The sequence below is a fragment of the Somniosus microcephalus genome, chromosome 22 (genome assembly GCF_052327205.1).
Source record: "Somniosus microcephalus isolate GS21.2 chromosome 22, FLI_Smic_1.0, whole genome shotgun sequence".
In the NCBI taxonomy this organism is placed as follows: domain Eukaryota; kingdom Metazoa; phylum Chordata; class Chondrichthyes; order Squaliformes; family Somniosidae; genus Somniosus; species Somniosus microcephalus.
Genome location: NC_141008.1, coordinates 32,251,298 through 32,539,655, shown reverse-complemented (window position 1 = coordinate 32,539,655; position 288,358 = coordinate 32,251,298). Strand labels below are relative to the sequence as shown.

The 288,358-nt window shown below is 46.8% G+C and overlaps 1 protein-coding gene across 2 annotated transcripts; it reads left to right on the top strand.

Annotated features, from left to right (window-relative positions):
* The first annotated feature begins 71,713 nt into the window (after positions 1-71,713).
* On the top strand, positions 71,714-277,847 carry rnf43 (ring finger protein 43). Of its 2 annotated transcripts, XR_015073219.1 has the most exons (10): positions 71,714-72,211; positions 210,507-210,629; positions 254,761-254,835; positions 262,787-262,927; positions 266,575-266,676; positions 268,434-268,604; positions 269,226-269,328; positions 270,343-271,932; positions 276,168-276,353; positions 277,419-277,847. XR_015073219.1 is itself a non-coding variant. In XM_085964426.1 (9 exons), the coding sequence occupies exons 1-9, from the start codon at positions 71,981-71,983 to the stop codon at positions 276,209-276,211; spliced, it is 2,580 nt and encodes an 859-aa protein (XP_085820552.1). In that variant the 5' UTR covers positions 71,714-71,980; the 3' UTR covers positions 276,212-277,847. The 2 variants fall into 2 exon arrangements, 1 of the variants encoding a protein (XP_085820552.1); XM_085964426.1 differs by having other exon boundaries at positions 276,168-277,847.
* The last annotated feature ends 10,511 nt before the right edge of the window (positions 277,848-288,358 follow it).

The following is a 288,358-nucleotide window of genomic DNA, read 5'->3' as shown; positions in this document are numbered from 1 at the left end:
GCAAGCAACTTTAGATCTGGTCCTGTGTAACGAGACAGGATTAATTAAAAATGTCCTAGTAAAGGATCCCCTTGGAATGAGTGACCATAACATGGTTGAATTCCATATTCAATTAGAGGGTGAGAAGGTTGGATCTCAAACAAGCGTGCTAAGCTTGAATAAAGGAGACTATGAAGGTATGAGAGCGGAATTGAGTAGAGTGGATTGGGAAAATAGATTAAAGGGTAAGACGATACATGATCAGTGGTGTACATTTAAGGAGTTATTTTACAACTTCCAAAAAATATATATTCCACTGAGAAGAAAAGGGTGTAAAAGAAAAGACAGCTATCCGTGGCTAAGTAAAGAAATTAAGGATAGTATTCGACTAAAAACAAGGGCATATAAGGTAGCCAAATCTAGTGGGAGGATAGAGGATTGGGAAAACTTTAAAAGACAGCAAAAAATAACAAAAAGATTGATTAAGAAAGGGAAGATAGATTATGAAAGTAAATTAGCAAAAAATATAAAAACAGATAGTAAGCATTTTTATAGTTATATGAAAAGAAAAAGGGTGGCTAAAGTAAATGTTGGTCCCTTAGAGGATGAGACCGGGAAATTAATGGTGGGAAATATGGAGATGGCAAAAACACTGAATGAATATTTTACATCAGTCTTTACAATAGAAGACACTAAGAATATCCCAACACTGGACAAACAGGGGGCTAAAGGGGGGGAGGAGCTAAACACGATCAAAATCACTAAGGAAGTGGTACTCGGTAAAATAATGGGACTCAAGGCGGATAAATCACCTGGACCTGATGGCTTACATCCTAGGGTCTTGAGGGAAGTGGCGGTAGGGATTGTGGATGCATTGGTAATAATTTTCCAAAACTCCCTGAACTCGGCAAAGGTCCCGGCAGACTGGAAAACTGCTAATGTAACACCCTTATTTAAAAAGGGCAGTAGACAGAAGGCTGGAAACTATAGACCGGTTAGCCTAACATCTGTGGTAGGTAAAATTTTGGAGTCCATTATTAAGGAGACAGTAACAGGACATTTGGATAATCATAATTTAATAGGACAAAGTCAGCATGGTTTTATGAAGGGGAAGTCATGTTTAACAAATTTGCTGGAGATCTTTGAGGAAGTAACGTATAGGGTGGATAAAGGGCAACCAGTGGACGTAGTGTATTTAGACTTCCAAAAGGCATTTGACAAGGTGCCACACAAAAGATTATTGCTTAAGATAAAAAATCACGGGATTGGGGGTAATATTCTGGCATGGATAGAGGATTGGCTATCTAACAGAAGGCAGAGTTGGGATAAATGGTTCATTCTCAGACTGGCAATCAGTAACTAGTGGTGTTCCGCAGGGGTCAGTGCTGGGTCCCCAACTCTTTACAATCTATATTAACGATTTGGAGGAGGGGACCGAGTGTAACATATCAAAATTTGCAGATGATACTAAGATGGGAGGGAAAGTAGTGAGTGAGGAGGACATAAAAAACCTGCAAGGGGACATCGACAGGCTAAGTAAGTGGGCAGAGATTTGGCAGATGGAATACAATACTGGAAAGTGTGAGGTTATGCACTTGGGCAGGAAAAATCGTAGAGCAAGTTATTATCTTAATGGCAAGAAACTGGAAAGTACTGAAGTACAAAGGGATCTGGGGGTCCTGGTGCACGAAACTCAAAAGGTTAGTATGCAGGTGCAGCAAGTGATTAAGAAGGCCAATGGAATGTTGGCTTTCATTGCTAGGGGGATAGAATATAAAAATAGGGAGGTATTGCTTCAGTTGTACAAGGTATTGGTGAGACCGCACCTGGAATACTGCGTACAGTTTTGGTGTCCATACTTAAGAAAGGACATACTTGCTCTCGAGTCAGTACAAAGAAGGTTCACTCGGTTAATCCCGGGGATGAGGGGATGGACATATGAGGAGAGGTTGAGTAGATTGGGACTCTACTCATTGGAGTTCAGAAGAATGAGAGGCGATCTTATTGAAACATATAAGATTGTGAAGGGGTTGGATCGGGTGGATGCGGGGAAGATGTTCCCGATGATGGGTGAAACTAGAACTAGGGGGCATAGTCTTAGAATAAGGGACTGCTCTTTCAAAACTGAGATGAGGTGGAACTATTTCACTCAGAGGGTGATAGGTCCATGGAATATGCTGCCCCAAAAAGCTGTAGAAGCTACATCATTACATAAATTTAAAACAGAAATAGACAGTTTCCTAGAAGTAAAGGGAATTAAGGGTTACGGGGAGCGGGCAGGAATTTGGACATGAGTCTAGGTTCGGATCGGTCATGGCCCTGTGGGTAGCGGAGCGGGCCCAGGGGCCGTGTAGCCTGATCCTGCTCCTATTTTGTGTGTCTAATTCTGTAAGATTCAGGAGATGGTTCTGTGATAGTGGATTGGCAGTTAGGATCAGATCAGCCATGATCTTATTGAATGGCGGAGCAGGCTCGAGGGGCCGATTGGCCTACTCCTGCTCGAATTTCTTATGTTCTTATGGAACTAGTGAAGTACAACTAGACCTCCATGTTTTGAAACAAGTTGATTAAAGCCTTGCTTTATACTCGAACCAAATGCGTAGTGAGTTTTATTACGTCACTCCTCACATGCTAAAATTAACAGCTGCTCACTATAGTTAAGGGGGGAAAAACTTGGGATCTTATAGTATCCTAACAGCGTCTACCCTAACAGCAATTACCTATTTGTATAAACGCCTTCCTCCATTTTAATAAGGTGATACCACCTCATATCTTAATTCAGTTGGATCATGCCATCTGCCCAAACTCCTCAGTTGCTAGCCTTCACCTAATTCACTCAATCTTGTTTTAGGACAAACTGACACACAATGCCTATGAGAGACAGGCTGTTGGGGGGGCATCCTTGACATTGAGGAGCTCTTCATATGAGGAGCAGGCCGTGAAGCTGAAAGGGAGGCATTTTGCTCTTGCTGTGGGAGATGGTGAAGTTGGGGTTATAGTGCCAGCACGAGGTTAGTTTCTGAACACCTGAACAGTCATTGTATCACTGTGAAGCACCACACAGCCACAAGCTCCAACCCCATCTCTTTGTCTTTTTAATCCCAGGTAGGTAATGCACACCCACTCTTAACTTGTACCCCCCATTTCTACAGATCCACTACAGCAACAGGGAGCATAGGAAGAATGCGAAGATGCTGTGGAGCTGGCAGAGGAGGCAGAGAGATGGGACTTCTTCCTCGTGGATAATGAGGATGAGGAAAGCGAGGAAGCTGATTCTGAAGATGGAAAGATGTCAAGGTTATGCCAACAAAGTGTTAATGCGACATCCTCCTGTCCTGCCATCTTCCACCACATCCCCCTCAATCTCATCCCCTGCATCACTTGCTTATTTCCTGCCATGCATCAGCTCAGATAATTAGATAGTGAGGATAAAACAACAGAAAATGCTGGAAAAACTCAGCAGGCCAGGCAACATCCGTGGAGAGAAATTAGAGTCGACGTTTCGGGTATAACCCTTTTTCAAAACTGGAAAGGAAATGAAATAGATCGAAGGCAGGGCTGCGATAGAACAAAAGAAGTAAAGAGACATTAACAGGTATTCAAAACCAGACGAGATGGTAATAGGACAGTGGAGACAAAAGACGGCTCAGATTAGGTGTGAAGTGTACTGGCAGAATGGGAGACAGCTGCCATGTGGGAGAGAGAAAAAAAAGGAAAGGGGGGGGGGGAGGGAAAACCCAAAACAAAGGGGTGGAAAAAAATTATAAGTAAAAATGTAATAGGGGCCGAGGTTATGATCTGAAATTGTTGAACTCGATATTGAGTCCGGAAGGCTGCAAAGTGCCTAATCGGAAGATGAGGTGCTGTTCCTCGAGTTTACGTTGAGCTTCCATGGAACAATGCAAGAGGCCAAGGACGGTGAGGTCCAAGTGGAAATGGAGCGGTGAATTAAAATGACAGGCGACCGGAAGCTCGGGGTCACCCTTATGGACTGAACAGAGGTATTCCGCAAAGTGGCCACCCAATCTGCGTTTGGTCTCCCCAATGTAGAGGAGCGAATACAGTATACTAGATTGCAAGAAGTACAAGTAAATCGCTGTTTCACCTGGAAGGGGTGTTTGGGGCCCTGGACAGTGGGAAGGGGGAGGTATAGGGGCAGGTGTTACATCTCCTGCGCTTGCACGGGAAGGTGCCAGGCGAAGGGGAAGGGCTGTTGGGGGTGATAGAGTGGACTAGGGTGTCTCGGAGGGAGCGGTCCCTACGGAATGCTGAAAGGGGAGGGGAGGGGAAGATGCGTTTGGTGGTGGGATCACTTTGGAGGTAGCAGAAATGGCGGAGGATGATCCGTTGAATGTGGAGGCTGGTGGGGTGATGTTGAGGATGTTGTATCAGAAGATTCACAGAGCACAAGGGAGCTGGAAAAGTGTGGTTTGGGTGAGGATTAGCCAAGGAGATGGCTGCCCATAGCTTTGGCGTCGTGGGACCCAAAACTCATGGGTGTTCGCCTGAAAAGAAGGATGGCCGAGAAATATCACTGGAATCTGCAGTCGACCCCAACCTGCGAAGTGGCCAGGGATCACTTGGTGCCTCCACCTCCATGAAACCACAAACTGCAACCCTTGTGGCATTGGGAGACAGAGTAGACCTGTAAGAATAAAATGTATGTTTTGTCAAAATTATGATGTGTGATGGACTCGAGACTATTAATATAAGATGTATGGAATAAAGTTGAATTTAATGTGTATGTATCTCCTCTGGGTGGGTGGAGCTCAAGGCAATGGCGCAAAACTTAACAAAAGAAACCTGCATAACAAGGTAACCCCCACAGAGACAGTATGACTTTCAGGGTAAACAAACCCATCGAAACTCAGAGCCATTAAAAGGTGTTAACAAAATGATTAACTTAATAAAGAAATGGCACCAGCCTCTGCAGACAGATACATGAGTAAGGAAAGCCAATTAAGAACTGCCATGAAACAAAACCCCAGGATTGGGTCTGAAGCAAATTATACTAGAGACAGTGTACTTTAAAAGACATAAAAGGAACCCAAAAGCTTGACGAGCTCGCTCACTCTCTCTCGCTCACGCTCTCTCTTGATGACCACGTGGCAAAGCAGGAAGCCCCCCTCTAAATAACAGACCAAGAAGCAAGGATTAAGACCACGTGTGTTGTATCCGTGTGTTAATGGAGACACGGAATGCAGGAGTTGGTTTAACAGGTGTTAACTGAACAAAGTCTGGAGGTGAACTAAAAGATACAAGACTCTATACAGGCTTATATAGCCCGAGTGGTCACTACCGGTATTACAGTACACAGGGGCTCTTAAAGGTACATACACTACAATTACTCCCCTTTTAGATAATTAGTACATAACATTTTAAGTAATCATTAATTAACATGTTTACAAGAACAATAATCTATACATTTGCTGCAGTTAATCAATTATAAGTCAGTCTCTCTGGAGGCTTCCTGACTCGGTCCGGATAACGCCTCGGTGGTGTAGTAGTTTTCGGTGGTGTAGTAGGTTCTTTTGGCAAGGTCGATTCGGCTTGAATGCCAGTGTTGGGTTCATCTGGTTCCAGTATCACCGGATTGGAGGTAGATACTATTGGTATCTCTGCTTCATCATTAGGCGTATAGAGTTGTGGTGTAGGTTGTCCCTTTTCGGATGACTATGATCTGGTCAGCATGGCGCTTTATTATGCTTTCTCCAATGTCCTAGTCGTGTGCAAATAGTTCCAGGCTGCCATTTCTCGGTACGGTAGTCCCGGGCCAAAACTTGTTGACCTATCTGGAAGGTTCTAGTTGGCCTTTCATTCATGCCTTGAAATTGCCGGTTCTCTACGTCCCTTCTGATGTTTGGCTTGATCAAATCCAGCCGGCATCTTAGTCTTCTATTGAAAAACATCATGGCGGGAGTTTGGTTTGTAACCACATGTGTTGCATTCCTGTATGCAAACAAGAAGTTATCTACCTTATGTTGTAGATTTATGTCTTCATTATCCATGGCCTTTATGGCCTTCTTGAAGGTCTGGACAAACCTTTCAGCTAATCCATTGGTGGCGGGATGGTATGGGGCGGACGTGTAATGCTTAACCCCATTGTTTTTTAAGAACTTCCTGAATTCTTCGGACACAAATTGCGGTCCATTATCAGAACAGATCTGTTCAGGCAGCCCATTCCTGGCAAATATGGTCCTTAATACTGTGATGGTTTTTTCCATGGTGGTGGAGGACATCTTTATTGCCTCCGGCCACTTGGAGTGTGCATCAACCGCGATTAAGAACATTGAGTCCATAAATGGACCAGCAAAGTCGATGTGTACTCTTTGCCAGGGAGATGAGGGCCACTCCCATGGATGTAGAGGGGCTTGTGGTGGGGCATTTTCAACCTTCTGGCATCCTAGACAGCTCTTGGTCATTTCTTCGATGTCTCCATCGATACCTGGCCACCACACAAACGCTCTGGCTAGGTTCTTCATTTTCACTCCACCCAGATGCCCCTCGTGAAGCTCCTTTAGCACTTTATCCTGGAGTTTGGGTGGAATCACCACTCTGGATCCACACATCAAGGTTCCTCGGCACACTGACAGCTGTTCTCTTCTTTGCGAGAATGCTGGCAACAGTGGTTCGCCATGTGCTGGCCATCCCTTCACCGTTAAATCGTAGACTCGTGAGAGAGTCGGGTCATATCTCGTTTCCTTTTCAATGGTAGAATTTGTTACTGGTAGACATTCCACTATGGTTGAGTGGAACATCTCCACTGGGTCCACTGTAGGTGCCTCTTCTACCATTGGCAACGGTAGGCACGATAAACCGTCAGCATTCCCATGCTGTTTTGATCGTTTGTATTCTATGTCATATTGGTGTGCCCCTAGGAAAAGGGACCACCTCTGTAGCCTTTGCGCTGTCATAATGGGAACGCCCTTTTTAGGGTTGAATATGGAGACGAGGGGTTGATGGTCAGTCAACAAGGTAAATTTTTGTCCGTGTAGGTAATGGTCGAATTTCTTCACTCCCCATACCAGGCTGAGTGCTTCCCTGTCGATCTGGGCATAGTTACGCTCAGCTGAGTTCAATGAGCGTGACGCAAAAGCTATCGGCCGCTCCGAGCCATCAGGGAATCTATGCGATAATACCGCTCCTACGCCGTAAGGGGCTGCATCGCAAGCCAGTCTGATTGGCAGTGATGGGTTGTAATGAGCCAACACTTCCTTGGACGTGATCAAGCCTTTGCATTTATGGAAGGCACGTTTACAGTCTTCGCTCCATTTCCAAATTACTCCCGTTTGTAGCAGTGCGTTAAGAGGGTGCAGAACAGTTGACAAGTTCGGTAAAAATTTATGATAGTAATTTATCAATCCCAGGAACGACCTTAATTGTGAGACATTTTCAGGTGCTGGGGCTTTTATGACCGCTTCAATTTTTTCAGGTGACTTATGCAACCCTTTTTCGTTAATTATATGGCCACAATATGATATTTGTTTCTGGAAAAATTCGCACTTGGGGCGATTTGCTCGTAGGCCCCGTTCTCTCAGCCTAGTGAGCACCTGCTCCAAATTGGCAAGGTGCTCGTTGTCGTTTTCTCCTGTTACAAGGATGTCGTCTAGGTAGCATTGAGTCCCTGGAATCCCTTGCAGGACTTGCTCCATAGCTCTTTGCCAGATAACTGGAGCTGATGCTACTCCGAAAACCAGTCGATTGTACTGGTACAGGCCTTTGTGTGTGTTTATCGTGAGATACTTTTTAGAGGCCTCCTCAACCTCCATCTGTAGATATGCCTGTGCCAAGTCAATTTTGGTGAAACGTTTCCCTCCGGATAGTGAGGCGAAAATATCTTCTATCCTCGGAAGAGGATACTGTACCGTGTGAAGGACCGGGTTTACAGTCACCTTGAAGTCCCCACAGATGCAAATTTTTCTCTGTTCTTCAGATTTATCATTATTCAACGTTTTCTTCATGACCGGGACGATGGGTGTTGCCCACTCGCTGCAATCTACCTTGGATAACATGCCTGCCTTTTCCAAATTCTCCAGCTCTGCCTCGACTGCTGGACGAATTGCGTATGGCACCGGCCTTGCCTTAAAAAACTTGGGAATTGCCGCATCTTCCACTTTTATTGAGGCGGTGACGCCTTTCAAGGTTCCTAGTTCCTGCTGAAACACTTCTTTGGCGTTGGCCAAGATGTCTTTTAATCGTTCAGGTATGACGTCATCATCATTTTTTTTCTTACTGGTCACCGTCAGTGCCTGAATGGAGTGCCAGTCTAAACGTATCTTCCTGATCCATTCACGTCCCAACAGCGGTGGACCACCATCTTGCAGAACGTATAAATACAACTTCTGTATTTCCTTGCCGTTGTATACAACAGGCACCCTTATTTTCCCTCTGGGGTATACTTTCTGCCCCGTATATGTCTTCAAGATAATGGATGTGTCTTTCAAAGGTATATGCGGAAATAGCCGCTCGTAATCCCGTCGACTTATGATGGTCAGAGCTGATCCTGTATCTAGCTCCATTTTAACTGGGGACCCCGCTATCGTGAGGATAACCCAAATGGTCTGGTAATCTTCTTTGGCAATTACATTATGTAATTTGAGACAGCTTAGTCTCTTGTTTCCGGAGTCGCTATCGCTCTTCTGGTCTTCGGAGCTACTGTCCGTCATCATTTGTACCTTTCTGTACTTTTCCTTATTGATTTTTTTCCTGTCAGTGGATTTTTTGTTTCCAGATCGGCATACACGTGCAATGTGTCCCATCTTTCCGCATTACCTGCATGCTTTGTCCTTGAACCAGCAGTCCCTCTGGTCGTGGGTGGATCTGCCGCAGCGATAACATCTCTCGAAACCCCGTGTCATTTCATGGGTGCCGAAGTCCTGTGGCTTTTGCTGTATCTCTGCAGCTCCTCTTGCTACTGCTTCATATGATACAGCCACACTGAAAGCCTTGTCCAGTGTCAAATCTTTCTCAGAAAGTAGCCTTTTCTGTGTTCCTTCACTTAGGAGACCGCAGACGAATTTGTCTCGTCGAGAATCTGCCAGTCCTGCCCCGAATTGGCAGTGCTTTGACAGCTTTCTTAATTTGGTGAGGTAATCAGCGTTACTTTCATTCTTTTGCTGATTCCTCCTGAAGAATTTGAATCGTTCCGCTATCAGCAGCAGTGTTGGGTTTAAGTGCTCCTGTAGGGTATCAACAATCTCCTTAAAATTCTTTCCATCGGTTTGGCTGGAGTGATTAAGTTTCGTAACAGCCCGTATTGTCCTTGCGCCCATCAGATTTAGAAGTACCGATGCCTTTTTATCATCCTCTACTTCATTCGCTGTGCAATATACCTCCACTCTTTCCACATATGTGGTCCAATCCTCTATATCACTATCGAAAGCAGTAATATTGCCAGTCTTAGGCATCCTGAAAATCAAAAATGGCACCTCCCGCGCTTTCCTTTCTTCCCTGCCGAGAAAAAATGGCACCTCCCGCGCTTTCCCGCCGCTGACAACGCTGTTCTCCGCGGTTTTTATTTACACAGATATTTTTAGTAGTTGGAGACTCGTTCCCGCCGGACTCTCTGGGACTTTTCCCTCCCTCTGCTTGGTCCGAACGCCGACCTGCTTTGCAGTGCCGGCCGTCTCCCGAGTGCTCCACCCTCCGTCTCTGTTTGCCTCCGCCTTCCGACTCGCTGCTCGGCCCCGCTGCAGAGCCACCCGATCCCGCTGCAGAGCCACCCGATCAAGCCCCAGCCCGCTGCCCAGGAAGGATTAGTGCAGTACCTGCCACCAGCCCGGCTAGCTGGTGAAACCACAGGTTTTTTTTCCCGGTTTTTTTTTTCTTCGACTTTCATCTGAGGAATCGAACTCGAGGTGCTGCCGAATTGCAGGTAAGTCCGTTTCCAATTCGTCGCCACTGTTGTATCCGTGTGTTAATGGAGACACGGAATGCAGGAGTTGGTTTAACAGGTGTTTACTGAACAAAGTCTGGAGGTGAACTAAAAGATACAAGACACTATACAGGCTTATATAGCCCGAGTGGTCACTACCAGTATTACAGTACACAGGGGCTCTTAAAGGTACATACACTACAGCGTGCGTTGCCTGACTCAGAGGGAAGTATAAGTCTGTTTAAATCTGTAACCCATTACCTTACCTGTTGTAATCAGGTAGAGTCCATAGGATACCTATAGACTGTGGTTTTGTCCAATAGGCTATGTGCATGTGTGTGTGTTTAATAAACTTATTCCAAATTGTTTCAAAAGAATTGATCTTGCTGTCAATTTAATGTCAGTCAAAATAAAAATCTTACAGATCACACCCTGCATACCAGCTTGCAGGCCTTGGCAGTCGGGATGCATACAGCTGTCTCTCAAGGCTTTCCGGATCTGATAGCTGCCATTAGACCAGCCAAGCTGCTGCTCAGTAGGGATACAGATTCAGGGCCCAGTGGGTTGGCTGCCATTTCTCAGGACTGTCGCACATGCCAGGCCTCCAACATTCTCCCTTAGAGCAGCACACCAATGGGACATAGGACGCAACACCAGGTTGCCTAGAAACAAGCTCCAGAGATGCAGCCAGCAGTGGTCCCCTCGCAGAGGCAAGCTGCCGTGAGAGGAGGGCCACCACAGTCCTATGACCCTCGTGTAGAATATGCAGGTCGCATCAAGAAGCGCTAGAATAGGTGAAAGGCACGGTTAGACATGAAAGGGAGTACAGTTAGGCTGGCTTGTGTTCACTTTGGGCTTAGAATGAATATCATGCTTTGTTATTCATAGAGGTCAGAGTCATACAGGAAAGGTTGCACTTATTTTGTGCTGACTTATTCACTCAGTTGATGATTATTGTCATGGCCATGTAGAGAAAACTTCAGTGATCAGTTGTGCTCTGATACCCCTTGCAGTAATCACTAAGGAGTCCTCTAAGTTATAGTCATCATGATGCTCTCCTCCATGTACTTCTGCCTCCAAATCAGTTAGGGCCACCTCCTCAGGAATTTTCACATCTAGGCCTTTTTGTATGATGAAGTTCATGCTATAATTATTTGGAACAAATGAGCACATAAAGCAGAGCCCCCACCCAACCTGTCTAAGCAATTGCCCCTTTAGGACCTCAACGGCCATCTCAATGACCATTCTTGAAGAGGTAAGTGCTAAATTCTAGCACTCCTCTGCTGTTCTTAGGCCACATTGAGTGCAGTCATTATCTATAGAAGAAAGGGTAAGCCATGATGCCCATAAACCATCCATTGAAATGATTGTTCCTTGAAGAGGTCATGGAGGCATGCATTGTGTCAACTTACAGCAAATTTCGAGTTGATGTGTAGGATCCTTTGCATGTTGTCAAACACAATCTGTAAATTCAGGAAGTGGAAGTCCCACTTGTTGAGGAAGTTGAGAAGTTGTCTGTAGCAAGGTGAGTGCCATCCATTGTCCCTGGACTTTAGGAAAGCCAGCAACCCAATAAAACTGTATGACCCTATCTCACTGCTGCCTTGTTGTGATGTCAAAGGTAATGTATTCCCCAGCTCTTCTGTAAAGTGCATCAATCACCTGACTCGTATTACAGAGATCCTCTGTGGCTGCCTGAAATGACCCTGCACCATAAAAGTTGAGTGCAGTCGTCAGCTTCATAGCCACAGACAGAGCAGTGCAGGTAGATGATCATGAAAACTTGCATTTATATAGCGTCCTAAATGTAAAAACATTCCAAGGCGCTTCATAGGAGCGTTGTCCAACAAAATTTGTCACCGAGCTACAAAAAGAGATGTTAGGACAGGTGGCCAAGAGCTTTGTGAAAGAGGTAGGTTTTAAGGAGTGATTTAAAGGAGGAGAGAGAGGTAGAGGGGCAGATAGGTTTAGGGAGGGAATTCTAGAGCTTAGGGCCTAGACAGCTGAAGACACGGCCGCCAATGGTGGAGCAATGAAAATCGGGGATGCGCCAGAGGCCAGAATTGGAGAAACGCAGAGAACTCAGGGGGTTGTGGGCAATGTTCCCTGTAATTTTTTGGGGGACTGCGCGGCCCATTCAAAAATCCGCACATGCGCGGTTTTTTTTCAATTTAAAAGCTGGCTCAGGGGCTGCGCGGGACCCCTGGAGCGCTGCGTGGCTGTTAAAGGGAACATTGGTTGTAGGGCTGCAGGAGGTTAGGGAGGGGTGAGGCCTGGGAGGGATCTGAACACAAGGATGAGAAGCACCCAGAAATATCCAGCAGGTACTAACTTTTCCTAGCTCGGGTGCCTCCAGATTGGCTCCAGCCTAAGGTGCTGACTTTATGTAACTGGCTCCACTCTGGGACATTCCCATAGCCTATGTCACCCGAGCACCACCTGGTGAGAGTGGAGACCTGAAATTGTCTAAATTGGGAAGGAGGACAAAACTTAAAGGGGGAAAAATCTGGTATCTTAGTGCCTCCCATTAGTGCCAGAAGATGGCGCTAATGAGGCACTAGAACATTACCGTCGGGCTAAGGCAAATACAAAGCCGCACGCCAAATCCCACCCACCCCACAACGCTGCTACTAACAGTTATCGCCGGGAGCCTAAACGGCAGGTGGATCATGACGTCAGTGAGTGTGCAACACTCACTGGCTGCCCGATATGCGAAATTGATTGTCACCACCTACCTTAGCGCCTGGAGTAAACAGCGACAGGGAGAGCTGGCGTGAAGCACCAGGAAACCAGCTCCAGGGATGTTATTTAAAGGGATCATCAGTAAGGAGTTGCATCTGTAGGTTAGTGGAGTTTCAGTGCTTTCTTGTCAGTTTCACATAGTGTAACAGTCTCATTCCGTAATTTCAAGATTATTTAGTATCAGGAGTGTTGCAGCAACTAAAAAGTAGCTACATTTATTCTTCAAAAATTCAAACTGCCACACTTGGTTACATTAATGGGGGCTGTACTGGCAGTCGACCTCACCCTCCAGGATCTACGGCAGAGGGAGCAGAGGCAGCGAGAAAGACTGGAACATGTGCCCAGAGGGAGGAGGAGGACCATCAGGACTCTCCACAGGAAGCCTTACCCTCTGAGGGTATTCCGAGAGCACTTCTCCTACCTCTAATTAAGCAAGGAATAGTGTATTGGAAAGCTCCGCTTCACCAACGAGATGGTCACAGAACTCTGCCACCTCCTGCAACCAGACTTCCAGATCAGGGCGACCATGGCTTTTTCAGTGGCAGTCAAGGTCACCGTCACCCTCAATTTCTTCGCCAGCGGATCCTTCCAGTCTGCAACAGAAGAAATAGCTAACATCTCACAGTTCGCTGTCCATCACTGCCTCCGGGAGGTCACAGAGGCTCTCTACCGTAGGAGACGGGACAACATTTCCTTCGCCATCACCAGAGAGAAGCACGAGCGCACATGTGGCTTTGCCAGGATAGCGGGCTTCCCCATGGTGCAGGGCACCATTGACTGCACCTGCGTGGCTTTGCGGGCACCGCATAACAATCCTGAGATCTTCCGTAGCTGCAAAGGCTACCACTCACTTAATGTCAATGCCCGCTATCCTGGTAGCAGCCATGATGCCTTCATCCTGTGCCTGACCGGTGTGCCAGCACTCTTCCAGCCACCACATCAAGTTCACGGCTGGCTGCTTGGAGACAAGGGCTATCTACTCTCCACCTGGCTCATGACTCCCCTCCGCAACCCCAACGCTCCTGCCCAGCACTCATATAATGAGAGCTATGCTGCCACCAGGAACATCATCGAGCAGACCATCAGGGTGCTCAAGAGATGGTTCCACTGCCTTGACCGCTTGGGAGAAGTCCTCCAGTACTCAGTTGAGTGGGTATCCCATTTCGTGGTGGTCTGCTGCATGCTCCACAACTTGGCCATCATGAAAGCCCAGCCCTTGCCACCAGGGATTGCGGGACCACCTCAGGAGGAGGAGGAGAGGAGGAGGAGGAGGAAGAGGAGGAACAGGAGTGAGAGAGGAGGCAGCCACTCAATCGACCTTTTGGAAGTGCGGTCCGTGACTGCCTCATCCGACTGCGGTTCGAATGAATTAAGCCCCTGATCCCCATTGCTCAACACATCCCCATCATTCCACCCCTGTCGCACACCATGTCACAGCACATAGCTGAAATGAGACACACCACAAAAGAATTCAAACTGAATTAATAAATTTATCAAAAATCAGTGAACACATATTTACAACAAAAATATTAACTATTCACCCTTGTGCAAGCCCTTAGTGCCTCTCGCTACTGTGCCTTTGCTAGTGCTCCTACAAAGTGTTGGTCCAGTGGCTGCAGCAGGGCTGGTTGAAGGCTGCTGAGTGTCTGTGCGGGAGACTTCAGATGGCCTTGCAGGATGACTTTGACCAGCTCTGGGCCTGAACATACCGTTGTTTTCCCCAAAGGGGTCAATGTCGCCGGTGGCCACGCCCCCACCACCTGGCGCCCAATAATCTGCAGCACTCTATTCTCCAGCACAGGCAGTGGTTGGGTGTTGGCTTGTCCCCCACCTGTGAGATCCTGCTCCCTCCTGTTGTGAGTCACCTTGGCCTGCAAGAGAAAGGAAAGTGTGTGAATGAGTGTGGAGCAATGTGTTTGGGCGATGTGCTGCCATTGTTGAATAGCTATCATTGTGAGCAAGGTGTGAGATGTGGGTGTGAGTGTTGGTAGGTAGAGATTGTTGGTGGGTGAGTGCTGGGGGTATGGTACTTTGGGCAGTGTGTGAAGACTGTGGTTCAGATGGTGGTCTGAAGCATTTGTTGAAGCATTCACTCATCCTGACCACCTGAGTGAGGTTGCTACATTTCTTCCTGCACTGTGTGTGGATCCTGGGGACCACAGTGCTGCCCGAGACGTGTTGTGCTACCTTCCTCCACATGATGCGGAAGACTTGTGGCGAGGGTCTCCTGCCAGGTAGAGCACCTCCCTCCATCTCTCCACAGCAAACACCAAAGCCTCCAATGCTTGATTGCTGAATCTGCGGGTGTGGCTCTGCCATGAGTACAACTGCTTCAGTCCTCCTGCTCCTTCTCCTTGACCTGCTGCTGCTTGCTGAGGCAGCTGCACAGCCAGCAATGCTGAGAATGAGGTTCTGCAGCATCAATGAACCTCCCCTTTAAGAACTGGAAAAAGCCTGCGACAATCATGACTTGCAATTAGACTGTATCTGATATTGGTCCACCCTTTGAATGCAACGCCAATGAGCTTGGGCTTAAAGACTTGAATTAGCACTCCAATCATTTCTTTGAGCAGTGAGCATTAATTTTGAGTGCAGTTTAAATCATTAGTGCCCGGCACTAATTCTCCAACTTTTCTAATTTTACCGCCCATTCCTGGGCTATAATGAATTGCTAGCCCTTTAAAATCTTTCTTACCAGTTGGGAGATATTCCAGAAATTGAAAACAATATAGGATGAAGAGTATTATCTGAAAGTATTTCCTCTGAGGCTTTCCTTCTCATTTAACACTGTCAGACATTGTGCAAGGAGAGATCTATATCTGGAAGTATACATTTTCATTGATTATAAGATAATAAAATTGCTAAATAGGTTAGTTTGAAAGATGGGTTGTAATTTAATTATGACACAAATATCTCTCCATTCAGTGACACGATTTGCCAATTAGAACATTTTTTTCACAAAAATCCCACTCACACCAGGTTCCATTGTACTCAAGTTCGCTTGCATATTCCAATATGCCCAGGTTAAAAAGCAGGTTCCTCTCTCAATCATGCTATAACTAACAGATTGGCTAAAAGTAGCAACTAACCCAATGAGGTAGGGAGTTTGCACGCCAGTCGAGGTTGAGATGTGTCCTTCTAACCTTCTGTTTGGGAGTGCAGTGTTGTACCCCTAAAGGTAGAACGCCTGCCCTTGGGATTAGTCTATTCAATTGTACTTTGAACATTCAACATTCTTGCCAAATCACTTGTGACAGAGAGCACGCACGTTTTGGAAACAGCAAACAATACTCAGTCCTCAGAGAGTTGATAACTGAGACTCATTCTGAAAATAAACGGATAAGTATGAATGGAGGGAAGATTTGTTGTATCAAACAGTAACATATGTCTAGATTATAATTTTTCAATAAATACTGCCAGAAACAAATGTTTAGTGCTTTTCTCTAATTTTATTTTACTTTATATTATTCAAAATTTTTTTAAAAGAGAAAAAATGTCGGCCTCAAAAATCCAGGTTATCCTTTGAACAGGTAGAAGCACAGCGGGGTCCAACCTTTGCCCACCAATATCCAGGGACGCTGACACCATCAGAAATCTCAAGGTCAACTACTTTACATAATCCTGGATGGTCAAGGACCCGAGTCCTGCTGGCAATAGGCCCAATTGTCAGCCATCTGTTTCCTCATAGGGGATCCACAAGGTGGTGGTGTGGGATAGCCTGCTGCTCATGCAGACCCACGTTAACAGGACTGTTTTGAATTCTAGAGGCTGCAAACCAGGTAACAGATGAGAAAGATGATGGTGACCATGAGATGGCATTCCTTTCTATCTCGGGCAGCAATCACCTGCCCCATCATTCACCCTCTCTCTTGAATTCAGCAGCCCGGAGACAGTCACTCGGGGGTGTTACAGGTAGTGTGGATGAGGAATTGCGATGTGGTGAGACACAGAGCTCAAGGAAACCAAATGATGCCAGTGTAGAAGTGGAGCCTGATGTAGCTGAGCACAGGCTTAAATAATGTCAGCCCCCGGCTATAGAACATGAGGGTGATGATTTCAGAAGTCCTGCAAACAAAGGATGCTAGCTGAGCATCAGACACATGGGAGGTTCTGCTCAATATACCTGGGATAGTGGTAGACTCCACTGCCTTGCTGTGCATAAATATCCAAGCGGGTTTCTCATCATTGCAGTTGCAGAAACATCTGCAAACCTTGCTCTGCTCCATGAGGTATCTAGGTAAGTTAGTAAATTCACTGTGGAGGCATTGAGTCCAGGACTGCAGAACTTAGGGGATCATTTGGTGAGGTCCTCGTCAATCTGATTGTGAAGTATACAGGGTAGCATCTTGGAGGGACGAGGATATTCAGTTGACTCTATCTCAGGAATTTAAAGATCTTTCTGCTTCTTCGAGGTCAGCTCTTCCACTGGTCACTGGTAAGCAGAATGGTGTTCCCAGTACCAGTGGAGTAGCTGGTGTCCTTCACCACAGCAGCACAGAGGAACACTCCATGTGCTCCCCACAAAAGCTCTAAGCTTTGCAAGACCAGGCAGACAAGGAACTCATAATAGTTTGAAACAGCCGTCTACATCTCAGACCATGTTAGAATCGGGTGGAGGAAAAGCTGCACGGTCACAAGGGTGCGCATAGTGAATAAAACCAAATCATGTCTCTTCAGTTGTAATACATTACTGGAATTATTGATGCAAGGACTGTTTGGTTATCTTGTAGGATAATGGGGAAATGGGTAATATGCGAATGTTGAGGCTCAGGATAAGGACGTGACGGCTATCTGTGAGGAGCGAGGATTTTACTTAGAGAACAGAGAGGTTGTTGAGAAAAGGCTGCTGTTTGATATGCTGAAATCTCTGAAAAATATTGCTCTATAGGCCTGTGAAATTGTCCCAAATGTGTTTGGCAGTCAGTTGTCTAGCAACTGCTCATGTTATTCATGGGCCCGGTCTTTCACATCAGGGTTTCATCACCAGGCTCTGTAGCAGCCTCTGGGACATCTACCATCAGTGTTTTCTTGACTAAGGACGGTGAGGTCCAAGTGGAAATGGAGCGGTGAATTAAAATGACAGGCGACCGGAAGCTCGGGGTCACCCTTATGGACTGAACAGAGGTATTCCGCAAAGTGGCCACCCAATCTGCGTTTGGTCTCCCCAATGTAGAGGAGCGAATACAGTATACTAGATTGCAAGAAGTACAAGTAAATCGCTGTTTCACCTGGAAGGGGTGTTTGGGGCCCTGGACAGTGGGAAGGGGGAGGTATAGGGGCAGGTGTTACATCTCCTGCGCTTGCACGGGAAGGTGCCAGGCGAAGGGGAAGGGCTGTTGGGGGTGATAGAGGAGTGGACTAGGGTGTCTCGGAGGGAGCGGTCCCTACGGAATGCTGAAAGGGGAGGGGAGGGGAAGATGCGTTTGGTGGTGGGATCACTTTGGAGGTAGCAGAAATGGCGGAGGATGATCCGTTGAATGTGGAGGCTGGTGGGGTGATGTTGAGGATGTTGTATCAGAAGATTCACAGAGCACAAGGGAGCTGGAAAAGTGTGGTTTGGGTGAGGATTAGCCAAGGAGATGGCTGCCCATAGCTTTGGCGTCGTGGGACCCAAAACTCATGGGTGTTCGCCTGAAAAGAAGGATGGCCGAGAAATATCACTGGAATCTGCAGTCGACCCCAACCTGCGAAGTGGCCAGGGATCACTTGGTGCCTCCACCTCCATGAAACCACAAACTGCAACCCTTGTGGCATTGGGAGACAGAGTAGACCTGTAAGAATAAAATGTATGTTTTGTCAAAATTATGATGTGTGATGGACTCGAGACTATTAATATAAGATGTATGGAATAAAGTTGAATTTAATGTGTATGTATCTCCTCTGGGTGGGTGGAGCTCAAGGCAATGGCGCAAAACTTAACAAAAGAAACCTGCATAACAAGGTAACCCCCACAGAGACAGTATGACTTTCAGGGTAAACAAACCCATCGAAACTCAGAGCCATTAAAAGGTGTTAACAAAATGATTAACTTAATAAAGAAATGGCACCAGCCTCTGCAGACAGATATATGAGTAAGGAAAGCCAATTAAGAACTGCCATGAAACAAAACCCCAGGATTGGGTCTGAAGCAAATTATACTAGAGACAGTGTACTTTAAAAGACATAAAAGGAACCCAAAAGCTTGACGAGCTCGCTCACTCTCTCTCGCTCACGCTCTCTCTTGATGACCACGTGGCAAAGCAGGAAGCCCCCCTCTAAATAACAGACCAAGAAGCAAGGATTAAGACCACGTGTGTTGTATCCGTGTGTTAATGGAGACACGGAATGCAGGAGTTGGTTTAACAGGTGTTAACTGAACAAAGTCTGGAGGTGAACTAAAAGATACAAGACTCTATACAGGCTTATATAGCCCGAGTGGTCACTACCGGTATTACAGTACACAGGGGCTCTTAAAGGTACATACACTACAATTACTCCCCTTTTAGATAATTAGTACATAACATTTTAAGTAATCATTAATTAACATGTTTACAAGAACAATAATCTATACATTTGCTGCAGTTAATCAATTATAAGTCAGTCTCTCTGGAGGCTTCCTGACTCGGTCCGGATAACGCCTCGGTGGTGTAGTAGTTTTCGGTGGTGTAGTAGGTTCTTTTGGCAAGGTCGATTCGGCTTGAATGCCAGTGTTGGGTTCATCTGGTTCCAGTATCACCGGATTGGAGGTAGATACTATTGGTATCTCTGCTTCATTATTAGGCGTATAGAGTTGTGGTGTAGGTTGTCCCTTTTCGGATGACTATGATCTGGTCAGCATGGCGCTTTATTATGCTTTCTCCAATGTCCTAGTCGTGTGCAAATAGTTCCAGGCTGCCATTTCTCGGTACGGTAGTCCCGGGCCAAAACTTGTTGACCTATCTGGAAGGTTCTAGTTGGCCTTTCATTCATGCCTTGAAATTGCCGGTTCTCTGCGTCCCTTCTGATGTTTGGCTTGATCAAATCCAGCCGGCATCTTAGTCTTCTATTGAAAAACATCATGGCGGGAGTTTGGTTTGTAACCACATGTGTTGCATTCCTGTATGCAAACAAGAAGTTATCTACCTTATGCTGTAGATTTATGTCTTCATTATCCATGGCCTTTATGGCCTTCTTGAAGGTCTGGACAAACCTTTCAGCTAATCCATTGGTAGCGGGATGGTATGGGGCGGACGTGTAATGCTTAACCCCATTGTTTTTTAAGAACTTCCTGAATTCTTCGGACACAAATTGCGGTCCATTATCAGAACAGATCTGTTCAGGCAGCCCATTCCTGGCAAATATGGTCCTTAATACTGTGATGGTTTTTTCCGTGGTGGTGGAGGACATCTTTATTGCCTCCGGCCACTTGGAGTGTGCATCAACCGCGATTAAGAACATTGAGTCCATAAATGGACCAGCAAAGTCGATGTGTACTCTTTGCCAGGGAGATGAGGGCCACTCCCATGGATGTAGAGGGGCTTGTGGTGGGGCGTTTTCAACCTTCTGGCATCCTAGACAGCTCTTGGTCATTTCTTCGATGTCTCCATCGATACCTGGCCACCACACAAACGCTCTGGCTAGGTTCTTCATTTTCACTCCACCCAGATGCCCCTCGTGAAGCTCCTTTAGCACTTTATCCTGGAGTTTGGGTGGAATCACCACTCTGTATCCACACATCAAGGTTCCTCGGCACACTGACAGCTGTTCTCTTCTTTGCGAGAATGCTGGCAACAGTGGTTCGCCATGTGCTGGCCATCCCTTCACCGTTAAATCGTAGGCTCGTGAGAGAGTCGGGTCATATCTCGTTTCCTTTTCAATGGTAGAATTTGTTACTGGTAGACATTCCACTATGGTTGAGTGGAACATCTCCACTGGGTCCACTGTAGGTGCCTCTTCTACCATTGGCAACGGTAGGCACGATAAACCGTCAGCATTCCCATGCTGTTTTGATCGTTTGTATTCTATGTCATATTGGTGTGCCCCTAGGAAAAGGGACCACCTCTGTAGCCTTTGCGCTGTCATAATGGGAACGCCCTTTTTAGGGTTGAATATGGAGACGAGGGGTTGATGGTCAGTCAACAAGGTAAATTTTTGTCCGTGTAGGTAATGGTCGAATTTCTTCACTCCCCATACCAGGCTGAGTGCTTCCCTGTCGATCTGGGCATAGTTACGCTCAGCTGAGTTCAATGAGCGTGACGCAAAAGCTATCGGCCGCTCCGAGCCATCAGGGAATCTATGCGATAATACCGCTCCTACGCCGTAAGGGGCTGCATCGCAAGCCAGTCTGATTGGCAGTGATGGGTTGTAATGAGCCAACACTTCCTTGGACGTGATCAAGCCTTTGCATTTATGGAAGGCACGTTTACAGTCTTCGCTCCATTTCCAAATGACTCCCGTTTGTAGCAGTGCGTTAAAAGGGTGCAGAACAGTTGACAAGTTCGGTAAAAATTTATGATAGTAATTTATCAATCCCAGGAACGACCTTAATTGTGAGACATTTTCAGGTGCTGGGGCTTTTATGACTGCTTCAATTTTTTCAGGTGACTTATGCAACCCTTTTTCGTTAATTATATGGCCACAATATGATATTTGTTTCTGGAAAAATTCGCACTTGGGGCGATTTGCTCGTAGGCCCCGTTCTCTCAGCCTAGTGAGCACCTGCTCCAAATTGGCAAGGTGCTCGTTGTCGTTTTCTCCTGTTACAAGGATGTCGTCTAGGTAGCATTGAGTCCCTGGAATCCCTTGCAGGACTTGCTCCATAGCTCTTTGCCAGATAGCTGGAGCTGATGCTACTCCGAAAACCAGTCGATTGTACTGGTACAGGCCTTTGTGTGTGTTTATCGTGAGATACTTTTTAGAGGCCTCCTCAACCTCCATCTGTAGATATGCCTGTGCCAAGTCAATTTTGGTGAAACGTTTCCCTCCGGATAGTGAGGCGAAAATATCTTCTATCCTCGGAAGAGGATACTGTACCGTGTGAAGGACCGGGTTTACAGTCACCTTGAAGTCCCCACAGATGCAAATTTTTCTCTGTTCTTCAGATTTATCATTATTCAACGTTTTCTTCATGACCGGGACGATGGGTGTTGCCCACTCGCTCCAATCTACCTTGGATAACATGCCTGCCTTTTCCAAATTCTCCAGCTCTGCCTCGACTGCTGGACGAATTGCGTATGGCACCGGCCTTGCCTTAAAAAACTTGGGAATTGCCGCATCTTCCACTTTTATTGAGGTGGTGACGCCTTTCAAGGTTCCTAGTTCCTGCTGAAACACTTCTTTGGCGTTGGCCAAGATGTCTTTTAATCGTTCAGGTATGACGTCATCATCATTTTTTTTCTTACTGGTCACCATCAGTGCCTGAATGGAGTGCCAGTCTAAACGTATCTTCCTGATCCATTCACGTCCCAACAGCGGTGGACCACCATCTTGCAGAACGTATAAATACAACTTCTGTATTTCCTTGCCGTTGTATACAACAGGCACCCTTATTTTCCCTCTGGGGTATACTTTCTGCCCCGTATATGTCTTCAAGATAATGGATGTGTCTTTCAAAGGTATATGCGGAAATAGCCGCTCGTAATCCCGTCGACTTATGATGGTCAGAGCTGATCCTGTATCTAGCTCCATTTTAACTGGGGACCCCGCTATCGTGAGGATAACCCAAATGGTCTGGTAATCTTCTTTGGCAATTACATTATGTAATTTGAGACAGCTTAGTCTCTTGTTTCCGGAGTCGCTATCGCTCTTCTGGTCTTCGGAGCTACTGTCCGTCATCATTTGTACCTTTCTGTACTTTTCCTTATTGATTTTTTTCCTGTCAGTGGATTTTTTGTTTCCAGATCGGCATACACGTGCAATGTGTCCCATCTTTCCGCATTACCTGCATGCTTTGTCCTTGAACCAGCAGTCCCTCTGGTCATGGGTGGATCTGCCGCAGCGATAACATCTCTCGAAACCCCGTGTCATTTCATGGGTGCCGAAGTCCTGTGGCTTTTGCTGTATCTCTGCAGCTCCTCTTGCTACTGCTTCATATGATACAGCCACACTGAAAGCCTTGTCCAGTGTCAAATCTTTCTCAGAAAGTAGCCTTTTCTGTGTTCCTTCACTTAGGAGACCGCAGACGAATTTGTCTCGTCGAGAATCTGCCAGTCCTGCCCCGAATTGGCAGTGCTTTGACAGCTTTCTTAATTTGGTGAGGTAATCAGCGTTACTTTCATTCTTTTGCTGATTCCTCCTGAAGAATTTGAATCGTTCCGCTATCAGCAGCAGTGTTGGGTTTAAGTGCTCCTGTAGGGTATCAACAATCTCCTTAAAATTCTTTCCATCGGTTTGGCTGGAGTGATTAAGTTTCGTAACAGCCCGTATTGTCCTTGCGCCCATCAGATTTAGAAGTACCGATGCCTTTTTATCATCCTCTACTTCATTCGCTGTGCAATATACCTCCACTCTTTCCACATATGTGGTCCAATCCTCTATATCACTATCGAAAGCAGTAATATTGCCAGTCTTAGGCATCCTGAAAATCAAAAATGGCACCTCCCGCGCTTTCCTTTCTTCCCTGCCGAGAAAAAATGGCACCTCCCGCGCTTTCCCGCCGCTGACAACGCTGTTCTCCGCGGTTTTTATTTACACAGATATTTTTAGTAGTTGGAGACTCGTTCCCGCCGGACTCTCTGGGACTTTTCCCTCCCTCTGCTTGGTCCGAACGCCGACCTGCTTTGCAGTGCCGGCCGTCTCCCGAGTGCTCCACCCTCCGTCTCTGTTTGCCTCCGCCTTCCGACTCGCTGCTCGGCCCCACTGCAGAGCCACCCGATCCCGCTGCAGAGCCACCCGATCAAGCCCCAGCCCGCTGCCCAGGAAGGATTAGTGCAGTACCTGCCACCAGCCCGGCTAGCTGGTGAAACCACAGGTTTTTTTTTCCGGTTTTTTTTTTCTTCGACTTTCATCTGAGGAATCGAACTCGAGGTGCTGCCGAATTGCAGGTAAGTCCGTTTCCAATTCGTCGCCACTGTTGTATCCGTGTGTTAATGGAGACACGGAATGCAGGAGTTGGTTTAACAGGTGTTTACTGAACAAAGTCTGGAGGTGAACTAAAAGATACAAGACACTATACAGGCTTATATAGCCCGAGTGGTCACTACCAGTATTACAGTACACAGGGGCTCTTAAAGGTACATACACTACAGCGTGCGTTGCCTGACTCAGAGGGAAGTATAAGTCTGTTTAAATCTGTAACCCATTACCTTACCTGTTGTAATCAGGTAGAGTCCATAGGATACCTATAGACTGTGGTTTTGTCCAATAGGCTATGTGCATGTGTGTGTGTTTAATAAACTTATTCCAAATTGTTTCAAAAGAATTGATCTTGCTGTCAATTTAATGTCAGTCAAAATAAAAATCTTACAGATCACACCCTGCATACCAGCTTGCAGGCCTTGGCAGTCGGGATGCATACAGCTGTCTCTCAAGGCTTTCCGGATCTGATAGCTGCCATTAGACCAGCCAAGCTGCTGCTCAGTAGGGATACAGATTCAGGGCCCAGTGGGTTGGCTGCCATTTCTCAGGACAGTCGCACATGCCAGGCCTCCAACATTCTCCCTTAGAGCAGCACACCAATGGGACATAGGACGCAACACCAGGTTGCCTAGAAACAAGCTCCAGAGATGCAGCCAGCAGTGGTCCCCTCGCAGAGGCAAGCTGCCGTGAGAGGAGGGCCACCACAGTCCTATGACCCTCGTGTAGAATATGCAGGTCGCATCAAGAAGCGCTAGAATAGGTGAAAGGCACGGTTAGACATGAAAGGGAGTACAGTTAGGCTGGCTTGTGTTCACTTTGGGCTTAGAATGAATATCATGCTTTGTTATTCATAGAGGTCAGAGTCATACAGGAAAGGTTGCACTTATTTTGTGCTGACTTATTCACTCAGTTGATGATTATTGTCATGGCCATGTAGAGAAAACTTCAGTGATCAGTTGTGCTCTGATACCCCTTGCAGTAATCACTAAGGAGTCCTCTAAGTTATAGTCATCATGATGCTCTCCTCCATGTACTTCTGCCTCCAAATCAGTTAGGGCCACCTCCTCAGGAATTTTCACATCTAGGCCTTTTTGTATGATGAAGTTCATGCTATAATTATTTGGAACAAATGAGCACATAAAGCAGAGCCCCCACCCAACCTGTCTAAGCAATTGCCCCTTTAGGACCTCAACGGCCATCTCAATGACCATTCTTGAAGAGGTAAGTGCTAAATTCTAGCACTCCTCTGCTGTTCTTAGGCCACATTGAGTGCAGTCATTATCTATAGAAGAAAGGGTAAGCCATGATGCCCATAAACCATCCATTGAAATGATTGTTCCTTGAAGAGGTCATGGAGGCATGCATTGTGTCAACTTACAGCAAATTTCGAGTTGATGTGTAGGATCCTTTGCATGTTGTCAAACACAATCTGTAAATTCAGGAAGTGGAAGTCCCACTTGTTGAGGAAGTTGAGAAGTTGTCTGTAGCAAGGTGAGTGCCATCCATTGTCCCTGGACTTTAGGAAAGCCAGCAACCCAATAAAACTGTATGACCCTATCTCACTGCTGCCTTGTTGTGATGTCAAAGGTAATGTATTCCCCAGCTCTTCTGTAAAGTGCATCAATCACCTGACTCGTATTACAGAGATCCTCTGTGGCTGCCTGAAATGACCCTGCACCATAAAAGTTGAGTGCAGTCGTCAGCTTCATAGCCACAGACAGAGCAGTGCAGGTAGATGATCATGAAAACTTGCATTTATATAGCGTCCTAAATGTAAAAACATTCCAAGGCGCTTCATAGGAGCGTTGTCCAACAAAATTTGTCACCGAGCTACAAAAAGAGATGTTAGGACAGGTGGCCAAGAGCTTTGTGAAAGAGGTAGGTTTTAAGGAGTGATTTAAAGGAGGAGAGAGAGGTAGAGGGGCAGATAGGTTTAGGGAGGGAATTCTAGAGCTTAGGGCCTAGACAGCTGAAGACACGGCCGCCAATGGTGGAGCAATGAAAATCGGGGATGCGCCAGAGGCCAGAATTGGAGAAACGCAGAGAACTCAGGGGGTTGTGGGCAATGTTCCCTGTAATTTTTTGGGGGACTGCGCGGCCCATTCAAAAATCCGCACATGCGCGGTTTTTTTTCAATTTAAAAGCTGGCTCAGGGGCTGCGCGGGACCCCTGGAGCGCTGCGTGGCTGTTAAAGGGAACATTGGTTGTAGGGCTGCAGGAGGTTAGGGAGGGGTGAGGCCTGGGAGGGATCTGAACACAAGGATGAGAAGCACCCAGAAATATCCAGCAGGTACTAACTTTTCCTAGCTCGGGTGCCTCCAGATTGGCTCCAGCCTAAGGTGCTGACTTTATGTAACTGGCTCCACTCTGGGACATTCCCATAGCCTATGTCACCCGAGCACCACCTGGTGAGAGTGGAGACCTGAAATTGTCTAAATTGGGAAGGAGGACAAAACTTAAAGGGGGAAAAATCTGGTATCTTAGTGCCTCCCATTAGTGCCAGAAGATGGCGCTAATGAGGCACTAGAACATTACCGTCGGGCTAAGGCAAATACAAAGCCGCACGCCAAATCCCACCCACCCCACAACGCTGCTACTAACAGTTATCGCCGGGAGCCTAAACGGCAGGTGGATCATGACGTCAGTGAGTGTGCAACACTCACTGGCTGCCCGATATGCGAAATTGATTGTCACCACCTACCTTAGCGCCTGGAGTAAACAGCGACAGGGAGAGCTGGCGTGAAGCACCAGGAAACCAGCTCCAGGGATGTTATTTAAAGGGATCATCAGTAAGGAGTTGCATCTGTAGGTTAGTGGAGTTTCAGTGCTTTCTTGTCAGTTTCACATAGTGTAACAGTCTCATTCCGTAATTTCAAGATTATTTAGTATCAGGAGTGTTGCAGCAACTAAAAAGTAGCTACATTTATTCTTCAAAAATTCAAACTGCCACACTTGGTTACATTAATGGGGGCTGTACTGGCAGTCGACCTCACCCTCCAGGATCTACGGCAGAGGGAGCAGAGGCAGCGAGAAAGACTGGAACATGTGCCCAGAGGGAGGAGGAGGACCATCAGGACTCTCCACAGGAAGCCTTACCCTCTGAGGGTATTCCGAGAGCACTTCTCCTACCTCTAATTAAGCAAGGAATAGTGTATTGGAAAGCTCCGCTTCACCAACGAGATGGTCACAGAACTCTGCCACCTCCTGCAACCAGACTTCCAGATCAGGGCGACCATGGCTTTTTCAGTGGCAGTCAAGGTCACCGTCACCCTCAATTTCTTCGCCAGCGGATCCTTCCAGTCTGCAACAGAAGAAATAGCTAACATCTCACAGTTCGCTGTCCATCACTGCCTCCGGGAGGTCACAGAGGCTCTCTACCGTAGGAGACGGGACAACATTTCCTTCGCCATCACCAGAGAGAAGCACGAGCGCACATGTGGCTTTGCCAGGATAGCGGGCTTCCCCATGGTGCAGGGCACCATTGACTGCACCTGCGTGGCTTTGCGGGCACCGCATAACAATCCTGAGATCTTCCGTAGCTGCAAAGGCTACCACTCACTTAATGTCAATGCCCGCTATCCTGGTAGCAGCCATGATGCCTTCATCCTGTGCCTGACCGGTGTGCCAGCACTCTTCCAGCCACCACATCAAGTTCACGGCTGGCTGCTTGGAGACAAGGGCTATCTACTCTCCACCTGGCTCATGACTCCCCTCCGCAACCCCAACGCTCCTGCCCAGCACTCATATAATATGAGAGCTATGCTGCCACCAGGAACATCATCGAGCAGACCATCAGGGTGCTCAAGAGATGGTTCCACTGCCTTGACCGCTTGGGAGAAGTCCTCCAGTACTCAGTTGAGTGGGTATCCCATTTCGTGGTGGTCTGCTGCATGCTCCACAACTTGGCCATCATGAAAGCCCAGCCCTTGCCACCAGGGATTGCGGGACCACCTCAGGAGGAGGAGGAGAGGAGGAGGAGGAGGAAGAGGAGGAACAGGAGTGAGAGAGGAGGCAGCCACTCAATCGACCTTTTGGAAGTGCGGTCCGTGACTGCCTCATCCGACTGCGGTTCGAATGAATTAAGCCCCTGATCCCCATTGCTCAACACATCCCCATCATTCCACCCCTGTCGCACACCATGTCACAGCACATAGCTGAAATGAGACACACCACAAAAGAATTCAAACTGAATTAATAAATTTATCAAAAATCAGTGAACACATATTTACAACAAAAATATTAACTATTCACCCTTGTGCAAGCCCTTAGTGCCTCTCGCTACTGTGCCTTTGCTAGTGCTCCTACAAAGTGTTGGTCCAGTGGCTGCAGCAGGGCTGGTTGAAGGCTGCTGAGTGTCTGTGCGGGAGACTTCAGATGGCCTTGCAGGATGACTTTGACCAGCTCTGGGCCTGAACATACCGTTGTTTTCCCCAAAGGGGTCAATGTCGCCGGTGGCCACGCCCCCACCACCTGGCGCCCAATAATCTGCAGCACTCTATTCTCCAGCACAGGCAGTGGTTGGGTGTTGGCTTGTCCCCCACCTGTGAGATCCTGCTCCCTCCTGTTGTGAGTCACCTTGGCCTGCAAGAGAAAGGAAAGTGTGTGAATGAGTGTGGAGCAATGTGTTTGGGCGATGTGCTGCCATTGTTGAATAGCTATCATTGTGAGCAAGGTGTGAGATGTGGGTGTGAGTGTTGGTAGGTAGAGATTGTTGGTGGGTGAGTGCTGGGGGTATGGTACTTTGGGCAGTGTGTGAAGACTGTGGTTCAGATGGTGGTCTGAAGCATTTGTTGAAGCATTCACTCATCCTGACCACCTGAGTGAGGTTGCTACATTTCTTCCTGCACTGTGTGTGGATCCTGGGGACCACAGTGCTGCCCGAGACGTGTTGTGCTACCTTCCTCCACATGATGCGGAAGACTTGTGGCGAGGGTCTCCTGCCAGGTAGAGCACCTCCCTCCATCTCTCCACAGCAAACACCAAAGCCTCCAATGCTTGATTGCTGAATCTGCGGGTGTGGCTCTGCCATGAGTACAACTGCTTCAGTCCTCCTGCTCCTTCTCCTTGACCTGCTGCTGCTTGCTGAGGCAGCTGCACAGCCAGCAATGCTGAGAATGAGGTTCTGCAGCATCAATGAACCTCCCCTTTAAGAACTGGAAAAAGCCTGCGACAATCATGACTTGCAATTAGACTGTATCTGATATTGGTCCACCCTTTGAATGCAACGCCAATGAGCTTGGGCTTAAAGACTTGAATTAGCACTCCAATCATTTCTTTGAGCAGTGAGCATTAATTTTGAGTGCAGTTTAAATCATTAGTGCCCGGCACTAATTCTCCAACTTTTCTAATTTTACCGCCCATTCCTGGGCTATAATGAATTGCTAGCCCTTTAAAATCTTTCTTACCAGTTGGGAGATATTCCAGAAATTGAAAACAATATAGGATGAAGAGTATTATCTGAAAGTATTTCCTCTGAGGCTTTCCTTCTCATTTAACACTGTCAGACATTGTGCAAGGAGAGATCTATATCTGGAAGTATACATTTTCATTGATTATAAGATAATAAAATTGCTAAATAGGTTAGTTTGAAAGATGGGTTGTAATTTAATTATGACACAAATATCTCTCCATTCAGTGACACGATTTGCCAATTAGAACATTTTTTTCACAAAAATCCCACTCACACCAGGTTCCATTGTACTCAAGTTCGCTTGCATATTCCAATATGCCCAGGTTAAAAAGCAGGTTCCTCTCTCAATCATGCTATAACTAACAGATTGGCTAAAAGTAGCAACTAACCCAATGAGGTAGGGAGTTTGCACGCCAGTCGAGGTTGAGATGTGTCCTTCTAACCTTCTGTTTGGGAGTGCAGTGTTGTACCCCTAAAGGTAGAACGCCTGCCCTTGGGATTAGTCTATTCAATTGTACTTTGAACATTCAACATTCTTGCCAAATCACTTGTGACAGAGAGCACGCACGTTTTGGAAACAGCAAACAATACTCAGTCCTCAGAGAGTTGATAACTGAGACTCATTCTGAAAATAAACGGATAAGTATGAATGGAGGGAAGATTTGTTGTATCAAACAGTAACATATGTCTAGATTATAATTTTTCAATAAATACTGCCAGAAACAAATGTTTAGTGCTTTTCTCTAATTTTATTTTACTTTATATTATTCAAAATTTTTTTAAAAGAGAAAAAATGTCGGCCTCAAAAATCCAGGTTATCCTTTGAACAGGTAGAAGCACAGCGGGGTCCAACCTTTGCCCACCAATATCCAGGGACGCTGACACCATCAGAAATCTCAAGGTCAACTACTTTACATAATCCTGGATGGTCAAGGACCCGAGTCCTGCTGGCAATAGGCCCAATTGTCAGCCATCTGTTTCCTCATAGGGGATCCACAAGGTGGTGGTGTGGGATAGCCTGCTGCTCATGCAGACCCACGTTAACAGGACTGTTTTGAATTCTAGAGGCTGCAAACCAGGTAACAGATGAGAAAGATGATGGTGACCATGAGATGGCATTCCTTTCTATCTCGGGCAGCAATCACCTGCCCCATCATTCACCCTCTCTCTTGAATTCAGCAGCCCGGAGACAGTCACTCGGGGGTGTTACAGGTAGTGTGGATGAGGAATTGCGATGTGGTGAGACACAGAGCTCAAGGAAACCAAATGATGCCAGTGTAGAAGTGGAGCCTGATGTAGCTGAGCACAGGCTTAAATAATGTCAGCCCCCGGCTATAGAACATGAGGGTGATGATTTCAGAAGTCCTGCAAACAAAGGATGCTAGCTGAGCATCAGACACATGGGAGGTTCTGCTCAATATACCTGGGATAGTGGTAGACTCCACTGCCTTGCTGTGCATAAATATCCAAGCGGGTTTCTCATCATTGCAGTTGCAGAAACATCTGCAAACCTTGCTCTGCTCCATGAGGTATCTAGGTAAGTTAGTAAATTCACTGTGGAGGCATTGAGTCCAGGACTGCAGAACTTAGGGGATCATTTGGTGAGGTCCTCGTCAATCTGATTGTGAAGTATACAGGGTAGCATCTTGGAGGGACGAGGATATTCAGTTGACTCTATCTCAGGAATTTAAAGATCTTTCTGCTTCTTCGAGGTCAGCTCTTCCACTGGTCACTGGTAAGCAGAATGGTGTTCCCAGTACCAGTGGAGTAGCTGGTGTCCTTCACCACAGCAGCACAGAGGAACACTCCATGTGCTCCCCACAAAAGCTCTAAGCTTTGCAAGACCAGGCAGACAAGGAACTCATAATAGTTTGAAACAGCCGTCTACATCTCAGACCATGTTAGAATCGGGTGGAGGAAAAGCTGCACGGTCACAAGGGTGCGCATAGTGAATAAAACCAAATCATGTCTCTTCAGTTGTAATACATTACTGGAATTATTGATGCAAGGACTGTTTGGTTATCTTGTAGGATAATGGGGAAATGGGTAATATGCGAATGTTGAGGCTCAGGATAAGGACGTGACGGCTATCTGTGAGGAGCGAGGATTTTACTTAGAGAACAGAGAGGTTGTTGAGAAAAGGCTGCTGTTTGATATGCTGAAATCTCTGAAAAATATTGCTCTATAGGCCTGTGAAATTGTCCCAAATGTGTTTGGCAGTCAGTTGTCTAGCAACTGCTCATGTTATTCATGGGCCCGGTCTTTCACATCAGGGTTTCATCACCAGGCTCTGTAGCAGCCTCTGGGACATCTACCATCAGTGTTTTCTTGACTGCAAAGTTATGAAGCACAGAACACGCTACTACAATGAGCAAGACGGTGCTTGGTGCAGACTGCAGGGCACCCCCCAGATCAAAGGCTCACTCATTTCTAATTACTGTCTTACTGCACGCTTTGTTGTTCCATTCTTCTGCAGTAACTGGTGATCCTATGAAGTTGCATCATGAGCCATGGGAACAGTGGGTATCCCTCGTCATCCAGCAGCCATCCTGTCCCTTTGCCCTTGCTGTTGAAACAGAGCTGGGACACTGGACTGGCAAAGTGTAAACCATCACGACAGTTCTCAGCATATTGTGAATTCACAGGCAGGAAGCTTTACTTATTGTTACAAATGGCCTGCACATTTGGACGCCCAAGAAATGGCCTAAAGTCCGCAAAAAACGATCTTGCACCTTGATGAGCAGGGCCTGGCAACTACACCTGCAATATAGTGGTCTACAATCCGACGGCTGCATTTAGAACAGGTGTCAGCAGTCCATCCTAATTCTGCCATTTTCAGCCCTTTCCTGAAACCTGTCAGAATTTATGACGTGGTGCTTTTGTGGTGGAAACCCGATGGATCTAGGGCCCATCCCAAATTCCCTCCCCACACAGGTGCAAATCCCGACTTAGACCCTCCCCAACTCAGGAATTTCAGAGCCTTAGTTTTTGCAGACATTACATAAAAGAAAATTAAACTGCGAGAGTTTTATAAAGGAAACTTAATACTGAGCTAGTTTGTCTATTGTCCTTTCAGTAAACCCAACTAATCTGTAACACTAGAGTATTGAAATTGTAGAAGGTACATTCACAAACGTATTTCAAACAACAGTATTTCCTGGGATCTTCATACGTTCGTGGCTGGTCTTTCATTTCAGAATCCACTCCAAAGAAACATTCACATCCCTCAGTGAATTACTGTGGCTAGTGCTCTGATCTTTCCCCTACAGAATAAACAGGAACTTCATACATTTATTTAATGTGTAATGTTACCTTCCTGAATAAATAGAAGCTCGTACAAGTCCATAGTGAATGACCATTGCCCTCAGGAGTACACAAGAATTCCAACATTTACACAGTGAGTGACCCTTGCCCTGCTGAATAAAACAGAACTCTATACAGTTACACAGTGAATAACCATTACCCTCCTGCAAGAAAAGAAATTCCATACGGTTGCACAGTGATTGACCCTTACTCTGATGAATAGACAGAAACTGCTTGCTCAGGTGAACATATAAGATCCCATAGCAGTATTTAAAGTACAGCAAAGAGTTCTTCCAGTGGCTTCCCTCAATCAACAGCACCTAAACGTTGGGGTAGAAATTGGTATGTGTTTCAGGCATAAAACAGGCACAAAGCATACGAATCTAGCAGTGGGACGGCGTGCACCCAATTTGTACAGGTGTCAATTCTTGGTGCCCAGGTGTTAGGCCCTTTGAATATGTTAATGATTTGCCTCATGCCTGCTGAATGACCTCTTTACAAAATTAGTTATCGATGAGCGAAGCCTCGAGTGTGGCCTGCCCCACTCAGGAGTCTTCGGTCGCCTACCCCACCCCCCGCGGCTACCACCTAAAGGTAAGTTTAATTTTTTTTAAACAAACCCTGTGAAGCCAGGAGGAGCAGGAGTGCTTCCCTCGACTCCACAGGTGTCGCGACCCCTTCCCCACAGAGCCCAGGACTTACCTGAGGATGTGCTGAGGAGCAACATCAATACAAGTTTGTTCTTCTTACTTCAGCATTTAAAGTCAAACACATAACAACACTTCTTGTCCCCAGCTTGATATTACAGATACACAGAGCATTCTTCGTGTTGTTAAACTCTCTGTTATAGGTGTTCTCTCCTCTGTTTGAGCTATTGGTTGCTTTGACTGTCATGGGCTAATTTCTCTGCTGGGTTTTTGGCCCAGCACCCAATATAGTGTAGAGCGTGACAAGTTGAGGTGCCAGCAGTAATTACCACTACAGCTGGAAGCTCAGTTTCGCCACTGGCTCCAAACTGAGTTAACAACAACTTGTAAGTCCCAGGATTTTCTGCTTCTGTGCTCCCTCCCCCAGCCCACGATTTTCCACCCATTCATTTTAAAGGGTCGAGAATTGCATATCGGGAAGTGCAAAGGTGGAACCTGCGATAGCCCCACCACCTCAGTGATGGCCGGGGACCAGTTAGTGCCTGGTCTTTCACAGAAGCACAGACTGCAAATCTGGTGGCAGATTCGACAAAAACTTTCATAGCGGCTTGGAGGTCCTAAAGGCCAGGATGGAGGCTGATGTCTCTCAGTGTTTGCAGGATTTGATAGCTGCCATTAGACCAGCCAAGCCACAGATGCATGGGGACACAGATCCAGGGCCCAGCAAAATAGTGATGGCTGGAGGATGCCATTTCTCAGAACAGCAGCATGTGCCAGGCATCTGGTCTTCCCACGCTCAGAGCACCACACAAGTGGCACATGGGAAGCAACACAACACAGCCCAGGTGTGAGCTCCAGAGGTGCAGCCAGCAGCGGTCCCCTCCAGGAGCAATCTGCCGTGACAGAGGACAACCTCAGTTCCATGGGTATTTTGTAGCACAGAAGCAGCCTCTCACTCAGGTTAGCATAGAAGCATTAGAAGATGAGAAAGAAGGGCATGTTTAGACACCCAGCAAAAGCATCGTGTGGGGAAAGAGTAAATTGGTTTATGGTCACTTTAAATTACATTAAAGGCAAATGCGCATTTATGTTGTTCCTTGTTATTCATGGAGTCTATAGAAATGCAGGAAAGGGTTTACTTATTTTGTGCCTCTCCCATTGCATCACTCAGTCCAACTTTATAATCATCATTCGAGAATGAAGTGTGCTTACCTATTACCACACCGTCTGTTTGAAGTTTTCAGTGTTTTAATAAATAATGTGCTGAACTTTGTACTTTAATGCCATTGGCACCGTCCCCAGTGCAATTGTAATGCAGCTGTCAGAGTCTCTGCTGGAAAGTAGAACGGTATCCAGATCTCCCGCTCCCTTCCCCACCCCCATCCTTGCCAGTATTTTAAATTCATTCAAATGTCACAGGCGTACACATACAATGCTGGAGTTTGCACCTTTAAAAGAAACAGAAACAATTTTACCAGTGAGTGCTATGCCATGGAAAGGTACCCATGATCTGGAAGAGGGAACTAGATGTAATATCTCCAAATTTGCAGACGACACAAAGCTGGGTGGGCGTGTGTGCTGTGAGGAGGATACCGAGAAACTCCAGTATGATTTGGACAGGTTGGGTGATTGGGCAGAAGCATGGCAGATGCAATATAACGTGGATAAGTGCGAGGTTATCCACTTTGGTGTCAAAAACAAGAAGGCAGATTATTATCTGAATGGCAATAGATTGGGAGAAGGGGAAGTGCAACGAGACCTGAGTGTCCTTGTGCACCAGTCGCTGAAGGTAAGCATGCAGGTGCAGCAGGCAGTTAAGAAGGCAAATGGTATGTTGGCCTTCGTAGTAAGAGGGTTTGAGTACAGGAACAAGGATGTCTTGCTGCAGTTGTACAGGGCCTTGGTGAGACCACATCTTGAGTATTGTGTGCAGTTTTGGTCGCCTTATCTGAGGAAGGATGTTCTTGCCATGGAAGGAGTGCAGCGAAGATTCACCAGGCTGACACCTGGGATGGCAGGAATGACGTACGAGGAGAGATTGGGTTGACTGGGCTTGTACTTGCTGGAGTTTAGAAGAAGGAGAGGGGATCTCATTGAAACTTACAAAATTCTAACAGGACTAGACAGACTAGATGCAGGAAGGATGTTCCCGATGGTCAGGGAGTCCAGAACCAGGGGTCACAGTCTAAGGATAAGGGGTAAGCCATTTAGGACTGAAATAAGGAGGAAATTCTTCACCCAGAGAGTGGTGAACCTGTGGAATTCTCTGCCACAGAGGGCGGTGGAGGCCAGTTCATTAAATATATTCAAGAAGGAGTTGGATATATTTCTTAAGGCTAAAGGGATCAAGGGATACGGGGAGAAGGCAGGGACAGGGTACTGAATTTGGATGATCAGCCATGATCTCATTGAATGGCGGAGCAGGCTCGAGGGGCCGAATGGCCTACTCCTGTTACTATCTTCTATGTTTCTATGTCTCATTCTTCACCAAACCGTCTGCCCTCTTCTCCCAAAAGTGCTGTCTCTTGCTCCCGCTCTTAATCACTGATTCCTACTTGAAAAAATGTGTATATGGACAAGGTGTGAGGACAGGCTTGGGCTATGCTGTGATGCCGGCATAATCAGCTAACTCGGCACCATCTTGGAATCGAACCGGAGTCCTTCTCGCCTGTATGACTCAGTTACACACATCACTTACTAAGCCCAGAAACTACTGTTGACAGTATTAGCAAAGGAACACGTAACATATTCAAATGACTTTCCACTGTACACTGCCTTAATGCAACCATTCACCTGTTAAAATTAGTTAATTTAGCAGACAGAGCAATGTCCTGCGAACATGTTACGGTCTCACCCTCTAAAACCACCAGCAGTAATTTTCTAGCTATTGATATATTTATTTCCAAACACTGGGCCGAATTTCGCTTTGACTTCCATTGCTCAATAAGATTATTGCCAAAACTTTTGCACAGAGATAACTGATCCACCCTCTCCTCAGTAAAGTGAATGCGCCATTGATAATCGGGGCAGAAATTCCGATCCCAACAGGTGTGTACGCGCTGTGTACTCACCTGTAGGGACATTGGAAATGCCATTTTTAGGCATGCACTGGAAACCGGCATTTCCAATCTGTCAAGAAAGCTCTTGACAGATCCTCCAGCTGCCCTGGAGAAGGGCATCTGCGGGGGGAGAGTTCCGCTTTTTGGAGACCCTCCGCCCGCAGAAAACACTTACAATTCTTGCGCCAGGTAAAAGCAAGAGTAAGGCCTGCTTTTACCAGGATAAGAGTTGAAAAAAGTTTTTTAAAAAGTTTCCACTGATTTATCATTTAAAAATACTTTAAAGAAAGGTAAGTTTATTTTTAGCCCCGTTAAAAACTTTAATTATTTTTTTTTTATGTTAATTTTTGTTTAAAATAGTAAATTTATGTAATTTCAAGTCATTTTAAAAAGGTGATTTAAAAAAAAATGTATTTGAAGTTTTACTATGTTTTGGGGGTGATCTCCATTCATATAGGCCTTCCTGTCAAATCTATGAATGGACAGTCCCTGCTCTGATTGGCTCCCCATGGCCCACGTGATCCCAGGGACGCTGCGAACCGCCTGCGCCCCTGGGATACGTGGGCCCTGCGCACCGGCAGTTTGGAGAGGCCCAGCATCGGAACTCTGCGCTTCCCGGGAGCCCTCCGGTCTTGGCGCAGATTTTTCCAAATCGCAGCCCTCCGCCCGCGGGAGGCCTGCGAACGGAATTTCTGGGCCGATATTTTTAAATAGACCCGGGGGTAGAGTTTCCGCTTTGGGTACAAGCGGCGATTCCGGCGCAAATTGCACCCGTAATTGAGCCCGTTTTGAAAAGTGTTTTGTTCCCTGGGTTTCCGCTCAAACTGATTTGCATATCGCCAAACGCAAAAATCTGCCATTAACCAACGCAATCGGGCAACATTTTAAAATGTCATTTTTATTTTATTGTAATTTTGTTTTAAAAGTATTCCTTGATATATTTAAGAGTGGTAACTTGGTAAAGTTTGCATCATACAGCTCAAAATGGGTTTATCACAAAAAAATAAACATTTTAAATCACTGTCAGTCCACCACCTCTAGTAACCAGATTTTAAATGACTGAAAATGACTTTTAAAAAATATACAAAACTATTTTATAGTTAGATTGGGGTACAGGAGGCAGTTCCTTAGTAAATTTTTTAAAAAATGAAAAACCTTTCAAAACGTTCCTATTAGTGTCCTTGTGCCCCAGTGTTCGGGCTTCATTTTTGGAGCCTCCTCGAGGGCCTGCAAACCAGCGCAATTATCGGAAACTCCCAATGGTGATTCATTCACACTGGGGCCGTGGCCAGTTTGGTGGGCTGGGCCTGCTTCTAACACAATGTTTTTAAAACTAGTGCAAAAAGATCATGGAAACTCGACTTGCGCTGAACGCAATTTGCGCTGAAAATTCCGTGATCTTTTGTGCCGATTACGGGCGAATTGCGCTTGAAAAAAAAAAAGCGCAATCGAGCGGAAACTCTTGGCCCCAATGTTTTGCTGCACTGGCGGGTGAAACGCAGCTGCACTGAGACACGCTATATTCATGCGTCCCGGCTAAACGCTGCTGCTAAGCTCTGCTCGTTTTATCACAGTCCAGCCGACACCTTTCTTTCAAACATATTAATAGCACTGCTAATTTGGCTTGGATATGATACCACTAAGTTTTATTAAGTCTATTTGTTCTTGTGGCTCATTCCTTTCAAGTGCCACGGAATCCCTCGGGGGTCGAGCTTCCGGTTGGCAGTGAGCTCACTGGCTCATTAGTGCCGGTTGGGATGCAGCCACTATCAGTAGGCCGACTTCCACTTTTGAGCATTTATTTAAACCTAGGCAGGGTTGTCAGGAATTGCTACTTGGTCACAATTTTCAGCATTTCATTTCAAAGCTCTAAAAAAAAAAGACAAATTAGGAACAACCCTTAATACGTCACTGAGCAGCTTAATGTTCCGTTTTTTAATAAAATGCTGCAAATGGCCAGAGCGCTCGTTTCAGTTGTGCATCTTCCCTACAATCAACGACAACATCTTGCATTTATATAGTGCCCTTACCTTAGTAAAACATCCCAAGTCACATCCCAGGAGCGTTATCAGACAGCAAATTGACAGCGAGCCAAGAAAAAGTCATCACGACAGGTGATCAAACGCTTGCTCAAAGAATTATGTTTTATGCAGCGTCTTAAAGGAGGAGAGAGAGGCGGAGAGGTTTAGGGAGAGAATTTCAGAGCCAGGGGCCGAGACGGCTGTAGGCACGGACACCAATAGTGGAGCGAAGGATGGGGGGGGATGCGCAAGAGGCCAGATTTGGAGGAGCACAGAATTCTCGGAGGGTTGTACACCTGGAGAAGGTTACAGAAATAGGGAAGGGCAGAGGCCATGGAGGGATTTGAACACAAGGATGAGAATTTTAAAATCGAGGCGTTGGTGGACCGGGAGCCAATGTAGGTCTGGTTATGTTTGTGGCATCCTCCTTAATTGAGCATCGCTACTGTGACACACAGTCACTCCTGTAGATACACGTTGCTAGCACTAGATGGAGCTGCATGGGCTCCAGAAGATGCAGACCCAGTTATCAAATACCTACAGCAGCAGTATTCATCCTCACAGCTCCAACTTTCCTAATCTTCCTCTGGGATAAAGGTAAGTTTGGAACGTCTATTTTCTTCTTCCCTTGCTTCAGTTTCTCCTTTCTGTGTTCAGGTAAAATAAACTTGCCTAAATATTTTTCTTGCTTTTCCCAGTCACCGTCTCCAACCCATTTTACACCCTCCAGGTCTTCCCGCTCCCTCTGAATGTCTTGTAAAATGTTCATCCTGTTGTGATGACCTGTTTTTAAGCTTTCCTGGAGATTAATTCTGCAGGTTGTTCCTGTCACCTCCCCTCATGCCTGCAGTTGCACACTGCTACCACTAGATGGAGCGTCACATCTCCAGCAACTGCAGATTCCCACATTAACATCAACAGCATCACTAATACATTGAATGAAAATCACTTTATCCTGACTTTCTGTGGTTAATAGCACAGGGTATTCATTAATTTATTTAAAAACAAGCTGAATCAAACTTGTTGGCTGGGGCAGAGCATGTATAATCATTTTTTTTAAAACTGCAGTTTAAAAAATCACTTATCTGAAGTATGAGGACATAAGAACATAAGAAATAGGAGCAGGAGTCGGCCATTCGAGCCTGCTCCGCCATTCAATAAGATCATGGCTGATCATCAACCTCAGTGCCACCTTCCCGCACTATCCCCATATCCCTTGGTTCCCTTAATATCCAAAAATCTATCGATCTCTGTCTTGAATATACTCAACGACTGAGCCTCCACAGCCCTCTGGGGTAGAGAATTCCAAAGATTCACCACCCTCTGAGTGAAGACATTTCTCCTCATCTCAGTCCTAAATGGCCGACCCCTTATTCTGAGACTGAGACCCCTGGTTCTAGACTCCCCAGCCAGGGGAAACATCCTCCCAGCAGTGTTTCTGCCGCTTGTTGTTTCTTAGCTCCACCCAAAATGATTCTACATCTTGATTTTTCTGTTCTAGTAATTCATCTATTTTTTGTGAAGGCTTCACGCATTCAAATATCGTGCCTTTAGCTTTAACTTTTTTCTATTTTTCCCCTGATATCACCTTAGTAACTGATGCCCTGTTACCTTTGTTAATCTCTCTGTTCCTTCCTGACCCACTCTGCTTATCTTTATCCAGATCACTGCTCGGCTCTACAGCCTTGACATTTCTCTTACTGCTTTTGAATTTACCCTTTCCTGAATCCTCCCACCCCTCCCTCCTCCACCCCCGGCCACTTCAGTAGTTTACTGCCCTAGTTATTCGACTCGCCAGGACACTGGTCCCAGCCTGGTTTAAGTGAAGCCCGTCCCAAAGGAACAGCTCCCTCTGCCAGTGCCCCATGAAGCGAAACCCCTGCCTCCCACACCACACTTTCAGCCATGCGTTTAACCTTCTAATCTGCTTGTCCCTATGTCAATTTGCACGTGACTCCGGTAACAATCCAGAGATTACCTGTGAGGTTCTGCACTTTAATTTCGATCAGAGTTCCTCAAACTCTCTCAGCAGAACCTCATTCCTAGTTCTACCTATGTCATTGGTTCCTGTGTGGACCACAGCACCTGGATCCTCCCCCTCCCACTCCAAGTTCTTCTCCAGCCGCGAGGAGATATCCTTAACCCTGGCACCGGGCAGGCAACACAACCTTCTAAACTCCCAGTCGTGGCTGCAGAGAACAGTATCTTTCCCCCTTACTATACTTTCAACTACCACTACAACATTCCTTTTCACTCCCCACACTTGAATGGCCTCCTGTACCATGGTGCCATGGTCAGTTTGCTCATCCACTCTGCAGACTTTGCCCTCATCCTCACAGGCAGCAAGGATCTCGTACCTGTTGGATAAGGACAAAGGCTGAGGCTCCTCCAGCACTGCACCTGGGGTCCCCTTACCTACCTGACTCGCAGTCACACCCTCCTGTCCCTGCCTGCTAACCAGACCTGTACCACGGCCTAACACTAAGGGGTCTGACTGCCTCCTGGATCAAAGTATCCAGGTAACTCTCCCACTCCCTGATGCCCCGCAATATCTGCACCTCGGACTCCAGCTCAACAACTCTGAGCTGAAGTTCCTCGAGATGCAGGCACTTACTGCAGACATGGTGAAGCTGGTCTTCAGTGGGAGTACAAAACGGGTGATAGCAAATCGGTAGTTCATTTTACAACCTGCCCGATTTTATTTTCTACAATCGCCGAAGACCAATTCACCCACTGAATGTCTATTATAAATATGGGCAGAAGAATATTACACAGAAATTTTTTTCTCAAAAGTCTGACAAAAAATATAACAGGAGGAAAAGGTTTTTGTAGACAAGCAATGTGTGCAGACGGAAGAGATTGATAAGGTATATAGATATATGTATGTATTTTTATATCATTTGTAACTTTACTTTAATCCCCCAAATCTGATAAATTCACATCAGCCAAGCAGCAATTTGAAGTGTCAATCTGGTCTTATTTTACAGCCACTCCACAGAAGAAATCCAAACGCAATCCTCACATCAACCTGTCCTAAGTGATGGAGCCACAGGAGGCAGCAACACACGTGTAATGCAAACCAGCCACAGCGGCTCATAGGGTGACTGCTACAGAACACTGGATGTTTGAATCCCTGATGATCTTCATTTACAAACACGGATAAGCAGACTCTGGGTCCAAAACCCAAGCTGTCCAGTTCATGTGTACATAGAGGGTTTCTGCCACCAGTTGATTCATATTCCAGCAACAGTCGCTCCTTCATGACAGGTGAGGAAAAAGACCTTACTGCAAGCTGCATATAGTGCGGGTATCCAGGCTGACTTCTGCTCCACGCTGGATCTTTATGTCCTTCAGCCCTGTGTTCTTGTTAAAAATAAACAGCAGATCTCTTCCTCATCTCCCGAGGCCAGTGACTCTTGCAGAGGCACAAGTCCACAAACACCAGCAGCTCTTCAGTATCTCGTCCAAGTGGCCATCCTTGTGTGACGCCTAATCAGTGAGAGATTATCTGACCACCAAGGCATGATGTCCTCAACCAACCTCCACAAATGACCACTTTCTAGCAGGGTTCATTGGATAGCCATCAGAAACTGAAACCCTGTCTGGTTTTTTTCTATTCCTAGCCCAGGAACGCTGGGACTAATCATAGAATCCCTACCACTAGAGACCAGCTAACCTAACTCAGGCTGGGGATCAAACTGGATCCTTCTGGCTGGCAAGGTTCAATGGCCACCAGTGGAATCCAGCCCATGTTTTCTGGGTTCCTCTCTTTACGTGCTGTCGAGTATGCCTGATGTTCTTTCCCTTTGCCAACAAACTTTCTACTGTTTCCTTTTGCGTGAGTTGTCCTTTTTTAACTTTTATGTAAAGAATGAAAGCGTTGAACACTGTGGTACTTTAGGGAAAATAGAAAACCAAATGCTGGTTTATTTTGACATTCCTAAGGTCTGTTACCCTGTCGTTATTTGTTGTGCAAAATTTAATTGGCTAGGAACCATGTTGAAACTCTCAATAAAATGCCAGATTTGAGTCAGCCTCAACCCCGTCAAGACTCACTGACAACCATAGTATTTGAATAAATATTCAATATATTAGCTGTTATAAATTATAATAAAGCCAAACAATGAGTGGAGGACAATATCTAGCTGGCAGTGAATTACAAGGCAGTAATTAAATCAATCAGTGGCCCAGCGGGGAGTCCGATTGAAGCCAGTGAATCCCAGTGGGCAGTCAGTGAGACAGAACGTGTCTTGTTTGTCTCTGTTTGTTTAACCATCTATCACAGCAAAATCACTTTGTCAGCTTCCTCATTTACTTGGGAGTGCACTGACCTTCAGTGACGTTCCCTTCCTTGCTCATCATTCACGTGCCTTTACACTGATGTCCACAGTGCCTGTGGGATGGCCCATTACAGCTACCTGCCAACATTTAAGACCCACAGTGGGTGAGGCACAGCCCATTACAGGCAGGAACACAGGAACAGGAGGAGGCCATTCAGCCCCGTGAGTTTGTTCCGCCATTCAATTAGATCGCGGCTGATCTGTATCTTAACTCCATCTACCCGCCTTGGTTCCGTAACCCTTAATACCCTTGCCTAACAAAAATCTATCTCAGTTTTGAACTTTTCAATTGACCCTCAACAGCCTTTTGGGGGAGCGAGTTCCAGATTTCCACTACCCTTTGTGTGAAGAAGTGTTTCCTGACATCACCCCTGGACAGCCGAGCTCTAATTTTAAGGTTCTGCCCCATTGTTGTAGACTCCCTCCCCACTGGAAATAGTTTCTCTCTACCCGATCAACTTTAAGCAGCTTAAACACCTCAATTAGATCACCCCTTAATCTTCTATATTCAAGAGAATATATGCCTAGTTTATGCAACCTACCCTCATAATGTATCCCTTTTAGTCCCAATATCATTTTGGTGAATCTGCACTGAAAGGCCAATATATCCTTCCTGGGGTGGGGTGCCCAGAACTGAACACAGTACTCTAGATCTATTAGAGAGTTTTATATAACTGTAACATAACTCCTACTCCTTTGTATTCCAGCGCCTTGAGATAAAGGCCAACATTCCATTAGCCTTTTTAATTATTTTTGTATCTATCCACTAGCTTTTAGTGATTTCTGTACTTTAACCCCTAAATCTCTTTGCTCCTCCACAGTTCCTAGCTACTCGCCACTTAGAAAATACGCTGATCTATCTTTCTTAGATCCAAAGTGGATGACCTCACACTTCATCACATTGAACTCCATCTGCCAGTTTTGTCCACTCAATTAATCTTTCAATGTCCCCCTGTAACTTTCTGCTCCCATCTACACTATTTACTGTGCTAACTTGGTGTCGTCAGCAAACTTAGATTTATGGTTCTCTTATCATTCATCGAAGTCATTTATAAATATACTAGCTGGGGAGCCCCGCGTTGCGAGGGCAATTTTGGGGCGCGAGGGCAATTTTGGGGCGCTTGGTCTCCCTGCCCCTGTGTGTCCCCCCTCTCCCTGTCATGTCCTCTCCCTGTCCTATCCCTGACCTTATCGAATGCCATCTGGAAGTCCATATAAATAACATCCATCGACACTCCCTTATCTACCATAAAACAACAGCAAAATACTGCGGATGCTGGAAATCTGAAATAACAACAGAAAATGCTGGAAACACTCAGCAGGTCAGACAGCATCCGTGGAGAGAGAGAAACAGAGTTAACGTTTCAGATCTCTGACCCTTCATCAGAACCGAAAAATGTTCGAGATGTAACAGGTTTTAAGCCGGTGCAGGGGCAGGGAAAGGGGGAAGAGGAGGAAAGAACAAAAGGGACGGTCTGTGATAGGGTGGAAGGCAGGAGAGATTAAATGTTGCAAATGGGGATGGCAGAATCATCAACAGCTGCCGCCGGAAAAAATAGGGGCAGAGATCATAGTCTGAAATTGTTGAACTCAATCTGGAATCCAGAAGGCTGTAAAGTGCCTAATAGAAAGATGAGGTGCTGTTTCTCAAGTTTACATTGAGCTTCATTGGAATAGTGTAAGAGGCCGAGGACAGAGAGATCAGAGTGGGAGTGGAGCGGAGAATTAAAGTGACAGGCGACCGAAAGCTCAGGGTCACCCTTACGGACTGAACGGAGGTGTTCCGCAAAGCGGTCGCCCAATCTGCGTTTGGTCTCCCCAATGTAGAGGAGACCGCATCGTGAGCAGCGAATACAGTTTACTAAATTACAAGAAGTACAAGTAAATCGCTGTTTCACCTGGAAGGAGTGTTTGGGGCCTGGACAGTGGGAAGGGAGGAGGTAAAAGGGCAGGTGTTGCTTCTCCTGCGCTTGCATGGGAAGGTGCCGTAGGGAGGGGAGGGGCTGTTGGGGGTGATGGAAGAGTGCACAAGGATGTTGTGGAGGGAGTGGTCCCTTCGGAATGCTGAAAGGGGAGGGGAAAGGAAGATGTGTTTGGTGGTGGGATCATGCTGGAGATGGCGGAAATGGCAGAAGATGATCCGTTGAATGTGGAGGCTGGTGGGGTGAAAGGTGAGGACAAGGGGAGCCCTATTGCGGTTCTGGGAGGGAGGGGAAGGGGTGAGAGCAGAAGTGCGGGAAATGGAATGGATAAAGTCAAGGGCCATGTCAACCACGGTAGAGGGGTATCCTCGGTTGAGGAAAAAGGTAGACATATCGGAAGCACTAGTATGAAAGGTGGCACCGTCAGAACAGATGCGGCGGAGACAGAGAAACTGGGAGAATGGAACAGAGTCCTTACAGGAAGTGGGGTGTGAGGAAGTGTAGTCCAGGTAGCTGTGGGAGTCAGTGGGCTTATAGTGAATGGTTGTCGCTAGCCAATCCCCAGAAATGGAGACAGAGAAGTCAAGGGAAAAGAAGAGTCGGAGATGGACCATGTGAAGGTGAGGGAAGGGTGGAAATTGGAAGCAAAGTGAATGAAATTTTCTAGTTCAGGATGAGAGCAGGAAATGACACCAATACAGTCATCACTGTACCAGAAAAAGAGGTGAGGGAGGAGACCTGAGTAGGACTGGAACAAAGAGTGTTCCACATAGCCCACAAAAAGGCAGGTATAGCTAGGACCCATGCGGGTTCCCATAGCAACACCTTAAATTGGGAGGAAGATGTTATCTACCATATTAGTTACCTCCTCAAAAAATTCAACAAGGTACTTAGACGTGACTTACCCTTTACAAATCCATGCTGGCTCTCTCTGATCAGTTCATGTTTGTCGAAATGCTCAGTCACTCTGTCCCTTATAATAGATTCTAGTAACTTCCCCACAACAGCAATGAATCTAATAGGCCTATACAGTAATTTCTTAGTTTATCTCTCTTACCCTTCTTAAATAGTGGAGTGGCATTGGTACCAACCCAACAGTCACGTCGAAAGACTCACAGAGTCATAGGGCTCGAATTTCATTGGGCCGTGGGGGCGGGATTGGAGGCGTGTGGGGGGGGTTAAAATCGCGAAATCGGGGGCCACGAACCCATCCCGCCCCCATGCCCGTTTCACAGGAGGCGGGGACCCGACCTGTGCTGGGAGCCGCCTCCCCGAGGCGGGAAGGGTATTAGTGCCAATTAACTGCCTGTTAACAGGTAGTTAACAGGCAGTTTTTAGCCTAATTCCTGAAGTGTGGGCTTCCCGACGGCTCCAAACCACGCCAAATTAGCGAGGTGGACCGTCGGGCTGAAGGGCTTGGAGGGTTCGAGATGTCTGGTGTTCAGGTGAGTAATGGGTGCATGAGTTCAGAGGTAAGTGTGTTTGGTGTGTGTAAAGTGTTTAAATAAGTTTTACTTACCTTTACTTAATAATGCAGCCTTCCTTCCTTCAGGTCTCAGGAGTCCCTCATCTCACCGGCACAGAAAGCAAAATGGCCACGAGCTGTCAAAATCTGCAGCCTCTGCTTTCTACTCTGGAGAGATCTCTACTCATACGATGGTCTTTCAAAACTTGTGGAGTTAGGGCAATGCAGGCAGTCCACATGGCCACGTCACGTGCCTTGACAAGAGGCAATATAGGCACTAAAAGGCAGTAAATGGTGCAGAATTATGATGTTAAGTTGAGGGGGCATCTGCAGAAAAAGGTGGATTTTTGGGGGGGAACATAAAAAAAGTAAATCTACACACAATGTCCTGGATTTTCTGCACCCTGCCCACCTGGAAACCAGTGCAGGTTTCGTGAACATGGGCAGAAACCGATTCAGGATCGTGCTCCACTGAGTCTCTGCCCATGCAGTTGTGCGCTGGGTTTTCCACATCGCTCCCCCCAATTAAACAAAGTGCTCCCGAGGCCCACTGGAAGCACGTGGTGACATGGAAGTGATGGTGGGAAGCCAAAGTGACATCATCCATAAAATATTCCATCATCCCTCCCTTCCTCATGTTGTGCACAAGGCCCAGCTATCAGGACAGAGCGAACTGCAGTGATTTCTGGAAGGTGATAAACTCAAATCTGTTTTGTACTAAGGTGAGATGTCTATGTACAACTGGGAGAATGTTCATATTGGAAGAGGATTCACTGTAGGTGTCAATTCTGATTTTGAACTTCGGGGATATTAGAACTAAAGCCTGAAGCTGCACTTCAAGAGTGTGAGGGTTTTAAAGGGTTCTCTGCTATGTCTTAAAGGGGAATTTTCCTGTAAGGTGCCAGTAACTATGACATTACCTCTAGGAATTCCTCTATACTTGGCTTTTCTTGAGGAGGAGCAAAGGGACCGGAGAAGAGTCCAACTGCTTCGAAGGAAACTGTGAGGCCCCTTGGGGCGGAGCGATCATAATATGATCGAATTCTTCATTAAGATGGAGAGTGAAGTAGTTGACTCAGACTAGGGTCCTGAATTTAAATAAAGAAAACTATGATGGTATGAGGCGCGAGTTGGGTAGGATTGATTAGGGAATGTTACTCAAAGGGTTGACAGTGGATAGGCAATGGCAAACATTTGAAGATCGCATGGATGAACTACAGAATTTGTTCATCCCTGTTTGGCATAAAAATAAAACAAAAAAGGTGAATCAACCGTGGCTAACAAGGGAAATTAGGGATAGCATAAGATCCAAGGAGAGGACATATAAATTGGCCAGAAAAAGCAGCAAACCTGAGGATTGGAAGCAGTTTAGGATTCAAAGGAGGACAAAGAGGGGGAAAATAGAGTATGAGAGTAAGCTTGCCGGGAACATAAAAACTGACAGTAAAAGCTTCTATAGATGTGTGAAGAGAAAAAGATTGGTGAAGTCAAGCGTAGGCCCCTTGCAGTCAGAATCAGGGGAATTTATAATGGGGAACAAAGAAATGGCTGACCAATTAAATACATACTTTGGTTCTGTCTTCACAAAGGAGGACACAAATAACCTCCCAGAGATGTCAGGGAACATGGGGTCTAATGAGAGGGAGGAACTGAATGAAATCAGTATTTGTAGGGAAATGGTGTTAGGGAAATTGACAGGATTGAAGACCGATAAATCCCCAGGGCCTGATAATCTGCATCCTAGGGTAATTAAGGAAGTGGCCCTAGAAATAGATGCATTGCTGGTCATCTTCCAAAATTCTATAGACTCTGGAACAGTTCCCATGGATTGGAGGGTAGCTAATGTTACCCCACTATTAAAAAAAGGTGGTAGAGAGAAAACGGGGAATTATAGACCGGTAAGCCTGACATCGGTAGTGGGGAAAATGCTAGAGTCCATTATAAAAGATGTAATGGCAGAGCACTTGGAAAACAGTGACAGGATCGGACAAAGTCAACATGGATTTACAAAAGGTAAATCGTGCTTGAGTAATCTACTGGAATTTTTTGAGGATGTAACTGGTAAAATAGATACGGGAGAACCAGTGGATGTGGTGTATTTGGACTTTCAGAAAGCTTTCGATAAGGTCCCGCATAAGAGATTAGTGTGTAAAGTTAAGGCACATGGGATTGAGGGCAAGGTACTGACTTGGATAGAGAACTGGTTGGCAGACAGGAAGCAAAGAGTTGGAATAAACGGGTCTTTTTCCGAGTGGCGGGCAGTGACTAGTGGGGTACCGCAGGGATCGGTCCTAGGACCCCAGCTATTCACAATATATATTAATGATCTAGACGAGGGAACTAGATGTAATATCTCCAAGTTTGCAGACGACACAAAGCTGGGTGGGCGTGTGTGCTGTGAGGAGGATGCCGAGAAACTCCAATATGATTTGGACAGGTTGGGTGATTGGGCAGATGCATGGCAGATGCAGTATAATGTGGATAAATGCGAGGTTATCCACTTTGGTGGCAAAAACAGGAAGACAGATTATCTGAACGGCAATAGATTGAGAGAAGGGGAAGTGCAACGAGACCTGGGTGTCCTTGTGCAGCAGTCGCTGAAGGTAAGCATGCAGGTGCAGCAGGCGGTTAAGGCGGCAAATGGTATGTTGGCCTTCGTAGCGAGAGGGTTCGAGTACAGGAACAAGGATGTCTTGCTGCAGTTGTACAGGGCCTTGGTGAGACCACATCTTGAGTATTGTGTGCAGTTTTGGTCGCCTTATCTGAGGAAGGATGTTCTTGCCATGGAGGGAGTGCAGCGAAGATTCACCAGGCTGATACCTGGGATGGCAGGAATGACGTATGAGGAGAGATTGGGTCGATTGGGCTTATACTCGCTGGAGTTTAGAAGAATGAGAGGGGATCTCATTGAAACTTATAAAATTCTAACAGGACTAGACAGGCTAGATGCAGGAAGGATGTTCCCGATGACGGGGGAGTCCAGAACCAGGGGTCACAGTCTAAGGATAAGGGGGTAAGTCATTTAAGTCAGAGATGAGGAGGAATTTCTTCACCCAGAGAGTGGTGAACCTGTGGAATTCTCTACCACAGAAGGCAGTTGAGGCCAATTCATTAAATATATTCAAGAAGGAGTTAGATATATTTCTTAAGGCTAAAGAGATATGGGGAGAAGGCAAAGACAGGGTACTGAATTTGGATGATCAGCCATGATCTCATTGAATGGCGGAGCAGGCTCGAGGGGCAAAATGGCCTACTCCTGCTCCTAGCTTCTATCTTCTATGTTTGTAGATCAGGAGTTACCCAGCTACCGAACTATACAGAGCACACAATTCTTCAACTATGTAAGGAAACTGGAATTGGTTCCCTAATAAACCTTGTAAGGGATCTTAATCAGTGGGCACCAGATGAATCCTCAACCCCCTCAGCTTAACTCCTCATCAAAGAACCATCTGGAAAGGCACCATCCCCCTGAACTAGGCTTGCACAAACCATCTTACAATAACCGGTTTGATTATATTATGATTAACACTACCAACACCCTATTAAGATACATATAAGCTACTGAGTGAATACCAATGTCATTAAAGAGTAAGGTTGACCATGAAATCATGCACTAACATTTATTAATATTAGGATAATACAGATAGTAGCATCTTAATGTTGAACAGTAACAGTATGCAAGGTGCTGAGGTAGATAGTATTAACAAATTAATACCCAAAGACAGTTCAAATGTATCCCAGTAACCCACGTCGCTAGACTTTACTTATTATAAATTGACATTATGTTTAACGTCCAAGATTGACATAAAGTCAACAAGGTTGGTTTAGATTCGACTGTGTGTGTAGCTGACAAGGTGCCTTGAATAACAAGTCCTTCTGAGCCAGCGCAGTGGAGTTGGCTGCCTTGCCATCCTCTGGTATGTTTAGGCTTGTTGCTTGGATTTTGACACAACGAATCTCAGCCAGTTTTCATAGACCTAACCTTGCCTTTGTTATCAGGGTCTTAACTTTTGCGTGTATATGATATACTGAATTCTCGAGGAACAGCACCTCATCTTTCGATTAGGCACTTTACAACACGAACTCAACATTGAGTTCAATGATTTCAGATCATATCCACTGCTCCCATTTTTTTTGGACAGCAGTTACTGGTAATGATTCTGCTTTTTCATTTACACCTCCTCTAGACCCATCTTTTGATTTTTTACTTGTCCCATTACCATCCCCTTTTGCCTTGCACCATCTTTGTTAGTTAATCACAGCGCCTTCCATCCTATCACAGACCTTCCCTTTCTTCTTTCCTCCCCTCCCCCCTAGACTTGCTTAAAACCTGTTACATCTCTAACTTTTTCCAGTTCTGACAAAGGGTCATCGACCTGAAACGTTAACTCTGTTTCTCTCTCTCCACAGATGCTGCCTGACCTGAGTATTTTCAGCATTTTCTGTTTTGTTATTTCAGATTTCCAGCAGCCACAGTATTTTGCTTTTGTACTGAATTTATTTGTCTATCGCCGTCAAATGGAGTTCTTAAATACTTCTGAACTCCTCTAACCTCTCTCTCCTGCTTTATCTTTCCCTTCCCGATCTTTTCCTTCTTCTATTTGACTGGCACTCTGCTGACTGTGACTCATCTGATTTTTCTGATCTTGTGTCTCAAAAACAGAATCTTCTAAACATTTGATTTACAATGTAACTGCCTTCAATTTCATTTCAATCAGTCTCTATGATACACCCCTTTAGTATTCGATATACGAGCCAATTGGATTTTTACAGTTTGTGGCAGAGATTCCCTTATTTGGTGACAAATATCTTAAGACAGGCATATGTCACGCACACATAATGAACAAATTCTTTACTGCTCGGGAAAAAGGCCAGATTGACCCGTTAGCTGCAAACTGTTTACTCTGCTGAGTCATAAACCCGTGGACTGAGACTTCTCAAATAAGAATCAGATCTTTGGGGCCATTTGAGTGGATTCTTTTCACATTGTTTGAGCATAATCACGCCATGGAGGATCGGACAAGGCAAAGGATGATCATCAGAACATCATTCATTCCCCTTTAACAAGCTTTTGGTTCTCATCACTAGTTGGTACCAGAGGCTACTGTGAAGGATTCTTTTTCTCTCACACATCTTGAAGTGTGCAGGTTCTTGCACTAACTCTTTCTGTTTTCCCAGATTGCAGCAGGATTTAATTTGAATACCATCTTTTGGACATTTTAAGATATTTTGCCTACAACTACCTAAGGAACAATGCTTGAGGAAATCCAGATCCCCAAAAGCGGCGCACCATGAGTTATGCAGGATACGGGAACCACCTTCAAAAAATGCCACTGCTCTGTCTGCAGACGTGACGGTATCCGTGATGCTGACATGATTAGTTCCTTCCAGCCTGATACAAGGAATCTCTGCAATGTTTCGCCGTCAGTGGTCCACCATTGCATTAAACAGGTGACCGATTAAAGCTGGTCAGTTCATTTCAATCCCCATGGACTCAGCTTCTCAACATCAAAGGACATTGGGAGTTTTCAGGGTGGCAGTCAGCTTCTCTAGGGTACAAGGGGTTGTGGACTGCACCCATGTGGCCATTGTAGTACCAGTCGATGCTACATTGATATATATTAACAGAAAGGGATACCAGTCCACTCCCTAGGTGTTCAGCTGATGTGACCACAGGCAGAAGATACTGCTGTTGCATCATGCATTTATAATGAGGCTGTCATCCATACCATCTCTTTCTGTTGACCAAAGGCAGGTTTCTGGATGGCTTCACAGAGATAAGTATTACCCTCTCCAATCCTGACTAACAATCCCAGTCAGGATTCCTCGCAGTAACACTCAGGAGAGACACAATGAGGCCCATTCAGCCATCAGAGTCATAATAGAACACAATTATGGAATGTTGAAAACACAATTCCACTATCTGGACAGGTCTGATGGTGCTATACAATGCTACAGCTCAACTCTCACTATAGCATGAGATGCTTCCAAAAGTACCTCTTCTCAGTGTTGGTGAAGTTGGAGCTTATCTTTACTTAGGATTACATAGGATATAGGGCACAGAAACAGGCCATACGGCCCAACCAGTCCATGCCGGCGTTTATGCTCCACTCGAGCCTCCTCCTGTCTTTCCTCATCTAAATCTATCAGTATAACCCTCGATTCCCTTCTCCCTCATGTGCTTGTCTTGCCTCCCCTTAAATGCCTCTATACTATTCACTTCAACCACTCCCTGTGGTAGCGAGTTCCACATTCTCACCACTCTTTGGGTAAAGAAGTTTCTTCTGAATTCCCTATTGGATTTCTTGGTGACTATCTTATATTGATGGTCTCTAGTTATGCTCTTCCCCACAAGTGGAAACATTCTCTCTGTATCCACTCTATCAAAACATTTCATAATTTTAAAGACCCCTATTAGGTCACCCCTCAGCCGTCTCTTTTCAAGAGAAAAGTGACCCAGTCTGTTCAACCTTTCCTGATATGTATACCCTCACATTTCTAGTATCATAAAAAAAATAGAACATAGAAAAATAGGAGCAGGAGTAGGCCATTCGGCCCTTCTAGCCTGCTCTGCCATTCAACACGATCATGGCTGATCCTCTATCTCAATATCATATTCCCGCGCTCTCCCCATACCCCTTGATGCCTTTTGTGTCTATCATCCTTGTAAATCTTCTCTGCACCCTCTCCAGTGTCTCTATATCCTTTTTATAATACGGCGACCAGATCTGTATGCAGTACTCTAAGTGTGGTCGAACCAAGGTTCGATACAAGTTTAGCATAACTTCCCTACTTTTCAATTCTATACCTCTAGAAATAAACCCTAGTGCTTGGTTTGCTTTTTTATGGCCTTGCTAACCTGTGTCGCAACTTTTAGTGATTTGTGTATTTGTACTCCCAGATCCCTTTGCTCCTCTACCCCACCTAGACTCGCAGCCTCCAAGTAATAAGTGACCTCCCTATTCTTCCTACCAAAATGTAATGCCTCACATTTATCTGTGTTGAACTTCATTTGCCAATTATATGCCCATTCTGCAAGTTTATTAATGTCCTCCTGTAATTTGTTGCAGTCCTCCCCAGTATTGACTATCCCCCCCAATTTGGTGTCATCCACAAATTTAGAAATTGTGTTTTTGATTCCAAAGTCTAAATCATTAATATAAATTATTAACAACTGTGGTCCCAGCACTGATCCTTGTGGAACACCACTACCCGCCTTCTGCCACTGTGAATAGCTACCCTTTACCCCTACTCTCTGCTTTCTGTCTTGAAGCCAGCTAGTTATCCTTTCTGCTACTTGTTCCCTGATTCCTCATTCTCTGACCTTGTTCATTAGTCTATTATGGGGTACCTTATCGAAGGCCTTTTGAAAATCTAGGTAAGTTACACCTACTGCATTACCATTGTCTACTCTCTCTGTTACCTCTTCAAAAAATTCAATGTTGGTCAAGCAAGACTTTCCCTTTTGAAATCCATGCTGACTATTCATTACTATGTTTTTGGTTTCTAGATGTCCTTCTATTTTCTCCTTTAGTAGGGATTCCATTATTTTTCCTACCACCAATGTTAAGTTGACGGCTCTATAATTCTCTGGACATGTTCTATCCCCTTTTAAATATAGGTATTACTTTAGCTATCCGCCAGTCCTCTGGCACTACACCTTTTTCTAATTAACTATTAAATATGTGTAGTAATGCCTCTGCTATCTCTTCCCTAGATTATTTTAAAATGCGTGGATGCAATCCATCTGGACCAGGGGTTTTATCCTCCGAGTTTGATTAGTTCATTTAATACTAGCTGAAGTGCCCGGCGGTGCCGAGGCTTTTTCGAGGGCATGTTGTTGTTGGAAGAGAGAGAGAGCGACTGGGGGGAAGAGAGAGAGCGACTGGGGGGAAGAGAGAGAGCGACTGGGGGGAAGAGAGAGAGCGACTGGGGGGAAGAGAGAGAGAGCGACTGGGGGGAAGAGAGAGAGAGCGACTGGGGGGAAGAGAGAGAGCGACTGGGGGGAAGAGAGAGAGCGACTGGGGGGAAGAGAGGGAGGGGAGGGGTGGGGGGGAAGAGAGGGAGGGGAGGGGGAGGGAGGGGAGGGGGAGGGAGGGCGGGGAAGGGAGGGAGGGGGAGGGCGGGGGGAGGGGAGGGCAGGGGAGGTGAAGGGAGGGCGGGGGGGAGGGGAAGGGAGGGGGAGGGAGGGCGGGGGGGGATGGAGGGCGGGGGGGAGGGAGGGCGGCGGGCCCCCCCCCCCCGAGGGTCGCGCCCCCCCCCCCGGAGGTGAAGACCGCCGATTGCGCGCGCAGCAGGAGCTGAGACGCGGCATCTCTCTCGGCCGGCGGGCCCGGTTGCCAGGGCAACCGTGACGCTGACCAAGCCAGAGAGACGCCGCGTCTCAGCTGCTCCTGCTGCGCGCGCGCCCCCCCCCACCCCCGAGGGTCGCGGCCGCCCCCCCTCCCCCCGAGGTGAAGACCGCCGATTGTGCCCGTTGCCAGGGTAACGCTGGACGCTCAGCAAGCCCCGGCAGAGACGTCTCAGCTCCTGCTGCGCGCGCACCCTAGCGGCGCCGGCTGAGGCTCGGCCCTCCAGCCTTCGAGTGGGGCCGGGAGGTGCCTAGCTCGGGCGTGGGTGCGGAGGAGACGCCGAGGCTTCTAGGCCTACCTGGAAAAACGGGGAAAGGTAGGAAAATTAATGAGATTAGATAAGTTAATTACTTTCTAAATCATTTTTTTAAAAAACAATATGTGTTTTAAAAGCAACGTTTTTTTTTAAGACGCAGAAAGCGGGAAAAAGAAAAGAAAAGTTTGGAATCAAGATGGCGGCGACTCACCTCGGTTCAGAACGATAAAGCCCGGCCACACGCGCACCGATTGGCCCGGCGGCACACGCCAGCAACCCGGCGTACGATTGGTCGAGCTCGAGGTCACTCTGTCGCTAATGAGCGGATAATGAGATGCTAATGAGCGGAATGTTGAAGGTTTTTGGGATACCGCGGGCGCAATTTTAGCCCGGCCGAAACGTAAATACGCTTAAAACCGTCTCGGAAGCGTAAGCTTTCTTTAGAGGTAACGTGCGCGTAGGTACGCCCTGTAACTTTTGAGTGCATACCCGCAACGCACACGCGATGACAGACAGATAGACAGAAGTACCGATTTATATATATAGATAGGTATCCCCTCTTTTTATTTTAAATGCACTTATCTCAATACTAATCTCATCATCCAGTGTCATGTCCACCTGTGCTGTCTCCCTGGTAAATACTGAAGCAAAAAAATTATTTAATATTTCTGCAATCTATCATTACCTGTGGTATTATCCTGCCTATCCCTTAACGGCCCTATTCCCATCCCAACCTTCCTTTTTTTTATTTATATGCCTGTAAAATATTTTACTTTTTTTTAATGTTCCTTGATAATTTAATTTCATAGTTTCTCTTTGCCTTCATAATTTTTTTTTGACTTCTCTCCTAATCTCTATGTATTCTCCCTTATCATGCACTCTCCTGCTGTCTGTGTACTTAATGTATGCCTCTTTCCTTAACCTCAATTGTTCCCTTATGGCTTTATTCATCCATGGAGTCTCATTAGTGTTTAGTTTGTTCTTTCCTTTTAGCGGAATATATTGTTCCTGCACTCTGTTAAACACTGTTTTAAATGTTTGCCATTGCTGTTCTACATTGTTGTTTGCCAATATTGTTGCCCATTTTATTTTCCCAAGTTCTATTCTCAGCCCCTCAAAATCAGCTTTTCTCCACTCTATTAACCTGGTTTTCATACTTCTGTCCTTCTCAATTATTATCTTAAAGCTTTTATATTATGGTCACTATTGCCTAGATGTTCCCCTACTTTTACTTCTCTTATCTGCTCTGGTTCATTCCCCATTACTAGATCCAATAGTGAATCCTCCCTTGTTGGGCTTTTTACATTTTGGGTTAGAAAGGAACCTGCACACATTGTAGGAACTCCATTCCCTTATCCCCTTTACCTACCTCTTCTGTCCAATTAATATTGGGGTAGTTGAAATCCCCCATGATTATTATTCTATGTTTTTTACTCATTTCCCTAATGTGTCTGCATATTTCTTCCTCCACCTCCCTTCCACTATTAGGTGGTCTGTAGACTACACCTATTAGTGTGATTGATCCTTTATTAGCTTTTATCTTTATTCATATGGATTCTATTTTTGTCTTGCTGATAGCTGCGTTACTTTTTTCAACTGCCATTATATTATGTTAATAAGTACAGCTACTCCACCTCCCCTTTTTTCCTCTCTATCTTTTCTAAATATGTTATACCCTACAATGTTTAATTCTCAGTCCTGATTTTTCTGTAACTATGGGCTCGATTTTCCAAGCCCCGAGGAGGCGGGTTTGGAGGCGGGAGTGGTGGGAAAATTGCAGAATCAGGGGGGCAGGAACCCAACCAGCCCCCAACCCGCCTCCGTGCCAATGTCCCAGGAGGCGGGTACCCGACCTATGCTGGGAGCCGCCTCCCCGAGGCGGGAAGGGGATTAGTGCCAATTAACTGCCTGTTAACAGGTAGTTAACAGGCAGTTTTTTGCCTAATCCCTATTTTTAGCCCTGAAGTGTGGGCTGTCTGATGGCTCCGAACCACGCCAAGTTTGCGAGGCGGACCGTCGGTCTGCAGGGGTTGGAGGGTCGAGATGTCCGTTGTGCAGGTGAGTGATGGGTGCATGTGTGCAGAGGTAAGTGTTTGAGGTAAGTGTAAAGTGTTTTAATAAGTTTTACTTACCTTTACTTTCTCCTGCAGGCTTCCTTCCTTCAGTTCTCGGGAGTCTCTCAGCTCACTGACACAGAATGCAGAATGGCCGCTGAACTGTCAAAAGCTGCAGCCAATGCTCTCTGGTCTGGAGAGCTCTCTGAGTTTGAGCAGAAGAACTCAAGTTAGAAGACAGATTGTCAGTGTTTGACAGCTTCACAGAGCTGTCAAACGCTGATTTTTCATCTGTCAAAAGCTCTTGACAGATGAAATGTCAATCGCTGATGTCACCAGTAACCAGGTGTCCCTTAATTGGCCTGCTAAGCCTGCTGGGCGGGCTTAACAAGGTCAATTAAGGAAAAATAGCGTGGGTTGGCCACGTCGATGGAGGCGGGACTACAACCCAAAAAGTGGGAGACCCGCCTCCAAAAGCTCCCCATTGACAAAATTGAGCCCTATGTCTCAGTAATCCCTAGAATGTCTGGTTCCTCGTAATGCATGATTACCTCCAGCTCCCCTGTTGTATTACGGATACTGTGTGCATTGCTGTACAGACAGTTTAACTCATTTTTAAATAGGATTTCCTCTCACTTTATGTTTAACCATCTTTTTAGACTCCTGTTCTATAACTGTTTATTTCCTTGCCATCAATGTCCTTCCTTACTTTATTCTTTTCTATGCTCTCTTTTCCTGTTTTGTTTATAATTAGGCTGGTTACATTTCTTGTAGATCTCTTCCCCCATCTTACTAGTTTAAAGCCTTTGCCACCTCCCTATTTACCCTTTCCGCTGGACACGGGTCCCATCTCGGTTCAAGTGGAGCCCATCCCATCGGTACAGCTCCTTCTTGTCCCAGAATTGGTGCCAGTGCCCCATGAAAAGCAACCCCTCTTTCCCACACCAGCGTGTTAATTCTTCTGATCTGTCTGCTTCTATGCCAATTTGCATGTGGCTCGGGCAATAATCCAGATATTTTACCCTCGAGGTCCTGCTTTTTAATTTAGAGCCTAACTCCTGATACTCTTTCAGCAGGACCTCATCTCTGTTCCTACCTATGTCGCTTGTTCCAACATGGACCACGTCAACTGGATTAACCCCCTCCCTTTCCAAGTTCCTCTCCAGCCGCCGTGAGATATCCCTTACCCTGGCACCGGGTAAGTGAAATAAAGAATAGATTTGCCTTTCTAATCTAGGCTTTATTAACTTAAAAATCCGGTAGCACATCTTCAACACCCAGTCCCAACTAAAGGCTGGAAAGAACTGAATTTAAGATGGCCACCACAAATCACATGACATCAACTACCAATGAGATTACAGCATATATCCCAAGGCAGGAAACAAACAACCAATCACAATACTTCTTACTAAACATAAAGAATAATCACCACATTCACCCCTCCTTTTAAAATATACTCCAACCTAAATAACCTTTACAATTTATAATTAATTATTTACAACTAAAACTATGCACAGACAAAATAAAACTATTCAACATGACACAATACTAAGTGAGCAACAACAAATAGTAACATTGCACATAAGTATTAAGTATCTCTCAACTAAAACAATATAATATATTTCAACAATTTTAAAACATTACTATCAATTTAAAAGTCCATTTTCAATCGGTCGACCGGATATCTTGTTCGTGTCGACCTTCTTAACCTTGGTGAAATTCCTTGCCCTCCCACACCACGAGACACAGAAGTATCTTCTGCAGGAAGGCTATCCATATCCCGATTTTCAACGGTTTCCACAAGGAGCCAAGTCTTTAATTGAAACGGTACTTTCTTTCCCATCTTGGAATCGAATATGAGCATATTGGGAATTTGCCTCCAACAGCTCCACCTCCTCCACTAAAGGATCATATTTTGACAATCTAACATGGCGTCGAAGCAGCACAGGTCCCTGCATAGTAAGCCATGAAGGTACCGAATATCCTGTAGTAGATCTCCGCGGATAGTTAAAGAGCCTTTCATGGGGGGTCACATTAGTAGCCGTTGAAAGCAATGATCTAATGGAATGCAGGGCATCAGGCAGTACCATTTCCCACTGTGTATTCTTAAGGTTCCGGGATGTCAAAGCCAACATAACTGCCTTCCAGATCACCCCATTGTATCGTTCGCACTGTCCATTACCCTGGGGATTATACGGGGTAGTTCTGCTAGTAGAAATTCCCCGACTCTGAAGGTATTCCTTCAACTGGGAAGACATAAAAGAACTTCCCTGATCCGAATGGATATACGCAGGCATCCCAAAGATGACAAAAAGTTGAGTCAGACATTTGGTAACTGTAGCAGCTGATACATCTGCGCAAGGAAAAGCAAAAGGGAACCTTGAAAACTCATCCACAACAGTAAATATATATCGGTTTTGAGTAGTTGAAGGAAGAGGCCCCTTGAAATCGACGCTCAAACGTTCAAAAGGGGAAGTAGCCTTTGTAAGATGAGCTCGTTGAGGCTTAAAGAAATTCGGTTTACACCGAGCACAGATAGAACATGATGAAGTCATCCGCTTGACGTCTTCAACTGAAAAGGGCAAATTCTTACTGCGTACGAAGTGTATCATCCTCGTAACCCCAGGATGGCATAAGGCATTGTGAAGATTAATAAGCGTATCTCCGTGAATCACAGAACAATAAGCCCTCGACAGCGCATCAGCAGCAACATTATCCTTCCCCGGACGATAAACTATATCAAAATGGTAACATGCCAACTCAATCCTCCACCTCATTATTTTATCATTCTTAATCTTTCCAAAATGTTTGACATCAAACATAAAGGACACAGACTTTTGATCAGTTACCAACGTAAAATGTCGCCCCGATAAATAATGTCTCCATTTACGCAGTGCTTCTACTATTGCATACGCCTCTTTCTCTATTGAAGAATGCCTTTTTTCACTATTGTTCAAGGTACGTGAGAAAAAGGCCACAGGTCTTCCATTTTGGTTCAGAGTAGCCCCAATTGCAAAATCAGAAGCGTCCGTCTCAATCACAAAAGGAACCTGCTCATCAATAGAATGCACAACTGCTCCAAGGATATCCTTTTTAAAATTATCAAAACACGTCCTGGCCTCCCATGATAAAGGATATGTCGTAACTCGAATAAGAGGCCGGATCTTCTGTGAAAAATTTGCAATCCAATTAGAATAGTAAGAAAACAGTCCAACAACTCGTTGCAAAGCCTTAGAATTAGTAGGACAAGGTAAATCAATCAATGGTCGCAGACGTTCTGGGTCTGGTTTAATCTTGTTTCCCGAGATAATGTACCCCAGTAGATCTACCTCAGTGGTCGAAAAGGTACACTTCTCTTTATTGAAAGTTAAACCAACTTTTTCCGCAGCTTGAAGGAATCTTTCTAAATTAGAATCATGCTCCACCCTTGATTTGCCACACACCGTGATGTCATCTAAATATGAAAAGGTGTCAGAGAGAGAGTTATCACTTATAAAAGCATCCATTGCCCGTTGAAAACAAGCAACACCATTAGTAACACCAAATGGTATTCGGCAAAACTGATACAGCTTTCCACCAGCCTCAAAGGCCGTATATGGTTGATCCTTCTTAACAATAGGAATCTGATGATAAGCACTCTTTAGGTCAATAGTGCTAAAAACCTTATACTGAGATACTTTATTGATAAGCTCATCAATCTTAGGCAAAGGGTACGCATCTAATTGAGTATACCTATTAATAGTTTGGGAATAGTCTATCACCATTCGTTTCTTATGTCTCTCGTTAGTCGTGACAACTACCTGTGCCCGCCAAGGCGAACAACTAGGTTCAATGATTCCTTCCAATAAGAGACGTTGAACTTCAGAATTAATAAATTCTCTATCCTGACTGCTATACCTTCTTGACTTGGTAGCAATTGGCTTACAATCCAGCATCAAATTGGAAAAAAGTGATAATGGAGAAATGGATAAAGAGGTTAATCCACAAATAGATAAAGGTGGCTTAGTCCCTCCAAATGAAAGACTGAGACTCTCGTGTAACTGAAGCACATCATGACCAATCAAAATATCCGCACAAAGATTAGGCAAAACAGATAGGCGTATATCAGTATACGTATTACCTAGAAGAATCAATTTCACAAGGCAACAACCAGCTACTTGTGAAGTGAGAGTCGTCTGAGCCATACACACCTGATAGGAAACAGGCGAAATTTTCAAATGCTTCTCCTTTGCAAACTGAAGACTTATAAAACTCTCGGTACTGCCCGTATCTATAAGGGCCTTCACTTCCAACCCATTAACTTGGGCCGTAACTATAGCTTTGTTTAGGCCATGAGCAAATGCAGCAGAAATTGATGCAATAAACGCCCTATCTAAAGGCTGAATAGTCACAGAGGAGGTAATTGAACCTGATGATTTACACACACGTGCATAATGACCTCTCTTGCCGCATTTACTACACACAGCCTCCCGAGCAGGACACTTCAGACGAGGGTGCCGGACGTTCCCACAAAAATAACACTTCTGAATCCTAGAGGCAACAGCCGCTGAAGTAGAAACTGTTTCAGAATCTAGTAAACCACTCCTATTAAGTCCACATAATTCCTTTTCATCCAGAACTGCCGAAACCACAGTCACAGGCCGATTAAAAAGAGCATAAGAATCCAAACTTCTCTGAGCCACATCCAATGTAGAAGCTTGCTCAAAAGCACTCTTAAGATCCAAAGTCTTATTTTCTAACAACCGCTGACGAATTGATCTAGACAGTAATCCATTAATAAAAGCATCCCGTACCGATTCTTCCTTATATTCTTCAGCCGTCACGGCCTTATAATTACAGTTAACACTAAGGCACCGAAGTGCTTGTAAATAAGTATCCAAAGATTCTCCCACCTGCTGCCTACGGGCAGATAGAAGGTGACGTGCAAATACCTCATTCTTTGGTTTAACAAAAATCTTTTCCAATGTAGAAATAGCCACTTCGTAAGTTTTACAGTCCAAAATATACTTATACACATCCGGAGCAATGTAGTTGATCAGCATATTCAGCTTATTTAGAGACTCTTGATCCAACACGCCCAAAAAGTTTTTAAATGTACAATACCAATGTTTCCATTTATCATCCACTCCTGCAGAATTAGGGTCAGCATTGAATTGTTCTGGTTGAAGATATCGCTCCATTCTGACATAAAGTTGATAAATTGAAATAAAGAATAGATTTGCCTTTCTAATCTAGGCTTTATTAACTTAAAAATCCGGTAGCACATCTTCAACACCCAGTCCCAACTAAAGGCTGGAAAGAACTGAATTTAAGATGGCCACCACAAATCACATGACATCAACTACCAATGAGATTACAGCATATATCCCAAGGCAGGAAACAAACAACCAATCACAATACTTCTTACTAAACATAAAGAATAATCACCACAGTAAGCAACACACCCTTTGGGACCTTTCTGCAGGTCTTCTGTTTCCTATGACTTTTGAATTCCACGCACATGCTTTAATTGCTGCCATTTCCTCTTTAAGCTACTACAAGCATGTACGTCGGTTTCTGTCCCCACCGGCCAATGCAGCCAATCTCTGGTGGGTCTCCAACAGAGCTCCTCAAAACATATGCTAAAGGGCTGACCCTAGGCCATCTGCCATGTCAGCAACGTGGTCATCGAGCAGGCAGAAATGTGTGTCCGCTGCACTTTCACCAGCGGAATGGAACAGTGGGTAATCTATGCCAATGTCTTTCCCAGTGCAGGAAGCTAGAGGTGTGGTTGGAACTAGCAAGACGGGAACAACTTGATTACAGTGAGGCAGGATGCACTTTTTCCTACAGTGCAGGAGGGAATGGCACAGGATTTTAGGTCACATAACTGGCATTCAGAAAATCTTAAAGGTTACATGAGTGTCCTAATAGGTATCAGCCGTGCGTAGTGGTAGCACTCTCGTCTCGGAGTCAGAAGGTTGTGGGTTCAAGCCCTACTCCAGAGACTTGAGCACATAATCTAGAACGACACTTCAATGTGTGCATTCTTGGAGTCTTTTGGGTGAGACCTTATACCAAGGCTGCATCTGCCCTCTCAGGTAAGCATGAAAGATCCCACAGCACAATCCAAAGAGGCAGGGGGGGGGGGGGGTGTTCTCCGAGTATCCTGGACAATATTTATCCCTCAACTGATACCTCCAAAAACAGATTGGTCACCATTCTCTTGTTGTTAGTGGGACCTTGCTATGTGCAAATTGACTGTTGCGTTTTCCCACATTTCAACAACAGCTTGTATTTATTTTGCACCTTTAACGTAGTAAAACGTCCCAAGGTGCTTCACAGGAATATTATAAGACAAAAAATTTGACACCGAGCCAATAAGGAGAAATTAGGGAATGTGACCAAAAGCTTGGTCAATGAGGTAGGTTTTAAGAAGCATCTTAAAGGAGGAAAGAGAGGTAGAGAGGCGGAGAGGTTTAGGCAGGGAATTCCAGAGCTTAGGGTCTAGGCAACAGGAGGCACGGCCACCAAAGGTTGAGCGATTATAATCAGGGATACTCAGGAGGGCAGAATTAGAGGAGCGTAGATATCACGCAGGGTTGTGGGGCTGAAGGAAATTACAGAGATAGGGAGGGGTGAGGCCATGGAGGGATTTAAAAATAAGGATGAGAATTCTGAAATTGAGGCGTTGCTTAACCTGGAGCCAATGTAGATCAGCGAGCACAGGGGTGATGGGTGAACGGACCTTGGTGTGGGTTAGGGCACGGGCAGCCGAGTTTTGGATCACCTCAAGTTTACATAGATCACCTCAAATTTCAACAGTAATTAAATTGTAATTGGCTGTGAAGTGCTTTGGGATATTTCTTCTTTCTTTAATACTAACCTACAATACAAATAAAGAAATATGGTCTATGCCAGAGTCACTGCAAGTGAGAGTTTTTTAAAATTCATTCACAGGTTGTGGGTGCCAGTTGCAAGGCCAGCATTTATTGCCCATCCCTAATTGCCCTCGAGAAGGTGGTGGTGAGCTGTCTTATGCAACTGAATGGCTTGCTCGGCCACTTCAGAAGAATCAACCACATTGCTGTGGGTCTGGAGTCACATATAGGCCAGACCGGGTAAGGACAGCAGATTTCCTTCCCTAAAAGATATTGGTGAACCAGATGGATTTTTACAACAATTCAGTAGTTGCACTGTTACTGATACTAGTTTTCTATTTCAGATTTATATAATTCATTAACTGAATTTAAATTCAAGGTGGGATTTGAAATGATGTCTCCAGATCATTAGTCCAGGACTCTGGATTACTAGTCCAGTAACATAACCACTATGCTACCATACCCAATAACTGATCTGAGTTTAATTCAACCCTGTAATTCACCCCTATGAATTTTGGGATCCCAAAGATAAAATGCAGGGAATCTCCGATGTCGATAGTGCAAAAGTGCAGCACAGTTGAAAGTTGTAAAAAGAATACAATTGAAGGCTTTAGGGAAATTGCAGGTAGAGATGATTGAATAATGTATGGAAATGTTTTTTCCTGTCCTTTTGGGACAATGCAAATTTCATGGCAAGGAAGACAACCAGCGAAAGCTTAATAATGTGTGATATAAGGTTAGATAGGTGCAGGTATTCCATAAGTTTATTTGATTTACCTTTGGGAGGCATGAAAGAATTTGATAGAAATTTTCCTCAGGAGAGAAAATGGATTAGATACAGTAGATTTAACATGGTCTGAGGACAGAAGAGACTTGATGGGCTGAATGGCCTTACAAATTTCATGCATATGCAAAGTTTTATATTCTTTTGACATCCTGCCTCCTTTCACAATACCTAAATATTGGCTCCTCCAGCCTTTCAGGAACCTCACCCTTCATGTGACATACAGGTATTCCATATCAGTTGAGTCTTTCCTCTGGGGGTTCTCTGACATTCTCAGTGCTGAGTCAGCCTTTCATGGCTCCCAGTGAGCCCTTTGCTTGGTATAGAACAAACATTCCAAGACCAGATTCTCCTCTTCCAGGTAAACTGGAGGTAAACTTGCAGCTGTTATTGCTTCACTTTAAAAGATTATTTTGGCCGACCAACTCTTTTGATTTTTATTCTGTCTCCCCTTGTGCTGCCTCTGGACAGTTTGGATACCAAAATTAAAGAATTGCTTACTTCAGACTACCCAGAGTATCAACCTGACACTTCCATGTGCTCCTTCAACCAACTTAATATCAAATTTGGAAAGGTTTTAGCTGTTCAGGTACCCATCTGGTATAAGTTCCAAAGGTGCAATGATACATCTGTGCCATTTGTAAATCTAAATCTACAGTTTTCAGGCGTCACCAGGTGAATCACATCTCAACCAACACAATTAACTGGTCACTTATCTCATTGTGGGACCTTGCTGTGAATATATTAGGTGTTGTATATGCTTACAAAACAAGTGATTTCACTTCAAAGATAAATAATTGGCTCTGAAACACTTTGAAATCCCGAGGACATAAAAGGGATTATATAAATGCAAATTATTTCATTATTTTCTTATAATCACCAGTACAGGAAGTATGGGGAGTGTTAGACAGTTTTGCATAGTTATTTGCTGATGCAATATATATAAAAAAATATATAAAAAAACAAGAACATGTGGACAAAAGCAAAATACTGTGGATGCTGGCATTCTGAAATAAAAACAGAAATACTCAGCACGTTAGGCAGCATCTGTGGAGAGAGAAACATGTAGTGTATGTACCTTTAAGAGAGAACTACTTTTACTGCTCCTGTATACTGTAGTACCGGCAGAGACCACACCTGTATATAAGCCTTGAGCATGCCTCTGTACTGTTAGTCTTTAGACTACCCTCCTCCAGTAAACACCTGTTGATTGTTAATTTACAGCCTCCGTCTAGTTATTGGAAAACATCATACTTTAAGAATCAACGGATTCAATAGTGGCGACGAGGTCGATTCGAATCTACCTGCAACTCTGCATTTCCTTTCAAGGATTCGCTCCGGGAGGACGGTGGAAGAAAGTCGAGGCCAGAAGCACGGGCATCGACCACGAGCAACCGCCCAGTCATCCGGCAGAGAGTGAACATCGCAGGGGAGGCTGTTGAGGGCTGGGCTTGGTTCTCCAGCCACGACGATCCAGCAACAGACTGGCAACAGGTACAGCGCAGACCCTTCCCGGACAGCGGCGGCTGGAGCCGACCACGGGGTAAGAGAGAGGGTGAAGCGCACAGGGCGCAGCCGGGGGGGTTGAAGACCGAGCGGCGTCGACGGAAAACAAAGAGAGGGTAAAGCACAGGAGAACGCGCAGAGCGCAGCCAGGGCTCAAGGGCTGAACAGCATCCACGGGAAAAAAAAGGAAGCGCGGGAGACGCCATTGAGCCGCGGAGAAAAAGGGAGAGCGCGGGAGATGCCATTTTAGAAGCCGCAGCGGAGAAGAAGGGCGAGCGCGGGAAGAAAGGAAAGCGCGGGAGACGCCATTTTGTGCCAGCGGAGAAGAAGGGAGAGCGCGGGAGACGCCATTTTAGACAGTTTAATCACACCCAGGGATGTCGAAGAGTGGCAGTATCACTGCGTTCGACAATGAAGTCGAAGATTGGGCGACATATGTGGAACGCATTGAGGTGTACTGCAAGGCGAATGAAGTGCCAGATGCTAGGAAAGCACTGGTTTTGTTAAATTCCATGGGTGCAAAAACTTATGGCTTACTGCAAAACCTAATAACCCCAGAGAAGCCAGTGGATAAGAATTTCGAAAGCATAGTGGAAATCCTACAGGATCACTTAAACCCCACACCGCTGCTGATAGCAGAAAGCTTTAAGTTCCACAAAAGGAACCAGCATAAAGATGAAAGTAATGCTGAGTACTTAACGGAACTGCGCAAGCTATCGAAACACTGCCAGTTTGGATTGGGACTAGCAGATACGTTAAGGGACAAGTTTGTGTATGGGCTTCAAAGTGAAGGAACCCAGAAACGCCTTCTATCAGAAAAGGATCTTACGCTGGACAAAGCTTTCAGCATGGCAGTATCACACGAAGCAGCTGCACGGGGCGCTGCAGAGATACAACGGAGACCGCAAGAATATGGCACCAATGAAATGTCATATGGAGCAGGGAAGTGTTATCGCTGCGGCAGAACAACACACGACCAGAAGGATTGTTGGTTCAAGGACCAAGTGTGCAGACAGTGTGGAAAAGCAGGACACATAGCAAGAGTCTGCAGGTCAGGGAAGAAAACCAGCAGCAAGAAATCTCCACAGGAGAAGTACAAAAAGGTACATAAGGTGATGGACAGTAGTTCAGACGAACAGAAAAGTGATACAGACTCCGGAAGCAAGGAGCTGGGTTGTCTGAAACTACATAAGGTAATCAAAATGGAGGATCACCAGACTATCTGGGTCACGCTCAAGATAGACGGAGTCCAAGTGGAAATGGAATTGGACACAGGATCAGCCCTAACAGTCATAAACCAAAGGGACATCCAAAGATGTGCGGGTTAGGTTGATTGGCCATGATAAATTGACCCTTAGTGTTAGGGGGATTAAATACGTGGGGTTACGGGGATCGGGTGGGATATGTGTCGGTGCAGGCTCGATGGGCCGAAGTGGCCTCTATCTGCACTGTGGGGTTTCTGTGATTTTCTGTGTGATTGTGACTACAAGCGGCTATTCTCACATATACCCTTGAAAGCTACAGAGATTGTCTTGAAGACGTACACGAGGCAAAAAGTCTACCCCAAAGGAAAAATAAGGGTGAACGTGATATACAAAGGCCAGGAAATACCCAAAATGGACCTATATGTATTGCCAGATGGAGGACCACCACTACTAGGACGTGAATGGATCCGGAAGATACAATTAGATTGGCATTCCATACAGGCACTGAAGGTTGAGGCCAAAAAGGATGACGACGTCACACCTGGACGACTGTCAAAAATGCTAACTGACTCACAAGAAGTGTTCCAGGAGGGACTCGGAACATTAAAAGGCATAACAGCGACGATTGAAATAGAGGAAAATGCAATCCCAAAGTTTTTTAAGGCCAGACCGGTGCCTCATGCGATCCGACCAGCCGTCGAAGCAGAGCTGGAAGGGTTGCAACGTTCAGGAGTACTGTCCAAAGTGGACTGGAGCGAGTGGGCGACACCCATCGTTCCTGTAATGAAGAGGTCGTTGAGTAATACGCCTGGGGAACCAAAGAAGGTCCGCATCTGTGGGGATTTTAAGGTGACAGTGAACCCAGTCCTTCACACGGTACAATATCCACTTCCACGGATTGAGGATATTTTCGCCTCGCTATCTGGAGGTAAACGATTCACCAAGATTGATCTGGCCCAGGCGTACCTGCAAATGGAGGTGGAAGAAGCCTCGAAACAATACCTCACGATCAACACTCATAAAGGTCTCTACCAATACAACCGGCTGGTGTTCGGGGTAGCATCGACTCCAGCTATTTGGCAAAGGGAAATGGATCAAGTCCTGCAAGGGATTCCAGGGACCCAGTGTTATTTGGACGACATCCTGGTCACGGGCGAAAATGACAGTGATCACCTCGCCAACCTGGAACAGGTGCTCACTAGATTAAAGGAATATGGGTACAAGCTAATCGCCACAAGTGCAAGTTTTTCCAGAAGCAGATCTCGTATTGTGGCCACGTTATTGATGAAGAGGGGTTACATAAGTCCCCTGAAAAGATTGAGGCAGTAGTCAAGGCTCCAGCACCGGAAAATGTGTCACAACTGAGGTCGTTCCTCGGGCTGGTGAACTACTACCATAAGTTCTTGCCAAATTTGTCTACAGTATTACACCCACTGAACACCCTACTGCAAACGGGGGTACCATGGAAGTGGAATGACGAATGTAAACGAGCTTTCCAGAAGTGCAAAGAATTGATCACATCAAAAGAGGTGTTGGCCCATTTCAACCCAGCACTACCAATTCGGTTGGCGTGTGATGCATCACCCTATGGTATTGGAGCGGTGCTGTCGCACAAATTCCCAGACGGGTTGGAGAGGCCAGTAGCCTTTGCATCTTGGTCACTAACCTCAGCCGAGCGCAACTACGCCCAGATTGACAGGGAGGCCCTCAGCCTAGTATGGGGAGTAAAAAAATTCAACTACTATCTGCATGGGCAGAAGTTCACCTTGCTGACTGACCACCAGCCACTTGTTTCCATCTTTAATCCAAAGAAGAGCGTTCCGGTGATGACTGCACAACGGCTACAAAGATGGTCCCTTTTTCTAGGGGCGAACCAATATGAAATAGAGTATAAGGGCACGAAACAGCATGGAAATGCTGATGGGCTATCATGTCTGCCACTGCCTACTGTGGAGGAAGCACCAGCAGTGGACCCTATCGAAATATTTTATTCGTCGATAATTGAACGATTGCCAGTAACTAACGCGGATATAGAGGAGACCCGCAATGATCAGACACTGTCTCGGGTATATGATTTGACGGTGAAGGGATGGCCAACACATGGCGACTCACTGTTGCCAGCATTCTCATCCAGAAGAGAACAGCTGTCAGTATGCCAGGGGACAGTGATGTGTGGATCCCGAGTGGTAATTCCACCCAAGTTAAGGGAGAGAGTGCTCAATGAGCTTCACGAAGGCCATCTGGGAGGGGTGAAAATGAAAAGCCTTGCCAGGGCTTATGTGTGGTGGCCGGGGATCGATCAACAAATCGAGGACCTAACAAAGAGCTGCTCAGGATGCCAGAAGGTCCAAAATGCACCACCACATGCCCCTCCTCTCCATGGCAACGGGTGCATATTGATTTTGCTGGTCCATTCATGGACTCAATGTTCTTAATAGCAGTGGATGCGCACTCGAAATGGCCTGAGGTGATCAAAATGTCCTCCACCACTACAGAGAAAACGATTGCAGTCCTACGGACCATATTTGCCAGGAACGGCTTGCCAGAGCTGATTTGCTCTGATAACGGACCACAGTTTGTGTCCGAAGAGTTTCGAAAATTTATGAAAAGGAATGGGGTAAGGCATTACACATCCGCCCCGTATCATCCAGCCACAAATGGATTGGCTGAGAAGTTCGTACAAACCTTTAAAAAGGCGATAAGGGCCATGTGCGATGATGAAATTCCACTACAGCATAAGGTGGACAATTTCCTGTTAGCCTACAGAAATGCGACACATGCAGTTACCAACCAGACCCCGGCCATGATGTTCTTTAACCGAAGGTTGAGATCTCGTCTGCATTTGCTCAGACCAAATGTGCGAAGGAATGTTGAGGATAAGCAATTCCAGCACATCAATGAGAAGCCGACAAGGAGCTTCAATGTAGGACAACCAGTCTTGGCCCGCGACTACCGAACAGAGAAATGGCAACCCGGAACAATATGCACACGGCAGGGGCCATTAATGTACACAGTGGATGTCGGGGAGAACATTGTGAGACGCCACGTCGACCAGATCCTAGCGTCACAGGAACGAGTCAACACCATGTCTCGTGTACCTGGGGATGAACCTGACATACCGGTAGCATCTACCCCAGAAACAGTAGCAGCGGAAACTGATGAACTAACCGACGAAAGGGAGCCAGAATCGCCTCCGCACCAAGAACAAAAACCTCAGGAAAGGCGCTATCCAGAAAGGATCAGGAAGCCGCCCCAAAGACTGAATCTATAAATGGACTATTTCAGTTTAATGTGCATGTTAAAGTGTTAACTGTTATTTGAATGTTATGGTACTGTTAATCTAAAAGGGGAGGAATTGTAGTGTATATACCTTTAAGAGAGAACTACTTTTACTGCTCCTGTATACTGTAGTACCGGCAGTGGCCACACCTGTATATAAGCCTTGAGCATGCCTCTGTACTTACCCTCCTCCAGTAAACACCTGTTGATTGTTAATTTACAGCCTCCGTCTAGTTATTGGAAAAAACATCATACTTTAAGAATCAACGGATTCAATAAAACAGAGTTAACATTTCAGGTCGATGACCCTTCGTCAGAACTGGAAAAAGTTGGAGATGTAACAGATTTTAAGAAAGTGTAGGAGCAGGGGGGGGAGGAAAAAACAAAAGGGAAGGCCTGTGATAGGGTGGAAGGCAGGAGAGATTAAGAGACAAAGGGATGATGGTGCAAGGCCATAGAACATGGTAATGGGACAAGTAAAGAACAAAAGATGACTCTAGATGAAGTGTAAATGGGACAATGAGATGCTGTTCCTCGAGCTTACCTTGAGCTTCATTGGAACAATGTAAGAGACCGAGGTCAGAGTTTGACTGGAGCGGAGAATTAAAGTGACAGAGGAGCATGTGGAACTTTATAAAGGTAATTTTTAGTAAAAGGGCTTTTTGCCTGGAATTTACCCTAATCAGAATATATGAGTTGATTTACCAGTAATAAACATTCGTTTGGTATTGCTGTTGGACAGCTTTTTCCAACTCCCTCCTGTTGAATGCGCACAATGTTTCTCTACAAGCAGTTACATTGGAGGCGCGAAGCGGCAGGGTGGGGCTCCTAGGGCCAGCCCGGCTCCTCCCTATTGGCTATCTCCGCCCCCGGCTCCACCCTATTGGCCATCTCCGCCCCCGGCTCCACCCTATTGGCCAGTTCGGCACCCGGCTCCGCCCTATTGGCCAGCTCCGCCCACTGCCCTGCCCGTCATCACACACCCTCAGTGGGCCTGGCGCCCCGCCCCCTGCGCTCCCTGACTGCCCTGCCCGAGGCTTTTAGCACCGTCCTTCACTTCTGTCTACCTTGCCCCCTCGGCCTGTCGATTTTTTTGTTATAATACTGTGAAGCGCCCTGGAACGTTTTACTACAATAAAAGCACGATATAAATAAAAGTTGTTGTTGATGCTTTTACCCCGCCCAACGTCATGCCAATCATTGGTGTATCACCATCCCCAACTCCCGCTCAGAAAGTCAGCTCTGGACCCGCCCCCCCAGCTGTCAGTCAGGGATCCCTGCCCCGCCCCCAAGCTGTCAGTCAAAGATTCCCTGCCCCGCCCCCCAAGCTGTCAGTCAAAGATTCCCTGCCCCGCCCCCCAGCTGTCAGTCTGCGTTTTCTGCCCCGCCCCCAGCTGTCAGTCAGCGTTCTGTGCCCCGCCCCCTGAGCTGTCAGTCAGGGTTCTGTGCCCCGCCCCCGAGCTGTCAGTCAGAGATTCCCTACCCCGCCCCTCGAGCTGTCAGTCAGGTATCCCTGCCCCGCCCCCAAGCTGTCAGTCAGTGATCCCTGCTCCGCCCCTCGCTGTCAGTCAGGGTTCTGTGCCCCGCCCCCCAGCTGTCAGTCAGTCCTGGCCCCGCCCCTGAGCACCGTGTGCGGGAGTCAGGGAGCGAGTGAGTGAGGGAGCGAGAGTCCCGGCGGACGGCCAGTGTCGGGAGCAGGGTGACGGTGCGCCATCCCGAGCGGCGGCTCGGCCCAGCCCAGCGGGGAGTCGGATCGCGGCCGGCGGGCAGTCAGTCAGCCAGGGCCGCCCCCACCTACCTGCTGCCAGGTAACCCGGTGTCGGTGAGAGCGCGTCCCCCGGGTCGGGGTGCAGCATGCCCGCAGCGGGCCCCCCGCCCCAGCCCGCATCATGAGGAGCGCAGCGCTGCTGCTAGCTGTGCAATGGCTGTGGAGCGCGGCGCTGGCGGCGGCGAGCCAGGACTCGGAGTCGGTGGCGGCGGCGGAGACCGAGGCAGAGATCGAGGTGGTGCAGTATCGGCACAGTCAGAACGGCGTGGTGGCCAACAGCAGCACCCTCCGCCTCCAGGGACACTTCGCTGGAGCCGGCATGAGAGTGGCAGCCGAGGGCAAACTGCTGCAGGTAAATGGGGGGCGGCACTAGGGAGAGGATGGTGACATGGTGCAGGTAAAGGAGAGACTGAAAGTGCTGCAAGTAAAGGAGACTGAGAAAGTGGTGCAGGTAAAGGAGAGAGTGAGAAAGTGCTGCAGGTAAAGGAGACTGAGAAAGTGCAGCAGGTAAAGGAGACTGAGAAAGTGCAGCAGGTAAAGGAGACTGAGAAAGTGCAGCAGGTAAAGGAGACTGAGAAAGTGCAGCAGGTAAAGGAGACTGAGAAAGTGCAGCAGGTAAAGGAGACTGAGAAAGTGCAGCAGGTAAAGGAGACTGAGAAAGTGCAGCAGGTAAAGGAGACTGAGAAAGTGCAGCAGGTAAAGGAGACTGAGAAAGTGCAGCAGGTAAAGGAGACTGAGAAAGTGCAGCAGGTAAAGGAGACTGAGAAAGTGCAGCAGGTAAAGGAGACTGAGAAAGTGCAGCAGGTAAAGGAGACTGAGAGTGCAGCAGGTAAAGGAGACTGAGAAAGTGCTGCAGGTAGAGGGGTGACATCACTATAGCGAGCATGGTGACTGAGAAAGTGGTGCAGGTAAAGGGACGATGACAGTTTACATACAAAGAATGAGAAAGTGGTAAAGGAAGACAGCACTATATATACAGAGACTGAGAAAGTACTGGAGATAAAGGGAAACAGCGCACTATATACAGGGAGTGGGGATTGAGAAAATGTTCCAGGTATATATACTGAAATGTCTGATGTTTGAGAAATGTCTACTAAGTCTGTCTACTTACACTAACCATGTGATGTATTAAAAGGGAAACTTGAAGTACTATAAGGTAGTAAAGTAATGACACTTTGAGGGTTTTTTGTTGTGCACTTTTAATGCCAAGCTTTTTATAGTCAATGTGCTGATCAGAGTAAATCTGAGAAACTGCTCATCCAGGAATATGCTGGTTTGGGGGTAATGCTGGCAACGTCTGGTATTACTGCGGAGACTGCACGCTTGGATAGTCAAAATAACATCAGGAAGACATGGAAATCTAGTATTGTTTAGCCAGATGTACTGACAAAATAACTGGTGAGCAGGTTAATGGCCTTATTACACACTGCGATGGGAGAATGGAAACTACCGAGCAGTATTCCTCTTTGCTTGGGGTGGTACTGAGTAAGAAGTCTGGAGAATCGCTCATCCTCATTCGCTGTTGGGAGATAGGTAAAACTACCTGGAGCAACTAATCCAAAACACTCAGTTTAGAACGACCTGGGGAGATTTTCATTCCTCACCCCTGCAGTACTTCAGGAAATATGAGCTGTGCTTTAGTTCTGCCTACTGAGCCTTACAGACCAAGGAAATAACCAGGTATGACCGCCGCTGGCATGATATTCTAGTTAGCTCATTTCTGCCAGCATGATGGTTGGGGCCTCATAGCCACTGGCTGAAGAGGAGAAACATCAGCTGGAGTCATTATTCTATGGCCCCTGCTAAGAAGTGTGTGTTGTGGCTGTTGGTGAGGATAGGATTCAGCTCGCCTGTGGTGCCCTGTGGGTGAATAGTCTACCAACACTCACTGCCTAGACTTGCACATGGATCATACCCAAGACTGGGGGCTGCTCGCATCATGCAACTTGTACCCAAGAAGAAGTCAATGCCTTTAGGAGAGGAGGGGTGAAATGTGTCTATTTAAAAAAAAAATCTCAATTATTGCACAGCGTGCAGAACAGTGCCCCCTGGTGTACAAAGGCAAGTTTATAAAGGAATGACTTTCGGATGCTTTGTTAGAAAATGTGTATGATTGTGTGGTGAAGTAAAGTCCCCATTAATGGTTTGCAAACTTGTCGTATTCTATAAGCCAAATGTGGCTAGCTAGCATTATACAGTTTGGCAGATCACAGAAATCACAGAATCACACAGAATCACAGAAACCCCACAGTGCAGATAGAGGCCATTTCGGCCCATCGAGCCTGCACCGACACATATCCCACCCGATCCCCGTAACCCCTACACCAACACATATCCCACCCTATCCCCGTAACCCCACGTATTTAATCCCCCTAACACTAAGGGTCAATTTATCATAGCCAATCAACCTAACCCGCACATCTTTGGACTGTGGGAGGAAACCGGAGCACCCGGAGGAAACCCACGCAAACACGGGGAGAATGTGCAAACTCCACACAGACAGTCACCTGAGGCCGGATTCGAACCCGGGTCCCTGGCGCTGTGAGGCAACAGTGCTAACCACTATGCCACCGTGCCACCAGATGTTTGATCTGACTTCGATCAGCTGAGTTCAATGCTGTTGGTCACTGCTGTACAGAATGAGGTGATAGTCTTTAAGCAGGGTCCATACATTCGCTCTGATATAAAGGGGTGCATTTGCTCCATGTAAGTATTGGGTTCTCCCAATGTTTATTTCTAGAGTCCATTAGAAGACAAGTGTTTTGATTAGTTGCCGTGCATCCGAGTGCTGGGTGATTCTATAGCTGTTAATGCTGTGTGTGTTTCTGCTCTAATTAAACTTGATTAATATAATCTGACTTTAACATACTTGGAGGCTCCGGGTTCTTTTTCCTATCTTTTCCTGGTGTTGGGAGTCACATACTGCAGGTGCTGGCAGCCACGCCAGGCAGTTCTTCATGTGTGAACCATGACTCGCTACAGGTAAATAGTCTGCTGAAGCCAGTGAATTTGGAGAATATCCAAAGTGAGCTCGATCTTCCGGTTACCCAACATTAATCCATTATCCAGCAGGAGTCACGAGATAGCAATCAGCAGCAGGAACCCTGGCTGATTTTAACCCCTCTTCCCCCTTTCAGTTCCGGGTGAGACCAGTAGATTTACCCCATTGCTACCCTAGTTGGGATCAGTTAATTCAGCACAGACCAGGGCATACACCTGCTCGGAGCTTTGTGTTTTGTGTGGTTCAGTTACCACACCACATGTTGCATATACCCAGAGCTGGGTGAGTCGGTCATTTTTATAATTAAATGGCTTAAGATCATTTACTATGTACAAAGCTCTGGGTCATTTAGAAACTGTGGAAATGTGAATCGTTTATCAAAACAAATCTTTTTTTGTTGGAAAATGAGTAGCTGAGCGAATTTGCTTACTGTGCTATAAAATGCATGGTAGAGATGGAAGTCCCTATTAAACACTGGCACATTGTGTACTTTGAATCATTGTGTAGTGTTGTAAAAAGTAAACTGAGATTCTGTGGATCGGGCGCTTTGAGATGGACTCCACCTCCAACTGCAGAGATACCAAGGAAATTCTTCAACTCTACAACCTCCAGTTGTGTTACTCACTAGGGATGTGTCAGACCGTCGAGCACAGAATTAACCTAGACCGACAGTATCTACCGCAGGAAACTTGTCTGGGAAAGATATGGCTGAATTCATCTTCTTGTATCTGTCACTGAGCTGCTTGAGCGCCCAGGAACAGCGAAGCTTGAAGATTGTGCAGTTGCACAGATCTACTGAGACAACCGTCACCAATGTGCTTGGTTCAGTTGGTAGCACTCTGAGTGATGAAGTTCATCCCGCACCAGGACATCAGTACACTTTCTAGACAAGCAGTTGTCAATACCATATTGTTGGAGGTGCCATCTTTCGAAAGTCTGGCTGCTCAGGTGAGCGTAATAGGTCCCATGGCACCTTTTGAAGACGAGAAAGGGGTTTGGGTGTCTTCCCAACCTCCTTCCCTTGGCTCACACCGCCAATCACATTAACTGGTCATTCAACTCATTTGCTATTTATTGGACCTTGCTGTGCCAAGTTTGCTAATCTAAAAGCAGTGTCTACACTTCGCAAGTAATTCCTTGGTTGTGAAGCACCTTGAGACATCTGTGGAGGTCACAAAGCGTTACATAAATACAAGCTCTTTGCTCAGGGCTCGCTGTAAAATCCCAAAGGACTGCCTGTAGCAGTCACCTTTAGGACTGACTGCAGGTTGTACTCGCCTCTCCTATGTACTACATGACTGTAACTTGTATTCTATTAAATATTTTCTCAGTGGTGAACTGGGTAATCCGCTGGGTCTTTGATCTCTGGGACTTGGGTTCAAATCCAGCCTGAACTGCTGGGCTGAAAATCTGTTCTGCCTGCAGGCTGTTGGGGTCCTTTTATGAAATGAGTTCAGGCAGTGTCAATCCAGTTCCGCACAGGCTCGCTGCACAAAACTGGCCCTAATTCGGCACTGATTGGCAAACTCACCGAGAGGCTAAAGGATAGCTGGTGTGAGAAATTCAGTGGTAGATGGGGGTCTTGTGAGGGCGGAGTAGAGGCAGTTTTAATTTGGATCTGACTGTGCTGTACTTTATCTGGGAGTGCCTGATGCTGGCATTAAATCACTAAAGTGGGAAGATTTCCAATCGCAGCATTCGCACCCTTCACTTTGAGCGCGGAAAACTCTTGCTCTTGAACAGGGTCGGTTTCATGTGAACTTTTTCTTGCATTGGGAAGCCACACTTGTGAAATGTTGTTAGCACAAGCAGTGTGAACAAACTAGTCCCCAAAGCCCAAGGGATTTGGACTGTTCAGCTTGGCACCATTACATGCAGATGAAGCACCAAGATTGTAACTTGCTGAGGCAGTGTGAACTGACGTTGGGTTCTGGCACAAGCCCACGTATGATGGTAGATGTTCTCTCCCGCTGTCATGTTGCTATCTCCACAGAGTGGCGTACAGTTGCACTGTACAATCTCCTATCGTCTAAGGGAATGTCGATTTACAGTTCGCTCTCCCGAGTGCAGGATTCACTCGGTGTCTCTTTCTGCATCACAATGAAGTACAATCTGGGCCCTGTGCTGGTCTAAACTCCTGGGATTGTTGGTTGATTGTGTTTGAGGAGTGCTAACAACTTTGAGAAAAATGTTCCACCCTGTATATATAACTCCAGTAGTTCTGGGAATCTTTGTGCTGACATGTGAAGGATTACGCTAGTTGTGTGTGTGGGGATATTGTACCTGCACAGCACACATCCCCATGGGGCATGGCCATATCTTCCGGCAGCCTGACACATTTGTTTCCTTAATCCCTTCCTGTTTCTGGTATATTAACCAGTGGATTGTTATGTCAGAATTTTCAGTGATTGTTACCACAGATAGCATGCTCTATAAAGGAGTAAAACTATAACTTGCTGGCAAAACAGTTATAACAAAGGTGTAAGCATTCCTTGCCCTGCTCGATTCTCCTTCATGATGCGCTGAATTGATGACCTGTATGCTGCATTCTGTAACATGCACATTTTATGAACCGCAAACACTCCATGTTACAGTGAAATTAAACCCAAATTAGACAGACACTAGTATTATAAACTACTTGCAGTAAAGTTCTTGTGTGGTCGTTTTATTGAGATTTTGTCTACTTTCCTGGGCGTTTTCTCCAGGATGTGGAAAGGACGATAGGTTGGCAGGGAAGGTACAGTGGGTGGTGGGGGCAGGAGTTGCTCTAGTAGTACTTGACAGGAGGTTAGTGGCATTAGAAGATTTGTGATGGAGACAAGAGATTGTGAAGGGGCTGGGAGAGGGGAAGTTGGTGGTGAGAGTCAAGTCAGCGGATCACAAGTTGGTGAGAGTCGTGTTGAGTGGGTGCTTGGTGCGGGTTGTATATCGGGCCAGTGGGAGGTTGGCGAGGGTTGTATATCAGGTCAGTGGGAGGTTGGTGCGGGTTGTATATCGGGCCAGTGGGTGCTTGGTGCGGGTTGTATATCGGGTCAGTGGGAGGTTGGCGAGGGTTGTATATCGGGTCAGTGGGAGGTTGGTGCGGGTTGTATATCGGGTCAGTGGGAGGTTGGTGCGGGTTGTATATCGGGTCAGTGGGAGGTTGGCGAGGGTTGTATATCTGGTCAGTGGGAGGTTGGTGCGGGTTGTATATCGGGTCAGTGGGAGGTTGGCGAGGGTTGTATATTGGGTTAGTGGGAGGTTGGTGCGGGTTGTATATCGGGTCAGTGGGAGGTTGGTGCGGGTTGTATATCGGGTCAGTGGGAGGTTGGCGAGGGTTGTATATTGGGTCAGTGGGAGGTTGGCGAGGGTTGTATATTGGGTCAGTGGGAGGTTGGCGAGGGTTGTATATTGGGTCAGTGGGAGGTTGGCGAGGGTTGTATATTGGGTCAGTGGGAGGTTGGCGAGGGTTGTATATTGGGTCAGTGGGAGGTTGGTGCGGGTTGTATATCGGGTCAGTGGGAGGTTGGCGAGGGTTGTATATTGGGTCAGTGGGAGGTTGGCGAGGGTTGTATATTGGGTCAGTGGGAGGTTGGCGAGGGTTGTATATCGGGTCAGTGGGAGGTTGGTGCGGGTTGTATATCGGGGAGGTTGGTGAGGGTTGTATATCGGGTCAGTGGGAGGTTGGTGAGGGTTGTATATCGGGGAGGTTGGCGAGGATTGTATATCGGGCTGGTGGTGTTCTCTGAGAATGGACTCTTACTTGGCAGGGTGTTTTATTTCTGTTGTGGACAAAGACTTTTTGAATAGACAGCAGTCGCAGCTGGTACAGCGGAGAGAATCATTTAAGAGTCAAATTCTTCTGGGTTTATCATTTTAAATGCCTTGCAAAGTTATATTTACTGGTGCAGTAAATGTCTCTTTGTAGCAGTGCCATCAGTGTACAGTACTGTCTTGTTTGTTACAAGTTTCCAAAGTCCCGCCACCATTGGATTAGTGAATGTTTTTTATGTAATGTTTGATCTCGATCTATAAGCAATGCTTTTGTTTCTCCTCCCCACCCAGACTTGGTTACGGCGGAATTTCTGTTGATGCCATTAACGCTTTGCGTGCTGGATATCTCTCTGTCGGCCACCTTGCCAGCGCTTGTCTTTGTGTTGGCTGAAGCTGGATACTGAACGTGTCCCTGGTGGCGTTGCTGAAACACAAGCAGTTGGTGTTCTGGTTTGCAGCATTTTCACTTCGTCAATGGGTGGTAGTGGGGCTTTATAGTCGGTGGCTGTTCAAACAGATCAGGATCAAAACCCTCCTGTATGAATACCTGTAATTCAATTCCAGTGCAGGGGTTAACCCAGGCTGTTTCTAAAAAGAACATTTCTCTCTCAGCCCTGGAAATCTGTTACTTTAGAGGAATGCATTGGACAGAGTGAGCGCTATGAAACCGATAGGGATCTGCTGTATTTTTAATTCTTTTTAATCTTCATGGCTGACGAAATGAATACATTAAGTAGATGAAAGGCCGGGTTCTGACTGAGGAGGTGTTTATTGAGTAGAGAATTGTAGCCCAGCCCTAAGTACAGCTAAAACAAGCCAAAAGCAAACATGAGAGATTTGTTTATCTGAGTACTTCAAAGCGGTTTTCTCTCAGATCACCTGATAACCAGTCCTAAAGTCACACTGACTCTAATAAAGATGCAGATAAAGAACTCTTTATCTCTGAGCCACATCTTTGCAGCCTTGTCTACAATGTGGAGCCTGGCTTGGACAACAGCTAGAAACTCATTAAAACCGACTAAAAAGGGAAGCGAGGGGATCCCACCTGCGTGTATCGTATTCAGCTGGAGCTGTGTGCTAGTCACTCTATCTGCTTACAGAGCTTGTTTGATCCTGACTGAGTCACCTTGGCTCCAGGTGCATGCATCATGATACTACAGCAGGGGTAATGAGATCTAGGTCCAACAGTCTAAGTGGTGACCACCTCAAAGTGCAGCAAAGCCCATTTATTCCCCCCCTTCCCTCTCTGAAAGTGTAGACTGCCATGGTGTGGTTTCCTGTGCACCCACCAAATGCCATTTTCTACATGTGACCCCAGATATTGAGTGTCGGTGGGCTGCAAGACCAAAGTAAAAATGCTACTAAGTACACTGCTCTAACAAGCTATTCCACCATGGTGGGGCAGCATAACCAATTCTGATCCTGTCTTGCAATCTAGTATACTGTATTCGCTGCTCACGATGCGGTCTCCTCTACATTGGGGAGACCAAACGCAGATTGGGTGACCGCTTTGCGGAACACCTCCGTTCAGTCCGTAAGGGTGACCCCGAGCTTATGGTCGCCTGTCATTTTAATTCACCGCCCCATTCCCGCTCGGACCTCACCATTCTTGGCCTCTTGCATTGTTCCACGGAAGCTCAACGTAAACTCGAGGAACAGCACCTCATCTTCCGATTAGGCACTTTACAGCCTTCCGGACTCAATATCGAGTTCAACAATTTCAGATCATAACCTCGGCCCCTATTACATTTTTACTTATATTTTTTATCCACACCTTTGCTTTGGTTTCCCCCCCCCCCCTTTCCTTTTTTTTCTCTCTCCCACATGGCAGCTGTCTCCCATTCTGCCAGCGCATTTCACACCTAATCTAGAGCCGTCTTTTGCCTCCACTAGTCCTATCACCATCTCGTCTCGTTTTGAATACTTCTTAATGTCTCTTCTCTTTTGTTCTCTCCCAGCCTGGCCTCTTAATCTATTTCATTCCCTGTGCCTCTTAGTCTTGATAAAGGGTTTTGACCCGAAACGTTGACTCTAATTTCTCTCCACGGATGTTGCCTGGCCTGCTGAGTTTTTCCAGCATTTTCTGTTGTTATTTCTGATCCTGTCTTTACCTGGTGCCCACATACTTGGCGGTAGGGGGGTCAGTGGGTGTTGATCAGGGACAGGAATCTTGGCTGATTTTTATGCTTCCAAGTCGAAGGGCACTAAGGCCAATTATAATGCCCGACTGCCACTTGGCTGAGACCTGCTACCTCAGCACTGGTGGAGCAGTCAAGCCCGAGACCACTTTAGTCTATGTGCTCAGTATCACTCTGGGAAGCGTACTTTCTCACTGAGGCACCGGGGGGAAGTTTAGAGCTCATTTATTCTCATCTTCTTGCTCCATCACATTGGTTAGCTTTTTTGAAAATTATTTTTCCAATTTATTTATTAGAAATTCATTTTTGATCCTCCTTAGCATTGTTTTGTTTAGCAATGAAGATGCACATTCGCACATGAGATTTCAAAAGCAGAACCATCGGTTAAAGTCGCCCAGTGGTTATTGTGTGGTTGAGACCGGTGGTGTGAACTGGCATATACAGATTGAAGTCCAACCTGCCTGTTGTGCATCATCTTTGCAAAGCTCACTATGTGAAGGCAGTGTTTAACTGAGCCATATACACCACATCCCAGGTTCTATTCCTAGTCTGCTGAGCTGGCTGATTTCAGCTGGTACAAGAGTGTTGGGGTGGGCTACAATTGGCCTCAGCACCCCATGGACTAAGAGGGTGAAAATCATACCAAGTTACCCCCCCCCCCCCCCCCAACTCTGATTGCTATCTAGTAACAGCTGCTGCCAAGTCTTCTTGCTTGGAGGTTGGGACAAGATCAGACTCGGGTGCCTCCCCCACCGTGGTTGATTAGCCTGAAGAATAACCTCTGGGGTGAGGTGCTACGGAGCTGGGACCCAGTAGGTATCTGCAACTTCAGCAGAGATGGGGCGAACATATTGTTAAAAACACACACCAGGACAGCAGAATAACCAAAAATACACTTTGCAGACTGTGACTTATCTAGTAAAGGCAAGACTTTACCTTCAGGTTCATCCCCCCCCCCCCCCCACAACATATTTGTACATTTTATCAGTTTCATCTGATGTAACCAACAATTAAAATGTCATCATCTAGAACTGGGGGAGAAAGATGGAAATCTTTAAGTCCTTTTTTCCCCCCAAAAGCACAAACAATAACAGACTGTTCCACCAAACAGATATTTTGGAAAAGAACTAATGAGCAATAGGCAGGTTGGGGGAAATGTGGCTAAGACTAAACTTCAAGCCACTGGGAGTAGATACTTTCACAAGTTCCGTTTTTTTAAATGCAGGCTCACTCCATTACTGTTGGGAATGTTTAACCAGGTACTAGAGTTGAATGAACTTCCTGAGACATTAAGAGCGGCATAAATCACAGTGCTCCTTAAAAGGAGCAAAGATCCACTTCTAAGTAAAATGATAGGATAACTTCTGTTATCAGCCATGACTACGATAGTTAAACACTACACTTGCCTCAAAGGGACCTTATCCTGTCTGATTCATGAAGACAATCTGGATTTTGTGAAAGGGAGGGTAGGGTGTTCATTTACAAATGTTGCTGGTTTGTAACTTTGTTGCAGGTGTAGGCAGGCCTGGAACAGTTGCCGACTGTAGCCAATTTTGAGTGATAGAGTCTGGATTTTGGACATGGTCTTCCCAATCCCAGATGCCTGCACTTGCCCAATTTATGTTGTACTTTTTGCGTCGTGGGCAGGGGCTGTTCTCAAGTGCAGGCTGATTGATTGGCAGCCTCTCTGGCCAATCGGTAAGGTCACAATCACTGAAATTGCTGGAACCGCTGTTGAGGAAAAACTAGTGAGAGTTGTTGAGGATTTCAGAAGTTCCTATTATACAGGCACAAAGACACATCTTGCTGGAGTTGCATCTGGAGTGTTGTGTTGTGTTGTCTCCATAGTACAGGTTTTCACAGAATTATAGGAGGAACTCCAAAGAAGAGCTCCAAGGCCGATCCCTGAATGTAGAGGGCTGAGTTATGGAAGAAGATTGTCTACCCTGAGACATTAATATCTGCAGAGGAGGAGGATGAGGGGGAACTTGATGGAGGTCTTTTAATATTTTCATGGCTATGGAGAATTTGGATCCAGGAAAGTTCTTCTATCAGGTGGAGGATTTGAGGACTAGGGATGCTGTTTAAAGTTAAGGTTGTCGAAAGAAATGTAGGCAACTTTTTTTAATGTGAAAGGGTGGCACGGTTGTGGAACAGTGAGTGGTAGAATAGAAAACCATGACCGTTTATTAAAAAAAAATAAAAGGGACAAATTCCTGTTGGGGAATGGGACACAGGGCTACGAGTTCAGAATCGTGGTAAGGACCCCGATGGGAGATTTGGAACGGTAAGCTAGATTGACCAATGGTCTTTCCCTGTCCCAAGCATTACCAAATAGCAAGCTCCAGGAACCCCAGGGAAAAGGTATAGAGTGAAGGAAGAGGAGCCAGGTCATATAGAGGTGAGCCAAGCTGGACTGGAGCCCAGAAAAAAGGGAAGGGCAGCAGATAAAAGCCTACGGTATTGTCCTTTTTTATCTTAAGTTTACTTTGAGTTCTGCCCACTGGCGCACTTGAGTAATGATTTGAAAACACTTTATTGTCCAGAACTCGGCTTTCAAAATGTTGCCACCCCCACCCCCGGTACTAATGACAATCGGTGACCTTATATGAGAGGCATTCTGTTACAGGTGACTTGTGTTGAGATTATTTACTCTGCATCCTCTGCTGTTCCCTTTTTTGGGGTGGATGTTAATTTCAAATCTCATAATTTCTGTGGCTACATACAGCAAGAAATACCTCCATCTTGTCCTGCTGTTGATATTGTGATCAAGCGGTGTCGGGGACGTGACTTCTTTTATGCTAGGAGTGTCCCAGAGTGATGGGATTCTGAAGAGATTCTTGCTGAACGATGTGGCCAATAGAGATCCTTGGGACACCGCTTTTTGCACTCTGGATGATGCAGGGTCTCTTCCCTTGCTGGGCATCCCGTTGGAAAGGAAATGGTATGTATGGGGATAATATTCAGATGGTTGAGAGAATTGTTAGATATTGCAAACTCCTTATTTATAGGTTGCTGGGTGGGGCGTGGGGGGGAGGGAAGGAGAATGGACCTCTGTTAGACAGTCATTGAGAAGAGGTTGGGGAATTAGCCAGAGAGAGAGAGACAGTCTCCTGCAGTGGAAGTTGTGTTTAGTGTTCTTATCTTAGTGTGGAAATGCTTAGTTGCTGTACGATGCTGGTATCCTTTGATGTGCTTAGTGTAAAATCTTTTCCTCAAAATGTTATACATCAAAACAATGAGAGATTTTAATCGGACGTAAATGATACAATAGCAAACTGTTCAGCTCATATCAGCACAAGTAAGCAAACCTAACCCCAAGAAATCAGCCGCTATAAAACCCACCCAGGGTCAATAGGAATCTGAGTGGGGGTGGGGTGGGGGTGGAAAGAGAGGAGGAAGTACTGCCTCTGGAAAGTGTTAGTGAGGAGCATGTTGGAGAAAGTTCTCCAGAGTGTTTGTGTAGCATAGACTGGACATCGTGTTTCGTGGACATCCAGAACTTGAACCTGACTGCTCCCAGTAGCACGAGCTGTCAGAGGGGACCAGGAACCTAGGCTGGAAGGCTCACTGGCATCTCTTACCAGTGAGCTGCTGCCTTCAATTGCTTGCTTGTTGAAAGGGGAAAAGAAGCTAATTGAGACGCCCATGTCCATTGCAGAAAACAACAGTGACCCTCAGAAAGCCCTCTGCAATCTGAAGGAGAGTAAATTTGACCGCTGGAGCTTGGATCAGTCCCTAAGTTCTGTATTGAGAGATTGCAGCCACCCTCAGTTATTTCCTCATCTACATGCTGTGCCCCTTGGCCACATCATCCAAAACCCTCAGCTTCCACACGAACGCTACTGATGAGCTGCACTTCTCCACTCCCTCTCTTGACCCTTCCGCTGTTGCTGTGCTGTCAGACTGCTTGTCCTGGATGAGCTGTAACTTCCACCAGCTAAACATTGGGCAGAGTGAAACCGTCGTCTGCATAGGACAAAGCCAATCTCATTTGTAAGTTGAAACCCACGTCATTTAGCAGGGAGGCAATCTTGCAGTCACATCAAGTACCATTCAGCCAGGGATGTGGCTAGTACATCGGCCATTTTGAAGAGTGTAACTGGACAACATTTACAAGGCTCCTGCTTTCAGCAAACCTCATGTTGCGACAGTTTGGGATGGAACATCAAAAAGGGATTTGAATTTTTGGCAAATCATTTTTCAAAGCAGGCGTTGGATCCAGATCAAAAAGTTCACCGTGCTCCTGGTGTATGTCGAAAGGCAATAAGAATGAAGCGTGGAGTGATGCAATGCCAGTTGACCCATCAAGCTTGTCTTTCCCGTAGACCATGCAGAATCTACACCATCATGAATCCATCCAGCCCATTTATTCTGAGAGGTTCTGTGAAGACTTTGCCTGTTATCGCTCAATCTTTTCTTAAATGACAACAAAAACAGCTCCAGGAGTCTCCCTTCATAACTGCAAGCCTTAAGTTGCATTATCATCCTTGTCACTCTTGTTTGAACCCCTTCAATACATCAGTGTTCATTTGAAGGTGGAATGATGTCCTGGGATGTGGAGTAAAGTTCGATCTGTGTGGAATGTTCCTAACTATGTAGAGACACTCGAGGGTTGATTTTGGCCTGCATTGTCAGATTTTCAGTTCTGTCCCCAGGTGCAGACAAGTGTAGCTCGGGCCCATTCAGCCTCTTTCGGCACTCCTTTCTTGATGTAATGAGAGTGCAGAGTGACCCCTGCATCTTACTAATTTCTGATTGATTTTGCCTCTATCAGATCTCTTCTCGCTGATATCGCCAGTACTTAGGTTAGGGTTGCAGTTTTGTGATACTTCAATATTCTTGATATTTCAGCTTTTTCCCTTTTTTTTTATTCCACGGTTTACTTGTTCTGAAGTTTATTTGAACTGTTTTGAATTTTTTGTTAAAAGTGCGTGTGGGGTGAAACCATATATCGCTCCCCCCCCCCCCCCCCCCCCCCAAAACCATTCTTCCAAATGTAGCCTCCTCAAGGAAGCAGATGAAAGTTGTAAGCAGTGAAGAGTTTTTGTTTTAGATAGTTTTCCTTGACCCTGACCCCTGGTGGTGGTGGGGGCTGCGGTGCTGTCAAATTCTCTCAATGCTGTTCCCCTGCAGCATGGTTCGAGTTGAAGGTAGCGTTGTGGGTGGGGTGGCTAGTTGCTCACTAACCCCATGTAACTGTCTAATAATGAGCGTGTTTGGATTATCTCTTCCTGTTCCTGAAATCCCCAGTTTTGGTTTCCTGCCATCACTGAAAACCTGTTTACACTTAAAATACCAACTTAATTCACATCCAGATGATCCAAATAAAATCTTCAGATTTTGGATGAAACCTCTATTTAAAGCTGATTGATCTGTGGATGGGGCGAGTTGGTTGTCAACTGTTGCGAAATGATGTTCTCTGCAAACGAGCATTCCAACATTTTCTGTCCTGTTACCCACAGAAGTGATCGGGGTGACAGCAGCAGATGCAGAACGTGCCAATGTCTGCCCAGCGGCTGTCGGAACTGGAGAGTATACATTGTGGTCATGTTTTGGTTTAGAAGTGGGCAGTGACTGATTTCAAACTGGAAGGCAGCAGGCGATAGGAGACCGGATTATTCCTGCACTGTGTTCATTAGTCTGGTGCCAGTTTTTTTAATAAATTGCAATTGATTGACTGCAAACATACTGATTTGAAACATCAATTTAAAGAACAGCTCAAGTAGTGAGTTACTTTTGTTGCCATGTACAGTTTAAATCTTATTATTTCTGTTTTTTTGCAGTTTGATTCCCTAACACAATGTTCTTTCTTGTTCATCTTCAAACTTTATTAATGTTTGATCTTCTGCCCCTCTGTGCTTATGGACTTGCTGTAACCTGCAGTAACTAGATTTTCCCCTTGCTCACTGTCGCAGTGCATTTTGCAGAGATATAGGTTTGGGGGACAGGTTATTAGACTTCCCAGGCAGTGGGAATAGCCAGTGCAGTCCAGGGGTGGAAGGTGCAGTCCAGGGGTGGAAGGTGCAGTCCAGTCATTTGGAGTCCAGTTGTTTGAATATGTTCAGCGGGAAGTGTATCTAACTGGACTATTTTTAAACCTCTTGGAAGCAGTGAGGTTGGCAAGCAGATGTTGCAGTGGTTAGAACTCTGATCTGAGGTTTGGATGTAGCCTGCTCTGATGTATTGAACATCTCCCCTCGCTCTCTAGTTGTAAGGGCACTAAATGGAAATGTCTGTGTGTGTGTGTCCGCGTGTGTGTCCCCCCGCGTGTGTTTGTTCGCGAGTGCCTCCGCATGTGAACCTGGCTCCCTTATTACCGAAATTACAGTGCAGAAGGCGACCATTCGGCCCATCAAGTCCCTGTCGGTGCTAGCTCTTCAACTGGAAGCAGGAGTTCAACTCTTTCATTGAGTGCAATGATCGGCGTGCGGGACAAGTTACCGTCACCTGTGCTTTGGACAAGCTTTAGTTTGTGGAGGTTGGGAAGCCATTAAGCATTGGAATAATTCAGTCTAAAGATAACACAAGCATGTATAAGGGTTTTAGCGACAGGGATTGAGGTAGGAGCAGAGGCAGGCAATATTGTGCTGATAAAAATAGGCATTCTTGGTGATGGATAGCAAGTCCGGTTTAAAGTTCAGTTCACAGTCACAGAAGATGGCAACATTTTTTTTGCATGATCTGGTTTCGTCTGAACAAGGGACCATGGTTAGGTAGTGGAGTTTATGGTTTGGGTCTTGCTGATGTAACGCTGGAGCAAGTTGTGGCCCATTCATGACGTGTTGTCAGACAGGCATTCTGACAGATATGGCCTTGGGGTCAAAAGAGATGGTGGAGAGGTAGAGCTGAGTGTCATTGGCATTCACCTGGAAACTGATCCTATGCCTGTGGAGGATGTTGCCTAAAAGGCAAATGTAGATGAGGAAAAATGAGTAGGGGGTCTGAAGGCATGGATCCTTGGGGAATTCTAGAGGTGACAGTACAGGGCTGGGAAGAGAAGCCATTGTTAGAGATGTGCTGGCTATGTTTGGATAGGTTAGAGTTGAAGCATGCGACTGCAATCCCTTGGAGCGGGACAGATGTTGCAGAGTGCTTGAGGAGAACAAGGAGGGATAATGTCTCCCCAACTCGAAGATGTTGTGATATTGGTTAGAGCCATCTTGGTGCTGTGTGGAGGGTTTTGAAGAGGGTGTTTTGAGAGAGATGGACAGAGAGCTGGAAGGCAATGACCTGTTCAAGGAATTTCGAGGCAAAAATGAAGTTTGAACTGTAGTGGTATTGAAGGAGGGGTTTACGCTCAAATGTGTAAGAAATCCAGTGACTGGGATTGTAGTAAATGGGCTTATTCCCCCCAGCATTGTGTCAGCGTGACTTGAATGATCAATTTAATTGATTCTGTTTTAACCCAAAGGTGACCTAGTGCAGCTTTTTACACTTTGACCAGAATTGCACCACTCCAGTATTTACACATTTGCCTTTATCATACAAAATCCAAGTACTGTATAAAGACACTGTCATTGGCAAGGTTTGATTTGGATCCATCTGATGCTTGTTACACCATGGTGTCTAATTCTAAGCTCTGCCTTCCCCCAGAGCCCATCCCTCAGTTGCTAACAGCAGTGTGTAAATGAGCCCTACAGCCCCAAACATCCGCGATTCAAATCACATTTTGTGCTAAGTTAGCCGGCGGGGGTCGGGGGGGCTACAATTGGCATGTGACTCGAGGCAAGGGACAGGAAAATCATCTGGGCTTTCAATTCGATGAGTTAGTCACATCTGCGATGCCCCTTTACAGTCAGGCAGCCTGCTGCCACTTACTATCCAGCCTCGTGCGTGGAGAATGGCCACTTGTGCAAAGTACCTCGCCCCAGAGTAAGCACGTTCGTTGAGCTGAGAGAATCTTTGCCTCCTTTCCCAGGAGAGTGTCTGGTGGGTAGTCAGTACCTCCACTGATGTGGTAACTTGTCTATCTTTCACAGTTCCAGATTATACACCCATGCCTTTGGTAGAACTCTGTGGCCTAGTTCTGTCAATATTGGGGTAGTGCTGCGGGCTTGGCTTGTTCCTGGGGACCTGCGGTTACTCATTAACTCTGCAGTGACATTTAGAGCTGGTGGGAGCAAACGGCAGCGGGCTGACACTGAGCTTAGTGGCATTCAACACGAAGCACCACCAGATATCTGGGGTGCCCACAGCCCGTGTGCCGTGCAGTGAACACCACCAGGGAAATCTGTGCTCCCCACCCCACCTGGAAAGTACAAATTAATTACGCGCCCTCACTCCTCAGCGTGGTTGGAATCCCAGCCCCCTTCAGCAGCAGGACAGAATTCTGAAGCTCCCTGGCAGCACAACAGAAATTTCAGCCCCCCGACAACATGAAAGAATTCTAAGCCCCCCACCCCCCCACCGATAGAATGACAGAAATCTCAGCTTCTCTGTTTTCCCCCCCCCACGCACGCACGCACGCACGCACGCAAGCAAACTATGTCCCAAGCATCTGACTGTAGCTACTTTCTTCCGTGCCAACTCAAACAGAAGTTGCTGTTTACTCTGTGGACTCGGTGCGAGGCTCGAAAGTGGCAGCATCGTTTCCAAGAGCTGGTTGAGACAGTCAGTGCCACTGCCCGTTACTCTTTCAGCCGCCAATTTAGATGGTCCCCAGGTTTGAGATTTGCTGGCGACCTGTTGAAAATCCTAAACTTGGGATGGTTGGAGTGAATGGGAATCGACCTGAGCAGCTGCTGTTTACGGTCTGCAGCCTAACTGTTTGCATTACTTCAAGCACTGGAACACCACTCCCCAGTTCCACCTGAATCCAGTTCATGTGTATGCTGTCCATGTACATCCAGTGCAAGGCTAATCTGTGAGATATTGGGCCTGTATTTGCTCCGTAAAAGCAGCAAAGCTATTCACCTAGGAAAGCCAGCTCCATCAATTTGGCGAGTTCAACAATTTCAAATCATAACCTCGGCCCCTGTCACATATATATAATTATATAATTCATTTTTTTTTTTTTTTTAATCCACTCTTTCGTCTGGCCTTTTTTCTTCTCGTCCACATGACAGCTGTCCATCATTCTGCCAGCGCCATTCACACTTCATCTCGAGCCACCCTTTGTTCCTTTACCTGTCCCATCACCACCACCTCTGGCATTCAATATCTCTCAATGTCTCTCTCTCTCCTGCTTCCTATCCTATCGCTGACCTTCCCTTTTGTTCTTTCATCCCCTCCCCTTTTTCCCAGCCCCCAACTTGCTTTAAAATCTCTTCCCTTTCCTGGTTTTTTCCAGTTCTGACGAAGGGTCATCGACCTGCAACGTTGACTCTGTTTCTCTCTCCACGGATGCTGCCTGGCCTGCTGAGTGTTTCCAGCGTTTTCTGTTATTTCAATCAATTTGGATCCAGTTAGTGTCGGTTTACGGAGTATATTCCTTCAGTCCAGCACGGCAGGATGTACCCTTCAGTTTTAATCCACTATGAATTTAGTAGTTTGTCCGTTTTCTCACTTTTTAATCTAGAGTTGCTGATGTAGAAGTGATGAACATCCATAGATCACCTGGCTCAGTCCGAATCTATCACCATTACAGTGTGTAGCCAGTTTCTAACAGTGCTTTCAGTGTGAGAATCTCTTGACCACTGGGTTGTCTTGAGCCCTTTCAGATAATTCATGTCTGCTGCTATTATAGTGGACTTTCCAAAGCACAACATGCCCAATGTGCATGCATCGTCACTGATTCAGCTCCTTGTCCAATGTGCATGCAGCAATTCTGGCGCCGCTCCTTGTTTAATGTTTGTTTAATTCATTCTTGGAATATGGACGATGCTGGCATTTATTGCCTATCCCTAGTTGCCCTGAAAAAGGTGGTGGTGAGCCACCGCCTTGAACCGCTGCAATTCATGTGATAAAGGTGCAATTAGGTAGAGAATTTCAGGATTTTGACTCCGTGACGATGCAGGAATGTCGATATACGTCCAAGGCAGGATGGTGTGTGTTTTGGAGAGGCACTTGGAGGTAATGGTGTTCTCATGCACCTGCTGGTCTTGTCCTTCTAGACGATGGAGGGCGTGTGTTTGGGAGGTGCTGCCGAAGAAGCCTTGGCGAGTTGCTGTAGTGCATCCTGTCCATGGTGCACACTGCAGCCATGGTGCGCCATTGGTGGAGGGAGTGGACGTTTATGACGTGCTGATCAAGCGGACTGCTTTCTCCTGGATGGTGTCAAGCTTCTTGAGTGTTGTTGCAGCTGCATCCATCCAGGCAAATGGAGAGTTTCCCATTACACTCCTGACTTTTGCCTTGCAGGTAGTGGGTAGGTTTCGGGGTGTCAGAAGGTGAGCTATTTGCTGCATAATATCCAGCCTCTAGTAAGCATTTATGTATCTGGTCCAGTTGAGTTTTTGGTCACTGGTGAACCCAGGATGTTGATGGCGGCTGACTCGATAATGGTAATGCCATTGAATGCAAGGGTAATTGGTTAGACTCTCTTTTGTTTAGATGGTAATTTCCTGGCATTTGTATGGCTGAATGTTACTTGCCACTTATCGACTCAAGGCTGGATGCTGTCCAGATCTTGCTACATGTGGATATGGACTGCTTCATTATCAGAGGAATTGTGAATGGAACTGAACACTGTGCAATCACCAGCGAACAGTCCCACATCTGATCTTATGATGAAGGGAAGGTTGTTGATGAAGCAGCTGAAGATAGTTGGGCCTCGGACACTGTCCTGAGGATCTCCTGCAGCGATGTTCGATGGCTGAGAAGATTGGCCTCCAGCAACCACAACTTCCTTTTGTGCCAGGTATGACTCCAACCACTGGAGAGTTTTCCCCCTGATCCCATTAACCAGTTTTACTAGGGCTTGACAATTGCTGCCTTGATGCATATATTGACTTTGGCTCAGCGCTCCCTTGAAAGCCCTGGGAAACCTGGGTATTATTGGCTTATTCCAACCATCCCATTTCTTCAGCAGAAGGTAAAGTGGTGCCAGAGAGCCTCCATGTGAGCAATCTAGACAAGATCTCTCTAACCTCTCAGTGGGGATTACGGGATGTGGTGGTTGAGGTTGGATGCAAGAACTTGTATTTATATCGTGCTTTTAATGCAAGAAACATCCCAAGGTGCTTCACAAATTGAATGACAGGGAAACATACTCCAAGACATGGAGGGAGAGGTTAGGAAGGGGAACCCAAAGCCTTGTGGGTTTTGAGATACAAGGTTGTCCTTATAAGATTTATCACATTATTACGCTTTAGCCTAGAAAGGTAGATGTACTGCTTGTTGTGGATGTACAGCTTGTATACGAACATAAGAAATAGGAGCAGGAGTAGGCCATTTGGTCCTTCGAGCCTGCTCCGCCATTCAATAAGATCATGGCTGATCTTCTACCTCATCTCCACTTTCCTGCACTATCCCCATATCCCTTGAATCCCTTAATATTCAAAAATCTGTCGATCTCTATCTTTAATATACTCAACAACTGAGCCTCCACAGCCCTCTGGAGTAGAGAATTCCAAAGATTCACCACCCTCTGAGTGAAGAAATTTCTCCTCATCTCAGTCCTAAATGGCCGACCCCTTATTCTGAGACTGTGACCCCTGGTTCTAGACTCCCCAGCCAGGGGGAAACATCCTCCCTGCATTTACCCTGTCAAGCCCTGCAAGAATTTTGAATGTTTCAATGAGATCACCTCTCATTCTTCTAAACTCTAGAGAATATAGGCCTAGTCTACTCAATCTCTCCTCATAGGACAATCCCCCCATCCCAGGAACCAGTCTGGTGAGCCTTCGTTGCACTCCCTCTATGGCAAGTATATCCTTCCTTGGGTAAGGAGACCAAAATTGTACACAATACTCCACTTTCAAATTCTAAATAAAATTCTATCTTATTATGGTTAGTCTTCCCTAAAGGCCCCTTTACTACAAGGTTATTAATTAACCTTTTCTCGTTGCAAAATACTAGATCTAAAATAGCCTGTTCCCAAGTTGGTTCCTCAATATACTGATTTAGAAAACTATCTTGCATACATTCCATGAATTCGTCCTCCACACTATTACTGCAAATTTGGTTTGCCCAGTCTACATGCGCCTCTAATTTCCTGATTTATATTCTGCTCTACATTACAACTACTGTTTGGGGGACCTATAAACAACTCCCGCCAATGTTTTCTGCCCCTTGCTGTTTCTTAGCTCCACCCAAACCGGTTTCTACTTCTTGATTTTCGGAGCTAAGATCCTTTTTCTCTGTACTGTATTTATCCCATCCTTTATTATCAGGACTACCCCATCTCCTTTTCCATTTTGCCTATCTTTTCTAAAAGTTAAGTATCCTGGAATATTTAGTTCTCAACCTTGGCCACTTTGCAACCACATGTCCGTTAGGGATATTAGATCAAATCTGTTCATTTCTATCTGCGCTATTAATTCATCTATTTTGTTGCGAATGCTTCGCGCATTTCGATGTAGTGCCTTTAGCTTTGACATATTTCTATTTTTCCCTGATGTCACCTGAGTCACTGATGTCTTATTACCTTTGTTACTCTCTCTCTGTCCCTTCCTGACCCACTCGGCTTATTTTTACCCAAAACTCTACTCTCTCTCTCTCTCTCTCTCTCTCTCTCGAGCCTTGACGTTTCTCTCGCTGCTTTTAAATTTACTTTTTCCTGAATCCTCCCACCCCCTTCATTAGTTTAAAGCCCTGTCTACTGCCCTAGTTATTCGGTTCGCCAGGACACTGGTCCAGCCCGGTTGAAGTGTAGCCCGTCCCAACGGAACAGCTCCCTCTTTCCCCAGTACTGGTGCCAGTGCCCCATGAACTGAAACCCCTTCCTCCCACACCACTCTTTGAGCCACACATTTGGATCTTCCAGTTGAGTTGGCATGCAAAATTTAAATGTCATAATAGGAGGGGTGCATCATACCAGTAATATTTGTAAATTATCAACATATGCATGTGTGTGTGTGCTATCTGTATGTCTATCTTCAGAAATTTGGAGATAGTTTGTCCTTGGAAGTATAATTGCCGTTTCCTAAAATACTGATCTTATACATCCACCACCCCCCCCCCATATCTACTCATAGGAAGGGGGTTAGAAATGAACAACTTGAATACATTCGGCAGGGGGATGGTTAGTAACTAACCCAATTTCTCCCCTCTGTCACTGAACGGTGCTATGCAATAAACGATGATAATAGCATCTTTGTTCCTCGTTGCCCGATTCAGTCGGACAGATCTCAAAGCTAATTTAATCCATTTTAAATAAATTTGCGGCTCTGGATTGCTATGGCCTCATGCAGGACCTGTTCCATTGGGAATTGCTTGGACAAATAATCTGCTTTTCTCCAGTAAGTGGCCGTTAGGAATGTGAAAGATACAAAGCAGCAAGTTACGCTTAATATTTCTCTAGCGGTGCGGCTGGTCAAATTTAAAATGCAGCAAAGCTCCAACTATGCGTTTTGGTTCCACAGTATCCCCTCCGTTACCAATACGACATTTTTCCATTCGCCACGGCAGCCATTGTGAGGTCTCTGAGCGAGATTACCGATTGCGCGATGAATTACGTGTAGTTTTGAACCGTGTGCCCATGTCCACTGGGAACTAGTTTGAGTTGGACCAAGCTCATGTGACAGAGGACCCTTACAACCCGCAGAGAAGAAAGAACTTGCATTTATACAAGGGCATCCTCGGGGCAGTACCAGCATTTCACAGCCAATTAATTGCTATTGAAGTGTAGTCACTGTTCTTGAGACAAACTCGACAGCGAATTTGCACACAGCAAGCCCATAAACAGTAAATAAGATTAAATGATGTTAATTTGTTTTGGTGGTGCTGGTTGAGAAGGACTGTCGGCCAGGATATTGGGAGAACTCCCTGCTGCTCGCGAATATTGCCATGGGCTCAGTTATATCCACCGTACAGGCAGACCGGGCCATGCGAAAGACGGCACCTCTGACTGCAGCACCCCCTCAGTACTGCACTGAAGTGTCGGCCAAGATTAGCTCCTCAAGTCCTGTGGTGGAGATTGAACCCTCCAGTTTCTGGCTCCGAGATGAGTGTGCAACCACCACATCAGTCTGGGTTGGATTTGAACTCGGGAGGGGGGGCCCCAGAGGTGATGAGTTGGAGTTTAACCCCCAGTCCCCCAGAATGTGACCCCTACTGAAGATGCCGTATTGAAAGTAACATCAATGTTTGTAGAAGGGTGGAATTGGTGCTAGTCATGCTTGTCGTGACTTGTGTCCCACTTAAAAGATTTTACGTGAAGATCATACTCTTTAAAAAGTAGTGGTGGATTTTGTTTCTGCCGTAACTTTATGGTTTCCCCACCCTCGCAGAGTGCTGACACACACCCACCGTGGTAACAAGTACTAAATACCCAGTAAAGCGTTTCAGAACGGATTAATAGAAACTGCAGAAAGAGCAGTTCTCCAACTGCACCAGACATGTATGAAGTAGTCCTAGATTGCTATTTCCCCCCAAGGACATTTCTTACTCTGCTACTCTTCACCTAGAAATGCAGCTACATGGAGTAAAGGCGCTGTCGGCAGTGAGACACAGCCATGCATGCTGGAGTATTCCAAACTTGATTGGCAGCGTGTGCTGATCGTAACCGGGATCGCGGCCCCAATGGGTTAGGGAGGGAAAGAATCCAGCGATATTCCCACTTTGGCTCACTGCCAGGTAACTTCTGCTGGAACGTGTGAATGTGAATGTTAGACGAGGGCAGGATTGGATTTGACTGATGCTTTCCGTGGTCGAATTGCTGCTGGCACTCATTGTCTAGGCTCACACACTGAGAACGGCCACTTGGGTGAGGTGCTGTTGGCCATGGAACTGTATTCCATGGAGAGGAGGTTGGAAGGAAATTAAAATCTACCCAAAGACCCTTCCTTCTGTGTTGCTGCTCTGAACTCCTCCAAACTCTGAACCCTGAAACAACAGTGATGCATGAAATCCCTTAAAATCCTCATAAGGGATATGAGATTTCAGCCGGGTTATATTTGTAGATAATGTTTCTGTGCTGTGTGCTTGGATTGATGAATACACACTTGGAAGACCTTGCGTTGAAATGAACTGGAGCTAGGCGCACACCCCATTAGAACATAAGAAATAGGAGCAGGAATAGGCCACTTGGCCCCTCGAGCCTGCTCCAGGCAGCTCCACAGAATGCTGAATTTAAACATTTTATTTTAAACTGCCAGATAGCTCAACGCCTGTATCAGTAGCTACCCCTGGGCGGACGGGTGTGGTTTTGAACAAACACCAATAGCGATCTGACACACTCTGCACAAGGATTTTAGGTCTCCCAATAATCCCCTAACCTAACACAATACAGCGTACGGTCCCGGTCGTTCTGGTGTAAATCACCCCAGGCTTCATTCCGCTAAACACCCCCAGTTCCATTCCTAAGTCTGTGGCTATGCCCTTCCCTTTAAAAACTCTTAACTCGTCTGTTTCCCTAAACAGAGGACCTCCAGCTCCAGTTATTTATGACTTCCTATGTTTGGACTTGCCAGGATAGCTTTGAATGATGGGTGTCGTTCCCATTAAGAGCTATGATGTATTGCTATATTGTTTGACGGCTATGAAACAAAGCCCAACAGCTAACATCTTCAAAACTGTTTTCTGGAAAGGTCGTTGTCAGAATATCTTCGTTCTTTCTGCGGGCAATGTATTCCACAAAGGACACCTATACTTTGTGTAGAACTGCACATCCATTCAGAGAGTAAACCATCTGCAGCCTGGTTAAGTCACTGTTCCCCCTATTTTTCCCCTCCTTTCTCGACAGCAGCGACTCTTGCTGGAGTTCAGTTCCATGGGTAGCAGCATTATCCGAGTTTCATGTTTGAACCGAGTAGACAGCGAATGTTGATGAGCTATTTGACTCTTGCGAGGGGGGGGGGGGCGGAATTTCCAGCTGAGCATTATCCTGTTCTTGCCTGATATCCATACAGGACACTTTCCAGCAAGGGTCACTTGCTAGCAATCCCAGCCTTTTCTTTTTCAAACCTTCCCTGGCCTAAAAGTATACCAATTTTTGTCCTAGGTTACTTGCGGTGACATAATGCAGACCCTAAATTGTACTCGGGACCATTTGGCCCGTGTGGTTTTTGTCCTACATCAGACCATTTGCCAATAAGGCCATGGGGAGGGCTCAGCAAAAGTAATATTAACCCGTTGTAGTCCAGAACTGGGCTTGGTCGATTTGGCAGTATTAAAGTAGATTTATTTGTATTGTACAGGGATTAATCACTGCTGCTAAGCTCTCTGGGGCAGGCAGAAACATGCTAGGGCAAGTGTGAATCCATGTTTCCCTGTTCTAGACAAGTACATCATTCAGTTTGAGTTTTCCACAAAGAACATCATTGGGCCTTTTAACAAGACAGGCCCACTTGTAACTTAAAGACAGCAATTTGGTTTGATATGAATTTGTTCTGTTTATCTAACCTTTAAGCTGCACTTTGGGACTGCAGCAATTCAGCAGCCAAGAGTGGTTGTTCTGTAACCTATTTTCTGACCCGTGGACAGTATAAGCCGGACCTCCTGTTTTCTAACTCGAGGTAACTTGCCTGTCACCATGTTTTAGATCTGCTTGCACTGAGATAGCTGGGTGAGGAGGCCCTGTAAAATGTGCTTAGGTGAGTTACATGCATTGTGGTGTTGTCACTAAGTTTTCAGCTAAATGGCTAGTGGCGAGTGTGTGAAATTTTTACACGGCTGCACTGTAGGGTTTGCTGCTAGGAATTTGGAGAAATATTGTGTTTGTATTCTGCCCAATTGTGAAAAATTCCCAGCACTACAATTATAAAATGTTGCCCTTCCAAGCTTGGGCATGTTGAGCTGTATAATACTGGTGGTGCAGGCCTGTCACTAGGGATAGTCACGCAAGCAATTTAATCTGCTGAGTATCTCACAACATTTAAGACTGTTGGTTTTGGTACCATGTCCAGTACTGGCTGTTGTGAATCTTTGGGCTTCAATCTGTTGTCCTGTTTGGAGACTCTGTCATGGGCACTTCCTCCCGCTCTGGCCCCCCTCACGCCACACTCCTCCACCAGCTTACAATCGGGGCTACAGTGTCTTCATCAAACACTCCCAGCCTGAATAAAACTGACTTTACTCTGCCCCAACAATGTGCCTCAGCTCCAAGCACAGAGGGGCACTTCCTATTGCAGCAGTGTGATGTTTTGGATTTTCATCACCAGCCGTCCTGTTGCCATTTAGTGTCAAAGTGAATTCATAGAAACATAGAAACATAGAAGATAGGAGCAGGAGTAGGCCATTCGGCCCCTCGAGCCTGCTCCGCCATTCAATGAGATCATGGCTGATCATCCAAATTCAGTACCCTGTCCCTGCTTTCTCCCCATATCCCTTGATCCCTTTAGCCTTAAGAAATATATCCAACTCCTTCTTGAATATATTTAATGAATTGGCCTCAACTGCCTTCTGTGGTAGAGAATTCCACAGGTTCACCACTCTCTGGGTGAAGAAATTCCTCCTCATCTCTGTCCTAAATGGCCTACCCCTTATCCTTAGACTGTGACCCCTGGTTCTGAACTCTCCGACCATCGGGAACATCCTTCCTGCATCTAGTCTGTCTAGTCCTGTTAGAATTTTATAAATTTCAATGAGATCCCCTCTCATTCTTCTAAACCCCAGCGAGTATAAGCCCAATCGACCCAATCTCTCCTCATACGTCATTCCTGCCATCCCAGGTATCAGCCTGGTGAATCTTCGCTGCACTCCCTCCATGGCAAGAACATCCTTCCTCAGATAAGGCGACCAAAACTGCACACAATACTCAAATACTTATAAAGCTGGGTGTAAACTAGAGTGATTAATGTGAGCTCTCCTCAGTTCAGAATCAACCTGCCAATGGGTTGGGGGCTCATTACAGTTTGGTTTGTGACATTGAAGTCACACAAGCCCCAAAGAGTTCATTTGTGATTTTTTTTTTTTTTGGTTGGGTGAGGGGTGGTGGGGGTGTGGGGGGGGTGGGGGGTGTGTGTGTGAGGCAGGGGAGGTATTCCATGGAACTCATTGGTTACTCTGACCTGTTCTTTGCTGCTGGCCTTGATATAAGTGCTTTCTCATTCTGGCAGTCTGGAATGCATTTAGTCTGCAGATAAAGCAGGAATCCTGGCACGGGGGAGTCTGACCTTGCGCGTCTCTCATTCAATCCCCACACTAGACTCCAGGAAGCACTGGCACCCTTCTGTTTAATCATTGGTCATTCACCAAGGAATTGGCTTACCCTAAGCCTGGTTTCACACTGAATTAACCAGTTTGGTAATTTAGTTGTTCAGAGTCGAATGTGGCCACTTATTCAGGCACTCACTCCTAAACTGATGAGCCTATGCTCTGTCTTAAATGATTGGTACTCAAATGCCTTGATGTGCTTGATTTGCAAGTGGTCATGATTGGCAAGTATGGTTTCACTTGAGGTGGCGAGTCAAACTGGTATCCACCCTGCTGGAAATAAATTCACATTATCACCACCTCATTCTTAAGTCTGACCATAGTAACATGCTTTGTGATTTAGGGGTGTCCAAAAAATGTATGGAACCCATGTGATAAAGCGCTATTAAACATAATTTCATAAGCAGTTTCCTGATGCCTGAGCTTGGAAGTGCCCCAGCTCCTGTAGTACTAAGCCAAATGCACCAGAAAGTTGGAGGTTCAGTCACTCGGGCTGTGCTGTTTGTTCTCTCCTGATGGAAAGTTTGTGTGCAAGGATGTCCGATGGTAAAAAGATTGAGTTTTATAGTGATGCTTTCCCATTGAAAATTCCCCTAAGTGAGGAGCGTTCATTGGGATGTAAAACCTTCACGTCCTCAGGATGTCCCAAAACACCATGTTACTTTTTGAAGTGCAGTCACTATTGTGTAGACAAACCCAGCAGCCAATTTATCCACAGCAAGGCTGCACAAACAGTAAATGAATAAATGGCCAGTTAAATCTGTTTTGGTGTTGGTTGAGGGATGAGCATTGGCCAGGACATTGGAAGAGCTCCTTGCTCTTCTTCCAGTAGTGCCATGGAATCTTTACCTTCTACCTGGAGGCAAATTGATTAGTGGTTTAACGTCAAATCTGAATGATTCACCCCCAACAGTATCGCGCCCCTCAGTACTGCACTGAAGTGTCAGCTAGTTCAGGTGCTTAAGTCCAGCCTTCTGATTCTGAGGTAGTGTGAAAGCAATTGAGACAAACTGAGACCCAAGGCCCTGTTTCATGTACTTGCATATAAACGTTCAGCATTAATAATTGAGGACCATTTTGTAGGTGTTTACTACAGGAGCTTTTAACAAAATTCCTGACATTTCTTGTAAACAGCTCAGACGTTGTTGGGGCGGGGGGCAGCTGTATTGTACATGGGATATTGCTCAACAACAAGACTAGTTTATATTTTCATCAGATTCATGAATTTGACCAGTCCACTTTATTCCCATAGGAATGTCACATTTTTGGGCTTTTACACAATATTCTCTCTGGTTCAGTATAGTCCACCCCGTAAGCGGACCTCGTGTTCCCTATGATCCAGAGTGCATCTTTTCTGTCAACTATCTAGTTGTATGAAAGCATGACCCAGGGTTATAACAGAGAATCCTTACTCTGTACGCAAGCTACTGGGATATATTGTGTGCCACCATGTGGATTCTCCTCTCAATGGCAGGCTGGATAAACACTTACTAAGTTTGAGACACGGGCTTTAATTTACAACAGACAACTGAACAAACTACAGTTTTACACACATTTTTCCCTACACTCCTCAATATATAAACTAAGAGTGGCAACTTACTTTCTCTCCAGGATACATACTGATGCATTTGCGATGCTGAGGACATCGTGGATATCACGTTTAATCAGTTGGTCACAGGCAGGAAGAGAATGGGTGACCGCCAGGCAGAGTAGTAGGCACAGGCAGGTAGTGCAGGAGTCCCCTGTGGCCATCCCCCTCTCAAACAGATATACCAATTTGGATATTGTTGAGGGAGATGGTTTATCGGGGGAAGGCAGCAGCAGCCAACTTCCTGGCACCGTGGGTGGTTCTGCTACACAGGACGGGAGGAAAAAGAGCGGGAGAGCTATAGTGATAGGGGATTCTATTGTAAGGGGAATAGATAGGCGTTTCTGCGACCGCAAACGAGACTCCAGGATGGTATGTTGCCTCCCTGGTGCAAGGGTCAAGGATGTCTCGGAGCGGCTGCAGGGAATTCTGGAGGGGTAGGGTGAACAACCAGTTGTCATGGTGCATATACGTAGTAAGGTAGTAATCTCAGGATTGCTACCAGTGCCATGTGCTAGTCAGAGTAGAAATAGAAGGTTATTTCAGATGAATACGTGGCTAGAGGAATGGTGCAAGGGGGAGGGATTCAAATTCCTGGGACATTGGAACCGGTTCTGGGGGAGTTGGGACCAGTACAAACTGGATGGTTTGCACCTGGGCAGGACCGGGACTGATGTCCTAGGGGGGGTGTTTGCTAGTGCTGTTAGGGAGGGTTTAAACTAAAATGGCAGGGGGTTGGGAACCTGTGCAGGGAGACAGAGGAAAGGGAAGCAAGGATATAAGCAAAAGACGGGAAGGAGAAAAGCAAAAGTGGCAGTCAGAGAAATCAAGGGTTTAAATCAAACATGGCCACAGTAAATAATAATTCAAAAGTGTTAAAAAAAAACAAGCCTGGAGGCTTTGTGTCTTAATGCGAGGAGCATTTGTAATAAGGTGGATGAATTAGCTGCGCAAATGGATGTAAACGGATATGATATAATTGGGATTACGGAGACATGGCTCCAGGGTGACCAAGGCTGGGGTATTCAATATTCAGGAAAGACAGGCGAAAAGGAGGTGAAGGTAGCATTGCTAGTTAAAGAGGAGATTAACACAATAGTAAGGAAGGATACTAGCTCTGATGATGTGGAATCTGTATGGGTAGAGCTGAGAAATACCAAGGGGCAGAAAACGTTAGTGGGAGTTGTATACAGACCCCCCAAACAGTAATGCTGAGGTTGGGGATGGCATTAAATGGGAAATTAGAGACACATGCAATAAGGGCACAGCAATTATCATGGGTGACTTTAATCTACATATAGATTGGGCTAACCAAATTAGTAATAATATTGTGGAGGAGGAATTCCTGGAGTGTATATGGGATGGTTTCCTGGACCAATATGTCAAGGAACCAACTAGAGATCAGGCCATCTTAGACTGGGTATTATGTAATGAGAAAGGATTAATTAGCAATCTTGTTGTGCGAGGCCCCTTGGGGCAGAGTGATCATAATATGATAGAATTCTTCATTAAGATGGAGAGTGAAGTAGTTGACTCGGAAACTAGGGTCCTGAATTTAAATAAAGGAAACTATGATGGTATGAGGCGCGAGTTAGCTAGGATGGATTGGGGGACGTTACTTAAAGGGTTGACGGTGGATAGGCAATGGCAAACATTTAAAGATTGCATGGATTAACTACAGAATTTGTTCATCCCAATTTGGCATAAAAATAATACAAAGTAGGTGACTCAACTGTGGCTAACAAGGGAAATTAGGGATAGCATAAGATCCAAGGAGAGGACATATAAATTGGCCAGAAAAAGCAGCAAACCTGAGGATTGGGAGCAGTTTAGGATTCAGCAAAGGAGGACAAAGGGATTAATGAAGAAGGGGAAAATAGAGTATGAGAGTAAGCTTGCAAGGAACATAAAAAGTGACTGTAAAAGCTTCTATAGATACGTGAAGAGAAAAAGATTGATGAAGTCAAGTGTAGGTCCCTTGCAGTCAGAATCAGGGGAATTTATAATGGGGAACAAAGAAATGGAAGACCAATTAAATACATACTTTGGTTCTGTCTTCACAAAGGAGGACACAAATAACCTCCCAGAGTTGTCGGGGAACATAGGGGCTAATGAGAGGGAGGAACTGAATGAAATCAGAATTTGTAGGGAAATGGTGTTAGGGAAATTGACGGGATTGAAGGCCGATAAATCCCCAGGGCCTGATAATCTACATTCTAGGGTACTTAAGGAAGTGGCCCTAGAAATAGTAGATGCATTGCTGGTCATCTTTCAGAATTCGATAGACTCTGGAACAGTTCCCATGGATTTGGAGGGTAGCTAATGTAACCCCACTATTCAAAAAAGGTGGTAGAGGGAAAATGGGGAATTATAGACTGGTAAGCCTGACATTGGTAGTGAGGGAAATGCTGGAGTCCATTATAAAAGATGTAATAGCAGAGCACTTGGAAAACATTAACAGGATCATACAAAGTCAGCATGGATTTACAAAAGGTAAATCGTGCTGACTAATCTACTGAAATTTTTTGAGGATGTAACTGGTAGAATAGATAAGGGAGAACCAGTGGATGTGGTGTATTTGGAGTTTCAGAAGGCTTTCGATAAGGTCCCGCATAAGAGATTAGCATGTAAAGTTAAAGCACATGGGATTGGGGGTAAGGTACTGACTTGGATAGAGAACTGGTTGGCAGACAGGAAGTAGAGTTGGAATAAATGGGTCTTTTTCCGAGTGGCAGGCAGTGACTAGTTGGGTACCGCAGGGATCGGTGCTCGGACCCCAGCTATTCACAATATATTAATGATCTAGACGAGGGAACTAGATGTAATATCTACAAGTTTGCAGACGACACAAAGCTGGGTGGGCGTGTGTGCTGTGAGGAGGATGCCGAGAAATTCCAGTATGATTTGGACAGGTTGGGTGATTGGGCAGATGCAGTATAATGTGGATAAATGCAAGGTTATCCACTTTGGTGGCAAAACCAGGAAGGCAGATTATTATCTGAACGGCAATAGATTGGGAGAAGGGGAAGTGCAACGAGACCTGGGTGTCGTTGTGCACCAGTTGCTGAAGGTAAGCATGCAGGTGCAGCAGGCGGTTAAGAAGGCAAATGGTATGTTGGCCTTCATAGCGAGAGGATTCGAGTACAGGAGCAAGGATGTCTTGCTGCAGTTGTACAGGGCCTTGGTGAGACCACACCTTGAGTATTGTGTGCAGTTTTGGTCGCCTTATTTGAGGAAGGATGTTCTTGCCATGGAGGGAGTGCAGCGAAGATTCACCAGACTGATACCTGGGATGGCAGGAATGACGTATTAGGAGAGATTGGGTCGATTGGGCTTATACTCGCTGGAGTTTAGAAGAATGAGAGGGGATCTCATTGAAACTTACAAAATTCTAACTAGATGCAGGAAGGATGTTCCCGATGGTGGGGGAGTCCAGAACCAGGGGTCAGTCTAAGGATAAGGGGTAAGCCATTTAGGACAGAGATGAGGAGGAATTTCTTCACCCAGAGAGTGGTGAACCTGTGGAATTCTCTACCCCAGAAGGCAGTTAGATATATTTCTCAAGGCTAAAGGGATCAAGGGATATGGGGAGAAAGCAGGGACAGGGTACTGAATTTGGATGATCAGCCGTGATCTCATTAAATGACGGAGCAGGCTCGAGGGACCGAATGGCCTACTCCTGCTCCTATCTTCTATGTTTCTATGTTTCAAACATGGCACTTAAACAGAAGACCAGCACTTGTCTAAGGTCAAAATGTACACTTTAGGCCTCAGAAGAAAGCTACACTGCTTTGAGTTTGAAGAGCTGCTTTTATTTGGGTATAAAATTGCCGAGAGTTTTGTTCCCCTTCAGATTTTGGGTCTTCCGTGTACACTTGGGTTTTGGTCTTGCCAGATTATTGGAAAATGAGTCATTGGTGTTGTGGGAACACTTTCTGTTAGTGTGTACGAATGGACAATTGGTGGATTCCTGGAATGATTGCACCTCGTGGCAATTGAGCAATAGTGAGGTACTGACCAGGCTGATTATTGCCTGTGTACCTACGGAAATACTTCAACCCCTAAATACATCAAGAGCAATAACAGATCACTGAATTATACAGTAAGCTTGTATTTACTGTGCTATAGTTCCTGGTCGTGAAAGTTGCTATATAAATGCAAGTCCTTCTTCCTTTATTGTCAGCTATGAGTTTACAGTTGGGCAGTGATTTCAGACCTTTGTACAGTAGGCGTTTGTATTACAGTTCCAGCTCTGTTTAGTGTCTGGATGCTTCTTGCTGGAGACCACCTCCTAGATGTTCTGCGATTGGTGCCACAGATCCCAGTGTCAGGATAGGCTCACTGTGCGGTGGATTGGATGACGTGTGCGCCACTTCTATTTTACAGGCTTGCCTCCAGCAACAAGAGTGGTTATCAGAGGGCAACCCCTGTAGTGTAAATGACCCATTGGAAGCACCAAAACCTTCCTTGAGTAGGGCTTCACCACTGCTGACTTTCCCCTGATACTGAGGAAGGTCCCCGTCTGGTGCAGTTTCTTTGCGCCCCGTGTTAGTTCAGTAATTTCAAAGGGACGTCGAGGTAGCCGGAGCGAGGCTTTGTACTGCACTCCTGCAGTGGCCCAGTCCTTGTTCTCATTCATACAACACTTTAGATGAAAAGATTTTAATCAGATTCATGATTCTTATCAGTGCTGGCATTGAGCAATGACCTTATAGAGTTTGAAATGAAATAGTGTTTCCTTTATATATGTTGAGGGTTATTGTGATTTTTTTTCGGAGCTATTTTAATAAGCTGGTGCTCAGATATAGTGCTTGTCACTGCAGCAAGTCCTGGAGCCCAAGGCCATGTCATAAACCAGGGCTGTGCTGCAGAAGACACAGTTAATTATCAAATTGGGTGGAATGTGTAGGATGGCTGCATATTTGTCAGATAGATCAAACGTGCATAAGACATAACTGATGTATTGAACAGCAATATTACTGCCCTGGCCTTAGGCAGTGACGAGCCCAGCATACTGCTGACTTTCTGTACTTTCACAAGATGTGTTTTGAGTCTCGAGCCTCTTTTTTTATTTTTTTCTGCCCTCCCCCATTCTTTCAAATAGTCAGGATTCCAGTCCAGAACTTTGGGAAGGTTAGTGTGTCGACGGTAGAAACCCTTTCTAGCTTGATCTGCACAAGAGAAAAAGACATTTCTGTTTTAGAATGGATTGGTGTCTATTCTACAACATTACTGTTTGAGTTATTTTGATATTTTATGGTGGTTATGTTTGTTAAAGGGGCGGGGGGAACACCATGAAGCCACATCTCGCCCTGCACCTCAGAACCCCAAGAGTTCCACTCAGATTCTCACCAGCAGCAGCTTTAGCGCAGTAGTGTGTAAAACAAAAACGCCTTTTGAATTTGAATTTTTTGAAAGGCTTCCTTCCCTGAGGATGCTGACTCTTGTTGAGGTTAGTTCAGTTGGTGCAACTGCTTTGGCTTATGGTCATTTAACTGAGTGGCTTTCTCTGACAAGCACGTCATGGGTGGGGGTAGCCCTGTAAAGTAAGCAACCCAGTGTTCATACCATTGGAGGCACCTCATCAGGAAGCAATCTCACTACATACAGCCAGGAGCAAAGGTGAATTGTAATTATTGCACCACATTGTCCCTGTCAGCCCACCTGTGCACGCCAGCAAGGTATTGTTTTTGCCATTTTTGGCTTGTATGGACCACTACAATCACAAAGTTGCTAATATGATTTTGCACTTCAAGATAAAGTATATGCAATCGGTTCACGACTGTCAAATCCACTCCATGGTGCAAATGTGATAACAAGAGCTCCTGGATATATTGCAGCAGCAATTAAGTAATGCAAGTGGAGTATTAGAAAATGCCTCACCTCCTGATTCAAGATTACAGCTTCAAACCTAGCTGTCTTGTTTCTTGCCATGTGTTGTACTTGTGCCTTTCCATACCTTTGACTAACTTGGCTACAGCTATTGTAAAGGGTTTTTGAAGGGCACTGTGTTTTCTGCCTCACTGTTTCAGATCATCAGAGGTCAGACCTTAAAACACAGGCTTAATTAGTTGTCCTGGCCAAAAGATGACTGCTCACCTCTGGGATCTAAACTCACAGGACCTAGACGGTGGCATAAAGCTACTCTGTGTGATGGTTATTTATAGGTCATTGGTAGGTAATAAGTTTAAATTGTATAAAGCTAATAAATTCCTACCTTTTTTATGCTAAATGTAAACAATTGAACTGTTTCATTAAATGCATTTGCCACAGACTATGGCTATCTGCTCTCTCGGGTGGCATTGCACCTGTAGGTTTGCCTCAAGAATGAGGCTTTCAAGAAAATTTAAATCTAAGCTAGTACAAAAATATAAGAAATTTCCTTGCGCTGTTTACATACGTTATCTCGCTGGTCTACTTGGAAAGAGCTGAACTGAAGACTTGTTGAAATACAGTGACCACCTAACCGAAGCAACTGGGGAAGAATGTCACTCGTGTCTGCTGAGGTAAATTGAAGTGTGAATCCGCGGTGTAATGACGCATGTTTGGCTTCTGCATGAAAGTCGACGACTCTGTAAAGGTGGAAATGGCCCAATGTAGTTTCCTTCACCAGATGCCACTTTTTTTCCTCTGTGAATGAAAATCTGTTCAACAGCAGATGTGTGAAAGCATCGTGTATCTATGGTCTGTTTGTAGTCCCCTCAGCAATTCTCTGCAGTAGGTTGTACTGCCTCAGAAAATTCATCAATCTTCATTTAAGTGCAGGTTACAATACCAGTTAAAATTACTGGTTGCAAGTGCTGCACTAAATGCATGCTGGCATGACTTGAGCTTTTTGCAGTTGATTGAAAATAAATGGTACAGGCTGTATTCAGCAAAGATCAATTCAGTAAATAGATGTGATGTGATAGTCTTAACTGTGGTGCACAGCTCCTTTCTAACTGTGTCTGGACTGGCCTAGCCTTGTGTACTAAGTGTTACAGTGCAGGTGCTCGGGATCATGCCCTGTCTGGTCTTGCTTAACCCCTTTGGCTATCTTGTGTCTTAAGGCTGGGCAGTCTTTAACATGGAGGGAAGTGGGGGGTGGGGGGGGGTGACGCATGTCAGAACCATCACGCAGCAGGGATACCGCAGTGTCTCATCTCTCTGCTCAGTCAGTACGAGACTGATTGTTAAACTGGTGCATTTGATTTGAAGCCTTTATACCCAGCAGCTACGCCCCACCTTCCACTGTAGTGCCAAAGGTGGACAGATGGTGTCCTTTCCCTTTTGTAGTCTGAGTGTGTTTGGGGCAGACTTTTCAATCCACAGTGGAGCAGGCGGCTGCACCCTGCTCAGACTGCGGATGTGCTCCACAGGTGGCCAGACTGAAGCTAAAGGCTTGCCATTCTGTTGAAACAGCTTTTACGTTTGAACTAGTCTCACAAAGGAACAAAAGCAAATAAGCTAAAGGAAAGTCCTTTGAAATGTCCCCAAAACAGGAAGTGATGTGAACAAACGTCCTGTGCGCAGGTATCCAAGCTTATTTTTGTTAGCAACCTGTGTGTATGACATCAGGATTGTTCTGTTTAAAATTGACTAAATTGTTAGGGATGCACATTTCCTACAGTTATCTTTCCCATCATGCTGTGAAATACTCCTGTGAAGCGCCTTGGGACTTTTTACAACGTTAAAGGTGCATATAAATATAAGTTGTTGTCGATGAAGGATTTATTGCATGGTCCTTTAAAGATCAATTTGTCATTGGGGGAATTTTGGGACTTTTAATAGCTGGGAGGCTGATGTCTTTGGAGGTGGATGTCGGTAAATGCTACCCAGTGCTGGGTTTACAGCCACTCTGGCCAGTAGACAGCCGGTGATTGTAAGAGGTGCTTATCGTCTTTAACTGTACGCCAGCAAAGGAGGAGGCGGTGCTGGTCACTTCCCATTTCAGAATTTCTGGATAACGGATACACAGGAAAGAGATTGTAAAGAAGCAGTGGGGAAAAGTTTCAGCACCGCTGAAGAATCAGTGGACCTAACGACAAGTGTTCTGTTTTCAAAATGATAAAAATCAGGAACAGTTAAGTAAATTGCTAGCTCCCCGGTCTCTTACTGAGACAGAACTGGCGGCGCAGACACGATGGGCCGAAGGGCCTCTTTCTGTGCTGTAAAACTCTATGATAACAGAAAGTCACAGGTTCAATCCCTGGTTTCCAAGTTGAATTTGCTGACCTCAGTCAGGATGTTAAAAATGGCCTTGGAGCCCCCCCCTCCCTGCTCAAGGGAGAGGAAAACAACACACCAGCCACAGTTCCTGCTCCGGATCGCTATCCAGTGATTTACTGTCTAGAGTGACTGGGAGTGCAAAGTCTTGCTGCAAGTGCACGTGTGTGGTAAATGTGTATCTTCAAGTGAAGGCTGGATCCAACATAGTTGTTTTGATCTTAGCGGTGGAACAATCTGCTGACATTTACTTTCTAGACTCACTTGGACAAGATACGAGGAAGCAGCCAGCAGCCATGGAATTGTAATCCAGCAAGAGTCCTGTAAGTAGGAGAGGAGGGAAGAACGGAAAATGGGGAGGAAAAAAGGGGTAGTACTAGTAACTTAAGGAGTGATTACAAGACAGCAAACTAATCAGAGTCTGGGTCACAGAGCAAAGCTTGAACAGTAAGCAGCAATCACCTGAGCTTGGCTATTAAATTACTGCTGTCTCTTTTAATGGAGTTGGTTTTACCTGGAGGGGATTTTTGGCTTGTTTCAGCAGCTGTCGATGTTGACATCTGTTGTCCATCTACTCGGTGTCACTGACCCAAGGGGATCAGTGATTGTGACGGAATTACCACTGATAGACAACGTTCACCAGTGACGGCTACTGGCAACCGTACGTCTGTAATATAAACATCCGATCTTTGGGATTGTGCATCAATATCTTCAGGTAGTCTCTGATCTATACGCTGGAATTTTGCGTAATTGGTGGGGTTTTTTTCAGGGATAGCCCTGAAGATGGTAGTTAAAAGAACTCCAGTGGTGTTGGGTAGCTCCAGAGAATAACATTCAGTCGACAAGTCAAAGGCTTCTTGACTGGTTCTAACTGAAAATACTCAGCAGTAAAGGAGAGAGAGGTGCAGGGTACTCCAGCCCTGTGTAGTTCTGAATGTAACTAATTGTTGTGGATGCAGGGTCCACACCAAGATTTGTTGCATTGTCCCTTGCGAATAGGGAGAACAGCGCTGAAGTGGAGCTTTGAGACGTCAAGAGAACAGCTCTCCCCATTTGCTTGCAGTGAGCCGCTGATCCTTATTGGACCAGTTGGCGGTCTAATAGGATGAAGACCTACATTTTCTGTTGCCCTGGGACCCACAAATAGTTGGAGCCTGAACACTGCTGGAGGTCCAGTGTCTGTCTTCTTTGTGCTAATGATGACCCTTTGGGGGGCGGGGTGCAGGAGTGCCATAACCCTGTGCCAATGCCACATTGCCCGAGTAAAAGCACTTTCAGATCAAAGTTTATCCAGGACTTGCCGTATCTTGCTACAAATTTGGGTTTTGGTTCCTTCTTCCTCTCTACCACCTCCCTGTGTGAAAATCACACTGTCGACATCTCTATTTCAGAACTCAACAGGACTCCAAAATTGTGGAGCTCCCTGTTTCCCACCGTCTTTGCTTTCTCCTACAGCCTATTATCTTTGAAACCTCATTGTTTAGTGACAGCCCCAACATACACTCTTAATTCTTTGGCGCTGCAGTTTGTCTGGGCTAATGTATGGACACTCCAAGTGGGGAGTTGGGTTGAATGCTCTCACTTAAATTTCATCAATCAGAAGCCTGGCTGAGGGGTCTGGCTCACAGTGCAGACACTAAGATCGAAATGAGTGAAGAAAGAGATGAGAGAACTCCAGCAGTGATTAGGGAACAGCAGGCTTGGGCTTTAAAAGGCTGCAGGAGACAATGAAGGCTGAGGAAGCTGAGGAGCTCCACCGTTTTGAATCCTGAAGAGTAATAAGTGAGAGCCTAGAGATGGTGTGCTTTCAACGCCGAGTAGGAAGAAAAAGTTATGGGACAACCTATTTGGAGCTTGGGAAGGGACTCGGAAGGAAAATTCAAAGAGCCCACTGATCGTCATCGAGTCAGCAAACCAGAAGAGGGAGGAGAAGGGTTGTGATAGAGGTGACAAAAAGGAATCCTGTCGGATGACTAACTTCTCTTATGTACAGCAGGCACCTCAAAGCACTGGAGAGGTACCACCAACGCTGCCTCCGCAAGATCCTGCAAATCCATTGGCAGGATAGGCGCACCAACGTCAGTGTTCTTGCTCAGGCCAACATCCCCAGCATCGAAGCTTTGACCACGCTCGATCAGCTCCGATGGACGGGTCACATTGTCCGCATGCCCGATACGAGACTCCCAAAACAAGCGCTCTACTCGGAGCTCCGACACGGCAAGAGAGCCCCAGGTGGGCAGAGGAAATGCTTCAAGGACACCCTCAAAGCCTCCTTGAAAAAGTGTAACATCCCCACCGACACCTGGGAATCCCTGGCCCAAGACCGCACAAAATGGAGGAGAAGCATCCGGGGAGGTGCCGAACACCTCGAGTCTCTTCGCTGGTAGCAAGCGGAAGCCAAGCGCAAGGAGCGCACGTCAACCCAAGCACCCCACCCACCCGTCCCTTCAACCACCGTCTGCCCCACCTGTGAGAGACTGTAGGTCCCGCATTGGACTAATCAGTCACCTGCGAACTCATTTTTAATGTGGAAGCAAGTCATCCTCGGTTCCGAGGGACTGCCTAAGAAGTAAGAAGGAAGAACTTATGCACTGAACAGCACTGAGAGTAAAACTCAGCACATTTGAAGCAAGAGAAGTAACGCACATAAAGTAGCTGTGAAGGAAGTGGCACCCAGAAGTGACGAGGGGTGGGGGGGGAATTGGGGAGAGTGCGGGTACTGGGGTGGGGGGGGGAGTTGGGGAGAGTGCGGGTACTGGGGGGGGGAGTTGGGAAGAGGGGGGGGGAGAGAGTTGGAGAGTGCGGGTACTCTTGGGAGGGGGGGGAGTTGGGGAGAGTGCGGGTACTGGGGGGGAAGTTGGGGGAGTGCGGGTACTGGGGGGGGGAGTTGGGGGGAGTGCGGGTACTGGGGGGGGGAGTTGGGAGTGCGGGTACTGGGGGGGGAGTTGGGGAGAGTGCGGGTACTGGGGGGGTAGTTGGGGAGAGTGCGGGTACTGGGGGGGGGAGTTGGGAGTGCGGGTAGTGGGGGGGGGTAGTTGGGGAGAGTGCAGATACTGGGGGGTGGGGGGGGAGTGCGGGTACTTGGGGGGAGGGGGGAGTGCGGGTACTGGGGGGGGGGAGTTGGGGAGTGCGGATACTGGGGGGTGGGGGGAGTGCGGGTACGGGGGGGGGAGTTGGGAGTGCGGGTACTTGGGGTGGGGGGGAGTTGGGGGGAATGCGGGTACTTGGGGTGGGGGGGGAGTTGGGGAGAGTGCGGGTACTGGGGGGGGCAGTTGGGGAGAGTGCGGGTACTGGGGGGGCAGTTGGGGAGAGTGCGGGTACTGGGGGGGGGAGTTGGGGAGAGTGCGGGTACTGGGGGGGGAGTTGGGGAGAGTGCGGGTACTGGGGGGGAGTTGGGGGGGAGTGCGGGTACTGGGGTAGTTGGGGAGAGTGCGGGTACTGGGGGGGCAGTTGGGGAGAGTGCGGGTACTGGGGGGTCAGTTGGGGAGAGTGCGGGTACTGGGGGGGCAGTTGGGGAGAGTGCGGGTACTGGGGGGGGGAGTTGGGGAGAGTGCGGGTACTGGGGGGGGAGTTGGGGAGAGTGCGGGTACTGGGGGGGAGTTGGGGGGAGTGCGGGTACTGGGGTGGGGGGTAGTTGGGGAGAGTGCGGGTACTGGGGTAGTTGGGGAGAGTGCGGGTACTGGGGGGGGAGTTGGGGAGAGTGCGGGTACTGGGGGGGGGCAGTTGGGGAGAGTGCGGGTACTGGGGGGGAGTTGGGGAGAGTGCGGGTACTGGGGGGGGGAGTTGGGGAGAGTGCGGGTACGGTGGGGAGAGTGCGGGTACTTTGGGGGGGTGGGGAGTTGGGGAGAGTGCGGTTACTGGGGGGGGAGTTGGGGAGAATGCGGGTACGGCGGGGGGAGTTGGGGAGAGTGCGGGTACGGGGGGGGGGGGAGTTGGGGAGAGTGCGGGTACTGGGGGCGGAGTTGGGGGGAGTGCGGGTACTGTTGGGGGGAGTGCGGGTGTTGGGGGGAGTGCGGGTACTGGGGGGGGAGTGCGGGTACTTTGGGGGGAGTGCGGGTACTTTGGGGGGAGTGCGGGTACTGGGGGGGGAGTTGGGGGGAGTGCGGGTAGTGGGGGGGGTAGTTGGGGAGAGTGCAGATACTGGGGGGTGGGGGGGAGTGCGTGTACTTGGGGGTTGGGGGGAGTGCGGGTACTGGGGGGGGAGTGCGGGTACTGGGGGGGGGAGTTGAGGAGTGCGGATACTGGGGGGTGGGTGGGAGTGCGGGTACAGGGGGGGGAGTTGGGGGGAGTGCGGGTACTTGGGGTGGGGGAAGTTGGGGGGAATGCGGGTACTGGGGGTCAGTTGGGGAGAGTGCGGGTACTGGGGGGGGCAGTTGGGGAGAGTGCGGGTACGGGGGGGGCAGTTGGGGAGAGTGCGGGTACTGGGGGGGCGAGTGCGGGTACTGGGGGGGCGCGTGCGGGTACTGGGGGGGAGTGCGGGTACTGGGGGGGGGGAGTGCGGGTACTGGGGGGGCAGTTGGGGGGAGTGCGAGTACTGGGGTGGGGGGTAGTTGGGGAGAGTGCGGGTACTGGGGGGGTAGTTGGGGAGAGTGCGGGTACTGGGGGGGTAGTTGGGGAGAGTGCGGGTACTGGGGGGGGAGTTGGGGAGAGTGCGGGTACTGGGGGGGAGGGGGTGGGAGTTGGGGAGAGTGCGGGTACTGGCGGGGGGGGGAGTTGGGGAGAGTGCGGGTACGGCGGGGGGAGTTGGGGAGAGTGCGGGTACTGGGGGGGGGAGTTGGGGAGAGTGCGGGTACTGGGGGGGGAGTTGGGGAGAGTGCGGGTACTGGGGGGGTAGTTGGGGAGAGTGCGGGTACTGGGGGGGGAGTTGGGGAGAGTGCGGGTACTGGGGGGGGAGGGGGGGGGAGTTGGGGAGAGTGCGGGTACTGGCGGGGGGGGAGTTGGGGAGAGTGCGGGTACGGCGGGGGGAGTTGGGGAGAGTGCGGGTACTGGGGGGGGGGAGTTGGGGAGAGTGCGGGTACTGGGGGGGGAGTTGGGGAGAGTGCGGGTACTGGGGGGGGAGTTGGGGAGAGTGCGGGTACTGGGGGGGGAGTTGGGGAGAGTGCGGGTACGGCGGGGAGTTGGGGAGAGTGCGGGTACGGGGGGGGGGGGAGTTGGGGAGAGTGCGGGTACTGGGGGGGGAGTTGGGGAGAGTGCGGGTACTGGGGGGGGGGAGTTGGGGAGAGTGTGGGTACGGCGGGGAGTTGGGGAGAGTGCGGGTACGGGGGGGGGGGGAGTTGGGGAGAGTGCGGGTACTGGGGGGGAGTGCGGGTACTGGGGGGGAGTGCGGGTACTTGGGGGGCAGGAGTGCGGGTACTTTGGGGGGAGTGCGGGTACTTTGGGGGGAGTGCGGGTACTTTGGGGGGAGTGCGGGTACTGGGGGGGGGAGTTGGGGGGAGTGTGGGTAGTGGGGGGGGGGAAGTTGGGGAGAGTGCAGATACTGGGGGGTGGGGGGGAGTGCGTGTACTTGAGGGTTGGGGGGAGTGCGGGTACTGGGGGGGGTAGTTGGGGAGTGCGGATACTGGGGGGTGGGGGGAGTGCGGGTACGGGGGGGGAGTTGGGGGGAGTGCGGGTACTTGGGGTGGGGGAAGTTGGGGGGAATGCGGGTACTTGGGGTGGGGGGGGGGAGTTGGGGGGAGTGCAGGTACTGGGGGGGGAGTTGGGGCGAGTGCGGGTACTGGGGGGGCGAGTGCGGGTACTGGGGGGGCGAGTGCGGGTACTGGGGGGGAGTGCGGGTACTGGGGGGGGTTGGGGGGAGTGCGGGTACTGGGGTGGGGGGTAGTTGAGAGTGCGGGTACTGGGGGGGTAGTTGGGGAGAGTGCGGGTACTGGGGGGGGGAGTTGGGGAGAGTGTGGGTACTGGGGGGGGAGTTGGGGAGAGTGCGGGTACGGCGGGGGGAGTTGGGGAGAGTGCGGGTACGGCGGGGAGAGTGCGGGTACGGGGGGTGGAGTTGGGGAGAGTGCGGGTACGGGGGGTGGAGTTGGGGAGAGTGCGGGTACGGGGGGTGGAGTTGGGGAGAGTGCGGGTACTGGGGGGGGAAGTTGGGGAGAGTGCGGGTACTGGGGGAGGGAGTTGGGGAGAGTGCGGGTACTGGCGGGGGGGGAGTTGGGGGGAGTGCGGGTACTGGGGGGGGAGTTGGGGTGGAGTGCGGGTACTGGGGGGGGAGTTGGGGTGGAGTGCGGGTACTCGGGGGGGGGGCGGGGGGGAGTTGCAGGGAGTGCGGGTACTGGGGAGTTGGGGGGAGTGTGGGTACTGGGGGGGTGGGTGTTGGGGAGAGTGCGGATACTGGGGGGGGGGGGGGAGTTGGGGAGAGTCCGGTCCTGGGTGGGTGGGGGGGGGCGCTGGAGTTGGGGAGAGTGCGGGTACTGGGTGGGGGGGGGGGAAAGTTGGGGAGAGTGCAGGTACTGGGGGGGGCGGGGAGTTGGGGAGAGTGCGGGTACTGTGGAGTTGGGGAGAGTGCGGGTACTGGGGTGGGGGGGACATGCATTCGCTGGGGTTGGGCGTGTGTGCGCGTACTGGCACATGTGTTTGCTTTCAGCCCGTGAGCCAGTCATTCAGACCGAACTGCCTGCACTGATTTTTATCATTCCTTGATATGAATGGAGCTGACGACTTGCTTTCATGCTTTCAGAGGCTGGTATGAGGCTTTTACCTCGAAGCAGAATGATAGACAATGCCTGTGCATATTTCTTTATATTCTGCTTGAATATACATTTCACGGATAACTTCAGGGAGTCAAAATAAGTGTCACTGGAAGTGGTGTGGATCTTGCCAAACAATGTCCCTGCACCCCGTGACCGGGAACTGGTTAGTCCTTTCTGTGGTTAATCAGCAATGTTAACAAACGCTCTCAGGTTTTGGGGAATCAGATATCTCTGCTTGTTTATGTTTGTGCTGCTGAAACAAAGCACTTATCAGTTATATTGAAAGGGATAAAAGTTACGAATCTGCCGAGCGTGGAGTTCAAACGGCTGAGCGAAGCTCCAAGCTCCAGCTGGGACCTGCGAGACTCCGATGTTGCAGTTTAGGTGCGGCCCACAGGTTCCGAGTTCCAATGATTAGTGAATGGCAAACATTGCCCCACACCCGAGATAGTTGGTGTTAACTGTACATCCAGGAACGTCTGGTGCTGCGTAAATACAGAAAGCTGGGGCAGCCCTCGCACTCTCTCCAAGGACAGCTTGTGAAATTTCTGTAACGACTGGTTAGCCTGGGCCAGGGTCAAGGACCATTATACTTCAGCCGAAAAGACTTTCCAGTCTCGTCCTGGTAGCTCATTTAAAGTCCTTAATCTGACTGGGACATGGCTTGTGAGCTTTGGTTAAACTTTAAAGTTCTTTTTTTGCCACTCGGAAGGTTAATGGCCGTTTTTAAAATGTGTTCCTGTGATGTGGGCGTCGCTGGCAATGCCAGCATTTATTGCCCATCCCTAGCTGGGGAACTTGGAGGTGGTGGTGTTCCCATGCGCCTGCTGCCCTTGTCCTTCTAGGTGGTAGAGGTTGCGGATTTGGGAGGTACTGTCGAAGAAGCCTTGGCGAGAAGCTGCAATGCATCTTGTAGATTTTTTAAATATTCGTTCATGGGACGTGGGCATCGCTGGCAAGACTAGCATTTATTGCCCATCCCTAGTTGTCCTTGAGAAGGTGGTGGTGAACCGCCTTCTTGAACCGCTGCAGTCCATGTGGTGAAGGTACTCCCACAGTGCCGTTAGGCAGGGAGTTCCAGGATTTTGACCCAGCGACGATGAAGGATCGGTGATATACTTCCAAGTCAGGATGGTGTGTGACTTGGAGGGGAATTTGGAGGTGGTGGTGTTCCCATGCACCTGCTGCCTTTGTCCTTCTAGGTGAAAGAGGTTGCGGGTTTGGGAGGTGCTGCCGAAGAAGCCTTGGCGAGTTGCTGCAGTGCATCCTGTAGATGGTACACACTACCATCCGGGAAGGCGCCGAACACCTCGAGTCTCTTCGCCCACCCGCCCCTTCAACCACCGTCTGCCCCACCTGTGACAGAGACTGTAGGTCCCGCATTGGACTAATCAGCCACCTGCGAGCTCATTTTTAATGTGGAAGTAAGTCATCCTCAGTTCCGAGGAATTGCCTAAGAAGAAGAGGAGACACACTGCAGCCACGGTACGCAGGTGGTGGAGGGAGTGAATGTTTAAGGTGGTGGATGGGGTGCCAATCAAGTGGGCTGCTTTGTCCTGGATGGTGTCGAGCTTCTGAGTGTTGTTGGAGCTGCACTCATCCAGGCAAGTGGAGAATATTCCATCACACTCCCTACTTGTGCCTTGTAGCTGGTGGAAAGGCTTTGGGGAGTCAGGAGGTGAGACACTCACCACAGAATACCCAGCCTCTGATCTGCTCTTGTTGCCACAGTATTTATGTGGCTGGTCCAGTTAAGTTTCTGGTCAATGGTGACCTCTAGGATGTTGATGGTGGGGGTTTCGGTGATGGTAATGCCGTTGAATGTCAAGGGGCGGTGGTTAGACTCTCGCTTGTTGGAGATAGTCATTGCCCGGCACTTGTGTGGCGCGAATGATACCTGCCACTTATCAGCCCAAGCCTGAACGTCGTCCAGGTCTTGCAGCTTGCGGGCATGGACTGCTTCATTATCTGAGGAGTTGTGAATGAAACTGAACACTGTGCAATCATCAGCGAACATCCCCACTTCTGACCTTATGATGGAGGGAAGGTCAGTGATGGAGCATCTGAAGATGATTGGGCATAGGACACTGCCCTTAGCCCCAGGACATCGCTGCAGGAGTTCCTGAGAACATTGACCTCCAACAACCACCACCATCTTCCTTTGTGCTAGGTATGATTCCAGCCAGTAGAGAGTTTTCCCCCTGATTCCCATTGACTAGGGCTCCTTGATGCCACACGCGGTCAAATGCTGCCTTGCTGCCAAGGGCAGTCACTCTCGCCTCACCTCTGGAATTCAGCTCTTTTGTCCATGTTTAGACCAAGGCTGTAATGAGGTCTGAAGCCGAGTTGTCTTGGCTGAACCCAAACTGACCTTCGGTTCAGATGGAGTCGCGCTTTTGTTCCTTGTGTACACACTTTTACCCCCACCTCACCCACAAGATGTGAATAAGAGTAACACAGAGAGAGAAGGGAGTGAGGAGCAGAGAAGGAGAATCAAAGTGAGCAGTTTCTAGCTCACTGTCAAGTATCTGATTGCGAGCCTCTTTCACTATTCGATTGGTAAAGGCAGGCTGTAACTGAGCAATACAGACAGGATGCACGAGGTGCGATTCCTGGTCTCACATTTGACCGCACAAAGTGCACTTGGATTAAACTCAGTGCTCCAGAGCTAGAGAGGAGAATTAACCTGCGCTCCTGCTCCAGATTGCTGTGCAGTGACATCTAACTGGAAAGTGTGTCTGTTGGTGGGGATACAAGTCCCAGTGAGTGTCTTCACTGGTACTGGGGGAAATGAAGTAGATAAGTGGCTGCAGTTGTCCCTCTCTGGAATGTTGTTTCCTATATTAAAGATGAAGTGCAGTCTAAAGAATTGGGCCATCCTCCTAGGGAGTTGTATGGCTTTCAGCCAACCCTTCTCTTGTGCTTCAGGATGGCTGGGTGGAGGCTGCTTAGACATTTTGTTTAAATTCTCTCACATTGATGATGCATTTCAAGCCACATCATCCTTGTCCAGGATTGGTGAAGAGGGGTTTCTACCCCAACTTGCCTGCTACTAACAATTCCAAAGCAGGGTAACCAGGGAGATACCAGTAAAACCTATCTATATCACCCTTCGTTGCATTTAACATTGTGGTGCGGTTCAGTGGGATACACTGTTCTTTCAAATACTGTTGTGTAGCTGAGCCCGGTGCAGGATTGGCCGTGCTGTGTGCGCGCGCTAGCAGTTGTGAATACACAGTCTTGGTGATCTTGGCATAAACTGCCTCCATCTTCTGTGCGTGTACTCCCTGAGTACACCAGTACCTGTGCGCCAGATCTAGCCGTCCCCTCTTCCAGTGCAGCTATGCCATTAGCACCTACCTGACAATGTGGAAAATAGCCCATGGTACGTCCTATGTAGGAGAGAAGTAATTAGGGGTAAGTAGATAAGAAAAGGAAGATGAGGATTAAAAGAGGAAAGATTTTACAGAACGAAAGAGAAACAGACTAAAACTGAGCCCTTTAAAATCCAGTGTTTGGCCTAGGTCCTGTAAGCAGAACAGATTGGATTTACATTTTGTGCTCCATTTTAAAAAAGAACTTTCTGAAGATAACTCTTATCAAAAGCTGTGCTTCAATGCACAGAACACACAACAGTGGACAAAAATCCACAACTGAAGACGCCTGGCTGTACCCAGTAATTCCGTTGAAGGTGATTACATTAAAATGAAGCTAGTGAGAAACCGCACAGGGACCTGCTGTAGATGTTGCATTCAGCCCATTGACATTCTGACCTCTCGGTGGGAACTGGAATGGTTGGAAAGGGTAGAGCTGTGAGGCATCGACTGATCCCACTGGGATTGGATAGAAGAGTGGGCGGGCTCACTGCCGCTCTATAGCAGTCAGGGTCGTGATACAGGCATCTTTCTCTCTGCTTTCAGATAGGTGGGAACCTGGCATTCCATCAAAATCACAGGAACTAAATGCGTAACCTAATCGGCTACCTCTCCACTTTCTACTGAAGCTTAAATATCAGAAAGTGAGGGAAGGAACAATGACGTCTAACTGAACTGTGCCTGTGCCAGTGGGAAACTGAGATTCCTCCACTGTTGCATTGTGTTTGGAGTCTTGGGTTTCCCCGTAACGTTTGTGTAAAATTTGGCCACAGTTTAGTTAAAACAGTTTTGCCTCCAGTGGGAGCAAGAGCGCTGAACTGGATTTGACTGCTTCACATTTTCTTTTCCGTCACGTAGTTAATTTTCTTAAAGCTTTCACAAGCTGCTGGTTAAACGCATTTCAATAGTTCATGTAGAAACACAGTCCTCTTGCTGGGTTGTGGATAAGCAGCGTTTATAATTTTTTTGCCACCCTGGAAGTTCTTGTACATCCTTTCTACAATGCATCATGGATAAGATGACATAGCTGGGTACTGGTCACATTCAAAATGTGTAATTCAACAACTTTCATTTTATACTGCACCTGTAATGTAGTAAAATGTCAATTCAGTCCCGTCACCATAAGTGACTGAATCAGTCACCAGTGCAGATTCCCATCGAGATGAGAATTTCTCCACTGTGGAATCGAGCCAGCTCCGGCCTGTCATGCCAGCAGCGTTCCTGTAAAAGTGAAGCTTGCTCGCGGGGTTTAACTTAATGAAATGCCCAAACTTCTAGTTGAACACCTGCCACTGAGATCCCGCTCTCCTCAGTGCTGTACTGGACAGCTCCCTGTAACCCACAGCACGCACTTTTCCAGAGAGGAATTCTCTCACTTAATAAAAGCTAGAACCTTTTATAAAGGAAAGAGGTTTGAATTTTTTTTCCCGTTTTTTTTTTACAATGCTGTAGGTTCAGCTATACTCAAACCGCATCCTCTGGTTGGTCCTGTGGTGGTAATGAGCACAATTACAGTTCAACAGAGAGATGCGGGCAAAATAATCCTACAAATCACTGCATTCTTCCAGGTAGAATCTTTAAGTCTTGTGCAACTAATGTAAATTGATGGGAGTTCCGTTTGTACTGACAGTCAAATAGCGCTGCTGATTTCAGTGCAGCGGGTTAGTGGAAGGGAATCCCCCCCCCCCCTTGCTCATTGACAGTAGCCACCAGTGTCCGATGACATCTGTATGTAATGTTTAGAATCATAGAATGATACAACACAGAAGGAGTCTGTGCTAGATCTTTGGTAGAGCTATCCAATTAGTCCCACTCCCCTGCTCTTTCCCTATAGCCCTACTATTTTTCCCTTCACGTATTTATCCAATTCTCTTTTGAAGGTTACCATTGAATCTGCTTCCACCACCCTTTCAGGCAGTGCATTCCAGATCGCAAGTCTCTGTGTTTAAAAAAAAAAGGTGGCAGAGAAAACATACGTTAAACTTTGAGATTGCTGAGGGATGACTATAGCCTGTGAACAGGTCAAATTGGGTAACAAAAAAAATAGCTCCTGCCAAAGTTGTTGGAACCACCCTGTTTTACCTAAAGGTGTTGGTGCCTCCGAATGCTGTGCGCTCTTAGCTGTGGATCTGTGCACCAACTAGTCTTTCCTCAGCTCCAGCACATCCACTGATCTAGGTTGAACCCTGCTCTCCTGAACCAGCGATGATTAGTAGACCGTAATCTCCTCTGGGACAAGAACCTGCTTATAAAGGTGAGAGGAGACCACATTGTTGGACTGAAAATTTTCATCTCGGCTACCTGTTATGTGGTGAAGGTTTTTCTCTCGCGCTTTTACCGACCAGTTTTGAACCGGACTGTGCAGTATTGAGTGGTGTGGCTGGAAGTTTGAGTTGAAAATTTGGAAGGAGAAGCTCATTTTTCCACTCCTGCCTGTCTTATGATCCAAAGCCATTGTAGCTTATTGAGGTTAACGAGGGTTTCGGTGAAGTTTCGTCAGAACTTGAACCATGACCCCTACCTGCAGCCATTGCCCTAACTAGCCACGCTCCAGTTTTTGACTTAAAAATAAGATGACAACTCTAAACAAAACACAGCTGTTCTGCTGGGGTAACCACCCATTGGGAAATTTTAAAGAATGGAAACCAGACAGCAAGAGTAATTGGCTTCAGAAGAAGGTGGCTCAGTGACATGATGGTGGATCGGAATGGGTTGGAGCCAGCGCTTCCATCTGGAAATGTATTCATTTTGCAAGCAATACTTTGAAAATCACATTACTGTCTCCACAAACTCAAGCCATCCCAAGTATCCTGGTAAATTGTGTGTCCTGTCATGGACGTGGTGTTCTTTCCTTTCTCTGTTTTTCTGTTTCAGTTTTCTGTTCTTTCTCTCTCTCTCCTCCTTTAAGACGCTCCTTAAAACCTACCTCTTTGACCAAGCTTTTGGCCATCTGCCCTAATTTATCCTTATGTGGCTCAGTGTCAAATTTCTTTTGTCTTAAAACACTCCTGTGCAGCGCCTTGGGATGTTTTACTACGTTAAAGGCGCTATATAAATACAAGTTGTTGTTGTTACAGTGCAGCATGTGTCCCATCATGGAGGTGTTGCCATAGTACAGCGTGTAAACTGTCCTGAAAGCGTTGCCATGGTGTAGTGTATGCCCTGCTATGAGGATGCTGCTTTCCCCTATTTGTTTCTATGGAGCTCTGTTCCAAGTGTGTAACAATAATGGAGATTTCCATTTAAATGTATAGTTTTACAGCCGATACACACTACCCACTTTACCAACCGCTTCATGGCTCCACTTTCGCCTTCACAGATGCTAATCAGCTTATTGTCCATCCAAACGGCTCCGATTAACACACACTTCATTATTCAGGCTTACAGTGTAAGCCGCGTACTGTAAATGATGCACTTTTGTGACTGTAAAGTGAAAGCTTGTTTCTTGCTGTTACCTGCATTCCCACTCCTCACAGTAAGTCTGGGGAGAGAGACCGGGATCAGGCTCAACTATGATGCTCCTCCATCATTGAATAGCTCTCCAATATCTGCCCGGGCTTAGGGTGTAAGGGAGAGAATTTGTGGGGTGGGTGGGAGAAGAGAACTATTTCTATTTTCAAAAAAAATTACTGAGAACCACCAAAACAAGGCGAGCAGCTTCCTGTATCTGTACTGAGGAGAGCCTTTCCAACCCACTGTCCAACTGAAATTATTACAGACAAATTTGACTGGCATTTTCAGACCTTGTTTCAGAAATAACAATCTTGTTATTACAACAGAACAAAGGTGTGTCCCAGCTTTGCCGGAGTCTCATTCTCTGGGGAAACGAGGAGGCACTCCAACAGCAGCCCAGTGCAGTTCCTGTTTGCTTATCCAAGTGAAGCAGCTGAGTCAGGATCCGTAGAGCTTACAAGCCACACGAGAAGATGATGTGGTTGCAGGGATTTAACTTGGCGCTAGGGAGTGGAGTGAAAGCTGCAAATAATAATAGATCTCTCAGTCCTCCAGTGCCTTTAGGTTTTCTGGCCCCTACCACTTCCCCTTCACCATGAATGTCCAGTTCCTCTACACCTTCATCAAGATGGGTATAAGAGTAAAGACGTCTTACTACAATTAGACATGGACATTGAAAAATAGGAGCAGGAGTAGGCCATTCGGCCCTTTGAGCCTGCTCTGCCATTCAATATGATCATGGCTGATCCTCTATCTCAATACCATATTCCCGCTCTCTCCCCATACCCCTTGATGCCAATTATATAGGGCCCTGGTGAGACCACACCTGGAGTATTGTGTACAGTTTTGGTCTCCTTACCTAAGGAAGGATATACTTGCCATAGAGGGAGTGCAACGAAGGATCACCAGACTGGTTCCTGGGATGGGGGGATTGTCCTATGAGGAGAAATTGAGTAGACTAGGCCTATATTCTCTAGAGTTTAGAAGAATGAGAGGTGATCTCAGTGAAACATACAAAATTCTTGCAGGGCTTGACAGGGTAGATGCAGGGAGGATGTTTCCCCTGGCTGGGGAGTCTCGAACCAGGGGTCACAGTCTCAGAATAAGGGGTCGGCCATTTAGGACTGAGATGAGGAGAAATTTCTTCACTGAGAGGGCGGTGAATCTTTGGAATTCTCTACCCCAGAGGGCTGTGGAGGCTCAGTCATTGAGTATATTCAAGACAGAGAGCGATAGATTTTTGAATATTAAGGGAATCAAGGGATATGGGGATAGTGCAGGAAAGTGGAGATGCGATAGAAGATCAGCCATGATCTTATTGAATGGCAGAGCAGGCTCGAAGGGCCAAATGGCCGCCTCCTGCTGCTTATGTTCTTACAGCCCTCTGCTGGGTTAAACTTGTCCTCACCATCAGCAAAGTATCATTGAGTGGGTGGGGGTGGGGGGAACTAAAAGTAGTTCAGTCGAAGGGCTGCATGTGGAAAGTTGATCTTTCTTTCTGTTTAAGATGCTAACAGACCAGGGTTTTCTATCTATATTTTCAATTTCTAACACTCATTTTTTCTTTTTGCTAACACTACCAGTTGCGTTGTAGGAGCGAGCCATTGGCGTATTGGTAGCTTAGTGATGTAATAACAGCAACAGCCAGTTGTGTTACTTCAGACTGCCCCTCTCTGCATTGTGACAGTATCCCATCTGTTGGGATCAGTGGATATGTCCAAGTTTCTGTAACATGGCCAAGTGATATTTTAAAATGCATGATGGGTAACAGTGAAGCCAAAAGCCAGAATAAAACCCCAGATATTAACTGTGAAACCAGTGACATAAAAATGGAACTGCCTCTATTTTTGCTTTTTATCCCCTGCTAGAGTATACCTCGATGGAGGTTGTTGCTAGTTTCAGCACTTCCTCCTTGTGAAGGCTGGGGCTTTCCACATCTCTGATGCCTTTCTTTCTCTCCTCCCCTCCACCCCCCTAAACTCTGCATCCAGTATCTGAATTACTTGTTTCATTTATGCCACAATGTAGTCCATGCTTTGTTTGGGTCTTCAACATGAAAGAGTGGGGATGTTGACATTGAATTTCCTCACCATTCTCAGTACAAAGTCGGTGCAGAAGCCGGTTTCTGCCCCAAAATCGATCGGAAATTCCCTTGGGCTTTTTGGCCATTCCTGCGATCAGCTCGCTGTGTCTGGAGTGAGACCACAATATATGTAAATGAGGGCCAGATGTGCTGCCATGCAGCATTTCCTGGTTCTCTGCTTGCAATGAACCAGAAAAAATAACAAAAAGATTGATTAAGAAAGGGAAGATAGATTATGAAAGTAAATTAGCAAAAAATATAATAACAGATAGTAAGAGTTTTTATAGTTATAAAAAGAATAAGGGTGGCTAAAGTAAATGTTGGTCCCTTAGAGGATGAGACTGGGAAATTAATGGTGGGAAATATGGAGATGGCAAAAACGCTGAATATTTTGTATCAGTCTTTACAGTAGAAGACACTAAGAATATCCCAACACTGGACAAACAGGGGGCTAAAGGGGGGGAGGAGCTAAACGCGATCAAAATCACTAAGGAAGTGGTACTCGGTAAAATAATGGGACTCAAGGCGGATAAATCACCTGGACCTGATGGCTTACATCCTAGGGTCTTGAGGGAAGTGGCGGTAGGGATTGTGGATGCATTGGTAATAATTTTCCAAAACTCCCTGGACTCGGCAAAGGTCCCGGCAGACTGGAAAACTGCTAATGTAACACCCTTATTTAAAAAGGGCAGTAGACAGAAGGCTGGAAACTATAGACCGGTTAGCCTAACATCTGTGGTAGGTAAAATTTTGGAGTCCATTATTAAGGAGACAGTAACAGGACATTTGGATAATCATAATTTAATAGGACAAAGTCAGCATGGTTTTATGAAGGGGAAGTCATGTTTGACAAATTTGCTGGAGTTCTTTGAGGAAGTAACATATAGGGTGGATAAAGGGGAACCAGTGGACGCAGTGTATTTAGACTTCCAAAAGGCATTTGACAAGGTGCCACACAGAAGATTATTGCTTAAGATAAAAAATCACGGGATTGGGGGTAATATTCTGGCATGGATAGATGATTGGCTATCTAACAGAAGGCAGAGAGTTGGGATAAATGGTTCATTCTCAGACTGACAATCAGTAACTAGTGGTGTTCCGCAGGAGTCAGTGCTGGGTCCCCAACTCTTTACAATCTATAACGATTTGGAGGAGGGGACCGTGTGTAACATATCAAAGTTTGCAGATGATACTAAGATGGGAGGGAAAGTAGTGAGTGAGGAGGACATAAAAAACCTGCAAGGGGACATAGACAGGCTAAGTAAGTGGGCAGAGATTTGGCAGATGGAATACAATACTGGAAAGTGTGAGGTTATGCACTTTGGCAGGAAAAATCGTAGAGCAAGTTATTATCTTAATGGCAAGAAACTGGAAAGTACTGAAGTACAAAGGGATCTGGGGGTCCTGGTGCACGAAACACAAAAGGTTAGTATGCAGGTGCAGCAAGTGATTAAGAAGGCCAATGGAATGTTGGCTTTCATTGCTAGGGGGATAGAATATAAAAATAGGGAGGTATTGCTTCAGTTGTACAAGGTATTGGTGAGACCGCACCTGGAATACTGCATACAGTTTTGGTGTCCATACTTAAGAAAGGACATACTTGCTCTCGAGTCAGTACAAAGATGGTTCACTCGGTTAATCCCGGGGATGAGGGGATGGACATATGAGGAGAGGTTGAGTAGATTGGGACTCTACTCATTGGAGTTCAGAAGAATGAGAGGCGATCTTATTGAAACATATAAGATTGTGAAGGGGTTGGATCGGGTGGATGCGGAGAGGATGTTCCCGATGATGGGTGAAACTAGAACTAGGGGGCATAGTCTTAGAATAAGGGGCTGCTCTTTCAAAACTGAGATGAGGAGGAACTACTTCACTCAGAGGGTGGTAGGTCCATGGAATATGCTGCCCCAAAAAGCTGTAGAAGCTACATCATTACATAAATTTAAAACAGAAATAGACAGTTTCCTACAAGTAAAGGGAATTAAGGTTTATGGGGAGCGGGCAGGAATTTGGACATGAGACTAGGTTCGGATCGGTCATGGCCCTGTGGGTAGCGGAGCGGGCCCAGGGGCCGTGTAGCCTGATCCTGCTCCTATTTCGTGTGTCTAATTCTGTTAGATTCAGGAGATGGTTCTGTGATAGTAGATTGGCAGTTAGGATCAGATCAGCCATGATCTTATTGAATGGCGGAGCAGGCTCGAGGGGCCGATTGGCCTACTCCTGCTCCTATTTCTTATGTTCTTATATAAGCTGGAATGTGAGGCACAGTTGGTGGGACGGGCAAAGGTGAGTGGTTTTTGAGCCTCTGAAGAACGTGGAGAGTTTGACTAGGAATTTTTGCCGATGGGAATGACTTTATGGGGCTTTTTAGTGTCGCTACACATCCTTGGACTTTTCATTTCATCTGGGCATCTGACCCCCAACTACAGTAAGAGCTTGTCAGGAGCAGGTGAATGGCATTCTCTATGAGCTTACCATTGTATGCTGGAGGAGAAGGAGCAATGGAGGAAAGGATAGTGAGGCACCATTTAAAGAGGATGCTCCCCACCAGATATTTACCACCTCTCCCAACTCCCTCGAGTTCCTCAACAGGAAAGACTTCTACTTCTTGAATGTACAGATTTTGTGTGACGACTTGAAAAGCTTCCTACACGTCAATGCAACATATGCTGAAGGCCGTCGCAATGCATTCAGCGTTTGAAATTTGGGCCGCCTTGACTTATTCAAGGAAGAAAATCATGTCAACGGATGGCTTATGGGTGACGGGCCTACCCCTGCTCCCATGGATTATGATCCCACTCAGAGGCCCGAATAGCATCAGGGGAGCACTGCAACGAAGTACAGGAGTGGTCATCGAGAGGATCATTGCTGTAAATGGCTGCTTTTGTTGCCTAGACAGGTCATGAGATGCTCAGCAGTATGCTCCAACCCATGTGCCCCCACACAGTTGTAGCCTGCTACCTCCTGCACAACTTCACCATACCTGGAGATCTTGCCCTAGCAGTTTTGGAGGAAGCAGCAGATGGAGGAGAGCATCACAATGACTGTTACCTGGCGGACCCCTCTAATTGCTGCAAGGGCATCACAGCACAACTGATCACTGAAGTCTCGTATTTAATACGGCCTACCTTTATCTCTACTGCCTTAACTCCTACACCCAGAGTTTCTGCTTCTAATTTCTATTAGTGACCCCTATATGTGCATGTGTGGACATCGGGTGGGGATAGGGGATCAAGATTGGCTGTTATGCCCTTCATGGTCAAACAGCCAGCCAACTGGCTGTCTGTCTGAACTCATGATGAAGAATGGTCACTTTTGTTGAGGTACTGGACATCTGCTTGCATTCCTGGAACCGTACAAGAGTCGACACCAATTCAGGAGAGGAGGGGAGAAAAGTGGCAACGACGCCAAATTATAGCAGGGCCGGAGAACAACTCTCCTCCAGTCGAGCCAATAGCAGGGCCGGGAAACAACTCTCCTCCAGTCGAGCCAATAGCAGGGCCAGGAAACAACTCTCCTCCAGTCGAGCCAATAGCAGGGCCAGAAAACAACACTCTCCAGTCGAGCCAATAGCAGGGCCGGAGAACAACTCTCCTCCAATCGAGCCAATAGCAGAGCCAGGAAACAACTCTCCTCCAGTCGAGCCAATAGCAGGGCCAGGAAACAACTCTCCTCCAGTCGAGCCAATAGCAGGGCCAGGAAACAACTCTCCTCCAGTCGAGCCAATAGCAGGGCCGGAGAACAACTCTCCTCCAGTCGAGCCAATAGCAGGGCCGGGAAACAACTCTCCTCCAGTCGAGCCAATAGCAGGGCCAGAAAACAACTCTCCTCCAGTCGAGCCAATAGCAGGGCCAGAAAACAACACTCTCCAGTCGAGCCAATAGCAGGGCCGGAGAACAACTCTCCTCCAATCGAGCCAATAGCAGAGCCAGGAAACAACTCTCCTCCAGTCGAGCCAATAGCAGGGCCAGGAAACAACTCTCCTCCAGTCGAGCCAATAGCAGGGCCGGAGAACAACTCTCCTCCAGTCGAGCCAATAGCAGGGCCGGGAAACAACTCTCCTCCAGTCGAGCCAATAGCAGGGCCAGAAAACAACACTCCTCCAGTCGAGCCAATAGCAGGGCCGGAGAACAACTCTCCTCCAGTCGAGCCAATAGCAGGGCCGGAGAACAACACTCCTCCAGTCGAGCCACTAGCAGGGCCAGGAAACAACTCTCCCCCAGTCGAGCCAATAGCAGAGCCAGAAAACAACACTCCTCCAGTCGAGCCAATAGCAGGGCCAGAAAACAACTCCTCCAGTCGAGCCAATAGCAGGGCCAGGAAACAACTCTCCTCCAGTCGAGCCAATAGCAGGGCCGGGAAACAAGTTGCCTTCAGTCGAGCCAACACACAACAGCCTATTTCCTGCTATTCAGCCATTGTAAAATGAAAGCGGTGGTGGAACTTGGAAAGGCAAAGCTCACTTATTGCCCAAAAATCCAGCTCTGGATCCACAGGCAGCTCGAGGCTCAGTAATCTGAGCTCCTGGAAACCAGGGTATGACGAATCGTGGGAGTGGTTTCCAGGTAACCCTTGCCCGTCCTGTCTCTCTTAAAACCGGAAGAGGGGCGGGATCAAGCCGGGTTAGGTTTGGGTTTGAAATTTTTAACATTGTTACGTTCCACCTGACCCAAACCCACCTGTTTTTGGGGGTCAAAATCCCCTCCATGATTCTAGTGAATTTGCCCTACCTGTACTGAGAGATGGATGTTTAACACTGGATCATTGCATGTTTTGCAAGATAAGGGAGTGAAGAGCTATGGGGAGCTGGCAGGGAAGTGGCTACTCCTGCTCCTATCTTCTATGTTTCTACTCTCCCGCCCGATCCCCATATCCCTTAGTGTCCAAAAATCTATCGCTCTTTGTCGTGAATATACTCAACGACTGAGCCTCCACAGCCTCTGGGGTAGAGAATTCCAAAGATTCACCACCCTCTGAGTGAAGAAATTTCTCCTCATCTCAGTCCTAAATGGCCGACCCCTTATTCTGAGACTGTGACCCCTGGTTCTGGACTCCCCAGCCAGGGGAAACATCCTCCCTGCATCCACCCTGTCAAGCCCTGCAAGAATTATATACGTTTCAATGAGATCACCTCTCGTTCTTCTAACCTCGAGGGAATATATTCTACTCAACCTCTCAAAACTGTACAAGGCACATTGAGTTAGAACGGACAACTCGATCACAGCTGGCCTTGGTTGGCTCCAGTGTGTCTGATTGTTGTGCTTTTGCTGTAATTTGGATGGCCGCCATAACAGAGGAGGAAAGAAAGAAAGAGCTTGCATTTATATAGCACCTTTCATGACCTCGGGACATTCCAAAACACTTTATAGCCAATGAAACGCAACAACAACTTATATTTATACAGCGCCTTTTGGCGTGGTGGAATGTCCCAAGGCGCTTCACAGGAGCATCTGAGGAAGGATGTTTGATGTAAGAAAAAGGAGGCTTACCATCAAGTAACTTTAAAGTAAGCTTTAAGTAACTTATAAACACACTATATACAAGAGAGGTCTTTACCATGCCTCTGGTAGAAGCCTCTTACAATACTGAACAGACCAGTATTTATACCAGTCCAACAGGAAGTGACATGACAGGAAGTGAGGTATGTACACAGTTCATAGTTCACAGTTCACAGGAAGTGATGTCATAACTTCCCGGAAGTTATTATTTTTATCACATTCTTCCCTCCTGCAGGTTTAGGAGGCTGTGGTCTACCTTTTGGTCCGCAGCCGCCGAACAAGGAAGAGTCGCACCCGTTTGGATTCCCGTCGTAGAGGGTCGCTGGTCTGCTTACATGCGGTTGGCCATTGGCCAGAGTCCGTGTGGCCTGGATTGCCCTGTGAAGGGTCGGGGAGATCATGGCTTCGAGTACGAGCCCCAATAGGTTCAAAGTCAGACTGCCTCTGTTCAGAGGGAGGTGCAGAGCTGGTCTGTGGCGGACCAGTACTTTCATGCGTGGTACTGGGAGGGTCGCAACCTTGAGCACGGGGTTCTATCGGCACCAAGCTAGTTGGTGTCCGATCAGGATCCTGGAGAGGGGTACCCGATAGGTCCCAAGAGTTTCCTGGTGAAATGCCATCACCCGATGTCCCACTAGGTCCTGGTGGGCAGGGAGCCAGATCCCGTAATGATACGGTAGATTCTCGGCCGTCGGAATATCGTATGTTTGCATAGGTGGGGTTGGCATCGGTTAGTTCGACCTCGTCTACAAGAGGGTCATTTTTAGACGTCCGAACGTATCTTCGGAGTAATACAGGTCCAGGAGTAGTTAGCCATGACGGGAGTGATGTCCCATGAGATGAGCGACGCTGGAATCCAAAGAACCGCTCATGAGGTGTAGTATTTGTGGCTGTAGAAAGCAGGGACCGTATAGAGTGCAATGCATCCGGAAGCACTGTTTCCCATTGCTGGTCTGGTAGGCCCCGAGATCTTAAAGCGAGACGTACGGAATTCCAGATGATACCGTTATACCTCTCTACCTGCCCATTTCCGATGGGATGGTATGGTGTTGTTTTGCTTGTAGCAATTCCCCGTTCTGAGAGGTAGTCCTTGAGTTCCCTCGACATAAAGGATGGACCCTGATCTGAGTGAATATAAGCCGGCATGCCACAGAGAGAAAATACCTGCTCAAGGCAGCAGATTACTGTGGACGCCAGCATATTGGAGCAGGGGAAGGCAAACGGAAAACGTGAATATTCGTCGATCATGGTGAGCAAATATGTGTTCCGAGTTGAAGAGGGCACTGGGCCCTTAAAATCGATGCTAAGTCGTTGCATCGGTTGGGTTGCATGTATGAGTATACCATCTGAGGGGCGGAAGAACTGAGGCTTTAATTCCGCACAAAGCCGGCATTCTGAGCATATTTTCTTTACATCTCCAGTGGAAAAAGGGAGATTCCGTGATCGTACGAAATGTAGCATGCGCGTAACGCCAGGATGACACAAACCATTGTGGACATCCATGAGGGTGGAGGATGACATAGTGGAGCAGAATGCCCGTGTGAGGGTGTCCGGGGCCACATTCTCCTTGCCAGGCCGATAGAGAATGGTATAACCAAAAGAGGCCAGTTCCATCCTCCAAAGTTGTATTTTATTATTCTTAATTTTGGTTCGTTTTCGATTATCGAGCATGAAGGCGACTGATCGTTGGTCCGTGATCAATGTAAAGTGCTGGCGAGCTAGAAAATGGTTCCACTTCCGTACTGCCTCTATGATGGCTGTGGCTTCTTTCTCAACCGGAGGATAATGTAGCTCGGCACCTTGTAAGGTCCTGGACATAAATGCTACAGGACGACCTTCCTGATTCAGAGTAGCCGAGATCGCCACCTCCGAGGCATCACATTCAACCACGAAAGGGAGATTCTCATCAATGGAGTGAAGAGCTGCTTTCTCCAACTGTTTTTTGAGAAGGTTAAAGGCTGCAACAGCCGCCGTTCCCAGTGGAAATGATCTAGCATGCAGCAAGGGTTGGATTTTGTCCGAAAAATGAGGAATCCATTTAGCGTAGTATGCAAACAGACCGAGAGCCCGACGTAAAGAAGCCGGATTCTTAGGTGACGGGAGCTCTTGGAGCGGGCGAAGTCTTTCTGGGTCTGGCTTAATGATACCATTGCCTACGCAGTAGCCAAGGATGTTGATGGTCGGTTGCGACTCAACAGATTTGGATTCATTCAGGGTCAAATTACGGCGATGGGGGGCATCCCGAAATTTTTGGAGGTTGGAGTCGTGTTCCTGTTGATCGTGACCTGCAATGGTAATGTTATCAAGATAGGGAAAAGTGTCCCTTAGGTTTTCCTGCTTAACCAGGCCATCCATTGCCCGTTGAAAGACAGCCACTCCATTAGTAACCCCGAATGGGAGGCGACGAAATTGGTACAGCCGTCCATTAGCCTCAAAGGCTGTGTACTGCTTATCTGAGACCTTCAAGGGTAACTGATGATAGGCACTTTTTAAATCGTAAGTTGAGAACACTTTGTATTCGGCCAGTTTATTAACCATATCATCAATGCGTGGCAATGGGTAGGCGTCCAAGTCGGTATATTGATTGATGGTTTGCGAATAATCGATGCATAGTCGCTGTTTGTGAGGTTTTAGAGGGTTCTTGACAATGACGACTTGAGCCCGCCAGGGCGACGAACATGGTTCAATTATATCCTCTGCTAGAAGTCGGGAGATTTCAGCCGCAATAAAAGATTGGTCTTCCTGATTAAAGCGCCGCGATTTCGTTATTATCGGTTGGCATTGAGGCGGAATACTGGCAAATAATGAGGGTTCATCAAGTGAAGCTGCTGATAATGCACAAAATGGTAATTTAGACGGTATATTAGAAATAGTAAGTCCGGGTTTGGATCCACCAAACTCAATGGTGAGTTTCTTATGCTGTTTTTGGAAGTCCAGTCCTAAGAGGAGATCACTACATAAGTCCTTGAGCACCGAAAGTCGGGTGGAGGGATACATACGACCATGAAGTGTCATATCAACAACACAAAAGCCGGAGATTCTGGTATTAAGTGATGACTGGGCCATCGCAATTGCCTGGTCCGATGGGAAGATATGTAGTTTCAATTTCGCAACAATCTGTTCCTTAATGAAACTATCAGTACTTCCTGAGTCAATTAAGGCATCTAAGGTATGCCCTTTAATTGAAATTTTTGTGGCTGCATGAGACAGGTTCTGTGGGCAAGCAGCTGTAATTGGTGTCGTTGCACCGAGAGTGGCTAAAACTCTCGGTGTGCTTCTTCGGGAGAGAGCTCGAGAGGAAGCTTGATAGGTCCTAGCTGGAGCATCTTGATAGGCCCTAATTGGGGCAGTTCGGTAGGCCTTAGCTGGATTGGCCCTCGTAGAGGCCCTTGATAGGACACTTTGCTAAAGTTTGCCTTTTTTCCCGCAATAACTGCAGATTGCATTGCGAGCAGGGCAGGTTTTCCTAGGGTGAAAAGCATCTCCACAAAAGAAGCATTCCTTCCTAGATTGCCAAGAGGCTGCTAAAGTGGGGTCGTCCTCCTCTTCTTCATCAGAATTATCAGAATTAGATTCCCCCATGATAGGGTTCACCTGAGACCGCTTGAATTGTCTGGTTGCAGCTACAGCAGCAGATCGAGATCTGGGCAGCTGATAGAGGTCTGCATTTCTCTTTGCCAAATCCAGTGAACAAGCTAGGTCAAAAGCTTTTTGTAGCTCAAGTGTTTTACTTTCTAGTAGACGCTGGCGTATAAATGGAGAGGCAATCCCGCAGATGAAAGCATCACGAATCATTTCTTGGCGGTACAGCTCAGCTGAGGCTGCCTGAAAGTTACAATCTACGCTGAGCCTGCGAAGTTCTTGCAGGAATTCGTCAATTGATTCCCCTGGCCCTTGTCGGGCTGTGGCCAGTAGATGTCTAGCATAGACCTCATTTGGGGTCTTGGCATACAGTTTCTTAAGTGCCCGAATCACCTCATCGTAATTATCCCATTCATCAACATATTCGAACACTTTTGGGGTCACATAATTGATAAGTATCTTCAATCTAGCAGGAGCATCCGCTTCACATTCATCCAGAAAATTCTCAAAAGTACGGTACCAATGCTTCCATACCCTGCCAGCTGCTGGTGCATTCGGGTCCAAGTCCAGACGAATAGGTCTAAGGATTTTCTCCATGATGGGTGGTTCCCTGGATCCTTAATTCCGAGTTTGTCCGAAGGTCTAGTATTTGTGAGTGTAAATACTAAGTTACTTAAATTGATGTAGGAAAAAGGAGGCTTACCATCAAGTAACTTTAAAGTAAGCTTTAAGTAACTTATAAACACACTATATACAAGAGAGGTCTTTACCATGCCTCTGGTAGAAGCCTCTTACAATACTGAACAGACCAGTATTTATACCAGTCCAACAGGAAGTGACACATGACAGGAAGTGAGGTATGTACACAGTTCATAGTTCACAGTTCACGGGAAGTGATGACATAACTTCCCGGAAGTTATTATTTTTATCACAATGTTCTTGCCATGGAAGGAGTGCAGCGAAGATTCACCAGGCTGATACCTGGGATGGCAGGAATGACGTATGAGGAGAGATTGGGTCGATTGGGCTTGTACTTGCAGGAGTTTAGAAGAATGAGAGGGGATCTCATTGAAACTTATAAAATTCTAACAAGACTAGACAGACTAGATGCAGGAAGGATGTTCCCAATGGTCGGGGAGTCCAGAACCAGGGGTCACAGTCTAAGGATAAGGGGTAAGCCATTTAGGACTGAGATGAGGAGGAATTTCTTCACCCAGAGAGTGGTGAACCTGTGGAATTCTCTACCACAGAAGGCAGTAGAGGCCAATTCATTAAAAGGAGTTAGATATATTTCTTAACGCTAAAGGGATATGGGGAGAAAGCAGGGACAGGGTACTGAATTTGGATGATCAGGCATGATCTCATTGAATGGCGGAGCAGGCTCGAGGGGCCGAATGGCCTTCTCCTGTTCCTATCTTCTATGTTTCTATGTTGAGCCCAAGATCAGCCATGATCTTATTGAATGGCGGAGCAGGCTCGAGGGGCCAAGTGGCCTATTCCTGCTCCTATTTCTTATGTTCTTATTGCCGGGTACCACAGCAGACGTTCAATGCTGGGGGTATGGCGGTGTGGGAGGGGGGCGGGGGGCAGGAATTCTATTGCTGGGCTGTGTGATTAGAGTTGGAGCTTGTGTGTGTGTGTGTGTGTGTGTGTGTGTATTCTGGCCAATTGACTGAGGACAATGTAAAATAAAGTCATTGATTACTGCAATCTGATTCTGGGTTTGATATTTAGAGCTGTTTTAACTTCAAACGTTTTCTGCAAATTCAACAGCACAAATGGCTCTTTATAGGTAGAGAGCTCAGACTGTTGTGACTTTGTTTTAGACCCTCCTTTAAATTATGAATTGCTTCAGAGATTCCTGAGGAGGGTTCCGGTACCTGCTATCTCCAGTGGCATCAGGTTATTTATGTCACTGGGTTGCCCGAGTTAGCAGTCTTGTGACATTATTGTGTCCCTATACAAAGCAGTGCTCAGACAGAGCCTCTGCTGCAGGCCACGAGAAGCCCTCCAGCTCCTAATTTCCACCCCTCGGTTCCCCTTCCACCCAGTTGAGATGATTCAATGGTTTTGATGCTCCGAGGCCACTTCCACACGCCAGTGGAGCCAAGCGTCACAGATAGAGGGGGAGGAGGTGCGAAGGTTCAGATCCATTCACACCCCCCTGCCCGGGACCTTGGACTTACTTTAAGATGAACTCTGTTCCCAATTGACGTTTAGAATTCACGATTTGCTACATCTTTTTTCCATGCACAAGTTCGGAGAATCCCCTCTGCCCCATCCAGGTGGGAAGTGGGCAGGGGCTCGGAGGCCTGGTGCTTGTGCTGTGGAGCTGCAGCCTGAAGTGTGGAGACGTGGAACGGTTTGCTGCAGCTGCCCCCGGCCGCACTGATGCTCTATTGGCCTCGCCGAGGACTGGAGGAAGAGGGCAAGTGAGCGTGTGCGATTTATACACACGCACACACCTTTCATTGGTGAACTATTTCAGTGGCTCCAGTTTTTATCTCTCAAACACTGCTAACCAGGTGTGACCTGAATAAAAGCTGAAGTTCAGTTGGTGCCGCACTACAGACAATATCAAAGGGCTTGTGAGGAGTGACTCTCTGACTGGTTGGAACTGTTTTAATCATAGACATGTTTCTACCTTATCATGAAGGGAGGGTGTAAAATGCTGCCGAGTCATTAATGAAAGTGCGCTGACAATAGAGCCTTGTTCTTTGACATTGGGGAGCAGGGAGCTGATTAAAGTGTAACATACAGCACACAGATAAGGCTGAGTTGGAACTCGAGGTTGGATTGCAGAACACTGACTTTAACCCCTTCTCTGACTGGTGATCTTGGTAATTGTGAGTTCACTGTTGACTTTCCAATTTTGTCCCTTTTTCCCCCTCCTCCCTTGAAGGTGCTGACTGCCGGTGTAGAGCTGCACAAGTACCAAACACGCCCCAGTACCACCCCCGAGTGGCCTAGACATTGGGTGTCGAAAGGCTATTCAGTCAGAGAGGGCAAATCCAATGGTGTTCTCACATGACCCCCATGAACATGCACCTTCGAGGCTGGGAACACTATGTCGCTGAAACCTGTCCTGATTTCTCCCCTCTCCCAGCCCTGGAGTGCTATTTGTAACACCCAACTGTTAGCCTGCCTCGAGATGAACTAACTCAGCACAGACCAGGAAGTGAACCCGGGACCTCCTTGGTCCGTATGGACCAGCTATGCGCTGCGTTGATCAACTGATTCCTTTCGGAGCTGGCTGGCCATTCTTGGTGTACTAATCTGTTACCAAGCCCACTTTCGTCCACCTCCAAAATAACAGCAGACTCTGCCCCTACTTTGCCCCCATTGCTGCCTTTCTGATTCACACTTCATCTCCTTGAAGTTTGACTTCTCTAATACTCTCTTACTCCGCATCCTACTTACAGCCTCTACAAATTCATAATATCTTGTCCCACATCATTAGGCCACCTACCATTGTGAAATCTTAAACTTCAAATCCCTCCATGGCTTCATCGATCTGCTCTTGTGATACCTTCCCACAAGCCGTCCATTCTGCGGACATGAACCTCCTTTTTCTCCCTCGTGCACGTATGCGAGCGCACATGCACAATGGCGACCTGCTCTTCCAGCCGCTCTGTCCTTCCCTCTGGAATTCCCACCCCAAGCTCCTCCCTGCTTTCAACATCCTCATTAAAAAAAAATTCTACAACTGGTTTTCAGTTCACCTAAAAAGGTTTTGTTTTCCTCCTTGTTCACTGTTCCCAGTTTTCCTCACCCTTGCTCCAAGGAATGACGCATGAGGAGAGATTGGGTCGATTGGGCTAGTACTCGCTGGAGTTTAGAAGAATGAGAGGGGATCTCATTGAAACTTATAAAATTCTGACAGGACTGGACAGACTAGATGCAGGAAGGATGCTCCCGATGGTCGGGGAGTCCAGAACCAGGGGGTCACAGTCTAAGGATAAGGGGTAGGCCATTTAGGACAGAAATGAGGAGGAATTTCTTCACCCAGAGAGTGGTGAACCTGTGGAATTCTCTACCACAGAAGGCAGTAGAGGCCAATACATTAAATATATTCAAGAAGGAGTTGGATATATTTCTTAAGGCTAAAGGGATGAAGGGGTATGGGGAGAAAGCAGGGACCGGGTACTGAATTTGGATGATCAGCCATGATCGCATTGAATGGCGGAGCAGGCTCGAGGGGCCGAATGGCCTACTCCTGCTCCTATCTTCTATGTTTCTATGTAAGGTGCCTTTCTGTACACAAGAACAATCGTAAAATAATACAGCACAGCAGGAGGCCATTCAGCCCATTGTGCCTGTGCCGGCTCTTTGAAAGAGCTATCCAATTAATCCCACTCCACTGCTCTGTCCCCATAGCCCTGCAAATTTATCCCCTCCAAGTATTTATCCAGTTTCCTTTTGAAAGTTGCTATTGAATCTGCTTCGACCACCCTTTCAGGCAGTGCATTCCAGATCGCAACTCGCTGCAATTTCTCCTCATCTTGTCTCTGGTTCTTTTGACAATCTGGTAATTGGACACAATACTCCAGCTGAGGCCTAACCAGTGTTTTATAAAGGTTTAGCATAACTTCCTTGCTTTTGTGCTCTATTCCTCTGTTTATAAAGCCAAGGTTCCTGTATGCTTTTTAAACAACCTTCTCAACTTGTCCTGCCACCTTCAAAGACTAGTACAGGAAACTTTTTTTTTATCCGGGACCGGCGTGGTGCCGGTTGATCAAAAAGTCCGGATTACAGAGAGGTATACTTACCAAGGTACGAGCGCCCCATACACGGCCACAGGTGCAGGAACCCCAGTTACACGGCCACAGATCCAGGAACCCCGGTTACACGGCCACTAATATATAGTAAAACTTAGCTGAACCTACTCCTGAATTTTGCCGGTTGAGATATTTCTGAATATTTAGATGCCGGTTAAAAGAGAGTTTCCTGTATATGTACACCCTCCAGGCCTCTGTTCCTGCACCTTATTTAGTTTATATTGCCTCTCCTCATTCTTCCTACCAAAATGTATCACTCCACACTTCTCGGCATTAATTTAATCTGCCATTTCACCAGTATGTCTATGTCGTCCTAATACTGACCCCTGGGGAACACCACTGTACACTTCCCTTCAGTCTGAAAAACAACCACCGTTCACCACTACTCTCTGCTTTCTGTCCCTTAGCCAATTTCATATCCACGCTATCACTGCCTCTTTAATCCCATGGATTATAATTTTGCAAATAAGTCTGTTGTGTATGTACCTTTAAGGGAATAACTGGTCTCAGACTGCAGTACCGGCAGTGACCACCCCTGTATAAAAGGCCCTAGCAGGCTTCTGTAGTTTCAGTTTCCAGGTTGTCTCCATTCAGTAAAGACTTGTTATAATCAACTCCTGCAGTCCGTGTCTCAATTATACACGGATATAATACTGGCGACGAGTAAGAAATGAACTTACCTGCAACTCGGCAGCACCTCAGACGACATTACTGAAGGTCGAAGCCAGAAGAAAGAAAAAAAAATAATCCAAAGAAACTCGAGAAACGGGCGTCGACCGTGGGCAACAGCCCTCCAAATCATCGAATTGAAAAGTGCAGGAGAGACTGTCGAGAGCCAGGCTTGGTCTCCAGTCTGTGGTTTCCCAGCTAATCGGGCTGGTGGCAGGTAGTGCACTGATCCTTCCTGGGCTGCGGCGGGCTAGAGCTCGATCGGGTGGCTCTGCAACGGGGCCGGGCAGCGAGTCGGGAAGCAAAGAGAGAGAGAGAGGGTGGAGCACACGGCGCGGCCGGTGCTTCGCAGCCAGGCAGCGTTCGGACCTAAGAAGAGGGAGGGAAGTGTCCCAGAGGGTCCGCACCACGACGGGAGCGGTTCTTCAATTAACGGAGCAAATATTGAAGCGCGATAGAAAGATAAAAATACCGCGGAGAGCATCATTGGCAGCAGCGATCGGGGAGGCGCGAAGACCATAGGGCGTCGCCACTACAGGATAGTAAAATAAATATAATCGCAAGCAACAGCGTTGGCAGCGGCGGGAAAGCGCGGGAGGCGCTATCTTAACTCGGCGGGGAAGAAGGAAAAGCGCGGGAGGCGCCATTTTGATCCATCGGGGACGAAGGCAAAGCGCGGGAGGCGCCATCTTAGATTTTCAAGATGCCAAAGACTGGCGATATCACTGCCTTCGGTAATGCAATAGAAGACTGGACCACGTATGTGGAAAGAGTCGAGGTATATTGCGAGGCAAACGAAATAGCCAATGAGAAAATGGCATCGGTATTGCTAAATTTAATGGGCGTAAGAACGTACGGCCTATTGCGGGACCTGATTACTCCAGCCAAACCGAAGGCGAAGAGTTTTAACTAAATTGTTGCTATCCTACAGGAACACCTAAATCCTGCACCGCTGCTGATAGCAGAAAGATTTAAATTCCACAGGAGAAATCAGCATAAAAATGAGAGCAATGCTGATTACCTTACGGAACTACGCAAGCTATCAAAGCACTGCCAGTTCGGAGCAGGACTGGCAGATACCTTACGGGACAAATTTGTCTGTGGACTCCTGAGTGAAGGAACCCAGAAGAGGTTACTCTCAGAGAAAGAGCTGACGCTAGATAAGGCTTTCAGCGTGGCAGTATCGTACGAAGCAGCAGCAAGGGGAGCTGCGGAAATACAACAAAAGCCACAGGAATACGGCACCCACGAAATGACACGGGGATTTGCAAAATGTTATCACTGCGGCAGAACAAACCATGACCAGAAGGACTGCTGGTCCAAGGACAAAATATGCAGGCAATGCGGAAAGATGGGACACATTGCACGAGTTTGCAGGTCTGGGAAGAAGACCAACGACAACAAAAAGGCTACTAAGGAACCGTACAGGAAAGTACAAAAGATGACGGACAGTAGTTCCGAAGACCAGATGAGCGATAGTGAATCCGGGAACAAGAGACTAAGCTGTCTCAAACTTCACAATGTAATCGCAAAAGAGGATCACCGAACCATTTGGGTCACCCTCACGATAGCAGGGTCCCAAGTCAAAATGGAATTGGATACGGGATCAGCTCTAACCGTCATGAATCGACGAGACTACAAGCGGCTATTCTCACACATACCCTTGAGAGAGACATCCATTGTCTTGAGGACGTATACGGGGCAAAAAGTATACCCCAGAGGAAAAATAAGGGTGCCTGTCGAATACAACGGCAAGAAAATACGGAAATTGTATCTCTACATTCTGCAAGATGGTGGACCACCATTATTGGGACGTGAATGGATCAGAAAGATAAGTTTAGACTGGCACTCCATTCAGGCACTGACGGTGGCTGGTAAAAAGGATGACGACGTCACTCCTGGACGATTGTCAACAATCTTAGCTGACGCCAAAGAGGTAATTCAACAAGAACTGGGCACTCTTAAAGGCATAACCGCCTCGATAAAAATAGAGGAGAATGCAATTCCCAAGTTTTTCAAAGCAAGACCGGTACCATATGCAATTCGCCCAGCCGTCGAGGCAGATCTGGAGAAGGCAGGCGTGTTATCTAAGGTAGACTGGAGCGAGTGGGCGACACCCATCGTTCCTGTCATGAAGAAAACGTTAAACAATAAGTCTGAGGAGCCAAGGAAGGTTCGCATCTGTGGGGACTTCAAGGTGACGGTGAACCCAGTCCTTCACACAGTACAATATCCTCTTCCAAGGATAGAAGATATCTTCGCCTCACTATCTGGAGGGAAGCGTTTTACAAAAATTGACCTAGCACAAGCATATTTGCAGATGGAGGTTGAAGAATCCTCTAGGAAGTATCTCACGATAAACACTCACAAAGGTCTTTACCAGTATAATCGACTGGTATTCGGGGTAGCATCAGCTCCGGCGATATGGCAAAGAGCGATGGAACAAGTCCTGCAAGGGATTCCGGGGACTCAGTGTTACTTGGACGACATCCTAGTGACAGGTGAAAATGACAGTGAACACCTTGCCAACCTAGAGCAGGTGCTCACTAGACTACGTGAACATGGGCTACGAGCCAATCGCCCTAAGTGCGAGTTTTTTAAGAAACAGATATCGTATTGTGGCCACGTGATTGATGAAGAGGGGTTGTATAAGTCCCCTGACAAAATTGAAGCGGTAGTTAAGGCTCCAGCGCCTGAAAATGTGTCGCAACTGAGGTCATTCCTCGGATTGGTGAATTACTACCGTAAGTTTTTGCCGAATTTGTCCACAATTCTGCATCCACTGAACGCCCTACTACGAACGGGAGTAGCATGGAAATGGAGCGATGAATGTAAGCGGGCCTTTCAGAAGAGTAAGGACCTAATCACTTCAAGAGAAGTATTGGCTCACTACAACCCATCACTACCGATAAGACTGGCGTGTGATGCATCTCCCTACAGTGTTGGGGCGGTACTGTCACATAAATTCCTTGATGGTTCAGAGAGGCCGATAGCTTTTGCGTCACGCTCGTTAACTTCAGCCGAGCGTAACTACGCCCAGATTGACACAGAGGCCCTCAGCCTGGTGTGGGGGGTGAAGAAGTTCAATCACTACCTGCACGGTCAGAAATTTACTCTACGAACTGATCATCAACCTCTCGTCTCCATTTTCAACCCTCAGGAGGGCGTACCGATAATGACGGCACAACGGCTACAGAGGTGGTCCCTTTTCCTAGGGGCACACCAATATGACATCGAGTACAAAGGAACTAAACAGCATGGGAATGCTGATGGATTGTCGTGCCTACCGTTGCCGACGGTGGAAGAAGAACTGGCAGTGGATCCAGTGGAGTTATTCCACTCGACTATAGTCGAATGTCTCCCTGTGACGAATGCAAACATAGAAAAGGAAACACGAAATGACCCGACACTCTCCTGGGTCTATGATTTAACGGTGAAGGGATGGCCAGCACATGGCGAACCACTGCTGCCAGCATTCTCGCCGAGAAGAGAACAGCTGTCAGTGTGCAGAGGAACCAAATTGTTTGGATCCAGAGTAGTAATTACACCCAAATTGAAGGATAGAGTGCTCGATGCACTTCATGAGGGTCATCTGGCAGGGGTTAAAATGAAGAACTTAGCCAGAGCGTTTGTGTGGTGGCCGGGAATCGATAGAGAAATCGAAGAGATGACCAAGAGCTGTACAGGATGCCAGAAGGTCCAAAACGCCCCACCACAAGCCCCTCTACATCCATGGGAGTGGCCCTCATCTCCATGGCAAAGGGGCACATTGATTTTGCTGGTCCCTTTATAGACTCGATGTTTTTAATTGCGGTGGATGCACATTCAAAGTGGCCAGAGGTAATAAAAATGTCCTCAACCACCACGGAAAAAACTATCACAGTTTTACGAACCATATTCGCCAGGAATGGGCTGCCTGAACAGATTTGCTCTGACAATGGACCACAGTTTGTGTCTGAAGAGTTCCGGAGGTTCTTAAAAAACAATGGTGTTAAGCATTACACATCCGCCCCATATCACCCAGCCACTAATGGATTGGCCGAGAGGTTTGTTCAAACATTCAAGAAGGCTATCAAGGCAATGTGTAATGAAGACATACCCCTACAACACAAGGTGGATAACTTCTTGTTTGCCTACCGGAATGCGACACATGCGATTACCAACCAAACTCCAGCCATGATATTCTTCAATCGAAGACTACGATGCCGCTTGGATTCGGTTAAGCCAAACGTCAGAAGAGATGTGGAGAACAGGCAGTTTCAGAATATGAATGAAAGGCCGACCAGGAGTTTTAAGATAGGTCAACCAGTTTTGGCCCGGGACTACCGCACAGAGAAATGGCAGCCAGGAACGATCTGTACACGGCAAGGACCTCTCATGTATACCGTGGACGTTGGAGAGAGCATTGTAAGATGCCATGCTGACCAGATTCTAGAGTCACTGGAAAACGTCAACTCCACACCACGATCTGATACACCTGGTGATGAAACCGAAGTACCAATTGCATCTACTGCAGAATCGGTGATATTGGAAGCAGACGAACCAAACGACGACATTGACCCCGACTCAACCTTGCCAGAAGAACCTGATATCCCAAAGAGGCGTTATGCAGACAGAATCAGGAAGCCTCCTCAAAGACTGGACTTATAATTGCTTAACTTCAACCAATGTATCTAGCAACCGTAATTGTAATTAGTTATTATTTAGTTGTTAAATGAATGTTATATACTGTTTATCTAAAAGGGGAGGAATTGTTGTGTATGTACCTTTAAGGGAATAACTGGTCTCAGACTGCAGTACCGGCAGTGACCACCCCTGTATAAAAGGCCCTAGCAGGCTTCTGTAGTTTCAGTTTCCAGGTTGTCTCCATTCAGTAAAGACTTGTTATAATCAGCTCCTGCAGTCCGTGTCTCAATTATACACGGACATAATAAAGTCTAATGTGCTACTTTATCAAATGCCTTTTGAAAGTCCATATACACATCCACCCTCACTGTTACTTAATCAAATAACTCAATCAAGTTAGTCAAACGCCATTTTCCTTTTATAAAAAAAAAATCCGTGCTGGCTGTCATTTATTAACCCATATCGTTACAAGTGACAATTAATTTTGTCTCGGATTGTTGTCTCTTTTTTAAAAAAAAATCGAAGTATAAGATGTAATTATTTCACGTAGTTTTAATAACTGTTTCTGTTTCCTGTTGGATTTGCAAAGCCACATAATTAGAAATGTTGTTTGTTTCTCTTCATGGCCCAGTTAAAAGGGGAAACTGGTAAGGCAATGTAAATGCTTCGTGGTGATGTGGTAGTCTTGCCTTCTGGGGAGGGGTTCATCAGATACTGCAGAAGTGAAACCTTTACTGTTGCCTGTCCTTGAAGCTTAAGTTTCCAGCTGAGGCTGTACTTGGTAACAAGAATCATTGTTGTAATTTTGGGACCAGGTAGATTTTCAGGTTACCAGCAGGTGCATCAGACTGAATTACTGTTGAACTGCGCTTGAGCACTGTTGTACGATTTTTTTGCACAAATGACATGCTAAGAAACCATTAGAAGTAAACTTCGGGGGTTGGCCGGGCGCTGGCAGGCAGGCGGGTGTGCGAGTGCTGGCTGGCGGGCGGGTGTGCGCTGGCTGGCGGGCAGGTGTGTGGGCACTGGCTGGTGGGCAGGTGTGCGAGTGCTGGCAGGTGGGTGGGTGTGCGAGTGCTGGCGGGTGGGTGTGCGGGCGCTGGCAGGCGGGTGGGTGTGCGGGTGCTGGCAGGTGGGTGGGTGTGCGGGCGCTGGCAGGGGGGTGGGTGTGCGAGTGCTGGCTGGCGGGTGGGTGTGTGGGCGCTGGCTGGCGGGCTGGTGTGCGGGTGCTGGCAGGTGGGTGGGTGTGCGGGCGCTGGCTGGCGGGCGGGTGTGCGGGTGCTGGCACGTGGGTGGGTGTGGGCGCTGGCTGGCAGGTGTGCGAGTGCTGGCAGGCGGGCGGGTGTGCGGGCGCTGGCTGGCGGGCAGGTGTGTGGGCACTGGCTGGCAGGCGGGCGGGCGAGTGCTGGCTGGCGGGCGGGTGTGCGGGCGCTGGTGGGTGGGTGTGGGCGCTGGCTGGCGGGCAGGTGTGCGAGTGCTGGCAGGTGGGTGGGTGTGCGAGTGCTGGCAGGTGGGTGGGTGTGCGGGTGCGGGTGGGTGTGCGGGCCCTGACTGGGTGTGTGGGCGCTGGTTGGCGGGCAGGTGTGCGGAGGCTCAGACATCGTGCAGCAGGTGGATGAAGCGACTCTGCCCAAGGGATGGATGTGAAGGTCGATGTGCTGCAGGCGAACGTGCAGATATTGCGTGGCGAGCGAGTGAGCAGGAGGTGCGTGGCGAGCGAGCAGGGAGATGCGTGGCGGGCGAGCAGGGAGGTGCGTGGCGGGCGAGCAGGAGGTGCGTGGCGGGCGAGCAGGAGGTGCGTGGCGGGCGAGCAGGAGGTGCGTGGCGGGCGAGCAGGGAGGTGCGTGGCGGGCGAGCAGGAGGTGCGTGGCGGGCGAGCAGGAGGTGCGTGGCGGGCGAGCAGGGAGGTGCGTGGCGGGCGAGCAGGGAGGTGCGTGGCGGGCGAGCAGGGAGGTGCGTGGCGAGCGAGCAGGGAGGTGCGTGGCGAGCGAGCAGGAGGTGCGTGGCGAGCGAGCAGGGAGGTGCGTGGCGAGCGAGCAGGAGGTGCGTGGTGCGCGAGCAGGAGGTGCATGATGGGCGAGTGTGCTAGCGCTGACTGGTGGACAGGTGCGCAGTATATAGCTTGGGCAGATGGTGATGTCTTTTGAGACCACTGCATTTTGCAGTGAGTTAGCATGGTGTCATATTACCTCTGGGATTTTGGCCCTGCAGGTGAGATGAATGTTTCTGCTGGTCGTGAAGGTGCAACACGATAGGATTTTGGGCGTTTGATTCAGTTGGTGTAGATTGAATGCTTCCCCTAATTTGACCTAACTTGGCAATTCCGATCAGATTGGCTGGTGTGAAATGGGAATAACACACTGGTGCAGGAGAGACCTTCTGAGTTGGAGGTGATGCACGCCAGCGTAGAACTGAAGGAGCTTTACGCTGAATCTAACCTGTGAATGACCTGGGAGTGCTTGTTACTGGCAGTGCGGCTACAAATAGGGATGTATTCCGTTGTCTAGTGCTGGATTCACAAATAATATCACCAAATATTAAATTTCAGGAAAGCAGACAAGGGCGTTGCCTTAAGATACTCTGCGCTATCAGTAACCGATTGAACAGAGCTCCTCCGATTGTAGTATAATGTCAGTGTAGCTTACTTGGCGATGGAATAAAGATCCAGTGAAGTGTTAATAAATTGAGAACTGAAAGATTGCTGCTGAAATGATGCTGGATGGTGTAATTACAAGTGTAATTACAGAGAGCACCTGTGTGGGAGTGCCTCTGAGACTGGTGTGCACGGTGCAGAATCCAAGAGCTCTGTAAACAGTGTGGAGAGTGTGTGATCCCTGTAGCACACTGAATAAATAACAGTGATCTTTTTTCCCCTTAGTTTTCCCGTTACCTTCAGCCCGTCACCCAAATGACTTATCCGTGTGTTGCTGGCAGGCAGTTCAGTTGCCTGAGTCTCGCCGCTTCTGACTTCCACATGAGTATCTTCCAGCAGAGAACTTAGAGGGAAGAGTAATTCCCTGAAGACCCTGTTGATGTCCTTCATTATTTTAAACTCCACAATTTGATCAGCCCCTGTTTAACCTCCACATCTGCTGGGAATGCAAACCAACTTTACCCAGCCTGCATCACAGACAATCTCTTTGTCCCAGGTATCATTGCAGTGCATCGACAATGGGCTTTCTCCAAGACCAGCGTATCTTTCCTAAGATAGAAAACTGAAACGGAGAACAATATTCCAAATACAGCTTGATCGACGTATAATTGCAGTAGCACTTTCTTCTCTTTATGTTTTATACCTCTTGTGATAAAGCTCACAATCCCGCTAACCTTTATTTTGCACCTGGGAGCTGCTTTTTAATGAGTTATGTACCTGTATCCCTAAATCCCAATGTTCATCTCTGTTCTCTGTCCCCACCCCCCCCACCCCCAAAGCAGCTTCCCGTCCCACTTCATTTCCATGTTAAGTTTGTCTCCAGTTCCATGCTCCTCAATTTTAACAGCAATCTCTTGTGTTGAACCTTGTCAAATGCCTTCTAAAGATCCACATATATCACTTTCATTAATTCTCCTCGATGTCCCATCTCCGAGATTCTATCAAAGAAATATTAGACTAGTTAGACACGAACTGTCTTTCACAAAGCCATGCTGACTCACCCTAACAGGATTATACTTCTCTAAATGCTCCTCTGATGTCTGTAAGGATTGATTTAGCAATTTTCCCACTACTGGCAAACTCACTGACCTGCATTTACTTGGTTTGTCTTCCCTTTTTGAATAAAAGTGAAACATTCCAATCCTCCAGTCCTACTGCAGAATCCAGAGCTTCGGAAGATTAGAACGTATGCATTCCCTAGTTCTTCACCTCTTTCTTTTAATACGCTGAGGTGGAAACTGTCTAGTCCTCAAGATTTGTCTGGCTTCGATCCCTTTATCTAATCCATTACAGTGTTTCTCTTTATTATAATGTCTGTAAGTTTTCCCTGACCCACAACAATTCTGTCATCCTCCACCCGCCCGCCCGCTGGCCATTATGTTCTTCTCTTGTTATCTGTAATCCTCCCGGTCTTCATTCTTGCTGCTATTCTTTGTGGCTTACTTAGGGTGAATAGGGAAATACTATTTCCTTTGGTTGGGGAATCAGTGATTGAGGATTTTAAATTGATAAACCCTGTGTGAGAAGAGAAGTTAGGAAAAATCTCTACATGGAGGGTTGTTGGAGCATGGAGTGTTGTCACATGACGTGACCGAGACCAACGCAGCTTTTAACAGAAGAATATAAAAGTGTTTAAAGAAGATGCAGGGCAGTGGGATTAGTTTGGGATTGATGCAGGGCTTTGGGGAGAGCAGGGCAGTGGGATTAGTTTGGGATTGATGCAGGGCTATGTGGAGAGAGCAGGGCAGTGGGATTAGTTTGGGATTGATGCAGGGCTTTGGGGAGAGAGCGGGACAGTGGGATTAGTTTGGGATTGATGCAGGGCTTTGGGGAGAGCAGGGCAGTGGGATTAGTTTGGGATTGATGCAGGGCTATGTGGAGAGAGCAGGGCAGTGGGATTAGTTTGGGATTGATGCAGGGCTTTGGGGAGAGAGCGGGACAGTGGGATTAGTTTGGGATTGATGCAGGGCTATGGGGAGAGAGCAGGGCAGTGGGATTAGTTTTGAATTGCTCCAGCCATGAGCTGGCACAGATATGATGTGCTAAATGACCACCTTCTGTGCTGCACACTTCTATGGTTCATAGCCGCCTTATTTGTTTAATACTGGTCCTAACCCCCCTCATAGGCCTTAGTTGTATCAACACAGAAGTTATTTCTCTTGTCTTTCAAGCCATATGCAGCAGGGTTCTGTTGTTGATGGCTAGGGGGAGGCACCAAGAGAGTGGGAGCAACCCCAATGAGCGCTGTCTCTTAAGAATAGGTGGTGGCGAGGCAATCCCCATGGCAGCTCGCTGAGAGGCTAACATGGAGAGTGCCGGTTGAATTCTGTTCTTGTTATGAGGGCAGGTTTTGCCAGTCTCAGCAGAGCTATATGAAGTGAGCTAAGCCAGCGCCCGTTTGATCATTTCAGTTACATTGATATCTGATTGCTGAATTACCCCACTTTTAACTGAGGGCTCATTTGAGAGTTTGAAGAAGAGAGCTGGTGTGGGAAAGAGAAGTGAAATTGGTGACTCCCTTCACCAGGATCTTTCAAAGCCTAATTTGATTAACGTAGTGCGACAAAGAACTATTTAGCTCCGAGCCGTAGTGCAGCGGGGCAAGAGTTAAACTTGCTTTGTGTTGCTGGTACTGACTTTCTGTTTAGTTTACTGTGAAGTGTGCTTAAATGATCCCAGCTTTGACTTTGTTGTGTTGAAAGAGTTTGGGCTGCAGCAGCACTTTCATGATGCACGAGGGTGACCTTGGTCAGGCCAGGGCTTTGTTTACTCTCGGTTACACTTCAGCTAACTGAGGGCAACTCTGCACACACAACAGCGCCAGGGAGGGAGCTGCCAGATTAGAAAGAGACACGTGAAGCAGTGTTCACTGAATAGTGTGGAGTCCGGAGGGTAAAACCCCTATCTGGTCCAGTGGACACTGTGGACTGGGTTTATTTTGGGAGGGGTTGACTTTTTTTTTTGTAGTTTCTCTCTCTCTCCTCAGATAGTTAAGCTGACAGAAATCTCTGCTGTTATGATCCGATGGTGGTTGTGCTAAAGATGCTGAGCCATTGGGGCTCGTACACCTCCGCTTCGCCTCCCTAGAAAGCAATTGAGACTGGGAGTGCGAGGCTCTGAGTGGGTCTGGCATTTGAATGCTAACTGTTTATGGTCAAGTATCCAGTGACACCAACCCAATCCTTCTCTGGTAATGCTGCAGTGCAAGTGCCTGGCTGTCCAATTAGAATTCAGTTTAGTTCCTGCTGTATCTAAGTTCACTCAAAGCAAACAGTGATTCTGGCTTCATTTATCATTTGAAGTGAGTCACTCAACTCCAGTAGAGACGGGAGCTTTTTCGCTGATCTGATGTTACCTCACTACTATTATATCAGAATATATTCATTTCTAGTCCCTCCAAAAGTCTCTATGATAGAGTCCTTTTCCAGGATCTATTCTCTTATTTCCCAACCCCTAACAATGTCCCACTGTCCGTTATACTATCTGAAATTGATCCACTTCCTTACTGTTGAATTTCCTTTCTTGGTTGTCTCAGCACACCCCGACTATTAACAGCATCTGTCAGTCCCAGCATCATCCTATGAGCTTTTTTCAAAATGTAGCACCTTAGCTGCTGACCGATCATCTGGCTTAGCTCATGTTTATTGAACTGTGCGAATTAAATCTGCTCCTACTTTGACCTTAACTTTATGCGGTGTTCCTGGACCCATCTGCTTCTGTTGTTTTATGACTATTTGAACATTTCAATATTTATCTGTCTTCATGAATTGAGATGCATCTCACATCCTCTAGCTACTGAAGAGCGAACATCACCATTTTTCCACAGTGAACCTGTTAGAAAAAGAATAGTATTCTGCTATGTTATTGTCTCCTAATATCTCACCTTGCCTATATCCCTCTATCCCATATTGTGCTGGCGTCTGTATCCTGTCCAGTCTAAGCCCTCCCCTTCCAAAGTGTTGGTTTATGCTGGCATTTGGCAGGCCCCAATTCCCTACAGTACCTTTTCCTGTGTGTGCCCAGACATTGAATGTTGGTAGGCTATTCAATGTTGGGGGGCGTCACAAGCCCCAAATCCTCCTCCACCCAATTTGCACACATACATTTTCAGTAGGGGCGGCTCGATAGGGGTCAGGGACAGGACACTGCGCCAATCTTCCCCTCCCTAACCCAAGTGTGCAGAGGCCGATAGCTGCACCTCTCTCTCATTCCTCAGCTGAGGGCCACTCGGTACAGACCAGGCATCAAACCTAGGACCTTTCTGTTCTATATGGCTCAGCTATTCACTGCATAAACACAGTGAGTCATTATGGGAGAATTTACAAAGCTGAACTTGGAGCTGAATTGCAGACGTTTGGAGTAACTTCAATTCTCCAGTATAAATGCAGCCTTTCAGTGTTTTTTGTTTAATTCCACAAGCTGAAACAGATAGAGAGCAGCAGCCTCAAGCTAAACGCTTTGATGTCTATATCGGCTCATTCTTTGTCAAAGACGACTTGTTTCTTTAATTACTTAAGAGGCACATTATCCTAACAATAAGGGGGTTCAATTCAGGATTAAAATACCAGGGCTTCTTGTATGAACTCAACTTCACACCACTGCACTGAGGGAGGCTGGAAATCTCTTCATGTTAACTTGGGTGCAGTAAAGGTCAAGGGTGGGACCAACAAGCCCAGGGAATCAAGGGATATACAAGAATGGATTAGGAAAAAAAGGGAGGCTTTTGGCAGATACAAAGGACTCAAAACATTGGAAGGCCCTAGAGGAGTATAGAAAGTGCAGGGGGGTACTTAAAAAAAGAAATTAGGAGAGCGAAGAGGGGGCATGAAAAAAAACTGGTGGGCAAAATAAAGGAAAATCCCAAGGTGTTTTATAAGTATATTAAGGGCAAGAGGATAACCAGGGAAAGAGTAGGGCCCATTAGGGACCAAAGTGGCAATCTGTGTGTAGAGCTGGAAGATGTGGGTGAGGTTTTAAATGAATATTTTGCAACTGTGTTCACTATGGAGAAGGACGATGTAGGCTTTGAAATCAGGCAGGGGGATTGTGATATACTTGAATAAATTAAGATTGAGAGGGAGGAGGTACCAACGGTTTTAGTGGGCTTAAAAGTGGATAAATACCCAGGCCCAGATGAGATGTATCCCAGGCTGCTGTGTGAGGCAAGGGAGGAGATTGCAGGGGCTCTGACACAAATTTTCAGAACCTCTCTGGCCACAGGTGAGGTGCCAGAGGACTGGAGGACAGCTAATGTAGTACCATTATTCAAGAAGGGTAGTAGGGATAAACCAGGGAATTACAGGCCAGTGAGCCTAACATCAGTGGCAGGGAAATTATTGGAAAAAATTCTGAGGGACAGAATTAGTCTCCACTTGGATAGGCAAGGATTAATCAAGGATAGTCAGCATGGCTTTGTCAGGGGGAGATCATGTCTAACCAATTTGATTGAATTTTTCAAGGGGGTGACTAGGTGTGTGGATGAGGGTGCTGCAGTTGATGTAGTCTACATGGACTTCAGTAAGGCTTTTGACAAAGTCCCACATGGGAGACTGGTCAAGAAGGTAAGAGCCCATGGGATCCAGGGCAATTTGGCACATTGGATCCAAAATTGGCTTAGTGGCAGGAGGCAGAGGGTGATGGTCGAAAGTTGTTTTTGTGACTGGAAGCCAGTGTCCAGTGGTGTACCGCAGGGATCGGTGCTGGGTCCTTTGCTGTTTGTAGTGTACATTAATGATTTAGATGTAGTGTACATTAATGATTTAGATATGAATGTAGGAGGTATGCTCAGTAAGTTCACGGATGACACGAAAATTGGTGGAGTGGTAAATAGCGAGGAGGGAAGCCTCAGGCTACAGGACGATATAGGCTGGTTGGTCAGATGGGCAGAACAGTGGCAAATGGAATTTAACCCTGAAAAGTGTGAGGTGATGCATTTTGGGAGGACTAACAAGGCAAGGGAATACACAATGAATGGTAGGACCCTAGGAAGGACAGAGGATCAGAGGGACCTTGGTGTGCATGTACATAGATCCCTGAAGGCAGCAGGACAGGTAGATAAGATGGTTAAAAAGGCATATGGGATTCTTGCCTTCATTAGCCGAGGCATAGAATACAAGAGCAGGGAGGTTATGATGGAGCTGTACAAAATGCTAATTAGGCCACAGCTGGAATACTCTCTGCAGTTCTGGTTGCCACACTATAGGAAGGATGTGATTGCATTGGAAAGGGTGCAGAGGAGATTCACCAGGATGTTACCTGGACTGGAGCGCTTCAGCTATGAAGAGAGACTGGACAGGCTGGGGTTGTTTTCCTTAGAGCAGAGAAGGCTGAGGGGGGACCTGATTGAGGTGTACAAAATTATGAGGGGCATAGATAGGGTAGAAAGAAAGGAACTTTTCTCCTTAGTAGAGGGGTCAATAACCAGGGGGCATAGTTTCAAGGTAAGGGGCAGGAGGTTTAGAGGGGATTTGAGGAAAAACTTTTTCACCCAGAGGGTGGTTGGAATCTGGAACTCACTGCCTGAAAGGGTGGTAGAGGCAGGAACCCTCACAACATTCAAGAAGCATTTAGATGAGCACTTGAAACGCCATAGCATTCAAGGCTAAGGACCAAGTGCTGGAAAATGGGATTAGAATAGATAGGGCTTGATGGCCGGCGCAGACATGATGGGCCGAAGGGCCTCTTTCTGTGCTGTATAACTCTATGGCCTAGAAATTCGGTTGTTTGCGCCAGCTGTTAGCGCCTAAAGAGACCGAGAATTGGGGCGTTACCTAATGTTGGGGCGGGCGCAATGAAATTAGCGACAACTCCCATATTGACTATACATTTAACGCCTGCGCTAAGTGTTTGCGCGCGCCCGCCCGCCAGCGCAAGCACATAATGACGTCATTTCATTGTGCAACGCCTTTTAGGGGCGCCTGAGCGGATATTGGGGGGCGCCCGGAGCTTTTACGCCTAGCGCTATTAGTGACAGTTCGAAGGAGCGTTAGCAGGCCCTTCTCGGAGTCGGGGGGCGCTATTTAAAGGGGACAGCTCTAGTATAGAAGCTTCAGCCACTTGGCCTGTTCATTGCGATCGTTGGTGGAGAGAGTTGGGGAGCTACTGTGGAGCAGAGTTTTTGGAATTTAGCATTAGATTACTTGGGACCCTCAAACCTGTCCGGAGCAGTTGGAGCACTAGACCTAACAGCCTTTTGACCAACTGGCATCTGAATGGGAGATGCTTTGGAGGGCCACGGCCTCACGGCTGAACACTATGAAGGGGCAGAAAGACGGCGGGAGAGAGGGCCGGGATTGGCCAGAAGGAGGAGGGGCAATGGAGGTCGCCCAATCCGAGGGTATGCTGCGAGGGTCTTTAGGGGGCATACCTTGACATGTCGGAGGAGTAGTGTGTGCAAAGGCTTCGAATCGGGATGGACGTTGTTACTGAGCTGTGCCACCTGCTTACTGAGGATCTGCAGCCGCGTCTACGGTGCATGACCTCTCTGCCGGTGGCGGCTAAACTGACTGTTGGCCTCAATTTTTATGGCAACGGATCCTTTCAGTGAGCCATTGGGGACATCACGAATATTTCTCAGGTTGCAGTCCACTGCTGCATTCCGGCAAGTTACAGCTGCCCTTTATAGGCGAAGGCGCCAATTCATCACCTTCCCTCTGACCCTGGAGAAGCAGGAGGAGGAGCATGCGGACAAGGAGGAGGTGGAGGAAGATGGAAGGGCTCCTGAAAGTGGAAGGGCCATCCGTCACTGGCTCATGAGGACTCGTATCGAGGCCCCTCTGGCGGAATGATGAGTGTCTTAACTGCTGTGCACTTTGGATGTTTGAAAGCATCTGAAGGCCAGCATCACTGTAATTATTCACGTACACCATAGCACATTTAAACTTCTCTTTATTGTCACAAAAGTCTTTCATTACAGCAACACAACGTCATGTCAACAGAAACCATAACTAACAAAATAACAGTTAACTCTTCGGCAAAGCCGCCAAACTATTTCCAACAATTCCAACAGGTGAGGGTCTCCTTGATTTTGGCCAAAGAAACGTCTCAGCACCTCCCTCTACTGCTGGCCCCTTGATGGAGAACGACTTCTCTTTCGCGCTCGGCCCCTTCCCTCCCTGCTGCTCCTACGTAATTGAACCCCAGCGGCAGGGTGAAGGCTGGGGGACGTCTGCTGACTGTCCGGAAGCGCAGAAGCCCCTGAGGGACGGCCTTGCCGACCTCTGGGCTTGGAGGGTGCGGACGCAGGATGCTTGATCTGAGCATGGCTGGAAGCAGTGTGCATTGCAGGTGGTAGCAGCTGCACTGCAGACGTGCCAGCGCTGGCATGTGGAATGGTCACCTGCCGAGAGAGGACACCTGCACCATTGTCGGACGACTCACTGGCTCTCTCAGGGGACCGGCTCGGCTCATCCGCCACAATCGCATGCTCCACTGATTCCTGGCCTTGTATGGGACTGGAAGGGCCCGGGGTGATCCTAGCTGATGCAGATAGAGTGGCTGCAGTGAGAGTTCGCGTTGCCTCAATCTGGGTGTGGACAAGGCCGGCAAGTGACTGCGTGGCAGCAGTGAGGACCTGTGAGCCAGGTGCCAGTGCTTCGGAGAAGCCCTGGACAGTTCTTTCCATTGCTTCAGACAAGGCCGGTGCTGACCGCTCCACTGCTTCGGACAAGCCCTGGACAGACCTTTCCAGGGATTGTCCGAAGCCCTGAACAGTCCTTTCCATAGCGGCCTCGAAGCCCTGGACAGTCCTCTCCATTGTCGGTCCAAAGCCCTCGACAGACCTCTCCATTGTTGCCCCGAAGCCCTGGAGAGTCCTCTCCATTGTTGCCCCGAAGTCCAACACACTCTTTGCCAGTGTATCTATTGACTGAGGCATCCTCCCCACTGCAGCCATCAGCTCAGTGTGCCTGAGCCAGGCCTGGGTGCTCATTTCAGCCAGGCGACGCACCTCCTCTGCACTCTGTGCAGCAGTCATCACTACCTGCCTTGCCCTCCGGGGAGACGGTGGCCGAACTTGCCTACCCCCCTTGCGTTGCTGCATGCCGTTTGGTCCGGCAACTGCCTGATCCTCAGAGCACCCCCCCCTTCCCCTCCAGGGAACTACTATCCCCAGTCTGTACATGTGTATGCTTCTCTGAGATTGGAGCGGATGGTCCGGCTTCCTCCTGATCCTCACCTCCGGAGGCACTGGCAGCTTCAGGGCGTGGAGCCCCAGTTGGTGATGCATCATCTGAAAGCAGGGAGGTGGAAGAGTGGCTTTAGCAAAAGGACAGGTTGGCGGGAAGGCATGGCAGATTGCGGCACACTGAGGAAGCATGCTGGCGGGGGGACCAAGTGGAAGGAGGCAGCTGCAAAAGGTGAGAGCCTTACCCTCGCTGTCAAACATGGGGTCGGCAGCTGCAGTGGTCACAGGACCAGACAGACGTCCTCCAAGAATCTGGTGCACTCTCTCCTCTAGATCCGTGAGAGTGACCACTTGTGGAGGTCCGCCACCGGTTCGACGCTGCTCCTTTCGCATCGTCGCCAGCTTGGACTGCAGGGGAAAGAAGGGGAAGTTCTGTTACATGATGCCCTGAGTGATCATCTCATGCCCCCCATGGTGCAAGAGCCCTTACATGATGCCTTGAGAGATCATCTCATGCCCCCCATGGTGCAAGAGCCCTTACATGTGGCCTTGAGAGAAATGTCCATGTGTGTGCCCAGAAAGGGCCATGGGTGCTTGCTGACAGATGGCCATTGGGGCATCATGGCAACAGGGTCCTCGAAGTTAGGTGCAGATGGAGGGAATCAGAAGTTTGCATAATCAACACTCACCCTAACGACCCGAGTGAGGTCGTTGAATTTCTTCCTGCACTGAACAGGGGTCCTGGTCGCCAAGCTGTTGGAGTTGACCCTCTGAGAAACGTCCCTCCAAGATCGCCGGTAAGCCTTTTGATTCGGCCTCTTGCCATTGTCAGGATACAGAACATCTCGACGGCGCTCAACTGCAGACACCAAGTGGTCCAGAGCCTCAGTGCTGAAGCGCTCTGCTCTCTGTCTCACCTTCTCCATCCTCACCAAGTTTCTTGCGCCAGAGAAGGGCGAGTGCCGATTCTGAGGCCTACAGGGCGTTGAGTGTAGCAGCTCAGGCTGACTGACCCACCCCTTTAAGAGCTGGCCGGTGCCTGGAAGTCTCGTGGTCTCCGGTAATTGAGATCACCTGCGCTGCGCCCGTCCGCGCCGATATTGGGTAGCGCCTGAACTTTTGCGCCTTAGGAGCCCCGTGCAACGTCTGAGTTAGCGCCTCAATCCCCTTTGGGGGCGATGCAACCCAATATCTCGCCAGGCAGCGATAAGTTTCGTCTGGCTATAAACTTTGCGCAGCGCCAGTTCTAATGCCTCAAGCGGGGCTATACCCAATTTCTAGGCCTATGACTCTGAGAGTGTGTTTGTAGTACTGTAGTTGAATTGATGGAAGGTTAAAAACAGAAAATGCTGTGGAGGTAAGTTTTTGGGTACAGAGCCTTCTTAACTGGAAAAATAGGATGCGGGCAGGCATACGATCAGAAAAATGGGAAGCGGGGACTGTATAATCATGAGTGGAATGATTTAGCAGATCCTGGCACTCAAGTATTGGACAGAAACGTTCTCTCCATCGATGCTGCCTAACCTGCTATGCGTTGTTTTGGCATTCTCTGTTACATCTGCAGTGCTTCACCTTTGAATTGATGCTTATGATTAATGGAAGGTACCTTATTGGCCACAACAAGAAGTTAATGGGAGCAGTGGTTTATGAAGCGACTTTTCCCGATCAGATTCTGAATGAAGCATTCTCGACTTAAAGGGCTTTTAATGTAATGAAATGTCCCAAGGCGCCTAAACTAGTGATGCAGGCGGGACCGGTGTGACCTACCCACAATTATATACAGCAGCAGCGAGTGGAGTGAGATAGCATCTATCCGGCAATGGCAATGCATTAGTTATGCAACTCGCAGGCCAGGGGCAGGTGTGAACACTTCCTGAGAACTACTCTTGAGTGTGTGAAATAAAAGATGTCCAGGATTCTATAATTCACTCAGTGTGTGACTGTATGCCCTGAAAATACACAGCAGGTCCATCCAGGGATTGGTGATTGCGAAAGGACTCAAAAGTAAGAAAGCTGATATTTCATAGGGAATAAGCCAGAGCTGGAAATGACAGGTTAACATTTTGGATTAAAAGCACTTTAATTCATGCAAACTGTTAACTTGCCTTTTTCAATTTTGAAAGGGCCTGTACCCCAGCTTCTCCCATTCGATGTTGCAAGCTTCCACATCGCCATGTGGCAAATATTTTGTTTTTTTTTAAAAAAATCTCCAGCTGACTTGTGTGTAAACCTCTCCATCTGAAAACGTCCCAAAGTGTCGTTTGGAATGGAACGGATTGGAAACTGAGTATTGGAATTGAACAGTGAAGTGCGTCACCTTTTTGTGCGTCTGATATTTTGATACAAAAGCTAAATACTGCGGATGCTGGAAATCTGAAATAAAAACAGAAAATGCTGGAAATACTCAGCAGGTCAGGGTCATCGACCTGAAACGTTAACTCTGTTTCTCTCTCCACAGATGCTGCCTGACCGTTTCCAGCATTTTCTGTTTTTATCTATGATATTTTGATACTGGGTTTTTGTCAAGGACTTTACCAATCCCTCTTCAGTTTTAATTTTGGCTTGTGGCTGCGCCGCTGCATGCACAGGCATGGGGAGGTAATTGTGCAAGCCACTGAATGCACATACGGTAAATGTGCAGCTGCCGTGCCAAACAATCTGAAAGCTTTGATCAGCAATGACGGTATGTTTAATTGGCCAATTTTGGTGATTTTTGAAGTATAAATTACATTGGGAACCTGCAAATTTTCATTAGTTCAGTATTTTAATTTAGGGTTATTAATTGAAAGTGCACTGTTTGACGACTCTTTTCAGGAGTTCTACAGAGGAAATAGCAGGGCTGCACCGCAGAGCGTAAGGCAGACAGCGGGGCTGCATTATGCAGTTTCCAAATCCGGTCTAGTAGTTTGAGCATCAGGACTTTCCAGTAACAGTCGCTGGTATTCCTTTAGTCTGCCTCCCAGACTGGCTGTACCCCCTTTTCTCTCTCCCACATGGCAGCTGTCTCCCATTCTGCCAGCGCATTTCACACCTTAATCTGAGCCGTCTTTTGTCTCCACTAGTCCTATCACCATCTCGTCTCGTTTTGAATACCTCTTAATGTCTCTTCACTTCTCTTTTGTTCTCTCCCTGCCTGGCCTTCAGTCTTGACAAAGGGTTTTGACCCAAAACATTTGACTCTCTTTTCTCTCCACGGATGTTGCCTGGCCTGCTGAGTTTTTCCAGCATTTTCTGTTATTTGGGACCAGAGACGAATGTATTGTGCTGCTGGTAGCAGTAAGTATTCAGATTTACCAGACCCGGCATTCCCAACTAACTGGAATAATTCACTCTTCAGAAGGCGGGGATGGTAGTTCTTGAGTCACGTTTGTGCCTGAATCAGGAATTCTGTGCAGTGAGTCACTGGGAGAAGATTTTTCTGTCAGAAATGTAGACAGCAAATGCAATATGAAGGCGTTTGAGTTCCTGGGAATAAATGAGAAACTGGGTTGGAATTCGGCCGGATTATTTGTGGCTTTATCGAGCGTCGGTTGCATTAACTGCGGTTTGGCATCCCGCTATTTGTGTCGTCTTTAACCAGCTAGAAAAAGCAAATGTGTGTCTTTGTAAAATCTACCTAGCCACACCTTTTTTTTGGACCATGCTTTATATGTCAACACTTAGAATTGAACCACAGTGAGTGTGAATTTATTTTTTCCTCCTCCATTTCTCGCACTTCCTGTCCTCAAGGTCTGACTCCCGCTGGGGTGCAGTCTCTCGAGAACTGGTGAAACTCTCTGGCACCATGTCCAAGTGTCCACGTACTGTGGTAACGTGTCCATATGTAAAACCAGATGGTGCATAAAGGCAGCAAGTTTGACTACAGGGGGGGGGGGCCTTGCAGCTGAGCCCAGTGGTGTCTTGACCTGTCATTCATATACGTCCACTTTTAGGAGCAGGAATCCTGGCTGATTTTTCTTTCCCTTTCATTAACTCTGGGGCACTAAGACCAATTGTAGCACTCCAACTGCACCCTGGCTGAGATCTAACTCTGCTCCATTTTAGATTAAAACCGGGGACCCGGTTGAATGATTTAGTGCTGCACTGGTGTTGTATTTACCAACTAGGCCAACGCAAAACTGGCGGTGTCCCATCGGCCGCCTGTCATACTTCCTGCCTGATTATTGCGTTCCATTGGGAATATTGGGCTGGGCTGGGCGGCCCGTGCGATGCAGCCATTTTGTAATGCCACCCAAGATGAAGTTCTACCCTTTGTTATAAGTTGAGGTGCTTTTATGCCCGCACTTGAACTGGCTGCTGTTTCAGGACATTGCCCGTGTGTGTTGACCCACTTTTCCATCCAGCGCAAACTCCATGGGCAAACAAAAACCCTTCCTCTGTGGGTTTCTCAGTAGCCAGTTTTGGAGATTCTCAAATATGGTGATGGATTTCCATGCATGTGAGACCAAAAAAAAATGTTGTGGAGTAGAAGTAGAGGAATAAAGAGCTACGATTGAATATTTCTTCACTCCACTATTCTAAATGATGTGCAAGGCTGTTTTTTGAGCTTTGTTTGTGTTGTTTGCAGACCACTGACTGCAGCTCTGAAGAGACACTGTGCTCCAACACGGCATTGCAGAATCTCTCTGCAAAAGAATAGTGGAAGTCAGCTATTTTTTCCCCCCTGCTTTAAGCCTTGTGGCCGTGTTGGCACTCTGCATTGTGCGGCCTGGGCTCGGCTCTGTTTGTTTCCTTCTACCGGCTTGTTCGATTGTAGTGTTTAACAACTGTAATTATAGATATAAATGTATATAATTACAATATCTGCTTTTGAACTGTGTGGGTTCGCGAGATTAGACATTTCTTTGTAGATGTGAGAGGCTGGAGCTGTGAGCCTCCGAGCCGTCTCCTGCAGTAAACTTTGTTCCCCTGGAATATGCAATATGAATTTAGGTAATGGTACGTGAAGGAGCTTCTCGTGAGTGTGTGTGTGTGTAGCTCAGCAGAGGACTGGCTGGTGCAGCGGATTAGGGCAGGGTGATGGTATGAAGATCTCTCTCTGCCCCGTGAGGATCTTACGTGAAATAAGTTGACCACTCTTGATCCTGTTCCTACCGGGTAACTGTCCTCCGCGCAAACTGCTTCTAATTTGACCCTCTTGACTGTGGTCACAAGGAGAGGGCTTTGTGGGATTCCAAAGCGTCACTGGAGCGGTGAGACATGCTCTTCTTAGGTTACAAGGGGATAGCTAGCTGTGCCAAACCCAGGACACCTGAATTCTACTGCTTCAAAGCTAATATCGGTTGCAAGTTTGCCCACACTTGGGAGGCATCTTAATATAAAAATATTCATTCTAAAACACTCCCCAGCTGTTTACAGTTAAAGCTGTCATTGAGTTAAACAACATCAAGTTGTCTTACCTAACTTTTCACCTAGCCAAGTGAGGTACTAAGTAGCAGCTAATTTTATTGTTTATGAAGTGTAGATAGTTACAACCATGTGTCTCTTAGTCTGGTGAGCAAGTTTTTTTTTACTCGTTTGGGATCAGGGCGTCGCTGGCAGTGCCAGCATTTATTGCCCATCCCTAGTTGCCCTTAAGGTGGTGGTGAGCCGCCGCCTTGAACCGCTGCAGTCCGTGTGATGATGGTACTCCCACAGTGCTGTTAGATAGGGAGTTCCAGGATTTTGACCCAGCGACGATGAAGGATCGGCGATATACTTCTAAGTCAGGATGGTGTGTGACTTGGAGGTGGTGGTGTTCCCATGCGCCTGCCGCCCTTGTCCTTCTAGGTGGAAGAGGTCGTGGGTTTGGGAGGTGCTGCCGAAGAAGCCTTAGTTGCTGCAGTGCATCTTGTAGATGGTACAGGAAACTTTCTGGTATCCGGCACGAACAGGACTGACGTGTTGTCGGTTCATCAACAATTCCGGATAACCGAACGCTACAGTAAAAGATACGGAGCTCAGAGCTCCGTATAAAGCAACAAACCCTGTGCTTCAAAACAATTGGCACAAGTTGCAAGCGTCTCTGTAGCTTAGCAACAGCTTCAGCTACACCTTTGCACAGCAACAAATGGAGTAAAAAAAGTAACTAAAAGTAAAAAAAAGTTACCTGAACCGACTCCTGAATTTTGCCAGTGGATAGAGCGTTCCGGTTATTTAGGGGCCGGTTAATCGAAAGTTTCCTGTACACACTGCAGCCACAGTACGCCGGTGGTGGAGGGAGTGACTGTTTAAGATGGTGGATGGGGTGCCAGTCAAGCGGGCTGCTTTGTCCTGGGTGGTGTCGAGCTTCCTGAGTGTTGTTGGACTCATCCAGGCAAGTGGAGTGTATTCCATCACACTCCTTAGTGCCTAAGCATCAGAAAGCGCTGTTCAAACTGAGCTTCCCCATTTCAAATTCTGATCTCGCTGGACAATCTACTAGAGTTCTTTGAAGTTATAATGGAGTTAGTTCACAATGTACCGAAAACGACACACGAGAGGGAATTTTAGTGGAAAACACCCTTAAATCATCAGCACAATGTGCAGCAGTGGCAAAAAAAGACACGAGGATCTTGAGCTGTATAACTTGAGGGACAGAGAACAAGTCCCAGGCAGGGTTGTTTATGCAAACTACTGGGCCAACCTCATCTTGAATATTATGTACAGTTCTGGGCACCATACCACAGAAGGGTCATCTTGGCCTTGGAGGAATTATAAAGATAGGCAACCACGATGATAAATAGTATTGGGCACTTCATCTATGAAGAAAGATGTAAGGATATTAGGGATGTTTACATTGGAAAAATGATGGCTTAGCGTTGTGAGGCATTTAAAAACTTAAGGTAATAAATAAACTGGATCCCAGAGATGTTGAATGCTGACACAAGTTTTAGGATAGAGATAATAACGTTTGATTTTAAAGGAGCTAAATTCAGATTTAACCTCTTAAGGGGGCAAAGAATTTGGATATTTAACATGTTTCTGAAATTGTCAGTATGAACAAGGTGAATGGAAAGCGGGGCTCCTCCCAAGCAGTGAATGAACAGCAAGAGAAGGTGCTTACCTCCCTTCATGTGCAGCATATACCCGACCCCACCCCACACGTCAAAAAAAAAATTGTGAAAGGGAGGGCACAGAAAGCACAAAATAAATTTGGAAGCTGTGTGGAGTAGGTTCTGCTGCTGGGCTTAATGCAACAACTGTTGAAGAGCTGCGGGATGAAGCCGATCCTTACGATTTGCTCTTCTAGTTGAGGGACATTTGGTCCCAGTGCAGCTACTGATGCTGTTGAGGTGACCGTGGCACTTCTTCCACTCCCCCCTCTTTTCCCCCCCCCCCCCCCCCCAAGCTGAATGTGCTGACCTCTGTTGGATTACAGATCCATTGGCATTGATGCATTGCTGTGTCTTGCCCAAGTGGTTATTCTTCATGTGTGAGCCTCGACCCTGACCCTGGAGGGCATCAAAGCAGATCCTGTCCTTCCCCCAATGTCCACCCACATACATGGGATCACTGGATCGCAGTCAGGAGCGGGAACCTGTTTCCACAGGGGGTGCTGTGGGTAATTGTAGCCTCTCTTGTGCTGCAGTGGCTGAAACCCATTAACACAGCATATATCCCTCCATTTATAGAACTATTTCATGTGACCTCCAGCACTTGTAGCTTGCCAGCTTTTGGTTTAATCTTGTGTACATGTTGTTCTTGAACTGGATAAATTGTGAGCAAGGGTGTGGGGAGACTTTAACCACATAGATCAGCTAATATTTCATTTCTTTGTTTCTTGAAAGCTAATGCTCATTTTAAAGGTCCCTCCAATTCTTTCATGGTACTTTGTCCAACAGTATTTTAACAAAAAAGGGCTTTTTCACAAAAAAAATGTTGTGCTCACTAAGGTTAGGGGGTGTTGGTGCTGGGGAACAGATTCACTTTCCGCATCAGGTGCTCCCAGATTAGGTACAGCATGGGTTAGAAACAGTATAGCTGCCTGTGCACTCTCCAATCACGCACTCTCAGGTCAAGTACAGCACGAGTTAGATGCAGAGTAAAGCTCTCTGCATCGCCTCAACCTCGAGTGCCCCCTACAACAAGAAAATATTCGCTTCTCCTACTCTTTCAATACTTCGGAAAGCTAATAGGACAGAAGCTTGCATTTATATAGTGCTTTTAACGTAGACGTAGTCCCAAGGTGCTTCACAGACACGTAATTAGACAAAAATGGACACCAAACCAAAGAAAGGGATATTAGGACAGGTGACCAAAAGCTTGGTCAAAGAAGTGAGTTTTAAGGACGGTCTTGAAGGAGGTGGAGAGGTGGAGGGGTTTATGGAGGGCATTCCAGAGTGCGAGGCTTAGACAGCTGATGTTTGGGGAGGGGTTGTTGTACGGGTGGAGGAAGGTTCAGAGATAGGGAGGAGCGAGGCCATGAAGGGATTTTTAACGAGGATTCGAATTTTAAGTTGGAGGACTGGGAACCAACGTAAGTCAGCAGTGCTGGGGATGATGGGTGAGTGGGACTCGGTGTGGAATAGGATACAGGCAGCAGATTTTGGGCTAATCATGCATGTTATTGTTTTTTAAATTAAAAATATATCGGTGCTTGCAGTAAATTTCAGCTTCGCACAGTTGTCACTAATCATCTCGAACAGGTATTTTTAATGTTTAATAAGCTTATTAAGCTGTCAGTGTCCTGATTGTTAGTGAGCTTCATGTTCTATGTTGGGCCCCTCTTTATACTTTTGGTTTGACCACCTGCAAAGATTAAGATTGCATCTTGAGTTGAGTTTGTCTTGGGAACTTGTGGCGCTGGGATTTACCTCCCAGTGCACGCTCTAAATATGACGAGAGCCTCCATGCTTGTGCCCACAGCCAAAGGTGCTTCCCACTTCAGGCAGATGTGCTTGGTGGCAACCTTCCAGGAACATTCTTTATTAAAATAGCCAATGAACTATCTTTGGCTTACACTTCAGCTGGTCGTGATCCACCAGGAAAAATTCAACTAAGTTCTGCTCTTCTGTGACCTCATCATGAGCCAGAATGTAAAGCGTTTCTCCTGATGTCTTTCGCAAAACTGCTTAATGGATTTATTTATTTTTTTTACCCGGGTTTGTAAAGCATTGTATTCATTTGACAGCTCGGGTTGCTGAGCAGCATGGCATTAAGGTGGCCCCAATATTAACCTCTAGAGCAGGAGATCGCAAACTTTCAAACTATATGGCTTTGCGCGCTGAGGAAAACTGTAACCCCTCCCTAGTTACTGACTTCCGAGTGTACTTGCTGCACACAGTACTTGCCCCTAAGAAGGACAGATATTTACAGAATGCTGCAAATTGGTTGACTTTAAAAATGATTGCACATCAGTATTCACCATCGGAAATCCTTGCCCCAGATTCCTTCAGTTCATCAGCAGCCACATGTCGAATCAAAAACTCAGTCAGTGCCAGGAACGACAGCAATCATAAGAGAAATGAAAAGCTTTTTGAGTTTTCATAAATAGCTCTAGATCTTGATGGTAAAACTAAAGACTCAGAACTATATTTAATTTTTTTTTATTTAGATCGATCAAACCAAAAGTTATGGCTGTACAGCTATATATTAATGGGGAAATGGCTTCAGATGGCTAGAGAGGTGAAAGCAAAATCAGTCGACCGGTATTCCTGCTCCTGATTGACATCCAGTGACCCTGTACTAGAGAGTGAGTTATGGATGTTGAGTGAGTGCAGGACTGGGTTCGGTTCTGTTGTCCTCCATTGTCAACATAAAGAAAGTACCCCAGGGTGGAATCTTATCTGGCAACCCATTCAGGGTTTTTTTTTCTAAGGAGCTGTGTAAGTGTGCTAACTTTCCATCATCTAATTTTTTTATTTAGCCGCCGCCCCCCCCCCCCCCCCACCAACCCCCGAGTACAATAACACCACACTTGCAAGTTTTTTTTGGAAACAGTCAATATTATTACATTGGGTTCATTGAAGTAACCCATTATTACACAGTACTATCTCTACATATCCTTCACATAATCTCATCATATGTCATTGTCTTTATCCTGCGAGGGGCCTCTAGCAGACCCCTACTGTTAACTCTCTCCTTCACTTGCTTGTTAACTCAAGCCAGCATTTCAATTTGTGCCTTCCCCATGGCTATTAATTTATTTTCAACAAATTACTATTTCCCTTGAACATATAACACTATTCCTTACTCCTCTCCTGTTACTTCAATACATTCTGATTTTGCCCTCTATCTTCTGGGATGAGTAACACAAACACTCAATGGGAGGGAGATTTTATCGTTATACCCGGTACAAATATGTTACCTCCTGGTCAAATTTGTCCAGCACCTTAAATATGATGCCTTTTATCAAGCCATCGATTTACTTGTATTTTCAACTCAAAATGGGACACGTGATCAAATGAAATTCACAATTCCTCTCCATATAAAATATCTGATAGCCAGAGGCTTGTACAGTCAAAGCAATATTGCCCCAGGCTATCCATTTACACCTTTAATGTATGCAGGAGCATCAGAGCATTGGCTCAGTATTCTACACTAAGCCTTCAGCAGTATTAACTGAAGGTCCACATGTTCCAGTTTGGGAGAAAGAAGCCTTGTGCCAAATCTAGATGGCAGCTAGTGTTGGTAATAGAGGAATCAAACCCCAGCTCCATCAGAAAAAACTCTGGAATGGAAAGGCGCAAACCTGCATTCAAGAAAACAAACTGGGTTTGCCTTCAAACATTCATCGTTGTAACACTCTTGGGACCTGGGCCATGGTCTAAACGGGAACGGTAATCTCTCACGTGCTTGCAGCACGACGCAAGCAGCTGTCCCACTTGCCTGTCCTCTCGGATGGATGCAAATGATCAACAGCACGATTTGAAGAAAGACAGACTTGCATTTATATAGCGTCTTCCATGACCTCAGAACATCTCAAAGCACTTTACAACCAATGAAGTACTTGAGTGTAGTAGTCACTGTTGTAGTGTAAGAAACTTGGCAACCAATCTGCACACAGCAAAGTCCCACAAACAGCAATGTGGTCATTGTAATGATATCAGCAAATAGTGATGGTATTTGCCTGTTTGATTATGATGCCTTACCAGCATATTTGCCTGTTTGATTATTTATGCCGTACCAGCAGAGGGCATGTGAGAGAGAGAGTTTAGTTTTAGTTTCGTTTTAGATGGATCTCTAAGATGGTGTCTCCTGTAATGCTGTTAACAGAGTTGAACATACTTTAGATTAAAAGACATTCTCTTTCATGAATGTGTCGTCATTGAACCCACATAGAAATCAATACATGGTGTTAGAAGTGATTGAAAGAGATGAAGAGGAAAAATCTGAAGTTAAATCAGCTCTCCACATATTAGCAAGCCAAAAGAGAACATCGTTACTTACCTTTGGAGAATAGCTAACGAAGTGAAAAATGGTAGGATTACACCCACCGGCGAAGCTTCAGTTGACAGGTAATGTGGCTGAAAATTGGAGGAGGTTTAAACAACGTTTGGAGTTGTATTTAGCGGCAATCGGAGCTGACGAGAAAAGTGATAAAATGAAAGCGTCAAGTGTTCTTACATGTCGTGGGTGATGAAGCGCTGGAGGTGTATAATAACTTCACATTCGCTGCCGATTGAGACAAAATGAAGTTGGATAAAATAATGGAACAGTTTGAGGCCTACTGCATACCTAAACGTAACGTGACGTTTGAGAGGCACAGATTTTTCACGTGTACAGAAAACGGGAGAGACTATTGATCAGTATGTGACTGAACTGAGAAACAGAAGCAAAACGTGTGAATTTGGGGGACTGACAGACTCGCTGATAAAAGACAGACTGGTGTGTGGTATTCCAGATAATGGTCTAAGGGAAAGACTGCTAAGAGAGCAAAATCTAGACCTGGGAAAAGCCATAGCACTGTGTAGGGCTACAGAGACTGTGAAGTCGCAGGCAAAGGAGCTGTTCAGTGACAGTAGCTGCAACGTGGATGCAGTGAGAAAGAATTTTGGCAGATGAAACTGGACGAGGCAAGTTCAAGACTGTGCACGTTCAACAGTCCATTTGGCAGATACAGATTCCTAAGGTTACCATTTGGCATTGCCTCAGCTCCTGAAGTGTATCACAAAACTATCCATATGATCTATGAGCACCTGGAGGGAGTTGATACATCAATGGATGACATCATAGTATGGGGAACCACGAGAACTGAGCATGACAAGAGACTGAAAAAAGTGCTGGAAGCAACAAGGAAAACAAACCTGAAGCTGAATAGAGAGAAATGCCTGCTCGGGGTGACAGAACTGACATTCGTGGGAGATATCCTTAGCAGTGAGGGCATCAGACCAGATCCCAGAAAGGTGTCCGCCATTGAGAATATGCCAAAGCCACAATGCAAAAAGGACGTGCAGAGGTTTAATGGAATGATCAACTACATGGGTAAATTCATATCCAACCTCTCAGAAAAGATGGCGCCACTGAGACGACTAACTGAAAAGAACATAGAATGGGAATGGAATCATGAGCATGAGAAGTCATGGAGCGATCTAAAGAAACTGCTCACAGAGGAACCAGTTCTGAGGTTTTATGACCCAGTGAGACCCATCAAGATATCATCAGATGCATCACAGAGTGGGCTCGGTGCCGTTCTTCTGCAACAATATGACTACTGGCAACCTATTGCATATGCATCGCGCTCAATGACAGACGCGGAGACGCGATATGCTCAAATAGAAAAGGAGCTGCTCAGCATCGCATACGCCTGTGAAAGATTTCACCAGTTTGTGTCAGGACAAGCAATCAGTGTAGAGACTGACCAGAAGCCCTTGATTGCATCGTTCCAAAAGCCACTAAATAGCTGTCCGCTTAGAATACAAAGAATGATGATCAGGCTGCAACGCTATACACTGAATGTTGCGTACACACCGGGTAAGCTGATGTATACAGCAGACACGTTGTCCAGAGCTGTTGACCCAAGAGAGCCCGCAAACACCAAAATGGATGAAAAAGTGAACGCCTACGTGGACATGATCACAAGTGCACTGCCCATAGCAGATGCAAAGATGGAGCTCATAAAGAATGAGACAAACAAAGATGAAACAATGAGACGACTGAGGAAAAGCATCTTGGATGGATGGCCCAACATGAAGCAAGACTGCTCACCTGACATGGCAGAGCACTGGAACTGCAGGGCGGAACTATCAGTGGTCGAAGACATCATCTACAAAGGAAGTAAAATAGTTATCCCAAAGAGTCTGAGAAAAGAGATGCTAAAAAGGATCCATGGAGGACATCTGGGAATCGAAAAGTGTAAGAAAAGAGCACGAGAGGTGATGTACTGGCCACGAATCAACCAAGATGTGACAAATGAGGTGTCAAACTGCACAATATGCCTGAAATATCGAGCAAGCAATCTGGTAGAACCACTAAAGCCACACCCAGCGCCAGACAGACCTTACCAGAAGGTAGGCGCTGACCTATTCGTATGTCAAGGGAAGGACTATCTTGTAGTCACAGACTATTACTCCCTGTATCCAGAGGTTTGTAGACTGTGCACCACCACTGCAGATGCTGTGATAACATGTATGAAAGCCATATTCTCCAGACATGGCGTGGCAAGCGAGGTCTTCACAGACAATGGACCCCAGTTTTACAATGCAAGTTTCTGACACTTTGCCAAAGAGTGGGACTTTGTCCACACAACGTCAAGTCCTCACTTTCCACCGTCCAATGGACTAGTAGAAAAATCGGTCCAGACAGTGAAAAGACTGATGTACAAGGCAAGAGACAGTGGAACTGACTTCTACCAGAGCATGCTTGTATACCGCACAACGCCGCTCGAGTGTGGTATGTCACCAGCCCAACTCCTTATGGGACGTCTGCTAAGGTCAAACCTACCCATCCCGGAGAACCTCCTGAAAACAAAAGAGGGGGAGAAAGTGAGGAAGTTCAAAGAACAACAGAAAGAAAAGAACATAACATAAGAAATAGGAGCAGGAGTAGGCCAATCGGCCCCTCGAGCCTGCTCCACCATTCAATAAGATCATGGCTGATCTGATCCTAACCTCAAATCTTCTATCACTGTGCATCCACCCGAAACCATGTGATCTCCCGGGAGAGGCGAAAAACCAGATAAAGACCCAATGGCCAATTTGGGAGAAAAAAATCTGGGAAATTCCTCTCCGACCCATCTAGGCGATCGAAATTCTTCCAGGAGATCACTCTGTCCCTATATTTTCTACAGTACTTACCTTCTGTAAAGGCGATCTCCACCCCAGCCAGGAACAGGAATAAAACCATCTCCTGAAATCTAGCACAGAATTAGAACACAGTAGGAGCAGAACCAGGCTACACGGCCCCTGGGCCCACTCCACTACCCACAGGGCCATGACCATTCCGAACCTAGACTCATGTCCAATTTCCTGCCCGCTCCCCGTAACCCTTAATTCCCTTTACTTCTAGGAAACTATCTATTTCTGTTTTAAATTTATTTAATGATGTAGCTTCCACAGCTTTCTGGGGCAGCAAATTCCACAAACCTACCACCCTCTGAGTGAAGAAGTTTCTCCTCATCTCAGTTTTGAAAGAGCAGCCCCTTATTTTAAGATTATGCCCCCTAGTTCTAGTTTCACCCATCATTGGGAACATCCTCACCGCATCCACCCGATCAAGCCCCTTCACAATCTTATGTTTCAATAAGATCGCCTCTCATTCTTCTAAACTCTAATGAGTAGAGTCCCAATCTACTCAACCTCTCCTCATATGACCACCCCCTCATCCCCGGGATTAACCGAGTGAACCTTCTTTGTACTGACTCGAGAGCAAGTATGTCTTTTCTTAAGTATGGACACCAAAACTGTATGCAGTATTCCAGGTGCGGTCTCACCAATACCTTGTACAACTGCAGCAATACCTCCCTGTTTTTATATTCCATCCCCCTAGCAATAAAAGCCAACATTCCATTGGCCTTCTTGATCACTTGCTGCACCTGCATACTAACTTTTTGAGTTTCGTGCACCAGGACCCCCAGATCCCTTTGTACTTCAGTACTTTCCAGTTTCTTGCCATTAAGATAATAACTTGCTCTATGATTTTTCCTGCCAAAGTGCATAACCTCACACTTTCCAGTATTGTATTCCATCTGCCAAATCTCTGCCCACTTACTTAGCCTGTCTATGTCCCTTTGCAGGTTTTTTATGTCCTCCTCACTCACTACTTTCCGTCCCATCTTTGTATCATCTGCAAACTTTGATATGTTACACTCGGTCCCCTCCTCCAAATCGTTAATATAGATTGTAAAGAGTTGGGGACCCAGCACTGACCCCTGCGGAACACCACTAGTTACTGGTTGCCAATCTGAGAACGAACCATTTATCCCAACTCTCTGCTTTCTGTTAGAGAGCCAATCCTCCACCCACGCCAGAATATTACCCCCAATCCTGTGATTTTTTTATCTTGAGCAATAATCTTTTGTGTGGCACCTTGTCAAATGCCTTTTGGAAGTCTAAATACACTACGTCCACTTGTTCCCCTTTATCCACCCTGTATGTTACTTCCTCAAAAAACTCCAGCAAATTTGTCAAACATGACTTCCCCTTCATGAAACCATGCTGAGTTTGTCCTATTAAATTATGTTTATCCAAATGTCCCGTTACTGTCTCCTTAATAATGGACTCTAACATTTTACCAACCACAGATGTTAGGCTAACAGGTCTATAGTTTCCAGCCTTCTGCCTACTACCCTTTTTAAATAAGGGTGTTACATTAGCAGTTTTCCAATCTGCCGGGACCTTTGCTGAGTCCAGTGAGTTTTGGAAAATTATTACCAATGCATCCACAATCCCTACTGCTACTTCCCTCAAGACCCTAGGATGCAAGCCACCAGGTCCAGGGGATTTATAGCAAAAGTACTACTATGACAGAGGAACACAAAACCTACCTGAACTCCACACTGGTGACCAAGTAAGGTTCAAAGACAAAACAAACATATGGACTCAGAAGGGAACTGTCCTGAGTGAAGTTCAACCAAGATCATACACCATTCAGACAGATGAGGGTGCTGTTTTGCGAAGAAATCGTCGAGATCTTCTCATAGGACCAGCCACAGCAGGTCAAAAGACTGATACTGTTGGACAACCTGATCACACAGCTGAGAAATCATCATCTGAGGCAACAACTCAGATTCAAGGACAATCAATCAGAAAATCCTCAAGACACGTGAAGCCTCCTGAGAGACTCATTGAGCAAGTTTAAGGACTATTGTTATAGAAGGAAGTAATGTTGTCTTATTCTCTCCAAGTTATAGTGTATTTACATATTTCATGTGAACACACAAAACAAGGTTAAAAAACCTTGATGATAATGTAAGTTCATTAAGTGTTACAGTTAAAATGCAGAGTAATACAAAGAAAACATGTTAGATAAAAGTAAAATACTTCTGTTTTAAGAAAGGGAGATGTAATGATATCAGCAAATAGTGATGGTATTTGCCTGTTTGATTATGATGCCTTACCAGCATATTTGCCTGTTTGATTATTTATGCCGTACCAGCAGAGGGCATGTGAGAGAGAGTGTTTAGTTTTAGTTTCGTTTTAGATGGATCTCTAAGATGGTGTCTCCTGTAATGCTGTTAACAGAGTTGAACATACTTTAGATTAAAAGACATTCTCTTTCATGAATGTGTCGTCATTGAACCCACATAGAAATCAATACAGTCATGACCGGATAAACTTTTTTTCTTAGTGTTGTTGAAGAGGAGCTGGGTAGTTTATGTGGTGTCCTGGCTAGCATTTATTAATCAAACATCATCACTGAAACACATTATCTGGTCATTTATCTCACTTCTGTTTGTGGGACCTTGCTGTGTGCAATTTGGTTGCCATATTTGCCTATATTACAGCATTGACTAATGTATTTCTTTGGCAGCAAAACACTGGGACGTCCTGAGTATGTAAAAAGTGCTGTATAAATGCAAGTTCTTTCTCCTGCCTTTAACCATCCTTTATTCTGGACCAGTAGATCTGGCACGATATAATTTATTACACAAAGGACATTTTTGAAGCCAGCCAGGAGGCATTACAAGTGGCTTCAGCGTTCTGGAATACAAAGGAAAAAATTCAGCCAGGATTCCTGTGCCTATTCGCGATTCAATAACTCCGACTGAAAAAAGTTCCAGTTTGGATATCGATCGAATAGTCTGCTGACCCTCGCTGTCTAGGTTGATGCATGAACAATGATTTCTTGGGCGGGGTACCAGAGAATGACTGGCTTATCTGGATCCGTACCCCAGCAAAAGTCAACATGTTCAGGGAAGGCGAAGCATCGTTGACCCAGTCATCTTCAGTTGCTCCATCAGTAACCTTCCCTACATCATAAGGTCAGGAGTGGGGCTGTTAGTTGACAATTCCACATTGTTCAGCTCCATTCACAACTCTTATAATGAAGTAGGCCATACCAGTCTACATTAGGATCTGGATAACAATCAGACTTGGGCTGACGAGTGCTAGACAACAGAGGCGCACCGTATTAAGTGCCAAGTAACAACAATCTTGAGCAAGAGAAAGCCCAGCCACCTCCCCTTGACTTTCAATGGTATCACCATCATCGAGTCCCCCCGTCCCCCACCCCCTCCCAATCAACATTCTGGAGGGTCACGATTGACTAGAAGTCGAACTGGACCAACCATAATCAATACCATGCAGTATTTACGATCTACAGGATGCACTGTAGCACCGAGATTATTGCAACAGCATTTTCTTTCCCTGTGACCTCTACCTCCAAGAGGAACAAGAGCAGCAATGTTTTGGGACTATCATCACCTCCAAGTCACACACCATCCTGACTTTGACATGTTGTCTCTTCATCATCACTAGGCCAGATGCCTGGAAATCACTACTAAGACCATTGTCGGAGCACCATCACAACAAAGACTACAGTGGTACAAGGAGAAGGCCCACTGCCACCTACTCGGGGCAATTAAAGATGAGCAATAAAATGCGGCCATGCCAGCCTCGTCCACATCCTAAAAATAAAATAATTCTGGCATTGTGATAAAAAGAGGCTACACTAAAATTAAATATGAAATTATAAAAAGGTACCAATCACACGTACACAGCATTCATGCAGACTGTACTAAAATATGAGGCATAGTAAGTAATTCTAAGCACCAAAGGAAGCTGCAAAGGGATATTAAGATGGCAGGCGCAATGTGTGATAAAAGTGACGGATGTAATTCAATGTCAGTAAATGTGAAGTGGTACATTTTGACTGAATAAATAAAAGTAATAATTATAATTATGGGGAAGGCTGCGTGATGTGAAAAAACAGAGGTATTCGGAGCTTCACATTTGCAAGACATTAAAAATGGCACCGCAGGTGGATAAGGCCATAAGGAAAAAAAACTAATGGGACACTGGGTTTTATGATAAGTCTAGAATCTAAAAATCGAGATGCAATGATGAATCTTTAACTGCTGTAAGACTGTGGTTGTAGTATTGTGTGCCGGCTCCACACTATAGGAAGGATGTTGCGACAATCGAGAGGGTACAGCACACCAAGTAAGGCTGCCGCCCGGTATGAGGAAATTCTCACTGGTATCCCCACGCACGCATCTTCTAGTAAGGCTAACTGAGTAGCGATCAGGGACAAGAGCCCTGGTTAATTTTTCTCCTATATAGCCCAAGGGGCAGGCACTGAGGCTAATGGTAACGCCTCTGGTTTTATCCTGGCCTGAGATTGGCCAACTCAGCTCAGAGCAGACACTTTCTGGTTTGTAGCTTCAGTGCTGCATTGGACCCGTAGCAGAAAACGCACAATGTTTTCAGCAGCGCACAAACTCTTAGAGAGAGAGAGAGAGAGTAGCTTCAGGTTTGCTGCATATGAATTTGTCCCAACCCTGCAGTGTAATCTGCCGAAAGAACATGCAAATTGATGCACAGAGTTGGGATGTAATAATACTGAATAAGTAACTGTTCAGTGATGTGAACCATTCATTCCTCCTCATCTCCATTTAAGCCAAGTGTGTTTGTGCATCGATTGAAACACTGCGCTTTTAGGTTTTGAGATTTTTTTCCAGGTGTAAGTGGATTACTGTGTTTGCAAAAGAAATGAGCCAATGCATTGTGGCGAGAAAGCAGAAAAAGAAGAATGCAATATGAAGACGTTGTGCTCACCAGGCTCTGGGATTTGTCAAAAAACACATTTAATCGAATACTTGCTTTTATGCAGAACCGTACCACGTTGAAACGCCTGTGGTTCATGCAAAGAATTTCCTTTGAAAAGCAGCGCCGGTTATATAAGCAAACCTTGCAGCCATTCTGCACCAGCAGTTCACCGCAAACAACAATGAGATGAATAACCAGTTAATCTGGCTTTTTTTTATTGGTTGTATTGGTTGAGGGAGGAATGTTAACTAGGACACTGGGAAAACTCCCAACTTGAGATCAAAACTCTGTCGGTAAAATGATACCGTTGTCTGTATGGCTATGAATGCAATTGGTCCCTGCTGTAGCTGCCATGCCTGTGATCTCACTGAGATCCCACTTTTTGAAACAAAAGCCTGTCACCAGGCATGTTTATACTGGAATGAGAAAGAACTTGGCAAGTAGGGACAAGTGCGCAGTATAACAGGAGCAACAAAGGCAGATGAGCCAGGGCAGGACGGTGTGCTCTACTGTAAACAAGCACATTTTGCTGGTCAGTCATTCAAAAAAAAAGGGGTCGAGCAGCTTTGAACTCCCATTATGTCGGACCCTTTCAATTAGAATGGGGAAAAGACTTCAATTCCCATCAGGCTGGACTGGAATTATGTTCCAAGTCCCTGTGGTCAAGAGCGTTGATCTTGCGTCATTACGCTATCCAGTTTTCATGTTTGGGGGGGTTGGAAGTGTTTTTTTTTTTAAAAAGGTTTCCATTCTAGTGCACTTTTTCACTTTACTCCATCGTTTAGATTCTACCCTTCAGGCTTGCTCCGTAACACAATCTGTCGAGTGAGTTCCTTCAAAGCTGTTAATTTGGTGAAAGGAATTTGTTGGCACCAGCTGCTTCTGTTCATGGTGCACCAATCTGCAGAGCACAAGTGTGAGTTCATGTGTTGAAGTGTGCGAGCGAAGCAGGAGCAGCTCTCTGATGTGTTTGAAGAGAGATACAGTTGATCTGATATCTTAATACTGTTGGATGTCAGACATTGAAAAGATTTTGTTAATCCCTGAACAGGAACATCGGAGCCTCCTTCCATTGTTTTAATCTGCTTTCATTGAAGCCTTTCAGGATTCAGCGGAACTCCAGACCTGTTCCCTATGTCACCGATCTGACCGAGAAAATCTCTATTCTCCGGGAGGGAGGATATTGCCCAAAGCAAAGTGCAGTACCCACCTGTATGTGGTGTCATTGTTTCTCAACACAGCTCTTGGGTTTTGACTTGCTTATTGGCCAGTCTGTAAATGAATACCACCCGCCCCTCCTCAAAGAATTTGTGCCTGTAAATGGAGTGTGTGAATTCAATCCAGTCATCACAGCACAGAGCATGGTAGGGTCACTACAGTCCTCATCCTATCCAATGCAATCCACTCCTGCTTAACAGAATTTTGGTGCATGGTGCTCACCACATAGTGTAGAGTTCTTGAATACAAGCCCTATGCTTCGCCGAGATGATCAGTCTTCAGTCAGGGGACTTTCTTTTTAAATGTTTTTTGTTTTTTATCTTCTCGCTCCTCCTCATAGGTGCTGACTCTTGCTGGGGTGCAATTTAACTGGCTCCATCTTCCTTCTGATTCCCCACTTTTTAATGTGTGAGTCGTGACAGTGATCGTTGGCAGGCAATTCATCTGTTGCCATCACATTCGAGGTCGATTCTGTGCTCCCCTCGCATCACTGATGTTGACTAGGAGCAGGAATCCTGCCTGACTACCCTCATCCTTCCCAGCCCCGCCAGCAATGCTGAGGATAATCGGAATTCCCAAAGTCAGCATGGACTAGGGAGCAAACCTATGACTTGAGAGTTTTCATATGAGCGGGACGCGTGTGAAAGAAACACAAATTCATGAGTGTTTGTCCACTTTAGGGTGCGTGTATGTGTGATGGTGCTGTTTGTCACATTGTCCAGTATAGTAATGTCGCCACCCATAATCCAAGTTTCAGTCAAAGCCAGGATGGCAATGCCATCATCCACAATAAGGTCGTGGGTAGCAAGGGCCTTGTTCATGAGTGAACAGACATTCTGGAGAGAAATGCAGAGGGGTGGTGATTGATCCGCAGGCAGAGTCCAAGGGGGTAGTAGGTAGGAAGGATGGCGAGAAAGATGGATGAGGCAGTTGAAGTATCTGCTCATAAGGCAGCAACAGTTGCCTCGATAGGCCTCCGGAGAATTCCAAGCGAGGCACAAAAGGTAGCTAGGGCTTATTCAAGGGGATTGAATCCTGGAACAGCAAAAGAGGATGATAGTGGAGGAGTAATGATCAGTTGGGTTAGGAATTGGGGGCGCAAAGTCCCCAAGAGGGAAAAACAGAAAGGTAGCATGACTGGAGAGAGGAATGGGAGGAGAGGAGAGCTCATGGGGCAAATGGGGGATATGGAGCAAATGGGGTGGATTTTTGTCTTCACTGCTTGGGAAGTAATCAATGGAATGAAAATCAGGCAGGTTCTCTAAATCTAGGAGGATCTGTTCTACCAGGTTACCAGCCAGGCACTGAAGACAAAACTCTACCTCAGTAGACTTGGGACCAGGCGCAGATGCCACAATGAGCACGCGATTGGACAGAGAAGGCATTTGGGTTATGTAGGCATCACCAAGATTAAAGGAGACATCTGGTCATCAACAGAGGACCTTCCCCCTTACTCCAGGTCCCTTGTATCAGATGAATTAAGAATTGTTATGCTCATTACCTAATGTTACAAGAACATGTTACAATATCTAATTAGCCAATTGTCAGTCCACAGGCGCAACTCTTCCTTGCATCAACAACCTCACCAAACAATAAAGCACTCCACAAAGCAAGGCTCACAAATTCAACAGAAGTTTTTTTTTTGAGTCTCTCACTGCGGTTCTGTGGGTAAAATAACTGATCCATCTGATTCCCTGATGGTTTACTGGTTAGAGGCACCTATCCCAAGTCTGTGCTGATTCCTTGATAGTTCACTGGGTAAAAGCACTGGTCCTTGGTCTATGGTGAGTCCCTGGTTTAGTGACTAAACAGCTATGGTGTACACGAACGTCTCTAATCCTTTCCTGATCTATTTGCTTGGATTCTTGCACAATGAAACACAGCCCTCTTCAGCTGTTGGCCTAAGTTACACCTTGGCATTGCAAGGGGAAAGTCATCTTAGCATCTGTGATAAGTAAAAGGGGAGACTGAAAGAGATGCCCACCTACCGTGGGCTGAAACCCACCATCGCCCTGCACTGACCCACAAACAATGGGCTTGAACATACCTTGCTCTGACCCAGAAAATTGCTTCATTATTTTTCCATTTGAAATGCCCATTTTATTTTACAATCCTAGCACTGACTGGATTCATATATTTGAATGCCTTTGGGGGGGGGGGGGGGTGGTGACATAAAGTGTATTTCCATGTTAACTAGCCCTCTGGCTGTGAGTTCTGTGGTGTCAGAACAGCTAATGAGGTGTGTTTCCTCTTTACTGTATATACATTATTGGAGGATACCGCTTTATTTGAACACCGTCGGGTCTTTCCCAATAATCACGTAACTTGGTTGTTCTCTTCACTTAGTGTGGGTCGCAAGTTACTCTGTAGAGCTAAGTAGCACCGTGCAGTCGCACAAATACATCAGCTATTGTTTGGATGGGAGGGTAAGAATCTCCTGTTGAACTCTTGCCCCTGACCGCCTGGTTTCTGCTCACTTCAGAACCAACCAGAGCAGAGGTGCTGGAGCTAGACCGTAGCTGCCTGTACAAACTGCATGTCCAGTCTGAAATTCAAGGTCCTCTTCTGGCACTTTCGGCCTTCTGGCTTTTAGTTTTAATGTTAGGGATTTGCTGTCAGCGGTGCCTCTGCAAGCTTCCCTATCCATTCTTTTCAGTATAACCTGAACTCTGCACCACTGGCAGCTTCCTAGGCCTGAATTTTCATGGCTTCGCTAAGCTGCTGGGCAAGGCAGTCCAATGTGCTAGCCACCCTCCCATTGGACCAGCCTGGGACCTATATTGGAACTGTTGGCACTTTACACAGGAAAAACAAGGGGGATGATGCTCATTGGTCATGGACCTTCATTTGAGGGCTGTTCACCCACCGCCCAAATGGCAACATCAAACTGTCACTACACTGCAGCCAGAGCCAGTGCTGCATAAATGCCCACCCTGGAATCTAACAATTATCCAGGCAAAGGGGTGACTTTACGTCATTGAGGTTCGTTCTGTGGAGGTGATCGTTCTTATTGGAATTTAATGGTAGGAACACACGGCCAAAGCCCGTCCTTGAGTCTTGCCCTTTATTTCGATTGATTCAGAATGAAGACCTGTCCTCCAGTTTGATAATGGTCTGTTGCCAGTTTTAAATGGGCAACGTTCAGCTCAGACTGGTGACAAGGAGGCTTTGTTACCCGAGAGACTTAGTATATTCTGTATTTTTTTCCTAATCAGCATTTGCCACACTGTATTTTTCCCATGGGCGAATCACTGACAGCATTCAGCCTGAGATGGTTTTGATATTGGCACAGCTTTACAATTCTCTTTTGCTTTACTGTATGAAGATGCTTCCTTAGTAGGTGCGATGGGTCTTTTCCTCCGTTGTTGCTAGGTTAGTACTCCTTCATATTTCTCCGTGATTAGCAGTTCTTTTTACACTGTGTTTTGTGCTTCTTATTGAGAACTTTGATCACAGTGGGCTTCGAGCACTTTCTGAACTCCTGGGGAATCTGGTGACTAACGGCCAAGATCAATGCCCGTGGTTCAAACACACCTGGTCTCTTGCTCTGTATGCTTGCGGATTCCAAACAGAAACTGAAGCTACTTAAAGAACATAGTGTGTATGACGTGGATTTGAAATTACCGCTTCAGGTTTCTATAAAATTCTTGCCTCCCTTGGAGGCAGCTGTGCTGCTCGAGTCTGCTGGGTTGGTGGGGTTAGATGCTGTGTTTTGGGTAACTATAACATTTTGCCACATGGGCTTAGAGTTCTGGATGGATGAACTTCATGAAGTACAATTTAGATGAGGATGTGATTTGATAGCTGGATTGGCTAGTGTGTGACACTATCCAATAGATTCTGTCTGATTTTAGGGCAGACTATCTGTCTTTTAAAAAAAAAATTCTTCCTTGTTCTCTTCCTCTCTTTGCTCTCCCCCTGAAGGGACGGAGTTCTGCAGGGGGTAAAGGTCCATGAATGTTGGCAACCCTGCAAATACTACTCTTCCAAGAGTTTTGTCAGACTCTTTGACCATAGAGTGGACTACAGCTGAACCCTATTCTATCCTCAACTAACTGAGGATAGAATAGGGTTCAGAATTACTTTGTGTTTTGCAGCAGAGACTACAGTATAGCTAGAAGGAGCAAGAACCCTGGCTAAAGTCCCTCTCCCGTGCCCCAAGCCCCACTGTGGTGCTGAGGCTGCGATCAGCTAACTCCACACAGTCTAGGAATCAAACCTGGGACCTTCTGCTCTGCATGACTCAGTATCACATCCCCAGGGGATGCCTTTTCTCCCCAGGCCATTGGAGGAGGCTCTGTATTGTTCAGTCACTTTCTATTTTCAGATTTTGCGTGTTATTGAGCTTGTGGCCTTGGATTGCAGGATTTCAGAATGCGGACAAAATTAATTGCAGCTTTGTTATTTACACAGAAAAATTGAGCAATACATGCTACAAACTAAAAGAAAAATGTGCATTTATATAGTGCCTTATATTTCTCAGGACATCCCAAAAGACTTTGTAGACAATGAATTATCTTTGAACAGTTATTGTGCATTTTGTGCACTAAAAGATCCCACAAACAGCAAATGAGATGAGTAATTTTGTTTTTGATCGTGTTGTTTGAGGGAGGAATGTTGGCCAGTACACTGGGAGAAGCTTCGAAAAGTGAAATGAGATCTTTTATAACAACAGAAAATGCTGGAAAAACTCAGCAAGTCAGGCAACATCCGTGGAGAGAAATTTGAGTTGACGTTTCGGGTTTGACCCTTCTTCAAAACTGGAGAGAAAAGGAACTAGATCGAAGGCAGGGCTGCGATCGGACAAAAGAATAAAAGAACCAAAAGAAGTAAAAGAGATTAGAAGCTAGACGAGATGGTAATAGGCTGTGATTAGGTGTAAAGTGTACTGGCAGGGCAAAAGATAGCTGCCAGGTGTGAGAGAGAAACAAAAGGAAAGGGGGGGGGGAAAGGAAAGGAGTGGAAAAATATAAGTGAAAATGAAATAGGGGCCGAGGTTATGATCTGAAATTGTTGAACTCGATATTGAGACCGGAAGGCTGCAGAGTGCCTAATCGGAAGATGAGGTGCTGTTCCTCGAGTTTACGTTGAGCTTCCGTGGAACAGTACAAGAGGCCAAGGACGGTGAGGTCCGAGTGGGAATGGAGCGGTGAATTGAAATGACAGGCGACCGGAAGCTCGGGGTCACCCTTACGGACTGAACGGAGGTGTTCCGCAAAGCGGTCACCCAATCTGCGTTTGGTCTCCCCAATGTAGAGGAGACCGCATCTTTTATGTCCAGTTTAACAGGCAGTAGGACTGCGACTTAATGTGTGCCTCGCTGCGGCTTAATGTGTGCCTCGCTACTGCACTATACACCGAGATTATGTGATGGAGTGGGACTTGTGCCTCTGACTTTAGATAATTGCAACTGAGCCAAGCCAACATTAAACTTTGAAATACTTTGAAAACGATTCCCTTCTGTTTAGTTATCGTTGCCCTGTGCTCACAGTGAGACAGACGTGCAGTAACCAGCAACTACACTGAGCAGCAGCTAAATACGTTCCGTAAATGAATTACTGGCCAAAATACGGCTCTGGAACAATATTTACCTGTGAGATGAAAAGAAAGAACAGCAAATGCTGAAAATACAGTCGAAAATACAAGACACTTGTCTTTTTAAAACAAAAACTGACCAGCGCTTAGAAAAATCAACGAGCAGAGTCCCTAGATAATCTCAGGGCAGTTTACAGGCTTATTGCAAGCACAAAGAGATCCTGTTTTCTTCAAACATTTTGAAGTCTTTGAAGAAGACTGTTATTTGTTAAAAGCAGACTGTGTTCTTGAATTGGTTCTATGGCCTATTGGCCACGCACAATAGAGTCCTGTGGTTTTCTTCTGAAGCTAAACTAAGATTGTATCTTGACTTTATTTTTGTATTTACAATATTAAGCTTTTATTTGTTACATGACCATAAAATCAGACGCATGTGTCTTTCACCTATTGGTTCCAACTCACATGACCTCTCTTTCAAGTGCCCTGAATGAAACACCCTTCCAGACGACCTTCGGCTAGTTTTCTATTGCTGCTGGGTATCTGCGGCACGCTGCTTTACCCCGAGAGGAGCGAGCTGTGCAGGGAATGCGTGGCGGCGGTCTTCGTGCCTCCGTTCAATGTCTCTGGTGTACGGAGTGTCTCTGCTTGCTGTGTCCCAGGTTGTCGAGCATCACCCTTTGCATGAGTGTGAAGAAACGCTATCTTCGTACAAACGTGTTGCTTGAATTTCAGAAAAGCGGTTACAATTTTGTTTCTTTATAAACGCATTCCCTCACTGATAATTGATTCTATATATTTTCTATACTCAAGGCACTAACAGTTAACCAGTTTATGGTAATCCATTTACTCAATTAAGTTTTTTTTTGTCAGCTGTGTGTCTGACGCATGCAAAAAACCCGTCACCATATTTGAGTCTCTGAACCAAGCAAGCAAGAAATCTACATGTAAAATTTCTGTTTACCTGATGGAGGTGCACTCCTCACAGGGACATACGACACATACCCAATCCGGAGAGCATCGGCACAAGTTGGTAGAACCAAGGTTTAGAGCCCCCCAAAGTGTGCGCGGGATTCTGCTGGTGTTTTAACCAGCTGGACCCATGCAGCTTACTTGTGTAGAGCACTGGTTAGCTTCCTACTGCTTATCCAACCAGGAGCACCCTACCTGTTAGGGCTTTGGCTTACGAGAGTTGCAGCCTCCAGTGGCAGGTCTATCCCTCCAGGTTCCATTAGTGAGCCAGAGTGGCTGGTCAATCATCAACAATGCCCGAACGACTGCAGATTACCAAGTCTGCCGCAGTTCTATCGCCAGGCATCTCATCTTGGAGCTACTTCAACCCCACCGAGACACTACCTACCCCTCCAGCTCAGCCCAAGGAGATCAGACACCAGTTAGTCGTTAGGCAACTAGATTTGTGGATTTAGCACAGTCTCACTCTTAGTTGTAAAACACTCTTCGCAAGGATAGCTATTGTCACACGTACCGAGGGTTTATAGACTAAAGCAAATGTTATTTATTTAGAAATGAAGAGTAATGTAAAGCACAGAAATCGGTATATGCTTAAAAAATGCTCAGAATCCATAATGGGTTAGTTACCCTTACCTTTGAATTAAATATGAATCTCTAAATTGAATGCACAGTTTTGATTTCTGTCACGGTGAATTCAGAAAGTTTCATCTGTGTTGTACCAACGCTTGTTCTGTTTTAAACTCTGCCTTTAATCTCTTGTATTAAAACCAATTAACACTGACCTCTGCCACCTTCAATAATGCTTCATGCATACACCTTGGCCTAGCTATAGCCAGTGGGTTGGGACATCAAATGTAGTTTCTAATAACGAGGTGTTTGTTGAACTGAATTGCACTGTATTTGTAATATTGCAGCTCTGTTTAGCTCCTCTCATTGAGTGCCATACTCTCACCGACTGTGCATGCACTAGGACCGGAAGCACAGTGAGCAGGAGGCCAATATAGAGCAATTTCCAGCTATGGCATCGGCAATATAAGCAAGGGACAAAACTTGTATGTTTGTTATAACTGTTCCTTCCCTACAATAATGTCCATTACACATCTTCATACTGGTGAACAGATGTGTAGAACACAACATTGAATATCCTGAAGATGATAACACTTGCACATCTCCGTCAATTATGATGTCCAAACAATAGAGCAAAACTGATCTTTCACATCAAAGGGACAGTGCATTGATTAAATCAGGGAAACGAGCTGCTTTGATCTTTTAAGTAATTGAAACCAGCAATTCGAGCTGCTTTTGCATTGCAGCCTGGGTCTCGGGAGAGCAGTCTGACTGAGCGGCTCTCCCACGTTTAGCTTGTAATAGAAAGAACTTGTATTTATATAGCGCCTTTCACGACCTCCGGACATCCCAAAGTGCTTTACAGCCAATACTGTACTTTCAAAGTGTAGTCACTGTTGTAATATAGGAAACATGACAGCCAATTTTGCGCACCGCAAGCTTTCCACATCAGTTTTAGTGATGTTGGTTGAGGGATAAATATTGGCCGGGACACCAGGGAGAATTCCCCTGTTCCTCGAAATAGTGCCATGGGATCTTTTACCTTTGCTTGACAGGGCAGACGGGGCCTCGGGTTTAAAGCCTCATCCGAAAGACGGCACCTCTGACAGTACAGCACTCCCTCAGTACCGTACCAGGATATCGGCCTGGATTTAGTGCTCCAGTCTCTGGAGTCTGTTAACTGGCAACACTGCAGGCCCCGTGATTGAGAGTATTTTGACCAGCACTCTGGTGTAGAGAAATAACATTGTGACGCCAATATGAGCTAATCGGGGAACGTTTCGTGTGGTGACCCCCTGACTCAACCTCGTTACATCGCCACTGAAACTACTAGCCTCATTTAAGCCAGGCCACAGCCTAAAAACGAGTGGGGCAAATGGGCCTTAATTGCTATCCATCCATCAAGGATCACCTTGATGTGGCCACCAGAGACCTGTGGCCAAAAGCAAAAGCGGCTACAAATTCAGCTTCACCTGACAGAGCCTCCCCTCCAGCAGTGTTGGATATAGTTCAAGTGCTCAGTAAGCTGCGAGGATTACTCCGAGCTGGCGAGGAAGGCGTGGAGAGAGTTGAATACTGTGCACACTGACCCAGCTTGTAATGCAGAGGCTGTGTACTGGTATTGTACACTGAGAGCGAGATGCTAAGGATGATGGTGTCGCTTGTTCTGTTTAAACTGAAAGGTCCTGCAAGAAGACTCTGCTATTTAGCACAAACTGTGACGGGGGGTTGTGCTAGAGCGGTCACTGAGAAGACCTTGATCACATGACCCTGAAGTGTTGAGGATGATTAAATAGACACACATTCTGCAGCCGTGCCTCTGATGCAGTGGTAGTCGGAGCTGTACTCCTGGTCTGTCTTTGAGTGACTGGTGCCTGTATAACGAAGTGTGTCTGGGTCTTATCTGAAACGCACCTGCAGGATCTATCCCATAAAACCAGAAAGCTGGAAACCGAGTTTGAAGGGTGAAGGGCTGAGATGGAATAAGCTGGGAAGCTATGAGCGATGCTGCGAAAACCAGCCATTTGCACCATTCAAGATGGGGATAGACTGTAACATTTACATTCTATTGTAGACACAAGGCGAGCCCTGTGTTCTATCCTGAATTATCTCTGCAGTAAGTCGCTGGGTGTCCTGTTATTTGACTCCCTCACCTCCATATGCTCCTTGTTCTATTGGAAGCTGAGGCCTGTGACGAGGTAAGTGCAGCACTGAAGACCGCATTGCTTTGTTCACCAAGGGCTGCTTTACATAGTCTTAACTGAAAGGGAACATCTTTCTGTCAGAGAGGTTATAGATTACGACCTTACACAAAGATGAGTGTATCAATCACTCCTTACCATAGTAATGGCTACCCAACTTTCACCAGTAGGCTGGACTGTGGAAATGCAAATCTTGTTAACTAGCTCAAAGCCTCGGTGTCCTTGAGTTAGGGAGAGGAAAAGTCAGTCACTCCTGATCCTTGTTCATTGAGCCCTGGTGGAAAGTGCACCTGTGACACCGTATCCTCCCACGCTTGACTATAAGGTCACTCGCCACTGACTGACTGCTTGGACAAGGTACTGGATGACTGCTGCTCCCTGTGGAACCATAGCCAGCAAGGAGCAGCGCATTCAGGAGAGGAGCAAATTTGGGGCTTAGTTAGAAACTATCCCATGTGATTGTGTGAAGGCAGCAGTGTAGCATTTCATAGTGAGTGTGGAATGGGCTCCTAGCAGTCCATAACTTGGCACGTTACAACTGTGTGGGCTAGTGACTCTGTGCCTATTCATCTGGCCCTGGCAAACTATAGTACCTGCTTTATATACCTCTGGGCTTTCATTCATGTCTTGCCAAGCTGTAGGATGTTAACTGAGTTGGAATTCAGTCCTCTTTCCTTTTTTGTTGTTTTCCTGCAAAAGGAAGGAAGGAATGTTACTAGGACACAGGATTATCCCAACTTCCAAACACCAGCAAGAGGCCCCATTGAAATACAACTATTTATTAGAACAATTTATCCTATGAGGTTTTTTCCCCATCTTCCTTTGGGCAAGTGCCTGGCCTTCACAAGGCAACTGGGCACAGTGGCGAATGGGAGACACAGACCCATGTCCCAACACATGTTCCCAGTTTGGCCCAATGGTTGGGCTTGTGATTCTTGACAAGGCATTGGGGAGTGACACTGGCGTGGGAGAATACAGTAGTTCACTGCCCACCCCACACCCTCGGTATAGAAATGAGCTGTTCCTGGCAAAGTGGTACAGAATGGGGTGAGAATCTCACTCTATAGGACAAGACAACCTGCTCAACTTCCCCCCCCCCCCCTTTCTTCCACTGGAGTTCGAACGGCATCCTGGCTGAGCTGGCTTGGCCTGATGGTTTCAGATTAAGTCTGCTGTATTGTAGGGAATCCAAAATGAAGTGTTGATGCTGATTTTTGGCATCCATTATGTGTATATATAATCTGAAGAGGCAGGTTTGAAACCTGTACTGCGATGATGCACCGCAGGGTGTGAGCAGACGGGAAGAGTACAGGACAGCAGAGCGAATGAGAGGGATATTGAAATGGGGATAGAACGGGTGACAAGAAAAGGGATGAGAAACCTGGGACAATCGAAGTAGTGATGGATTAAAATATTAATGTGTCCTTGATCTGTTAGAGTCTGTGTGAAGGGGACCCACAATATTAGTCCAGCACATTCTGAGGCTGGGTGGTGTTTGAAGACATAGTTTCACTATGTGCAGGTGCTGCAGTTCATTGGGGAGTGAAAATCAGGTATAGTGTGGATACAGTGCACACGTGTGCTTAATATAGTGTGTATAGTGAGCAAGGGTGTGTGTGTGTGTGTATGTATGTGTGTTTGTTTGTGCTTTTAGACGTGCGTGTTTGTTTGTCGGGATATATGCCCAGAGTGGTTATGCCTGTGTGTACTAGTCTCATTTCTGCCCCAGCTAAATCAGCAAAAACAAAGAACCAAAGGTGTGGCCTCGTGGTCTGTTTGCTCAGTATCTCACCACACTGTGCTTGTACTCACTAGGCCATCGGGCGTGCTGTGTAAGACAGGTTCACATACTCTGCTGCAGGCCTGGGCTGCACCAATGTGAATGTCCAGAACTAACCAACTGAAAATGCAACATGTATAGCGGACAGAGAGAGCACTGGGCACCCTGGCATTGTAGTGTGACATTCAGCCGGAAGCAGAGATACAGGAAAGCAGCGTTTTGCGCAGAAGTCTTTGGGCTACTTCTGGCACCATTTACTGAAGCCCTTTGATCTTCTCCAAACTCTTTGATCTGCGACTGCGTGCTGCTGAGTAGCTGCCAGTGAGTGCGGTTGTAAACATTTCCCCAGAATAGAGACTCCAATTGTCAGCTCCTTTTGAGAAGGGTTGGGGATAAGGGGGTTTTAAGAGGGCTTCTCTTGTCACTGTCCTCATGACACACACTGCTGTTTCATCTCGGCGTTGAGGTTTGTGCTACTGTTACTTGTTTTTATACAGAAGGAAACTTTGCTCAAGGCTTTTACAATCAGAGAGTCCGAATAATTGGTGAGCCAGCTAGCAATGCCGGTCTCGCCATTTTGCTTGCGGAGGAGTTGGGCTGGCTGGTATCTGTCGGAATGGCTTCAAGAAACATCATCCAGTATTGATCTTGTGCAGGGATTTCAAAAAGGTTTGCGTGTAAACATTGATCATCGACTATAGAGCCCTTGCTGATTGGTCCCTGCTAACTACGTATTGTCAGCACAGACCAATCGCATCCCAACAATCAATTCTACAAGAGCACTGCATCCCATTTTAAATTTATTCCGTCCAAACATACAATTTTTTTTATCCGACTTCCCCATTTTAATTATATTTACAACACTTTTTTATTTTTAGCTTTTTTTTCAAAAGCTTTCTCCGCTCAGTTTCTGCCTGATCCAAATCCTTGCCTTTGCTTCCCCTCCCCTCCCCTCTGATTTTAGCCACTGTAAAGGTCCTGTCTTCCTCACCCTCTGCCTCACCTGAACCTTCCCTCCTGCTCCAGCAGGGCTGGGAACCCAGATTCCAGCTTGGCCAGCTCCTCTGCTGTGCCAGACCGACCCTCCCTTGTCTTCCCTCTGAGCACACTCACCGAATCGGGAAATAAACATAGAGTAAATATAAATAGTAAATTTAGACTTATAGGAAAGTAAAGAGAGTCAGAGGAGGAAAAGATCAAAGGAAAATAAATCTAAGCTTTTTTAAAAAAAATAAAAACGAGAGCAGGATGAAGAAAGTCTCAAAATACAGACCGGTAGACGTGAAGAAACGGATACAGGGAGACTGAGACTGTATGGCAGGTATACGCAAAAGAGATATACACAAACTAAGACTGTATAATGAGCATATACGAGTGGGAGAGATGCAGTAGAGCGAGAAGAGAGAGGAATAAGGAAGTTTAGATGATGAATACAAAGATGAGAGGAGAAAATATCTGAACCTTACAGACTGAGAAACGCAAGACAAATTGTAAGAGGAAGACACAAGGAACTGGAGAATGAGAGATAAGCAGACAGACCGTCACATGGAGAAAGACTCCAATGTTATTTTTGTTTTTGTCTGAGCTGCTGATTGCTACCCATTGGGCTCGAATTTCATCAGGCCGTTGAGGCGGGATTGGCGGCGTGTGGGGGGGTTAAAATCGCAAAATCGGGGGGCACGAACCCATCCCGCCCCCAACCCCGTTTCACAGGAGGCGGGGACCCGACCTGTGCTGGGAGCCGCCTCCCCGAGGCGGGAAGGGGATTAGTGCCAATTAACTGCCTGTAGGTAACAGGCAGTTTTTAGCCTAATCCCTATTTTTATCCCTGAAGTGTGGGCTGCCCGACGGCTCCAAACCACGCCAAGTTAGCAAGGCGGACCGTCGGGCGAGGGTTCGAGATGTCCGGTGTTCAGGTGAGTGGGTGCATGAGTTCAGAGGTAAGTGTGTTTGGTGTGTGTAAAGTGTTTAAATAAGTTTTACTTACCTTTACTTAATAATGCAGCCTTCCTTCCTTCAGGTCTCAGGAGTCCCTCATCTCACTGGCACAGAAAGCAGAATGGCCGCGAGCTATCAAAATCTGCAGCCTCTGCTCTCTGTTCTGGAGAGATCTCTAAATCAGGCCGAGAGGAAGGAATTAACTTATAGTACAGATTCAGTGTTTGACAGCTTCAAAAGCTCTTGACAGATGAAATGTCAATCTGTGACATCACCTGTTGCCGGGTGGTCCTTAATTGGCCTGCTGAGCCCGCTGGGCGGGCTCAACAAGGTCAATTGGGAAAATCGAGCGGGTTGGCCACAACTCGATGGAGGCGGGACTACAACCCCAAAAGTGGGAGCCCCGCCTCCTACTCGCCTCCATTGATAAAATCCAGTCCATTGACTCCGATGTAGACATCAAGTGGGGAAAGGGGAGGCCACAGGAGATCAACCAGACATTCTAAGAAAAAAGTTAAAAATTGGAATAGACTCATTTGCAATGTCGTCCCTGGGATTTCAGGAAAATATCGGTGGAGGAGGGTGACGTTTTCACACTTGTGTATTCCAACTGCTAAAACACTCCAGTAACACAATCCCAGATTCTGCCCTACTGACTCTCGGCTGGGTCTGGAAAGAGTATAACACCAGGGTGAATTACTGGTGGAGCAATTTGAGGAGATCAATTAAGAGAATCACATTGAAGTATTAAGCTAAAAACAAATTTTCCTAAAGGTCTGTCATTAGCGACATTAAATAAGCTTATTCTTAATAAATTACTGGTAGGAATTTGGGTTAATCGGACTCGTGTGTTTAATTTGTATTCAATTGAGAGAGACATTTATTTGGGGTTTTAATTTTCCTGATGTGCAGCACACTGAATACAAAATCTCCAATAATCTTGAACGAGAACAACCACTAGAAACGCACCATGAGAGAAGCCAAATTATGTTAACCCTTTGAGGACTGCAGCATCCATGCTGCAAATACATCAAAGGGGAAAGAATGGGTTCAGTGTTCCAGTAAGTGCAGCACCCGGGACTGGTCTATACAGTCCAGAAGGTGCTGGGATTGATCACCAGATTGCTCCATTTACAGCTCTGTCAGGCAGCCATTAGGATGTTTCTTAACTTGTCCCATTACCACCTCCTTGCCTTGTACCATCATCCCTTTTGTCTCTTAATCTCTCCTGCCTTCCAGCCTATCACAGACCTTCCCTTTTGTTCTTTCCTCCCCTCCCCCCTCTCCCTGCCTCTACATTTGCTTAAAAACCTGTTCCATCTCCTGCTTTTTCCAGTTCTGACGAAGGGTCATCGACCTGAAACGTTAACTCTGTTTCTCTCTCCACAGATGCTGCCTGACCTGCTGAGCATTTCCAGCATTTTCTGTTTTTATTAGGATGCTGCAGTTGGCTTGCATGTCCGTGGGTTAGCGAGGGTGGAAATTAGCTGGCGTACCTGTTCCTGATCGCCATCCAGTTACCCTTGCTAGAAAGTATGTGTGGGGCTATCGGGTATAGACAGCATTGGGCTCAATGTGATGCCACTTTCCCACCTGCAGTTGAATTGCATGCTAGTGCAATGTTACATGTGAAGACTGGCCACTTGGGTGAGCACTTGAAGGGATTGTACCTTAGTAAGGGTCAGCACCAGGAATAGAGGGGAGAGAATTTGGAAGGACGAATGTTTGCGTCATTCAGTGTATTTGAATGGTGAGTCAGACGGCGAGATGCCGTTTTCGCGCAGCTTTTGGAGGAGCAGGGCATCTCGGACAGCAACCTCCGGGTTTCCACGTTTAACTGCGCGCGTGCGGTCGCTGGAAGTTGCTGTCCAAGTTGCCCCGGACAACTTGTGAGCACTGTTAGCCTTCCCGTTATTTTTGCAGCAGATTCTGGCCCAGTCTCACAGGCCACAAATAAAGTTGAAACCCATGTTCCCATTAGATCTCAAACTGTGGGTACGAATGGATTTTGTTTTTCTGATTTAGGATTTATTCAGCGACAGTGCTAACAACCCTTTCCAGAGTCCAGATGCACAGAATTGAAACGGGAAAACCAGCAAGAAAGAAATAAGTGCATACAGAACTGAAGTGCCTGGACATTGTGGGCCAGATTTCGAAGCATTATACACCACTGTTTTTATACTCCTGCTGTAAGCAGTGAATCCTCCTGTGTCTGAAGTCCGTGTCTGGTAATGATGAAGTCCAGCTTCTTCAAGTTGACTCCAGTTGTTGTGGATTTTGAAGGGTGTCGTCATTTCAGGGAGTATTGGGCTGGCTGCTTATAAAATTAAGATTAGCAGCACCTGAGGTGGGCGCTCCCTCCAAGACAGAATGTCTGCACATCTCTCTCTCACTTGGCAGCTTTGGTTCTCCTGCTGGGCAGGTTATAGTTCTAATCGAACAAGACCCAGAGATTTGTGTAAGAACTGTGTCAGTGCTAGGGCTTCAGTGGAAAGGGAATAAGCCAATTCATTTTAATGTGTGCATCATTTATTACTGGGGCCAAAGTATTAGATAAAGTGGAACCCATCAGGAAACTACAGTTTTGCGCTCTAATTCTCTCCTGAAAGCATCAACTGCTGCTGGGATCAAAAAAAGAACGACTTGCATTTTTCACGACCTCAGGGCATCCCAAAGCGCTTTACAGCCAATGAAGTACTTTTGAAGTGTAGTCAATGTAGCAAATACAGCAGTCAGTTTGCGCACAGCAAGCTCCCACAAACAGCAGTGTAATATTGACCACATCCGGCATCCACACTGAATAGGTCACCGACTGACTTTCTTCACTCTTTAACCCAGGGCCAGCGAGACTAATTGTAGTACCTGACTGCAGCACGGCCCAGGGATTGAGCCTGGGACCATGCGCTGTGTATGGCTCGATACACCGGCCCTTGTAACAATGTGACCCTCCCCTCATGGCTGAACACCCTTCCGCCGGGCACTGTCTCGGACACAGATGCATGCCCTTAGGGAGCTGTGGTTCCTTTTAAAGCGCATTTGGAACAACGTAATGAGCCCAGCCTGGATCCTTCAGTAAAGAAAGCTTTCCTAGAAGAGCAGGATGTGTTTGTGCTGATACACTTTCGTATCTGCTAATCTCTGCCAAAGGGAACAACAACGGAAAGCAACATGTGTTTACACTTTTACACAGGTAGTTTAACATTCAGCATTAAGTGGAGGATCGAGTTTCCAATCCCCTGTTCTTCTGCAGTTAGTAATCCTACACTTCAAGTATTTGTTTGGATTACTTGAACATTCTCTGAAATGAGCTTTCCTATTAGAGTCCATTAGTGCCTATTTACTGTCTCCTAATCCCCAACACAGATACAGAGCAAAAGTATTTATGATGTAAAGTGGGTGGTGGCTAAGAAGGGCTTGCTGGGTCAGAAGTCCGCCAATTGCCCCATCTCCTCTCAGTTGCCTCTCTAACTCTTCGTGGGCTAGTCTGTCTGCCATTTCTACTTGCTCTGCACCTTATCAAGAGTCAGTACATGGACTTGAACCAACATGCTGAAGATGGGCTGTTTGGCTGCGTTCAATAAGTAGACTGGGAAATGGCTAGAGGCGGTTCTCTTGCAACCAGAATCAAAACTTTCTATTCTTCAGGTAGTTGGATCTTGTGGGCTGTGGCCATTGTATCGTGTATTACAAAGGAAGGCTGTGTGTCACTGCGTGTTGCCACTGCAGTTTGTTCCCCGTGAGGGCAAGAGGCAGATGGTAGAATTCTGCTTTTTGTGTAAAATGAAATTTTTTTGTGTGTGAAGGCTGTGAGCTATGTGGGGAAATGGTGAGAGGTCTATCAAATGCCATTGAACTCGTTGAACCAGCTCTGCACCCTGCAGGCCACTGTAGGAAGCAGCCTGGCAGCCAACCGTGACATCCGGTACTTGCTGACAGTTCAGTGTATGCACTGGGGATTCTCTTAACAGGCTGGAGAGTCTGGAGATCCTCACACTAGATACAGTGAAAGTGTTGTTTTCCTTAGTCTTTGTTTTCAAACCCCTCCCCATCTCTCTAACCTCCTCTAGCCCTACAACCTTCCAAGATCTCTGCGCTCCTCCAATCCTGCCATCTTGTGCATCCCCGATTTTCATCCCTCCACCATTGGCAGCCGTGCCTCCGGCTGCCTAGGCCCTAAGCTCTGGAATTCCCTCCCTGAACACCTCCGCCTCTCTACCTTTCTTTCCTCCTTTAAGACGCTACCTCTTCAACCAAGCTTTCGTTTACCTGTCCTAATATCTCCTTATGTGGTTCACTGCCAAATTTTGTTTGCTCACACTCCTGTGAAGCACCTTGGGATGTTTTACTATCTTAAATGTGCTATATAAATGCAAGTTATTGGTGTGCTGTCTGGAGCAGCACAGACCCCAAACATTGTATCAGGGGCCTCGGTGTGACATTTCAGTTTGCTGACTTAAATTTCATTGGGGTACAGACTGGTCATACAGAGGAAGGCAATGCATCGATACTGCTCCAGTGTTCGTTCGGCCCGGAGGTTTGGCTTAATCGTTAATCCCCGAGTCAGCCATGGAGGACCAGTGGATAATGATTGATACTGTTTGCAAAAAAGTGATGAACTGTATAAAACGATCTTTAAATAAGATAGATTTGAATCTTTCTGACACATTCTGACTAGGTATACGATGCCGACCTCTTAACCTGTGGTTCTGGATGCGGAGAAGTCACCCCAACTTTTGGCCCATGGTCTCGTCCAACCTTGAGACATACCAGATTCAGACCAGCGACTCCTGGGCTGGGAGTTTCACCAGTTGGAGGAAGATAATACCAGACCCCCACCCAAAGCTTTGGTTGTCTGACTGGCAGATACCCAAGAGCTGGTAGACGGGCTCCACTCTGTTCGGAGGCGACAGCTTTGTGTTCTGCCAATATTTCGCCCTCAACCAACACCTCCATTGGCTGATTGTTACACATTTAGGGTCTTGCCATAGATCTTCTCTTGGGTGCAATGGTGACAGTCGCACTCATAAGCAGTCTGAACATCTTCCATTTTAATGTACGCTTGTATTACCCTGTAACTATATGGTGGGGTATAACAGTTCCATCCCCTTGTGATCTGAATTGGATATTTGTCTTTCCCATGTGTTTCATTTTTTTTTCAAAGGCAGATAAAGAAAACACCTTGTGAGACCTGTCCAGATACAAATTATTTCACAAAGTGTACAGAGCATCAGTTATGACCAGACTCACTTAGTTCAATAAGTATAACTTGCCTTCACATACTAATGCAAAAAGAAGGAATGCATGATGCGGCCCCATGTCAGTGAGTCGTCTTGTTTGACTTAAACAAAATAACTCCGAGCTACCCTCCTGTGCTCTTTTCTGTCTGGCGATACCTTGACTTCACAATTTGTTTTAAGAAATATTTGCATTTTTAAAGCACCTTTCATGACCTAAGGACGCCCCAAACACTTTTCCAGCCAATGGAGTACTTTTGAAATGTAGTCACTGTTGTAATGTAGGAAACGTGGCAGTCAACTTGCGCACAGCAAGATCCCACGAACAGCAATATGATAATGATCAGAGAATCTGTGTTTAGTGATGTTGGTTTAAAAATGACGAATTTTTCAGCCTCTGCTGGACCTGACTGACTGCCTGTGTCTCTGTCTCTATTTTTATCTCCCTTGGTTGACGGCCAGAAAGGTAGACCTGCCGGTACCCCTGCCGAATATATGATATCAGAGACTTTCCAACAGAATGGGTTTGATGTATTTATTTGCGAGACAGACTGGCAAATGGCTCATTATTTACAGTCTATGGGGAAACAACATCAACGCCTCGCTCATCAGTATCCTAACCATCTCGGGGCTTTGTCTAACCTGTGGAAATACACTTTGCTTTAAAACCCTAACAGTTTTCAAATCCTATGGAAAAATGGTCAAAGAATCTCAAAACATGACATCAATTAGTGACAGTAGAGTGACACATCACTGGTACAGTACAGTGAGAGAGTGACACATTACTGGTACAGTACAGTGAGAGTGACACATCACTGGTACAGTACAGTTAGTGACACATTACTGGTACAGTACAGTGAGTGACACATTACTGGTACAGTAGTGAGTGACACATTACTGGTACAGTACAGTGAGAGTGACACATTACTGGTACAGTAGTGAGTGACACATTACTGGTACAGTACAGTGAGAGTGACACATTACTGGTACAGTACAGTGAGTGACACATTACTGGTACAGTACAGTGAGTGACACATTACTGGTACAGTACAGTGAGTGACACATTACTGGTACAGTACAGTGAGTGACACATTACTGGTACAGTACAGTGAGTGACACATTACTGGTACAGTACAGTGAGTGACACATTACTGGTACAGTACAGTGAGTGACACATTACTGGTACAGTAGTGAGTGACACATTACTGGTACAGTACAGTGAGAGTGACACATTACTGGTACAGTAGTGAGTGACACATTACTGGTACAGTACAGTGAGAGTGACACATTACTGGTACAGTACAGTGAGTGACACATTACTGGTACAGTACAGTGAGTGACACATTACTGGTACAGTACAGTGAGTGACACATTACTGGTACAGTACAGTGAGTGACACATTACTGGTACAGTACAGTGAGTGACACATTACTGGTACAGTACAGTGAGTGACACATTACTGGTACAGTACAGTGAGTGACACATTACTGGTACAGTACAGTGAGAGTGACACATTACTGGTACAGTACAGTGAGAGTGACACATTACTGGTACAGTACAGTGAGTGACATTACTGGTACTGTACAGTGAGAGTGATACTACTGGTACAGTACAGTGAGAGTGACACTACTGGTACAGTACAGTGAGAGTGACACATTACTGGTACAGTACAGTGAGTGACATTACTGGTACAGTACAGTGAGTGACATTACTGGTACAGTACAGTGAGAGTGACACATTACTGGTACAGTACAGTGAGTGACACATCACTGGTACAGTACAGAGAGTGACACATTACTGGTACAGTACAGTGAGTGACACATTACTGGTACTGTACAGTGAGAGTGATACTACTGGTACAGTACAGTGAGAGTGACACTACTGGTACAGTACAGTGAGAGTGACACATTACTGGTACAGTACAGTGAGTGACATTACTGGTACAGTACAGTGAGTGACATTACTGGTACAGTACAGTGAGTGACACATCACTGGTACAGTACAGAGAGTGACACATTACTAGTACAGTACAGTGAGTGACACATCACTGGTACAGTACAGTGAGTGACACATTACTGGTACAGTACAGAGAGTGACACATTACTGGTACAGTACAGTGAGAGTGACACATTACTGGTACAGTACAGAGAGTGACACATTACTGGTACAGTACAAATGTAAGAAATCTCACAACACCAGGTTATAGTCCAACAGCTTTATTTGAAATCACAAGCTTTCGGAGCGCTGCTCCTTCTTCAGGCGAAGTGGAGAAATGCATAAAGACACAGCTTATATAGTCAGAGAATCATGTCGGATATTTACACGTAACCTTTCCAACTGCCATTTATCACACCTCGGCAGAGAGATAATCACAGCAGTCAAAGGTGTGAATGGTGTCCAAACAGGTCAGTCAGGGAAACATTACATCAAAGAACAATGAGGTGGGGTCACAAGGGGTCAAATATTGCAGATGCTGGGGTCTGTATGAAAAACAAAAAAACAGACAAAAAACATTTTTTTTGGCTGGAAATCACAGCAGGTCCAGCCGCATCTGTGTAGAGAGAACAAGCCAATGTCGACTCGAGTCTGGATGACCCTGCATCAGGTGGGGTTACATGTAGCGTGACATGAACCCAAGATCTCTGTTAAGGCCGTCCTCATGGGTGCGGAACTTGGCTATCAGTTTCTGCTCGACGATTTTGCGTTGCCGTGTGTCTCGAAGGCCACCTTGGAGAATGCTTACCCGAAGATCGGAGGCTGAATGTCCTTGACTGCTGAAGTGTTCCCCGACTGGGAGGGAACACTCCTGCCTGGTGATTGTTGCGCGGTGTCCGTTCATCCGTTGTCGCAGTGTCTGCATGGTCTCGCCGATGTACCATGCTCCAGGGCATCCTTTCCTGCAACGTATGAGGTAGACAACGTTGGCCGAGTCACATGAGTATGTACCATGTACCTGGTGGGTGGTGTCCTCACGTGTGATGATGGTATCTGTGTTGATGATCTGGCATGTCTTGCAGAGGTTGCTCTGGCAGGGTTGTGTGGTGTCGTGGTCGCTGTAAACATCTGACATGATTCTCTGACTATATAAGCTGTGTCTTTATGCATTTCTCCACTTCACCTGAAGAAGGAGCAGCGCTCCGAAAGCTTGTGATTTCAAATAAAGCTGTTGGACTATAACCTGGTGTTGTGTGATTTCTTACATTTGTCCACCCCAGTCCAACTCCGGCATCTCCACACCATGGTACAGTACAGTGAGAGAGACACATTACTGGTACAGTACAGTGAGAGTGACACATTACTGCTACAGTACAGTGAGAGTGACACATTACTGGTACAGTACAGTGAGTGACACATTACTGGTACAGTACAGTGAGAGTGACACATTACTGGTACAGTACAGTGAGAGTGACACATTACTGCTACAGTACAGTGAGAGTGACACATTACTGGTACAGTACAGTGAGAGTGACACATTACTGGTACAGTACAGTGAGAGTGACACATTACTGGTACAGTACAGTGAGAGTGACACATTACTGGTACACTGCAGTGAGAGTGACACATTACTGGTACACTGCAGTGAGAGTGACACATTACTGGTACAGCAGTGTGACATTACTGGTACAGCAGTGTGACACATTACTGGTACAGTACATTGAGAGTGACACATTACTGGTACAGTACAGTGAGAGTGACACATTACTGGTACAGTACAGTGAGAGTGACACATTACTGGTACGCTGCAGTGAGAGTGACACATTACTGGTACAGCAGTGTGACACATTACTGGTACAGTCCAGTGAGAGTGACACATTACTGGTACAGTACAGTGAGAGTGACACATTACTGGTACAGTACAGGAGTGACACATTACTGGTACAGTACAGGAGTGACACATTACTGGTACAGTACAGGAGTGACACATTACTGGTACAGTACAGTGAGTGACACATTACTGGTACAGTACAGTGAGTGACACATTACTGGTACAGTACAGTGAGAGTGACACATTACTGGTACAGTACAGTGAGAGTGACACATTACTGGTACAGTACAGTGAGAGTGACACATTACTGGTACAGTACAGTGAGAGTGACACATTACTGCTACAGTACAGTGAGAGGGGCACATTACTGGTACAGTACAGTGAGTGACACATTACTGGTACAGTACAGTGAGAGTGACACATTACTGGTACAGCAGTGAGAGTGACACATTACTGGTACAGCAGTGTGACACATTACTGGTACACTACATTGAGAGTGACACATTACTGGTACAGTACAGTGAGAGTGACACATTACTGGTACAGTACAGTGAGTGACACATTACTGGTACAGTACAGGAGTGACACATTACTGGTACAGTACAGTGAGTGACACATTACTGGTACAGTACAGTGAGTGACACATTACTGGTACAGTACAGTGAGAGTGACACATTACTGGTACAGTACAGTGAGAGTGACACATTACTGGTACAGTACAGTGAGAGTGACACATTACTGGTACAGTACAGTGAGAGTGACACATTACTGGTACAGCAGTGTGACACATTACTGGTACACTACATTGAGAGTGACACATTACTGGTACAGTACATTGAGAGTGACACATTACTGGTACAGTACAGTGAGAGTGACACATTACTGGTACAGTACAGTGAGAGTGACACATTACTGGTACGCTGCAGTGAGAGTGACACATTACTGGTACGCTGCAGTGAGAGTGACACATTACTGGTACAGCAGTGTGACACATTACTGGTACAGTCCAGTGAGAGTGACACATTACTGGTACAGTACAGGAGTGACACATTACTGGTACAGTACAGTGAGAGTGACACATTACTGGTACAGCAGTGAGAGTGACACATTACTGGTACAGCAGTGTGACACATTACTGGTACACTACATTGAGAGTGACACATTACTGGTACAGTACAGTGAGAGTGACACATTACTGGTACAGTACAGTGAGTGACACATTACTGGTACAGTACAGGAGTAACACATTACTGGTACAGTACAGGAGTGACACATTACTGGTACAGTACAGTGAGTGACACATTACTGGTACAGTACAGTGAGTGACACATTACTGGTACAGTACAGTGAGAGTGACACATTACTGGTACAGTACAGTGAGAGTGACACATTACTGGTACAGTACAGTGAGAGTGACACATTACTGGTACAGTACAGTGAGAGTGACACATTACTGGTACAGTACAGTGAGAGTGACACATTACTGGTACAGTACAGTGAGAGTGACATTACTGGTACAGTACAGTGAGTGACACATTACTGGTACAGTACAGTGAGAGTGACACATTACTGGTACAGTGTGACACATTACTGGTACAGTACAGTGAGTGACACATTACTGGTACAGTACAGTGAGAGTGACACATGACTGGTACACTGCAGAGAGAGTGACACATTACTGGTACAGTACAGTGAGTGACACATTACTGGTACAGTACAGTGAGTGACACATTACTGGTACAGTACAGTGAGTGACACATTACTGGTACACTGCATTGAGAGTGACACATTACTTGTATACTGCAGTGAGAGTGACACATTACTGGTACAGCAGTGAGAGTGACACATTACTGGTACAGCAGAGTGACACATTACTGGTACACTACATTGAGAGTGACACATTACTGGTACAGTACAGTGAGTGACACATTACTGGTACAGTACAGTGAGTGACACATTACTGGTACAGCAGTGAGAGTGACACATTACTGGTACAGTACAGTGAGTGACACATTACTGGTACAGTACAGTGAGAGTGACACATTACTGGTACAGCAGTGAGAGTGACACATTACTGGTACAATACAGTGAGTGACACATTACTGGTACAGTACAGTGAGTGACACATTACTGGTACAGTACAGTGAGAGTGACACATTACTGGTACAGTACAGTGAGTGACACATTACTGGTACAGTACAGTGAGAGTGACACATGACTGGTACACTGCAGAGAGAGTGACACATTACTGGTACAGTACAGTGAGTGACACATTACTGGTACAGTACAGTGAGTGACACATTACTGGTACAGTACAGTGAGTGACACATTACTGGTACAGTACAGTGAGTGACACATTACTGGTACAGTACAGTGAGTGACACATTACTGGTACAGTACAGTGAGTGACACATTACTGGTACAGTACAGTGAGTGACACATTACTGGTACAGTACAGTGAGTGACACATTACTGGTACAGTACAGTGAGTGACACATTACTGGTACAGTGAGAGACACATTACTGGTACAGTACAGTGAGAGTGACACATTACTGGTACAGCAGTGAGAGTGACACATTACTGGTACAGCAGTGAGAGTGACACATTACTGGTACAGTACAGTGAGTGACACATTACTGGTACACTACAGTGAGAGTGACACATTACTGGTACACTACAGAGAGAGTGACACATTACTGGTACAGTACAGTGAGTGACACATTACTGGTACACTACAGTGAGAGTGACACATTACTGGTACAGTACAGTGAGTGACACATTACTGGTACACTACAGTGAGAGTGACACATTACTGGTACAGCAGTGAGAGTGACACATTACTGGTACAGTACAGTGAGTGACACATTACTGGTACAGTACAGTGAGAGTGACACATTACTGGTACACTACATTGCGTGTGGCAGTTTACTGGTACAGTACAGTGACACATTACTGGTACAGTACAGTGAGTGACACATTACTGGTACAGCAGTGAGAGTGACACATTACTGGTACAGTACAGTGAGTGACACATTACTGGTACAGTACAGTGAGTGACACATTACTGGTACAGTACAGTGAGTGACACATTACTGGTACAGTACAGTGAGTGACACATTACTGGTACAGTACAGTGAGAGTGACACATTACTGGTACAGTACAGTGAGAGTGACACATTACTGGTACAGCAGTGAGAGTGACACATTACTGGTACAATACAGTGAGTGACACATTACTGGTACAGTACAGTGAGTGACACATTACTGGTACAGTACAGTGAGTGACACATTACTGGTACAGTGAGAGACACATTACTGGTACAGTACAGTGAGAGTGACACATTACTGGTACAGCAGTGAGAGTGACACATTACTGGTACAGCAGTGAGAGTGACACATTACTGGTACAGTACAGTGAGTGACACATTACTGGTACAGTACAGTGAGAGTGACACATTACTGGTACAGTACAGGAGTGACACATTACTGGTACAGTACAGGAGTGACACATTACTGGTACAGTACAGGAGTGACACATTACTGGTACAGTACAGGAGTGACACATTACTGGTACAGTACAGTGAGTGACACATTACTGGTACAGTACAGTGAGTGACACATTACTGGTACAGTACAGTGAGAGTGACACATTACTGGTACAGTACAGTGAGAGTGACACATTACTGGTACAGTACAGTGAGAGTGACACATTACTGGTACAGTACAGTGAGAGTGACACATTACTGCTACAGTACAGTGAGAGGGGCACATTACTGGTACAGTACAGTGAGTGACACATTACTGGTACAGTACAGTGAGAGTGACACATTACTGGTACAGTAGTGAGTGACACATTACTGGTACAGCAGTGTGACACATTACTGGTACACTACATTGAGAGTGACACATTACTGGTACAGTACAGTGAGAGTGACACATTACTGGTACAGTACAGTGAGTGACACATTACTGGTACAGTACAGGAGTAACACATTACTGGTACAGTACAGGAGTGACACATTACTGGTACAGTACAGTGAGTGACACATTACTGGTACAGTACAGTGAGTGACACATTACTGGTACAGTACAGTGAGAGTGACACATTACTGGTACAGTACAGTGAGAGTGACACATTACTGGTACAGTACAGTGAGAGTGACACATTACTGGTACAGCAGTGTGACACATTACTGGTACACTACATTGAGAGTGACACATTACTGGTACAGTACATTGAGAGTGACACATTACTGGTACAGTACAGTGAGAGTGACACATTACTGGTACAGTACAGTGAGAGTGACACATTACTGGTACGCTGCAGTGAGAGTGACACATTACTGGTACGCTGCAGTGAGAGTGACACATTACTGGTACAGCAGTGTGACACATTACTGGTACAGTCCAGTGAGAGTGACACATTACTGGTACAGTACAGTGAGAGTGACACATTACTGGTACAGTACAGGAGTGACACATTACTGGTACAGTACAGGAGTGACACATTACTGGTACAGTACAGGAGTGACACATTACTGGTACAGTACAGTGAGTGACACATTACTGGTACAGTACAGTGAGTGACACATTACTGGTACAGTACAGTGAGAGTGACACATTACTGGTACAGTACAGTGAGAGTGACACATTACTGGTACAGTACAGTGAGAGGGGCACATTACTGGTACAGTACAGTGAGTGACACATTACTGGTACAGTACAGTGAGAGTGACACATTACTGGTACAGCAGTGAGAGTGACACATTACTGGTACAGCAGTGTGACACATTACTGGTACACTACATTGAGAGTGACACATTACTGGTACAGTACAGTGAGAGTGACACATTACTGGTACAGTACAGTGAGTGACACATTACTGGTACAGTACAGGAGTAACACATTACTGGTACAGTACAGGAGTGACACATTACTGGTACAGTACAGTGAGTGACACATTACTGGTACAGTACAGTGAGTGACACATTACTGGTACAGTACAGTGAGAGTGACACATTACTGGTACAGTACAGTGAGAGTGACACATTACTGGTACAGTACAGTGAGAGTGACACATTACTGGTACAGTACAGTGAGTGACACATTACTGGTACAGTACAGTGAGAGTGACACATTACTGGTACAGTACAGTGAGAGTGACACATTACTGGTACAGTACAGTGAGAGTGACATTACTGGTACAGTACAGTGAGTGACACATTACTGGTACAGTACAGTGAGAGTGACACATTACTGGTACAGTGTGACACATTACTGGTACAGTACAGTGAGTGACACATTACTGGTACAGTACAGTGAGAGTGACACATGACTGGTACACTGCAGAGAGAGTGACACATTACTGGTACAGTACAGTGAGTGACACATTACTGGTACAGTACAGTGAGTGACACATTACTGGTACAGTACAGTGAGTGACACATTACTGGTACACTGCATTGAGAGTGACACATTACTTGTATACTGCAGTGAGAGTGACACATTACTGGTACAGCAGTGAGAGTGACACATTACTGGTACAGCAGAGTGACACATTACTGGTACACTACATTGAGAGTGACACATTACTGGTACAGTACAGTGAGTGACACATTACTGGTACAGTACAGTGAGTGACACATTACTGGTACAGCAGTGAGAGTGACACATTACTGGTACAGTACAGTGAGTGACACATTACTGGTACAGTACAGTGAGAGTGACACATTACTGGTACAGCAGTGAGAGTGACACATTACTGGTACAATACAGTGAGTGACACATTACTGGTACAGTACAGTGAGTGACACATTACTGGTACAGTACAGTGAGAGTGACACATTACTGGTACAGTACAGTGAGTGACACATTACTGGTACAGTACAGTGAGAGTGACACATGACTGGTACACTGCAGAGAGAGTGACACATTACTGGTACAGTACAGTGAGTGACACATTACTGGTACAGTACAGTGAGTGACACATTACTGGTACAGTACAGTGAGTGACACATTACTGGTACAGTACAGTGAGTGACACATTACTGGTACAGTACAGTGAGTGACACATTACTGGTACAGTACAGTGAGTGACACATTACTGGTACAGTACAGTGAGTGACACATTACTGGTACAGTACAGTGAGTGACACATTACTGGTACAGTGAGAGACACATTACTGGTACAGTACAGTGAGAGTGACACATTACTGGTACAGCAGTGAGAGTGACACATTACTGGTACAGCAGTGAGAGTGACACATTACTGGTACAGTACAGTGAGTGACACATTACTGGTACACTACAGTGAGAGTGACACATTACTGGTACACTACAGAGAGAGTGACACATTACTGGTACAGTACAGTGAGTGACACATTACTGGTACACTACAGTGAGAGTGACACATTACTGGTACAGTACAGTGAGTGACACATTACTGGTACACTACAGTGAGAGTGACACATTACTGGTACAGCAGTGAGAGTGACACATTACTGGTACAGTACAGTGAGTGACACATTACTGGTACAGTACAGTGAGAGTGACACATTACTGGTACACTACATTGCGTGTGGCAGTTTACTGGTACAGTACAGTGACACATTACTGGTACAGTACAGTGAGTGACACATTACTGGTACAGTACAGTGAGTGACACATTACTGGTACAGTACAGTGAGTGACACATTACTGGTACAGTACAGTGAGTGACACATTACTGGTACAGTACAGTGAGTGACACATTACTGGTACAGTACAGTGAGAGTGACACATTACTGGTACAGTACAGTGAGAGTGACACATTACTGGTACAGCAGTGAGAGTGACACATTACTGGTACAATACAGTGAGTGACACATTACTGGTACAGTACAGTGAGTGACACATTACTGGTACAGTACAGTGAGAGTGACACATTACTGGTACAGTACAGTGAGTGACACATTACTGGTACAGTGCAGAGAGAGTGACACATTACTGGTACAGTACAGTGAGTGACACATTACTGGTACAGTACAGTGAGTGACACATTACTGGTACAGTACAGTGAGTGACACATTACTGGTACAGTACAGTGAGTGACACATTACTGGTACAGTACAGTGAGTGACACATTACTGGTACAGTGAGAGACACATTACTGGTACAGTACAGTGAGAGTGACACATTACTGGTACAGCAGTGAGAGTGACACATTACTGGTACAGCAGTGAGAGTGACACATTACTGGTACAGTACAGTGAGTGACACATTACTGGTACACTACAGTGAGAGTGACACATTACTGGTACACTACAGAGAGAGTGACACATTACTGGTACAGTACAGTGAGTGACACATTACTGGTACACTACAGTGAGAGTGACACATTACTGGTACAGCAGTGAGAGTGACACATTACTGGTACAGTACAGTGAGTGACACATTACTGGTACACTACAGTGAGAGTGACACATTACTGGTACAGCAGTGAGAGTGACACATTACTGGTACAGTACAGTGAGTGACACATTACTGGTACAGTACAGTGAGAGTGACACATTACTGGTACACTACATTGCGTGTGGCAGTTTACTGGTACAGTACAGTGAGTGACACATTACTGGTACAGTACAGTGAGTGACACATTACTGGTACACTACATTGCGTGTGGCAGTTTACTGGTACACTACAATGAGAGCGCGACACTTTGGTACAGTGCATTGAGAACACTACAGACTCCTATTGGTGTAGTACAGTGAGTGACAGACACCAATCTCTCCTACTTGTACTATACAATGAAAGATCACTGACACAGAGAAAGGCACACCCACCGTGTGCCTTGCCAAATATCCTTTGAAGCATTCTGTGCCTCCCAGGAGGTTGAGCTGTGTCCCAGCAGATGGGCTGAGTACACCATGCAGGCTGGGTTTCTGCAAACCATCTTTCCGATGTTGACTAAGAATGAGATCGCACATCGGCCTGTGCCCAGCTGGCAGTAGATGAGCAGAGATGAAAGTGGAAAGTGAAGTCCCGCACCACAGTAATGATTCCTGTGCACAAACAGGAAGATGCAAGTTACATTTCAATTGCACTTTTCCTTTGATTTGATTCCAAGTGTAGTTTAATTTTTAATCAAGTTACTATATTGCCTTGAGTTATGACCTGCTTATCACCTCCTCAAATACAGTATTTACAGAAAGACTCATATTACAGCAGTGCGCTCTGGGTGCTTTGGTGTTTGATGATTGGCTTTTGGTGAGACCGGAAAGGACTGGGGACAATGCCCCATTTGTATATCATTCTTCTGCAATTGAAACCGATGCCAGCTGGAACATCTCGTCTCCACGGATGAAATTCAATGAAGTGCGAGGCTGGTGAGAACAAAAAAGGAGTTTGAATTTCACAGTCAATAAAACTTCAGAAGTTTCATCATCACCTTAAAAGACGTTTCCTGCGTTACTGAGGTAACAGGTGGCTGAATATGATGAAGGAGCCATGATGGGCAAGGTGGCCTACCTCCAGCAGGAGTGTGGCGGTCTCTTGGGCGGAGAGGTTGGTAGATCCAGCAGGAGAGTGATGCAGTCCCGATCAGGGTGGGTGTGGTGGCTATGATACTTCCAGTTGGAGGTGCCACTGTAGATGGATGGGGGGGGTATTTCTATTCACAGCCTCAACTGACTCATCTAATGAATGCTTTGTGACAGAATTGTGCTGTGTTTTGGATGGAGCCACCAAGAAAGAAAGACTTGCATTTATATAGCACCGGACATCTCGAAGCGCTTTACAGCCAATGAAGTACTTTTTTTTTTGAAGCGTAGTCACTGTTGTAATGTAGCTATATAGCTATGTATATCCTTTAGGAAAATCCACAGGGTACTGACAGTTGTAAAATATTTGGCCCAACTATCAGCCCTTTCTAATTAAAGGAATACTGTGCAGTGTCAGGGAGGGGAAATCACATAAATTACATAATGAAAGACGAGGTGCCAAATGAGTCTGAGGAATTTTGTGAGAGACTGCTGGAGCACTTTGTACCTTGGTGTACCTTGATCATGTTCAGGGCAGGAAGAAGCCAAATCGCCCTTTTACTTGGTTACATTGCTGAGTATTCAACCAATATTTACGGAAGTTTTATGGTTTTATTTTTTTCTTTATCTTATCCCCATCCGTTTTTCACTGAGTCACTCTCTAGGTGAACAACGCTGCTTGCTCTATTGCCCTTCCTGTCAGTGGAGACTCATGCTGAAAGGAGCGGCTACCTTGACAGAGGTTGCACCATCCTGTCGTATACTCTGGGTGCACGGTTTATTGCTGCTGACCGGAATCTGTTTCAACCAGTAATAATTCTTTCCCTTTCCCTTTCCCAGTTCAGTCCCATAATTCCTGGTTACAGTAATATATTTTGGGATTGTACTGAGCCAGGTGACCATGATCCCATCATGCCCTTCCCTTTATTTTCTAATTCACAAAATGCCTTGCTTGCAACTGAGTTTAGGAATGGATCCACGTGGCCCCATAATTGGTGAGATTTCGTGCTGAACCGCTCCTCCCTCCCTCTCCCTATCCCCGTGTGTTGACCTCATCTAACTTGGGATGGAGCTCGTTGCAGTTGATCTACCCGGAGAGATTTTGGGTGTTCCCAGGTGCGCTGGTTTGTCTTTTCCCCAGTGGTGGTACAGATTGATGGCTGAAGCAAATCTAAGTTGCATGGCTTAGCTGGACACTGCGTCCAAAGCCTTTGTCTCTTACTGGCTGCAATACTGGCATTAAACACCAATGTTTGAGTGATGTTGGCTGTTGGTTACGTGCTGCTTGTGGTTAGGCATGTCCCATTCTGATATTACTAAAGGTTTCCTAGTACTGCTGCTAGTTTTGGTGTTAAAGGCCTCTTGGCCTTTCTGCTTATACAGGTTAACTTGCCTGGAGATCATTGTACCGGTTTTGGAACTTTCCCAGCAGAGGGTTAGGAGTGCTGCAGATTCTGGATTGAAATGCAGGCTTTTTTTAATTCACTTATGGGACCGGGGCGTCTCTGGCGAGGCCAGCATTTATTGCCCATCCCTAAAAGATTACAGGAGCGCTGCTGAGAATTCCATTTATCACAGAACGCCACACGGAAATATTCGGCACAAAGTAAGCTGTGGCTAAGTTGCCTATACTGGCACCTAGTTTTGCAAATTCAGCAAATCTGTAACTGCCCTCAACCAAATCGAAGGGCCAGCTGCTGAGTGAGTGCCGGTAAGAAGTGCATATCCTGCTGCCGCTGGGAAGGTCCCGTCCCGGAGCCACTGGGAAGGTCCCGTCCCGGAGCCGCTGGGAAGGTCCCGGAGCCGCTGGTCCCGCCCTGGTGGATGGGTAGTTGCTGTCGACAGTTTAAATTTTTTCTTACCATTGTTCAATCCAAAGCCCTTTTTTGTTTTGGTTAGGAGGCTCAAACTGACATGGAAGTGCTCTGAGAGTTGTGACCAATGTTTCACTTCCTCCGCACAGCCCCCAGCATTGTGGAGGTAAAGGTGCAAAGTGCTGACTGTTCCAAATCCTTTTCCTTTCCCTTTTTCAGTGTTCCTCCCCATTGTTGGGCCGGATGACACACTCTCGCCAGCTGCCAACCTGCCATTCTCCAGTTGATAGTGCCCTGCAGCCAAGTCCCTGCTGATGTTGCTGTGTAACCATGAGCAGCCTGGGGAGCTGCCAGGAACCAGCACTTTTTCATCCTCACCATTCAACCCCAAGCTGCAGTTTGCTTTGTGGGGGGTGCCTTTCAAGGAGTAAGTTGGGAATGCTTCTCCGATCTTCTGGGAAGTAATTTTCAGGAGAGTTGGCAATCCTGGAGCTGCTGGAATACAGGATACCGGCTTTCTGTAGCCCGAAGAAAATTCTGGGTATTAGTCCTGCTGTATGTACTTCATAGCCCTGAACTCTCAACATGAGTGAATCCATAACCAGAGAAATGGACTCTTGGCTCATTTAAACGCACAGTAGGTTCATTTTAACGGCATCAAAATAAGTTGACATTTTGAATTCAAAAATGTAAGTTTCCTTCCAAATTAGTGATGCGAGTGAGATAAGTCTGCATGGACCCAAAGTATTGGGAGGTGTTTGATTCATTCGAGATCTGGCTGGAACTTCTCCATCCTGAAGGAAATGTTCCAAACGTTCAAATTTAAATTTTTATTTCAAAAGGTGTTCATGCTTGTGGAAAACGTGGGCTAAATGCCCCAGCTGGAGGTGGAGTTGGTTTCTTGTTTGTGCTATCAGCCCCCATTTCATGCTTGCGTACACTCTTTTAATAAAAAAAATAAAATAAAAAATAAAAAATGTCCTGCCTGGTCAGATTTTGGACTGTAAAGGTAGCAGCCCTATTCTGACTCCATTTGTATCACCATTTTAAACAGCTTCATTTTTCCAGAGCCCCAAAGCTTTTTAATAGATCCCTCTTGTATTGCACATTATTCATTCCATTTAACTGTTATAAATGTTTTTCAGTTTCTTATGCCTCTGTGCTCGCTCACTTCTGCCCCCAGATACCACTGCTGAAGAGTGCGAGTGATTCCCCGTAGTCTCCTGCCTCTGGGTGAAGTCACTGTTGATTATTGAAGGCGATATAGGAGCGACCCTTGTACAACATTGAAGATTCTATGGCAATGTTGTTTACCTATCGTCCTCAGCAGGATGAAGATGTTACATTAACCCAGATGGCAGAGAGCCTCCAATTGGGGATTAACCCGCTGAGCTGGCTAACTTAACAAAAGGGCTGACAATCCACGGTCTGATTTCAAAACTGAGTGGAACCAACACTTGGGCCTAGATTTTCAGTGTGCCCAAAACCCGCCTCCACGTAAGTTTCACAGGAGGCGGGTACCCGCCCCGCACTGGGACCCGCCGACCTGAGGCGGGAAGGGATCAGTGCCAGTTTTTAGCCTAATCCCTATTTTGAGCGGTGTCGTGTGGGATTCCTGACTGCTCCAAACCACGCCAGGTTAGCAAGGCGGGCTTTCGGGTTGAAGGACTTGGAGGGGTCGCGATGTCGGTGTTCAGGTTAGTGATGGGTGCATGAGTGCAAAGGGAAGTGTAAAGAAGTTTAAATTACCTGTACTTACCTTAACAGCCTTTCTTCCTGTAGGCGTCGAGAGTCCATCACTCAGCCGACACTGACTGGCTGCGATCTGTCAAAAGTGACAGCCTTCAGCTTTTAGTGTCGGTGAGAGTTCTAACTGAGTCTGTGTAGAGGACTCAGGTTAGAAGTCAGACTGTCAGTGTTTGACAGCTTCAAACAGCTGTGAAACACTGATATTTTATCTGTCAAGAGCTCTTGACAGATGAAATTTCAGTCTGTGACGTCACCTGTTGCCGGATGGCCCTTAATTGGCCTGCTGAGCCCGCTGGGCGGGCTCAACAAGGTCAATCAAGGGAAAATCGCGTGGGTTGGCCAGCCATCGATGTAGGTGGGACTAAAACCCGAAAGTTGATGTCCCGCCTCCTTCCCGACAGCTTAATGAAAATCGACCCCTTGGTGTGCAATAAACAGCACTCCTACTCCTTCAGCACCAGAAATGCACAGAGGGAGCTGCAAACAGCACACGTTATACCAAAGAGTGGGATAAATGGGCTTGCACCATGTGCCATATACAGACCAAATTCCTAGTTTATGCAGAGTTTTAGTGAGGATCGTGTGTGAATGATGAATCCTTTGTCCAGTGCTGTCTCTTACAGCACATTTGGACTCTCTGCTTCAAGATTTCCTCGACTTCCAAAACCACAAGGCATCCTATATAGCATGAAGACTGGAATAAGGTGCAACCTGTATGTTCAGTTTATCAGTGATTCTTGTAGTTGTGGACAGCAGCTGTTTTGCCTTGCTGCGCTGGCTCTCTTTGTATGTATGTATATAGGCTGCTTGCAGTTTAATAAAAGTTTTTTTTTATTGCTTTGTTTGGCAGTTTCACCCTCTGTGGCTGTGTAACACCAGCGAAGATGAACAACAAGACTATGGATTTGTCAGTATGGTCAAACTGGAGAGTCCTGACCGAGACCCACACCCCTGTCTCTCCCTCTTCAACAAGGTAGGCGATCTTGGTGCACACACACACACATGCACATTTTAATTTGGTCACTTGAAAGTGATATTTAACAAGTGAGACATAAGTTTGATTTTTTTTACATTAAAGCTGGCCAAAGCCTCTCAGGGCTTTAATGTTTAGGGTTAAGAGTCCAAAGCCCTTGATGCATCTGTGAATTTCAGGAAATGTATATGTTTCCAAGTTTCTGTTCTGAAGGAGCTGCCAGGCTCAGTACAATTTCACAAGGCCAGCAGTCCTCCAGTTCGCCCTGACTCGGACTAGGTACAGTTTCACAGGGCCTGAAGCCTTTCAGTCCCTTGTCTTGACTCAGATTGCAGTAGGGTTCCATGAGGCCAGCCATCCCTTGCCCCAACCGGCTGTTCATGTATGAGCCTTAGCGCTCTGTATTGGCCAGATATTCGACCTGAGGGGTGTCGCAACTAAGCCTAATTATTTGATGTCAGGCCCTGAGTTGGGAATCAGACACTGGGCCTTTCTGACACTTGTTGGTGAGCGTTTGAAAATTCTAAAGTGGTGGGAGTGAGTGCAGCACCAGGGGAGGGGATAGTTGACGGCACAAAGCCTTTGATTGCATACTAACAGATTGACAACATTTTGTAAAGTGGCCATGCCCCTAAAAACAGCACTGCCGGTTTCTGTAATCGCTGCCCATTTTTCTCGATTCCTCTATTTTGCCTGAACTGTTCTCTACCTCTCCCACTACTGAATTCATACAAGTAAGTACATGTAATCCACTAGTGGTACACCCGACCTGGGTAATTTTGCATTCTCCTTCACCCCTCGCCCAGATGCCAGTTTTCTAGATCTAGAGTCCCATGTTTCTGCCCCATGCTCATCTATCGACATTTAATGAAACACAGCAGCATTTGAGGGAATGGAAGCTTGCAGCTCCTCCAAAAACAGGCACCAAAGGCTTGGCCGTTGCTGGGTAATAAGGGCACACCACATGGCTCCCTTTCGACTTGTCTTCTCATCACAGCGCTTAGCAACCTCAAGGCTCTGACCAACAGAGCGTTCACTTTTCTTTTGATATATTTTTTCTTCATTTATATTTTTTGTTGCAGTATTCTTTTGTCACAACACGCTGTCATATATTAAAAGTGTACATTATGCAAGGTACACGATGCAGAGGAATAGCAAATGATTCTTCTAGAGTGACTTACAGGCAACTCTGGGGGCTGAGTCTGGCCCTGGCCAATAGCAGCAGTATTGGAGTGTACAACACATGCCCACTAAGTTGGTGTCCTGGTGGGTTTTGGCTTTGCCACCACAGCTTTGTGTATTCCTTTGTTCAGGTGAAGTGTAAGAGGTACAGTATGTGCTGAATGTTACGGCCGACTGCCCAGCCACAGACAGCTGGTAAGGAAGAACAGCATAGTAGATTTGGAGAATTTCTACTAATTCAGTCTGAGTAAGTACTTGATTTTCCACTTGACCATTGCCATTAACCTTCACTGTACCAACCCCAAGAATGGCCCTCGCCACTAACCTTCAGTGTGTTGACCCCAAGAATGGCCGCCGCCATGGCGCTAGTGAAGTTGCAGACCAAGAGATGGGTCTTCAGACTTGTGAAAGTGAAGCTAAAGTAGAAGAGTTTAGAAGAAGAGTTACAGAGTGAAAGATGTGATGGTTGAAAGGCTCTGTCATTAATAGAGGAATATGTGGTGAGAGATTGGGATATGTTGGTGTTCAGAGGGACCTGGTGTCCTTGTACACGAATCACTGAAAGTTAACATGCAGGACAGCAAGCAATTAAGAAAGCAAATGGTATGTTGGCCTTCATTACAAGAGCATTTGAGTATAAGAGTAAAGATGTCTTACTGCAATTATATAGGGCCCTGGTGAGACCACACCTGGAGTATTGTGTACAGTTTTGGTCTCCTTACCTAAGGAAGGATATACTTGCCATATTGCCATAAAGGGAGTGCAACAAAGGTTCACCAGACTTGGATGGGGGGATTGTCCTATGAGGAGAAATTGAGTAGACTAGGCCTATATTCTCTAGAGTTTAGAAGAATGAGAGGTGATCTCATTGAAACATACAAAATTCTTACAGGGCTTGACAGGATAGATGCAGGGAGGATGTTTCCCCTGGCTGGGGAGTCTAGAACCAGGGGTCACAGTCTCAAAATAAGGGGTCAGCCATTTAGGACTGAGATGAGGTGAAATTTCTTCAGAGGGTGGTGAATCTTTGGAATTCTCTTTCCCAGAGGGCTGTGGAGGCTCAGTCATTGAGTATATTCAAGACAGAGAGCGATAGATTTTTGAATATTAAGGGAATCAAGGGATATGGGGATATTGCAGGAAGGTAGAGATGAGGTAGAAGGTCAGCCATGATCTCATTAAATGGCGGAACAGGCTTGAAGGGTCAAATGGCCTACTCCTGCTCCCATTTCTTATGTTCTTATGTGGGGGTGGGGGTTGCACATGACAGGGAGCAGTCTGGAGTCTGAACAGCAGAACGTGCGAGCTAGGACATAGGGTGGAAAAGGGTTCTGAGGCAGTGTGAGGCACACCACGGAGGGATCAACCATTTGAATTCAGTTCACAGGCTGGAGTGAGACGGGGAGCCAATTGCTGTGGGCGAGGAACGGGCTGATAGTTGTATAAATATAATCCAACAAATTCTGAATGAGTTCAGAGTGGAGCTCAGAATGCCGTCAAGGAGGATGATGAAGAAATGGAGCCTTGGGTTGCTGGTGGTATGGACAAGCACCATTTGAGGTAAAAATGCAAGTAGGCAGTATCATGAAGGATAAGTAGGTTTACTTACACTTGGTGTGGGGTTTGAAGATTAGGGTTGAACACAGGATGGCTTCTGTTTTGCTAATGTTGAGCTGGAAGATGTTCTTGCTGCTCCAGGAAGGGGTGACAGACAGGAAGTCTGATGGAATGGTGCCACTTGTGCAATCGAGGGTAGTGGGAATATAAAGTTGAGTGTCATGCACATACACGTGGAAGCTGATGTCATTTAAAGATTGTCCTAAAATATAGCTGAGGGGCATTGAGTGCTCCTGGGTAGCTGGTGAGGTAAGGCTTTCTCACTAATGGGAGTGATGATTAACTTTTTTTTCCATAAAGCTGACTAGCTCAACGGCTAGGCACAGCACTGAGGATCGGCAAGAGCATAGATGATGATTGGCAAATGATCTGTAGAACATGGTTTCTACATTGCTCGGATCAGAGAGCTGCCATGCCGAGGAAGGCTAGGCTGTGCAGTTTTAGATATTCATTATTTTGCTAGATTTATCTGACGGACAATGGGAAAACGTTCTTCCCTCGGGAGTTGAAATAGAGCTCGATTATACATGGCCTGCGGGAGGGGCAGCCCCACGACTTTCATGGAGTCCAAATGTACCAAGTCTGGGAGGAGCTGGGATGATGGGCGCAATGGTCTTTTCTTCCATCGTCTTAATAGCTGTATCCCAACGAAACAAGATTGAGTGGTTGTTGGAGGAATGTGTCAGAGGATCTGGAATTGAAGAAGGATAAGACTTAAAGAACAGAATATCTGCAAGTCTACAGCAGGTTGCCGAGTATCTGGCCAAGATTTGGTTGGGATCCCATATCTCTCTCTTTCAGATGCTAACTGAGCTGTTGTACAGTTCCAGTATCTTTTGTTTTTATTTTAGGTTTCCAGTGATTGTAGCTTTTATCTTTTTCACCGTGTGTTACCTAGAATCTTATTGCAGCGTTAAATCTGTTTAAGTTCTGACTGGATGTGGTGCTGTGGAAAGGAGTAGCTCTGATGGGTTTGGTGAAGTCAGATTATATATATGAGGTGTTTTTTTTGCCCAGGCCAAAACTGGATGGGGATGGAACGTTTCCAAAAGGACAAGTGGCCCACCTGTACACACTTGCAAGGACCTTAAAAGGCAGCCATCGAACTTGGACTTTTACTGTCCAGTTCGCAGTTATCAAAATTACAAGGCGGTCCACTCGAAATCAGACTGGTGACTGGGCCAACAGACACCTGCAGTCTTCCTGCCAATGCACACTACTGATATCAGTGCCCAACATTCCATGCAGCAGGAGGATCCCAGTGGGCTGTTCCAGCACAAGTTCCTGCCCCGTGTTTCAGAGGCAAGTGTTTGAATCTGGCCTGACCCAAACCATTAATTGTTTGTCTGGGAGAACGTGGCTCCTAATTTCACTTCCAGCGCCAAGGGAAATAATTATGGGGTGTTGGAAATTTAGGAGAGGAAGGAGCCAATGGGACAATAGAAGATTGCTAGTGTTCAGTTGTAAACTTTGGTCACACAGGCAACCAAAATAGCATGTATAGCTGATAGTTGAAGGTTTGTCTGTAGTTAGGTCGCTTGCCTTGATCAGTACTGACTATTTGGCACAGTAAATCAGAGAGGTATGAAATGTCAAAAATTCAAACCTAGCATTTACTTTCGTTGAGTTGTGACAGAATAATTGTTTCTTGGTTGATACTTTCATACCCGAGAACCTTTTATAAGAGCCAAGTGCTTCCAGGCAAAGCAATTAACTGCCAAGTTCTACTAGGACAGTCTGGTGCCATGAGCACTGGGAACACCTGCCTCCCACGCACAGCACTGAGAGTTTGTGCCAGGATTATCTCACCGGGATCCTCCTGCTTGGAAGCTGTCCGCTTAGGGAACAATGGAGCACAATAATTGCTGCTCTTCCAGTTACCTTCCAGCTTTAATTGAATTTACCCAAACTCTGCGAAGAATGAGCCCCAGAGATCTGATCTTTTAAAGGTGTTTTTCTCTATGTTCAGACTGTGCCAGTGAGAGTCGCGGATGCCTGCTACAGACGGGGCCTTATCGAGATAGGGGAGGCAAACTCAAGGGTCCTTCCTTTTGCACCTCCCATGTGCCCAATTAGAACTGAGAGCGCGTCGCTCAGATCGCAACTCTGCTGGAGCATCACGCTCAAACATCAACATGCAGGTGTCTTAAGGAATTGTGCATCTGATGAGGTCTTCCCTAACATGTTTAACCACAGCATGTTTGTTTTGGGCTACGTGCAGTGGTTATTTGAGGGTGATATGAACAGGAATGATTCCTAACTCCTCTCTATTCAACACAAGTTCTGAGACGAGTAGACAGGTGGTGTTTCCTATGTTAGGAAGTGTTAAAGTGTTTTGATTTATTTCCTTTGTCCTATTCTGTTGTTTTTCCTGAAGTGAGTTTTATAGAATCTCCAGGGATGAACTAGCGTCAAGTCGATTTTGTGTTATGCTTCATTGACTGGAAGTTCTCAAAACGTAGCATCACTGCCCCCTTATACCTGCTCTCTCCTCTAACCCTTGCATACCCCGACCCTTCTCCACCAATTCCATCCAGCCCCCTCTCCTCTTCCATCTCTAACCCTGCCCCATCTCCTTCAGTTCTGCTCCAGCTCCTTTCTTGCTCTTCCTCCATCACAATTTCTTCTCCAGCTCTTCTTTCTTCCCGTTCTCTCCATAGCTATTCACTTAGGTAAGGGGTTTGAGTGACCCCTCCTGGGTAACGTGTTCATTAGGGAGCCACAATTGAGTAGTATATTTTCAGTTAGGTCGCAATGATCAACACCACGTCGGAGTTGAACAGAATTTTTGGAGCGGCTGATGTGTTGCACCTCAATTGAACTGATGAGACCTCATGGAGTGCTTCTGCCAAACTCCACCTGACACAACCTGCTGCTCCTGGATGCGGTTTCCAATATGATTCACATCGCATTAACAGCAATATAGGATTTGCAGGCTTTGTCTTGGGGACATCGCACAGGACTAGATTCCGTTAACTGCAGAAGCCAAACAGCGGCCTGTTTAGGCACTGAATCAGTACAATGTAATCTCTGCCTCAGGTTCTCCTCATTATTTAGTGGGCTCCTTCAAACCCAGTAGATCTCAAACTGGGGTGGGACAGGAGGCTTGCCCAGCTACGATGGGGGAGGCGAGGGGGGGCTCCAATTCTGTGCAACTGGGGGAAAGCTATTTTAAGGCCGTTTTCTAGTTCTGAATAATGTACAGTGTGTTTTGGCTGTGTTTGTGTGGAGACATTGAGGAGCACAGTTTGCAGATGTGGTTGAATGAGTTGTGCAGGCACTCCATCTCGAACATCACTCAACAAAGGAGGAGCAAGACAATAATAGAGGAGGTGGGGTTGGTGATGGGATGTACCTGTTTGGGCTGTAGCAGGCAGGAGTGAACTGGGTGGAAGGAAGCAGAGGCAATATGTTGTTCATGGGAGCAGGAAAGTTGTGCTTTTATTCAGATTTTTTCCCCCTCCCTCCCCATTCCTTGTAATGTGACTTGGGTCATTAAAGGTCAGGTATAAATGCAGGTTGTTGTTGGGGAAGCTACATTGTTGTTAAAACACACTGTGCATAACCAGGTACGGCAGTTCTTTTTATCCCCCTTTTCAGGACGACGGTGATGCCAACTTATTGTCAGGTAAAAGCTTTTCCTTTTAGTGTCTCTTTAGAAAGTTACTTCAAAATTCATCTGCTAATTAGGGGCTGAAAAGAAAAAGATCAAAGCGCAGAAAAGAAAGAAAAGTTGGGGGTGTTGATAGGAACTTCATGAATCTGTGGTGGTGTCGGGCACGTCCTGTGTCGGGGGGCACTTCCTGTGTCTGTGGGAGTGTCGGTGGCACGTCCTGTGTCTGTGGGGGATGTTGGTGACCACTTCCTGTGTCTGTGCGGGATGTTGGTGACCACTTCCTGTGTCTGTGCGGGATGTTGGTGACCACTTCCTGTGTCTGTGCGGGATGTTGGTGACCACTTCCTGTGTCTGTGCGGGATGTTGGTGACCACTTCCTGTGTCTGTGCGGGATGTTGGTGACCACTTCCTGTGTCTGTGCGGGATGTCGGTGGCACTTCCTGTGTCAGTGGGGGTGTCGGTGGCACTTCCTGTGTCAGTGGGGGTGTCGGTGGCACTTCCTGTGTCAGTGGGGGTGTCGGTGGCACTTCCTGTGTCAGTGGGGGTGTCGGTGGCACTTCCTGTGTCAGTGGGGGTGTCGGTGGCACTTCCTGTGTCAGTGGGGGTGTCGGTGGCGCTTCCTGTGTCGGTGGGCACCATGAGTCTCTCAAGCTGGACGCTTGATGCATCACCTTCCCCCACCGGCCATATTGAGCCTTTTACTGTTGCATGGAATTTCTTGTTCATTTTTACCCATTTCGCACTAAAGCAAAAATAATCAAATGCATGCGAACAGGTTGACATATTCGATGTTGATGACATTAATCATAAATGAGGAAGGCATCATTTTTGGGATGTGAATGGCCATGAGGATATTGTGATGGGGTAATCAGGAGCCACTGTTCTAATCTCACTTTCTCTCCTTTTTGGTGACAGTTCATGACCAGCACTGTGAGCGAGGTGTCTAATAACCGGTGCTGTGCTGCTCTCCCCTAGAAATCCAACTCTTGGCTCCAGTTGCTGCAATAAAAGGCACTGGACATTTCTTCTAGTGCCGGCCGACAGCCCCGGAGGCTGCAGCCATCCGCCTCCCTCCCCAACCCCCTCATCCCCCTCCCTTCCCCTAAAGACTGCAAAAATCCGAGTGCTGTTCTTTTGTTGCTGTTTTGTAAAGGGGTGCCTGCTGCCCTAGGAGTTTGCTAATCTAAACGCTGCAGCCTCCCAGCCTTCCTATGTGGAATTACACTGGGGTGGATTCAGCAGCAAACGCCTGCTTGCTCAGTTGCTGTAGCGTCCTGTCTGTCTGGCTCTGGCCGCTGATCTTCCCCGGTGTAACCGTTCACCTTTTGCTTTTGCCCCGGCTTGCGCTCCAGAAGCTGGGGAATCCCACCTACCCTCTGCCGTGGTGCTGCGGGCCTCCAGAGGATTGTGGGCCCGCTTCCTTTCGGCCCTTGCCCTGCCTCTGATGCCCGATCTAGCTCCTGAAGCACCGCTAATGTAACCAGGGTATAAAACCGCTGAACGGCAGGCCGCCTCTCGCCAGAACTGGTTCGTCCTTCAGGTGTTCACGTCAGGAGATCAGTCATCAGACAGTTAATTTTTCTGTGAGCCACTTTAGTTTCTTGTGGTTTGCTAACGCGATGTCCGGCAGCTGCAAGGTCTCTGCATGCACAGCAACGTGCGGGCAGAATAAATCATAGTCTTTTACACCCCCACCCCCGGATACTCCACGCCTCCACCCCCGCCCCACCCCACCCCACCACCCCCAGGTCCATGCAGTGAAGTTTCCTCAGGAATGCCAGGTCATTACATTGCAATCTATTCTCCTAAAACAGACGCCTTGGGGGGAAGATTTCTAAATACAGAGAATTCCAGCGAGTGTTTACAGCAGGCACATCTTGCCATCTTCCACCTTCAGAAGGGTCCATGGTCCATTAGATTAACTAGCACAAGAAGGCAGCAGGTCGCTCCAGCGACTATCTAAACAGTGCCAGAGAAGCCTGCGGAGCGAGCAAGTGAGCGGGAAAGCAGTGACTGATGTGCTGCCAAGGAAAACAGTCCCTGTGTTTACTAGGCAGGTCACGTAGGGGTGCAGGAAGGCCATAGGTCTCCATTTAAAGAAGCTTGAAAACTCAGCAGCTGTCACACAAACCCCCCCCCCCCCCCCCCCCCCCAAGGCCTGGCACTGGCCGTGAAGCACAGCTCTCTGACTGCAAATGTGTCACAGTGGTGAAGATTAAAGAAACTTCAGCAGGCCCCACCCAGACTCGGGGGCCATACAATAGCCTAATTACACAGAATTTCTCACATAGTTCAGGAAGAGGCAGCAACAGCTGCATCTGAGTGCTTTTAGGAGCCGAACGGGACGTGTTCTAAGCTGTGTGAGATTTGTTATTTGTGAGGAAAGCATTTCAGCTTTCAGCACGATGCATACCTCTCCATGTGAGCCCAGCCCAGCGCAGCACAGCTCGGCAGCCAGCAAGTGAAAGTTAAAGCTGACAGTGAGCGTTGCGTGGAGGAGCTTTTATGGGCGCTACCTCCTTGTCGTTTGCAGCCAGCTTCGCTTTGTCTCCATGGCAGCACTGTCCCATGTAGGTGCGCTGCAGTGACTGGCAGGACCTTGTTTAGCGCCCTTTTCTGTTGCCTGGATACACGTGACTGACCTCAGCAAATGCAGCCCCAGCACTGTGTTGGCTCGTGATTCAAACTCCCCTTAAACTGAATCGAGCGAGGTTTTAGATTTTTTTTTAAACTGAACTTTCGCCTTCTCTCCCTCCAATGGGTGCCAACTCGTGCTGGGGGCTTTGGATCCACGGGCACGTCCAGATCTCCGACACCATAGCCAAGTTCGTTTGTCATGTGTGAACCCAGTGTTGTGCGATATTCAACATTAGAAAGAATCGCAACAGTCCTGACTTCACCTGACATCCACCCCACCCCCCTTTTAAAAGAAATAAAAACTTGCATTTATATAGCACCTTTTACGACCTCGGGACACCCCAAAGCGTTTTACAGCCAACTAAGTACTTTTGAAGTGAAGTGACTATTGTATGTAGAAAACGCTGCAGTCAAAAATGCACCCAACAAGCTCCCACAAACAGCAATGTGATAATGACCATATCATCTGTTTTAGGTGTTATTTAAAGAATAGATATTTGCCAGGATACCAGGATAACTCCCCTGCTCTTCTCCAAATTGTACCACGGGATCTGTTACGTCTATTTGCGAGGGCAGACGGGGCCTCGATTTAACTCCCATCTGAAAGACGGCACCTCCGACAGTGCAGCACTCCCTCAGTACTGCACTAAATAGAGAGCAGAGGTAGGAAACCTAGCTGATTTTTTTTTCCACTGAGCACCTCATCAATTCCCCCAGCTGTGCTCAGACAATTTAGCACAAATTAGGAACCTAACATGGGACCTTCTGGTCTCTATGGTTACACACCTGAACCTGAGAGTTCCTATACTCCCAAGACTATCAGGAGAGCTACTTCATTTTATTTCCATTTGCCTCCCCTGCCCCCATTTGTGTGTATGTGTCTCTCTCTCTCTCTCTCTCTCTCTGTCTCACACACACATTGGCTCAGATATTCCGACCCCTACGGGTGGGTACGTGCTGTGTACCCACCCGTAGGGACATCGGAAATGCCGGTTTCAGGCACGCACAGCGCACACGCTGAAAACCGGCATTTCCGATCTGTCAAGAATAGTTCCGCTTTTTGGAGACCCTCCGCCCGCAGAAAACCCTTACAGTTCTTACGCTTGAGTAAGGCCTGCTTTTACCAGGGAAAGAGTTGAAAAGAAGTGTTTTTTTTTTATTTTCACTGGTGTATCATTTAAAAAAACTTTTTTTAAAAAAGTAAGTTTATTTTTAGCCCCATAAAAAACTTAATTTTTTTTCAAAAAATTAAATTTTTGTTTAAAATATTTAATTTATTGTAATTTCAAGTCATTTTAAAAATGTAATTTAAAAAAATTCTTTATAGTTTTACTATTTTTTGGGGTGATCTCATATTTGACAGGTCTATCTGTCAGGTGTATGAAGGGAGATTCCCTTCTTTGATTGGCTCCCCATGGCCCACGTGATCCCAGGGACGCTTGCGAACTACATGCATCCGTGGGATATGTGGGCCCTGCGCATTTGGAGTTCGAGAGGCCCAGGAGTGTGTGTGTCCTGGGAGCCCTCAGGTAAGGGCGTAGGTTTTTTCCAGATCGGAGGCTTCCGCACGCGGGAAGCCTCCGATCGGAAAATATGGCCCATTAACTCGCCTATCCTCTTTCGCACGAGCTCTCCTCTTGAGGGTGATCCTCTTCAATTTGAAGTATACTGTTTATTTTATCACTTGCCCTCAAAGTTCTCTTCTTTCCAACCCTCCTTCCCTGCACACCCAGCAATGAGACATTAGATTCTACTTGGAGGAGGTTACTTGGCTCAGGTGGAGCAAGATGCCAGGGAGAAGACCACTGCGCTTCCTAATGGTTTAAACAGTAAGGTGATTGCAAGTGCAGAATGCACGTCAGTTGAGGATACAGTCACTAGGGAGACAGAAGGAGCCAATTTTATTTGTATTTGGTAGTGGGGCAGTAGAGGCAGATAATTTGAACCACTTTGGATCAAAACTTCTACAGATTGGAGCTGATTTAGAGTAGGGTTTACAAAGACTTCAAATTATCAAATTTGCCCACTGGATCGACAGGTGGGAGGACTATAGCGGGCAGTTTGTGGTACCTGGGAAGCTTCCAGCTGGAGACTGTGTCCTTCTTGCGCTGCATGTACTGTTAGCACATTGAGTGCCAGAGGAAGGGGAGATGCATGGTGAATTCACAGGAGCAGCGCGCAAGTGGTGATTTCTGGTCTCTTAAAACCAGCAGAGCATAGTCTGATAGTGTGTAGGCCAGTGTCCTTCCTTGAAGTTGACTATTGGCCACAGCAGTAGGTACCAGAATTTGGAGACGGGAGAGAGAAAGGAAGATGGGCCCGTGAGATGGCCTCACACCTTGGCTAGAAGGGGAGTGTGGAAGAATGTTAAAAAGTCTCTAGATATGGATATTATGTTGTTAGCAGAAGCCTGCATTGTGGCATGGGTCAGTATCGTCACTGGTATTAAGGGAAGATACTTTTATGTCTAAGTAGCAGATGGACAAGGAGTGAATCAGTGCTACTGGTTGCTATTCCTGTATTTGTCTCTGTTGAAAAGTGTAAACACCTTAAATTGTCAGGTTGTGACGGAGTTCTTGTCGGAATGTTTCATTAAATACTGAGAACTACATTGCATTACTTGCACGTAAAGTTGTGAGTAAATCTACAGCCATCTCCCCTCACTCCAGCCTATTTTAAAGGAGATGGAATTGAGTGAAGGCACCGCCTCATGTAGCAATGAGTGACGCAGACTAGAACGTCCCAGACTCCATCCCAGAGTTGGCTAATCTCAGCTGTAGCAGGATTTGGGCCATTAGAATTGATTCTTCTGGTTTAAGGAGGCTTAAATTGGCCCCATCGCTATTTGCTCTGCATAGGTGCTGCTGGAAAATGCTCATGTATGGACATTGGTGAGGACATCATGGTCGAACAGCCTGCTGGCACACAATGTCCATGCTCAAATGTCAAGGGTGGCAACTTGAGTGAAGTTCTGCATGGCGGCCATCTGTGCAACTCGTCCGCCGGCAAGGATCAGCACTTTCAGTAGAAGGGAGGAAGAGAAGGACCCCAAAGTTGGATAGTTCTTGTGATACTAGGACCATGAAAATGGTATTTGTGCAAAGCAATCCGCCACAGTTGAATGATAAAGGTAGTAAGGTTTTAAATTTGTCCTTATTTTGCTAGAATACCTCGGTAGTTGGGGAGAAATGTAACAGATCTTGGGAGCTTGTACTTGTGTTCATTCAACATTCGTGATGGATTAAATAAGTTGGGCAGAGCCCACGTTGTGCAAGGCCTACGTGACCCACCAGGAGGGGTGTTGATGGCTCAAATGGCCTTTCTGCACTCCATACTTTTATAATTACAGCACAGGTGGGTAATGGGCCTGTTCCTTGTTTACCTGGAAGCCGTGGTCTGTACAGTAGTGTTTGATTTAAGGCGTGTACTCCAAGTGGAGTTAACACACAAAACCAAGAAGGTTTGGCAATCCCAGCCTCTGCCAGTCTGGGTTCAGGGTAAATGAATCCGTGGTAAATTTCATTGTGAAACTGAAGTGAATTTTTCTGATGTCACTTTTATCAGTAGTTGAATGTAGTGTTGAGTGACATTGAATAGATAAGGCAAGCAGGGTTAGCAGAAATCTCAGAAAACTAGGTAAGCGAGTACTGTCCCATCCTCTGTGGGTGTTTCAGCTTTAAGCGCCTTGGGATGTTACTCCTACGTTAAAGGAGCTATATAAATGCAAGTTATTGTTTCCACCTTTTGGTTGGCTGGAAGAATAGAATTCTGACGGCAGAGGAGAAGATTGGGCGCTTGCACGATGGATGTTAACACTGGCCTTGGATCAATGGCCCAGAGGGTAGTTGAAATGCTCCAAGTTACAAAAAAGTGTGCCATTGATGGTTAGAATTTCATGGCAAGATGTATTGTGGGGGGAGGAGGAGCACTTGGGGTGATGGGATCTGTGTCAAACTGGCTTTGTCCAAAACTCGGGTGAAAGAAAAGAAGAACTTTGCCTTTCATAACCTCAATGTCCCAGAGCACTTCACAGCCAGAGAAGTACTTTTGAAGTAGGGAAATGTGGCAGCCAATTTGCGCACAGCAAGGTCTGAAACAGCAGTGAGATTAATGACCAGACATTCTGTTTTAGGCATTGGTTGAGGGATAAATATTGGCCAGGACACCATGCTCCTCGCATCGTACCATGGGCTCTCTTGCACCACCTGAAAGGCCAACCATAATTACAGTTTTTGTCCTTCCAAACTTTGGTTGTCTCTGGAGGGAGAATTTTGAACTGTTATTACTAGAGTAAAGTACTGGTGGGAACGGGTCCGACAGGAATTGTTGGACCAGCTTGGAGGCCGAATTAAGAGCACCACACAAGAAGCGTAGCGCTCACCGTTGATAAATGTGTTTAACTGTGATTTTTCCTGTCGTGAATTGATATCGATACACTAACGAAGCTCAGTGACAGTACTGGATAAATCAGAATCTCAGGACCTCCCTACTCTTTACACAGAGTGAGAGTCAGGTTCCTGCACACGGACAACAGTATTGCTGCTGGTAAAGAGAGAGGCTGGTTCTTCACAAGACTGCTCTGTGCTGCCCTGGATGCTGTGTTCAGAAACTGGGGACAAATGTTTATATCCATCACCAATGGATTTGTATGTCAGGCAATGGAATAAGGGTCAATGTTTCCCAGGATTGAGTGGTGTGTATATATAGATAGAGATATAATGTGAATACACAGAGCGCTCAAAGCAAAATTGGAACATTAGAAGTATTGCTAACTATGGTGGGATCTTCAATGGCGATGTGGCTTATGTTTGTAAAGGATGGGGATCCTAATATTCCTGGTTATAACATTCTCAGGAGGGATGGGTGGGTGGCACTATAGCACTCTATCACAATAGTAGAGCATAAGGATGTTCCAGGGGGTTGTGTTAAGACTGAATGCGTATGCATAGCATTAAGAAATATGATGGGAACTGGTACAATTCTTGGTGAGCATTGCAGCCATCAAACAGTGGAGATGAGACAGAGGGGGCGATCTGCAGATAGTTCAGAGTTCCTTCTGGATAATGAAGTGGGACAGATAATTGATGAGAGTAGGCGAACAATTGGGGAAATAGTAACCACAGCACGAGTTAAGTCAAAATTCATTGAGCTGTTACGGGATCTGACCTGAATGAACTGGGCCGAAAAGTTGCCAAATAATGTCGATAGATCAACAGTGGAAATTCTTGATAAGTCACCAGGACCAGATGGGATGCATCCTAGGATGCTGGGGGAAGTCCAGGCATAAATTGCTGAGGTACTGGCCATAATCTTTGAATCCTCCTTAGATACGGGGGTGGTCCCAGAGGACTGGGGAATTGCAAATGTTACACCCTTGTTCAAAAAAGGGTGTAAGGATAAACCCAGCAACTATAGGCCAGTCAGTTTAACCTCGGTAGTGGGGAAGCTTTTAGAAACGATAATCAGGGACAAAGTTAACAGTCACTTGGACAAGTATGGATTAATTAAGGAAAGCCAGCACAGATTTATTAAAGGCAAATCATGTCTAACTAACTTGATCGAGTTTTTTGATGAAGTAACAGAGGGTTGATGAGGGCAGTGTGGTTGGCATGGTGTACATGGATTTCCAAAAGGTGTTTGACAAAGTGCCACACAATAGGCTTGCCAGAAAAGTTGACAGTGGCAGCATGGATACGAAATTGGCTAAGTAACAGGAAACAGAGAGCAGTGGTGAACGGTTGTTTTTCGGACTGGAGGAAGGTACACAGTGGTGTTCCCCAGGGGTCAGTACTAGGACCACTGCGTTTCTTGCTATATACTAATGACAGACTTGGGTGTACAGGGCACAATTTCAAAATTTGCAATTGACACAAAACTTGGAAGTATAGTGAACAGTGAGGAGGATAGTGATAGACTTTAGGAAGACGTAGACAGGCTGGTGAAATGGGCAGACACATGGCAGATGAAATTTAACGCAGAAAAGTGCAAAGTGATAGATTTCGGTAATAAGAACGAGGAGAAGCAATATAAACTAAATGGTACAATCCTAAAGAGGGTGCATGAACAGAGAGACCTGGGGGTATGTGTGCATAAATCATTGAAGGTGGCAGGGCAGGTTGAGAAAGCGGTTAAAAAAGCATACGGGATCCTGGGTTTCATAAATAGAGGCATAGAGTTCAAATGCAAGGAAGTTATGACACTTTTATAAAACACTGGTTTGGCCTCAACTGGAGTATTGTATACAATTCTGGGCACCGCACTTTAGGAAGGATGTGAAGACCTTAGAGAGGGTGCAGAAAAGATTTACCGAGAATGATTCCAGTGATGAGGGACTTCAGTTACATGGATAGACTAGAGAAGCTGGGGTTGTTCTCCTTAGAGCAGAGAAGGTTAAGAGAAGATTTGATAGAGGTGTTCAAAATCATGAGGGGTCTGGACAGAGTAGATAGAGAGAAACTGTTCCCATTGGCAGAAGGGTCGAGAACCAGAGGAGACAGATTTAAGGTGACTGGCAAAAGACATGAGGGGAAACTTTTTTATGCAGCGAGTGGTTCGGATCTGGAATGCACTGCCTGAAAGGGTGGTGGAGGCAGACTCAATCGCGGCTTTTAAAAGGGAATTGGATAAGTACCTGAAGGAAAAAATTTGCAGGGCTATGGGGAAAGGGTGGGGGAGTGAGACTAGACTAGCTGAAGTGCTCTCGCAGAGAGCCGGCACGGGCTCGATGGGCTGAATGGCCTTCTGTGCTGTAACCATTCTATGATTCAAATATGACATGCATAGAATATAAAATAAATACATCCCTGCCGGGTAAAAAGGGGGTGCATCAAAGAATAGAGTTTCATGGATAAATACATGGATTGCAATTAAACTGAAACTTAAAAGGGAGGCATATGATAAAAGTAGAGCTAACAGTATTAAGATAATCATGAGGAATGTAGAAAGTGTAATGGGGAGATGAAAAGGAAGCTTAGAAAAGCTAAAGGGGAATACTAAACAGAGCTAGCAGTTAAAAGAAAACAAAATTGTAAGGGCTTTTATATGCATTATAAAGTAAAATAATTAGAGGGGGTAGGAGAGCTCACTTGAGGGAGGGAATCTAATTGTGGAGGATGAAGGGATGTCATATTACATAAATAATTTGCATTTTTTTTACAAATGATTGTGGAAGTCAGAATGTTGTTGTATTAGAGGAGGATGTGAAACATTTAATGGAGATAATTGTAGAAAAGGGACTGGTTCAGAAACAATTAGCAGACCTCGGTGGATACGTCACCAGACTCTGATGAAATGTAGCCTAGGTTATTGAAAGAAATCAGAGAGGAAATAGCAGAGGCTCTGGCCACAATTCTTAAATCCTTTCGTGCTGTTGAAATGTAGTCACTAACACATTTGAAGCTAGAGAAGGATAAACCGGGAAACTATAAACATTAGTTGCAGGCAAACTCTTAAAATCCATAATTTGAGATGAAATTAATAAGCATTTAGAAATGCATGGATTAATCAAGGACAGATTTGTTAAAAGAAAGCTGTGTTTGACAAATTTAATACCTTTTTTTTTTGCAGAAGTGACCACTTAGATAGATGTTAGTTTATATGGATTTTCAGAAGACATTTGATAAAAGTATCTCCGAAAACAGTTGTTAGAAAAATGTAGGTGTGTGTGTGTGTGGTATAAGAGGAAAATTAACAACATGGATAGAAGGTCATTTGAAGGGTAGGAAACAAAGAGTGTGAGTAACTGGTTCAAAAAGAAAATACTGCAGATGCTGGAAATCTGAAATAAATACAGAAAATGCTGGAGATACTCAGCAGGTCAGGCAGCATCTGTGAAGAGAGAAACAGAGTTAACGTTTCAGGTTGATGACCCTTCGTCAGAACCAGAGTAACTGGTTGTTGCTCAGATTGGAGAAGGGTTGGAAGTGGTGTGCCCCAGGGGTCAGTGGGTCTACTTTCATTTTGGATATGTGCAGATGATTTTGATTGATTATACGGAAAACAAAATCTCAAAATTTGCTGACGATACAAAAGTATAGTTTTGCAAACAGCAGCAAGGACTGTAAAAGACCAGGAAGGCATAGGATAATGAGCAAACAGGTGGAATATGCAACTTATTGTGGATATGTATGAGGTAATACATTTGAGAGGAAAATCAAGTAATGGGATTATATGGTCAATTGAAAGATGCTGAAGGGTATGGGTGAACAGAGATCATGGGGTTCAAATACATAATTCCCTAAAAGTGACAGTGCAGGTAGATAAAACCATAAAAGAAGCCAACAGCATTTTGGGTTTTGCTAATCAGGACATAGTGCAAGAGTAAAGAAGTCATGATAAATTTGTATAAACATTGCCAGTACTATGCAGCTCTGGGCACCCCATTAAAACCATAGAGAACGTACAGCATGGATTCACCAAAATGATGCCAGGAATGGAAAAGTAAAGTTATGCGGTGAGACTTGAAATACTGGGACTGTTTCTACTGTAGCGGAGAAAGCTAAGAGGAGAACTGATGGAGGTTATTAAGATTAAGTTTTGATAGTGGTTTCTAGGGTCTCTGTGGTGTAGCGGGGACTGCTGGCAGGCAAGCGCCCTTGAGTATATCATTTAATTGGTGGTACTGATTTAATTTAAATTAATTAAAGGGTAAGTCATGTCAGGACAGCCCATCCCCGTGTTATGCTCCTCTTGCTTTATTTGGGAATTCAGGGACGCTGCCTGTGTCCCTGACGACCATGTGTGCCAGAAATGTATCCAGCTGCAGCTACTAATAGACCGCATTGCGGCGCTGGAGCTGCGGATGGATGAGTTTTGGAGCATTCGCGATGCTGAGAGGATCGTGGATAACACGTTTAGTGAGTTGGTCACACCGCAGGCAAGGCTGGCAGAAAGGAAATGGGTGACCATCAGGCAGAGCAATAGAAGCAGGCAGGTAGTGCAGGGGACCCCTGTGGCCATCCCCCTCTCAAACAGGTATACCGATTTGGATACTGTTGAGGGGGGTGGCCACAGGGGTCCCCTGCACTACCTGTCTGCTTCTGCTGCTCTGCCTGATGGTCACCCAGGGGTGCTTCTGCTGCTCAGGAAGGGAGGAAAAAGAGTGGGAGAGCAATAGTGGTAGGGGATTCTATCGTAAGGGGAAGAGATAGGCGTTTCTGTGGCCGTAGACATGACTCCAGGATGGTTTGTTGCCTCCCTGGTGCCAGGGTCAAGGATGTCACTGAATGGCTGCAGGGCATTCTGAAGGGGGAGGGTGAACAGTCAGAGGTCGTGGTTCACATTGGGACCAACGACATGGATAGGAAGAGGGATGAGGTCCTGCAGCAAGAATTTAGGGAGCTAGGTAGCAGATTAAAAAGCAGGACCTCAAAGGTTGTAATCTCTGGATTACTCCTGGTGCCACGTGCTAGTGAGTATAGAAATAGGAGGATAGAGCAGATGAATGCGTGGCTAAAGAGTTGGTGCAGGAGGGAGGGCTTTAGTTTCCTGGATCACTGGGTCTGCTTCTGGGGAAGGTGGGACTTGTACAAGTCGGACGGGTTGCACCTGAACCAGAATGGGACAAATATCCTTGCGGGGAGGTTTGCTAGCACTGTTGGGGGGGGGAGGGGTTTAAACTAACTTGGCAGGGGGATGGGATACAGAGTGGAGCTATAATAGGGGGTGATGTACAGCCAAATATAGAGGAAAAAACAAGTCAGCTTGGAAGGCAGAGCAAATATGTAACGGCACAAGGGAGTAGGGCAAGGCTAAATGGCATTTATTTTAATGCAAGGAGTCTTGCGAATAATGTGGATGAACTGAAGTTGTTGATGAACACATGGGAGTATGATATTGTTGCTATCATGGAGACATGGTTGAGGGAGGGGCAAGACTGGCAGCTCAATATTCCGGGGTATAGAATCTTCAGGTGAGACAGAGGGGGGGGGGGTAAAAGAGGAGGGGGTGTCGCAATATTAATTAAGGAGTCAATTACTGCTGCAAGGAGGGATGATATATTAACAGGTTCCTCTAATGAGGCCATATGGGTTGAACTTAAAAACAAAAAGGGGGCAAGCACTTTGCTGGGAGTGTACTATAGGCCCCCAAATAGTCAGGAGGAGATAGAGGAACAGATATGTAGGCAAATCTCAGAGAAGTGTGCAAATAATAGGGTAATAATAGTGGGGGATTTCAACTTCCCCAATATTAACTGGGATAGTCAGAGTGTGAAAGGCTTAAAGGGTGCAGAATTCTTAAAGTGCATCCAGGAGAGCTTTTTGAGCCAGCATGTAGAAAGTCCTACAAGAGAGGGGGCGGTACTGGACCTAATTCTAGGGAATGTGGCCGGGCAAGTGGTAGAAGTGTTAGTAGGTGAGCACTTTGGTGACAGTGACCATAATTCGGTGAGATTTAAGGTAGTCATGGAAAAGGACAAGGATGGACCGGAAATAAAGATTCTAAATTGGGGGAAGGCCGATTTTAATGTGATAAGGCAGGATCTGGCCAATGTGGACTGGGATCAGCTACTTGAAGGAAAATCCACATCGGAGCAATGGGAGTCTTTCAGAAAGGAAATTGAGAGAGTACAATGGCAACATGTTCCCGTAAAGGTCAAGGGTGGGACCAACAAGCCCAGGGAACCTTGGATGTCAAGGGATATATGAGAATGGATTAGGAAAAAAAGGGGGGCTTTTGGCAGATACAAAGGACTAAAGACAGAGAAAGCCCTAAAGGAGTCTAAAAAGTGCAGGGGGATACAGGTAGGCTATCCTTTATCCGAAAACCTCGGGACCAGCCGTGTTTCGGTTTTCGGAAAATTTCGGATTTCGGAAGGTATTTTATAAGACTGGGAAATTTGTTGGGGGTGGGTCGGCCGGGGGGTCGGCGGCGGGGGTCCGCGGGAGTCGGGGTCGGCGGGGGGGTCGACGGGAGTCGGGTTCGGCGGGGGGTCGGCGGCGGGGGTCAGGGTCGTGCGCACGACTTACGCTGACCCTCTGCTCAGCGCAAGTCGTGCGCCACTCTGGTCATGTCGTGCGCACGACTTACGCTGAACGAAAAAACCTTCGGTTTTTATAGGGTTTCGGTTTTCGGAAGTTCGGATAAAAGGTAGTCTACCTGTACTTAAAAAAGAAATTAGGAGAGCGAGGAGGGGCCATGAAATAATACTAGCGAGCAAAATAAAGGAAAATCCTAAGGTGTTTTATAAGTATATTAAGGGCAAGAGGATAACTAGGGAAAGAGTAGGGCCCATTAGGGGCCAAAGTGGCAAACTGTGTAGAGCCAGAAGATGTAGGTGGGGTTTTAAATGAATTTTTTGCATCTGTGTTCACAATGGAGAAGGACAATGTGGACATAGAAATTGGGCAGGGGGACTGTGATATACTTGAATATATTAGCATCGAGAGGGAGGAGGTACTAACAGTTTTAGCAGGCTTAAAAGTGGATAAATCCCCAGGCCCGGACGAGATGTATCCCAGGCTGTTATGTGAGGCAAAGGAGGAGATTGCAGGGGCTCTGACACAAATTTTCAGAACCTCTCTGGCCACGGGATGCACCAGAGGACTGGAGAACAGCTAACGTAGTACCATTATTCAAGAAGGGTAGTAGGGATAAACCAGGGAATTAAAGGCCAGTGAGCCTAACATCAGTGGTAGGGAAATTATTGGAAAAAATTCTGAGGGACAGAATTAGTCTCCACTTGGAGAGGCAAGGATTAATTAGGGATAGCCAGCATGGTTTTGTCAAGGGAAGATCATGTCTGACCAATTTGATTGAATTTTTCGAGGGGGTGACTAGGTGTGTGGATGAGGGTAGTGCAGTGGATGCGGTTTACATGGATTTCAGTAAGGCTTTTGATGAAGTCCCGCATAGGAGACTGGTCAGGAAGGTAAGAGCCCATGGGATCCAGGGTGCCTTGGCACATTGGATCCAAAACTGGCTTAGTGGCAGAAGGCAGAGGGTGATGGTCGAAGGTTGTTTTTGTGACTGGAAGCCTGTGTCCAGTGGGGTACCGCAGGGATCGGTGCTGGGTCCCTTGCTGTTTGTGGTCTACATTAATGATTTGGATGTGAATGTAAAAGGTATGGTCAGTAAGTTCGCAGATGACACGAAAATTGGTGGGGTGGTAAATAGCGAGGAGGGAAGCCTCAGGCTACAGGACGATATAGATGGGTTGGTCAGATGGGCGGAACAGTGGCAAATGGAATTTAACCCTGAAAAGTGTGAGGTGATGCATTTTGGAGGGATTAACAAGGCAAGGGAATACACAATGAATGCTAAGACCCTAGGAAAGACAGAGGATCAGAGGGACCTTGGTGTGCATGTACATAGATCCCTGAAGGCAGCAGAACAGGTGGATAAGGTGGTTAAAAAGGCATATGGGATACTTGCCTTCATTAGCCGAGGCATAGAATATAAGAGCAGGGAGGTTATGATGGAGCTGTACAAAACGCTGGTAAGGCCACAGCTGGAGTAGTGTGTGCAGTTCTGGTCGCCACACTATAGGAAGGATGTGATTGCTTTGGAGAGGGTGCAGAGGAGATTTACCAGGATGTTACCTGGGCTGGAGCGCTTCAGCTATGAAGAGAGACTGGACAGGCTGGGGTTGTTTTCCTTGGAGCAGAGAAGGCTGAGGGGGGGACCTGATTGAGGTGTACAAAATTATGAGGGGCATAGATAGGGTAGATAGAAAGGAACTTTTCCCCTTAGTAGAGGGGTCAATAACAAGGGGGCATAGATTCAAGGTAAGGGGCAGGAGGTTTTGGAGGGGATTTGAGGAAAAACTTTTTCGCCCAGAGGGTGGTTGGAATCTGGAACTCTGCCTGTAAGGGTGGTAGAGGCAGGAACACTCTCAACATTCGAGAAGCATTTGGATGAGCACTTGAAATGTCGTAGCATACAAGGCTACGGACCAAATGCTGGAAAATGGGATTAGATTAGACAGGGCTTGATGGCCGGCGCAGACGCGATGGGCCGAAGGGCCTCTTTCTGTGCTGTATAACTCTATGAAGAGAATGGAGGTTATTGAGATTAAGTTTTGATAGTGAATGGGGGAAAGACTATTTTCTCTGGTTGGGAAGTCGGTGATGAGGAGGTCATCAATTTAAAATGATCAATAAGAGAGCGAGGAGAGAGATTGAGAAATTTCTATATGGTAAGGGTTGTTGGAGCGTGGAATGCTTATCTACAGGGAGTGGTTGAGACAGGGACTACTGCATCTTTTAAGGGAAAATTGGATAAATATTAGAAGCAGAGGAAGATGGAGAGGAGGGGGAACAGGGCAGGAGGATTCATTTTGGATTGGTCTCACAGAAAGGCGGTACATACACTAGGGGAGAAATGCTCTAAACTTCACCACAGTAAACACTGCTACAGTTAGTGTTGTGTTGGATGAAGCTTGTGCCTTTGAGAACCCATTTGATTCCCAGCAGAAAGTCATGTGTAAAAAGATGATGGGTTAAAGGGTCCTGTATGCACCATTACTGTTTGCCAGATCATGTGGATACCAGTCACTGCGATGCAAGTGGATGTGGTCAGACACAGAGGACAGTTAATTTTCTCATCATTTTCAAAGAGATTCGCTATAATGAAGAGGAGAGTTGTAGAGAGAATGGAAAATTCGGATTACATGCTGAGTAGAGATTACTGCAGACTATTTTGCTAATTAATTCTTCCAGATTTAAAATATCTTTCTTTATTACAACAAAGTGTTGTGGTATTGAAACCAAATTCTTCTGGTTTTCCTAGCAGCCTCCGTGAATGTGGTTTTTATGCAGTTTTTTAGGCTGTACGTCTTTTCATTCAGCTTCAATCAGTACCGTTAAATCACGTCACTTTTGAAATCCTCACAAAGAATTCTTTTGTGTGTATTTTTTTTTCCACTCCCTGACTTGCCTGATCCTGCCCTTTTCTCATTTCTGTTAGAATTCAGGAATTTATTCAAAAGCTGTTCGTTTAACATAGCTGCTATGGGGTAACGTGCAGCCCGCTCCCCTTCAGTGCTCCAGTGCTCATCCATTGGTGCATCACTTGACGTAGAATCTCCAGTTCCTCCCGCTCACTTCTGAAAGATAGGAGTGTGCAATCGTAAAAAAGGATTTTGTTTGAAGTATTTATCTTCCTTTTACCTTGACTCTGAAACATTCCATACTTCAGCCAAGCGTTGTTTCCAGGTTATAGTTTGAGAGCAGCCCTGGGCTCTCCTCTTTACCTGCGGGGAAACACTAAGGTGGCACCCTGCAGACTGCTCGCGACTGGGAACTGACCTGTAAAGGGAGGTGCAGACACACCCCATAATCCTCCCACTCCCCTGATTGATGGGTGTGCTCTGTGTTGTCTAATATGATGCAGTCCAGCCCACTTTCAGACTTAAGTCAAACAGATGCACCATATAATCCCCTCCTTTTCAATGTACTGGGGCAGATACTGTCCTAGAACTCAGTAAAGCAAACTGGTGTGATTACAATTTCATTTTCAGACAGTACAACACAAGCAACAGTGGGGTGGGGAAATGTACTTGTCCAACACGAGTCTTGTGTCCGTATTAAATGGGAATCCTGCACATTGCGTTAAAACTCTTTGTACAGCACTGCATATCGCCAAGGACACTGAGATTGTGCACAAATTCTCCCAAGACAGGATTCCATCACAGATGATGCCGGATCCCATATTCCTGAATCAATAGCTACAGCACAAGGATTTCATAATTTATAGGAACAGGGAAAGCTCATTCCATCCAAAAGGCGGCTCTTTGTCAGACAGATCTTAACCCCACCAGATCTACCATTTCACTCTCTCCCTCAAACTCTTCTTTCAGTCGGCATTCCATTCTCTCTAGTTCCATTAAACACACATACTCTCCTTTAGCATCTTGCTCCTATACTAATTATATTACCGTTAACCACATTGAACTGCAACTCCTACTAACTGCCCCGTCACCTAAAACTACCTGTGTCCGTCTGAATTTCTAACTTGATATCTTCCTTAATGCATACTTCACAACTATACCCTGTGAGCATTTTAATGGCAACCAATAGTCAAAGGAAGGGTGGGGCCGATTAGGGACCAAAAAGGAGATCTTCTTGTGGAGGCAGAGGGCATGGCTGAGGTACTAAATGAGTACTTTGCCTCTGTCTTCACTAAAAAAAAAAGAGGATGCTGCCAATGTCGCAGTAAAGGAGGAGGTAGCAGAGAAATTGGATAAGATAAAAAGGAGGGCCTGAAAGGGTTAGCAGTCCTCAAAGTAGAAAAGTCACCTGGTTGGGATGGGGTGCTTTCCAGTTACTGAGGGAAGTAAGGGTGGAAATTGCAAAGGCTCGGGCCACAATCTTTCAATTCTCCTTAAATATGGGGGAGATGCCAGAGGACTGGAGAATTGCAAATGGTGCACCCCTGTTCAAAGAAAGGTGAGAGGGATAAACTGCAATTACAGGCCGGTCAGCCTAACGTCGATGGTGGGGGAGCTTTTAGAGACAATAAGCTGGGACAAAATTAATTGGCACTTAAAAAAGTATGGGCTAATAAATGAAAGTCAGCACCGATTTATTAAAGGCAAATCGTGTTTGACTAACTTGATTGAGTTATTTGAGGTTGATGAGGGTAATGCGGGTGATATTGTGCATATGAACTTTCAAAAGGAGTTTGATCAAGTACCACATAATAGGCTTGTTAGCAAAATTAAAGCCCATGGAATTAAAGGGACAGTGGCAGCATGGATACAAAATTGGCTGAGGGACAGAAAGCAGAGAGTTGTGGTGAACGGTTGTTTTTCAGACTGAAGGGAAGTATACAGTGGTGTTTCCTAGGGGTCGGTATTGGGACCACTGCTCTTCTTGATATACATTAATGTCCTGGGCATCATTTCAAAGTTTTAAGATGATATGAAACTCGGAAATGTAGTTAATGAGGAGGAGGACAGTAACATACTTCAGGAGGACATAGACAGGCTGGTGAAATGGGCAGACACATGGCAGATAAAATTTAATGCAGAGAAGTGTGAAGTGATATATTTTGGTAGGAAGAATGAGGAGAGGCGATATCAACTAAATGGTACAATTTTAAAGGGGATGCATGTGCACAAAACTTTGATGGTGGCAGGACAAGTTGAGAAGCATATGGGATCCTTGGCTTTATAAATAGAGGCATAGGACTGACTTTTCGTACCCAAAAACGGGTGGGATGGGGTCGGGACAGATGTTAAAATTCTAAAAATCTGAAATCCGCCTCTAACCCGTCCCCTTCCGAGTTCAACAGGTCAGTCAGGCAGCCAGCTGACTCTCAGGAGGTGAGTTGGCAAATTAAATATGTTAACGAGGCTGCAAGCCTCTGATTTAACCATGCTTAGCAGGTTTTACAGCGGCCGGTCTGGTTTCTCAGGCCTGCGGACACCCGACGGCTGAAGGGAGGTTGGGACAGCTTTGGGGAGAAGGTAAGTGCCTTCACAGCACTGCTTGTGAGCCAGTAGGAGTGCTTTCTCCCGCACCCCGCCGCCCCCCCTCACCCCCACCCCCAAACCATGCAAAGGCTACTGGGATCGGTCCCCCCCCCCCCTCCCCAGGTCCCCGGGGGTCTTGGATCACGCAGGATTACCACTAGGCCAGTCAAAAGACTGTTCCTGACAGAAAGCACAGCGCTCCAGGTCCACAATAAGTGTGATTGGTGAAGCCCATGCGCAAACCTATTTGAGGCTTGTGCTTTGTATCAGAGATGACATCACTTCTACGATAGTTGCATGAATCTCATGCAGCATGAAAATTATTACAATCTTGTCCAGTAACAAGTGGATTGTGTAAACCAGGCACTCTGTCTTTGGGTAAGGAGCAGGGTTAGATAGACCAGGCACACTGTCCCTGTGTGTGAGGAGCAGGGTTAGATAGACCAGGCACTGTCCCTGTGTGTGAGGAGCGGGGTTAGATAGACCAGGCACACTGTCCCTGTGTGTGAGGAGCAGGGTTCGATAGACCAGGCACACTGTCCCTGTGTCTGAGGAGCAGGGTTAGATAGACCAGGCACACTGTCCCTGTGTGTGAGGAGCAGGGTTAGATAGACCAGGCACACTGTCCCTGTGTGTGAGGAGCAGGGTTAGATAGACCAGGCACTGTCCCTGTGTGTGAGGAGCAGGGTTAGATAGACCAGGCACACTGTCCCTGTGTGTGAGGAGCAGGGTTAGATAGACCAGGCACACTGTCCCTGTGTGTGAGGAGCGGGGTTAGATAGACCAGGCGCTGTCCCTGTGTCTGAGGAGCGGGGTTAGATAGACCAGGCACACTGTCCCTGTGTGTGAGGAGCAGGGTTAGATAGACCAGGCACACTGTCCCTGTGTGTGAGGAGCGGGGTTAGATAGACCAGGCACACTGTGTCCCTGTGTGTGAGGAGCAGGGTTAGATAGACCAGGCACACTGTCCCTGTGTGTGAGGAGCGGGGTTAGATAGACCAGGCACACTGTCCCTGTGTGTGAGGAGCAGGGTTAGATAGACCAGGCACACTGTGTCCCTGTGTGTGAGGAGCGGGGTTAGATAGACCAGGCACACTGTCCCTGTGTGTGAGGAGCAGGGTTAGATAGACCAGGCACACTGTCCCTGTGTGTGAGGAGCAGGGTTAGATAGACCAGGCACACTGTCCCTGTGTGTGAGGAGCGGGGTTAGATAGACCAGGCACACTGTCCCTGTGTGTGAGGAGCTGGGTTAGATAGACCAGGCACACTGTCCCTGTGTGTGAGGAGCAGGGTTAGATAGACCAGGCACACTGTGTCCCTGTGTGTGAGGAGCAGGGTTAGATAGACCAGGCACACTGTCCCTGTGTGTGAGGAGCGGGGTTAGATAGACCAGGCACACTGTCCCTGTGTGTGAGGAGCTGGGTTAGATAGACCAGGCACACTGTCCCTGTGTGTGAGGAGCAGGGTTAGATAGACCAGGCACACTGTCCCTGTGTGTGAGGAGCGGGGTTAGATAGACCAGGCACACTGTCCCTGTGTGTGAGGAGCGGGGTTAGATAGACCAGGCACACTGTCCCTGTGTGTGAGGAGCAGGGTTAGATAGACCAGGCACTGTCCCTGTGTGTGAGGAGCAGGGTTAGATAGACCCGGCACACTGTCCCTGTGTGTGAGGAGCGGGGTTAGATAGACCAGGCACACTGTCCCTGTGTGTGAGGAGCGGGGTTAGATAGACCAGGCACACTGTGTCCCTGTGTGTGAGGAGCAGGGTTAGATAGACCAGGCACACTGTCCCTGTGTGTGAGGAGCAGGGTTAGATAGACCAGGCACACTGTCCCTGTGTGTGAGGAGCGGGGTTAGATGGACCAGGCATTGTCCCCGTGTGTGAGGAGCAGGGTTAGATAGACCAGGCACACTGTCCCTGTATGTGAGGAGCAGGGTTAGATAGACCAGGCACACTGTCCCTGTGTGTGAGGAGCAGGGTTAGATAGACCAGGCACACTGTCCCTGTGTGTGAGGAGCGGGGTTAGATAGACCAGGCACACTGTCCCTGTGTGTGAGGAGCGGGGTTAGAAAGACCAGGCACACTGTCCCTGTGTGTGAGGAGCAGGGTTAGATAGACCAGGCACACTGTCCCTGTGTGTGAGGAGCAGGGTTAGATAGACCAGGCACACTGTCCCTGTGTGTGAGGAGCGGGGTTAGATAGACCAGGCACACTGTCCCTGTGTGTGAGGAGCAGGGTTAGATAGACCAGGCACACTGTGTCCCTGTGTGTGAGGAGCAGGGTTAGATAGACCAGGCACACTGTCCCTGTGTGTGAGGAGCGGGGTTAGATAGACCAGGCACACTGTCCCTGTGTGTGAGGAGCAGGGTTAGATAGACCAGGCACACTGTCCCTGTGTGTGAGGAGCGGGGTTAGATAGACCAGGCACACTGTGTCCCTGTGTGTGAGGAGCAGGGTTAGATAGACCAGGCACACTGTCCCTGTGTGTGAGGAGCAGGGTTAGATAGACCAGGCACACTGTCCCTGTGTGTGAGGAGCGGGGTTAGATAGACCAGGCACACTGTGTCCCTGTGTGTGAGGAGCAGGGTTAGATAGACCAGGCACACTGTGTCCCTGTGTGTGAGGAGCAGGGTTAGATAGACCAGGCACACTGTCCCTGTGTGTGAGGAGCAGGGTTAGATAGACCAGGCACACTGTCCCTGTGTGTGAGGAGCGGGGTTAGATAGACCAGGCACACTGTCCCTGTGTGTGAGGAGCAGGGTTAGATAGACCAGGCACACTGTCCCTGTGTGTGAGGAGCAGGGTTAGATAGACCAGGCACACTGTCCCTGTGTGTGAGGAGCAGGGTTAGATAGACCAGGCACACTGTCCCTGTGTGTGAGGAGCGGGGTTAGATAGACCAGGCACACTGTCCCTGTGTGTGAGGAGCAGGGTTAGATGGACCAGGCACTCTATCCCTGTGTGTGAGGAGCAGGGTTAGATAGACCAGGCACACTGTCCCTGTGTGTGAGGAGCAGGGTTAGATAGACCAGGCACACTGTCCCCGTGTGTGAGGAGCAGGGTTAGATAGACCAGGCACACTGTCCCTGTGTGTGAGGAGCAGGGTTAGATAGACCAGGCACTGTCCCTGTGTGTGAGGAGCGGGGTTAGATAGACCAGGCACACTGTGTCCCTGTGTGTGAGGAGCAGGGTTAGATAGACCAGGCGCTGTCCCTGTGTGTGAGGAGCGGGGTTAGATAGACCAGGCACACTGTCCCTGTGTGTGAGGAGCAGGGTTAGATAGACCAGGCACACTGTCCCTGTGTGTGAGGAGCAGGGTTAGATGGACCAGGCACACTGTCCCTGTGTGTGAGGAGCGGGGTTAGATAGACCAGGCACACTGTCCCTGTGTGTGAGGAGCAGGGTTAGATCGACCAGGCACACTGTCCCTGTGTGTGAGGAGCAGGGTTAGATAGACCAGGCACACTGTCCCTGTGTGTGAGGAGCAGGGTTAGATCGACCAGGCACACTGTCCCTGTGTGTGAGGAGCAGGGTTAGATCGACCAGGCACACTGTCCCTGTGTGTGAGGAGCGGGGTTAGATAGACCAGGCACTGTCCCTGTGTGTGAGGAGCGGGGTTAGATAGACCAGGCACACTGTCCCTGTGTGTGAGGAGCGGGGTTAGATAGACCAGGCACACTGTCCCTGTGTGTGAGGAGCGGGGTTAGATCGACCAGGCACACTGTCCCTGTGTGTGAGGAGCAGGGTTAGATAGACCAGGCACACTGTCCCTGTGTGTGAGGAGCGGGGTTAGATAGACCAGGCACACTGTCCCTGTGTGTGAGGAGCAGGGTTAGATAGACCAGGCACACTGTCCCTGTGTGTGAGGAGCAGGGTTAGATCGACCAGGCACACTGTCCCTGTGTGTGAGGAGCAGGGTTAGATAGACCAGGCACACTGTCCCTGTGTGTGAGGAGCAGGGTTAGATAGACCAGGCACATTGTCCCTGTGTGTGAGGAGCGGGGTTAGATAGACCAGGCACACTGTCCCTGTGTGTGAGGAGCAGGGTTTGATAGACCAGGCACACTGTCGCTGTGTGTGAGGAGCAGGGTTAGATAGACCAGGCACACTGTCCCTGTGTGTGAGGAGCGGGGTTAGATAGACCAGGCACACTGTCCCTGTGTGTGAGGAGCAGGGTTAGATAGACCAGGCACACTGTCCTTGTGTGTGAGGAGCGGGGTTAGATAGACCAGGCACACTGTCCCTGTGTGTGAGGAGCAGGGTTAGATAGACCAGGCACACTGTCCCTGTGTGTGAGGAGCGGGGTTAGATAGACCAGGCACTCTATCCCTGTGTGTGAGGAGCAGGGTTAGATAGACCAGGCACATTGTCCCTGTGTGTGAGGAGCGGGGTTAGATAGACCAGGCACAGATGGAAGGAGCATGATGTCTGGGACAAAACTATAGGAAACTTATCCATTTTACTTTCCAGCCTGCTGGTTGGTTTGTAGCTAGTTTTTAATGTCCTTGGCTTGTTTGGAACTGTGCTGCTCCCGAGTGCACAACCACTGCACATGTACAGAATTATCTCTCTCCCTTGTACAAATTTTAATACACGAAGGCTGTGTCCTGGTCAGCCATGTATCTCCACAAATGGCACTGACCAGAGACACCGGCGGGCTGGGCTTTACCACTCATGCCTCAGGAGCAGTGCTGTGTTTCAACAGGTAATTGGCTTCAGCTCTTCCTTTTCAAACAATATACAGTAAGTGGCTTTGAGAAGCCTATGGTTAAATGCCTCCTGCTCCCCCAGCTAGGAATCACGGGAGGAAGCAAGAAGCTTCCGGGGCTAAAAAGGTTAAATTATGAGAGCAGGTTGCATAGACTGTACCTATATTCCCTTGAGTATACATAAGAAATAGGAGTAGGCCATTTGGCCCCTCAAGCCTGCTCCGCCATTCAATAAGATCATGGCTGCTCTTCTAACTCAACTCCACTTTCCCGCACTATCCCCATAACCCTTGGTTCCCTTAATACCCAAAAATCTATCGATCTCTGTCTTGAATATACTCAATGACTGAGTCTCCACAGCCCTCTGGGGTAGAGAATTCCAAAGATTCACCACCCTCTGAGTGAAGAAATTTCTCCTCATCTCAGTCCTAAATGGCCAACCCCTTATTCTGAGACTGTGACCCCTGGTTCGAGACTCCCCAGCCAGGGGAAACATCCTCCCTGCAACTACCCTGTCAAGGCCTGTAAGAATTTTGTATGTTTCACTGAGATCACCTCTCATTCTTCTAAACTCTAGAGAATATCAGCCTAGTCTACTCGATCTCTCCTCATAGGACATATAGGACAAGATTAAGGGCTGAGATAATTGAGCTGTTTAAGATGATTAAAGGGTTTGATAGGGTAGATTAGATGGAAACTATTTCCTCTGGTGGAGGAGTCCTGAACAAGGGGGCATATCCTTAAAGTTAGAGCTCGGAGGTTCAGGGCTGATGATCAGGAAGCATTTCTTCACACGAAGGGTAGTGGAAATCTGGAACGTTAAGGCTAGGTCAGTTGAAAATTTCAAAACTGAGATTGATTGATTTTTGTTAGGCAAGGGTATTAAGGAAACCAAGGCGGGTAAATGGACTGAAGATACAGATCAGCCATGATTTAATTGAATGGGGGAAACAGGCTCAAGCGGCTGAATGGCCGACTCCTGTTCCTATGTTCCTTCCTAAGCTCAAATGCAAACAGTTAAGTTATTAAAAGCGGTGGATACTGAATCGTATTCTTCACGAGATGGTAAGTGTTTTTGGCAGGGGGAGAGAAGGGGAAGATAATAACACTGAAGGATCTCCCTTTTCCCCCCAAAATTATCCGTTGAACAGGTAACTTCCACAACTCCGGCCTGTGGGCGACGTTTGATATTTTAATACGATTGCCACAGTTCTCTGGAGTTGTGATTCCGGTCTCGAGCACGTCAGCTGCAGGCTGCTCAGGTCGGGGTCAATCGTGCCTGGCTGTCAGTGTCATTCTTTTCAGTCACTCGGGGAGGTGCGAGAGGCACAAGGCTGATTTTTTTTTTGAGCCTCTGTTACCTGCAACCAAATGTCACAAATCACATAACCTCAGTCGTGAAGGGCCCCAGTCGAAAAATCTTTGGCTATCTGCAGTAAGCTTGCAATCCATTGGGTGGAGCTGGCTTATTCACAGCAGAGATGGCTCGCACAGAATTGACAAGTTATCTTCTTTGTTTGCTGATGGCTCATTTGGAAAAATCAACACAGTGCAGAAGGTCCCAGCTTCGATCACCACTCTCTGCCGAGTTAGCTGAGCACCATTGGGTGGCAATGAAGGTTGCAAGTGATCTTAATGCCGCTAAAGAAGGAAAAATTCAGCCAGGGTTTCCACCCTTACTTACCATCCAGTGACCCCTGCTGGATCTCCCTTTTCCCCCCAAAATTATCCGTTGAACAGGTAACTTCCACAACTCCAGCCTGTGGGCGACGTTTGATATTGTAATACGATTGCCACAATTCTCTGCTGGGTCTACAGATGTTGGATGAAGATGGACTTGGCTTGGCAATGACAACCCCACACCCCCTTACACAGTAGAATAGCCTGCTGACACTCACTGTCTGGACTCGCACATAATGATCTTTCCAGACGCACCCAAGCAATTGCATCCCAGCAATGAGTTAACGCCTTCAGGACAGGAGGGGAGAAATTGGAAGGAAGAAGCAAAGGGTCTGCTTGAATTGACTTGGAGCTCTCTTCCATTTCACCTCACTGAAGGGTAATCGGGTTTACTTCCAATCTGAGTTAGCCGCTCGGCCTTGAGGTGGTTAGCTGCGATCAGCAGGATCCCGACTCGGTTAAATTATATTCTGTCATATTGGAGTATCGCCAGAAGCGCACAACCCATTCGTATGAAGAAATTTGTTGTTCTTAAAGTTGCACGAGAGCCTAAGTGGCTGAAATCGAACCGACTGCGGCCAAGCGTTGTGTAATATAGAATAATTGCAGCCCCTCCAGCTCTTCCTCAAACTGCTAGTGTGTGTATGCTGCATTCCACAACCACATTGACCCAGGGCTTCACTGCTACTAATGGCTAGGGAAAATAGATTGGTGAGAAATGTTCAGCTTGGACCTCTTTGCTGTACTGGCAGAGCAAAGGAAGGGTGCAGTCCAGCAACCATATACTGATGTACAATCGCTTACAAATGGTAAATCTGGGGAGGGGTGGTCTCTGATGTGGAGTGGAGCTGTGGGTGTCAGCCGGTTGAGATGGGTGAACTGGTGCTAAGACTAGTCGTTGATGGTGCACTCTGTGGTTGGGTGGGGCAGTACTTCAGCACACAATCGGCACATTTAACACTGTCAGAATAATTATATTGGAGCATCTTCCTCAGGACAGAGAGAGGATGCAGTCCAACAGGTTGTTCCTATGTATCCAACAGATTTCCCCACCTTGTGTGTTTACTCCTCGAGTATGAACTGAAATTAGCATTACAGGTAAAAGCAGCAGCTTGATGGTTCATTGGGTAAGTGCGTCGCCAGCTGTCTCCCACTCTGCACTCTTGACAGTCACTGGCTGAAGTAGGTGAGGAAATGGTAGATGCTCTAGTCGTGATCTTTCAAAACGCTCTCGATTCAGGAATTGTCCCCATGGATTGAAACATTGCCAGTCACCCCACCACTAAAGAAGGGCAAGAGAGAGAAACTAGGAAATTATAGGCCTATTAGTCTAATGTCGGTTGTGGGGAAGTTACTAGCATCTATTATTAGGGACAGAGTGACTGAGCACTCGGACAAATACGAGCTGATCAGAGAGAGCCAGCACGGATTAGTAAAAGGTAATTCATGTCTAATGACTCTAGTTGAAATTTTTGAAGAGGTAACTAACGCGGTAGATAAGTGAGTGTCTCTGGATGTTATTTATATGGACTTCCAGAAGGCATTCAACAAGGTTCCACACGAGACGGTTAACAAAAATGAGAGTATATGGAATTGGAGACAACCTATTGACTTGGGTGGGGAATTGTTTAGGAGTTGGAGACAGAGAATAGGGATAATGGGTATGTTCTCCAGTTGGCAGAATGTGACTAGTGGTGCCCCTCAGGGACCTGTACTAGCACCTCAGTTTTTCACGATATTTATAAATGATTTAGATGAAGGAATAGAGAGCCATTTTTCCAAGTTTCCTGACAACACCAAGTTAGGTGGCACAGGAAATAGTGTAGTTGGGAGCAGAAAGTTGCTCAGAAACATTGATCGATTAAGTGAGTGGGCAAAACTGTGGCAGAAGGAGTTCAATGTGGGGAAGTGAGGCCATCCACTTTGGACACAAAAAAGGTACATCAGAATATTTTCTAAATGGCGAGCAGCTGGGAACTGTGGTGGAGCCGAGAGATTTCGGGGCCCAAGTACAGAAATCACTAAAAGCTGGTGGACAGGTACAAAAAATCATTAGAAAGGCTAATGGAATGTTGATCTTTAACTCGAGGGAGCTGGAATACAAAGGGGTGGACGTTATACTACAGCTGTACAGAGCTCTGGTGAGACCCCATTTAGAGCACTGCATTCAGTTCTGGCCACCGCACCTCAGCAAGGGTATATTGGCCTTGGAGGGGGTGCAGTGCAGAGTCACCAGAATGATTCCAGGACTAAAAGGGTTAAATTATGAGGACAGATTAATAGATTAGGCTTCTATTCCCTTGAGTATAGAAGATTAAGGGGTGAGCTAATTGAAGTGTTTAAGATGATCAAAGGATTTGATAGGGTGGCTAGAGAGAAACGATTTCCTCTGGTGGGGGTGAGGGAGTCCAGAACAAGGGGGCAGAACCTTAAAATTAGAGCTCGGCCATCCAAGGGTGATGTCAGGAAGCCCCTCTTCACACAAGGGGCAGTGGAAATCTGGAAAACTCCCACAAAAAGCTGTTGAGGGTCAATTGAAAATTTCAAAACGGAGATTGATTTTTGTTAGACAAGGGGGTACTAAGGCGGGTAGATGATCTAATCGAATAGCAAAATCGGCTCGAGGGACTGAATGGCCTACTCCTGTTCCTACGGTCAACTTCCCACCGTCCCCTACTGAAGTCACTTTCAACATCTCGCTCCCTCAAGCCCGCTACTCCACGCTCTACCAGTCACTGGCTGCACCCTGCTCCCTAAAATTCCCCACATCACAGCCCCCCTGCTCCACCCTCTGCCACGCACTGGCTGCACCCCACTCCCTACGGTTCCCTGTGCCTCACTCCACGAGGTCCTGAGAGTCGGCTGCACTGTGCAAACACTGTTCAGCTTGTAGCAAAGCTGCAACAAGCCTTTGATGAGAAGCCAAGAGGATCAGCACTGGCTGCATTCCAGCTACTTTAAATACTGTCGATGGGCTCTGTCCCTATGTTTGAAGCCAAGCACCCATACTACCCTCACAGCAAGTTCCACTCCATGACTCTTTCCCACTTTTTCTTTTAACGTAAAGTTTTTAACAAATGTAGAAGCCTTTCCTGTGGGAGATCCCCTGCGCCATTCACCTCTGTTAGTTAGTTGGGGTTGTCTGTGGTCTCAGTCTCGTGTAAATGTTAATCACAGACTGCAGTCGCGAGTAACCCAGAAGGACCAGCAACGGGAGGTCAACAGAGACTATGATCCTTTCTCTGTCATCATGAGAAGTTAAACATAGACCAAAGCAATCGGAGCTAGATCATCACAAGAAATGGGCAAACGTTACATTTTTTGGGGGGGTGGGTGGTTTTAAGAAAGTTCACTACTGCTGATGGTTCTGCCCATCTTGCCAGGATTGCCGCCATACAGCTTCATCCGAGTTGAATGCCTTATCCTTAGATACGTAATCCACTGGCTTCCAGTTGCACAATCACTTTGCCGCTGCTGCAATTGCTCAGCTAGTCAACGGTTCCTTACTAATTGGTACCCCAGCCCTCCATAGCTTCTGCGTTCCGCCATGAGTTGTTTTTTGTTTCCATAACCTGTTGGCATCTGGTCACCAGCTGAAGGGAAAAGCAAGTTAATGTGCGTCCGTCGGCCACACATCTTCAGCTGTTGAGCTGGAGCTGGGCTTCAGCAATCATCTCACCTTTGGAACCTGCGTTCAGTTCCAGCCCCGTCTGATGAGCTGAAATTCTGGCTTGTTGGGTGTGAGGAGTTTGGGCAGTCTAACTCAGTACTTAGTGGGCATGGCCCATAGCACAAAACTGGCTCTTAATTTGGTGCCTACTGGGAATCTCAGGGTGGCCAGTGTAGGAAACTGAGAAGTCACATTGATGCAGTAGAGCAGAGTGTTCAAGATTATATCTTCATGGCCCGCATAGATGCATTGCATGGAGTCATGAGGGTCACATAGCTTTTAAATCCACATTCCCATGAATTTGTGTATACGTCCCGTTGTTGATTATAACACTTATAATCATTCGGGCCCTCGAGCCTGCTCCGCCATTTAATGCCATCATGGCTGATCATCCAAATTCAGTACCCTGTCCCTGCTTTCTCCCCATATCCCTTGATCCTTTTAGTCTTAAGAAATATATCCAACTTCTTGAATATATTTAATGAATTGGCCTCAACTGCTTTCTGTGGTAGAGAATTCCACAGGTTCACCACTCTCTGGGTGAAGAAATTCCTCCTCATCTCAGTCCTAAATGGCTTACCCCTTATCCTTAGACTGTGACCCCTGGTTCTGGACTCCCCCACCATCGGGAACATCCTTCCTGCATCTAGCCTGTCTAGTCCTGTTAGAATTTTATAAGTTTCAATGAGATCCCCGCTCATTCTTCTGAACTCCAGCGAGTATAAGCCACTTCTTGGTGTTCTGATTTGAGATTTGTCCACTAATGAGGTAACAAAGCCAGAAACAATTTTTCCAAACCTCCAGGTCCACAAAATTTCAGCAGGGCAAATAAGAAATAAAAAAGCAAATAGGACGAATTTACCTGGGCTTTGAGCACTGGAGCATCAGGTTGTTAATCTGCTCTTTGGAGGTTGGGCCTGAGACATATAGTTGCTGTAGTGTGGAGGGCGATCACTCTGCACCCAACCAGGCTGGATCTGAGTTGGAGTGCTTGAGGTTGACATTGGGTGCCTGAAATGGAAAATGTTCTGTTCCTTGGCACTGACTGCCCTCATCTTGAACACAAATTCACACAAAAAAAGTACTTAAAAAAAAAAAACTCAATGATTTCAATCCTTTTGGTAATTCTCACTCTGCAGCACACACTGGGCCTCACCAGGCAACACTAGGGTCCAGTGGTCGACATCTGCCCCTACGTGAAGTGGGTTTTTGTCCATTTCTGTCATCTCCACTTGTGGGCTGCTACTCGTTTTGATGAATTAATTTCTGGGAAGCGTTTGCACTGGTTTCCAGCTGAACTGCTTTCTATAGCTAGCGAGCGAGCAAAGCGAATAATGGGAGAAAAGGCCCCGAGGGTCAGGTGTTCAGAGTAAATAAATGTTTAATGTGAAAGGAGAAGCTTAAGCCATGGGATGAAAGGATGAGATGCGCCGTAGCGTGTTTGCGAAGGAGCAGTGCTTCAGGTGATCATCACCCTTGAGATGCATTGCTTTCAACTAGAGTGGAGAGGTCGTGACCTCATAGCAAAAAGTGTGTGACTGCCCCAGCAAGAAAGGGCAAGAATCTGCAGCACGAGTCACGGGTTTAAAAACAGAAAATGCTGGGCATAACATAGTAGGTCCCTCAACATCTGAAAGAGAAAAGGCAGGTTACCATTTTAGGGGGGGGTCACCAGTTCATATGAAGTGTCTCCCCCACCCCACCTTTCAGATGATTAATAACCTGCAATGCAATTTTTTTTTTTAATATCACATTTCCAACTGTCATTGTTTATCTTATTCCTGGTTTTTTGCCTGGAGCAATTCTTTTACTCCGGCATGACTGCTTGGCTGGGTGAGGTGACGCCAGTTAACACTCCTTTTACCCTCCGAGGCTAAAGGACTCGCACACAAACCGGCTGACCCGGTCAGGATTTATTTATGGGTGTTGAACCATCAGCCGGTACTATATGACTTACACATTCCCTGAGTTCAGCAGCGTCAACTGTGTGCGTCCCCACCGTCTTTGAAGAATTGGGGGCGGGGGGGGCGGTGGGGGCAGAACCACTAGTAGAATAAAGAATTTAAAAGGCTTCTTGGATATCCCAAGGAGAGCGGAGTTTAATCTGCATCTCAACCAGTATCACTCCAGCTCCTCCGGCAGAATTGTTCACACAAGCTCTTTGTCGTGGACTATGTCTGTCAGCCTGGTGACCCCTGACCTTGAGGCTGTGGTTGCCCTGACTGGTATTCGTGGTTCCAAGCAAGTCCTCCCTACAGTTTTTTTAATACCTCTCCTGACATGCATGAGCCAGAAGCACTGTTCAAGGTCACTGTGGTCTCTAAGCATTGGTCTCAACTGAAGCTCCCAGATCACAAAGAGCTAGATTTACTTTCAAGAAATCCTTCGGTGGGAAAGCCCCTCCCTCTGCCCCCGAAGTGAAGTCCTCCGCCATGGAAGGATTCGCCGCAGAGTTGGCAACTATTAGATTCCATACCCGACATTGCTGTTTGATCATTGGTTGGGTCATTGCGCTCAGATTTGGCAGGTGCTCTGATGGTATTTGTGAATGGCCATGACCATCTATGATGTGGCAACATCAATGACTCAGATAATCCTTTAGGGCCTTCTGATTGAGAAGTGGCAAGGGATGAGATGCTGCCTCTGGAATTTGGACCTCAATATCTCCTGGGCAGAGCACCCTTGATGAATGTCATGGCCAAGAGCATCCATTTGGAGTGACGAAATGCTGGTCCTGCTGGTAGTGGTCACGTGCACAGGCATTCCTGCCTTTGCCCGTTCACTATCTTTGCTGCCTGACTGATTCTGTTTGAAAGCCCTCAACAGTTTTTGTCAACTCCAGCCAAGGTGGATAACATTCAGAGACCTGATTACCATAGAGGAAAATTTTACTTGCCGATTCTTAAGTGATATTCATGAAAGGAAGAGTCTCGTATCTCCAGGGGAAGGAATGCAAGAAGTCAGATGCTTGAGGGAGGAGAACGCACTTCCAGGGTATGTCACAGATAAGGATATGACCAGTCAAATATGCTGGGTGAAATTCATCCATCGGTAAATGGCTGCTGCTGGTACCACTCGAGCCCCCCTGTGACGGCAACGTCCTGCTGGGCGTGTACTATGCAGACTGTGAAACTTTTATCCTCCGTTGGGGCAAGATTGGGTTCCGCTGCTTAGAGTTTCCCGTTCCTTAGGCTGCGATCTTCCTCGGGGAAACTCGGGTGAAGTTGCTGGAAGTTGAAGAAAAGCTGTGGAATGTTCCTCCAAAATGGTAGCAAAACCAGAAAGCTATCCCAGGAATTCCCCCTGGGGGCAGCTAACTCGAAGCTCTCTAAATCAACTACCCCTCCAAGGAGGGCGAGTGAAGGGAGCAGCGTAAGACTTCAGACTTTACTGGACTCACTCTGGTCATAGCTAAGAAATGGATGTCAGTCACTCCTTTCCATTTCTGGGCTGACCAGCAATAAGGATGAGACTCCAACACGCATGATAGTTCAAAATCATCTTACTTTTAAGGAATTATTCTGCTGCAGCAAAGAGTTGCCTTATTAGCTCATAATCTAGCAGTTCTGTGAAGTTGAGAGCAGATTATATTACACCAGGGAAGTTGGAGATCTTGTGAATTTCTGTCCTCAATATGTTGTGCCTCTGCACTCATAAGGTTGCATTCTGTTGGATAAACTCATGAACAAATTAAAAGGTATAACTGAAAATCTACAAAGCTCATTCCTGGGTAATTGCATATAAATCTACTTATGTAACTGTCTTTCTCGATGCTGTTGGATTGCAGAGTGCTGTGTGTCACCGTATCTCTGGGCACTGTTGGATTGCAGAGTGCATTCACTTTCAGTAACAATGCTGCAAGTGACTCTGGTAGGCAACCAGCGCCCCCTGCAGTACAGTAGGTCCTCTGCTACCTGTTTGTTTCAGTATAGTTTAAACTTAAGTAATCACAGAGTATGTATGTGCGTCTGTACTTCAGAAAGATTTGGTCAGCTGGATCATAGCAAAAATACAAGGAACAGCAGTCCACATCATATACCCAAGATGCCATTGGGCGCTTGGAACATTTACAGATTAAAGAGGGGGTGGGGGAGGGTAGAAAGAGAGAGAAAATTACATTCAAGAACATTTGAGCCTGACAAAATTCAAGACTCGGGCAAAAAATATTTGAGAGAGAATTTACGACAATTGATTTTTTTTAAACTTCTGGGACACAAGCCCTTGACTGTAACACTCCGATATATGGATTCCCCTCAGTGACCCCTTTTTGTCATAAACCCAACACGACTCCCACTCTCCGTGTCCTCCTCCCTGCGACTCCCACTCTCCGTGTCCTCCTCCCTGCGACTCCCACTCTCCGTGTCCTCCTCCCTGCGACTCCCACTCTCCGTGTCCTCCTCCCTGCGACTCCCACTCTCCGTGTCCTCCTCCCTGCGACTCCCACTCTCCGTGTCCTCCTCCCTGCGACACCCACTCTCCGTGTCCTCCTCCCTGCGACACCCACTCTCCGTGTCCTCCTCCCTGCGACTCCCACTCTCCGTGTCCTCCTCCCTGCGACACCCACTCTCCGTGTCCTCCTCCCTGCGACTCCCACTCTCCGTGTCCTCCTCCCTGCGACTCCCACTCTCCGTGTCCTCCTCCCTGCGACTCCCACTCTCCGTGTCCTCCTCCCTGCGACTCCCACTCTCCGTGTCCTCCTCCCTGCGACTCCCACTCTCCGTGTCCTCCCTGCGACTCCCACTCTCCGTGTCCTCCTCCCTGCGACTCCCACTCTCCGTGTCCTCCTCCCTGCGACTCCCACTCTCCGTGTCCTCCCTGCGACTCCCACTCTCCGTGTCCTCCTCCCTGCGACTCCCACTCTCCGTGTCCTCCTCCCTGCGACTCCCACTCTCCGTGTCCTCCTCCCTGCGACTCCCACTCTCCGTGTCCTCCTCCCTGCGACTCCCACTCTCCGTGTCCTCCCTGCGACTCCCACTCTCCGTGTCCTCCTCCCTGCGACTCCCACTCTCCGTGTCCTCCTCCCTGCGACTCCCACTCTCCGTGTCCTCCTCCCTGCGACTCCCACTCTCCGTGTCCTCCTCCCTGCGACTCCCACTCTCCGTGTCCTCCTCCCTGCGACTCCCACTCTCCGTGTCCTCCTCCCTGCGACTCCCACTCTCCGTGTCCTCCTCCCTGCGACACCCACTCTCCGTGTCCTCCTCCCTGCGACTCCCACTCTCCGTGTCCTCCTCCCTGCGACACCCACTCTCCGTGTCCTCCTCCCTGCGACTCCCACTCTCCGTGTCCTCCCTGCGACACCCACTCTCCGTGTCCTCCTCCCTGCGACTCCCACTCTCCGTGTCCTCCTCCCTGCGACACCCACTCTCCGTGTCCTCCTCCCTGCGACTCCCACTCTCCGTGTCCTCCTCCCTGCGACTCCCACTCTCCGTGTCCTCCTCCCTGCGACACCCACTCTCCGTGTCCTCCTCCCTGCGACTCCCACTCTCCGTGTCCTCCCTGCGACTCCCACTCTCCGTGTCCTCCCTGCGACTCCCACTCTCCGTGTCCTCCCTGCGACACCCACTCTCCGTGTCCTCCTCCCTGCGACTCCCACTCTCCGTGTCCTCCCTGCGACACCCACTCTCCGTGTCCTCCTCCCTGCGACTCCCACTCTCCGTGTCCTCCCTGCGACACCCACTCTCCGTGTCCTCCTCCCTGCGACCCCCACTCTCCGTGTCCTCCTCCCTGCGACTCCCACTCTCCGTGTCCTCCCTGCGACACCCACTCTCCGTGTCCTCCTCCCTGCGACTCCCACTCTCCGTGTCCTCCTCCCTGCGACACCCACTCTCCGTGTCCTCTTCCCTGCGACTCCCACTCTCCGTGTCCTCCTCCCTGCGACTCCCACTCTCCGTGTCCTCCTCCCTGCGACACCCACTCTCCGTGTCCTCCTCCCTGCGACACCCACTCTCCGTGTCCTCCTCCCTGCGACTCCCACTCTCCGTGTCCTCCTCCCTGCGACACCCACTCTCCGTGTCCTCCTCCCTGCGACTCCCACTCTCCGTGTCCTCCTCCCTGCGACTCCCACTCTCTGTGTCCTCCTCCCTGCGACTCCCACTCTCCGTGTCCTCCTCCCTGCGACTCCCACTCTCCGTGTCCTCCTCCCTGCGACTCCCACTCTCCGTGTCCTCCTCCCTGCGACTCCCACTCTCCGTGTCCTCCTCCCTGCGACTCCCACTCTCCGTGTCCTCCTCCCTGCGACTCCCACTCTCCGTGTCCTCCTCCCTGCGACTCCCACTCTCCGTGTCCTCCCTGCGACTCCCACTCTCCGTGTCCTCCTCCCTGCGACTCCCACTCTCCGTGTCCTCCTCCCTGCGACTCCCACTCTCCGTGTCCTCCCTGCGACTCCCACTCTCCGTGTCCTCCTCCCTGCGACTCCCACTCTCCGTGTCCTCCTCCCTGCGACTCCCACTCTCCGTGTCCTCCTCCCTGCGACTCCCACTCTCCGTGTCCTCCTCCCTGCGACTCCCACTCTCCGTGTCCTCCTCCCTGCGACTCCCACTCTCCGTGTCCTCCCTGCGACTCCCACTCTCCGTGTCCTCCTCCCTGCGACTCCCACTCTCCGTGTCCTCCTCCCTGCGACTCCCACTCTCCGTGTCCTCCTCCCTGCGACTCCCACTCTCCGTGTCCTCCTCCCTGCGACTCCCACTCTCCGTGTCCTCCTCCCTGCGACTCCCACTCTCCGTGTCCTCCTCCCTGCGACTCCCACTCTCCGTGTCCTCCTCCCTGCGACTCCCACTCTCCGTGTCCTCCTCCCTGCGACACCCACTCTCCGTGTCCTCCTCCCTGCGACTCCCACTCTCCGTGTCCTCCTCCCTGCGACACCCACTCTCCGTGTCCTCCTCCCTGCGACTCCCACTCTCCGTGTCCTCCCTGCGACACCCACTCTCCGTGTCCTCCTCCCTGCGACTCCCACTCTCCGTGTCCTCCTCCCTGCGACACCCACTCTCCGTGTCCTCCTCCCTGCGACTCCCACTCTCCGTGTCCTCCTCCCTGCGACTCCCACTCTCCGTGTCCTCCTCCCTGCGACACCCACTCTCCGTGTCCTCCTCCCTGCGACTCCCACTCTCCGTGTCCTCCCTGCGACTCCCACTCTCCGTGTCCTCCCTGCGACTCCCACTCTCCGTGTCCTCCCTGCGACACCCACTCTCCGTGTCCTCCTCCCTGCGACTCCCACTCTCCGTGTCCTCCCTGCGACACCCACTCTCCGTGTCCTCCTCCCTGCGACTCCCACTCTCCGTGTCCTCCCTGCGACACCCACTCTCCGTGTCCTCCTCCCTGCGACCCCCACTCTCCGTGTCCTCCTCCCTGCGACTCCCACTCTCCGTGTCCTCCCTGCGACACCCACTCTCCGTGTCCTCCTCCCTGCGACTCCCACTCTCCGTGTCCTCCTCCCTGCGACTCCCACTCTCCGTGTCCTCCTCCCTGCGACTCCCACTCTCCGTGTCCTCCTCCCTGCGACTCCCACTCTCCGTGTCCTCCTCCCTGCGACTCCCACTCTCCGTGTCCTCCTCCCTGCGACTCCCACTCTCCGTGTCCTCCTCCCTGCGACTCCCACTCTCCGTGTCCTCCTCCCTGCGACTCCCACTCTCCGTGTCCTCCTCCCTGCGACTCCCACTCTCCGTGTCCTCCTCCCTGCGACTCCCACTCTCCGTGTCCTCCTCCCTGCGACTCCCACTCTCCGTGTCCTCCTCCCTGCGACTCCCACTCTCCGTGTCCTCCTCCCTGCGACTCCCACTCTCCGTGTCCTCCTCCCTGCGACTCCCACTCTCCGTGTCCTCCTCCCTGCGACTCCCACTCTCCGTGTCCTCCTCCCTGCGACTCCCACTCTCCGTGTCCTCCTCCCTGCGACTCCCACTCTCCGTGTCCTCCCTGCGACTCCCACTCTCCGTGTCCTCCTCCCTGCGACTCCCACTCTCCGTGTCCTCCCTGCGACTCCCACTCTCCGTGTCCTCCCTGCGACTCCCACTCTCCGTGTCCTCCTCCCTGCGACTCCCACTCTCCGTGTCCTCCCTGCGACTCCCACTCTCCCTGTGTACTCCTCCCTGCGACTCCCACTCTCCGTGTCCTCCTCCCTGCGACACCCACTCTCCGTGTCTGTACGTTGTCGCATCACCTGATCTGATGTTCACACCTCCGTTATTGTAGTGCCCACTCTTTAATAAAAAGTCATCCTGCTCTGTGCCTCTTGTTGGCTTCTGAAGCGTATGCAGCGGCGAAGTTCAATTATATCTCCAGTCACATTCCCAGCTTTGTCTAGACAGAAGTCTGGAGCCTCCCAAATTTTCATGACAAACAACCACAAATAAGGAAGTTTCTGGTTTGGGACTGTTGTGGAGCAGAAGTAGTTGGGAAGTAAAAACAGAAAATGCTGGAGATACTCAGCAGGTCAGGCCGATGACCTGAAACGTTAACTCTGTTTCTCTCTCCACAGATGCTGCCTGACCTGAGTATCTGCAGCATTTTCTGTTTTTATTTCAGATTTCTAGCATCTGCAGTATTTTCTTTTTGTAGTAGTTGGGATGTGCTGTGTACATGCTCACAGATTGTACCTCTTTCTCTCTCACAGGCCAAGTTTGCTATTCAGAGAGGTGCCACCGCGGTGATCTTCGATGTGACAGACGATGGGAATGCTGTGGGTCAGGTAAGGCTGACATTCAGTGTTACTGTTCCTGTCCCTAACAGCAACAGACTGCATAAATCTGGATAGGTTTGGAGCAAATATATTAATTTTTTATTAAAGTGCACCTTTCTATAATCTACTAGGAACCACAGATTCAAATGTATGACCTCACACCAGCAGCCTACTGTAAATGCACACCTTTCCAGACATAATTCCTTGCTATCCATTTTGTCACTGTGGGAAGTTCCCATCCCTGTGCAGAGGGATCTTGGATTCTTTAGGAAGCTTTGGTGGAGCCTCATTTATCTCCTAGAGAGCTGTTAATGTCTTCTGTGATGCCCTGCCCTCGGAATGGCTATCCTGTACACAAAGGATGATGGTTGTGGTGGTTGAAGGTCAATCATCACAGTCCCAGGACATCACTGCAGGAGTTCCTCAGGGCAGTGTCCTAGGCCCAACCATCTTCAGCTGCTTCATCAGTGACCTTCCCTCCAACATAAGGTCAGAAATGGGGACGTTCGCTGATGACTGCACAGAGTTCAGTGCCATTCATAACTCCTCAGATAATGAAGCAGTCCTTGCCCGCATGCAACACGACCTGTTCGTCGTTCAGGCTTGGGCTTATAAGTAGCAGGTAACATTCGTGCCACACAAGTGCTAGGCAGTGACTATCTCCATCAAGCGAGAGTCTTAACCACTGCTCCTTGACATTCAGCGGCATTACCAGTGCCGAATCCTCCACAATCAACATCCTGGGGGTCACCATTGACCAGAAACTTAATTGGACCAGCCGCACACACATTGTGGCAACAAGAGCGGGTCAGAGGCTAGGTATTCTGCGGCGAGTGTCTCACCTCCTGACTCCCCAAAACCTTTCCACCATCTACAAGGCACAAATCAGGAGTGTGATGGAACACTCTCCACTTGCCTGGATGAGTGCAGCTCCAACAACATTCAAGAAGCTCGACACCATCCAGGGCAAAGCAGCCCACTTGATTGGCACCCCATTCACCACCTTAAACATTCACTCCCTCCACCACCGGCGTACCGTGGCTGCAGTGTGTACCATCTACAAGATGCACTGCAGCAACTCGCCAAAGCTGCTTCAGCAGCACCTCCCAAACCCGCAACCTCTTCCACCTAGAAGGACAAGGGCAGGCGCATTGGAACATCACCACCTGCAAGTTCCCCACCAAGTCACACACCATCCTGACTTAGAAGTATATCGCCGATCCTTCATCGCCGCTGGGTCAAAATCCTGGAACTCCCTCCCTAATAGCACTGTGGGAGTACCTTCACCACACGGACTGCAGCAGTTCAAGAAGGCAGCTCACCACCACCTGCACAAGGGCAACTAGGGATGGGCAATAAATGCTGGTCTTGCCAGCGACGCCCACATCCCATAAACAATTTTTTTTTTAATCTCCAAATCTTCAGCTGTGCATATGTCGATTTTGCACATAACCTTGGAGGAGAGAAATGCCCAAGCCTCTAACAAGGTTAGAGATTATAACCATAGGCCGGTGGATGTGGAAAAGTCCCCCAGAGAAGCATATTGAGTCGGCAACAATTAGCACCTTTCAAATGGAGCTTTTTTTTTTTGAGAAGGAGGATTGAGGGATTCAGAGATATTAACAGCATTGCCTTTATTTTCTTGGTAGGGAAGGTCAGGGAAGCAAATCAGTATTCCTTAAAGTGGGGGGCAGGATTGTGGGTGAATGTCTGTGTTTCAAGAACAATAAAGTTAATGAACACTGCTGTTTAGGTGGAGAAATGCAGCAGCTAGTTTGTGCCTCTATTTTAAAATTCTCATCCTTGTTTTCAAATCCCTCCATGGCCTCGCCCCTCCCTATCTCTGTAATCTCCTTCAGCCCCACAACCCCCCGAGATATCTGTGCTCCTCTAATTCTGCCCTCTTGAGCATCCCTGATTATAATCGCTCAACTATTGGTGGCCATGCCTTCACCTGCATCGGCCCTAAGCTCTGGAATTCCCACCCTAAACCACTTTGCCTCACTATCTCTCTTTCCTCCTTTAAGACGCTCCTTAAAACCTACCTCTTTGACCAAGCTTTTGGTCACCTGCCCTAATTTCTCCTTATGTGGCTCGGTGTCAAATTTTTTGTCTTTTAATACTCCTGTGAAGCGCCTTGGAATGTTTTACTACATTAAAGGTGCTATATAAATACAAGTTGTTGTTGAACATCCATTGCAACAGTGGTCAGAGGCTGGGTATTCTGCGGCGAGTGTCTCACCGCCTGACTCCCCAAAGCCTTTCCACCATCTACAAGGTACAAGTAAGGAGTGTGATGGAAAACTCTCCACCTGCCTGGCTGAGTGCAGCTCCAACAACACTCAAGAAACTCAACGCCATCCAGGACAAAGCACCCCATCCACCACCTTAAACATTCACTCCCTCCACCACCAGTGCTCCGTGTCTGCAGTGTGTACCATCTACAAGATGTACTGCAGCAACTCACCAAGGCTTCTTCGACAGCACCTCCCAAACCCACAACCTCTACTATCTAGAAGGACAGCAGGCGCATGGGAACACCACCACCTCCAAGTTCCCCTCCAACTCACACACCATCCTAACTTGGAAATATATCGCCATTCCTTCATCGTCGCTGGGTCAAAATCCTGTAACTCCCTCCCTAACAGCACTGTGGGAGTAGCTTCACCACACGGACTGCAGTGGTTCAAGAAGGTGGTTCACCACCACCTTCTCGGGCAAATAGGGATGGGCGCTAAATGCTAGCCTTGCCGGCGATGCCCACATCCTGGAATGAATACATTTTTTAAAAACACTCAACTTAATATCTGATCTGAAAAATGGCTCTTCTGACAAAGCAGCACTTCCTCAATACTGCACTGAAGTGTCAGCCTAGATTATGGCCTCAGTCAAGAGTGGGGCTCAAGCTCACAACCTCCTACTTAGAGGCAAGAATGCTACAACAGAGCCTATCGACCACTCAGCCAAGAATCTAGAAACACCAAGTGTTGCACCTTTTGGGCCCCTTAAATATAAGAACATAAGACGTAGGAGCAGGAGTAGGTCATTTGGCCCCTCAAGCCTGCTCTGCCATTCAATAAGATCATGGCTGATCTGATCTTGGCCTCAGCTCCACTTCCCTGCCCGCTCCCCATAACCCTTGACTCCCTTATCGTTCAAAAATCTGTCTATCTCCACCTTAAATATATTCAATGACCCAGCCTCCACAGCTCTCTGGGGAAGAGAATTCCAAAGAGACACGACCCTCTAAGAGAAGAAATTCCTCCTCATTTCCGATTTAAATGGGTGCCCCCTTATTCTGAAATTATGCCCCTTAGTTCTAGATTCCCCCACGAGGGGAAACATCCTCTCTGCATCTACCCTTTCGATCCCTTCAGAATCTTATATGTTTCAATAAGATCCCCTCTCATTCTTCTAAGCTCCAATGAGTATAGGCCCAACCCAACCTACAGCTGCTCACAACTGGAGTACAAACACTGAGCTGGTTACTGCATCTGAGTGCTCAAGCGTGGATTCTATTCTCAGGAGGAACAGGGATATGTGACTAGTTCTATGAAAGCCACGTTACAGTTCCAGATCTGCTCCAACGATGCCACCTTCCACACCAGTGCTTCCGACATGTCGTCCTTATTCCTCAACCGAGGATTCCCCTCTACCGTGGTTGACATGGCCCTCGACCGTGTCCGTTCTATCTCCCGCACTTCTGCCCTCACCCCTGCCCCTCCCTCCCGGAACCACGATAGGGTTCCCCTTGTCCTCACCTTTCACCCCACCAGCCTCCACATTCAACGGATCATCCTCCACCATTTCCGCTACCTCCAACGTGATCCCACCACCAAACGCATCTTCCCCTCCCCTTTCAGCATTCCGTAGGGACCGCTTCCTCCGAGACACCCTAGTCCACTCCTCTATCACCCCCAGCACCCCTTCCCCTTCGCCTGGCACCTTCCCGTGCAAGCACAGGAGATGTAACAGCTGCCCTTCTACCTTCCCACTGTCCAGGGCCCCAAACACCCCTTCCAGGTGAAACAGCGATTTACTTGTACTACTTGCAATCTAGTATACTGTATTCCCTGCTCACGATGTGGTCTCCTCTACATTGGGGAGACCAAATGCAGATTGGGTGACCCCTTTGCGGAACACCTCCGTTCAGTCCATAAGGGTGACCCCGAGCTTCCGGTCGCCTGTCATTTTAATTCACCGTCCCATTCCCACTCGGACCTCACCGTCCTTGGCCTCTTGCATTGTTCCACGGAAGCTCAACGTAAACTCGAGGAACAGCACCTCATCTTCCGATTAGGCACTTTACAGCCTTCCGGACTCAATATCGAGTTCAACAATTTCAGATCATAACCTCGGCCCCTATTACATTTTTACTTATATTTTTTATCCACACCTTTGTTTTGGTTTCTCCCCACCCCCTTCCCTTTTTTTTTCTCTCTCCCACATGGCAGCTGTCTCCCACTCTGCCAGCGCATTTCACACCTAATCTAGGGCTGTCTTTTGTCTCCACTAGTCCTATCACCATCTCGTCTCGTTTTGAATAGCTCTTAATGTCTCTTCTCTCTTGTTCTCGCCCAGCCCAGCCTCTTAATCTATTTCACTCCCTGTGCTTCTTTAGTCTTGATAAAGGGTTTTGACCCGAAACGTTGACTCTAATTTCTCTCCACGGATGTTGCCTGGCCTGCTGAGTTTTTCCAGCATTTTCTGTTATTTCGGATTTCCAGCATCTGCAGTATTTTGCTATCGTTACAGTTCCAGAGATGGGAAAAAACAAGATTAAAATGACCTGGTATTCATTCAATGGGATTGTGTTGGTGCTAATTATCAGCACTTAAAGGACTTAAAGCAAGAGGCATAAATTCATACATAATTTAAATTTAACAACAGAATGTCCAAAGTGGATAAGTAGTTTTCTATTATGGAAGAGCTAGTTTATCCGCCCAGGCTGAGAGTCCAAATGCCAGATACTGCAGGCCAGGCAGTTGATGGTAAATTTGGTGCAAACCATTTTAAGCCTGACTCTCATACGTGGCTTTCAGATGAGAAACTAAAATGAATCGAACTTCACGGCTTCATGCTACACCCAGCAATCCAACGTTATAAGTGGAAAGGCAGCACAAAACAACATCGGAATTTTTAGGAAAAGAAAAAAGGCCGTTTGGCCAACAAACCTGTGCCTTTTTTAGGGTTCGACCGCACCTACCCATCATGTCCTTCAATCCCTTCTTTCTCCAAAAACTCATCTAATTGCCTCGACTCCATTTATATTGTCTGCTTCAACGCCCTTCCCTGGTAACTTAGATAATTAGAGTGAGAGGAGGCTCATGTGGAGCATAAACACTGGCATAGACCAGTTGGGCCGAATGATCTGTTTCTGTAGATTCTATGTTAGATTCGGTAGATTCTGGTTACTCTTTCTGTAATTGTTGAGAAGTGGGCTCGGTCTTTCATTCTTTCTCTTAATTACTTAATGTTTAACTGTGTCCCCCTGCAATCTGAGCCCTTCACCAAAATGAACAAGTTGCCTGGATCAATGTTGTCAAACATCTTGCAACAAGTGAGCAACTGCAATAGGACTGCATAAATATCTGGGACCCTAACTATTGTCGAGGATTGTAAAGCTACCGCAAAGAAACCAGGGGTACCAGTGGGACTGGAGCAGGTCACCGGTGATATACTGGGTTTACTACATAAGAACATGAGCAATAGGAGTAGGCCATTCAATAAGATCATGGCTGATCTTCTACCTCATCACCACTTTCCTGCACTATCCCCATATCCCTTGATCCTTGATTCCATTAATATTCAAATATCTATCAATCTCTGTCTTGAATATACTCAATGACTGAGCCTCCACAGCCCTCTGGGAAAGAAAATTCCAAAGATTCACCACCCTCTGAGTGAAGTAATTTCTCCTCATCTCAGTCCTAAATGGCCGACCCCTTATTCTGAGGCCGTGACCCCTGGTTCTAGACTCCCCAGCCAGGGGAAACATCCTCCCTGCATCTACCCTGTCAAGCCCTGTAAGAATTTTGTATGTTTCAATGAGATCCCCTCTCATTCTTCTAAACTCTAGTGAATACAGGCCTAGTCTACTCAATCTCTCCTCATAGGACAGACCCCCCATCCCAGGAACCAGTCTGGTGAACCTTTGTTGCACTCTCTCTATGGCAAGTGTATCCTTCCTTAGGTAAGGATACCAAAACTGTACACAATACTCCAGGTGTGGTCTCACCAGGGCCCTATATAATTGCAGTAAGACATCTTTGCTCTTATACTCAAATCCTTTTGTAATAAAGGCCAACCTACCATTTGCTTTCTTAATTGCTTGCTGTACCTGCATGTTAACTTTCAGTGATTTGTGTACAAGGACACCCAGGTCCCTCTGAACACCAACATTTCCCAATCTCACATCATTTAAGAAATACTCTGCTTTTCTATTTTTCCTTCCAAAGTGGATAACTTCACATTTCTCCACATTATATTCAATTTGCCATGTTCTTGCCCACTCACTTAGCCTGTCTATATCCCCTTGAAGCCTCTTTGCATCCTCCTCACAACTTACATTCCCACCTAGCTTTGTATCAACAACAAACTTGGATATATTACATTTGGTCCCCTCATCCAAATCATTGATGTAGATTGTGAATATCTGAGGCCCAAGCACTGATCCTTGCGGTACCCCACTAGTCACCACCTGCCAACCCGAAAATGACTGTTTATTCCTACTCACTGTTTTCTGTCTGTTAACCAATCCTCAATCCATGCAAGTATATTACTAGAGTGAACTTTGAAGCTAAGGGCAGGAGTTTACTGTGGAGGATGGAGTGAATATTGACGGTGGAAAACGATGGAAAAATGTCAAATCGTTGTGATAAGGGAAGAGTGAGAGACCACAGTGACTGAATAAGGAGATCATAAATAACCTAAGTGTTGACTCACAAAACAGGAGAGCTGAGAGCCCTGTGTAAATTAGTTGCAGTTGTTTCAAGTGAGCGAGAATGTAAGAAGGAAGCAAGAGAATTGATAGAGAGAGGAAATCGAGAGATGAATGTTATCCTTGTAAGTAGCAGATGGGATGTTCAAGCCCCAACTGGTCCTTCTGGTGAATATGTTGGTTGTAATATAGTGGATCAGGAAATGACAACCGTTCTTTCCTCAAATAGATAATTTCCAAATCTAGTCAGACTGGCTCAGAAGTTAATCACACAGGTCAGGGAAATCTGTCTTGTGAAGCATCAAATCTCTACTGGGCACCTGCACCAGCTGGAGAGCACCGTAAGAATCATCAACAAAACAAGGGAGGAAAATGACCAGGCTCTGGGCAATACTGATGGGAGTTTAATAAAAATCGGAGATGTTTGAGAGGAAGGCCTCTCGTCTAATCCTAATATTCAAAAGGAAATGTGAGATGAATGGAAAACTGTAGTGGCAGTGAGGGAAATAATGAGTTGTTTAGTGTGTATGGTTGAGCTGTTATCGGTGTCACACATGGGCTGTGGGTCTTGGTTTCTCTCTCGCTGCCTCCACAGGTTGAGTGTGTCAGGTTCCTAAAGTGATGGAGGCTGAGTTTACCCACAAGGTTCACTGAAAGTAGAATCCCTGTAACCTATAGTATTTCCACTGAGGAGTATGGGTAAATTCTGCCTCCATTGATGTGAAACAGAGTCCATGGCAATTGGTAATCTTTCTATGTTTTTGTACCATTTTAGCCCTAAGTGCTGAAACCCTTTGTAGCTCATAAACTCTGCGTGCCTTTTGTTTTCTGTATCCTTGTCATGTGTGGTGAGCACTTCAAGAAATGCAGAGGCTTAAGTTGTAGAGAGCAGCTGTTAATTGTGTGTTGAAAAGCTTTTAAAATGATGTGTTACACACTAGTGATTGTTGTTGGGCACAGGAGCACTCCTCAGCCCTCCAGTGAGATGCTCCTTCACGTGGCTTCTCCTCCTGCCCGTAGCTAAAACAGAATCCGGAGGACCTTTTACCTCGTCCCGTTATCCTGATCAAAGACCAGGATGCTGCCCAGCTGATGAAGGTCATCAACACCAATGGCGAAGCAGTGGTCAGGATTCATGTCAAGAACGACACGCTGGGTCGGGTAAGTCTCGCATCAGAACCTAAACCTCAGCTAAACACTTGGAAGGGTGTGCTTACCAGGGCGAAGGGAGGGATTCGAATGAACTATGGGTTTGTGCAAGGTCCCAACTCATGCATATGCAACCTAAAACCAGCACGGAACTGTGTACAAATCGGGGTCCCATTCAGCCACATGCTATTTAGTAATGCTTGGTGCGTTGTCCAACTGAGAATGGGTTCCTATTACTCCAATGGCCAAGCTGCCTCCAGTTATCTCTTCAACAATGGCTACCTTGAATAGCACCTTAGTTGTTCCAAAGCTGTATGTAAAGCGTCTTTAGTCAACTTACTCAGAATTCATTTCCAGCTATTTTCATAGAGGTCCCAAAGATGGGCAAGAGAAGTGAGCGGTTAGGAGTGAGGGCATCTACATAACTTGTTTATAAACCTTTTCTGAAAGCCTTGGTTTCCAGAAAGTCTGAAACATTTGTGGCCTCACTGAGCTAATTATAGGACAGCCGACATGTGGATGGACATTTCCCGGGGTCTGTCTACACACGGCCTCAAAATAATTCCTTGTTAATTATGTTTTTCAATAGAAAGTCTAAAACCTTCTAAATAAATCTGGAAATGAGTCTGAGGTAGGAAGTGTGACTGCAGGCTGGGAGCACTTTAAGGTAAACAAAAAGCCTTCTCTATTCATTCAGCTGAGAGCATTTCCTGAAACCTTATCCATTTATTGAGGAGAATAATAGTGGCCCAATGGAGCCTCCAATTCCACTCACATACTGTCAGAGCTTTGTCCGGTTAAAATATTCCAAATTTAGGATTATTCAAGCAAATCCAGATCCCAACTCTCCTCATTGGGGTGTACAGATCTCAAGTCACATTGTGTTAAGTAGGCAGGGAAAGAAGCTGGCAGAATTGTAGTCATTCTTTGATAATTCATCTCCTTAATCCACCTACCTCCCGTCAAACTTTGAAATTTTTGTTTTAAATATGTTGTAACCCCTCCCTGTGCGGCCTGGTTTTGGGGAAGGTTGGGGGGGGCAGTACTGCATCATGGATCACATCTGGAGCCCCCAGCATGTCACTGGAAGTCAGAGCTGGCAGCATTTCCACCTGGAGGCTTGTGGGAGAATCTAGAGCTAGGGGTCACTGTTTAAAAATAAGGGCTCGCCCATTTAAGAGATGAGGAGAAATTTTTTTCTCACAAAGGGTCTTGAGTCTTTGGAACTCTCTTCCTCAGAGGACGGTGGAAGCGGAGCCTTTTAATATTTTTAAGGCAGAGGTAGACAGATTCTTGGTAAGCAAGGGGGTGAAAGGTAAGCAAGGGGGTGAAAGGTAAGCAAGGGGGTGAAAGGTAAGCAAGGGGGTGAAAAGTTATCGGGGTAGGCGGGAATGTGGAGTAATCAGATCAGCCATGATCTTCTTGAATGGTGGAGCAGGCTCGCAGGGCCGAGTGGCCTACTCCTGCTCCTAATTCGTATGTGGGTCAGCACACAACCTCTCCTTACAAGGAATCTAAAACATTGTGGGACATCTAAAAAAAAAAAAACTATAATTTTCCAAGGTCTGCCACCCAGTCTTCATTAAGATGAACCCTGTACTGACTGATATTCTGCAGAGATTTGCAAAAAACAAAATCGGTCCATTTTTCAAAGATCACCTTTGAAACGTATCATCTTCTCTCCATGTCCCTCAGTTCCTTCTCTCTCCAGAAATATATCTTAAACCATTTTATACCACCTGCCTCAATGCCCTTTCCCTGGTGACTAATTCCCCAATATTATCCTTTGGGTGAATAGGTTCCTCCTTCAGCATTCTTGGCCCTGCACTCTGGAACTCTTTCCCTAAAACCTTACTGCTTTGCCATCGCTCTCCCTCCACCTTCAAAAAGAAACATGCCTTCAGTCACTTCTACTAAATCCTGCTCAATGTTTGCTCCCTTCCTCTTCACCTTTTGTGAAGCCCTGTATAAACGCACATTATTTTTAACCTGGGCCTACTGGTACGTAAACCATTCACCACAATGAACAATGCACCTGGAGCAATTTTGTTAATTCCCTTCATAATCTCAAAAACTTCAATTAGGTCACCTGGAAATCTCCTTTTTCCAAAGAAAACAAGCCCAACTTTTTTTTTATTCGTTCCTGGGATGTGGACGTCGCAGGCAGTGCCAGCATTTATTGCCCATCCCTAATTGCCCTCGAGAAGGTGGTGGTGAGCCGCCGCCTTGAACCGCTGCAGTCCATGCGGTGAAGGTACTCCCACAGTGCTGTTAGGGGGGGGGGGGGAGTTCCAGGATTTTGACCCAGCGACGATGAAGGAACGGCGATATATTTCCAAGTCAGGATGGTGTGTGATTTGGAGGGGAACTTGGAGGTGGTGGTGTTCCCAAGCACCTGCTGCCCTTGTCCTTCTAGGTGGAAGAGGTCGTGGGTTTGGGAGGTGATGCTGAAGAAGCCTTGGCGAGTTGCTGCAGTGCATCTTGTAGATGGTACACACTGCAGCCACAGTACACCGGTGGTGGAAGGAGTGAATGTTTAAGGTGGTGGATAGGGTGCCAATCAAGTGGGTTGCTTCCATAACCTCTCCTCATAACTTAAATTCCTGATATCCAGAATGATATATGTTTGCCTTCTGTCCCATCTCAAAAGCAACAATATCCTTCCTGTTATTGCGTGCTTAGAACTGCATATTCCAAATGGAGCTTGATGGGGAATTGAAGGCTGGAGCACAGATAAGATACAAATTCTGGCCGTTGAAGACTATATTGTAGGTGACTGTGAGATGAGGGTCACATCCCAATAAACATGTACAGATGGTGGTATTTAACTGCTACAAACTTGAATAGGCATCTTCTTCCTCTTCTGTGTGATCAGCCTTCAGGCAGTTCAGTGTAGGGTTGGTTACTGTGCACTACCTTCCATTGTACTAGATAGGCCCGGCGAGTCTCAACAGGGATTCAGACACAGCTATTATTTCGTTTCATTTCTGTTACAAAGCAAATCCTTCAACAAAATGCAGATGTACAGGTGATGGGGAATGAGTCACAGACAGCTAGTAACTGCTGGGAATGCTCTTTGATATTCCTGTGGCATATCCAGTCTACTCAGCGTTCCTGGAAATGTAGCCTTGACTGTGTGGGTGCCTTTTCCTGTGACGTAACGGTGATGATGTGGGCTACCCATGAAGTTTATCGATCACAATATCTCTGTTGTGCTATCGCAGCTATTTATCATCCACCCACCAAAAAATTGTCCACTCGTCCAAATGAGGGAAAATGACAAGGGCCGTGGTTCCTGCAAGACCTTGCACAGCGGTAGCCTTACACATCAGGTAGTGTTCGCATTCCTGTGGTATTTAGTACTGAGCATCCCCCCCTTCCCCTGATTTCTTTACTTCCATGGCTTTTCTCCTCAAAGTAAGAGAAGTCTTAACACCACTCTTTAAAATTTTGTTCACTTAATTGGGGTGTAGCAGGCGTGATTTCTGCAAGAACTGGTTTGACAACTTTCAGAGAGAGGGGTCCATAGATTTCTAATGATGCTGCTTGCTGCCTTGTGCGCAATCATGTTGCTGAGCAAGTGTTAACACTGTGTGATGGAATAGCCTCTGTATGTGTTTCCGTCAGTAATTATCTCTCTTTTTCTCTCCTCTCTTCAGCCAGCCTACGATGTGGGGATCCTAATGACTCTGATTGTTGCTTTCTCCGTTGTTGTCATGATCCTGGCAGTGAGAATCAAATGCAAGCAGAACCGGACCCGGGTGAGAGCAGTGGACCCTCCAATTTGTAGTTGTCCTGGCTATTAGTTTTCTGTTGAACCTTAGCCCAGTCATGTAACTTTACATTTGGTTTACATCAGAGTGGATACTTGTGTTCCTGCGCCCATGGCCCCTCAGGGTTCTATGTTGCTACTCTACCATGTGATAATGTCAACTTCTTTCTGTGCTATGCCCTAATAATACTAGTGTTTTATAAAGGGGACCACAATAATTCCACTGTACACATCACTTGAGATAACTGCCAGTCTGAAATGTGCTGTTAACTATCTGCATCATGGCTACAAAGGCTTTGGACTTGGTGATTACTGGTTGGTGCTTGGAATCTAAAATTTGCTTGTATTTGGGTCTGAGGCTTGCCGTGGGGATCATGCCGTACAGCATGATTGCAAGCACCTAGAAATCTCTCTGGGATCGGAGTGGTGCACATTGTACTTCCACTTCTGGGATTTAGTTTCAAATCTGGCCCAAGACCAGTGCCATCAGGTCTTCCATGGCTGTAAGGACCCCATATGATCCGTTCATAAAAGTTTTGAATACACACCATAAACTGCCCGTACTTGCCCACCAAATTGACAATATTATCTTGGCAAAGTAGGAGATGCTTTCCTAAGGTTGAGGTTAAAGCAGATGTTTGGAGCACGGTGGTTGGGGGTGGGGGGCTTTACTCTACCTCTAATCTGTACTATACCCAACTCTTTTATTTAAAAACAGAAAACACTGGAAGCACTCAGGAGGTTAGACAGCACCTGTGAAGAGAATTCTTCAGAACTGGAAGATATTGCAGATGAACAGCATTTAGAAAGAAACAGAACAAGGGGAAGGGAAAGAACAAACACAACAGCCACACACATAGGAAAAGAAATGGAATGACTTGTAAAGTGCTCAGCTGGAGAGTAGGCAATGAGGAGGCATGAAATGACATATATGAGACAGAGTGTGTGAATAGCTAAGAAGGGGATGGGGCAGTTAGAAAGGGAAGTGTGAAAACTGGCAATGGGGAGCAGGCTCCAGTGGCCTAGGAGTGGGAGAAAAAAATCAGGTTGACACAAAGGATGCTAACCACCCTGCCAGCAGTGTTCCGACTGGGGAGGTCCCTTCCCAAAGTACAAACCTGCTCATTCTCTTCTTCCCTAGAAACATCGGCGCACTCCCTTCCTACATTGCCAGAGTGGAAATGGGAGCGATAGTGAAGGTATGAAATTGTTGAAGTCAGTATTAAAACCAAAGGGCTGCACTGTATTTAGTGGAAAGATGAGGTCAGCCATGAGTTCTTCTCCGCCATGGTAGATAGGACCCTCAACCAAGCCCGTCCCATTTCGCGCGCTCTGCCCTCACCCCTTCTTTTACTCACCTCCCCGCCATAACTATAAATGGCTCCTCCTTGTCCTTCATTTCCCCACCTCAGCAGCCTTTATATTCAACAGATCATCTTTTGCTACCTAACATGATCTGCTACCAAACATATCTGGGAATGGCACCCATTTTCACTCCCTCAAATCCAAAGGGTGCAGACTTGAGCATATCTGGTGCACAATTGGTTTAGCCATCCCTCACCAGATTTGGCTGGACCACATCACGTGCCACTGGGCCTTACTCTCCAGCGCCAAATCCACCCACTACTCCAGGATCAATGGCTCCCGAGTCATTTTTTCTATCTTAAAGGCGGTACTGTCAGTGAAATTCTTAATGACTACATAAAACTTTGCATGCCGACATTCAGTTACCTCCTTCCGTCCCAGGATTCCTTGCAGCAGCAGACGATCAATGCAATCAGCCGGCTAGCGACACGCCGTTACCGCTCCCGGTGCCGGTCTCAGGATCAGGAACGCCAGAGCAGCCTCGATTCTCAGAGCAGCAGCATATCGGAGCCGGTATGTGCTATCTGTCTGGAGGAGTTTGCTGATGGGCAGGTGAGAAGAATTCATAGCCAATTGCACTGTTCGTTTATGGGGATCGAGTGCTAGTGGATTTCATTGTTCTTCCTTGTAACCTGTAGACTGTAGCAGAAAGGGTGAATCTTCATTGTCAAAGGGCAAAATGGTTTAATTTCTCATCCCAGTGGCCTTCGATAAATAGTTTGTCCCCAGTTGGTTTTTGATTCTCGTTTATATTGTCCCTGTTTTTATACAGTGGGCCCAGATGGACTGAGTTCTGGATTGAAACTGTGCAAACTTCCTTCATTTAGAGAGCAACAGATGGCTGGATTTAAGTCTGGCCACAGAGGTGAAAGGACAGTGTTGTCTAGCTGTGCTACCTAGTTTGCTCATCAGAGAGCGAGGGAGATCTTGATCTCTTCTGGGCTGGATTAAAGCCTCAGTAATCCCTTGGACATTCTGTTGCTTGATATAGAAATACTTGGTATCCCAACCATCCAGAAGCTTGTCCTGGCAGTTTGGTAAAAGCTTCTCACTCATTGTAAAATGTGTTTGTGCCGTTCTATGAAGTAGCTGACTCCTGTTGTTGTCCCTATGTTTAGTGCTGTGTGCTCACTGGATGTATTACTTATCCTTATGACTGATTTGTCTTTGTAGGATCTACGGATAATTTCTTGTTTCCATGAATTCCACAAGGAATGTGTGGATCCCTGGCTTCTGCAGCATCGCACCTGCCCCCTCTGCATGTACAACATCATTGGTAGGTAAAAGTTCGGAGTTCACATGTAGGTATTGTTGAGGGAGGTGAATCCCAATTCGGGTTCGATGCTGTTTGTGAAATAGTGAGGGGCGGGAATGGCCGGGGTAAAAAATCTGATTTATATGATAATGTAAGTGAAGCGGTATACATACCTCTGAAGGCAGTGTTTCTGGCTGACATGACAACCAGCTGCAGAGGTGGTTCATTTCACTGTCTCCAGAGGGAAAAACAAATATAAATATCTGGCGCCGCCAGGGATGTTGTTTCATTCTGGGCTACACTCGGGCAGTGAGTGTGATTCTCACCTTGCTGGCCAGCGGAGCCTTCCCATAACACTAGAGCAGATCTGTGGCCGGAATCAGGAAAACATGTCGGCAATTTTAGAACAATTGAATGGGTAAAATTTACCATTCTCCAGTTGTTTAGTACTGCAGCCAATGTCCAAATTCACCCCACTCTCGAATAAAACCGGAGAGCATTCAGAACAGAAGCAGCAACATCATTAGCCCTGTTCTTGGACTCTAAGGGAATCCAGGGATATGGGAATCATGCGGGGAAAGTGCACTTGAGGTTGAGTCAGCCATGATCTGATTGCGCAGGCTTGAGGGGCCGTATGGCCTGCTCCTATTTCTTATGTTCTTCCTGTTGGGGGATTGTGCTTTAAATTACAAATGAATAAACGCTAAACAAGTCCAGATTTTCAGCTCCGGTTGCTTCCAGGCTGCACAGTCCTATCTCCAAGGGGCCAAGCCAAGCCATCTGCGTGCACATACAGAGCCGGAATGTGTGCCGTGTCTTGTTCAGTTGTAATGGGAGGTGAGAGCTGCGTGCCAATTAGAGTTTGACCCACTGATCTACATTCTACACATTGGTTCGGAGCCTGGTCGCATTGCGCTGTGCGATGCTCTCTGTAAAGCTGTATTGACCTACGGGCCTCAGGAATGTGATTGGAGATCGATGGAAATGTTCAGCCTTAGTAGTCACTGTTGGTGTGTTGCTCCATCTTATTTTCAGAAGGAAGTTCATCTGTTGCACAACAGGACGTCCATGATCGAGCCACTCCAGCTGCTCAACTGAACCAGCATATCCATTTGCTCAGGCGATACCCTGGCCATGCCCACCTTCACAGGCCAAACACTGCCCTTCCTTCCAGGGCTCCCCACTTGAACAATTCCAGGACTTCGGGGATGCAAATTGCTCCCCCCGGCCACTACTTTGTTACTCCGGAGGTCTACCGCGTCGGGTTTAACACCATGAGATATGTGGCCACGAGGCCGCAGCAGTCTTCAGCCTTGCACAGGTGCAACTATCGCCGTGGTGATGGCCAAGGAGTTTACTACAGGCACCACCGACCTTTTACTGTTCGAAAAGGCCCACCCTGGCCAGACCAATCTCTTCATCGACCATGTCTGCATAAACCTCCCTGCAGGCAACAGCAACTTTCTGCATGCAGTGCACTGCTATCGTCACATAATTTAAAGCCTAACTGTGCTCCTGCACATTCACAGGTCACCAGCAACCATGACAACCACAGCTGTTCTGGGGACAGTTTTGGTATCAACTGTTCGGTGCGCAGTGGATACCTAGCAGACAGCCCAGGTAGTGACTCCAGCTCAGGGCCTTGCCACTGCTCCTCCAGCGATTCAACGCTGGACTGTACAGACATCAGTAATCATTGTATTTATGGAAGCCAGTCAACTTTCCGTAGCTCTCTGAGCAGTGAGTATGATCCCCTTGTGTACTGTGGGGAAAATGGGCAGAGTATGAAGGGCTTGTCCTTTGAAGAGCAGAGACCCAAGTCACTGGACTCGGTCAGTGGTCCTCAGGAAGACCACGTGCTTAGCCACACTCACTACCACCATCATCGGCATCATCACTACAGCGATGCTCACCCGAGTCCTAAAGGAGAGCACTGTACGAGCCCTGGCAGGAGCCTCTCGCAGCAACAGGAAGACGAGCTGCTAGAGGGGTACATGAGCGACGTTCAGCACTGCCAGCAGCAGCCGGAGTTCAGCTGTCAATCCCAGTACACCCCTCACCCTGTCCCGTGTCACTGCTTGGAGCGCCACCTGTTGCTTCCCCCTGGACTCTGTCTTCCTGAAACCTCGCTACAAAATGTGGATGTGGAGAGGGGCGAGAGCGGGGCAGTCTGTGCCAAACCTGATCAAGTGCCTTCAGAAAATAAACCCAATCGGACCAGCAACAGGAGGAGGAGGAGGCGGAAAAGAAGCTTTCAGATGGATCCGCCAGTGGTTTACTTCCATCAGGACTGCGATGCCCTGGAGGACTGTAGAGTGCACATTCACTACGGGAACAGTGGGAGGCAGTGCCACCCTCCCGAAATTCAGCCATCAGTGCCAATCCCTTTAATCCTCAACAGTGGAGCCTCAGCTGAGTGGCGGTTCCCATTCTGTGAGTGCCCCAGCCCCCTCTGCCAGCAGCGACTGTATCGGGTTGGCTCTGAGCCGCAGTTGGCTGGGGAGCAGCACGTAAACAACATTGATCAAGGCCACTCATTGCAAGGCGGTTGTACTGAAGGATGCTGTGATGGAGACCCAGTACAAGACGAGTCCTTCTACTGCCAGGCAATCCCCAACAATCCAGGTAGGCAGGAACGCACCTCTTTTTCACAAAGTCGGAAATATTTTTGATTTGATTTTTGTCTGTGTTGAATTTTTAACTTGTATTTTTTATTGCTGGAAACGGCATGGGAGGGATAACGATCCACGGTGATGCAGGGTGTTTCTCAAAGGAAAAGCCATGAGTTCAGATCAGAGTGTAGTTGTTTCAACATGGCGCTAAGGAAAACGGAGTAGGGAGCCTAAGGTGCTAATTGCATTAAATGGCTGCAGGAGATTTCAGGTTACGTGGCAAGCACCCTATGCCATCGTCCGTGACTGGCTATGCATTCAATATTGATGAGGCAAATGCAGCCTTTTGTAATTGGATTTTATCCTTGAGGATTTTATTTCCTTGAGTCTGAGGGAGAGATTCCTGTGGGGGTCAGGTGGACTGAGTGCTAAAAAGCCAGCAGAATAGCTGTGTGTTTCAGACTGTGCAGAGTTTTGAAACCTCAGCATGTTTCCCAGTGTAAGAAACGATCTTCCGTTAAAGTCAGCGTATGGAAAGAAAGTGAGTGACATTCTGTTATTTTAGTGTATCGAGGAGAGTCGTGCATCGTACAATTTTGCATTTTATACTGTTTATTTCCCCGATTTAAGCTGCTTTACTTCATTTTGAAACTTGTTTTGCAGACCCTCAAGGGCATACCTAGGATTTTAGAGAGACCTTTGCATAAAAATGGAATTGATGGTAACGGGAGAGTATGGTTGTCGGAACGTAGTCCTGTCAGCTGCTGTCCCATTCAGCTGCCCTGCCACTGGGATATCGAAACGGCAACTCGCCCCTCTCACTTCAACACAAGCTCGTGACTTAAAATCAGAGAAGTAGATACAGGGAGAGGAGATTTAAAATCAGCAGCAGCTTGAACTGGACTCAGCTAGTTAAGTATCAGTGCACTGGAGGAGCAGAATGTTGCCCCTGCATGTGTTGGGGTTTGTGGAGTTGTGTGGGTATACACTTGCTAATCTGTGTCGCAACCTAGCTACAGGATAGAACTAGTCATACAGGTAGACATACAGCTTTGGTATCGCCATGTAGAACGATAGCTTTAAGTTAATCTGCTGTCATCCGTTTTGGCATTTTCTACATGCAAGCTAGTTCATACCTACTGTCCAGTCACACAATTCAGAAACTAGACACCCCTTCTCTGCTGGTGTAAGAGTACTACATGAAGTGAGTTTAGTCAATCTCACCCAGTTCTTCGTGGCCACAGGCCCAGAGGGCAATAATTATTTTTCAGCATCAATTGGCACTGAATTGATCTTACTCTGATACTGATGTGGGAAATGGAATCATGTCATACTGCCGAAATAGAGAGAGATCTCCTCCATTTAACCTGTGCTAAACCCACCCTGGGAGTGTTTGATGGGTCAATGTAGAGGGAGCTTTCTTTCCTCTGTATCTAACCTGTGCTGTAGCTGACCTGGGAGCAGTTTATGCTGACACTGGGTCCTTGAAATGCAAAGTGTTTAATTTCCCAGCACTGGCATCCCTCATCAAAATGAAAGAAAATTCACACATGTTACAAAAGTAATTAGCAGCACCCTGTGAATTGGAGTGTGTGAGAGATGCCAAGCCAGAAGTGCCATGATTGGAGCCCCCAAGAAGTCAGGTCAGAGTGTAACAGAGCAGCAGTCCCCAAGTTTGATTCTTGGTCATTGCTGGGATAACTGCTCTCTTCTGTAGTGTTTAGGTGCTACAATTTGCCTCCAAGACCCTGAGGGAGGTAGAGTTCCTGCTCCCGCTTTCGTGACCCCTGCTGATGTCCTCCACGATGCAAAGAGTGGTTGACACCCACTGTCTAGAATCACACATGACAAATGTCCACTTGGGGAAGTACTGAAGGGCTTTTGTCACCTGGGACTGGACTCCAGTGGTCATTGCCTTGGGGAGAGGCAGGGGGCAGGGAATGCTCTGTCTCCGAGGGAGTGTGTTGGGGCCACTGATACGGTCACTACCATGTAAATATTGACGGAGTGCAAATGATTAACTTGTCTGTTTATTAATCTCGGATGACCGTGGTATCACAGTTAGGCACGTAGAGGAGGTGCTTTACCAGCAGAAGCACCGGCACCCTGTTGGAGAAACAACGACTGATCCACTTTGCCCTGCAGCTTCTAGAAAATTAGATTTCCCCTTTTTTAAAAGGCAGTGCTTCTGTTAAAATCAGGACTTCCCTCGGGTTCCAGCACCATTGAAGAATATGTCCGTGTTACAAATTTTAGATCCGTGCCAGATAATCTCTAGAGTTCAGAATCACTGGTCACTCCAATAAGCCGATACTGCATTCCCATTGATCAGGTGTATATTTCTACTGCCTGATATCTAGTTCTATGACCCAGGGGCCGAAACAGTATCATTGTATGTGCCGCATGCTCCATTTGCCCCATCTTCCGGGAGGCAGACTGACGATGAGCACTCTAACTCTCCTGCTGATTTCTTTCCCACTCAAAGCTGCTGCAGACGGTTCAAACGTCACTTGGTGAGAGAAAGAAAGCCAAAAGTTTCTGTTCTTCCTCGAGTTTTGTGTCAAGGAGTGCCTCACTGAACTGCCAATCAGAAACCTCTCTTTTCTTCCCCCCCCCCCCCCCCCCCCCCCCCCAAAACCATGCAGGTGCCACGGAAACTGCATTGACTGACCAGCTAGGACCCCAGCTGTGTTCAGTGAATGAAACCAACCCACATTATAGGTGTGACTTGTTGAAGTGCTACGGACCCCCGCCATTTTGTAAAACTGCTTTGGTATTGAGAGTCTACACAATTCTGTTAACTACTTAATTGAGTATCCCAAGTAAAAGTCCAAATCAAAATCCTGAATATCTTGTTTGTTCCTGGAGTTAACTGTGTGAATTGAATGGAATTCAATTTTATAGCAATAGTAAGTATAATATAAATTAACCTGAAAGTCCCTTTTAGGCCAAATAGGCAAAAATATTGAAACTTGATAGTCCATTCTCTAAAAATATATTGTAGCTCTTGTGTTATTGTGACTGTTGCATAAACATGCACACCTCAACAGTAGTGATGGTCTAAAGCAACTGTGCAGCCCCCGTGCAGTTGGCTGGGAGCTGTGGTGCTCCTCTGCAGAGTAAGGGCGCATGTTGGCTCTGAGAAGACTGAAGTTCTCTTACAGAACATGCACTTAAAATGCTGAATGTGATGTAGCTCATCAGGACGTGTGCGATTAACACAAGGTGGGGGGAGAGGACACTTGGTGCAGTGGGTCAGACACATCCTTTCGTCTCTGGCACCAGAGTTCGAAGCCAGCCCCAGACTAACAACTATTGAATAATACAGCGCCTTTAACATAGTAAAATGTCCCAAAACACTTTGCAGGAGGGTTATCAAACAAAATTTGACACAGAGCCACACAAGGAGCTATTGGGACAGGTGACCAAAAGCTTGGTCGGGGGTAGGTTAAGGGGCATCTTGAAGAGACAGTGCAAGCAAGGTGGACATTTTTAGGGAGCGAATTCCTAGTCAGCTGAGGGCACGACCGCCAGTGGTAGAGCGATGAAAATTGGGGATGCACAAGAGGGGGGGAATTGGAGGAGCACCGAAATCTCGGAGGGCTGGATGAGCAAGTCTCTTCAGTCTACTGGTTGTAAGAACCCTTCCTGCATGAAGGGAGTTTTGGCAGGCTCAGTCCAATTCCTAGTGTAGAAGGGCCCACAACACAAAACTACTCTCCAAAAGAATGTGGCTAGTGGAGAAAGTGGAAAAATACCAACTGCTGCAGTCAGGGTGCTCTTATGGGGCAGTGTAGTGGGTTCTTTACCTTGTATCTAACTCTGCTATAACTTACCTGGGAGCACTTGGTGCTGACACTGTATATTTGACACGGGTAGTTCTCCATTCACTAGCACTAATATACCTCATCTTCAGCAAAATATTCCCAAAATAAGATTTAAACATTTCTGTTTTAGCATGGCGATTATACTCCATGTCAAGTAAGGTATCTATGTGCAGAATGAAGCCTTTACTGGGTATTGATAGTTGGTATCTGTTTCTCTCGGGAAGTTCTCCCCTCTCGTCACATTTACAAGGTTGTTTCTGGCATTGTAGTCGGTGACTGTTCTGCTCAGGATGCACATTGTCCATGTTCCTAATTACTTATGACCTTCAACACAGCTGAACAGAACCATTCCTTAGTTACACTACCTGTAATGCACTGAAGGGTTTTCAAAATGCCTGACTATGTTTTTCTGTCCAACCAGGTTCCGAATCAAATGTGGAAGAGATCTGTGAAGAAGCCGTGTAGCTGATGGGACAAAGAAAGCCATAGCAGGCAGGACAGGAGGCAAGTCTGAAGAAGCCGTATAGCTGGCAGGATGAGATGAAGGTCACAGGAGTGAAGAAACCGTGAAGCTAGTAGGATGAAGTGTGCAGGTGTGAAGAAGCCGGTGAGATGAGGGGACAGATGTGGGGAAGCCGTGTAGCCGGTGAGATGAGGGGACAGATGTGGGGAAGCCGTGTAGCCGGTGAGATGAGGGGACAGATGCGGGGAAGCCGTGTAGCCGGTGAGATGAGGGGACAGATGCGGGGAAGCCGTGTAGCCGGTGAGATGAGGGGACAGATGTGGGGAAGCCGTGTAGCCGGTGAGATGAGGGGACAGATGTGGGGAAGCCGTGTAGCCGGTGAGATGAGGGGACAGATGTGGGGAAGCCGTGTAGCCGGTGAGATGAGGGGACAGATGTGGGGAAGCCATGTAGCCGGTGAGATGAGGGGACAGATGTGGGGAAGCCGTGTAGCCGGTGAGATGAGGGGACAGATGCGGGGAAGCCGTGTAGCCGGTGAGATGAGGGGACAGATGCGGGGAAGCCGTGTAGCCGGTGAGATGAGGGGACAGATGTGGGGAAGCCGTGTAGCCGGTGAGATGAGGGGACAGATGTGGGGAAGCCGTGTAGCCGGTGAGATGAGGGGACAGATGTGGGGAAGCCGTGTAGCCGGTGAGATGAGGGGAAGCTGTGTAGCCGGTGAGATGAGGGGACAGATGTGGGGAAGCCGTGTAGCCGGTGAGATGAGGGGACAGATGTGGGGAAGCCGTGTAGCCGGTGAGATGAGGGGACAGATGTGGGGAAGCCGTGTAGCCGGTGAGATGAGGGGACAGATGTGGGGAAGCTGTGTAGCCGGTGAGATGAGGGGACAGATGTGGGGAAGCTGTGTAGCCGGTGAGATGAGGGGACAGATGTGGGGAAGCCGTGTAGCCGGTGAGATGAAGGGACAGATGTGGGGAAGCTGTGTAGCCGGTGAGATGAGGGGACAGATGTGGGGAAGCCGTGTAGCCGGTGAGATGAGGGGACATGTGGCAGAATGAGGGGCAGGTTTAAAGTGGCTGTGTAGCTACAAGACAAAGAACAAATTATTTCAAAGGTTTTGAAATACTCAATCCAGGAGCATGAATCTTCAGAAACAGCTCTTCATGGCATTGGTGCTTGTAATTCATTACCAACTATCTACTTCACCAGAGACATGAGGGCATCGATAGCCTTCCAATAGTTTGGAGACTTACAAGGGCTTTTTGAAGGGACTATTCAAGGTCATCTTCGTCTTCCAGAGCAGCCCAAGGCATTGCAGACTTACAGCACTTGTGACCAGACCCTGACTGTCAGATAGTAGAAGCACTTAAAGACAAATGTAGCCTTACGGGGCCTTGTATTTACCAGGGCTCCTCAGTATATTTTGGGTACTTTGTATTAAGAAAAAAGCTTTTTAAAGTGTTGTATTATATTTGTATAGAAAGACATTTCATTATGGTAATATGTTCTTAATATATTTATTTACTAATATATTTATCCTCTACCAGGGTGTGTAAAGTGCCTTATAAATGATCAGTGCTGTCACTAACCTGATGGTCTGGCCCTATTCAGATTATGCTCAAATAAATTATTTTCAATTACAAAGATTGTTGAATTGGTTTTGTTTATCATGACTCTAGCTGAAATGCCAGATTTCTGGGATAAAACCCATGTACAAGACTGGGCTTGAGGTCTTTGGACTTATACCCCATTGGGTATAGATTATTTAGTTTTTCAGTATCTATGTACTACTAACATGGTTTATTGAGAGCATGTGAAAGTCTGATAGTTATTTTGCTTGTGAGCTGTGAGCATTGCTGGCAAAGCTGCATTTGTTGCCCTGAGAAGACTTTCTTATAACACTGCAATCTTTGTGGTGATGATGTTAGGTAGGGAATTCCAGGATTTTGATCCAGCAATGATGAAGGAATGGCAGTGCAGGAAACTCTTTGGTATCCGGCACCGACGGGACCGGGATGGTGCCGGTTGATTAAAAATTCCGGATGACGGAGAGGGTTATCTACCGAGGCTATTTTTAACAAACAAAAATAAAAAAATCAAGAAATGTGCAGTATACAGTAATTGGGTACTCGCCTACAGAATGTTGTGTTAAATGGATGGTGGAAGATGCTTGATTAAGTACAGTACTGCCAGTTAAGGGTAACCCATAACTCTTTAATTACTTCAGATAGCGCCAAGAAGCCGAGTAGCGGCAGTTTGGAGAACTACCCCCACTGACTAACTCGGCCACTGCGGGAGACTCGGACTCGGCAACATTTCCGGTTATTGAGGTGTTGTTTTCGGAGTATGAATTTTGCCAGTTAATAGAGAATTCTGGATATTTAGGTGCCGTTTAAACGAGAGTTTCCTGTATATGTCCGTCGGCATTGTGTGTGACTTGTAAAGGAATTTGGAGATGATGGTGTTCCCATGATGTTGGTGCTCTCGTCTATTTTAGCGGGACTGGAGGGGTTGGATGTTGAGTTCAATGCGGAGTTGTGCTGATCAGTGGACTGCTCTGTTCTGGTTGATACTGAATTTCGAGAGTGTTGTTGTGGCTGCACGCATCCGGGCAAGTGGCGAATATTCCATCATAATCTTGACTTGAGCCTTGTAGATGATGAGGATGCTTTGAGGAATCAGGAGGTAAGCCACTTCTTGCAGAGTACCTAGTTTCTGCCCTGCTCATAGCCACAGTGCTGATATGACTGGTCCAGTTTAGCTTCTTATGGTGATCCATAATGATGCTGAGGGTGGAGCGTATACAACCTAGATTCACCAGGATGAGCTAGGGATTAGAAACTATAGTAATGAGAAGAGACTTGAAATGCTGTGATTGTTGCCAATGGAGCAGAGAAAGCTAAAAGGAGACTTAAGAGTTTTTTTAAATTATGAAGGGTTTTGATAGGATTAACAGGAGGAAATTACTTCTTCTGGTTAGGGAGTCTGTGATGAGGGGTTTAAATTATCACCGAGAGTGAGGAGAGATGTTAGAAGAAACTTCTTTATACAGGGTTGTTGGAGCATAGAATGCTTTGCCATAGGGAGTGCTTGAGTGCCGAGGATAGTGCACTAAGGAACTCCAGGAGTGACGTGATCTGGGGCTGCAGTGATTGGACTCTGACTGCTATCACCATTTTCCTTTGTGTTGGGTATGAGTCCAGCCATTGAAGAGTTTTCCACGACCCCCATTGACCTTGGATTTGCTCAGGCTAATTGCTTTCATACTCAGTCAAATGCTACCTTGATATCAAGGACAGTTACTCTTGAATTTAGCTCGTGTCCCATGTTTGGAGCAAAGATGTGACAGTCTAAGCTGAGAGCTTCTGGTGGAACCCAAACTGAGCATAAGCGAGCATGTTCTAGGTGAGCAGGTGCTATTCATATCCTTTTCCCATCGCTGATGATTGGGAGGAGGCTGATTGGGTGGTAGTTGGCTGGGTTACATTTGTCTTGCTTGTTATGGATAGGACTTATCTGGGCAATTCTCCATATCATCAAGTAGTCTAAATGGAGTAGAGGAGCAAAGGGATCTAGGTACAGATTCACAAATCATTAAAAGTAGCAACGCAGGTTAGCAATGCCATAAAAATGCAAACAAAGCACCAGGGTTCATTTCTAATGGCATAGAATTGAAAAGCAGAGAAGTTATGTTAAACTTGTATAGAATGTTGGCTAGACCACACTTGGAGAGCGGAGTACTGTGCACAGTTCTGCTCTCCATATTATTAAAAGGAAAAAGAGGCACTGGAGAAGGTGCAAAAAAGATTTACAAGGATGATACCAGAACTGAGAGGTTATAACTATCAGGAAAGACTGAAGAGGCATGGGGCTCTTTTCTCTATAAAAGAGAAAGCTGAAGGGTGACCTAATACATGTCTTTAAAACTATGAAGGGGTTTGATAGGGTAGGTGTAGGGAAGATGTTTACACTTGTTGGAGTGTCCAAAACTTGGGCTATAAATATAAGATCGTCACCAATAAATCTAGCAGGGAATTCAAGAGAAACCGCTTTCCTCAGAGAGTAGCTAGAATGTGGAACTTATTACCCCAAGGAATGGTTGAGGCGAATCACATAGACGCATTTAAGAGGAAGCTAGATAAGTACATGAGGGAGAAAAGAATAGAAGGCTATGCTGGTAGGGTGGGAGGTGGCTCATATGGAGCAGAAAAACATCAGCACAGACCTGTTGAGCCAAATGGCTTGTTACTGTGCTGTAAATTCTCTAAGTAGCTGGCACGTGTCCCAGCTGCACTGAAATAGATTGGCTAGGAAGGCGGCTAGTTCTGGTGGGCAGTGCTTGAGCACTTCAGTGAGATGTTGTCAGGGCCCATAGCCCTCTATGTCCAGTGTACTCAACCGCTTCTTAATGTCACCATGGAGTGAACTGAATTGGCTGGATATCGGCATCTGTGATGGTGGAGACCTCGAGGAGCCCGGGTGGCATCTCCCACTTGGTATTTTTGGCTGAAGGTACTTGCAAACACTTCAGTCTTGTGTCTTGCACTCATGTGCATGGGGGAAGGAGAGTAGGCAGATCTCCCTCGCATGTGAAGGGTTTCTGTACTGCTCCATACCGAACAGAAGTCTATCTATCACCAATTTAGAAAATGCTGTAATAAACACAGCAGGTGGGTCATCATCTGGAAGAGAAAAGACAAGCACAGGATCCTTCATCAGAAATAGAAGATTTGTGAGCCCCTCTGTAAGACTGAAGTAAACAAAGAGGGAAGAAGAGTGTAACAGTAGGAGTGAAGAGTCAGGTATGCTAACTACTATTGCAAAGGGTTAATTACCTAGGAATAAGTTATTTTTTAAAGGTAAAAATGGATGAAAGGTGTTGGATGTTTTACAAATATCTCATCAGGCAGTGAAAAGGCATTGGAAAGAAAAATGTGGAGTAAAATTGCTCCATAATGAAAGGGAATAAAGTAGAAGGTGGATTGGGGAAAGGAGCAAGGAAATCGGGGGAGATGTGCAAGGTCTGAAGATACTAGAGTCCATTTTTCCAATCAGAGGTCTGTTTGTCTATTCAGTTTATATGATCATTTTAAAATACATCTTAATATAAAGTGTTTAAGTCTTACACTTGTGGGTTATGGCAAGTTGGAGGCTGCTTTGATGCTCTTGCACTGTTGGTGCGAGAGATGTCTCTCTATTGTGATTGTCCATCTCGTGAAAATCCCCTTAGACGAATGAAAATCATGGGATCGCCTTCTCCTACAGAGGAGCTGAGTGCAGAGTTGAGTTCCCTGCGTTGGAGGCATGGTAAAACAATGATAATGAGACAGACATTGCACTCAGCTAATTAGCCCAGCATTTGGATTTGAATTAATACAACAACCGGCCTCTTTTATATTAAAAAAAAAAGTTTAGTTTTTTTCTCTCTACCGAGTTGAAGGCAACATTTTGAATCATCTGTGTGACCCAGTGATGTAATGGGCCAGATTTTCAGTGTGCCGTGAGGCGGGCTTTCAGGCGTGCAGGGAGCAAAAATCCCAAATTCGGGGGTCCCGACACCATCCCGCCCAAAACCCGCCTCCACGTAAGTTTCAAGGGAGGCGGGTACCCGCCCTGGGACCCGCCAACCCGAGGCGGGAAGGGATTAGTGCCAATTAACTGCCTGTTAACGGGCAGTTTTTAGCCTAATCCCTATTTTGAGGGGTGTCGTGTGGGATTCCTGACGGCTCCAAACCACGCCAGGTTAGAGCAGGTGGGCCGTCGGGTTGAAGGAGTTGGAGGGGTCGCGATGTCGGTGTTCAGGTGAGTGATGGGTGCATGAGTGCAAAGGTAAGTGTGTTTGGTGTGTCTAAAGTGTGTAAAGAAGTTTAAATTACCTGTACTTACCTTAATAGCCTTTCTTCCTCTAGGCGTCGGGAGTCCATCACTCAGCCGGAACTGAAAGCTGAATGGCTGCGAGCTGTCAAACGTGACAGCCTTCAGCTTTCAGTGCCGGTGAGAGATCTAACTGAGTCTGTGTAGAGGACTCAGGTTAGAAGTCAGACTTGACAGATGAAATTTCAGTCTGTGACGTCACCTGTTGCCAGGTGGCCCTTAATTGGCCTGCTGAGCCCGCTGGGCGGGCTCAACAAGGTCAATCAAGGGAAAATCGCGTCGATTGGCCAGACGTCGATGGAGGCGGGACTAAAACCCGAAAGTTGTAGTCCCACCTCCTTCCCGACAGCTTAATGAAAATCCAGCCCAATTTGTTTTATTTTCAAGTCCTGGATCCCTCTTCAGGGAAAGGATTTTCCTGCACCTTGTTGCATGTGCATAATCTCTCCAACATACTCAATTCTGTATGTGAAGTGTGGTTGAATTTTATTCAGTTTTCTCACCACTTCAGTTTTTAATACTGATACTTCTAAATCATACTGCTTTTATTAACTGAGACGGTCTCCAGAAAGAGAGAGAATTGAAGGGTCTGGTGAGAAAGCAGGTTCTGGGGTGCGTTGTTAATACCATTTTCCTCTTAAGTTCTGTAAGAAGGGAAGACTTGCATTTACATAGTGCCATCATTTTCATTATGAAATGCAGTGAGTGTTAATGCAGCAGCCATTTTGCACATAGCAAGATCCCAGAAACAATGAGATGAATGCACATAAAATCTGATTATTTTGATGGTGGTTGAGGGAAGAATGTTTGCCAGGACACTGGGAGAACTCCCATCTCTTTAAATTGTACCAGAGGCTCTTGAACATCCACCTGAACAAAGCAAATGAGGCCTTGGCTTTAAAAAAAAAGCTACAAAGAAGTATAATAATAAAGCCAGACGGACTGCTCGGCTTCGACCTAGGCATTGGATTCAGGTCCAACAAAGGCTCGTCCAGCCCAGTCGGCCTTGCACAGTCCTCCTTACTGCCATCTGGGAACTTGTGCCAAAGCTGGGAGTCCTGTCCCACAGACCAGTCAAGCAACAGCCTGACATAGGTATGATTCTGAGAGTATGACGATCAGCCACCTTCCCAGACTCCTCCGTCACCATCCCTGGGTGTATCCTTTTCCACTGGCAGGACAGACCCACCACAGGTGGCACCGCAGTGGTGTACAGTCGGGAAGCCCTGGGAGTCCTCAACATTGACTCCGGATCCCATGAAGTCTCATGGCATCAGGTCAATGATGGACAACAAAACCCCCTGCTGATTACCACCTACCCCCTCACACAGCTGATGAATTCATACTCCTTCATGTTGAACACCACTTGGAAGAAGCACTGAGGGTAGCAAGGGCACAGAATGTACTCTGAGTGGGGGACTTCAATGTCCATCACCAAGAGTGGCTCGGTAGCACCACTACTGATGGAGCAGGCTGATTCCTGAAGGACATAGCTGCTATATTGGGCTGGTGGCAGATGGTGAGAGAACTAACATGAGGAAAAAACCTACTTGACCTCGTTCTCACCAATCTACCTGTCGCAGATGCATCTGTCCATGACAGTATAGGTAGCAGCGACCACTGCACAGTCCTGGTGGAGATGAAGTCTCGTGTTCACACTGAGGGCACCTTCCACCGTGCTAAATGGGATAGAACTGATCTAGCAGCTCAAAACTGGACATCCATGAGGCGCTGTGGGCCATCAGCAGCAGCAGAATTGTATTCTGCCACAATCTGTAACCTCATAGCCCGGCATAACCGTCACTCTACCATTACCATCAAGCCAGGGGACCAACCCTGGTTCAATGAGGAGTGTAGAAGAGCATGCCAGGAGCAGCACCAGGCGTACCTAAAAATGAGGCAGCAACCTGGGGAAGCTACAATACAGGACTACATACATGCTAAAACAGTGGAAGCAGCATGCTATAGACAGGGCTGAGCGATCCCACAATCAACGGATCAGATCAAAGCTCTACAGTCCTGCTACATACAGTCATGAATGGTGGTGGACAATTAAACAACTAACTGGAGGAGGAGGTTCCCTGAATATCCCCATCCTCAACAATGGTGGAGCCCAGCACATGAGGGCAAAAAGGCAAGGCTGAAGCGTTCGCAACCACCTTCAGCCAGAAGTGCTGAGTGGAAGATCCATCTCATCCTAAGGTCTCCACCATCACAGATAGCAATCTTCAACCAATTCGATTGACTCCACGTGCTATCAAGAAATGAGTGCACTGGATACAGCAAAGGCCCCGAAAACATCCCGGCTGTCGTGCTGAAGACCTGTGCTCCAGAACTAGCCACGCCTCTCGCCTACTTAATCAGAATAGTGATGGAAGGTGTCATCTACAACTATCAAGCGGCACTCACAAATAACATGCTCAGTTTGGATTGCGCCAGGACCACTCGGCTCCAGAATTTATTACAGCCTTGGTCCAAACATGGACAAAAGAGCTGAATTTCAGAGGTGACGTGGGAGTGAGTGCCCTTGCCATCAAAGCAGCATTTGACTGAGTGTGGCATCAAGGAGCCCCAGTAAAATTTAAGTCAATGGGGTATCAGGTGGAAAACTCTCCACTGGCTGGAGTCATACCTAGCACAAAGGAAGATGACTGTGGTGGTTGGAGGCCAATCATCTCAGGACATCACTGCAGGAGTTCCTCAGGACATTATCCTAGGCTCAACCATCTTCAGCTGCTTCATCAATGACCTTCCCTCCATTCTAAGATCAGAAGTAGGGATGTTAGCTGGTGATTACACAGTGTTCAGTTCCATTTGCAATTCCTCAGATAACGAAGCAGTCCGTGCCCGCATGCAGCAAAAGACCTGAACAACATCCAGGCTTGGGCTGATAAGTGGCAAGTAACATTCGTGCCACACAAGTGCCAGGCAATGATCATCTCCAACAACCACCTCCCCTTGACATTCAATGGCATTAACATCATCGAATCCCCCACCATCAACACCCTGGGGGTCACCATTGACCAGAATCTTAACTGGACCAGCCACATAAATACTATGGCAACAAGAGCAGGTCAGAGGCTGGGTATTCTGCGGCGAGTGTCTCACCTCCTGACTCCCCAAAGCCTTTCCATATCTACAAGCCACAAGTAAGGAGTGTGATGGAATACTCTCCACTTGCCTGGATAAGTGCAGCTCCAACAAAACACAAGAAGCTCAACGTCATCCAGGACAAAGCAGTCTGCTTGATCTGGACCCCATCCAACACCTTAAACATTCACTCCTCCAACACCGGTGTACCCTGGCTGCAGTGTGTACCATCTACAAGATGCACTGCAGCAACTCGCCAAGGCTTCTTCGACAGCACCTCCCAAATCCGCAACCTCTAACACCTAGAAGGACAAGGGCACCAGGTGCATGGGAACACCACCACCTCCAATTTCCCCTCCCAGTCACACACCATCCCGACTTGGACATATACCATCGTTCCTTCGTCACTAGGTCAAAATCCTGGAACTCCCTCCGTAAACACACTCTTGGGAGTACCTTCACATGGACAGCAGTAGTTCAAGAAGGCGGCTCACCACCACCTTCGCAAGGGTAACTAGGGATGGGCAATAAATGTTGGCCTTGCCAGTGATGAGAATTAATAAATTTTAAAAAAATTAACATCTCTTCTGAAAGACAGTACCTCCAACAATGCCGCACTTCCTCAGTACTGTACTAGTGACAATCTAGATTGTGTTCGTTACAAAATGTGGGTCTTCGTTAGATATTCTCTCTGATTCGGCATTACTGGTCTCTCCTATAAGTGAACCCTGTATCCCTTGCGATCAGGAATTTACTTTTACTGCCCAATACCCAGTCAGACAATAACATGATTTGTAAAAATTAAATGTCTCTCTGTGAATTTGTGAGTGCGATCTCTCATTTCCTCAAATGCACTTATCCTATCTTCTGGTAAGCAGACTGATGCATAATCTTGTGAGACGAGAACTATTGTAAACCAACAAGCTGGTTTACTTTACATAAAAAATGTGAACATAATTAATTAATTCTATTAACGTAGAAAATAACACAGCAACGCCACACTATCTGTGTTAGTGGGCTAGGTACACTTTTCTGACTGAATTGTGTCAGGTCTGCCTCAGTAGTAGCTCTCTCGCCTCGGAGTAAGAAGGCCGTGGGTTCAAGTTCCACTCCAGGGACTTGAGTACATAATCCAGACTGACACTCCAGCGCCGTACTGAGGGAGTGCTGCACTGTCAGAGGTGGCATCTTTCGGATGAAGATGGAAGTAAAAGATCCCATGACACTATTTGAAGAAGAGCAGGGGAGTTCTCCCAATGTCCCGGCCAATATTTATCCCTCATTATCACATTGCTGTTTGTGGGACCTTGTGTGCAAATTGGTTGCCGCATTTCCTTAAATTTAGTCCCTTGTGATCTACATTTATTTTAATAGCAATATCTTAATGTAAATTACCTGAAATTACTCTTGGGTCAAATAGTCAAAGATCCTGAAAGGTGACGGTGTTCAACTATGGGAGTGGGGCTTGAATCCATAACTCTCTGATTCAGGCAAGAGTGTTACCAGCCAAGTCAAGATGACATTTGTGTTCTAAAGTGCACAATGCGTAAGCGTTTTGGGGGGTCAAACTTCAAACTTGGCTGTCAGGCTGTACTGTCTATTCCCTCCCCCCAACACCTTAAATGTGAGAAAAATACGCTTTCTTCAAAGCTATTATAACATTCTTAAACGTGCGCTGTTTTTGACAGCTACACCTTGTTGAGGTTGGAAACTGGAAGCTTGATTCTGTGATATGTTTTGGTCTGGCAGCTGCCCCTTTAATTTCGTTCACGACCACTTTTGGAGGTGCCGCATTTCTGATGAGACGTTAAACCGAGGCCCCGTCTGCTCTCTCAGGCGAACGTAAAAAGATCCCACGCCACTATTTCAAAGAAGAGCAGGGGAGTTATCCCCGTTGTCCCAGCCAATATTTATCCCTCCATCAACATCATTAAAAAAACAACAGATTATCTGGTCGTTATCACATTGCTGTTTGTGAGAGCTTGCTGAGCGCAAATTATCTGCCACGTTTCCCGCATTACAACAGTGACTACACGCCAAAAAGTACTCCATTGGCTGTAAAGCGCTTTGGGACGTCCGGCAGTCGTGAAAGGTGCTATATAAATGCAAATCTTTCCTTGTGCAAAACATAGTGTGTAAAAAGCCAGCAGACATTGTGATTGGTTCAGTTATAGATATGGCAACTCATCAACTTCTATGCCGTTGATGGTTATGAAAATCTGAAGAGCCTTGGTAACTGTTCAAGGGCTACAAAAAGAGTCCATGGAAGATAGTCCTTTAAGTAGATCTGAGTCAAACTGATTTAAATATTCAGCAAAGAAAGTAGACTAATTAGCTTCTGAGGCTGGGAACAAATACAAGAAAAAAAAGTACTGTGTATGTAAAAGTTACTAATTTTATTTTAAAATGTCCTTACTGATCACGACTTTGATTTTTCCTTAAATAAATAGTTAATCGAACTTCCACTGTAAATATTTAATTGCATACTTGCTTATCTTGCATTTGTTTAATAAATTAATTTAATAGTTTAAAACCTAGAGCATAGCCTAGTGTCGTGCTCTATCACTTATCAGGGGCTGGGAGGAGACCCTATAGAAGCATCGGATAATTCCAGTTATTTAGAAATAATGAACAGGCAGAGTTTTCTATTCATTATCCTGCCATGTTACCGAGCATTTATTAGATGGTAATGTTAGTGAAGGTACTCCCAAAGGCATAAGGATTTGATATGAGTGATCTAAGCTACAAGAGCTGAAAAATGAAGTCAAGGGTAGAAAATACCCCAAAATCGTAATGGTGGGTTTACAGAAGCCATATTCAACAATGTTGGATGAATGGGAACCTTACAAATTGCAAGGTGCAACTGCCCTGGCTGTTGTGTTGTGCTGACATCCACAGGAACGGGTTGTTACATAGACACTGGAGTCCCCTCCCATCCTAGGAAGTGCTTGGCTTTTACATAAGAACTGAAGAATTTGTAGAATGAGTAAAAGGCCTGACAAGTCTGTTCAGTCTCCTGGATTAATGCTGCAGTCTGGCACATCCATTGTTGTACTGTTAAGTCCCGAGCACTCAAAACCTCAACCTTGTCTGTCACCATATTGCCTGAAATTTAACCTCACACTCCCAACAGTGGAAATCTTTCATCTTTTTTTTAAAAGCCCCAACAGGCTCTTGTGTTCACT

Coding starts and splice junctions, on each gene's coding strand:
- rnf43 (XM_085964426.1), top strand. CDS start 71,981: ATGAGGAGCGCAGCGCTGCTGCTAGCTGTGCAATGGCTGTGGAGCGCG. Junction 72,212..210,506: donor CCGAGGGCAAACTGCTGCAG/GTAAATGGGGGG, acceptor TTTGTTTGGCAG/TTTCACCCTCTGTGGCTGTG. Junction 210,630..254,760: donor GTCTCTCCCTCTTCAACAAG/GTAGGCGATCTT, acceptor TCTCTCTCACAG/GCCAAGTTTGCTATTCAGAG.